Genomic DNA, 288,358 nt, shown 5'->3' on the forward strand with positions numbered 1-288,358 from the left:
CTCACTCGGCAACTCTGTGCTGGAGTCCGGGACCCCTTTTACGGCTTAAGAATATAGACATGTTCTTTAAAGCGACGTGGTTGGATTTCCTCTCGCCGGCTGGCGAGTTGGACTTGACTACCAGTCTTACTCTCACACCTTTTTTCAAATGAAAAACAGGCTAGGGGGTATTTCTATTGCCCTGCCAATTGTCAGGTGGTTTTGTTTGCCAGTATGGCACTCCCGCCGTTTCTTTCAAATAGGAAACGGCCGAGAGAGACCCCTTATTGGAGAGCCGGATTCCGTAGCTCCGCCCCCGGTGGTAGCGGACCTAATGGAAACTGTGTTGCTCTGGTTTTTCTTTTCCTTTTCATGGGTTCCATGAAGCACGGATTAGAGCCGGAGTCTTTACAGACTCACTTTTTTCTCTCTTGATCACTGCTTGATCTAGGAGGAATTAGTTTTTTATTAAGCTGTTGTGTTTTACACTTCCTTGGCTTTTTGAGTCTTAATGTGCTCTTGTGACTTAATATGTTTTGACTGGGGTCCAGCAGGAGTACATTGATCGGGCTCCGCTCGCAGCTTCACCTTAGCCCATAAGGCGAAGCCTAGACGGCGTAGCCTACATGAAATAGAACGATAGTTATGTTATTATAACTCTAGTTCTATGATTGTAGGCGTAGCCGTCTAGTTTCCCACCTGCTGTACCCTCCAAATGCTGAAAGGAAAGCGTGGAGGATGAGCGTCGGTATACACCGCGTTATATAGACACGATACTGTGGGAAATGTGGGCGGTGCCCACGCTGATTGGTGCATAGTTTGAATTTTCAAACCTAGACGGCTATGCCTACAATCATAGAACTAGAGTTATAATAACATAACTATCGTTTTCGTCGGTGGTGGAGGGGGAGGGGGGTCGACATCTTGTCTTGTTATAACAAGATATTTATCGTGTTACATAAATTCTAAATACTTTACTGTTTGTAAAGCTATGGAGGAAAGATGGAAGCAATCGTTTGACCTCCTGTCTCTGGGAACATTCCCGGATGGCTTTGATAAGTCCCAGAAATTAAGGTACGCTTCAAAATTCAAGTTAAAGGGTGAGTATCTGAAATACATGCTTGTTTATAACGTCTTTATTTAAGATAGCAGGGGTAAAGTAGCCTATGTGGATAGACCAATCGCCTCTATCAAATAATGCTCCCACTGCAGAATCACGTTATTTTAAACCACTACTCACCCTATGTACACCGTATGAATATGGGGAGCTTATTTTGATGCTTGGTTAGAGTTGGTTACAGTCTATCTAGTGTGCATTTCTGCACCTCGGGCAACAGCGCAGGGTTGCCAGGTCCTGCCTGCAAAAAACGTCCTGCCCACATACCGTTCAAAATCCACCCAAAATGTCCTAGAAGCAGCCCAAGTTGTTGTTTTAGCAGCGAAATGCATTGTGTGTGTGTGTGTGTGTGTGTGTGTGTGTGTGTGTGTGTGTGTGTGTGTGTGTGTGCATGTGTGCTAACACGCTATTTTATGTTGAAATGCGACGTAATCCAGTGTTCACCAAAACGTACACTGTCAACGTATGCTTTTGGCGACTGGGTTGGCTCTCAGATAAACGTGTTTCACGTCACAGGGTTTGGGAGGAAGGGGCGGGCCTTATGAGAGGGGGTTCTGGGGGTTTCCTTCCAGGCGGGAGTTTTGGTTGTTGTAGTTTTCCGGTGGAGCTGTGCCTGCCTGTCCGATTGTGGAATCCAATAAACCTGCTATCAAGCTTACTTCGCTCAATACCTTGCCTGTGGTTATTACAATATCATTAAAAGTTACATAAAGTAACGGTTTAATAACACAAACGCAGGAAACACGTGAGGTGCTAGTTTAGCGAAAGCAGCGTCCCTAGCAACCTGACGTCGTTGAAACATGCGAGCGAGACGATTAAATCTTCCTAATAACCAGGGACGCTGGAAGTAATTCACAGTTGGGGGGGCTGAGAAACTTTCCGATGACGTCATAATGCGAAAGGTCAAACATAAATAAATAACGTTCTCGATAGGGTGTTACACTTGGTTATTTATATGCCTAGTAATCATGTGATAAAGGCTATAATGAGATGTCATCACAACCAACCTGTATTAGACCAGAGGTTTTAGAAATACACCATAAGGCCAACTTGTGAATGTGCTTCATTGAATCACACATGAAATGCAAGTATTTCTCAGAATATGTCTTTAATTAAGACCCCAAATATTTAATTACACGCACAAGGTACTGATATTATGCATTAGACAGTGTTATGAACAAGTAACATAGCCTAGATGAGGCTAACTGATTTGATAGTTTTAACAAACTTAACGTTAAGAAAAAAAACTCCTTCCTCCGAACTCCGAAGCAAACGCACGCATGCAAGCACGCACACAGTGGTGAACTACAAACCATCCTCCTCTTGCGCCCATTCAAAGAACTACAGAAGAACACACACAAAAAATAAGTAAATTAGTACTATTAGCCAAAAGGTCTAACAACAAAAAAAAAATTTCCAACTAATCCAGCTGCACGGCCACTACATAATGAGAACATAAACAAACCATCTGATCTCGCTAGTCAAGGGCCCACACCGATATGCAGTTAAAAGACATTTTCTTACCTTAAGTAGATGGTAGGACTCCAAAGGTGGTCTTTCGTTCTGGGGTGGTGCTGATGAATTCCGTCATCAGAGCAGGGACGTCCAGTGTATCCAGAATATCCTGGTGCATATGTAGAAGGGCCAAGTGAGTGAGTCTTCTCTGTACGACGGTGTTGCGCAGCCAGGTCTTCAAGCGGCGCAGTGCAGAGAATGACCTCTCTGATGAGGCCACGGAGATGGGCAAGGAAAGAGCGAGATGGAGTAGATTTCCTACGTCCTTGAAAAGACCTCTTGTTTGGGCGTGCAGGGAAGACATGAAAGTGGCGAGGTCATAGAGCGTTCCAAATGTCTCCTGCCGTGTAAGCCCCACCAGCATCCGAAGTTGCATATGCAGACCAGGCACATCAATATTACCCGGCAGCTTGAGAGAGACCAGGTCTTCTTCTGTTCCAACCATCCCGTTTGTGGCAGAAAGCAAAGTTGCTTCCCTTAGTGCGGCCGTTGTCATGCCACTCTGGTTAAATCGGCGCTCTATTTCAGCATGGACAAGGTCAAGTGCCTCAAAAAACTGCATTTTCCATGATGCCGCTCCCTTTGAAGTAACAGCATCTTCAGTCTGCCTTGTGTCACGGTATCTGGATGGAGTTTTAGTGATCCGGTTGGTGGTTGGGTCAGGCATCTTCAGATCGTATTTAGCTGCTGATGCGTTGGTCTTATTCAGCAGCTCCTCCATAGCATTATCGTTGCGCAGGGCCTGTATGCGCTCTCTCAGCGTTTTTATGCATTCCAGCGCTCCAGCAGCTGTGGCCTTCTCAGCTTGAAGCACTTTAGCCACAGCTTCGCAAGGAGTGAAGAGGGCCTCGGAGCAAAGAAGACCAAAGATGGTCTTTCCCTTTTTGGCTTGTTTCAGTAGCCCCGATATCTTTGCCTTCAATTCGCCGCGAACATCTTGCTGGAGTGTTTGTAGGGTTTTGAGAAGTGGGCTAAATGCACAGATTATCCTGGATACTGCAAGGGCTCTCACGCACCACCTTGTAGGACACAGTCCAAGGATGTTACATCTCGCATCCTCATCACCGAAACAGGACTCAAAAGTTGTCCGTCGCTTGTTGCATTCCCTGATTATGTTGGCTGCGCTCTGGACGAACTGAAGAGTCTCCGATATAAGCGGCACCTCTCTCGCAACCTTCTGGAGTGCCAGGTCAAGGGAGTGATTGCAGCAATGCACAAACAACGATCCCTGACATACCTCTCCAAGTCTTGCTTGCACTCCAGAAAATCGTCCGGACATATTGCTTGCGCCATCAAAACAATATCCCTTCAGCTTCTCTAACGGAAGGTTGAGACGCAAAAACACGTCTTTGATGCACAAAAAAAGAGTTTCTGCTGTGGTGTCGGGCGCGTTATAGTAACCAAGAAACCGACTGTGCTGGATAAAATTGTCATCTGTGTAAAACAAGTGACAAGAGAACTGTTCTTTCGCTGTTATATCAGTGGTTCCATCAGCAATTAGCCCATAGTATGAGGAACCAAAAGCCTCTCTCACCACAACACGCTGAACGGCATGGGCAAGACGCTCAATGATTTCATTTTGGATGTTGTCCCCCATCCAGTTGTCCCTCCGGAGAAGCCACTCACGAGCAGCAGGCAGGTCGTACGTCCTCTCTAACATCATCTGCCAAAATGTGCCATCCCGATGTTCTTGTCCTCTCAGCGGCAACCCCTGACGAGCTAGAAACTTGATGGAACGAAACGCCAGCTCCAGAACAGTCCGGGCAGTCACCTGGTCCTTGGCGATAGCCTGTGAGAGCAGCGCGTTAATAGACGTTTGTTTTAACGCTGACAGCTTGCTGACTACCTCCAAGTGGAAACTGGATTTCTCATGTTCCCGAAATTTGTCCCCTGCTTTTCGCCAATTGCCAAACCCCCCCTTCATAAACACCCCCTCCCTCATTCTTTCTGCACTTATCAGTTTCTTCTCCATCGCCGAACAGCACACAAAACACACAGCTCTGTCAGTGTCTTTCAGATAATGAATCCATGGCCATTTCGAAAACCACCCTGCCTTGAAAGATCTGGAGAATTTTTCATTAGCAAAACGCTTTTCTTGACATTGCCTTGTCTTTATTTCTCTGATGCGCTTTATGAGTCCGAGTTTCACACAGGTTGTTAGGCCCAGCAGTGGTGTTGCTTTCTGGTTCAGCACCTGGAATTCAACGTGATGAAAACGCCGCTTGTATTCCGTGAGCAGTTGGCATTTCCCCATTGGCTTCAGGCACTGTCCTCCGTAAGTCACTAGTTTTGCTTTAGATTTTTCAATTTGAGCGTCTGCTTGTCGGTAGATGGATTCCGGTATGACGTTGCATTGCGCGCCTGTGTCTATTTTGAATCTGACTTTTTTGTCGTTAATGACGAGGTCCACTTCCCAGTCTTCCCCGCTGGTTGTCTTCACCATGTCCAAGTACATTTCGTCTGGGTCTGATTCGGATTGTTCTTCTAACCTGTGCACTGGCTTTCTTGTCCTGTACGATGCTGTTTTGGACATGCATTTGTTCGCGAAGTGGTTCATCTTCCCGCAGTTCTTGCACTTTTGACCGTATGCCTGACATTTCCCCTTCTGATGGTCTCGGCCGCAGTATTTACAGTCCTGAATTGTATTTTGCCTATACGGCGTGGCTGGTGACGTCGTTTTTTTCGCGCTCCCGTTTGATTTCGTTAACGGCACATTCGGCTTGTGTTTGTGTGTTTAATTTGTCCAATTGTGTACGGCTAGCTTCTGCAGCTCGGCATATGTCAATAGCCTTGGGTAAGTCTAGGTCGGTTGTTCTCAACAATTTTGCCCTTACGTGGTCATCCCTTATTCCCACAACAATTCGGTCCTTTATCAAGCTAGTTTATCAACATAGTTGTCCGTACTCACATGACCTTGCCTTTGATCTCAAGTCCGTAACGAACTGGTCGATGCTTTCGCCGGGGGCCTGTACACGCGTGTTGAACACATGTCTCTCAAACGTTACATTATTTTGGGGGGTGAAGTGTTTCTCGAACTTGTCCAGTAGTACCTTGAGTTTGTTTCTGTCCTCTTGTTGTGTGAAGTCGAAAGTGTTGTAGATCTCCAAAGCTTCATCCCCGATAACGTGTAGCAACGTGCAGCTCTGTACCTTCTGCGACCTTCCTTCCATGCCTGTAGCGGTCATGTAAAGTTCAAATTTTTGTCTCCATCTCTTCCATTTGTCGGCGATGTTTCCTTCCAACCGTAGGGGTTCCGGTGCTTTTAGCGCTTCCATTTTATATTTGGCGTGAATTTGTCTTTTCTGACATCATGTAATGAGACACGACTGACTCCTGTGCCTGCGTAATACAAACTGCTTTATTTTCAAAGAAGCGCGGGATATATACATACCGCCTGTGTTAAGCGGCGGCGCCCTCTAGCGCCGCGGTATATCATTACAGCAGGGAACGGCGATTGAGCTTTTATGTTCTTCTCTTTAAGCTGCTTTATCACCTCCCTAACTTGCTTACGTTTCTTTTGGATGTCAGATGTATAGTCTTGGTCAAAGAAGATCTTCTGCCCTTTGTAAATTACTCATCCTCGGTGTTTCCATGCTTCTTGAATCTCCAATTCTTTAGTTCTGAAGTCGAGGAATCTGACTATGATCGACCTCGGAGGGCTCCCTGGGTTTGTCGGTTTCATGGTCAAAGATCGGTGTGCTCTCACTATATTTAAGTTCAAATCCTCTGATAATGTCAGTGCTGTTTGGATGAGATTGCTTATGTAGTTCAGTATATCATTGTTTTCGTTATCTTCTGTTACTCCGTATATACGGAGATTGTTGCGTCTAGCCCTGGACTCTTGATCCACACATTTTGCAGTTAGGCTGGCATCTTGTTGTAGCAGGTAACGAAGAGCTCTTTCATGTCGTTGTGTCTTATCTTCAGCAGCCCCTAGCCTCTGTTCGTATTCCGTTACTCGTTGTTCAAGCTGTGTCGTCCTTTCAGCAACCTCACTGAGCGCCGTTTCAACTCTTGCTAACGAGCTTTTGGTGTCTATAGAGGCTTCAGAGCGTTCTTTTCTAAATGTGCGCAACTCGGCTAGAACCGCCGCCATGTTCTTGTCACTGCCTGAGTCACTTTGCTGGTCTTTGCAGGGTCTTGGAGTTTTGTTGTTCTTTTTTTCGGTCTCCTTTCGAACAGTAGTCATCTCAGAAAGTTGTTGTGAGTAGTTTTGATGGGAAACAAAAGTGTAATTAAATTCCGGCCAGTTTTTTAAAAGTTCTCCTCCGGGAGCTTATGAATCAGGCTGTTGCCTCGTTCATGACGTCACAGGAAGCCCCCAATTAGGGTTTTTAATGAAAAAAAAATACACTTCAAGCATTTGTACTACCTCTGCAGATGGGTTTCTAAAAAGCACAAGGTTTTCATATAAAAAACATGTATTTTAGGCTACATCTTTCTGATTTGGAGAGTAGACCTTGGCACAATAACAAACAGTTAGCTCTATTTCATCTGCACCAATTTAAATGCTTTCCATCACACCAGCATGTATTGAGATATCAGATGAAGAAGGACAGATGATTGTAGTAGAGCATTATCAGCGGACCCACTGGAGCTAGTTAACAGACTTTATACTGGAATAGATCGATACATAGAGATAAATGCTTTTGGGAAGACTTCAGCTGAAAGATGTGGTTAAGGGTGGTTGAGTATAGGCCTTCTCACTGAATTATAAGGAAAGGTTTTATTGTATCAAGGTACTGAACAAGGGAAAGCAATGCATCATTGGTTAAACTCCCAGAAATAGTCATGATCCAGTTCCTTAAATTGGCACTATGTGACTTGTAATGTAACTGTTGCAGCTATTTACTCCATTAAATCATATCGGAACTGTAAAGTTTCTCAATAATAAATCGTGCCCATCTACAAGTCAGATTTATTTTCTACAAATCTTTTTTTCTGGACTTCTTTGAATTTCCCCCCCTTCCCTCCCATTGGCATAGGGCAGGAAGGTCTAAATAGGTCAATTGTAGTGTTTCATGGAAAAAAATCAGATTATAATCAAACTGATCTGTATAAACAACCCAGTCGCCAAGAAAAAACGTTGACGGTGTACGTTTCCATGAACACTGGATACGTAGCATTTCAAAGTAAAATAGCGTGTTATACCTACAGGGTTTCGGGGTTTGGGTTTCACGGGTTTCGCGGCAAATTGTGAACACGATTGTTGAGGGGGGGGGGGGGTAGACTGTTGTCGACCGGGGAGGGGGGAGGGTGGGGGGGGGGAGACACGTTTGTTGAGGGGGGGGGGGGGGGGGGGGGACACGTTAGTTGAGGAGGGGGGAAGGGGGGAGACACGTTTGTTGAGGAGGGGGGGGGGGGGGGACACGTTGACTCCGAATGAATGACTCAGCAAGTGCTCCATCTCGTTGCACCTGCACCCAGCGGCTCGCTTGCAAGATTTTGGCCTGAAGTTCTTCCCAGACCTACACCCTAGCCATCCAACCTGCATATCTGAGAATCAGGCCTCTCTTTAATAATGACAAAAAGTTATGAGAGAAATACACATTAACTTTTGACTCATAAGCGGCGTGGTGCCGTCTCCTTTTGACCTTTTGACCCCTGACTTCTGGGGGAATAGCTGAATCAATTCATTAGTCATTCAGAAGCATGTAAATATCTTCCCGGTGGGGGTTCAACATCTACGCTTCCAGGCGATTGCAACGGTGCCACACATGAGTATATTCGAACATGTTTAATGGTAGTAATTAGCTGTCGAAATTGGAGGCCTTAATCAATAATGAGCAGCTATTGATTTGCTTCCCGATAGAAATTTGTGACAAATGACATGTTATTTAGCGTCTACACGTTGAGCTGAGTCCAATGACACCGAGCATGACACTCTAGCAAATGGTAACATGTATTTTACATGGTACACCTAGGTCTAGGACATGATCTCGGTGTAGCAAGAGGGCGAGCTTGATCTTATTGGACTCAGCTTAACGTGTAGATGCTAAATAACATGTAATTTGTCAAAAATCTCCATCGGGAAGCAAATCTATATCTGGTCATTATTGATACAGGCCTCCAAAATCGACAGCTAATTACTACCCCGAAACATATTCAAATATGATCATATGTGGCACTGTTACAATCGCCTCGAAACGTAGATGTCAAAGGACACCTTGTTTGCCCCGTTACGCGACCGGGAAGATATTTTCATACTTCTAATGGATTGATTCATATTTGAAGGTTCTCGGAGTGAGACTTTAAGCGGCTTCAGCAGAAGTGATGAGACGAAAGATGATATCAAGACATTTATAGAATATTCCCATTCACATTATGATTCTTCGTCATAACATCCGACCAAACATCCTTTACATTCACCGAGCGAAGATTATGAAAGTCCAGGCCCCCCCTTCCTGCACTCGGGGTCCGACTGGGCCAAGTTTCGGGCAGGAAGGGCCCCCCCTTCCTGCCCTCGGGGTCCGACCGGGCCAAGTTTCGGTGCGGGGGTCCCAGTTAGGCCCTAGAATATGGTATTCAAATTTCAGGGCGGTAGGACCTTCCTATCTCAAAAACTGTTTTTCCACCACATTCTGAACCATTAGGTCTTGCCGGCAACACTTCTGAGGGGCTTTGTCCAAATTACAGTCCATTTGGGAAAACTTTTTTTCTCTATGGGCTAGAACTACAAATCTTGGATATGTCGTTCTCGGGGCCTCGGGAAATGTGTGTAAACATTTTAGCAGCCCTAGCTATCTCGAAAGTCAATGTACAGCAATGAGACAACAAAAGTTAATGTGTGTTTCTCTCATAACTTTTTGTCATTATTAAAGAGAGGCCTGATTCTCAGATATGCATGTTGGATGGCTAGGGTGTAGGTCTGGGAAGAACCTCAGGCCAAAATCTTGCAAGCGAGCCGCTGGGTGAGGTGCAACGAGATGGAGCACTTGCTGAGTCATTTCCTGTAGGGCTGGAGCCACAGGTTGAAGCGTATGCGTCCTTTGAGACCCCCTTTGATATATAAGAGACCTCAAGGTACAGGTTACTTAAATGTTGTTGACCCAGTCACCTATTGCATCACTTCCTTTAGGGCTTCAGCCTCCTAATTGATCATTGTAGTAGGCTATAATTGAATGCCCTCTTTCATATATATGATACCTCCACCACTGGGACGTGGCAACAATTCTCTAAATCCATATGGGAAGGGGGGGGGGGGATGCTTGTGGACAGTAGGGGTGTATACTAGACATAAATAGGAAGCAAACTCAGGAGAAGGAATGACCTCTCACAAATATTTATTTAATAAATTGTTTCAAATAACCCTGCCTCGTTAAATCAATGAGCTTGGTGTTTTGCTTTCAAAAATAGGTTATAGAAGAAGTCTAAACAGCAGAAAATAAAAACATCCAAGCTGCCTTTTAAGGATACATTGGAATATCTGTCTATTTTTTTAACCATCGGACCCTAGTTTACGACAAAAACACAATTGACGGCAGCTCCTTTGCCGCGTGGTTTTTAGAGCCATGTAAGTAATAGAGGGGGCGGTCGATAGCAACCACCATAGCAACCATGACGGTCAAGTGACTGGATGCAGCCCCGTTGAAAAAAATAGAATACCACCCTCAGGAGATTAATGATATTTAAATTATTGTGACCATGAAGTCTTTATTTGCATGGGTTTACATTTAGTTCTGTGTAGCATGGAAAAATCGGAATGCATTGGTTTACATTTCGTTCTTTGGAGCAAGGATATTTTTATTTATTTATTTATTTTCAGTTTTTGAGGGGGTGCTTCAAAGATGCTAATTTTTCTGCAATAATCCAAAATCCAATGGAAAAACCCGTTGGCTTTTTGTCAAGGGAATGTAATAATATTTGAGGGAATATTTGTTGTTGTTTAAGCAGCGAAATGCATTGTGTGTGTGTGTGTGTGTGTGTGTGTGTGTGTGTGTGTGTGTGTGTGTGTGTGTGTGTGTGTGTGTGTGTGTGTGTGTGTGTGTGTGTGTGTGTGTGTGTGTCGCGTGCGACGCGAGTATGCCGGTCACGGATGAAGCACCGCACGACGCCAATGTTGTTTTTGTAAAAACTTGAACAACCGCACCCGTCGTAACTGCCGCCGTTAATGTAGTCAGTTGCTGAGATGTTCTACAAACTTTTGTTCTACAAACATTCATGTGTGAAACCAGAAATGTTCCAATGCAATGACCCCCATGTATTTAAAGGTATAACAGCAAATACACCGGGGCCCTGTACCACGAAGCTCGCTTAGAGGGTTAGCGAGGTATGTTGAGCTCCAAGCCTGGGTTAGTTGTACCACGAAAGTCAATCTCTTTTAGCGTCGCTGTATCACCATGGTGACTTATGCTCGCAACCAAACCTGGTCGGGAGCAGTTTTTCGGCTTAAGGCCTATTTAGGGTCGTTTTAGACGCAGAGACGTAAGCACGTAATTTACACAAGGGACTTGTTTTAGACAAGTTTTGATTTATGGTTCCCGTAAGGTTCCTTAAGGATTGCGCGTGTTGCAAGGGGATTCTCCGCCAGAACAGTAGGGGGAGCAACGAACGAATCTGTGGGCGTGGAAGTGGAAATCGCTGGCTTGTTTATATTTATAATCATAGCCGCGGAAACGTATTCTCAGCAGGGGGTGCTGGAAAAAAAAACTCAGCCTGGACTAGACTCGCAACTCGCTACATTGATAAAAAAAGATATATAGCAGCGCAGCTCAATCACACCAGTGCATGCGCGCACAGTCGAAAATCGATCGTTGTGTTCACACCATGGTTCACATCCAGCTGCTCACAGAACAAGTTTAGCGCGCCACCGCTCCCCTCACACTTTTTCATATAACTTTTTTTCAGCACTAGGTCATATGAGCCTTAAATAAATGCTGCGTCTCAAAATGCCTTGGACAGCAGCGACGATGACCCGCTTTGCCACGGGCCGAAACAGTGCGGAGCGACCACAGCCAGAGCGAACACAGCGGGGCAGAGGAGTGTCAGGAATAGTCTTTTGTGTACACAACAGTACGGCCTATTTGCACTACTGTTTAGTGGCAATGCAGTGTTTTATTCTATGCCTTTTAATTTTCGTATATTATTTCAATGAATACAATTTATTTATTTATAAAAACAAGATCTGGTCTTCAAATCTTTTTTCCAAACATAGGTCGGGTTTGTGTTTATATTCGGACCAATACGGTACAGCGGGCGCTCATGACGTTAAGCATTTCCTGGTGCATAATGTGACGCTTCAGAACCTAAAATCCCGTTTCTCCCCGTTGACACAACACATAACCGGCGTTTTCAGAAATCTCCACTTTGGCCGGAGTTTTTAGAAATAATCGTTTTCTGTGATAAGACAGGGCCTCAGACAGGGGGTGCGGCAGCACCCCTACTTCCCGCGGTACTGTTTATAATTATCATAATTCGTTCTTGTGTTTTTCTTCTTCTCCTTCTTCAAAATTCTTCATTCGCTTCTGTCACGGCCTTTTAAAAATGGCGCTATTATGCTGTAAAACTGGAAATGTGAGACTCCTGAAAGGATGTGGTTGGCTGGCCAATCACAGTCTTTGCGAGCTGCGTAGGGCCGTAGTGTTTTAGTCGCATAGTCAAGAATTTGGGCCGACGCACTTAAGCACGTAAGGGGGGATATTTTACCGCGCAAGGGGGGGTTATGTATCTTACGTGCTTACGCGTTACGTCTAAAACAGAGCATATATCGGCCTTAAGTCTAGCCGGAGATCGGCTACTTAAATCGGCGTGCGCAGCTTCCTAGCCCCTCCTCTGACAATGGCGTCACCATTTGTGGGTGTTCCCGTGGACCCCGGCGCACTTCTCCGGAGACAAGGGTTTTACGGGACAGAACCGATCCCTTGGCATTGTCCGACGATATTCCGATTTCAGACTTTATTGTCATTGTGCAAACAACGAAATTGGGGTTCTTCATGAGAGATACAGATTCTCATCAGAGGGTGTTCGTTATTTGATCGTCCTTTTGGACCTTATGTAGACAATGATTACTGTTGCGCATTGTGTCTCAGTGACAGAGTGCTAGAGTGGAGGTAGCGCGTCAGTTTTTTTAATTTTTGCGCGGGGGGTTCGACTCCCAAGTGACACGAATTTATGTGAAGCTTAAAAAGTCCTAATTCTCATGCATATGGAATACTTATTCACTAAAGCTTATGGTATTATATTTTTGTGCTTATTTCGAACTTGAACCCATATTTTCAAGGCCGTGCTGGTACCACATCTATGGGGGTAAAATGCATGATGATAGACCGGCGAATTTGAACCCCGGTCGCTGGCGTTCGGGTCTTATAGGCCTACTAATCCACTGCGCTACAGCCGCTACCTCTCAGCGGTCAAAAACATGCGATACATTTCTTAAATAGGGTGTATTTAAAGTGAATTCCCTAAATGATAGAATAAGGCAGGATGGACGTTGCTTATGCATTTTTAAATCATCATCATTCTATTTGGATTAATGGCGAACAATTCTGCATTTGGCATAGTTATTCTATTTGGATTAATGGCAAACAATTCTGCATTTGGCATAGTTATTTTACAGACAATATGCAGAATCTTTTCACTTATACGCATATAGACTGCTTGATCTATCGTAAAGGTGGGAAAAATGACGCAAAAAACGCCCCTTTCACGTGAACGCGCACTGAACCTAAAGCGGAAAACCTGGTTCAACTAATTGAATCTAAAGTGAGCTTCGTGGTACCATTTAGAGCAAGGTACGTTTTATTACTCTGTTTTCTGGGAATAATTGACGCAAGCAGAAACCAGAAAACAAGCCGTTTTTTCGTTTTTTCGTTTTGACAAGAAAACGAAAATCAAGATTTCAGTTGGTTTATTCGTTTCTACGTTTTGTCAAAAAAACGAAAATCAATATTTCAGTTGGTTTATTCGTTTTTTGGTTCTTACTGAGCGAAACGAGTTTACCACTCAATATCTGGTTTCCGCCGGTGGGCGGGTCCTCTTATTGGCTAGCGTGCTTCATTGACCTGTGCTCTTCATAATAAAAGTTCTTCCGTTTGATAATGTCGACAAAAATATTACTTTATTATAGACACTAGCAGACACAGAGGACCACACCACCCACAGTCAAGACTGACACGGCTTCAAATAACAATAATAGTGTTCATAATCATTTGACAATGAGAACTTGAAGTTATGATGACTTCAGTGCAGTTGATGTTTATCCACAGTTAATACATGCAGAATAGACCTGAGGGCTTTACTACGACATCATTGTCCGGCTCTGAACTATGCGCTCTGTTCGCGTTCACATCAAAGGAGCTGCGATCGCGGGCTGCTGATTTCCTCACAGCCTGAGAGCTGTGAGGAATACAAGTGATTACAACACATTTCTGACAGCTGCACATTGCGCAGGGCTCTCCGTGAGACGCACGCAATTCAACCCATGCACACGCTCACACGCCTCACAACTTGCGCCGCTATTTGACAGTGGAAGGGTAGGAATCAAATGCGTCCGGGTGAAATTTCAAAATCGTCCGGGATTTTAATAAAGCCTCAATACATGTTCACATTTAATTTGCGTTGCGTTCCTCTGGGTCTGTCACAAACTAGTTGGGCTACGCCCTCCCCTACTCAGTTCTGTTCGCTTTGCAATGGTGGAAGTGAGTAGGGGGAGTGGTTAAGTAAAGCCTTCAGATTGGACGGTTTGACTTTAGAGTTACCGTCATGTTTTGTATTATATTTTTTTACCATTATTGTTTTATAGGGACAAACATTAACACATTTAAAATGCAGGGGATTGATAAAGTTCTATCTATGTAACAGAAGGGAACACTTACTCATACTCCACCAAATATTCATACTCATACTTTGCACACTTTACCACAGCATTGGCCTACTGAATGCCACAGTTATATTTTTAAGCATTGGACTGAATGCCGCGTAAATATAATATATGTTTTGCACGTTTGCAACGTTTAAAAGTTCAGGGAAAGTATATGCCTCTACTGGTGTTGCTTAGACCAATATCCTTTTGAGGCAGTGTTGTTTCTGAACATTAGTGTTAAGGGCCAATAATGCCTACTATCATACATTAGTCACCATGTCTGTGAACAAATTTGTATGCAGTTACATATTAATATATCCCCCCCCCCCCCCCCCCCCCCCCCGACAAAATCTCACTCTGAACTCAGTTCAAAAATGGAGAGCCCTGCATTGCGCATCTGTTGGCCTTTATCCATTTACAGTAAACAGATTTTTTTTTCTTGCTGGAAGATATTTTATATTGTTTTCATATTATTATTTACTGACAGTGATTACAGAATGCGAGTGTGTGTTATATTGAAAGCGAGGCTGGGTGTGCCTATAGGCTACAGTGAGTTTTTTAAGGTGCTGTACAAGCAAATAATATTTATCTACTCTGTACAGTGACAAAGAGTGTACAGTAACCTACTTCATTCAATATTGAATGGGCTACTGTTGCCTACACTATGCACAGATGGTTTTGCCCTTTGCTCATGGCAGTTGTGGCAGTCATTTTAACATGTCAGCAGGCAAGCTTCACTCATTCAAGGACGTATAATGCTTTGTCCTATAGCCTACTTGGAACGCGTTTTGAAATGGATCTATAGTAGCCTATAGAAATTTGACAGCTGGAATACAAAGCAAACTCCTTCAAATGCACATTCATGGAAGTCTTGTATTGTCATCCCCAAATAATGCTGCAATGTAATAATATACATCTTTAAATGCACAATAATGAATCATTACCTTTATTATGACTTATCCAAGATTTTTATTGGCTCCCAGAATGCAGGTCTGTTAGTGACTCCCATTATCTCTAAAAACAGACTGGGAAGTAGAGCATTCAGTTACTGGGCTCCTTTACTGTGGAACCAGCTCTCCCCATGGGTCAGAGAGGCAGACCCCCCCCCCCCCCCCTCACCTTTCGCACCTTGTAGTTTGGCCTTGGCGTCTCGCAGTCTCTCTGTGTTTCCATATATTCTCCACAGCTCCACCCCCAGTCTGAACCAACTGCAATTTTTCCCCTTGGTTTTCCTGGGAGTTTTTACTCAGTCGATGTGAGGGTTTAAGGGAAGAGGATGTTGTTATGATGCTCATGCTATGTAAAGCCCTTTGAGACAAACTGTTTGTAAAAACAGGCTATAAAAATAAAATTGCCTTGCCTTGCCTAACCCGCTTGGACTGTAATTCATATTCATGCTACTAGTTTGATCATTGACTGACTACATGAATAGAGATTCTTATAGAGGTCTTATAGTCAAACGGTATAGGGTATATACACATTTTTATGTGTTTAGGCCAGTTATGAGATCTAGTTAACATCATTAAAAGTCATTTCCAAACACATTAAAGAAAAGAAAAAAACAAAAGCAAAGAGATTTTGCAGCAGTAGCACACTTTTACTTAAACAGAGTGGGATAGGAATCAGGTTAACAAAACATCTAAGAACATCTAAGCTGTCTAACACATTACCAACGCAACATTGAAACATCATAAAACATCACAAAAAAAACAGCTGGAATACAAAGAGTTTGCTTTGTATTCCAGCTGGCCTGTTATGAGCAAATTTCTATACGCTACTATAGATCCATTCCAAAACATGTTCCAAGTAGGCTATAGGACAACGCATAATGCATCCTGGAATGAGTGAAGCTTGCCTGCTGACACGTTAAAATGACTGTCACAACTGCCATGAGCAAAACCATTTGTACAAAGTGTAGGCTACAGTAGCCTATTCGATATTGAATGAAGTAGGTTACTTTACACTCCCTGTCACTGTACAGAGTAGACAATATGATTTGCTTGTACAGCACCTTAAAAAACTCACAGTAGCCTATATTCATAGGCACGCTCAGCCTTGCTTTCAATATAACACGCACTCGCATTCTGGAAACACCATCAGTAAATAATAATATGAAAACAATATAAAATATCTTTCAACAAGAAAAAATAATTTGTTTACTTTAAATGGATAAAGGTCAACAAATGCGCAATTTTCAGCTGTCAGAAATGTGTTGTGATCACTTGTATTCCTCATAGCTCTCAGGCTGTGAGGAAATCAACAGTCAGCGATCGCAGGTCTGCTCTGCATGTATTAACCGTGGCTAAAAATCAACTGCACTGAAGTCATCATAACTTCATAAGTTCTCATTTTCAAATGATTATGAATACTATTATTGTTATTTGAAGCCGTGTCAGTCTTGACTGTGGGTGGTGTGGTCCTCTGTGTCTGCTAGTGTCTATAATACAGTAATATTTTTGTCGACATTATCAAACGGAAAAACTTTTATTATGAAGAGCACAGGGCAATGAAGCACGCTAGCCAATAAGAGGACCCGCCCACCGGCGGAAACCAGATATTGAGTGGTAAACTCGTTTTGGTAAGAAGAACCAAAAAACGAATAAACAAACTGAAATTTAGATTTTCGTTTTTTTGGACAAAACGAAAAAACGGCTGGTTTTTGGTTTCTGCTTGTGTCAATTATTCCCAGAAAACAGAGTAGTAAAACGTACCTTGCTCCATTTAACTCTGATTGCGAGTTGCGGCTCTGTCGAGCCAGGTTTTCCCAAGAAAGCCTGGGTATGTTCAGCGAGCTTCGTGGTATACCCCACCGGTTGGTGTGGGTGTGTGTGTGTGTATGCGTGTCCACTGCCCAACCCCGCCCATCCTCTGGTTTTTAATAGTTCTGACTGAGTTTTCAAGATTATACAATACATATTATTACACCCCAACTGTTTGTGCGCTGGGTTTTGAAATACCCAAGAAAACCGTGACCCGCGCCTTTGAGGTTTACACCCGCGAATCCGTTTTTAAAACAACCCGTGAAGCTCGCAACCCTGCATCACCATCACCTTCGCGGTACTGGCAGTGATGGGAAGTTTCCAAATAATTATAATTCATGTAGGCTATTGTAGGCTATATAACCAGGATTTTATGTATTTTATAACCTTGTTGGTTGTTCAATAAAACCTATTCACGGCCAAGATACGTGTTTCAGACTAAATACGTTAAATGAAACGTTCCCCGAAAGGGAAATATGCCTTAATGACAATAATGTGCTATACGTTGACATTCAACATATCTGGGATACGTTTCAACCAAACATAATCCTAGAAGTAAATAAATGGCAAAAAATAGGCTGAGAACAAACGTATTTGCGATACGTTCCATAAAACGTAATCACGGACAAAATACGTTTTTTGCCAAACGTAATTGAGAATGCCGAATAGTTCTCTGGGAACGTAATTTTGATGAGACAGGGTTGCAAAAATCACAGGAACCCTCTGAACCCCCACCAGGATACAGTGGGACTCCAGTGGGGGTCCAGGCTAGCCCCAAGGTTCCGCACAGCCTTCACATTAGGGCTTCCCTGGTCACATATTACTGCCTACACCTTTGAAATTGGTTAATACATTGTTGTCAATACAAGGTTGGAGTTAATGTTCATTTGTTCATTGTTAATGCTGCGGGGTTATACTGTCAGCCCTATATGATGTAGGTGGCGAATGGCATCCTTAACTCATTGGCTGCCAGCCATTTTCACTGCAGAGAGCCCCATACTGCCAAGCGTTTTACAGCATTTTGACTGATTTCCAAAGACCCACGGAACAGTGAGTTCTATGACTATGTAAAACACTGAAACCACCAAAAGACAGAGTAGACTCTCTTCTTTCATCAGGAACAAACCGTTTGTTTCTACCTTTTTCCGTTCTTTAGTAATCGGCAGTAGAACATACGTTGGTTTCACCAAAAACACCTGTTTTTGACCAAAAATGGAGAAAACAAGCTATTTGCTTTAGTGACCCCTTCAACACCTGAAAAGTGGTTTCCCTCCATAAAACAGCAAAAACAACATTGAGACAGGTATTTTGACAGGACAATAATAATTTATTTGCAAATATATAACCAATATATATACAATATATACGAAATGTCAGTTGTACAATTCTTTCCAGGTATGTATTTCTGTATGTTGTCGCAGCTATATCGAATCCTGTGTGTGTGTGTGTGTGTGTGTGTGTGTGTGTGTGTGTGTGTGTGTGTGTGTGTGTGTGTGTGTGTGTGTGTGTGTGTGTGTGTGTGTGTGTGTGTGTGCGTGTGTGTGTGTGTATTTGTCCACCCCTACACAAAATAGTTCAGCTTAGTGTGGTAAGCTGTAAAACACTCCCCTGCGTGCAAGGGGACACGACAGGACTGACACCACATTTTTGTCTCGCTGCGCAGACCCCTGCGAGCACAGACCCTACACCTCCTTGCTGGTTTCCCCTTCTTGCTGGTGGGCATCAGGTGTCTGAGTTTGTGTCTGCTTAGCCCTCCGTCTAGCCTGCTCTCTGGGTCAGTGTTATATGGTGCTCTCAGAGTACGTCGGCCTTCCTCCAAGTCCCCAGACCCCTCAGCCCCCACACCTGCCACTTCCTCCTCCTCCACCTCCTCACACCCCCCCACATGTCGCTTTACTGTCCAGGACTTCACTACCCTGCGAATGAACTCCAAGAGGGTTTTACACTCCCCTGGGTTTCTGGCTCGGTAGAGGACATAGGCGTTAAACATGCATAGTTGGAAGAGATAGGCTACAAACTTCTTTGACCAGTTCAGCGATCTTCGGATGAAGGGATAGTATGCAATATTTTGTTCCAACTTGTCTACCCCATTCATGGATGCATTGTACGCAACAACACACTCTGGCTTGAGCTGAGCAACCTTGTCTCTGTTTCCCCTCCTCCACACTTGCATGCTATCTTGGTGGCAGGTAGTCACCATCCTCACCAACCGTTTGTCCTGCCATGCTACTACCATCACCCTCTCATTGTGCCGCACAACTTTTTCCCCCACCCCCAAGTCAGTCTTTGTCATCTCGCTGATGATCTGAGGTTCCCCCCTATGTTTCCTCAGTGTTCCACAGACGTTGGTTTGCACTTCCAGTAAACGTTCACACAGTGCTACAGAATTGTAGAAGTTATCCATGAACAATGTATAACCATGACCTGGTAGACGATCAAGGAGAGAGAACACTATCTCTGGCAGAGTACTAGCTTCCCCAACATAAGGACGCATATTGAAGCAGTACCCTGTGGCAGAGTCACACAGTATGTAGGATTTGATTCCATACTTCACAGGCTTTTGTGGGTTATACACCCTGAAAGACAGGCGCCCCTGCCACTGCATCATACCCTCATCAATGCAAATGTTTTGGCCTGGTTGATACATCTCCTTGAACTTTTCCACAATGTAATCCAACTCTGGGCGAACTTTGTACATTTTGTCAGATGCATCCTGTGATGCATTATTGTTGAAATGAAGGAACCTCCATATTATCTGAAATCTGTTCCTTGACATAGTCTTGCCGAAATGGGGCGTGGCATCTACCTCATCAACACTCCAGTACATTTCAAGGCTAGGCTTTTTGATGTAACCAGTGAGAAAACTGAGTCCAAAGAAAGTTTTCAATTCTGGGACTGACACTGGTTTCCATGCATGTCCTCTGCTATATGGCAGATTGTCAGGGTGTGCTTCAAAATATTGACTTGCGTATAGGTTGGTCTGATCCACAATATTTTGGAGCAGCTCGTCCGTCAGGAAGAGCATCAGGAAGTCAGCTGGCAGGTCGCTATCCAGCTCCGCAGCAGCCCTGCGTGGTCCAGGGGTTGCAGTGAAGGGGAAATTGTTTGGTTGCCAGCCAGCTTGATGCCAGTCATCCCCGCAACCTCTGCTTGATGCACGACCTGTAAATTATAGAAACATATAAAATTACCATAACACATCTATTTTTATTGCTGCGGTGTGATGTGAAGAATACTTTTTTTTACCTTTCTTCTTCGCTTTGCCAATAGGAGTCGGAGCTCTGCTGGATGCACGACCCGTAAATTATAGAAAAATACACAATTAACCTACAATAAAAAAATATTTTTTTATTGCTGCGGTGTGATGTGAAGAATACATTTTTTTACCTTTCTTCGCTTTGCCAACAGGATTGGGATCAGTGGGAGGGGGAGGGGGAGGGGGAGTGGGAGTGCGAGCTCTGCTGGACGCACGATCTGTAAATTGCAACATTGTATCAGTAGGCTACTGGCAACACATATTAGCTACAGTAACAAACTACTGGGACTAAATTGCGTTCATGTGACGGACTGAAGGAGGAGAGAAGGGGAAAATTTAACTCTTACCTCCCTCACGTCTTCCTGGAGACGCATCAGGGGATGAGGCTCTGCTGTTCCCGGTTGACGGCAACCACTCATCCGACAAATCCGGGTCAGGTTCGCTGAATTCATCACCTGATGATTCGGAGGTGTCTGCTGAAATACGCCGTGTAGGCCTACTCTCTCTACTTGGCCCGGGTTTTTCGTCAGAGGCTTTATCGCAACCAACCGCGTCACCGAGACGCATACTTTGTTCGAGTGTTAGTTGTCTGAAATTTCGCTTACGTTTCGCGGATGCCATGCTCACTTACTTAACCCATTAGGCTACTGTTTCCTCATCTCTGATCCAATTTGGCACAGCGCCCCCGCCCACCTGGCGGCTCAGTTCAGTAGTACATTCTCTGTTTACAAGCCTGATTTTTTGTGACAATGTGCTCCAGATCGCTCCCCAGCCCGCCCCGTTGAAAAACATAATTGACGTCTATAGACGTCATTGGCAGTCAACGGTTGTATTTAAATTGACGTCTATAGACGTCATTGGCAGCCAATGAGTTAATGACGGTAGCAATATCATCTGCTGGCATTGAAGATGGGGAAAAGAAGTAACCAACCGTCTGTTGAAAGACATGCTTTCGGTAAATGTGTTTGAATATACACAGCAATATCATAACAAATGTTTTTCTAAGGTATGGCTTGCCTGCTTCCATTTCCCCATAATGCCCCTAGCCATGACGACCATCGCTTGTTTTGCTGCAGCCCCAGATGCAGATACACCATAAATGGCATCGTTCTTGCGATCATAATCAAATTGTTTTTTGATTGACATCTCGTCCAGGACGAGCGTACACATCCTCTCCACAGGGGTCATGGTGGCGGCGATGACTCCCATTTGGGAGATGATTCCCTGTAGGAAGCCAGGCTGTCAGGAAATAAAAGGTTAATAATCAGATTTTGTTCAATCTTAAAATTGTGAAACTGGTCGAAGTTGAGTAGTCTTATTTAATAAATTCGTATTTACAGAGAAATATCCCACACGTGCGCTAACGTAACGCCGAAGTGTCCTTCCAGAAGGAAGCGAGAATATGGCCTTCATTTGACGGTAGGCCTTTGGGCTGCTGTGTAACAGCTGCAGCCCTAGATCCTTCATGTGTCTGTTGAACCTTCTCCCTCTGTCCTTTTTCCCTGCCTCTGACAGTTGTGCCCTAATGAAGTTCCGGCAGCCCTCAGGACACCTCTGGAGCATCTCCTCCATAATTTCATGGGGACTACGAAAGAACAAGGTGGTGTTAAAATGCAATATGCATTCCCTTAAATCAAGTGTTGATAATTCTAAAGGCATAATATGTTTTTGACTTTCATTGACATTACTTGGATTTTTTTGGCATGGCAGCTGGCTTCCTTTTCCTGCGTCTTAGCCTTTGCAGCCTTGCAAGGCGTGCCTGTAGTTGTTTTATTCTCTGAAATAACAAAAAAGGCATCCTTTATGTGTGTCTGCTACATAATAATGCTACAGTCAGAATTTTGAAATTGAAGAAGCTCAGAACATCACCTGGTCCTTCTTTTGGAGACTGCTGTGCAGAATTGTCACCTGAGCCTCAGCCTGTTCTTTGGTGCCTCCATTTGACTCTACTGTCCCTTCTGCGCTCTCCTCTGTCCTTTCCTCCATTTCAACTGTTGTCTCTAGAGTCTCCTCTGTCCTTTCCGGTATAATTTCTGCTGTCTCCTCTGTGCTTTTCTCTGTCCCTCCCTCTGTGTCTATATACCTGTCTTCTTCCTCAGATTGACTCTGCTTAGCTTTTGATTGAATCAGTCAATATCAAAGGATCAGTTAAAGTTAATTCATTCAATGTAATGTATGTAAATGTTATTTCAGGGGACTGTCTTAATTATTTGTATTTTGGTCTTGGTCTCAGTTATGTTACCTTCTTTTTTTTCCCGCCTTTTAAGAGGTGGGGAGGCAATTGGTGGCGGGTTGTCGCAATCCACCAGTGTGGGGATGGCATCTCTGGTGGGTGCCACCTTTCCATTGTGCTATTCGAAGTACACACAGCACAATGTATCAGTAAATCTATTAATTTTTATTATATTTAATTTAAATTCTCATTTCTTTCAATATGCACTTTCAAACCCTCACTTTTTTAAGGAAGCACTCAAAATGCAGTTCACAAACAACATAGCCCCCTGCATTAACTCCTCGTGTGACATGGAGTGTCTGAGGTCACTTCGCCTCATGTTTATGAGCCATTTCTTTCTCCTGAAATAGAAACCTGGATTAGAATCATAATTGTAAGACTGCATCAACTTAGTTTACAACAGTAAACAATTTCCTAGAGAGCAGTGTTCTGTTGTACTCCTCCTCATGCCTCTTCCTTTCTTGAACTCTACAGTTGGACCTTGATGCTGTGACAACGGACAAGTCTTCTTCCTCTTTTATTATATTGTTGTTCCTCTGTCCTTTTTTCCCTGCCTCTGTTCAGTATTGTAGCGACCAGTGTTCGCGGGTTCATTCACTTCCGGGTTCGTGCCGGGGATTCTGGGGGATTCCCGGCGCGCATGTTGTTGTGTTATTGTTGCTGTTATTGTTGTTGTTCTGGGTCCGTTACTAGTTGTTGGGGTTATTAATGATCAGTGGGGTTAATGGGTTGGGATTGTTAATGGGTTGGGATTGTTCATTGTTGTGTGTTGTTCTGTTGTTGTTGCCACCGCCACCGAGAATGACTTGTGTGTTAGTTAGGTTTGCTGTTCTATGTACGTGCGAATGAGTCAATAAAAGAGGGTGTTCTGTAGTCGAGCGGTGTATGAGGCACAGACCCCTAGTTGACAAAAGCCTGTCTCCCTGTTCTTCCTGGTCGGCGCTACATTGGTGTCAGAAGTGGGATTATGGAAAAAGGAACGTTTTCCAACATGACGCGTCCAAAGGAGGAAGACTCGGAGGAATGGCTCGGCGCGACGGCTGCGCAATATCGCCACCCAGCGGCCGTTGGCGATGTCGCAGGATCGGCGGCGGTCGCTCGCCACCTGGTGGCCAGGCTGCCGAAGTTTTCTGGAGCGACGCCACTGGAACCTTACCTGGCGCAGTTGAGGATCGCAGCGCGGTACTACGGTTGGGGTATGGATGAGTCCGCCGCTCAGCTTGCCCTAGCCTTGGAGGGAACGGCGTTGCAGGTTCTGCTGGACCTGGCCCCAGCAGACCAGCGTGACCTCCATGCCCTGACCCTGGCCTTGGAGAGGCGTTTCGGGCAGCGGAGGGTCGTGAGCCACAGCCGGGAGTTGCTGACCAGCCGCCGCCGCCGGGAGGGGGAACGTTTGGGGGCCTACGCAGCGGACGTACTGCTCTACGCCCAGCGGGGCTACCCCGACTTCCCTGCTGCGGCTAGGGAGGAACTAGCCCTTCAATCGTTCCTCCGAGGACATGCCCCGCCGCGGCTGGGACTGCACGTCCACCTCGCCGGGCCCCCGAACCTCGATATGGCTCTTGAGCTGGTGGAACGGGCGGAAGGGGAGCTGTCCAACCTACAGCCGTCCGGTGCCCCCCAACATCACGTCCGGCAGGCGGACTACGAGCGGGACGAGGACGACGAGGAAGAGTGTTTCCAGGCCTGGACCTCGCCCCAGCGTTCCCGGCAGCGTCCACCACAGCGTCCACCACCCGACGACAGACGTAGGTCCGGAGATGATCGGCGCTGTTTCCGCTGCGATGAGCCAGGCCATCTGGCCCGTGACTGCCCTGCACCGGCACCACGGGTTAGACCATCTCGTCCGGCGGAAAACGGCAGCGGAGCGGCCCAGTGAGGGGACCGCCGCTCCGGATTCCTGCTCCTCTCCACGGTCGGTGCGCTCTGGTTGGCGGCCCGGGCCGCGCCAGGGGCCTTTACCTCCGCTGCGGGATCGACGGCCGACCCTGCACGGCCCTGGTGGACACTGGGTCGACCATCTCCCTGGTGCGTCCGGGCGTTTTTCCGGGCACCACCGGCGCACTCTCGGGGGGGTGGACGGCGACCAGCGTCCGCCTGACGACCGTTATGGGACAGGAGACCGGAATGAGGGGAAGGAAGCGGCTGGCCGTCCGGGTGGGTGACCAGGAGGTGATGCATGAGTTTTGGCTCGCCGACATCCGGGACTCGTGCATCATCGGCCTGGACCTGCTGAGCCGTTGGGGTGCCAGGATGGACATGGCTGGAGCAACCATCACCATCGGCACGGAGACGGTGGCGCTCCAGTCCGGACGGGGGGAGCATGGGGGCTCTGGCGGCCAGCGGAGTAGTCGCCGGGTTGTGCCCCAGGAGCCTCTGCCTCTGCCCGGCCCCTGCATTCCCCGCGGCCCTGTATCTGCCGCCTTTCCTTCCCCTGAGACCGCCGAGGCCGTCAATGCGCTTTGGCTGCGCAGTGGGGCTGGCCTCGACGTACAGCAGAGTCTGCAGCTGAGGCTGTTACTCGAGGAGTACGGGGACATTTTCGCGGCACGGGATGAGGACTGCAGGCGGACAGGGCTGGTGCAGCATGACATCGACACCGGCTCTGCTCGGCCCATCCGCCTGCGGCCCCACCGATTAGCACTAGCCAAGCGCCAGGCGGCGGAGGACAAGGTCCGCGAGATGGCTGCCGGGGGAGTGATCGAGCCCTCGTCCAGTCCATGGGCGGCCCCGGCAGTCCTGGTGAAGAAGAAGGACGGTAGCTGGAGGTTCTGCGTGGACTACCGGCGCCTCAACGAGGTCACCCGGAAGGACTCGTATCCGCTTCCACGGATCGACGACGCCCTGGACTACATCGGGGGGTCTAGCTGGTTCAGCTCCCTGGACCTCCGCAGCGGCTACTGGCAGGTGGAGTTGGCACCCGAGGCCAGACCCAAGACTGCGTTCACCATTGGACAGGGACTGTGGCAGTTCCGTGTCATGCCGTTCGGACTATGCAACGCGCCGGCGACGTTCGAGCGGATGATGGAGAGGGTGCTGGCGAGCATCCCCCGGAGTTGTTGTGTCGTGTACCTGGACGATTTGTTGGTGCACGCCCGCGACTTTGGGGGAGCGCTGGCGAACCTGCGGGAGGTTCTTGGGGCCATCCGCCGGGCCGGGTTGCGGCTGAACCCTGCCAAGTGTTCCCTGCTGGCCAGGGAAACGCTGTTCTTGGGGCACGTGGTGAACGAGCATGGCGTAGCCACTAACCCGGCCAAGGCAGCTGCAGTCCGGGACTGGCCGACCCCCACCAACGCCGGTGAACTGCGGAGTTTTCTGGGCCTGGCGGGGTACTACCGCCGGTTCGTCCAAGACTTTGCCACGGTCGCTAGCCCCCTCCACCTCCACCGCTTAACCGAGGCAGGCCGGCCGTACGTCTGGGACGATGCCTGCGCCACGGCCTTCTCCCGACTCCAAGCGGTGCTCACCGAGGCCCCGGTCCTGGCGTACCCCGACGCTGGTCGCCCTTACGTCCTCGACACCGATGCCAGTAACGTGGGGGTCGGTGCGGTCCTCTCCCAGGGGGTGGGGGAGGAGGAACGTCCCATCGCCTACTTCAGCCGCACTCTCAGTCGGGCGGAGCGCAATTACTGCGTGACCCGACGGGAGCTGTTGGCTGTGGTCCTGGCCGTGCGGCATTTCAGGCCGTACCTACATGGGAAGCGTTTCCTGGTCCGCACCGACCATGCGTCCCTCACGTGGCTCCTCAGTTTTAAGAACCCTGAGGGCCAGGTGGCTCGATGGCTGGAGATTCTGCAGGAATACGACTTCGAGATCCAGCATCGGGCGGGGCGTATCCACAACAACGCAGACGCACTCTCCCGGCGGCCCTGTGCGGTCCTGGAGTGTCGCTACTGCCTGCGACAGGAGGAGCGGGTCCACGAGTCTCCGATGGTGGCGGCTCTCCAGACCACCGAGGCTGACCAGACCATCGGTGAGGCGGAGGGCTGGCTCCTGCTGACGGCGAGTCAGTTGGAGCAGCAGCAGCGGGCCGACGAGACCCTGGCGTTGGTGAGGGACTGGCTGGAGGCGGGGCAGCGCCCCAGCTGGCCGGAGGTGTCGGCACGAGGGCCTGAGGTGAAGGCCTACCACTCCCAGTGGGGATGCTTCCGGCTCCACAACGGGGTGGTCCACCGCAGCTGGCAGGACCCTAGGGGTAAGAAAAACATTCTGCAGCTGTTGGTGCCCCGTGCGCTTCGTCCCCAGGTGCTGCAGCTGGTCCACGGCTCGGTGGGAGCGGGGCACTACGGGAACGCCAAGACCCTGCATCGCCTGCGGGGGCGGTTCTACTGGCCGGGCTGTCGACGGGACGTGGAGTTGCATGTCCACTGCTGCGACACCTGTACGGCGCAGAAAGGGCCTGCCCAGCGTTCCCATGCCCCGCTCCAGCAGTACCTGGTGGGAGCACCGATGGAACGGGTGGGGGTCGACGTCCTGGGGCCGTTTCCAGTCACCGACTCCGGCAACCGCTACGTCCTCGTGGCCATGGACTACTTCACCAAATGGCCCGAGGCGTATGCGGTGCCGGATCAGAGCGCTGCCACCACCGCGGAGAGGCTGGTGGAGGAGATGTTTGCCCGTTTCGGGGTCCCTGCTGAGCTCCACAGCGACCAGGGGCGGAACTTTGAGGCCCAGGTCTTCGGGGAGGTCTGCCGGCGGCTGGGGGTGCGCAAGACCAGGACGACGCCGCTCCATCCCCAGAGTGACGGGTTGGTGGAGCGGTTTAACCGCACCCTGGCCACCCAGCTCGCCATCCTCACCAGCCAGCACCAGCGGGACTGGGACCGCCACCTGCCCTTGGTCCTGTGGTCCTATCGGACGGCAGTGCAGGAGTCCAGCCACTGCACACCGGCTGCCCTCATGTTCGGGCGGGAGCTCCGGACACCGGTGGACTTGGTGTTCGGGTCTCCGCCCGAGCCTGAGATCGCTGGGGGTGCGGCTATGGACTATTTCCGCAGGCTGAGGGATCGCCTGCTGGTGGTCCACGACTACACCCGCCAGGCTCAGGCTGCCTCAGGGGTGAGGCAGAAGAGGGGCTATGACACTCGCTGCCGGGGACGAGCGTTCACACCTGGGGACAGGGTGTGGGTGTACTGTCCCGTCAGAAAGAGGGGGGTCTGCCCTAAGCTGCGGAGCCACTGGCAGGGACCGGGGGAAATCCTCGACAGGGTGTCCGAGGTGGTGTACCGGCTGCGGATGCCGGGCGCCCGGGGGCGTGTGGTAGTGTTGCACCAGGACAGACTCTCGCCGTACCGCCCCCTCGCCCCAGTTGTTGCTGATGAGGGAACTCCTCGTGGTTCCCCTGCCGGCTCCCCTGTCCCTGCCGGCTCCCCGGATGGGGCCGTTGGCCCTGCGGCTGTCGCCCCTAGGGGGGCTCAGCGGCCGAACCGGCGGCGCCGGGCCCCTGAACACTTTAAGGACTATGTGTCGGGTGATGGGGTCGTCGGGGACGACTGACCCCTCAGATGGGAGCTGTGTAGCGACCAGTGTTCGCGGGTTCATTCACTTCCGGGTTCGTGCCGGGGATTCTGGGGGATTCCCGGCGCGCATGTTGTTGTGTTATTGTTGCTGTTATTGTTGTTGTTCTGGGTCCGTTACTAGTTGTTGGGGTTATTAATGATCAGTGGGGTTAATGGGTTGGGATTGTTAATGGGTTGGGATTGTTCATTGTTGTGTGTTGTTCTGTTGTTGTTGCCACCGCCACCGAGAATGACTTGTGTGTTAGTTAGGTTTGCTGTTCTATGTACGTGCGAATGAGTCAATAAAAGAGGGTGTTCTGTAGTCGAGCGGTGTATGAGGCACAGACCCCTAGTTGACAAAAGCCTGTCTCCCTGTTCTTCCTGGTCGGCGCTACAGTATGTTCAGTGTTGTTAAATCATTTCTCTTTTTTTTAAATTATTTACTATGTTACTGTTCTTATTGTGTTCTTGTTAGTGTGATGTTTGAATAAACTTGCCTGTTGCAATGTTGGTATGTTTGTATAATTACTGTTATACAACTGTTACTGTTTCAACGTGACCTAGACCATACTTCTCATTTAACAAACATGTGTAGCTTATAATGTGTTGCAGGGCAGAGCAATAATATTCAATGGCTTAAAACAAACCCATCTGTAAAGATCACTGAATGCATAGAAATGGTGGTGTAGATGGTTTTCCCTCTGTGCAAGGTCATTAGCCCAAGGCCTACAAAAAAATAACTACAGTAATAGCAGATTTTGAAGTTGTTAAATCGTTAACAAACGATTTGTATGGGACAATCGGTTAAGGTAATTTAAGTGCTTGAGTCTCGACACTTTAGAGAATGTCTAGCGCGCAACTTGAATAAGCCATGTGCGATTTTACCTGGGCTCCAGCGCAACTTTCCCTACCAGGTGCAGCCTCAGGTAGCCTAGGACCATTCATACAGGAGCAAGCAAGAACGTTACCTTTTTCTTTCCTTGGGAAACGAAAAGAAGGACAATCCCTTTCCACTGTTGGAGCAGTTTATCATTGCACATTTTCTAGGCATTTTTTTTTTATCTTTCTTCATATCTTTATTTTCGAAAAATGGACAATGACAGATGAAATTATATTGAGCGGGACATTGACTGTATAATTTAAGGTGGTCATACCGTACCATGTATATAACACATTGAACATTGAACACGAGAAATGGAAGAAATTCCATCTATACCCATGTACTTTCACCATACATAACTATATAAAAAATAAAAGGGCCTGCAGGAAAATATAAATACAGTACGCAAAAATTTACTTCGACGGAAAGTCCTCCTTAAGATAATGTTTCCGATGCGCTTCAGCTTCAGATGCCGTCAAGAGGGGTCTCTGGTCGTAATCAGTCGCAAGTCCATCCCTGACCAATCAGCATTCATTAGCAGAATGCTAGCGTATACGGCCAACAACGGTCCAAACTGTAAGAAATCGAAAGGACATAGGTGCTCATTCATTTGACTTTTGAACTATAATCTATATTGAACTTGCGGAATCTACGATAAAATTTGCGATATTTCAACGACAAGCAGGTGAAAGAGACATATTTAGCCGTCTAGCCCCATTGACTCCCATTCATTCTGGACTCGCATGCAATCATCCCCAGTGGATGTCTACTGAAACTACAACCAAGATCGGTACAATGGGGCGTATAGGGAGTGCCCCGGCTCTTCGTAGACCGGCTCTGATACAATGCTGTGTTAAGGGCAAGAAACGTCACAGATATTTTTTTTAAATCATCGTTAGGGTAAAAACCTAAAAAGCGGACATTACACTACTACCGGGATAGGTCCTCTGACTTCCAATGGGACTGGTGCCCACGGCGTCTTTCAGCCCGTCCCTAGCAACCTGACGTCATTGAAACATCTGTCTAGCCATAAACATCTTTCTTATAATTATCAAGTAGGACAGATAGGGTGGGTTGCACCAACATGGATTAAATGAATCCTGGTTTAGGGTTAATCTAGGGTTAGTAAATCTAGGTTTAAACTGGTTTATAATTAATCCGAGATGCGTTGCACATCTTAGTTTTAACTCTGGATTAGTTAACCTAGTTTAAACAAGGATTAAAATAGGATTAGTTTGTGTTCAGTCTGCCATGATGGATCCCGGCGAAATGTGAACAAATTGCACAATATAATCCACAATTTTATATCTTTTTTCTATCCTACATCGTGAAAAAAAACAACGGTTCACGAGAGAGGGCTCGTGAATATATTCACGAGCTCACTTTTTGAATAAAGTTAACCGTTAATTTACCTTAACTGTTACAGTTGACACTGACAGTGAACACTTGTTACATTTATTAAGAGATGGCACATCAAAGAGGATCGAACTTTTCAACATTTGAAAAGATGGTGCTGTCGGAATTGATGGAGGACTTTGGGATTATAATTGAGGATAAAAGGACTGACAGCGTTACGCTGGAAAAAAAGGAGGAGACCTGGGTCATGTTAAGCGGAGCGCTTCAATGGCTCAACTGGCATTAAGGAGGCGAGGGACAAGTCACAACTGAAAGCCTGCTGGAAGAACTTAAAGGCAAAGGCAAAAAAGGATGCGGCAGAAGAGAGGAGGGGGATGTTTAAAACTGGCGGAGGACCACCACCAATGATTACGGACCCTCTATCGAAAAAAATCATTAATATGATCCCGCAGCAGATTTCACCCCTCCCTAACCCATACGACGATGACGGCGCAGTAGAGAGGAATGCAGCGACAGAAATTGAAAGTAAGTACCGTTAACTAGTAACCATAGCTCGTTAACTACATTTTATAACCGTTTTTATAATATTATTAATAACGTAACTTAGCAGGTTACAATAATGTGTCACCCCCTCTGTCCAACGCCATTAATCGCAGCAATGAAAGCCTAACGTAAAAAAAAATAACCGTTAAAATAGTAACTTTTTTCTTTAGCTGTGGGTATCCTTCTATTAATTTGTTTCATGTCTTCTGTGTTTTTGTTTGTTTAGCTGAGACTTTCATTGTGCTCGACCTGATTGAGCCACTGGAGCCGGATGATGGAAACCTGAGAGAAGAAGCAGCATCACCAGTGAATGCCCCTGCTGAAAAGCGCTCTAAGCTTGGCTGTCACCGGGAACTTCTGAGATTGGAGACAGAAAGATGCATGCTTGACATCGAAAATGCCCATATAAAAAAAGAAGTCCTTTTGCTTCAGAAAGAGGTCCTATCGCTTCAGAAGCAAAAGCTACTCGACATATGCAAGCCGCAACTATAATTTGTAATTAATGAAGTAGCCTAGTAATTAAGTAGTGAATGAATTCTGAAACTGTGATATCATTAACGTATTTATTTTTGAATAAGCAATTGCCTTCCCCCCTGTATTGTGTTATATTTGGATGATAAAATGTTTCTTTCAATTCAATTGCCAGTCTCCTTGTCTTGATTTTCTGGTGAGTTGTTCCTGGAGGAGAAAGTAAGAAGCATATAAATTAGTAAGTATGGGTTAAGGTAATCTTGTTCGCCCTCTTACGCCACCGGGAAGATATTTACATACTTCTGATTGACTAATGAATTGATTCAGCTATTCCCCCAGAAGTCTGGGGTCAAAAGGTCAAAAGGAGCCGGCACCACGCCGCTTATGAGATAACAAAAAGTTAATGTGTATTTCTCTCGTAACTTTTTGTTATTGTTAAAGAGAGGCCTGATTCTCAGATATGCATGTTGGATGGCTAGGGTGTGGGTCTGGGAAGAACTTCAGCGAGCGAGCGAGCCGCTGGGTGAGGTGCAACGAGATGGAGCACTTGCTGAGTCATTTCCTGTATGGCTGGAGCCACAGGTTTAAGCGTATATGCGTCCTTTGAGACCCCCTTTGATATATAAGAGACGCCAAGGTACAGCTTGCTTAAATGTTGTCACCTATTGCATCACTTCCTTTAGGGCTTTGGCCTCCTAATTGATCATAATTGAATGCCCTCTTTCATATATATGATACCACCACCACCACTGGGACGTGGCAACAATGATCCAAATCCATATGGGAAGGGGGGGGGGGGTACTTGTGGACAGTAGGGGTGTTGCCAGGTCCTGCCTGCAAAAAACGTCCTGCACACATCCCGTTCAAAATGTTGAAAGATGTTGATTTAACGAGGCAGGGTTATTTGAAACAATTGATTAAATAAATATTTGCGAGAGGTCATTCTATCTCCTGAGTTTGCTTCCTAATTATGTCTAGTGTACACCCCTACTGTCCACAAGTACCCCCCGCCCCCTTCCCCATATGGGTTTGGATCATTGTGTTGGTGATTCTGTCTTAAAATATTGGAGATTATGCAAGGAAAAGGTATATTTCTCGCTAGAAATGTTATTAGAAACACGTTTAATGGTGTATCTGTCCTAAAATATTGCATTTCTCATTCAGATAATAAAGATTAATATAGGCTATACATAACAATTTCACCAAATGCTAGGAGAACGTCTCGCCCCCTGTTGGTGCTATTCCTCCATTCATCTAGAATGGAGAAGAAAACGTTTTCGGGGTCAGGCTTTGCTCCAAGGCAGAGGGGAATGTAAAATGAAAAAATATATACATTGTGGCAACCACGGCTGTGGACGCCGTGTTCCGGAGCGGCGGAGGATTCTGGGAATTGGGGTTGTCAGTTGACAAAAGGGGCTTTTGTTAACTTGTTTTGTTGTTAGGATTAAGTGGGTTTAATGGGTTCGGGATGTTATGTGGTTGTGTGTTGTTCTATTGTGGCAACCCGGCTTGGTGAGTGAGCCGCCTCCTTCCAATAAGCACACGAACTGGAGATAACTTGGAGCCAAAATGGCACTTTTATTCAATAGTAAATTATAAATCTATCAAACCAAACATAAAACTCAGCTTTGGAGGAATCAACAGTCTTTTTCCTCCGGGTGGAATCCCATCACTCAGGAGACTGGTCTCTCCGCACACGCGAACCAGGAGAGCCCTGAATGAGTGTGGAAGCATGCTTTTTAAAGCATGCTTCCACACCTGCTCCTCAGGTGTTCCGCATTTCATTAATTGGCCCCAATGTTCTTACTGGCGCCATCTGTGGAGAATCGGTGGTACACCGCCTCCACAACCTGCCCCCTTGGCCTCCAGGGGCGCAGTGCCAGAGACGGGTTGCCACACTCCTCCACCCTTTGATGAAGGCCCGGGGCACCTCTGACTGACCAGCAACCCGCGTCGAGGCTGGATAGGGTGTTGGCGTTGGTCCGCCCCGGCCAGTGTCCCCCCTGGAACCTGTAGGACCGCTTGCCGGAGCGGTAGTTCTGCCCGAAGCGTAGCTGCTCCTGCTGCCGGCGCAGCTTGACCCGCTCCCGCTGGATCCCGTACCGCTCACGCCGGCGCTCAAACCGGATGCGCTGCCGCTCACGCTCCAGGAACTGCATCTCCATGCATTCGGCGTCCAGACGCCGCTTCTCCACCTCCAGCCAGTTCCTCTTGCGGATCAGGTGCTCCCGGTCCTCCCTCTCTTGGAACTGACGGATGCGATCCCGCCTCTCCACCTCTCGGACGCGTCGCCTCGGCTGGGCTGCCCGTCCAGGTGGCGCTGTTCCCCGTCTGTCCGGATGAGTCTCAATTGGCTGGGGCTGGGGACCGACATTGAAGCTCAGCTGTTGGGCGACCTGCCGATTCTCTTCCAGCTCCTTCATCAAACCCAACAGCTGGGCCTTCAGTGCCTCCCTCTCCCGGAACCAGTCCATGCTTTGGGCCTCGTGTCCGGCGGCAGTCTCCTCCAGGGCCATCTTGGGCCCCACCTTCATCTTCTCCTGCATAGTCTTGCTGGCCACCAGCTCCTCACCTTTCTCCTGGTCATCCTGGAACCTTTGTTCATTCAGCCGCCGGATGATATGCTCCTTCTCAGCGACGGATTCCACCAACCTGGTGAGGGCGCTGTCTTTGTTGGAGGTGTCCGCCTGCAGCGACTTGATCCTCCCTTTCAGGCTGCCCATCTGCTTCTCCTTGTCCCTCAGCTGTTCCTGCAGGTTCTCAATCCCGTTCTGTAGGTCATTGACCCTCCGCTCCTTAACCTCCAGCATGTCCTTGAGGTCCTGGATCTTCCTGTTCAGGGTGCACTTCTCCTCGGGCCTTTCCTGGATCTGCTTGTTGAACGTGGGCCCCTGCTCGAGCCGTTGGACTGCATCTCGGAGGAGTTGGAGTTCATTTTCTCTCTGGGTGGCAGCTGCAGCTCTGTTGGGGCTCTGCATCGGGGTTCTGGCGTCCACTGAAAAACCTGTGGCTCGTTCGAGGCTCTGCGTTGGGGTTCGTTCATCCATTGAAAAGGAAAAACAGTTGCGTGGTCGGATTGCCTCCATTGGAAGTCGGCGTTTACTTAAAAGATGGTCCGTAGATTGGTCGAGCTGCCCGCATTCTCCACCATATGTGGCAACCCGGCTTGGTGAGTGAGCCGCCTCCTTCCAATAAGCACACGAACTGGAGATAACTTGGAGCCAAAATGGCACTTTTATTCAATAGTAAATTATAAATCTATCAAACCAAACATAAAACTCAGCTTTGGAGGAATCAACAGTCTTTTTCCTCCGGGTGGAATCCCATCGACCATGAAACTGGTCTCTCCGCACACGCAAACCAGGAGTGCCCTGAATGAGTGTGGAAGCATGCTTTTTAAAGCATGCTTCCACACCTGCTCCTCAGGTGTTCCGCATTTCATTAATTGGCCCCAATGTTCTTACTGGCGCCATCTGTGGAGAATCGGTGGTACACCGCCTCCACAACCTGCCCCCTTGGCCTCCAGGGGCGCCGTGCCAGAGACGGGTTGCCACACTATTAACATGTTCATTGTTCGTGTGTTCATTGTTGTCGACACCGTCACCGAGAGTGACGTGACCATCGTTTCGTGCAGGTGTTCCGTGTTGAAGTATCGTTCAATAAAAAACAACTCTCGTTGTCGAGCGTTCAATAAAAAACAACTCGTTGTCGAGCGTGTCTCCCCCCTCGACAAACGTGTCCCCCCCCCCTGCAAATGTGTCCCCCCCCCCCCCCCCCCCCTCAACAAACGTGTCTCCGCCCCCCCCCCCCCCCTCAACTAACGTGTTCCCCCCCCCCTCAACAATCGTGTCCACAATTTGCCGCGAAACCCGTGAAACCCAAACCCCTAAACCCGCCTCCACAGCGGCACGCGTGGATACTGTAGGTATAACACGCTATTTTACGTTGAGATGCTACGTATCCAGTGTTCATGGAAACGTACACCGTCAACGTTTTTTGACGCTTCACACTTTTTTTAAGAAGACCACCTCTGGAAATAATAATCATAACGATAACAAAAGTAGCCATATTTGGGGATTCTGCAGTCAAAGATTGTAAAGGGTAATAGAGTTGAGCTTGACATGAGCCCGGTCGCTTCACGTCAGGGTTCACCGGGGGGCGTTGTGGAACCGAGGAGAGCATGAGGACCTGAGTGAGAGCAGAGCTAGAGCTCCTTTAAGGAGGATGGGGGGCTGGGCCCACATTTTTTTCCCTGCCCTCTTAACAAGGTGGGGGGGGTGGTTGGGTTATGTTGCGCAGAGGTTGCCAAAAATGCAAACATGTTATATGCAATCTAACAACTGCATATAGACTTATGGCATGTAAAAGAGTGACAGTATTGCGAAGTAAATTGAGTTTATTAAGTGTGCATGCATTTTGCATGAATTACAATTTTTATTTTATTTTTTCTAGTCATGTCGTAGCCTCGTTAACCTACGGCTTATGATCACCCACACTCAAAGACCATCGTATAGTTCCAGAACACGCCGCGCTGCCGTGTTCTTCAATGGGACAGCAGAGTAGCAACAGTCCATTTAGCATTTTAGTTTCCAGGCAACTTCTTCTGATGAGGCAGGAGCTGACCACACAACCATGATACTTTTAAGACTAAGTCATACACAAAGTATCACATCTATTAAAGAATAACAAATGAATGTTGGATGAATGAAATAGTATTTTTTTTTATTAAACAATGATTGAGACAACAATATATAAGTAGATATAAGTGTTAACAAGAGAGGAATACGGTGAGGAAAGGAGAAAAAAAAGTAAAATGGACCGCTGGTTATAAAACCCTCCAGCAAATGCAGATTCCACTGCCTAACATCTGCACGATGCAAAGGAGGATGCGGGATGCACCATGTAAAGCTGGACCCAGTGTTTGAGATGCTGACTGTTTAGAAAAAAATCCTCCCAACATATATCAGGCTGAGGTTTGTCGTGGAACCAAAAACAAGTGGGAACAAAGGACTAACTGTGCGTTCACACACCAAAAGCTGTAAAGCGTTTTGAGCGATAAACGCCCATTGACTTTCTATTAGACATGAGCGATAAAGAGATAGGAGCAATAAAACGCTTGAGCGATAGCTTTAAAGCTGTAAAGCTGTAAATGAGAGTTGAAAACAGCTCCACTCTATGCAAATGAGCTAGTGGAGGTTCGGCTGTAAATGAGAGTTGAAAACAGCTCCACTCTATGCAAATGAGCTAGTAGCGGTTCGGCTGTAAATGACCGCCAGCCAATCGGAATGTAGATGTCTCTCGCCGCCGTGGGTCCCAGTAAACATATGCGAGAACGTTAGTTCCTAGTTCCTACCACGCATTTGTTCCTTCATCATGGTGCGAGAGAATAATTGCGGCTATTGCAGGGCATCGTTTATGTCCGCGATTACATACCCAACGCGGTCTTATTATAGCCCGATCATTGACTAAAAAACACATAGAATGAATAAAGCATCCAGCATATGATTTCAACAATGTATGAGGGCATACGCAATCCGCATTACGCAAAAGGGATGGTCGCACAGTGGAATGCTGATGGAAACCAGCGGAAGAGTGGTGGGTGGAGATGTGCGCGCAATTCAGAAGCAGGGAGATACTGTGGTGGCATTAATAATAACAACTTATCTAATTCACTTCAACTAGCTATAAGCAAAGAGGAATCGGAGAGTCCAGGTCAAGTATAGATGGAGAGTTTATTGCCACCCGCAAACGAGAGACAACAAAGCCGAATGGTATTCGCGAATACACACTACCGAATGAATCCCGGACAGCTCCTTATATCCCCAATCCTTTGCACAATACAAAGTTGGACTTTCATCAAATATTGATGGGCATAGAATGTTTTTCTGGGTCACACTGTGTGGATGTCAGTATATTCTCATGTTTTCTGGCTACCAATGTGACCTTGGAACATATATTATCTTTATACAAACAGAGATGATGCACACGTGTGAATGTAAGCATTGTCTTCAGAGAGTACATCAAAATGGGAGTAGACTGGACTCTCTGACTGATGTGCCACATGGCCCATCAGGTGAGAATGCCCTGGACCCACTCACTGGTGTCACACGGCACATAACATCTAGGTTAAAGGTGATCAGCTCTTTTCCACTATTAAAGTATATATATGATATGTAGGCCTAATATTAATCATAGTTTAACATGTATGTAATGTAAGGTTAATTTCTACCACAATACCACACAAAAAAATATTTCTAATTTGTCAGTTTTCCGTGGGTCTGCCTGCCACAAATGCTCCCGTTGAGCGGATATTTTCCATAATAAACAAGACACACACACACACACACACACACACACGCATACACGCACACACGCACACACACACATAGACACGATAGCGATTAACTAAGGCAGGGCTATTCAACCTCCTTAACAAGTGGGCCGAAAAGGAAAACCACTGGGGGTTCATGGGCCACACATGAATGAATCGCTACATCGCCTTGCCGGACAACTTTCAGCCACTCGCCTCCCGATCCCTGCTAGTGGGTCCCCCCTCTCTCATCTATCGAGTGGCGGCTGACGCTAGGCTGCTCCGTCGGTCAGACCTGATCACATCGATCCTCTTCACTTTGTATGGTCTCCCCACAGTCAGTCTTTTCCCTGGTCCATCTGGTCTCCTCCTGTCTTGCCGTGGGTAATCCTGGTCTACACTGCTGTCATCCATCTCCGTGCACCGGGCCCGCGGCTAGCCGCTATCGCTGAGCTGTTGCTCCCTTCGCCCGGCAGCATCATGCTCACCTATTCGCCTGCACAGCTGTTTGGTATGTTCAACTACTCCCTCCCATCATCCATCTCAGTCATCAAACAACTTGGACTCCTACGTCGTTGCCGTTACATCCACAGGAGCTCCCGCCGTAGATTTGTTTTGTCCCAGCACGGTCTCTGCGTCCCATTCACCCGTTCAACTGCACGCTCCGTCACGCCCCTACCACGTCATCAGGACTCAGCTGCTTCCGGACCTTTCAACGCTGCCGTTAGGCAGCAGCTCACCAGGCAGGTGAGCTCCCCTCTGTCCTCCCGCACAGCTATCCTGACTAACCTCAGACCTCTCCAACCTGCCCCGATCCCAACCCCCTCTGGCTGTGTCAACTTTGCCCTCCTCAACACTCGTTCACTCATCAATAAAGCCCCCATCATACATGAACTCATCCTTGATAATAACCTCGACCTCCTTCTACTTACTGAAACCTGGCAAGAACCCAATGAATTTTTCTCCCTCAACCAAGCATCTCCCCCTGGTTTCAGCTACATCGCCAAACCCCGCCCCTCTCGCCGTGGAGGTGGTCTCGCCGTCATACATAAAGAGACCTATTTGATGAAAGAACTCACCCTCCCTTTAGTAATATCATCCTTTGAATTCATTGCTTTAAAAGCCCCCTCCGCCACAACAGTTATCCTCATCTACCGGCCACCCAAATCTAATCCCTCATTCCTCTCTGACCTCACTGAACTCCTCACACTAGCATCAACCCTCTCTCCACGTCTGCTGTTACTTGGTGATTTTAATATCCACATGGACTCCCCCACTTGCAAGCTCTCATTTGAATTCACCACTTTATTGGAAAATTTCTCTCTCGCCCAACATGTCACCTTCCCCACCCATGACAAAGGACACATCCTTGGCCTTGTCTGCTCCATTAATCTTCCTGTACTTGACCTCCGGCCATGCCCCTTTCCCCTCTCTGATCACAACCTTTTACGGTTCTCCATCCTCTCCCCCATCTCCCGCCCCCGCCCCCTTAGAGAAATCACCTTCCGTAACCTAAAATCCATTGACCCCCACCATTTCTCTGACCTGCTCTCCTCCACCCTCCCCCTGGACTCAACCCTCATCTCACCTGATGAGCTCACAAATCACCTTAATGCTACCCTGTCTTCCTCCCTCAACACCCTGGCCCCCCTCAAAACCAAAACTGTCTCCTTTAATACCTCCTCACCCTGGTTCACACTTGCACTCCGCAAATTGAAACAAACCGGCCGCCAACTCGAACGACTCTCCAAAAAAACCTCACTCACAGTCCACCATCAAGCCTACAAACTCCACCTCACTGCCTACAAAGACGCCCTCACCGCTGCCAAGTCTGCATACCTCTCCGCCATCTTTTCTGACCCCTGTCAAAACCCCAGAACCCTCTTCTCCACAGTGAGCAACCTCCTCAAACCACGGACCAGCACCCTCTCCACCTCCACCCCAGATCTCTGCAACTCATTCCTCCAGTTCTTCGCCGACAAAATCACTGCAATCAACCATTCATTATTCCCTGTACATAACCCCCCTGCACACTCAATGGCCTCTCCCCTACCCATCTCTCTGGACCTCCCAACACCTCCTCCCCTTTGCCGTCTCACCCACTTTGACCTGATTACCCCTCCTGCACTCTCCAAACTTATAGGCTCCTCCAAACCTACTACCTGCTACCTCGATCCCCTCCCCACTCCCCTGCTCAAGTCCTGCCTCCCCGTTCTCTGCCCTTACCTCACTAAGCTCTTCAACTCCTCACTGTCCCATGGAACGGTCCCCTCTGCCTTCAAATCTGCTGCTGTCACCCCCACCCTCAAGAAACCTGGTCTCGACCCCTCCTCCCTCAGTAACTACCGCCCAATCTCCAACCTCTCCTTCCTCTCCAAAACCCTTGAACGCATCGTCACCACACAACTCCAATCCCATCTCCACGCCAATAACCTTTTTGAATCCCTCCAATCTGGCTTCCGCCCCCTCCACAGCACAGAAACCGCTCTCCTCAAAGTCCTCAATGACCTCCTCATCTCTGCCGACTCTGGTTCCCTCAACTTCCTCATCCTCCTTGACCTGAGTGCAGCCTTCGATACTGTAAACCACACCATCCTGCTCACCAGACTCAGCAACCTCGGAATCGAAGGAACTGCACTTAGCTGGCTTCACTCCTACCTCTCCGACAGATCTCACTTCATCTCCCTCCACAACCACACATCTGCCACAGCCACCGTCACACAAGGTGTTCCCCAAGGTTCTGTACTTGGCCCCCTCCTCTTCATCATCTACCTCCTCCCCCTTGGTCAGTTACTCCGCCATTTCTCCATGGACTTCCACTGCTACGCCGACGACACCCAGATTTACCTCAGCACCAAATCCCCCCACAACCCCCCCCTCTCCCACATTGAATCCTGCCTGTCTTCACTCACTCTCTGGATGCAAAATAACTTCCTGAAACTTAACAGCAACAAAACTGAACTCCTCCTCATTGGCTCCAAATCCACCCTCAGTAAACTCGCAAACCCCCCCACACTCACTATCGACGGCACCACGGTCTCCCCCTCCCCCCAGGCCCGCAACCTTGGCGTATTTGATTCCACCCTCTCCCTTGAACCCCACATCCGCCACACTGTCAAAACCTCCTTCTATCACCTCCGTAATATTGCAAAGATCAGATCCTCTCTCACACCTCACGCTGCAGAAAGACTCATCCATGCCTTCATCTCCTCCCGCCTTGATTATTGCAATTCACTCCTCGCCGGCATCTCCACCACCTCCATCAACAGACTACAACTGGTCCAGAATGCAGCAGCCCGTCTCCTCACTCATACTAAAGCGTGGCACCACATCACCCCAGTCCTCAAGAATCTCCACTGGCTCCCCATCACACATCGGATCCACTACAAACTCCTGGTCCTCACCTACAAAGCTCTCCACCATATGGCCCCCCCATATCTCTCTGATCTTCTTGTCGCGATTGCTCTATGATTTGCTCCCCAGACATTGGTTCTTAGACAGGTGAGGGGCGTGGCGAGCGGAGCGGGGCACCGCAACGTGGGACACCTGGACCTCATCAACTAATCACACGCCTTCTTAAGCCTGGCGGGGACTTCTCGTTGGCGCCAGATTATTCCGTCTCATTCGGTATTTTGGCTGACGTGTATACATTGATTCCCTAACCTAATACTTTGATTCCTAACGTCGTGTTATCCTTTCGCCAGTTCCTCGCCAGTGGATGATCCCCGGACTGCAACACTCTCCGGTGCCTCCGCCAGCTACGCCCACCCGCTCCTGTCTTCGCCTTGCACGCTGGTTATCTCTTGAGTTATTCTTTACTGACAATAAACCGTGGATTGTCCGTACTGACTCTGTCTCTGAATCCTGGGTCCTAACCAACCTTTTCGCCAACCGTAACAGAATAATCTGGCCAACATGGACCCCGCGGAGTCAGACAAGGTTCGGCAGGCGCTATCCTCGCAGGGCACGAGGATCGGTCAACACGACGCCGCATTACAGGAGTTTTCTGAGGTTCTTCGAGGTTTCTCCGTCGGCATGACGGAGCTGGGAGCCCGTATGGAGCAGATTGGCTCCCAGGTCTCCTCCTTAGCCGCTCCCGGCTCGATCCATGGACCGGCAGTCTCCTCCGCGTCGGACTTCCATGCTGCGGCGCACGTTTCCTCACCCAGCCAGCTCCGCGAACCGTTTATTCCTACTCCGGTCAGGTATGCGGGGGAGTTAGGCCGTTGTAGGCAATTTCTACACCAGTGCACCCTAGTCTTCGAACAGCAGCCGTTGTCTTACGCCAGCGACAGGACTAAGACTGCTTTTATGATGAGTCTGTTATCAGACCAGGCCGCCGATTGGGCGGTAGCGAACTCTATTAATAGACCCTCTCTCGCGCTTTCCTATGCCGATTTTGTTAACGAAATGCGGAGGGTATTTGACCACCCGGTTCGGGGAAAGGAGGCCAGCAGCCGACTTCTCTCCCTGCGTCAGGGCTCGGACTCTGTCGCTCAGTTTGCATTAAGTTTCCGTATTCTCGCGGCGGAGAGTGGGTGGGATGAGACGGCTTTACAGAGCGTTTTTTTGAGGGGACTAACCGACCGTGTTAGAGACGAGCTCGCGGTTAGGGACGAGACCAACTCGTTAGACGAACTCATTGCCTTAGCCTCCCGCTTGGACAATCGATTAAGAGAGAGACAGAGGGAGAGACGCAATCATCCCGACACTCCGTCCGCCGCTCTTGGTTCTGGATCTACCAGTTGGTCGGTCGCTCGGTCTAACCCCATGTTTCCCCATCTGCTCCCAACGCTTCTTCCACCGATGTAGGACTCGGGCCCGAGCCCATGCAGGTGGGGAGAATGCGGTTGCCCTCTGCAGAACGTCGCCGTCGTACTAGGAACAATCTCTGTCTTTACTGTGGGGAGGGGGGTCATTCTCTTGACGCATGCCCACAGACAGTAAAAGGGCAGGCTCACCAGCTTCCAGGGGGCCGCTGGTGAGCCGAGTAGCCGGTCCTCTGGGTTCCCCCAAGCGGATCCTAGTTCCGGGTCAGTTACCTGGTCTTCAGCATTTCGAGTCTTTTTTTGTTTTTATTGACTCGGGTTCTGATGAGAACTTTATTGACTTTGACTTTTGTTCTCAGGCCCAGCTGAGACTGGACCTACTCCCTGAGCCCAAGGAGGTCTTTGCCTTGGATGGCCGCCTCTTGGCTCGGGTCACTCACCGGACCACTCCTGTTTCACTCCTGCTCTCGGGCAACCATCAGGAATTAATTAGTTTTTTTGTTATTCCCTCCCCCACTTCCCCCGTTGTGCTCGGTCATCCCTGGCTGAGATTGCATAACCCCCACATTGACTGGTCCACCTCATCCTTAGTCAGCTGGAGCACTTTTTGTCATTCTCACTGCCTTCGGTCGGCCACGCCCCCTAGTAAGTGTGCCGTACCTCCTCACTCACCTGACCCCATAGACCTCTCTGGAGTTCCCTCCTCTTACCATGACCTCAAGGAGGTATTTAGTAAGGATAGGGCCCTGTCCCTGCCCCCTCACCGTCCCTATGACTGCTCTATTGACTTGTTGCCCGGTGCCCCCCTGCCTTCCAGCAAACTGTTCAACTTGTCTAAGCTGGAGAGAGAGTCCATGGAGAACTATATATCCGAGTCACTGGCGAACGGTCTCATTCGTCCTTCTTCCTCTCCCGTGGGAGCAGGGTTCTTCTTTGTGGAGAAGAAGGACAAATCCCTGCGCCCCTGTGTGGACTACAGGGGAATAAACTACATCACGGTCAAGAACAAGTACCCTCTTCCGCTTCTTGACTCTGCCTTTGCTCCTCTTCACCAGGCCACCATCTTCACTAAGCTGGATCTCCGGAACGCCTACCATCTGGTTCGCGTCCGGGAGGGGGACGAATGGAAGACGGCATTCAACACTCCACTGGGTCACTTCGAATATCTCGTTATGCCTTTCGGGCTCACAAATGCACCAGCCTTTTCCCAGGCTCTAATCAATGACGTTCTCCGGGATATGTTACACCGATTTGTAGTAGTCTATCTCGATGACATTTAGATTTTTTCTAGGGACCTCGCTGAACACAAGCAGCAGGTTCGGTTGGTGTTACGGCGGTTATGGGAGAACAAGCTGTTCGTCAAGGCTGAGAAATGTTCCTTCCACACCGACTCGGTCAGTTTCCTGGGCTTCGTGGTGCAGAGGGGTCAACTGCAGGCGGATCCTGAGAAGGTGAGGGCGGTTTCTGAGTGGCCGGTTCCTACCACTTGGAAACAGCTACAGAGGTTCCTGGGATTTGCCAACTTTTATAGGAGGTTCATAAGGGATTATAGTCGGGTGGCTGCTCCCCTAACCCAATAAACCTCCACTAAGGTTCCTTTCGGTTGGCCGCAGACGGCTCAGTCCGAGTTTCTGCGGCTTAAGAAATTGTTCTCCTTGGCTCCAGTACTGTGTCATCCCGATCCAGCTGTCCAGTTCGTGGTGGAGGTGGATGCCTCCAACTCTGGGGTGGGAGCAGTGTTGTCCCAGCGCTCGGCGCTGGACAACAAATTACATCCCTGTTCCTTTTTCTCCCGTCGTCTTAGCTCGGCTGAGACTAACTATGACGTTGGTAACAGGGAGCTGCTAGCAGTGGTGCTGGCATTGCAGGAGTGGAGGCACTGGTTGGAGGGAGCGGCGCATCCATTTATCGTGTGGACGGACCATCGGAACCTGGCCTACATCCAGACCGCCCGTAGGCTGAACTCCCGCCAGGCACGTTGGGCTCTCTTCCTGGGTCGGTTTCATTTTACCCTCACCTACCGTCCTGGTTCCAAGAACGGCAAGGCCGACGCTCTCTCTCGCCAGTACGACTCCCCGGTGTTGCAGTCGGTGGAGGAAAGGATTCTCTCTCCCGCCTGTGTCATCGGGGCAGCCTGATGGGAGATTGAGCGGGTGGTGCTGGATGCCCAGCAAGGACTACCTACCCCCGAGGGTTGCCCTCCGGGTCGGATGTTTGTTCCGCCGGCGGCCCGCACGCCCGTTCTCCAGTGGGGGCACGAGTCCAGAGTTGCCTGCCATCCAGGGTTTCTCCGCTGTCTCTCTCTTCTCCGACAGCGGTTTTGGTGGTCCTCCATGGCTGCCGACACCAAGGATTTTGGTGTCGCTTGGCACCAAGGAGCCGCCAAGCTTCTTCTCTGCACGCTGGAACACCTCTACCAACCCGGACCTGGCCTTCGCTGTGTGCTGGAGCAATGACCCGAAACCGGAGAGACGCGTCCTAGACAAGTTTCCCCGCTCACACCACCGACCGTCAATCATTAAAGTCCCATCACTGGTGCAACCGGTACCAGGGAAACCTGTCAAAAGATGGAACTTTCGAAAGGCCAACTGGGAGTCATTCGCTCAGGAGACAGAAAGAAGGATTGCTAGTCTGCCAGAACCTGATGCAGCCAACGTGGACGCCGCCTATGAAGCCTACTGTAAGGTCCTCCTAGGAGCGGCAAAAAAAAACATCCCACGCGGCTACAACAGGAACTACATCCCTGGCTGGGACGAGGAGTGCAGCCGCCTCCTAAGCGCCCACCAGAGGGCTAGCTCCAGGGAAGATGTGGATGCGACTGCAGAAGCACTGCTTCAGAGACTGGACACCACACGCAGAGACAGATGGACTGAAGTTGTTGAGTCAATTGACTTTACCCACTCTAGTCGGAAGGCGTGGCAAACCATCAACCGGCTAACAGGCAGATGCACAAAGCCCCCAAGCTGCCCAGTCACAGCAGATGCCATCGCGTCCGAGCTCCTGAAAAACGGTCGCTTCCCAGACGCAGACAAAGATGTTGCCCGTCTGATAACGCAGGAGGTGACTTCCCTCTCCAGGGTGGCCAGTGCGGATTCCAACCTCTCAGGAGAATTCACAGCAGACGAACTCAGTAAGGCCATGAGCAAGCTCAAGCCAGGCAAAGCTCCAGGACGTGACAACATCCACTCAGAGTTTGTTATGCACCAGAGCACAATAACATCCAGCTGGCTCTGTGCATTCTTCTCATCCTGCTACCAGAGATGCAAGCTGCCCAAGATCTGGCGCCGTGCTTCTGTAATCGCCCTGCCAAAGCCAAACAAACCTGCGGAAGACCCCAAGGCATACCGACCCATATCGCTGCTCTGTGTTCCATTTAAAATCCTGGAAAGAATGATCCACTGCCGCATTGAGCCAGTGATTGACCCACAGCTTCCACAGGAACAGGCCGGTTTCCGTCGTGGTAGGTCCACAGTGGACCAGGTTACACTTCTGTCTCAAGACATCGAGGACAGCTTCCAGGATAATGAGAAAGCTGGGGTAGTGTACCTGGACCTGACCGCCGCGTACGATACCGTCTGGCACCGCGGACTTCACCTGAAGCTGCTGAGAACAATAACCGATCGACATATGGTGAGATTCATCATGGAGACGTTGTCTAACCGCAGTTTTGTCCTACAGACCAGCGATGGCCAGCGCAGTAGGCTAAGAAGACTACGGAACGGTGTCCCACAGGGCTCCGTCCTTTCTCCGATGCTGTTTAATATTTACATCTATGATCTACCAGGCACAGCATCCAGAAAGTACGGCTACGCAGACGATCTCGCAATCATGCTGAGAAGACCCACATGGAAGGCACTGGAAGACGGTCTCAACCAAGACATGGACGTCCTAGTAGCCTACCTACGAAAGTGGCGCCTGCAACTCAGCACCGGCAAGACTGGTACAGCAGCATACCATCTCTGCAACAGAGACGCCAAGAGGGAACTGGAGGTATACACTGACCACAAGCGTCTGGAGTCCCAGCAAGCCCCTAAATACCTTGGTGTTCGTCTGGACCGGACACTGACCTTCAAACAACATCTCGAAGATGTCCGGGCAAAGACAATATCAAGGGTCGCACTGATCCGTCGCCTCGCTGGCACAACCTGGGGAGCCACTGCCAAGACACTACGGGTATCCACCCAAGCCCTGGTCTTTTCAGCAGCGGAGTACTGTGCCCCAGTATGGAGCAGAAGTCCACACACAAAAAAGGTGGATGTGGCTATCAACAACGCCCTCCGGATCATCACTGGATGCCTGAAGCCTACCCCAATCGTCCTGCTGCCAGTCCTTGCAGGAATCGCACCGGCTGGCCTACGACGAGAGGCTGCCACTCTCGCCCTGGCAAGGAAAGCACGGAAGCATGATTGGCACATCCTCCATAACACCACAGAGACAGCAGCTCCTCTGAGCAGACTCAAGTCCCGCCACCCTTACAACAAGGCGGCACAAGAGTTGCTCCGTTCCACCACTGAGGACCTGTCCAAAGATGGATGGCTGGCGGCAGCTTGGAAACAGGAGTGGGAGAGGGCTGGGCCAACCCAAATCCACCACTACATCTTGGATCCAGGAGATGGAGCCACAGGAGACGATCTTCCACGCCGGCAATGGACTCTGCTGAACCGTCTACGTACTGGGGTCGGTCGGTTCAAATCATCAATGAAGAAGTGGGGCCTGGCAGACAGCGCTGCATGCGAGTGTGGTGCCCCTGAACAGACTGTCCAGCATATTATGACCACCTGCCCCCTACACAGACCACCCTCGGAAGCCGGCCTCTTTGACGTGGGACCAGAGACAAGGGCATGGCTACAAGACACTGAGTTGGACCTCTGATGTTACACGAAAGAAGACCAAGGATTTTGTGGCTGCCTGTTCCGTTTGTGCCCACGGCAAATTATCACACCGTGCTCTGGCTGGTCTTCTGCGTCCTCTACCTGTTCCACACCGGCCGTGGTCGCACATAGCGGTGGACTTCGTGACTGGTCTCCCGCCCTCAGACGGTAATACGGTCATACTGACTATTGTCGATCGTTTCTCCAAGGCTGTGCATTTTGTTCCGCTCTCAAAACTCTCCTCAGCTCTGGAGACGGCGAACCTGCTGGTCCTGCACGTGTTCCGGCTCCAGGGTTTCCCCCAGGACATTGTGTCGGACCGGGGACCGCAGTTCTCCTCACGGGTTTGGAAGGCGTTTTGTGAGGCGTTAGGGGCGTCTGCCAGTCTCTCCTCCGGCTACCACCCACATACTAACGGCCAGACAGAGCGAGCTAACCAGGACCTCGGGTCGGCATTATGTTGCGTCGCCGCTGAACACCCTGTCTCCTGGTCCACTCACCTGCCGTGGATCGAATACGCCAGGAACTCTCTGGTCTGCTCCGACACAGGTATGTCTCCCTTCCATGTGTCTATGGGCTTCCAGCCTCCACTCTTCCCGGTGCAGGAGACAGTGGTGGCGGTCCCGTCAGTCCAGGAACATCTCCGGCGCATCCGCCGGGTGTGGCGCGAGGCGAGGGGGGCACTCACGCGCACGGCGGCCCGGAACAGGCAGAAGGCGGACCGTCACCGCACTCCTGCTCCCGACTACCAGGTGGGGCAGAGCGTCTGGCTCTCCTCTCGGGACTTGCCCCTTCAGACTGAGTGTAAGAAGCTGACACCCAAGTACATTGGTCCGTATGTGATTTCGGGTATCATTAATCCGTGTGCTATCAAGCTCAAGCTACCCCCTGCGCTCAACGTCCATCCAGTCTTCCACGTTTCACTGCTAAAGCCTGTTTCTGCCAGCATTCTCAATCCTCCGTCCGAACCCCCTCCACCCCCTCGGCTCATCGATGACCACCCGGCCTATTCTGTCCGGGAACTGTTGGATGTACGCAGACGGGGTAGGGGGTTCCAGTTTCTGGTGGACTGGGAGGGGTACGGGCCGAAGGAGCGGTCCTGGGTCTCCCGATCCTTTATTTTGGATCCTGAGCTTATCAGGGAATTTTATGAACGTTTTCCAGATAGGCCTGGTGGGCCGCCAGGAGGTGTCCGTTGAGGGGGGAGTACTGTCGCGATTGCTCTATGATTTGCTCCCCAGACATTGGTTCTTAGACAGGTGAGGGGCGTGGCGAGCGGAGCGGGGCACCGCAACGTGGGACACCTGGACCTCATCAACTAATCACACGCCTTCTTAAGCCTGGCGGGGACTTCTCGTCGGCGCCAGATTATTCCGTCTCATTCGGTATTTTGGCTGACGTGTTTACATTGATTCCCTAACCTAATACTTTGATTCCTAACGTCGTGTTATCCTTTCGCCAGTTCCTCGCCAGTGGATGATCCCCAGGCTGCAACACTCTCCGGTGCCTCCGCCAGCTACGCCCACCCGCTCCTGTCTTCGCCTTGCACGCTGGTTATCTCTTGAGTTATTCTTTACTGACAATAAACCGTGGATTGTCCGTACTGACTCTGTCTCTGCATCCTGGGTCCTAACTAACCTTTTCGCCAACCGTAACACTTCTCTCCCTCTACCAACCCCTCCGGGCCCTCAGATCCTCCTCGGCTGGTCTCCTCTCCACCCACACATCAAAACTCCACAGCCTAGGTGACAGAGCCTTCTCCAGGACATCTCCCAGGCTCTGGAACTCCCTCCCCCAACATATTCGTGACTCTGAGTCCCTCACCATCTTCCAGTCCCGCCTCAAGACTCATCTCTTCTCCTCTGCCTACCCCTAGATCACTCACTATCTCTAGCCCCATCAACTTCCCCTATGTTAAGTGCTTTGAGTACGTGAAAAGCGCTACATAAATTGAATCTATTATTATTATTATTATTATTACAAATAAATCGCCTTTCTTACATCAAGCCCGGTGTCCATCAAGACGCCTAGATACACCGGTAAGGCTGACTGGGAAGCTTTCAACGCGCAATTTGAACTTTTAGTCGATGCTGCCGGATGGTCAGTGAAGGTCAAAGCACTGCAGCTTGCGATGTGTCTGGCGGACGACGCATTGTCTTGTTTGTTGCTGCTTAGCCCAGAGGACAGGGGGGACTATGTTGCCCTAGTGGGGGCACTAAGGAGGCGTTTTGGACTATGTGTTAAGCCGGGGCTAATGCGCTCAGAACTCTGTAATAGGCGCAGGAAGCCTGGGGAGACGCTGCGGGCCCTGGCCAACGATATCGAGAGCCTGTCTCGGCGAGCATACGCCCACATGCCGCCAGCCGTGCAGAGCGAACTCACTCGGGATCAGTTTCTCCAGGCCCTTTCCCCTAAAGAACTACGCATGCAGACCCAGCTAGCCCACCCGCAGACTTTGCAAGAGGCCTTGGAGATGGCCATAGAGAGGGAGCTGGTGTGGGCTGGAGCAATCGACGGTCATCCTGCTCCTCAGCCGATGGTGAGATCGGCGAGGGAGAGGAGTGAGGACTCACAGAAGCCAGCCTGGGTGGACCAGCTCACTGAACTCGTCCGCGCTGTCTCTATGCAGGCGGACCGCCGCCCCCCATCTCGTCGAGAGCAGAGGGTCTGCTGGGGCTGCGGGCAGCCTGGCCACCTTGTCAGAGAGTGCCCTACAACTGTGAGAGCCCAGGGAAACGGGTCAGGGTCCGCGGAATTGGGGAGACGCGAGGCCCTGCCCCCTTACCCCCGCCGTCGTCGTCTGGAGGAGCCCATCATCACAGCCGGGGGGGCGGGGCTCCACCCCCCCCAGAAGCAGACGACAACATCCTGGAGCCTGTTGTCGTGGTGGGGCGGACCTGGGCGGGGGACTTTTGTCATGTTCCTGTCACTGTTGAGGGGGTGGCCTGTTTGGCTTTAGTCGATACGGGGTCTACTGTGACCCTGGTGAGGCCAGACATTTTGCCGACCTGGACGGTACTCCAACCTACAACCGTGCAGCTCCGCACAGTCACGGGGGAGAGGGCTCCCTTGAAAGGGAAGGGGTTGTTGTCCATCTGCGTAGGGGGAAAGACTGTCCTCCACCCAGTGTGGGTAGCAGCTGTGCAGGACCCCTGTATCCTAGGGTTGGACTTCCTGCGGTGCACTGGCTGCCAGCTGGACCTTGAGAGGGGGGCGACAGTAGTGTATCGTCTATCTGGATGATATACTGGCACACGGGGGCTCCTTCGAGACAGCACTTGCCTCGCTGCGTCAGGTTCTGGAGAGAGTAGCTGTGGCGGGCTTGAAGCTCCATCCTGATAAGTGCCATTTCCTGAGGAGAGAGGTAACTTTCCTTGGGCACAGGGTGGGGGAAGAAGGCATTAGCACCATGGAGGACAAAGTGCAAGCTGTCCAGGACTGGCCCACCCCCACTGACACCAGACAGCTGAAAAGCTTCCTCGGACTGGCGTCTTACTACAGACGCTTTGTGAGGGGCTTCTCCTGTGTGGCCGCTCCCCTGTTCCGCCTGCTACAGAAGGACAGGGAGTTTGTGTGGGCAGAGGATTGCCAGTCTGCTTTCGAGACACTCAAGGGAGCTCTCACCAAAGCCCCGGTGCTCTCCCCTCCTGACCCTGGCCTGCCCTTCATCCTGGACACGGACGCTAGTAACGTTGGCAATGGCGCCGTGCTGGCACAGGAGGGGCCAGAAGGGGAGCGGGTGGTGGCGTATTACAGCAGGACATTTAACAAAGCTGAACGCCGCTACTGCGTCACTCGCCGCGAGCTGCTGGCCATCGTTAGAGCTGTACGCCACTTCAAATATTACCTCTGTGGCCGGCACTTCACTGTAAGGATCAACCACTCCGCGCTCCAGTGGCTCATGTCTTTCAAGGAGCCAGAAGGGCAGGTCGCAGAGTGGATCGAGGAGCTGCAGTCCTACGGCTTCAGTGTGGTGCACAGGGCAGGGGTACGCCATGCTAATGCAGACGCCCTCTCCCAACGCCCCTGCAGTCAGGATGGCTGCCGCAACTGTGAAAGGAGGGAGAGCCGTGAGAAGGAGCTGTGCAGCCAGGAGGAGGGATGTTCTGCGGTGGAGATGGCGTCCCCAGTCTGCTGTGAGCTCCGGGAGGTCGACACCGCAGGATGGAGACGGCAGCAGGAGGAGGACGCAGACCTTCGACCAGTGCTCCAGTGGTTGGACCAACAGCGGCAACCCCCATGGGAAAAAGTGGCCGTTCTCTCCCTGGTCACCAAGGGACTGTGGGCGAAGTTCGAGGCCCTGCGACTGTGGGATGGCATGCTTCAGCGGGCCTGGAAGGAACCCGCCACCGGAGAGGTGAGGTGGCAGGTGGTGGTGCCTCACTCTCTGCGTGGGGAAGTGCTTCATGCGGTCCATGGTGCCGTGGGCTCAGGGCACTTTGGGGGCACAAGAGGGACGTCGAGGACTTCTGTCGCCGCTGTGATGGCTGCACAGCCCGCAAAGGCCCCACGGAAAGGTCCCATGCCCAGCTACAGCAGTTCCCTGTGGGGTTCCCTATGGAGAGGGTTGGGGTGGATGTGGTGGGCCCGCTACCCTGCGCAGAGAGGGGGAACAAGTATGTCCTCACGGCCATGGACTATTTTACCAAGTGGCCGGAGGCGTACGCTCTGCCTGACCAGGGGGCGGAGACCATAGCGGACGCTTTGGTCGGGGGGATGATTAGCCGTTTTGGGGCAGCGGAGTCCATCCACAGTGACCAGGGGAGAAATTTTGAATCCCGTGTCTTTGCGGCTTTATGTAGCAGGCTGGACATGCAGAAGACCCGTACTACCCCCCTGCACCCACAGAGTGACGGCTTGGTGGAGCGATTTCATCGCTGTATGGAGCAGCAGCTGGCCATTGTCTCGGCTGAGCATCAGCGGGATTGGGACAATCATCTGCCTCTGGTGCTCATGGCATACAGGTCAGCTGTCCAGGAGTCGACGTCCTGCACACCTGCTCTGCTGATGTTGGGCAGGGAGCTTCGCACCCCAGCTGACCTGGCGTTTGGCCGGCCGCCCGATTCTCCCCCTGTTCCTCCCGGCCCAGAGTATGCCAGGAGACTCCAGGACCGCCTTGAGACGGCTCACTCCTTCGCCAGGGGACAGCTGCTGAGTGCAGGGGTGAGGCAGAAAAGGAACTATGATGTGCGTTCTCGTGGCAGGCACTTTGAGGCTGGGGAGCTGGTCTGGACCTACAGCCCGCAAAGAAAGAAGGGAAGATGCCCAAAGCTTGATAGCGAGTGGATCGGGCCATGCAGGGTCCTTGAGAGGATGGGGGAGGTGGTGTACAGGGTCCAGCTAACACCTCGGGGAAGGAGGGTGGCTCTCCACAGAGACCGGTTGGCCCCTTATCGAGGCACCGCCACCCCTCAACCTGCTCCAGCGAGCCCTGCAGCTCCCCGCACCGGTGCGAATGGGCCCCGGACACGCACACCTCAGTGTTCTGGCCCTGGGTCCCCACCAGAGCATGTGAGCGGAGCGGAGCGTGGAGCGGGTGGTGGAGCGGAGCGGAATAAATAGGTTGGAGCGGGTTGGAGCGCAGAGCGGTTTTAAATTCAAAGGCCGGAGCGGGGATTTCACTCCGCTCCAGTCCACTCCGATTTTAACTGCTTCTAGCGGCTTACATGTAGGTGGTTCACGTAGAATAGAATGGGTTTCAATGGGAGCATCCAAGCAACCTGATTGGATAAAACGCGTCACGTGAGACCCTTCCACCCCCCCCCCCCCCCCCGCAACACCGGCTCGTGTGCCCGCGAGAGTAGCAAGATGGAGTTTGGGAAGTACTTTGAAATTTTGAGCGGAGCGTGGAGCGATTTCGCCGGAGCGGCAGGAAATTTAAGATGAGCGCGGAGCGGTTTTGAGCGGAGCGCCCTGGCACAACGTTGAGCGGCAGAGCGAATGAGCGGACATCCTCCTGAGCGGGGAGCGGGAATTGTGCGGCGCTCCGCTCCGCTCACATGCTCTGGTCCCCACCTAACCCTATCCTTGTCTCCCCTCCCTGTCGATCACCACAGTCAGCAACTTGGCCCCCAGACCCGCCCCTCCCTTTCCCCCTGCCCGCCCCCGGGCCTGAGCGGTGTGTGTGTGTGCTTGCGTGCGTGCGCGTGTGTGTGTGGCTGTGTGTACGGGTATGGAAGAGCTCTGTGCATGAGGTTGAGACAATGTCACCATCACCAACTAGAGCTGATGGCCAGCAGTTCAAATTGTCCCACATTCCCATGCAGTCTGAACAACTTTCAAATGGAAGAAAGTCTAATTATTGATGACAGTTATACACTACAAGGAGTCGAGTACTTTGTTGTCTTATTTTGTGCGGAATTATGCGAACATTAAATAGCCTACAATTAAAGAACAAATCAATAGTTGCGACGAAACCTCAACATTATTTTCTAAAATATATAAGAATGTTTTTCCAAATACTGCCACTAGATGTCAATATAGTAATTCATATATATATATATATATATATATATATATATATATATATATATATATATATATATATATATATATATATATTTCTAACTCGAATGACATTAATATATTGTTTACACACCTGCTGCGAAAACATGACTACTACAACGGCTACAATACTTAGCATAAGGTCCCCTTTGTTGTCCTCGATGAATACACACACAATAATCAACGATTATTAGTATCAGAAAAATAATGATGAAACTTTTCATATCGTTTTATTCAACAAATAATGGGCGTTGCAAAACTCAATCCATGGACCTGCCCCCTCTCCCTCCAGCCCCCTCCTCGGTTAGGTTGGACTTAGAACGCCAGGTTACGACCAGGCGTAGTTAAGACCAGGCTTACGCCCAGTTGGTGCAACCCACAGGGCCTTTGTGTATCACCATGGCAACCACGAAGCGTTAGGTGGCCATGTCACCATGGCAACGGCGAGAGCGTTTGAAGACGAGGGGGTTAACGCCACTGGATACAAACGAGGACTATATTGTCGGGAAGTCATGAGTTAGATAGTTCTACAGCTAAAATACACATGAACTAAGTGCAGTTATGTTGTTACAGAGGGCTTCAATGCTCCTTTAAACGTTCACACTGTCTTCAACTGTAAACCATTCACAACTAGGTAAGTTAACCATCTTGCCAAGAAGCTCGCGAGAGGGTTTACGTTGACTTCCAGATAGCCGCGAGAGTGTTTTACGTTGACGCCACTCCGTTGTTTGTGGTTTCATGTTCTTTAACTTCCATAACACCGCACGATTCTTCTTCCTTTCGGTTTGATCACGACTATAAACGTGGCGTTGGTGATCAGCCTGGAATGTGCGAGCTAACTATAGCCAATTTGACATGAATTCACTAGACTGGATATGTGTTGCAGATATCTGTAATTCAATTCGGATTTCCGCAACTAGGCCTACATTCTTTCTATCCTAAATTGTCATTTCAGATATCCACAAAGACATTCCTCCTAGGAGGAATTACGTCACTTCTACCATTCATGCCTATGGGGTTTCTCATTACAGATATCTACAATTCAATTGCAGATATCTACTATGTGAATTGTAGAGATCTGTAATTCCAGTTTGAGATATGTACAATTTGATTATGACTAGTCACAATTCCAGTTCAAGATATCTTTAATTCACCTCAATTCAAGATATCTACATGTCCCTTTTCAGATATCTTAAATTAAGTTTTGACTAGGCGAAATGATGTTGCATATATCTCGAAGTGGAATTATGACTAGTCAAAATGACGTTTTAGATATCTCAAACTGGAGTTAGGGATAGTCATATTAAAGGGACTCTTACCTTTGTTGCATTTTTACACTTTTTTTGGATAAGGTTAAATTGGTATTAATAAGGTAATAACACTCTAATATGCAAGACAGACCCACCAGGAGTAAAAACAAACAATTATTTTACTCTCATAATATTTAGTGAAAACTTCAACCAATAAAATTCTTCGGACCGAATGACCTTATTGGCCGACAGACCTGTCTGTTTGCTGCATGGATATATAAGGTTTTCCGTCTGCTTCTTGTGGCGCATTCGGGCCCGCGTCATCAAGGCGCGTCCTCAACTAGAGGGTTTGTTTTGATTCCACGGCAGACAGTAGCGAGTAGCGACCGTAGCGACTGACGATGGCAGACCAGAGTGGTCCACGGCGTACTGAAACTACACCATTCAGTCCGATTAGGGGACTCATCTCGGACTCAGACTCACAGAGTTACCCTCCTCTGGAGCCTCAGGAAGACCTCCAGACTGTTGGCCACCAACTGCACCATTCAGTCCGACAAGGGGACCCGATTCGGCCTCAGAAGCCAAGTGGTCCCGCTCCCCTGGATGATTCTCAGGACCTCCAGACCGTTGGCAACCAACCGCACCACTTAGTCCGATTAGGGGACCCGTTTCGGACTCAGACGCGAAGTTGTCCCGCTACTCTGGAGCTCCGGGAAGACCTCCAGACCGTTGGCACCCAACAGCACCACTCAGTCCGATTACGGGACCCATTTCGGACTCAGACGCGACGTTGTCCCGCTACTCTGGAGCTACAGGAAGACCTCCAGACCGTTGGCACCCAACCGCACCACTCAGCCCGATTACGGGACCCATTTCGGACTCAGACGCGACGTTGTCCCGCTACTCTGGAGCTACAGGAAGACCTCCAGACCGTTGGCACCCAACCGCACCATTCAGTCCGATTAGGGGACCCATTTCGGCCTCAGACGCTACGTTGTCCCGCTACTCTGTTTGTAATGCTCATACACCTTTCTTATACTCAGTGGGACCACTGTCCTTCAACATGGGGCCTCAAAACGGTATCACACGAAGCCCATAAAATTACAGTGAGCCACCTGCTAAATTTCTTGTTTACTAGACCCCTGGTAGATATTATGACCCTTGGGAGTCTAAACATAACCGATGGGAGTCTAAACATAACCCATGGGAGTCTAGAACTTTTGTACTGTAGCGACCCTGGGACAGTTAAATAGTTTGTGTGTTATGTGTTACATTATATTTCGTTGTCCGCTATGCCAGTTGTTCTATGTGCATGTATTGTAATGTTCTTCTTGTCAATCAGCGTGGGGGCGAATCATTAGGTCAGCTGGGGGAGGGCCTTGGAAGAACAGGAGGGTGGGGGCCTGCACGCGAGTGAGACCGTGTTGGGGGTTGCCGGGGTAACCGGGGTTTGTTTTGTGTCGGTTTTCTGCCGTTGGTTACAATGTTACGGGTTTCAGTGACCTGGTTTTGGTTCATTAAAACTACCTTCAACTACTAATGACTCGACATCATTATGTCACCGGCGAGGTCGTTACAGTACTCTAAAAAATAACGCTTAGTTTTGTAAAATAACGCTTAGGGGGTGGGGCATTGGAGGAAGGCGGGATGATTTGAATGTGCTGTAATTCTCAAATGCAACAAAGGTAAGAGTCCCTTTAATTGTAGTTATATATTATCAAGTTATAGATATCTTGAATTTAATTTTGATAGAGATATCTAAAATTGGAGATATCTGTATGTTTTATTCTTCCTAGTCAAAATGTAATTACAGATATCTTGAATTAGAGTTTTGACTAGGGGAAATGACGGCAGCCGGAATTGTCATATGGCAAGCCAATTTGACATGAATTCACTAGACTGGATTTGTTTTCCTGATATCCATAATTCAGTTTCGCCTAGTCAAAAAGAACATTTCGGATATCCGCAACATTCTTCCTATGCACAATTGTCAGTTCAGATATCCACAAAGACATTCCTCCTAGGAGAAATGACGTGAATCACTTTTGCCATTCATGTCTATGGGGTTTCTCATTACATATATCTTCAATTCAATTGCAGATTACCACTATGTGAATTAGGAATATCTGCAACTGAATTGTAGATATCCGCCATTCCACGAGACATTTACAATGTAATTTCACCTAGTCAAAACTTAATTCAAGATAGCTGAAAAGGGAAATGTAGATATCTTGAATTGAGGGGAATTAAACTGGAGTTATGACTTGTCAGAATCAAATTCTAGATATCTCAAACTGGAATCACAGATATCAACAATTCAGTTGCAGATATCCGTAATTCACATCTGTGGATATCTGCAATTGAATTGTAGATCTGTAATGAGAAACCACTAGGGATGTGTCGGTCGCGACTGATTCGTTACAACGAACGAATCCCGAACGTGAACGACAAGAACTGGTTCCCCAAAACAAGAAGAACTGGTTCTTTGATTCTTTTTTTTTAACATAAACCAAACATATGGTCACGTAAATAAAATATACAAACGAACAGAGCTCCGTCTCCCCGCGACTTCCATTGATTGAGTCTACAACTTTCTCAAAGATTCAGCCAATGAGAGGTAGCAATGGTGTTGGAATGGCACCTGGGTAAACCAATGACAAGGCGGTACCGTCGAATATTCGCGCTTTCTCTGTCTGACGTATCTTGGGTCATACCATTCGACTCATATATCCCCCTACATTTTTTCGAAAATAGACTTGACCTCCATCTGTTTATTGGATAAACGCATTTCCCAATCCCAGGAGTCTTTGCTCCATTCTACGTCAATTTAAGAACAAACAAAGAAATTAAACTGCAGTTCGTATTTTTTATTTATGACCATGCAAGTTCTGTAATGCCTGAACAATGAAGAATTAAATGTAAAGTAAAATAAAATTATAAATGTAAAACCATGAATGAAATATAGAGAGTAAGCAAGTGGTATAAATATTGGTGGGACGTTCGACATACTATATAGCAGGCATCTCCAAACGGCGGACTGCGGTCTTGACTGTCCTATCCGGCCCCACGACCAATTAAAAAAAAAAAAAAATTATAAAAAAAAGTTTTTTTATTATTTATTTTTTTTAAGATGTAATCTGACGTAACGAACGAATCAAAACGAACGAATCAAATAAACGAATCGTTATAGTGAACTGAACTGAAAGAACTAGTTCCCGGAAAAGAATCATTTTGCCCATCCCTAGAAACCACATAGACATGAATGGCAAAAGTGATGTCACTTCTCGTAGGAGGAATGTCTTTGTTGATATCTGAAATGACAATTGTCGATAGGAAGAATGTAGTTGCGGATATCCGAAATGTTATTTTTGACTAGGCAAAACTGAATTACAGATATCTGCAACACATCCAGTCTAGCGAATTTATGTCAGATTGGCTTGAAATATTATGACGTTTGAGATATCATTCAATTTCTGCCTGGTAAAAACTGATTTACAGATATCTGCAATTGTCATTTAAGATGTGTGACAAGTTGAATGTTGTTTTCAGTGACGTCATTGCAGATATCTGTAATTCAGTTTTGCCAAGTCAGAAATTGAATGACAGATAACTCTGTCGTTTCGACTATTCATAATTACGTTACAGGTATCTGAAAATTCCAACTATTCAAAATGTATTATTTACCACTAGTCAGAATGACTTTGTTGATATCTACAATGTTAATTCCGGATAGTCAACCTTAGGGTCTGAATAGGACGTTTACGAATGGGCTGGATATGATGTAGACGTATGGGCTGACGCCGCTGTCATGCCAAATTTGTACCGGCTGCCAAATTTGTACCGGGCGCGTCATCCATATGTAATCCATTCCAAACCTGCCTGGCAACAGATGATCGCGTCGACCGTTGCCTGGCAACGGACGATCGCGTCGAATGACGTGAAAGGTTCACGAACATTCGCGAACCTTCAAGCTCGTTCATTCGCACTTGTCCATTATCTGTCTTGTGCTATTTCGTCCTTGACCTGCTTTAAACACTCAGTTTACTTGCTAAATTTGATTAAACAATTGAATGCAATAGAAATATAAAGTAAAAACAAGTGTTATCTAGCGATCCGTTTTCTGTATTATGTTATTTCGTCTTTGGCAACATGAGCGCGAATGTTTTTTGAAAAACGCTTTCAACAATCAGTTTACTGGCTAAATTTGATTAAACAATTAAATACAACACAAATATAAAGTAAAAACAAGTGTTATCTAGCGATCCGTTATCTGTATTATGTTATTTCGTCTTTGGCAACATGAGCGCGAATGTTTTTTGAAACCTGCCCGGCAACGGAAAACCCTTAGGTAATCAGTTGTCCGTTGCCTGGCAACGGACAACTGTTGACGTGCCCGGTACAAATTTGGCAGCCGGTACAAATTTGGCATGACACCGCCTTCAATCAGCTTGAAAGCTGTTACGTGTCTTTACGTAAACCTTCCCTTTTCCAAAATAAGAGTGTTCAGGAAACGCCCCTAAGAAGTTTGTAGGCTATGACATAAAACCGGAAAAACTGATTGTTTGTGAGACCATGGACATATTATAGAATGTACAGCGGATTCCAAAATGGCGCCCATTCATTCCTATGAAAACTGCTCAATGTCGCAGGGCAACATCAAGGAGAGATTTGCTTCCGCATCATGGGAGCCTAGCCACGCCCTAGTTCATGACGTACTGGATGCAGAAATATTCATTGTTTTCTAGCATTGTTAGCGCTGTAGCATCATATGCGAGAGGTCTGAGCGATCGCAGTCGCATTGTTTACCGACCGTAAAAGTTTACTTCATAAATGTGAAAGATTGCTCCATATAACACCAACAACATGGTAAATGTATGCAGGCCTAGAAAAAAATACTGTTCAATGCTTTTATGCTTAAGAAACAGATTCCTAACTATTTATAAAAAATGCAATCAATAGTTTACATACAAATAAATGGTTACATATCGGTCAGTAACGAGGTTGGAGTAGCCTACCCACATAAATAATTTTAATACACCAACAATGTTAACTGTCACACAGCTAAACAAGCAAATGAAAAAATTAAAACTAACGCAACTGAAATGTTTATTAGGCTATTAACAATATTATGAAAATGATACCATAATGCACCCGTTCTTTGTCTTTGGTCGCAAGCAGAGGAACGTGAGAGTCACAGAGCAGCAGCTGAACCAGTCTAAAAGTTCCCTTTATCACTAAAAAACTTTTAGTGATAAAAAGTCACCACAGTGACTGAAAACCATCACCGTCATTCATGTTAAGTAAAAGGTAAAACCTCGGAAACGAGAAGTTAAAGGGTAATTCCAGTGTAAAATGGATTTGGGATGTGTTTTGTATGATAACGAGTTGAAACGTTCATTTTGGAGCTCAAATACCGCATACAGACGCTTTCTTCAGTTGGCTGTTTTTAGCTGATTCTATCAAAACGCTATAAACTTGGAACAAAGGGGGCAGTGGTTATGGTAAAAGCTAAATCGCTGTTTTAAACCACTCAAAAGGCTAGAAGTAGCCCGACATTTCTTTGGTAGTATAATAAGGGTCTTAACATATAAAACGAGGCATTGAGAACTTTGTAAGTGTACAGATTGTTTATTAAAAATGTCATTTTACACACAATACCATCAGTAGATCACCCATCGACGCCATTTTGTTTTCAAGACTCGATAGGTAGATTGACGAACACAGAGATTGTGACAGCCGTCAGCAACACGCAAGCTCTGTGTTCGCCATTCTACTTATCGAGTCAACAAAATGACGTCGACGGGTGATCTACTGATGGTATTGTGTGAATAAAATGTCACTTACAAAGTTCTCAATGCCTCGTTTTATATGTTAAGACCCTTATTATACTACCAAAGAACTGTTGGGCTACGTTGAGCCTTTTAAATGGTTTAAAATAGTGATTTAGTTTTTACCATAACCACTGCCCCCATTGTTCCAAGTTTATAACGTTTTGATAGAATCCGCTAAAAACAGCCAACTGAAGAAAGCGTCTACATGCGGTTTTTGTGCTCCAAAACGAACTTTTCAACTCGTTATCATACAAAACATATCCCAAATCCATTTTACACCGGAATTACCCTTTAACGGAGCCGTGCACTAGGCCCTCTCGAATGCTGGGCTGAAACAACATTTGTTTCACTACGACTCCTTTCAGCTGCCCACCCCTCCTTCTAAAAAATAAATAATAATAACATAAAACGGCTAATAAAACGCTTGAGGTGGCGTTTTGAAAAGAGAAAACGTACATTTTTTTAGTACATGGCATAAAGATAATTATGAGCCTTTGATTGATATCCAGACATTTTTTGCGGAGACACATTCCTGTTCCCCACTTGTATTGGAGTGAATGGAGATATCTACTTCTGTAAGCTATAAGCTAAGTTTTGTAAGCTATAATGTATCGTAATGCAAATGTTGGAATGGGTGTTAAGTTCTCCTCTTACTGCTTGCTGCAAGTTCACTTTAGTCTATCAATGAAATGTGCAACCGTTTTTTGTGACGTGATCTCGGAGGACTTGGGTAGCTGTACTTCTGCACGAAACTCTGAGCGAAAACTCAGACCCAACAGAGTGGACCTCCCGGAAACTCAGAGCGTTTTGAAGGCGGCATGTTTATGACGTAGCCTATACGTACGGGCCGAATATGACGTATACGTAAGGGCTGAATATGACGTATGGGCTGGATATGACTTCTACGTACTGGTTGAATATGACGTAGGGGCTGAATATGACGTATGGGCTGAATATGACGTACGTACTGGCTGAATATGACGTTTGGGCTGGATATGACTATGGGCTTTTACATTTACATTTACATATGGGCTGAATTTGATCTACGTATTGGGCTGAATATGATGGATGGGCTGAATATGACATATGGGCTGAATATGACGTAGACTTATGACGTAGACTCAGATGGCAGCGAATTATGGGGAAATCATTTTCGCAAATGGGGCCAGATTTTGCTCAATATAAAAGAATCCATCAACATATCACATATTTTTTGCCATGTCTACACTTTACTATTGATTCACGATGTAACCATCTGATGATCACCAACAAACACAGAACCTGTGTTCAACGCCCAACAGATGGTGCCAGTAATCCTGTTGGATTCCGGACGCAGATTCCAAATGCAGTGAACACAAACGGTCGCGTGAACGTAATCACTGACGAGAAGTCCCGTTATTCCCAGGACACATGAATGGCACATTAATGGGCTGCATATGACGTATGCATATGGGCTGAATATGACATAAGGGCTGAATATAACGTATACGTACGGGCTAAATATTCATATACGTACAGGGCTGAATATGACATAAGGGCTGAATATGACGTATACGTATGGGCAGAATATAACGTATCGGATGAATATGATGTACGTACGGGCTGAATATGACATATTGGGCTGATTATGACTTATGGGCTGTACAATGGTGTGTACAATGGTCATCGAACAGAGTTTGGACAACCTGAGCCACTAAACCCACCCCATCCTACCATCAAAACACACAACCTGAGCCACTAAACCTTCCCCATCCTACCATCAAAACACTCAACCTGAGCCACTAAACCCTCCTCATCCTACCATCAAACCACTCTTTCTTTGTGTTTCCCTTCTCCTACCTAGCACCTCTACACACTCTGATCCTCAATGAGGAGGGGGTGAGCTGCCGTGACCCTGAGGCGATGGCAGTGACCCACCTTAGTTTCCCTGCCCTTAGACAGGGGTCTCCGGTGCCCCTCGGCCAGTTGGTGGAGGAGAGCCGGACCCCCAGAGCCTCCACCGCCCCCCATCACCTCCTCACTTCAGGTGATAGCCATCCCTGTGTTGATTCCTTCTAGGACTGTGATGAGGAGATGAATCAACGTGGAACGTCTTCACCTTCCGCCACGATAAGGAGAACATTTGGAGCAGAACTGGAAGCCTTAGGGCGATATCGATGCCAATCTTTGTTCCAAATCTTAATTTTGTCTCGACAGCCGCTTGCTGCGATCTAAACCGAAATAGCATTCATGACTTCCTTCATTTTTGTTGTCATTTATGCAGGGAAAAATCATCTGACAGAATATAAAAAATACATACTTGCTATCTGTAGTATTGGGATTTATATTTTGATTTGATTTGAGTGACTTTTGCTATATCAATATATATGATACATATCGTATATCACTTCTTGGAGATCGTTTTCTTTATTTCCAGTTTCCCCATAGCCACTGACTGTCACTCATGTGTCTGTTTTGTCTTTTAAATGGAACAAAAATCCACTAGCAATCTTCATCTGCAAAAAGATTTATTATTTTGTCAAAGCATATTCTTTTTAATATCCTTTTATTCTTTCAGAGATATACAGTCGAATGAAGAGCAACAGCCAGATACAAGCAGAACCGGCTGCCCTCCATTTTAATGGCTTCAGTCTGGGAAAAGGCTACCAAAAGGTCCTGGTGAGGCATCCTTCCCTTTCTTTCTGCAAAGTCTAGCTGTTCTGTACCCCCTTTTCCATTTCTCTTTGGTCCAATCCCAAATAGCCCATCTTTAGCTTAACCCCGTTCCCATTGTTATAATTACCCACAGGAATGCATAGCTGTTACCGTTTTGGATTAGACAGATATTTGTACAGGTATTTGTCGATAGTGGTTGTACAGGAATTCATCATCCGTTGTCCTGTTGATTCGATTCTTTATCTCAGTTCTAGATGTCATGTAGACATGTCGTACCAAGAGGATTGTATAAGATCTGAATTATTTCACTCGGATTCAGAATTCTGAATGATTTTGGCATACTGTGAGAGGTTGGCATATAAATACAAAGTGCTTACAAAATGCTTTATTGTTAGAATTTCTTCTTCAAAATTGAGCTAACATTTAGTTAATATAAATAAATAATATTAAACAAGAATTCCAACCAAATAAGTTATTAAGAACTATCAATGATGTATGCTGTGAAAGGTTTCCGTGAGAGTGGCTTTAGGCTATGAAATGGGTATGAGGCATGTCAACTATAATCATATCATATAATCATAGAGTAGATATCAATGATCTAGATCAGAGGTCTTCAACAGGGGGTCCGCGACCCCTAGGGCGTCCGCGAAGCTACTGCAGGGGGTTGCGAAAGTTCTGGTTGATTAGACAATTTTTTATATTCCCCCCGCAATTTTTTCCACAAATTGAAATGTCTTTAAATACACATTAAAATGAATCCAATACACTAGCCGCGTTTACATGGACACTTTTGATCCCATTTCTATTCGGAATAGATCTATTCCTATCATGCGATCTGAATGGCATTTAGAATAGTGGTAAGCGTACGTTCGTATCTCTCTCGCGCAGAGAGAGAGAGAGTGCTGTTATGTAAGGGATAATGTACAGAACGCCGGCCATTATCGGGATTATAAGCGATCAGCGGAGAAATAGTCTACCAAAGACGTTGACGTCGCTAAGCAACCGGACACGCTGGGGTTGATAAATTACCGGACTATTGCGGAGTGATAAGAAACACACTAACAAACATCACAAATTTTCGTTTAAACATTTATGTTTTAAAAATGTCTATTTGAATAGCTTTTATGCATGATTACATGCAATTGACAGACATTGTTGATTTTGGCAGGTATCAGTTTATTATGTTATGTTATGTTTATGAATGGCAGTGGCATGGCCAACCTACTCACTGTACCTTGCACATGTTTAAAATAAAAACATGAATATATGAACCTGTGTATTACTTGGACATCTTAGTATTGAATCCAAAATAACAAGGTACACTGTAAAAACGAAAACTTAAAATTGTTGGTCTCATTATGATTTCTGAGTAAAATGAATACAAAACATTAAGTATTCATGTCAACTGTGCAATGCAATTTAGTCCAACCAACAATGTTGAGTTTTGGGTCAAGAGTTGGGCTCACTGTAGTCTAAGTCAGACTGTCTGAGGCTGGGCCAACTACGGTGCACATGCGCATTTCGACACTATCCCCCGGGGAGTCTGGGTATTCGTGATGCCGGTTGGGAAAAAGGGGTTTATTGCCTTTTGTCAATTTGTTTGTTTCGGTTTGGGGTCTTTATTGTTTGTGTGTTGTTTATTGTGCGTAGTGTTGCCGCCACCGTTACCGAGAATTACATGTCCGTTGGTTGGGTGTGCGGTGCGCTGTGTGTTGCGGGTGTGTGTTAAATAAAGGCAGCTCTCGGGATCGTGCGGTGTATGAGGCACGAGAGTTGCGTCACCGTTTAACCTGGGCTCACGTCTCGTGCAGAATAAGTTTGACCATAATGTCAAACTTGTTCTGCACTTTGGTTTGCTGCTACATGTTGCTTGTTCTATTGCTGTCTGGCATTCTGAAATTTAAAATGGAAGTTTCAAATTATTAATTTTAATAAAGTGAATTTAAAACTCGTTTTGCATTCTTTGAAATGTTTTTTTAAAAAATAATATTAACCTTAATTTGAAATATTAAGTTAACACCCCTGACTTATTTTTTTGAGTTTGTAAAATATAAAAATCTTAGTTGGTATAACTCTAACTTTCAAGTTTGACTAAAGAAGAAAATGACCTTTTTGATGCGCTCAAAACTCAAAAATTGATTGCAGTAAGTTGCCTTGCAATTTTGAGTTTGCTCAACTTTTTCTTTTTTTACAGTGTACATTTATATATGGCACTATAGGACCAGTTTAATATAAAACACAATTTTATATAATATATAAGTAGGGGGTCCCCGCTCCATCTCTCCATCAGTTTGGGGGTCCTTGGCCTGGAAAACGTTGAAGACCCTGATCTAGATTGATTTGAGTGTGTATACATGTGCATAGCACATGTTCATTTAACTCTGAGTTTTGAGTTCTCTGTGGTGCAGGAACATCACTGCGTTGGGGAGGAAAGGTTTTGGTCTTAATGGAAGACAAAGTTGTTTACCTCCCTTCTCTCTCTCTCTCCCTTAACACTTTATTCTTTGTTTCATAATTCTAATTTTTTTGGTTAGAAATTAATCAATATCTCATCCGAGGTGATTAATATCCACATCATTACCACGCAAACCAAGTACTTCCGAACGACCTATACCAAAAAGGTATTTTCCGTTATTAAGTAATCCACAATTTAAGACTTTTTTGATTCGACAGCTTTCCCCGGCCGATCTGATCAATCTTGTTAAATTTTGTACCCTCCCCTGATTCTAGTACCGGCTCATTCCCGGCCTGGCCTACACTGTCAAGGTCCACTTCTGTCCTGACCAATGGCGCTACTTCTACGACTGCCTTCGCATCCACTGCAAGGTCGACCCTTTTCTTCTTGTCTGTGTTAGTTGATATTTCTTGTTGCCCTGTTATTATTTAGGTTCATGTCAGAATGAATCCCATGTCCATCCTTATATATTAAAGGTAAAGTGTGTCGAATTTAGTGGCATCGAAAGGAACGGACTTGGCAGAGATTAAATATAATATTAATAAGTGTGTTTTATTTAGGGTTTAATCCAGTGAAAATAAGAATGGTTAAGCATGTTTCTACAGTAGCCCTGGAGGGAAAAACTGCTCTAGAGTTAATCCCAAAAAGCCTTTTATGCTAAGAGTTGTAGGAATGAGGGGGCGAGTTATCCCCATGGCTACGACCCATTTGTGATTCCTTTCTAGTTGTGTAGGAGTGTTATAATTAGCAATGTTGCATGTGAAATGTGCCACACACTGTGATGTTATACTATAAATGGGACGTGCCTTATATAGCCAGTGAAGATGAGCATGTGCTGTCCTTTAACTAAGTGCCCTATTTGTTTAGAGGATTTAATTATAGTGGAGCAAACTGCACACACTGTTCAGCCTCACCCAGCCCCAGAGTCGAACCTGTCGGACTCTGGCCAGGTGGGGCTGCTTCAACCATCAAACACATTTAAACATCTCTCTCTCTCTCTCTCTCTCTCTCTCTCTCTCTCTCTCTCTCTCTCTCTCTCTCTCTCTCTCTCTCTCTCTCTCTCTCTCTCTTCCTGACCCGGTTCGCCCACTCCCCCTAGGGCGAGGAGGCCCTTTTAATTCCAGTTCATGCCTACCCTGTCATTGATGACCTATGCATCCCCCCGCACATCCACCTGCCCAGCATACCTCTGGGACACAGGTGTGTGTGCGTGCCTGCGTGCGCGCCCGCATGCGTGCGTGTGTGCGTGTGTGTGTGTGTGTGTGTGTGTGTGCGCGCGCGCGCGTTCGTGCGTGTGTGTGTGTGTTTGCGTGAGAGGGTTTTAGTGAGGGGGCGGGCATATTTGTTTTTGTTGTATTTATTGATGCATATGTGTGTCTATCTTTATCTCTATCTCTCTATCACAAACAAATCTCTCTATCTGTCTGTCTGCCTACCTACTTATTCACATATCTATCTATCTATATATTTATCTATCTACCTATCTACCTTCCTCTCTCTTTTCTCTCTCTCTCTCTCTCTCTCTCTCTCTCTCTCTCTCTCTCTCTCTCTCTCTCTCTCCATCTCTCTCTATCTGTCTATCTCTCTCTATCCGTCTATCTGTCTTCCCTCCTGTAGTGTGAGCCACAGCCTCCCCCTCCGCTGCAGCTGTCCCGCTGACCTAGAGGTTGAGTTCCAGGTGCATGTGATCCAGCCCCACCAAGCCTTCCAGGTGCAGCCCCTCGCAGGTACCAACCCACCACTCTCGGACAGATGACATAAGGGCACACCAAGAAAATACCAAAAACACCCACATTGGAATTCAGGCCAGTGTGCCAAACCCGTTGGTGGTTGTTGGCTGTTATCGGATTACGTAGAAAGCATGTTTTCCAAACTTCGGCCAAAATGTTATTATTGGGTATTGGTGTTCATCGGGCCAGTGTGCATGCACCTTTAAGTGCCCGAAATGTTTTTGCCATTACAAACCTAATTCTGTTAGTGACATCCCAGTAGTGTCCACACCCAGGTTTGATACGGCTTGTAATGGTTAATTTAAATTATTTGTACTAGGCATTCTATTTTTTTATTTTTAATATCTAGATGGTCCCACAAGGCTATGGATAACCTTAAGTAAGTAGGGCTGTTTCAGGTGTAGGGTGTTGCTCTCTCATCTCTTCTATCCGCTTTGGATAAAAGCGTCTGCTAAATGCCCTAATTGTAAATTGTTAATTATATAACAGAGCATGGACTGTTGTTAAATATACCACTGACACGGGTTATACATAAACTGACCTTTCCAGCAATAAATTGGTGGCATGGTTATTTTTGAGAGCAGAGGGGACCACAGTACACATTTTTTTGTGTGTGTCATAATGAAGTAAACTTTCTCTCTGCACTAACCAAGCACAACCTCCTTCTACCTCAATAATTAGGTTGTGGTTTAGCTCTGTCACACACACACAAACCCACACTTCACCACCTCTACCGTGTTCCAGGATCGATACCGGCTAGCGGGGAGGTGGTGATCACCGTGACCTTCCGTCCACTCGAATACGGAACCTCTCAGGTGACCATTCAGCTGGTCATCTCCCAGTTCAACAGCAAACCCTTCCTGTGTACGCTAATCGGGAGCTCCGCCCCTCACCTGCCCACCAGGTAAACATAACACCCTCTAATCTTATAAAAGTCTTATAAAAATCCAAAACTCTGCTTCTAACATATGCACGATTACACCAATCACTAGCTTATGTGTTGACTACATATTGGACTATCGAGCCTTCCTAAAATATAAACAACCCTTTATCGATTTTGACTAAAAGACGGCAATAAATGGACGTTTTTGAGGTGCGGAGCCACCGCACACACACTTTCGGTGGACAGGGCCCAACCCCCAGTGGACAGGGCCCAACCCCCAGTGGACAGGACCCCACCCCCAGAGGACAGGACCCGACCCCCAGTAGACAGGACCCCACCCTCAGTGGACAGGGCCCAACCCCCAGTGGACAGGGCCTAACCCCCAGCAGTGGTGCCCTCGGATATTAAACCCCCTCATATTTAGGATGCGGTTCCTAGGAGAAAAGTTGGGGCCACTATCCATCAAATCAAAGGCTCTTGTGGTGCCATTGTTATCTCTGCAACAGTTCATAATCCATGGAACGAAAAGAAGAAAATATATATGTAATATATATATATATTTATTGTATTTATGTCACTAGCTGTGACAAGGATGTTTAGATATGCATCAAATGGATGTTCACAGCCTCTCCACCACCGACCCACCTCCCCCTCACTGTTCCCTGCAAACAGCGGAAAGGCAGATAGATGAGATATGCATTGCGGCAAAGATATGTGTCCTGTGGTAATAAATTATACCAAAGAAAAATAATATTCAGGTCTTGACATTAAGCTTTTTAATGTGGCCCTTTTGGCCACTTGCCAAAAGGGCAAGTTGCTGTTATATTTAATTGCCCAATAGCAAATAATACTTGACCAAAATGGAAAATCTAGGCCTATTAAGACAATTTATAAAACCAACAAGTATTTGTTGAATTATAATAATTTATTCAAATATAAAACACAACGATTATGGCTGCAAAGCTGTCAAACCAGCAAGCTTAACAGAAGAAAAACTAGGGCCTCAAAATTAATTAATATATTTTTTTGATTTTTAGTGAATATTTCAAACTATTAATGCATCCCGATTCGCTATAATGCAAAATGATCTGCAAATAATCACCTGTAGTAAGTAACAGCCCACCATTGGCAACTACTACAGCAATCAGAATGACAAAATGTATTTTGATTGATTTGTGGTGATTTCTTGCCTGAAAAAATCCACGTGAAGTCTGTGGGGTGTAATTTGTAGATTTAAGTGCAGTTCTCGCACAGATATAGATAGCAACATGTCGTTGTGATTTTTGTCGATACGGTGTCCTCAACTGTGCTCAACATACTACACCCGTAATGTAGTGAAATTGTGTTAATGAATCTGATTGCAGGGTAGTCAAAACCGCAATCAGTTAACTTTTATCCGCTGTCCTGACGGACCCACGGAAACTTCCTTTGCCCTTTTGTTTCATATCCTGGCGGCGTCTCCCTTTCAGGTGTCTTTATTTATTTATTTCCGTTAAATTTACCTGGCACTTGGCCAGTTTTCGGAGGCTGAAGGAAAATAACAAAAGTGACTCTTCTTTTTCTCCTATTCCGTATGTGGCGGTTGGCTATATGGAAGTGACTGAACATAAATTGGGTGTCAGGCAACGAAGTTGCGAGACAACCTATTGTTTTTGTCAAGCTAAATGCTATGATTCTCCTGTTTTACTGAAAACCGACGCACAGCGCTGTAGTTCCGCTCCAGCGATATAGGAGGACGTTTATTTTTTAGGCATATTTAATGTATTTTCCAAAAAATAAACACTTGCCCGAACGGGAAACTACATGTCACATTTAAGTTGCCCGATCAGATAGTTAACCTGCCCCGGGCAAGCAGGTAACATTAATGTCGAGGCCTGATATTGGAAGAATAATATGGAAAAACGCTTTTCAAAGCCTACAAAACTATGCAGGGATTTCAGTACGTCAGTACTACTTGAAAAAAGGGAATATATGGAAAAAGAAATGATGTCAGAGGATACCTCTAGGTAATTCCTGTTACATGACAATGAAAATAAATAGATGCTAGCAGTAGGCTGAAGGGCTATAAGGGCTATATGACTTGAATGAATGAATTAGCATGTAAAGGAGGACACAGCTATATAGCTTATGCATTAGGACGCCAAATAACATGCTCAAAAGCTGATTTTGTGTGAGATTTAATGAATAAATTATGAATAAAAATGAATAAAGGACCTTCAAGGTCAACTGAATGTGATGTCAAACCATTCCAGTTTGACTGAAGGGTTGTCTGAGGCTTACGGCAGTGAGAATGTATTTAAAAGAATGTATTAAAATGGCGGCACAATAAGCGAGCCTACCTCAAAAGGTGCTACATCAGTGTTCTTATGTAAGGTGTCTTTGCATTTGTGAGATGCGTTATATCTATATGTATATAAACAGTGCTGTCAAGCGATTCAAATATTTAATCGCAATTAATCGTATTAATGTAATAGGTAACTCGCGATTAATCGTGATCAATCCCAACAATTTTTCTAATCTAAATATCCCTTGATTTCGTGCTGCTGGCCTTTTAGTGAGATCAGAGAGTGTTGAGAAGGGCAGTTGGAAGAGAGACCCGCAGTGAATTCAACCTGGTCCACTTCGGCATCGGGTCGGCCTACCGTAAGACTTCAATAGCCCAGGCCTTTATTTGTTTCAATCACTGAACTTTCGAACAAAACTCTTGCTCAGCAAAGATGGGAAATTCTATAACATTTATTATCTAAACCAGTATGAATATTCCTACCATACGCAGGCCTATACACGCACGCACGCACATGGACGTTAACGTTTCAGGGCTGTCGGGCTGATTGCTGCGGGATAACAATATTGCGTTTATAAAAGTTCCTTGCAGCGCCGTCCGGCAGCCTGAGCTGTGCGCCCGCAACCTCTCACTCAACAGATGCAACACTCACAAACTGTCAACGTCGCAACCAAGTCGATTTTGTCTAGAGGGAAGTAACTGAGCCGCCCCTCCCGAAGTTGTACAGCCCAGGTGGGCCTTGAAGTGCGATTGGTCAGAAAGACGTAACAGCTAATGACAACATTGAACTCGTGCAGGCTCTAACAGAGTGACGCAAAAACACACGCACACTTTTCAGGAGTTTTTCACCTGCTCTGTATCCTTGCTTGCCCCAACAAGTTTGTGCGGCGTGCTTGTTGTTTTTTTTCCCAGTGTAGCTAGATCCGGTATGGTGTTGTCGTTTTTCTAATGTGACTGACTAGTTGTTGCTAGACAGCCGGTGAAAAAACTACAACGTTTGCCTATCCAAAAGTGCGTCAATCGCGCGATAAAAAAATTAACACTGTTAAAATTGGTTTGCATTAACGCCGTTAATAACGCGTTAAACTGACAGCACTGATAAACATATATATACTTTGTTTAATTGTTTGTTATGTCCAAACTTTTCATCTTTTTATAAAGATAATTATTAGGCCTTAAGGTCCAAGGGGGTTCATGGAGTTTTCTGACCACAGCTCCCATGAAGGCGAGATGGCTTGCGAGGCAATGTTGGCGGCTGATTACAGGACCCGGGTTATGGCTCCTGTAATCAGGAACCATGCTGTGCTTCAGGTTCCCCCCGTGCTTCAAATCAAATGCACCGCCTCCAAGAAAGCAGACAAATTGAAGGTACCACCTTGCCAAATCTGGTTGTGTTTTCTGCCTGCATACACTTATGTGATCTATGATCCCAAAAACCTTGTGGTTTTGTTGAAATGTTATCAGGAAATAATTAAATTAATGTAAGTACGGCTAACAAACGCTGTGAACTATAGAATAAAACCCTCAGTTTTCAGAAGCAACAGTAAAATGTCTTTATGCATAAACCCAATTCAGAAAATGGTTTGGAAAACGTACGGTATCTTTGGAAAATGGCAACGCTCTCTATTAACAAAAACACCTTCTTAAATCTAGTCGTTTATGCAGTTTATTCACCTTTCACCCTGCCTCCCCCACCCCCCTCATCCTCCATCTGTCTGGTGGATCAAAGGCCGCTGTCCAGCCCCCCTCCCCTACGAACGTCTGCACCCCGGCAGGAGTGGCGAAGATGCTGATCAAAGACGGCGACAGAGTCCAATCCAGAGACCTGCGGGAAGGTCGTGGTGGCCGGGGTCATTTTCCTTTTTCCTATCCCTCTCTGTATGTCAGCTCTGTCAGTTGCCATGGTGCCAATATACAGTGGCCGTATTTTTAGACCACCAAGCTTGTCGCTGGCCTAAGTCAGGTCGTGACACAGTGGTATTTTGCACACTGTAGTCTGAAACTAGTCTGTGCATACAGAAACACACACCCACACACTCTATGAAAACAGCTTCATTATGGCACTTTCAGAGCCCAGCCCCGATATCATTCTCCAGGTATGTCCTTGTGATTTCTAGTTGATAACATCCTCATCCTCTCCCTGGTCGTAGTCATGTCCTGTGACAGCATCGTGGGTCTGAGGAGCAGACAGCTGAAGGAGGCCCTATTCATGAAGAAGGTCCGTGGCGACGTGACAGAAGAGAGGGCCAACCGCCTGAGATGGTGATAGTACTGATTGGTCTCTTCAATGCAAGACATGGCCCAGTGTGTTACATTTACATTTACATTTAGGGCATTTAGCAGACGCTTTTATACAAAGCTAAGTACATTTGTCAGAAGAGTGTGAAACAATATATCGCTGTCGGTACAGTAAGGATGTTCATAGAACAACGTGCCAAGAACTATCGCTAGGTCAACCCATTCCCCGTATACAATAAAGATAGCTAGGATAAGAAGCTACACAATGCTAAGTACTATAACTAAGTACCACGAACAATAAGTGCGGACATTTAAGGCCAGGATGTACAACATACAGTGAGTAGGAGGGGTGGGAGGGGGTGGCTATTCAGAGTCTAGGTGAACTCTAGACTCTGCATTGTTGTTCTTATTAATGTTGTGCTTACTTTTGGTAACATTTATTGAGTGCACCGAGTAAGGCGTAACCTAGAAAACCTGGCAATATTTTTCTGTTCTGTAGGCAACAGCATCTGGGCAAAACCCCTGTATCTGAGAAGAGCAGGGGGCAGATACTAGAGGAGAGAGAGATCACTGTTCATCAATATACGGTAAGATTTATCCTTCAGGGTGAAAGTTATTTATGAATAGACAGTATAACAAATATCTCTTCAAAGTAAAGGTTGTTAATGAGAATACAGTAGGATTCTTCTTTCAAGGTTAAAGTAATTTCTGAACATACAGAATATTTTTTATCCTTTAGCTAAAATATAAATTCTTTAGATTAGATTTGACATCTTTATTGTCCACACACTAGAGTCTTTTTTAGTTGGCTTCACAGACATGCATACTGTACACAGTAAACGTATGAAAAAGATATTCAGGAATGTACACTCATATTTGTTCCTTCACTGTAAACAATCGTGCGACCACTGACACCTCATTTCTTTATGCGTCCGTGTTGGGGAGAATACAGCTTTGACAACAAGATGGGTGTTTTTCCAAATGACATCCAAACATCAAAGCTGACCCCTTGTGTACAACCTTATTCTAGGGAGTTGATCCATGGGTTGTAACAGATGTTAGGTTTCCACTACTTTCATTTCTTTCACAATGTGGCTCATCCACAGTGGCTGAACCATCAAGGCCGCCTTCAAGGGTCGATTTACTTTTACTGCAATTTGAAGTGTAGAATTGTGAGTGACCGTGTGTTTGTGTGTATGTAAGCATTTCAAATATTACTTTGTTTCTAATTGTACTATCATGGAGCTAGCGGTTGCTCACTTCCTGTTTCTCCGGCATGCAGATACAGTGGGACTCTGGGCACCAGGAAGAGAATGTGTTTGTGTGGGGGCGGCCCAGATTGTCCACCAAGAGGGTCTTGCGAGACGTCCGCCAGGTGAGGAAACATGGACACTTTGTAGTCAAGCCAAGATAAGACTCATCTACCTTTTATAGCCCCATTTCACAGAAGGAGTCTCAAAGGGCTTCACAGGCCCTTCACACAACCTCAATGGGCCTTATTTATCTGGCGGCCTACTTCGTTAAAAATGCTACAAAGTAACCGGACGGCATTTTGTCTTCTTTTCTAATGGAAATAAACAGTTTTTCGTCACCAACACATGAGGTAGCAAAGTAAAGCTAAATGCTTTTTTCAGTGGTATCTATTGTAAAGTAAATATTATTCCACAAATTATATAGAAAGTTAAACATATATAAAGGTATACATAACATAATGTCTACCCACTCTCCCAATGACAGGCTCAATGTGTTAAACTGGCGATCTGAGCCCATATTCCTGGTACTCATGTTCCTTTCTTCTTGCTGTTCGAGAGCACATCACCAAATCACTTTTGAGGGAAGATGAAACGTTAAAGTAACCCATCCATAGCGTGATGAAGCGTACTAGCTTAGTGTAAACCTCCACATAGTACCTCCTGCACCGTCTAGCAGTGGCTTGCATGCTTTGCGCCTGGTTAAACAGCTTGTCCTCTGTTGCAATGTGCTTGCTACACGCCACCTAGGTGACTTCTCTTGGCTCCTCCAAACAGGACGCAGGATGGTGATGTTGGATAATTGTAAGGTTTGGTGATACTGATAATGGTACATGGCCTGGTGATCCATGTTGCAATATAGGTGATTTACCCGAGTGTGAATAGCCTTGTTGTAGTCAGGGTTGTGGGACTGTGTTCGAATGCCGATATCTGCAGTCCATACACTGATTGGGTATTTTTGAGCAGCCTTGAGCTTCATGACTCGACAGCAATAGCAAAGTCCACCTAAACCTTGTGATGACCTCCGTATTTTGGCCACCGTTGATGTTGAGTACCAAAACATTTTTGACACTGCCCCTTAGATATGTGTAGAATATATTTCTTGGCGTGGCTGTCCCATCCCCCAGGCGGGATTGAACTCGCGATTAGGCGGGTGTTGATTCCACTCTCTTAGGAAGCTACGAGGGGTGGTAGAAGGCAGTCTACAGGGACTTCCACACACTCATATATAATAAATCAACGAGTATTTGTGATGTTCTCATTTCTCAATATCAACACTCAAACACAGGCTGTGGTGGGGGCCCCGTGCTTCACATTCTACTGCGGCCCCGAGCTGCTGGTCAGCCTCCGGGCTCTGAGACTCTTCCAGCAGGCCGCACGCAAGGTACACACACACCCACCCACACACACACACACACACACACACACACACACACACACACACACACACACACACACACACACACACACACACACACACACACACACACACACACACACATTAATCATGCAGAGTATATATGTGAATATATAGTTCATCATGTCCAGCTCCATATGCCAGTCTTATGCATTTTGTTCCCCTAACTATGAACTGAACTCACTCAAATCACACAGTTATAGAGATACCTTGTTATATAGTTTGTGTGTCTGTGTATTGGGTTTCAATATATGTATCTAAACTGCTAGTTAAGTGCAGTCTAAAGTTAAAAAAAGCATTGAGGTTTAAGCAGTACTGTAAAGCCGGCCACACACGGGCGCCGAAGCTCCGCGGTGCGCATTTCACACGCGTCAATTGCCACCCCTAGCACCAACAAGAAGCGCTGCAGCACCGTTGTGATATGTTTTGAAAGTATAGGCTACAATAACGTTATACAAGTTGTTTTATGACTGCATATATGGCCCTGATGCCCATGATCCTCTGTTTGTGCTTACAATAATAGTCACATTAATTCATAGATACCGTATGTACTGTCGGGCACTTTGTTTATGGTTTAGTCACTTTACACACTTTATTTACTTTCATTGCTCATTCTTTTTGCATTGTGGAATAATTAATCTAGTGCATGAACAATCTCAATATGTATAGGACCTTGTATCTAGCCGGGATGTACCAAACTGCTTTAAAAAAGCGCTTTTTCTGGGGCGGCGACGCTAGGGAACAGAACAGTGGCGTGAAGGATAGTGGGGCGGCGCGAAATAAAGCAGGTGTTCTTTTTGACGCACCGCTTTGGCGCCGGTGTGTGTTGGGCTTCAGTGCATGGATTCTATTCCATTTAACAACTTTAAGGCATTCTTTTAGCATTCCACCGCTGGGTGGGATCCTTCTACGCTAAACTAAGCTATACCAACTAACGTATCTCAGATGGCCGGATCACCTGTTGTGTGTAAAACAAAATACAACAAAAGGAAAACGTGATACAAAAATGCAATATAGTTGAAGCATGCATTTTGAACATTGCGAGCATTGGCCCCACTGGGAATCAAATCCATACGAATGTCTTTTGGATTTGGCTGTTGGAACATCATCTCACAGACCCCCTTGTTCTTGGGGTTTGAAATTATGTCCAAATTATGGAGTACCTTTTTGCCCTTTTCCTTAGGTTGATTATCAAATTATTAATTATTATTATCAAATTATTATTATTAGGGGTCAGTGGTAGCCTAGTAGGCCTAGTGTTAGAATAATGTATACTTTGAATATTGGTGAATGTTTCTACCAGGTCGTAGAAATGGTTCTGTCCAGTAGATTCAATAAATAATCCAGTAATTTAACATTTTATCCGTGACCAAGTAACATCACAAATTACTTACGACTAACAAATTGTCCACAGGGCTGGTTATGGAGCTTTAAAGGAAAGTAGACAAAGCCTTTGAGGACGTGTAGAATCTATTAGAATCTGTGGATTGAAGCTTTATTGGTGCAGCGCCATCATATGCACACTTTTAGAGGCGGACCTCTGCCTTTGTCTGCGAAAGTAACGCAAAAGTAGTGTAATAAGTAATATTACGAGGTACCAGATTCATAGTCATACTGTAACTGATCGTATTACTTTAAAATTAAAGCAAACAGTAGTGAATAATATGTTACATTTTGAAGTTACTTCCCCACCACTGCGACCCTGTAGCTGAAGAACATCTTTCCTTCCTGGCGCTTGCATTCAGGTTGTGATCCGATGCCGCATGAACCACCGGCTGGCTTGTCTCAGGAAAACGAAGAAGCCATCACGCAAAAACCAAGAACACGGTTTTTATTTTCTTGTTCATTAATTTATCCTCATATTATTATTTTTTTCGTTTACGGATTTCCCAGAATCTTGGGATTCATGATATGCTTCCCCTTCCACCTTCTTGCGCTGCCAGGAGTACCGAATCTTGTCCTATTTTTATTTTTATTCCTTCAGGTTCGTTTCGAGTTCAGTCAGTCCTGATGGGGTTTGCCTCTGCGTAACGACAGTTGGGCTCTTTTACACTGTTTGTGTTTTTTTTTGTTTACAGTGTGTGCCTCTGCGTAGTGACAGTGGGGCTCTTTACAGTGTTTGTGTTTTGTTTAAAGCGCGTCATCTGAAACATTAGCGGCGCTATTTATGCAAGGGAGGCCGCGTTAATGTAGACCCATTATCTCACAATTTATCACAGTAAACATACCACTTGGCTCGCATTACTTATTGTCTGTAAATATGTCCTTAATATGTCTCTTTATTTTGTATTTTTTCCAATTTTAAGTAAAGGGAAATAAGAAAGCGGAAGGTCTGATCTTGCCAGACAAAATATTTCCGTTGTCCTTTCCTGTTTGTGTCAACATGGCCGGCCATCTGGTGGGTAACAACACTCAGCTCTACTAACATTAAATTATAAAAATATCCCAAAATGATTTATAATATATTTTTATGAGAGTAGCAGTTGACAGCGGTATATTGTTTAGCCGGAAGCTTACTGCCTCAACATTTGGATGTTGCCTTCCTACACTGTCGCTTTTTGGCTAGACAGATATGGTCCCCGCCTCTTGCCCTTGATTGGATATTGGGGACAAGGCTTCAACAGTTGAGTAGAGGATGTGTCACTCAAGACCACTTAGGACTCTTCTCACACTAATATTTAACAGCATATAACATGATTTTAATTAAATTGAAATTGTATCTCGTGCTGCTTTAATAAATAAATTAACTGATAAATGAATGACCTATTCTAAAACATGACCCTCAAGATTAAGGACTGAGCTCTGTCCTGCATACTGAAAAGAGGGAGATTTCTACCCAGCCATGAGGTATAATTACTGATGATGTGCTATTAGCACTCCCGATGTATAAAAAAAAAGAAAGAAAAAGTATATATAATATATGCACAGCCTAATGATAGAGCTGTCTCTGCTGTTTTAGTAGAAAGAGTGGGTTCCCATGCAAAGAGCCGTCTCTGTCGTTATAGTCTAGTAGAAAGAGGGGGTCCCCTTGCATCCGATGGATTCTGAATGAAACCTGTTTGATTGCAACGCTGCAAACATTAATATTTGGATTTTCCAATCATAAAACATTTCAGAATGTGTTTTTCCTTGTAGTAATATTTGGCTGGAGCTTTAAAGATAAAGTCAGGAGAATGAAGCATTAGGGCCTGGCGTACCCCAAAATGAAGCAATACGACCTGGCGTACCCCAAAATTAAGCATTAAGGCCTAGCGTACCACAAAATAATGCATTAAAGCTAGTGTACCACAAAATGAAGCATTAAGGCCTAGCGTAGCACAAGATGAAAGATTAATGCCTAGCGTACCCCAAAATTAAGCATTAAGGCCTAGCGTACCCCAAAAGTACACATTAAGGCCTAGCGTATGCTTAATGAACCATTAAGGCCTAACGTAACACAAAATGAAGCATTGAGGCCTAGCGTACCCCACGATGATGATATGTGACTGTAAAAGTAAAAAAAATACAAAATAACAAATTTTACCGAATCATTTTCAGGATACAATTGGATTCAGATGGTTCTCTTGGGGATCCATCATGTACACCAAGTATATCACAAGTATTAAAACATTTACACCCATAGGGGTGACCGGGAATCATAACTTTCTAATGTCTTCAATTCCTCTTAACGTAAACCATCTAGAAGTCAGGAGGTCACTGGTATAAATCCTTAATTTAAGTAGCAACTGTCGAGTGGAAAAACATGTTGTGTAAGTTTCACACTGTGTGTGTGTGTGTGTATGGGTGGGTTTGCATGTGTGTGTGTGTGTGTGTGTGTGTGTGTGTGTGTGTGTGTGTGTGTGTGTGTGTGTGTGTGTGAAATGGGTTTTCTCTTCTTCTCAGTCCCTCAGCGATTTGACCACAGTGGCAGTGGCACTGGTTGACACCTCCATGGCAACGCATGTTCCTCTCTTCCAGCTTCAAGTAAGTGCGCACACATACACACACACGCCCAAACACACACACACACACACACACACACTGTACACACAAACACATATTCCACACATGCACCCCTTGGGCTCTGGTTTTACATGCAAGAAACCAGAAACACACACACATGAATGGAGAGTATATGATAGAAGGGCTGAGTTCCCCTGCACTGTGAGGTATAATGGTGCAGACTGATTAATGAGAGATCTTTTCTCATAGCTCAAAGGAAGAGGTTATACATATATTATATAAAATGTATACATGCATCAACTTTTTTCTTGCTCAAGGACCCTTCGACCAAAGGGGCAGAGGAAGAATCTCGCAACTCCCTAATGGCGCAATTCCACTGGAGGGTGCGGTTCGGTTCGTTTCGCAAAGGTGCGGCGCGGTTCGCGTTTCCACCGCCAAAAATGGGCGTGACCCGGACTGAGACGTACTGAGCCGTACTCGTTTCGCACTTGTCTCCAGTACTCCTCCGTTGGGGAACTGAGATACCTGAAAGGGTGCCGGCAAGTTCGAACTACACGTGCCCCCCATTGATTGGTCGACAGAATTGTCACTTCCGCGTGGCATGGGGATAAAAACAAACAAACAGTACACGTGAGGTATTATTCTGGACAATGGACATTTTGCGCAAAGCTTTAGCTTGGGCGAACAAGGAGGTGGAGACATTCCGAGACTGTTGCTGGACGACTTCTATGGTAGCTCTTGGTTTAATGTGTTGCGTTCCTCTTTTCCATTGTTTTTATTGAGCAGGCTACACTGTGTCGCGCGGCTATGATGTCACAATGTTTAGGTAGCTGCCGCGGCGATCGACATCCGGCCTACCAGGTACTGTCGGTGGTAGAAACACAACCTCGGAACTGAGCTGTGCTAAATTGCCCCCTCCCTACCAGACTGAGGCAAACCAAACCGAACCACACCCTCCGGTGGAAATGCGCCACAGGCCACGATTGCTCTTAATGTTTCTGCCGTGACGTAATGACAGTGATATGACTCAGGGTGAGGAGATGGATTGAATTTGGAGAAATTAATTTACAGCAGGGAGATGTATGGCCCAAACCAAATAATAATCTATGACCAAATTGAAATAATAATTTGAGACCAAACCACTATCTTCCTTCCAAAACTCCTGATGTAATGGTGTGTGTTTGTGTGTGTGTGTGTGTGTGTGTGTGTGTGTGTGTGTGTGTGTGTGTGTGTGTGTGTGTGTGTGTGTGTGTGTGTGTGTGTGTGTGTGTGTGTGTGCCCAGGTTCCCCATCACTTTAAGGTGATGGGCTACAGCCCCCCACTGTCCTGGGAGGCTTTCAACAGCTACGTCCCTGCGACTCTGACCAGGCCACTTCGTTCCGGAGCACTGGTAACTATGACGCCCACAACATGCGGCCAACACACAACACGCATGTTGGAGCCACTTTGGCTTTTGGTTGAGGCATATTATCCAGTACTACACCTCTTGCATTTGGCTATTTGAAAGTACTACTCTTGAACCGACTTTGCCAACAATGGTGCCATTTTGAGCAATTCTAGTTGCTGGTCTTGCATTTAGTTCTGGTTGGCATTTTGTCTTACATTTTGTCGTAACTTTTATGTTCTGTCACTAATTCTGCATTCATCCATCATCCATCTTCCATCCATCCATCCATCCATCCATCCATCCATCCATCCATCCATGCATCAACCCATCCATCAATCAATCTATCAATCCATCCATCCATCCACCTATCCATCCATACACCCATCCATCCATCCATCCATCCACCCATCCATCCATTCATCCATCCATTCACCCACCCATCAATCCACCTATCCATCATGCCATTCCTTGCCTCCTAACTGCTCCGATCGCCCCCTCCAGGATAAGCTGTTACCAGAGTTGCTGAAAGCCCAGCAGGCTACTGGCTCAGTGAGGAGGGAGGGTCCAGGAGAGGCGGAGGACCAAGAAGAGGAGCTCAGGGGGGGGGGGGGACCGGGTTGCAGAGGCAATCCTTCAGCCAGGCCCTGCTCAACCCACACGGATATTTGTATGTTTTTATCCATCCATCAAAAGAGTACCAAGCAACACCATCTAAAAAAAACACTTCCACGAAAAAAGCTTTCTGATAATAAATTGGAGCATATGTTCTTACCATAGATACAGTATAATACATTATATCGTAATATATTGGGTAGATTGAGTGTCACAGTGTCAGGGTGGTCAGTGCTGCTGCCTTTCAGTGACTAGGTACTGGGTTCGAACCACGGGAGGGGGGTTCTTTCTGTTTGGAGTTTGTTTGCTCTCCTGGTGATCACGTGGGTTACCTCCCACACCACGAAACATGACAGTCCACGTTCCTGACCTGCGCCTAACCCAGGACAGGGCACTACGACTTGAGCTGGTTCAGCACTGTGAGCCAGGCAGCTGACTGGTCCTAGCTCCTAGTGTAGCCAAATGCAGAGAAGGTCATTCCTCCATTGGTATTCATAAAGTATATCACGTGTCTATCGCTCTGCCTTTAGAACCCTGCGCCAGATCGGCAGATCTACAAACCCATCCCTCAATATCTGGAGACCAGCGCAGAGCTCCACCTCTGTCCTCTGCCCAGGTACCCTGCATCCAGAAACTGGAGAAGGCACAAACATCATTATCCACAGAACAGTCTTAGAAGAAGAACTCCAAAAAAAAGAAAATAAGAAGTAGTCAGAGCTACTATTTTAAGTGTAATTCCGGCGAAAATTTAACCCAGGGTATTTTTTCGTCATGAAAACCCATAAAATAAGCCCTCCGGGCCATTTTTTTCGTTGATAAACGAGTACAGAGCTTGCCTTAAGTTGCCCGGAGCAATGCAACAGCCCAAATGGCTTCCATGTTATTGGCTAGGGGCAGAGGGAACGCTTTCAAATCTGCGTTTTTTAACCACTAATATTGCTCAAAATAGCACCAAACCTCTGCAGTAGCATGATTAGGGTCCCTTCACATATAAAAAAAGCATCAACAACTTAGTTAGCGTACCGGGAGCTTATTGCTGTTTTCCAAGTCTGTGCCTTAGGTCCATGTTTCCAGGGAGTCCACACAAGTCGATTACCGGCTACCGTAAATAATATAATAGAGGCGCCAACAAATGTAACTTAAAAATCTCCCCTCTTGATTCTCGGCTGTTCTAAATTTGTTGGCGCCTATTATTTACGGTAGCCGGTAATCGACTTGTGTGGACTTCCTGGAAACATTGACCTACCGACCGGTAAGCACAGACTTGGATAACAGTCTTTTTTAATAAAACCCCGGTCCACCCCGATTTTGAAGAGTTCGCTGTGCCTCTAACCCAGTGGTTCTCAACCTTTTTCGAGCAAACGCCCCCCGGACCTTACCCTGATCCTCTGGAGCCCCCCTCCCCCCTCCCAATAAAAATAAATAAGTAAACTAACGACCCCACTTACCAGACATGGGGGACTCGAGTCACATGACGATTTGCGACTCGAGTCAGACTCGAGTCGCAAATTGGAGGACTTGAGACTTGCTTGATTAACACTGATAAAAGACTTGACTTGACTTTGACTTGGTCTTCATGACTTGAGACTTGACTTAGACTTGAGACAGATGACTCGAAAGGACTTTTTTAAAGTTAGATTAAAGGTTGGATATGGGATTTGCGATACGCAAGCAGATTTTGAAAACACACAACTCAAATGGTCCTACCCCCTCTCCTTCAACGCTGACTCTGACTCCACCCATTCCAAGTACATGGACGCGCAATCACGCACGAGCGCAAACACAGATGCGCGAGAGTGAGCCAGGCTAGCTAGGTTGGAGTTTAGGGTTGTCTTCTAGTGCTAGGTCCAAATGTGGATTAGCTAGTTAGCTAGCTCCAGTAGCTACCGCAGGATAACAACAAACAGAAGCTTGCTCTGGGTCACTAGCGTTGAGTACGTGCACGTGCACGAAGGGGTCACTCGTGGGGAGCGGGGGAGGGGGAGTGCAGTATGACCGTTTGATTGACGTACTTACTGTCCAATGCCACTCGGTGGTTCTGAAAATCATTGGCTGGAGATTTTCGAGCCCTTCCCGTTCCACAGATGATTGACTCGTTTAATTTTCATCTCACCCACTTACCCACTGTAAGTGGGTTATGATAAGGATTTCAAGTAATTGTCAAGTAAAATTACACCGTCAGAGCCAGAGCGTCAGACTGGGCTGTTCTCAGCATACCGCGTTCATGTTCCAGAGGGTTCATGTTCCAGTCCCCAAATTCAGTTGAACCACTACCTGGACATTTGTGATGGACGGAGCTGCCCTCAGTTTTGGGCCATGAACAGGCGCACCCTCCCCTCTTTGTTCAAGGTGGAGGTAAGAGTTATGGCAGTCCCTGCATCAAGTGCACCTGTTGAACGTGTGTTCATCCATGGTGGGGTGATAATGTGACCCAATCATTCACAACTCAGTGACAAAGTACTGTCAAATATTTTCTTTTGCAAATGCAATGCATTGTAAGTCGATGTATGTTGCGAGGCAGCAAGAATACTACCAGCTTTCAGGCTTGTGTATTACTATTTCCCCTTCCTACAGTATGTGTATGTGATATTACTTTTGAAATATTCTTTTTTTTCATGTCTGATGCCATGTGTTGCAAATAATATTCTACAACATCTAGGGAGATTGAGTGATTGACTAGAGATTCTATTTGATTCTTTTCATAGGTTGGAGGTAATGATCATATAAACATTTTCAAACTATTCACATAATGGTTTTGGAATGTTTTGAATAGTTTGAGTTATTGTTAATGTTAAGACATTGTTATTGTTAATGTTGAAATAAAACTCAACTTATGAACCACTCTCTTTACCGATTTTTAAATGTGGAAACTGGGTTAGATCATCAGATTTTTGGATGACTTGACTTGTGACTTGCTTGACCTGAGCAATGACTTGACTTGTGACTTGCTTGATTCTCACCACAGTGACTTGGGACTGGCTTGAGACTTGAAGGTTATGACTTGAGACTTGCTTGTGACTTGCACATGAGTGACTTACCCCCACCTCTGCCAATTACACTTTTGTTATATTGCTTAAAGGTGTCATGCATTTTTTCTTGGCTTTTGCGGTGGTCACTTATAGCAATGAATGTCCTCTGAGTCGGTTTTAGTGAAAAATATATAAATAAATATTGAAGAATATTCATGACATGCATTGTCCTTCACAGGAGAGAGAGAGAGGGTGAGAGAGAGGGAGAGAGAGAGAGAGAGAGAGAGAGAGAGAGAGAGAGAGAGAGAGAGAGAGAGAGAGAGAGAGAGAGGATTGAACATTCATTCACCTTGACCGCAGCCCGGGCACTCCCGCGATTCCCGCCGTGCCCCGTGAACGAATGAATGAATGGCCCGGGAACCGCGGGCACTGTGAGCGCGGAGTCGGGCGTGTGTAGGACCGGACCGCGCTGCCTGTATGACCACTGTTACGCTGCGCATAGACAGTAAAAAATTAGCTGAGACGGTAGAGGGGTTAGAAACCAATAAATGAAAATAGGCTATTTATTTCAGGTAGCCTATTTTTTCACCCAAAAAATACAATGAATGAAAACAATAATCACGTTCCCAGCTCCCCCCCTAGGTTGTGCGAACGCCCCCCAGGGGGCGGTACCGCCCCCGTTAAGACACCATGCTCTAACCCAGGGGTCACCATTCGCCCGCAAGGACCACATGAGGCGCCCGCAGGCCTGTTCTAAAAATAGCACTACTCATTCTTGAACAACTTCTTTCCCACCTTTTTTAAGTCATTGTTGATAATTATTGTGAGAAATCATTAACATGACTTAATTAATTAACATGTCTTCACATAGATAGAGTATCATTAATCATTAATACTAATATATAACTAAAGGCAAACTGAGCAAATTTGTTATTTCAGAAGAGTATAGAACTGGGTGCCTTTCGTATAACTCAGTGCCCATGAAGTAGCTCTCAGGTTCAAAAAGGTTGGTGACCCCTGCTCTAACCAATAACATGGAAGCCATTTGGGCTGTTACATTGCTGCGGGCAACTTTGGGCAAGCTCTATACTCAATTATCAACGAAAAAAATGGCCCGGAGGGCTTACTTTATGGGTTTTCATGCAGAAAAAATTACCCTGGGTTCAATTTTCGCCGAAATAACAGAAGGAATACACAACTAGCAGTCTTGCATTGAAAATGTTACTGAAGTAAAAGTACAAAAGTAAAGTAAGCATTAGATAATATTTCTATATTTCTATAGCATATTTATATTATAAGTAAATCGCTTTAATGTTGCAAAATTATTGGACTGAAAGCACAATATTTTTTCTATCTTGTTTGTAAGTGGCCGTTCCTGTGTAGTATGTGAAAGCTAACTTACAGAACATTTATTTAATATGCTAGTTAGGTGGATATAGATTAAGGGCAACAATCTGCCAATTGAATGTATGTATTGTGATATATTATGTATATATAATGTTTTGCTACTGTATTCATGCAGGTTTACTGACAACAGGAGCAAGAAAAACTATCTAGACCTAAAGGTACTTTATTTTAGAAATTTCCTCAACAGTGCAGACTTTGTGAACCTGATTTTATGCCTCATAAACATATTAGCATAGAGTGTAGCATAAACAGTAAAAAGCGATACAATAAATGATACTACATTGAGTACAAGGGACATATGAATGTCTTTGTTACTAGAGTGTATGAATGTATTTTTCTGTTTGTTTGTATAATGTAAACCAAACAAATTGAAATAGATACTACAAAAATATAATATATATATTACATCGGTGAGTTTTAAAGATTACACAGCGTGTCTCTTACTTGCTGAACCAATGGCAGGAAGTGATTAAAGGGGTCATGACCTGGAAGACCTCTGATTGGACCACCTTGAGACGCCTCTCCGAGCTGCCCACTTGCTCCACCATGGCCGAGCGGATGGCAGGAAGGTCAGATATAAATAAAAATCAATCGCTTTTTAAAATCATCCTTCTCTAGTTCAAGTCAAAGTGACCCGATGGTTCAAGTGTGATTGATAACAGGGAGTGGTCACAGCTGATCCTAATCAACATTGGAGCATAGAAACAAATTTCAAAAAAAGGGGCCACACACACTGTCGTGACTTATTTTGCTGTTAATCGAAAATATGCACGTTCTTTCGGGATTGTGGCTTTTAGACACGCTTGCTCCTTTGATTATTCAGCTTTGCTGTATTTATTTCACAGAATGCAAAAACAAACATGAAGGATCAACATAAACCTTTTCTGACATGCATCAAAAGAGCTGTCACTGAGCAGTTATAAAACTGTACTGCTTCCCGTCTACCTATTCACCTTTGGCTCCTCTCCTAAATACACACAGATGCGCTTCATTAACCCAAATACGGCATCCCCGGCATGTCAAATGCAAAATATGCTTTTACTAAATGAAAACAGATAAAACAAACAATTAACTCAAATAACCAAGCCAAAACCAACATGAATATTAATAAATAAATGAAACACATCAAACTGAAAATGGCTCTAACATACCAGCCCCTAATTGCTTATTACATAGCAATTACTCAAATTATTATACCTAATGGAGCCATTATAACCAAATGTAGGACATCTGTCCAATGCAAATTGTATACTTTAGTCCATTATTTGTAAATCCAGCAATATCAGTAGTGGGTGTGTCAGGTCAGCAAGATGGCGTCGACGGGTGAACTACTGATGGTATTGTGGGCATAAAATGTCCTTTTTAATAAACAATCGGTATACTTACAAAGTTATCAATGCCTCGATTTATATGTTAAGACCCTTATTATAATACCAAAGAAGTGTCGGGCTACTTCTAGCTTTTTAAGTGGTTTAAAATAGCGTTTTGGTAGAATCGGCTAAAAACAACCATTTTAAGAATACGTACATGCGCCTTTTTGCTCCCAAATGAACATCCCAACTGGTTATCATACCAAACATCTCCCAGATCCATTTTTCACCGGATTTGTCCTTTAAGATGGAGTACAGAATCTTTTTGACCAATCGAAAGGGTCTCTCCAACACTCCGCCGTGGTGAGGTCCTGAGGGAGGGTTGAATGTCCAGTCAATACCTTCTTTGAGTAATGCTCTTTGTCATTGTCCAGTAATTTCATGGACTCCGCCTGCTCCTTTTGTGTTCCAATAAAGTTAGTGCCTCGATCTGACCGGATACTTTTTATTGATCCTCGATGACAGATGAACCGACGGATAGCATTAATGCATGCGTCTGTGTTTAGGAAACTGGCCACCTCCAGATTTACAGCTCGGGTTACCAGACAAGTAAAGATTACTACCCATCTCTTGACATGAGCACGGGCACGTTTCACCTAAATAGGTCCAAAATATTCCACACCTACATGGGTGAAGGTTGGAAGATCTGGTGTTATTCGATCAAGTGGGAGATCAGTCTTTTTCCTGGTCTCCTGCTATGGCCTGTAGTGGTCTACAAAAAACGCAGTCTTTAATGATCCTTCTTGCCAAAGAGTTTGCACCTGACAGCCAATACTGCTGATGGAGCTTAGAAAGCATGTGTCCTCTTCCTGAATGACCAACATGTAGGTGAATACTGGTAAGTATTAACTTTGAAACATGAGAATGTTTAGGAAGGATTATTGGGTGTTTAACCTCAAGGGGCATAGCCATTTTACTGGTTCTTCTTCCAATTCTTAGGCTACGTTTACACGATGACGGTCTGAACAGAAGACGCAAAAGTGGCGTTGCGTCTTCACTTTTTATTCCGCGTTTAGACAAGCGTTTACGGGAGGAAATCTGCGTGCATACGGTGACGCAAAAGTGTGTGGAATCGATTGGGTATGCATGCCAGGCGGCTAGGTAGTGCTGTGATACACTATCACACAACACCGCCATGTCTGAGCGCATGCGTAGAATCTTCCTTCTCTTATCCGTGCCGCAAAAACCAAAAAGATACTTCTCTGTTCAGTAATACTATCTGTACATATCCTGTACATTTCGTGGAAAGACTCCTGTACGCTTGTTAGAGCTGCCAGAGCAGCTTGAAGGTCTGACGCATGGAAATAATCGGACATGTTTGTTTATTTCCTTGTACTGGCACATGTATGTGACGTGAACGCGTACGCGACGTGAGCAGATCTCAGTGTTTTGCATCTTGGCAGTGTAGACGGAAACGCTACGGCGGAGCGTATTCAACTTTTCCACTCTGGAGGGTGGTTTCAGATTTATGCGTTTTCATGCCCCAAAAACGTCTAAACGAAAGGCACTTCCGATAAAATATTTTGTCCTTTTTACCCGCAAGCGTCCTTGTGTAAACGGGGCCTTAGAATACCATCTGTTGTTGCTTTAGTTTTGAACCATCCACTTTACAAGGGGATCGCTTTTGGACTCGCACGTCTCTGTTCAACCAAACACAAAGTCTTGCTTCTTCGTTTACGTTGATTTATTTTCCTTTTTTTTCCACGGAACATTTCATTTGGCTTTTTCGTGAGTGTGAGATACATGAGCGTGTGCGTGAGGTCTAAAACAGTGTTGATTCCAGTGGCGAACCGTGAGCACTACAGCCGGGCCTTCACGTCAGCCCTAATTGCTGAGAAAAGAAATCATCGCGGAAAAAAAGACACAGTACGCTGAATTGAAAGCGTTTAAATACTGCAAGCCTTTAATTAACGATGAAAAGGATGTAGCCTAAACAAATAGACCATAACATCAATAACATTCTCCGCAACAAGAAATACTCTAATGACAAATCTGGAAACATAAAATGAGGTCACAAGTGCATGTATTTCTTGCATTTAGCCTGTAGGGGTCTGTATGTGGGTTTTGCACTGCCCAGGTAATATAAGGCCAGGTGTGTGTTTGTGAGAAACTGAATGTCAAGGTAAGAGGCGGAGGTCAGTTTTCAAACTGACCGTCTCTTGCAGGTGTGCCGCAGAATCTTGATGTCGGTGGGCTGACTTTGTCAGATTTGTAAGGCTGACAAATCTGCCGCTGACCCAAGTGGATGTCTTGTCAGTTGTAAAAAGTAGACAACTCCAGCCTCCTTCTTACAGCCTCTCATCCATTGATATCTCCGATAATTTTCGGTTTTGAAATGCCTTTCCACTGTCTTAACCTTTTCTTTTAATTCCAGTTCTGGAGTTGGTCTTACGTTTTTTATTGATTAAATTTTTTCTGTGAAAGGCCGCCTTGAAAAAGGCGATGGTATCAAGCTAGACACAACGTTGCTCTCGTCTTCCGCCATCGCTCTCACCACTCTGCCCCCCCCCCCGCTGTTCGGACTTCACGAAGGCCTACAACAGGGGTGCCCAATACGTCGATCGCGATCGACTGGTCGATCGCAGGGCCAATGAGAGTAGCTCACAGAACTCACCAAGAAAAACAAAAAAAACGGTTTTCAGAAAAGCAATTCATCCAATCATTTAATGATATTAAAATGTGCCCGCTGATTGACGTGTAGACAGGCCAGTCTGCTTGTTGCTAAAAAGTTTGTTACACCATTACCATAACAACCAGACAAGCGCCAATCGCCGCTTTCCTTTTACCGCTGCATTTACGTTTGCTCGATTCTCTGTGTAGTAGCCTACGAAATATGATTCGGAAATGAATGAGGGAGGTAAAGAAATTAAAAAATCGAAGACTTACCATTTCCATCAAGAATGGGAAGAGGACTTCTTATTCACGATGTCACACTCAAAGTGTGTCTGTCTTATCTGTCGATCCAGCATTGCACTTCCAAAGAAGGGGAATGTAGAGAGACATTTTCGAATGGTTCATCGAACCTTTGATACAGACTTTCCTCCAAGCAGTGAATTGAGAAAGAGAAAGGTGAGGGAGTTGAAGTCTCAGCTTCTTGGACAGCAGTCTCTTTTTACTCGGCCAACATCGAAAGCCAAGGCCGCAACAGAGGCATCGTTCCGGGTGAGTCGCACGATTGTTAGGCACAAAAAGTGTTTCCAGGATGGAGTTATGGTGAAGGAAGCCTTCATTGAAGCATCAGATGCGTTATTTAAAGAATTTAAAAACAAAACGGAAATAATGTCTGCAGTCAAAGCTGTTCAATTGACAAGAAATACAGTGACCAGGCGATGCGAAATGATGGGCGACAACTTAGTACAGCAGCTTGCTAAGGACATTGACTGTTGCGAGTGCTTCTCGCTACAGATGGACGAGTCTACCGACATCACAGACAAAGCCCAGTTGTGCATTTTTATTCGAATGGTTCATGATATGACTGCAAAAGAGGAACTTTTAACAGTTTTGCATATGAACGCACACACACGGGGGGAGGACATTTTTCAGATTTTCAAAACCTTTATCGACAAGACGAAGATTCCAGTGTGCAAGTTGGTGTCTATCACGACGGACGGGGCGCCTGCCATGGTAGGCTGCCGTAATGGATTTGTTGCCAAATGCCGAGAGGATGAGGCGTTTCCTGACTTTCTAAGTTACCATTGTATCATACACCAACAAGCGTTGTGTGCGAAAATGTTGAACATGAAGGAGATCATGGACGTAGCAACAAAAGTGGCCTGTTCTATCCGTGCAAAATCTCTCCAAAGACGACTCTTCCGCTTGCAGCTTGAGGAGGCTGACAGTGACCACACGGAGCTACTCCTTCACACAGACGTAAGGTGGTTGAGTAGGGGGAAATTCCTTCAACGATTTCGCGATCTCCTTCCCGAGATAAAGCAGTTCCTTCAGGAGAAAAAACATGCAGAATACGAGCAACTTAATGATGATCGTTGGTTGCTTGATTTGGCGTTTTTAACTGATGTGTCAAACATGCTCAATGAGCTAAACGTGGAATTACAGGGCAAAGAGAAACTCGTGATCAATATGATAAGCACAGTGAACGCCTTCAAGGGAAAACTTAAACTGCTTTCTTCAAAGATCCAACGCCATGATCTGGGAAACTTTAGCAACCTTGCATCTGAGCTGAATAATCAAGAAAAGGACTCAACGGAGTTTGACAGTGCATGTTATGCAAAACAGATCGACACCGTCCTGTCAGACTTTGACAGGAGATTTCAAGACTTCGCTCTACTCGAGCCAGTTGCTACGTTCATGTGCTTCCCTTTTCGGGAGGATGCTGAGATCGATGTCCTCGCTTCCAAAATCTCAACAATGTTTCAGCTCAGTTCTGCTGAAGTTGAGGATGAGATCTTGACACTGCAAGCAGACATTAACCTGAAGGCCAGGGCCAATGAACAGTTCTGGAGTTTGCTCACAGAAGAAAAGTATCCCAACATGAGAAAATGTGCAACATCTCTGACTGCAATGTTTGGATCTACGTACTTGTGCGAGTCAGCCTTTTCACATATGAAAATTATAAAATCCAAATACCGCTCCACCCTGACCGACGATCATTTGGAGGCGTGTCTAAGACTGACTATCAGTAGCTATTGCCCGGACTATGCATCCCTTGTGGACTCCATCCAATGCAAGTCATCATCTGAATAAGGTAACCTACTGACCACTGATGTGAACATGCCCCTGTGTATGCAAAAAAAAAAAGACTACATGCATAAAGTTAATTGTCTGAAAGTTTCAATGTTTGAACAGTGAATTGTAGTTTCCTAGTGTTAAAAAAGTGTCCTAGTGTTATTTGATCATAAATGTAGGCCTACTGAATTTTATTGGCAATGTAATGTGAACCTGCCACATGAAAAAAAAAAAATGGCTACAATGTACACATAAAGTTAATAGTACACATAAAGTTAAAGTTAATGAAAGTTTCAGTTTGAACAGTGAGAGTGAGAGTGTGTACTGTGGGCCAAATGCCACTATCTATGTATGTATGTTAAAAGAAAATCCTAAATAAAAAAAAGTTACATTTCAATGTGTGGATTTTTTTAATCATAAATGTAGGCTACTAAATTGTACGGGCAATGTATTGTCGCTGTGTATGAAATCACATGCTGATTAGTAGCCTCTATTGTGGATGTTACTGTTGTTATTTCCAGGGTTGGTATGGAAATTAAACTCAATTGTAAAATAATTAAACTTGTCATTTAGTGAAATAGCCCGTATGACACTGTGTGTTCGTTTTGGTATTGTAAATTTAAAAAAGACAATGTGCGTAAAAGATAGTGTGCGTAGTTAGTAGATCATTCTGACCCAGACACTTAAAAGGTAGATCACCATTCAGAAAAGTGTGGGCACCCCTGGCCTACAATCTTTTTTTTTTGTCCCACCCACTGAAAATCAAACCGTGATTGGTCAATTTTACCATCACTCTCCAAATCAAAACACATTGCTTGGCCTTCCCCGAGATTTGTGAAGTCCTAACCAATTAATGAGCAAGCTAACCGGGCTTCGATAGTGACGGACTATTCTGATTGGATAACATGTTTCTGGACAGTAACCCTTTCATTTCTGATGTGAACTTGACAGTAAACTTAACTTTAGAACATAGATGAGAGAAAATGTATTTAATGTATTGTATTAAATTAGTTCAATTTTCTTTTAATATATACATATATTATTTAATAGTCATATTTTTTGGTGCAGAATTTTTTAAGGCGTAGAAGGCCCTGAGGGTTCCCCTCTGGTTGATTCCCCCTGCACCACCCTCTCAATGCCCCCGTTCCTGATTCTTAACCTGGCTTGGCGACCCCCCCTCTCTGCTGGCTGGCTCTCATTAGGCTATACCTCCAGATAATGCAACATAAATCTAACATTTAGATAAGTTAGAATAAAACATGAACATTACTTAAGTCAAATAGGAATTCATCAATCGAAAAATTGAAATGAAATAGATTTTAAACTAACATAAAATATGTCTCTAACTCTCCAGCCCCTAATTGCTCATAATATAGCAATAACATCAACAAAATTAATAGAGCCTATATTAAGACATAATGAGTCATTACAAATTTTATTTTCAGTCCATACATGAAGTTCGGAGTTCATTCAACAGTTTATTCTTCTGTTATTCTCCTGCTTCCAGGAGCAGACAGAGTTTGTTGACAGGTTTTTGTAAGACACTTGTTTTTGTTTTGACTAGGACACTACAGACCTGGGGCCTGTACCACGTAGCTTGCTGAACATAGTGGAAATCCTAGCGGAAAACCTGGCTCGACAGAGCCGCAACTCGCAATTAGAGTTAAACGGTACCACGACGCTCACTTTAGATTCAATTAGTCGAACCAGGTTTTCCGCTTTAGGTTCAGTGCGCGTTCACTTGAAAGGGGCGTTTTTTGCATCATTTTCCTCACCTTTACGATAGATCAAGCAGTCTATATGCGTATAAGTGAAAAGATTCTGCATATTGTCTATAAAATAACTATGCCAAATGCAGAATTGTTCGCCATTAATCCAAATAGAATGATGATGATTTAAAAATGCATAAGCAACGTCCATCCTGCCTTATTCTATCATTTAGGGAATTCACTTTAAATACACCTTATGTAAGAAATGTATTGCATGTTTTCAACCGCTGAGAGGTAGCGGGCTGTAGCGTAGTGGATTAGTATAAGACCCGAACGCCAGCGACCGGGGTTCAAATTCGCCTGTCTATCATTATGCATTTTACCCCCATAGATGTGGTGCCAGCACGGCCTTGAAAATATGGGTTCAAGTTCGAAATAAGCACAAAAATATAATTCCATAAGCTTTTGTGAATAAGTATTCCATATGCATGAGAATTGGGACTTTTTAAGCTTCACATAAATTTGCGTCACTTGGGAGTCGAACCCCCCGCGCAGAAATTCAAGACTGACGCGCTACCTCCACTCTAGCACTCTGTCACGGAGACACAATGCGCAACAGTAAGCATTGTCTACATAAGGTCCAACAAGGACGATCAAATAACGAACACCCTCTGATGAGAATCTGTATCTCTCATGAAGAACCCCAATTTCGTTGTTTACAAAATGACAATAAAGTCTGAAATCGGAATATCGTCAGACAATGCCAAGATGCCGGTTCTGTCCCGTAAAACCCTCTGTCTCCGGAGAGACGCCTGTACGAGAAGTGCGCCGAGGTCCACGGGAACACCCACAAATGGTGACGCCTCTGTCAGAGTAGGGGCTAGCAAGCTGCGCACGCCGATTTAAGTAGCCGATCTCCGACTAGACTAAGCCGAAAAACTGCTCCCGACCAGGTTTGGTTGCGAGCATAAGTCACCATGGTGATACAGCGACGCTAAAAGAGATCGACTTTCGTGGTACAACTAACCCAGGCTTTGAGCTCAACATACCTTGCTTACCCTCTAAGCAAGCTTCGTGGTACAGGCCCCAGGGGTCTCATTTATAACCGTTGCGTACGCACAAAACGGGGCTGAAATTGGCGTACGTGACTTTCCACGCCAAGGTTGTGATCTATAAAAAACTAACTTGACGGGTGTATGTTCACAGCCCTAAGCAAACTCTGACCCATGCGTATGCATGGTTTGGAGGAAAAGGAGAATTGGCGACACAGACGGTGTGGTGGTGAACTGAAGTCAGACTGAAGAAATGTAGAGTGAGAAGAACGATTATGTTTTATCATCGCCCTTCATAAGTTTAATTTCAACCCGTGTCATGCGTTAAATCTATGTAATCCGAATAATTTAAGTCAACTGCGTTATTTCTCAGTTATAACTCCAGAAACATCTCCTTAGAATCGAAATGAAATTCAAAATCATCATTCTCTATATTTAATCCCGTCACTCCATACGTGTCAATAACATAATATTTTTATGTGACACTGTAAACACATAATCAAATGTCAATTAAATCCCAAGTGTGGAAAACCAAGCCACATACTCCTCATCACAATCGTTATATTATTGTCCGTTCCTCTTGATGCTTTTCATGACAAATCAGGCATTAAAAAGGAACATTTTACGTGGATGATTACAAACTGATTATCCAAGGTGTTCTTGGTCAGTCTTATTACCGTAACCCTATAAATACCGCAGTGAGCCCTGTGCGTAATGCTGCACCATGGCACTGCTGCACACCTGCAAACTTGTCGCTTTTCGGTGATAATCGCCGTTTTCTTGGTCAATTGGGTAATTCACGTGAATCGCGTAGAACCAGAGTTATTTTAGGGGAGGGGGGGGGGGGGGTGAAACATTATTGGATAATTGTTATAATTGACATTTCTCTGGGCCAATCGGAATCTCAGCACTTGCTTCAGAATCTTGAAGCACACAGCGCCAACTGAGCTCGCCTTTGGATGAGACACCTGGCTACCACGCGAGTCTGATGGAAACTCTTAACGTCAATTTGAAGTAGGGGTGTAGGCCTACGGTATAAACGGTATAGAAGGTACACCAGTTTGAAAATTTTCATGTAAAAAGTAAAGTTACGCCCAACTACTGAAAATATGGTAACAAAACATGGTTCCTTTTCAATTCGGCGCCACGTTACTTTCCCCAGGGACAGATTTGACAGCGCTACTGCCTTCTCAGGCAGTATGCTATTGCGCAAGCACGCAGGCGCGCAGCAAGCGCTCCTTGCGCAATGGTCCCTTCACAAGCTCTCATTCCACACCGTACGAGACAGACGCTGGTAGTGTGAATCTGTCTCTGCAATCAGACATGGCTTCCGCAGGCATTTTGAAAGCCAGTCCTTACGTCAAAATGCCAGTGGTGGAACGAGATAACAAACGCTGTCACTGTTTACGGTCTAAGGACATGGTTCCCTTTCAAAATGTCGATAGAAAGGGCTTTAAAGAGATGGTCAAAACACTCGATCCCAGGTACGCGTTACATGCCCGCACACACTTCAGCCAAATTGAGATGCCAAAACTATACGGCAAGGTCCGCAAGCAAGTGGAGAAACTAATCCATGCTATTAAACATTTGTGTTTTTCAGAGATGGAAGTAACTTGAGAAAAGATTTAAAAAAATTGCATGCAGTTTTGCTGCCTTTTCAGTATTTTACCCCTTCAGAGGCATTTATATCGAAATTAGAAGATAAAATTATCATACCGTGATATAATACCTCTACCGTCATACCGTGATATACATTTTAGTCCATACCGTACAGCCCTAATTTGAAGGAACTATCTTGTGTTAAATTCGAGGTAAGTCAAGCTTTTTGGAGCAAGAACAACAGCTATTTGTTTGCTTGATTCAAATAACATTAGCTACCTCTTTTTTGATGTGATATAATTTACAATAATATTGTATTTTTAGGACCAAGTCAACGCAGAGTACTGCACGAATGTAGACCTTGCATATAGTTAGTAAATTCTAACAACATAGGGCTATGTAGATAAATAATCTGGTAAGGGTGTTGTCCTAGGAAAATTACATTTTTCATCGAAGTCTGTCAGTAGAAATCTTTCCATTGTATTGTGTTCTACAACCTCCGTAATGAATGTTCATGCTAAATCCCGCCCAGGGTAGCTCAGAATTCGAGTAGCCGTATATCTCGAAACACCGATCAGTCCTTGGACCGTTGATTTCCCCCCCCCCGACACTGTCACCTATTTTACTCTAAGGAGTTTGCAGGTCTGCTGCTGGCACTGCCGGAGGAAGATGCTGGCAGGATTCGGAGGGAGAGGGTCTTCAGGGACCATAACGATTTATTGGTACCTACATAAAAATATTGCATCTGAGTCTGTTTTATATGCAGATCGCATTCATGAGGTCGTTTGCATTGACCATTTATGGTTAAAAAGGGGCGTGTACAGGGCAGAACGTGAAGCTGCGCACACTTGTAGACACCCTATATTTATAAAGCAAAGATTGTTTAGAGGTGTGCGTACGCAGGGTTTTATTAATCTGAATATTTTTTGGCGCACGCAAAACCTTGCTTTTGGGCGTGCGTACACTTTTAGTAACGATCCCACGCACAGTTTTATAAATGAGACCCCAGTCCTTTATTTCCTGGCAGGGTCTTAAGAATCAGTCCTAGAAGCCAGGAGTTTCTCGGAGCAGTCATCCACGATGACAACAATGTCTCAGGTTTTTCGGGATGTTATTCAACTTAGTTCTTTCTTGCATGATGGAGAGGTATTCTCTGACCCATCTCTTCCAGAAAAGGTTGGCTAGATATTTTACTTGTCTCCACCTCCTTCTCGTGTACAGATCTTCTCTTTCGCACAGTCTGACAGGCATGACAGGATTAGTTTTACGGAGCAGCAGATGGTTAGGTGTTAGAGGTTCCACATCATTCAAGTCGTTTGTTATTGTTGTGATGGGTCTGTCGTTCATTATTGCCTCTACCTCACATAAGGCCGTTTGAAGAGCCTCGTCATCGAGACCTTGTTCTTTCACCACAGACCACAGTATATTTCTCAAGGACTTAGCCCCGTCCACACGAAGCCGAAACGGGCGAAACCGTTACGGTTTCCGATCTATCCGGTTTCGAAGTATCTCCGTAAAGACGAAGCCAAGCGAAACCGGATAGATCTGTAGAAACGCTGTAGTAAACATTCCAGGCCCATAAGGGGCGCTGCTTCTGGTACACAAATCCAGAAGAAGAAGAGGCGAGCATGCGCATAAAGGCTGCCCCCGAACCACTAACAACACAAACAAACAGCTCTTCTACGATGGCGAACTAGATTCTTAATAAATAATGGCTTAGCAACCAAACAAGGGACATGATATGCTGCAGAACGATCACAAGCTTGTAGTCCGCCATCATCTTTTTTGTTGTGATTTCTGAGACTCCGCGGGCTTAAGAGCCATTGGCTAGGAGGTCGAGGGGTGGGGCGATGACGTCATGGTTTGCGGTTTCAGTCGGTTTCAGGCGTCCACACGAAACCAAAACGAAACCGGATAGATTTGAAACCACCTCCGAGGGTGGTTTCAGAAGTTTGCGGTTTCGGTCAGCGGATTCGCCGGCTTCGTGTGGACGGAAGGCCGAACCGTACAAGACCTTTGCGGTTTCGCCATGAAATCGGCTTCGTGTGGACGGGGCCTTAGTGAGTCTTTCCCATACACCTCCATGGTGAGCGCCGGATGCTGGGTTAGGTATGATTATGGGATTGTTGTTGCATACAGGCATTGCTGATCTGTTCAATCTTCCTCCCACTCTGAGGATGCCTTTGTCCATGATTGGGTCCATTTTCAAAATAGGATTATTTTTCCTGCATTGTTTTCCTCTTTCAAGCAGGGCAATATCCTGTTCAAGGTGTTGCTGTTGTTCAAATGCCAATATGGCTCTTTCAGCATTGTCCGTATCCTCGACAGTCACATTAGTGCTCAGTAAGACCTTCAGGTTTGCAGCACGTTCCTTCAATTTTCCTCTACTGCCTATCATCAGCAGGATTCTGCTTGGAGTCCAGGATTCTGTGTCTCATTTGACAAGTCCTGCATCACAGCAATTCTATTGACCACAAAGGTGTGGAATCTTTTGGGCTGATTGCAGATGTATTTCAGTACAGACTGACTGTCGGTCCAAAAGATTGACTGTCTTAGGTTCTGCTGAAGCTCTAGCGTAACATCCTATCCATTCTTACAGCTAGAGTGGCTGCTGTTAGCTCAAGTCTTGGAATTCATGCTTTGCACGTGACGTCACTACGATTGGCTGGCGGGCAAGGACAACATTCTCTAGCAACTTAGTAACCTAATGAAGGATCTGCCAGGACATCGCCAGCTTTACCATAAGAAACGGAAGTTGGTATTTTGAGGTGAAAACGATATGCCAGATATGAATACAAATACCTTTCCTTTTCCGTGCCATCTGAAAGATCATTTTTTAACTTCATCATCCAACCTACGGCTCTTTTTAGGCTGTTCCAGGATGAATGGTACTCAATGAGCATACAAGTTGGAGTTTTTTCTGTCTGACTTGCAACAATGCTGGTAACAGTAACTTCCTTCCTTACTTCCAGGTCATTGCGGAGGATGAAGCCCGGTTCTTTTGGCATTCCAGGCCATTGTGTTTCAGTTTTTTTCAGAAACTCTGGACCCTGAAGCCAACTTTTTGGAGTCAGGAATGGTTCAATGCTCAGTCCTCATTATGCATCATCAGCAGGGTTTTGTTTAGAGTTTAAAAACCTCCACTGGTTTACTTTTGACATGTTTTGAATGACTGCTGTTCTGTTTGCCACGAAAGTGTGATACCTTCTGGTGCTGTTTCGGATATATTTCAGAATGTTCTGGCTGTCAGTCCAAAAGTTAGACTCTTGGAGGTCAATCTGCAGCTTTGATTGAATCATTCTGTCCATTCGTGCAGCCAGTTTAAGAGGTGTGACTCTAGATTTGTCCTTTCCCTGTTAGTTTATGCAGACAAGGAAAGATTTGTTCATGATTACCCTTAGCATCCCGTATGAGGTCAACAAAGTTAGATTTAGCAAAAAGTTAGATTTAGCTGCCCTAATTTCCTTTATTACTCTATTGCTCAAGGACACACATATATGCCTGTCAGTCAATTAGTTGGACTTGAGAGAGTGTTTTAAGCATTATCTCTCCCCTTCATTAATCTCCTTATGTCACTAGAGATCCAGGGGAGGGTATATCTACTATTCCCTTTAGATGTGCTTTTCTTGAGGAATATCTTTGTTATGTTTTGGATTGTGGACATGAGGACATTTGTCTCATTATCCACATGTACACCAGCTATGATTTGGTCCCAGTTAGTATTTTTGATTTCCCTGTCAAATTCATCAACATCACACTTGGGTATTCTTAACTGGCTAGATTTGGTGTTAGGTTTTAAATGAAAGCAGGATTTAGTGAGCTTTCTGGCTACAAGAGTGAGGTTATAGTCAGACAGACCAGTGACCATATTAAAGGATTTTGTCACCCTTTCATGTTTGTTGGTAAATATCAAGTCAATTTGAGTTTGTGAGGACGATGTTATTTTAGTGTGCCCTTTAATTAGTTGTGTGAAATCAAATTTATTTTAGACCCGCTGCAGTGCTTTACTGGTGCCTTTGTCCTCACAATTAACATTGAAGTCCCCCATTCCTAGTATTTCCTGCCCTGAGCTGCATTCCCTTAGAACAGTTTCTAATTTGTCAAAGAAAATAGCTTTTGCAAATGGAGGTCTATACACTCCAATGTGAGAGAAGGACATTTGTGGTTCAAGGCTAATGTTAAGGCAAATATGCTCAAGATCATTGTTAACTGAGCATTGAACCTCTTTACATGATATATGGTCTTTGATGTATAATAGTAACCCCCCACCTTTGCCAACCTTTCTATCTTTACTAAAAGCATTATAGCCAGGAATATGTAGGGCTGCGGATGGTGAGTTTTTTTTTTTTATTCAACCAAGCATAGGAAGTCCAAGTTAGAGTCCACAATAATATGTTTTATCTCATCACTTTTAGAAATAAAACCGCAGATATTCAGGTGACCGCCCATTAGCCCACTGGGTTTTGCTTGAGGGTACCACAGAACTTTGGCATTGTTCACTGTTTGAAAAAGATTGAATTTATGCAGCTTTATAGTTGCTGGATTTAGTCCTGCGCCTCTCCGTTGAGTGTCGCTGACTCCTGTTCTACGAGGATTCTTGATTGGCCCTTGCTGACCTGGACCATTGAGAGCGTTGACGGGAAGATCGGAGTTCGGTGGACAGAGGTCAGCTGGTTGAGCACTGCACGAGGACTGGGCAATCATCACCCTTGACGAGGAGACCCCTCCGGCCTTGTCGGAGGAGACAGAGTCGTCGGTGTGGTGGATTTGCTGCCATGCGACTTCCACGGAGATTATCGAGGATGTACACCATTTCAGCGATCGTGGCTCTTCCGCTTCCTCCATGCCAGACATCCCCCGCGATCCCGCCCGAGTGGTGATTGTAGTCGATATACCGCCCGAACCATCCGAGGAACAAGCACGGCAACTAGGTGGGTGATCCAAACTCTTTTGTACAATGTTAACAGCAGTTTGTATCTGTAAGCCAGGTGACTGACTGGTCGTAGCCATGTCAGGTTTTGGTGATTTGGTTGCAAGCTCAGTATGGAACATTGGGCCAGGGCATTGATGAACATCACCAGCTAAGAGCAGACAGAAAGTTATGAGGAGTCGTCCCCCTCTTTGATTCGTGTTGGTGAATTGTTTGTCTGAGCCCTGCTGCATTCCCATGCCAGGGCGGATAAAGGTGGTGAACAATGCGAGGTGGCCAAATCCAAACTGTTTTTGTGATGTATGACTACTTGTCGAAGTTAGGTAGTCCAGTTCATGCAGATGTTTGGCTCCCAAAAAGTTTGTTATGAGTGCGTAAAGCAGCACCGCTGCCATCACATCACTCATGCCTGCACGCTATGTTACGGTGGAGACAGGGTTAAGTGTGAAGGGTTGGCTAGGGAGCGTGGAGTGCACAGAGGGCTGGATGCCAGTCTATATGGTAAATATAGATCTTTTGTTGTGCTGGGAGGCTACCGTGTCCTTAATGCAGCCCATACACGTGTGTGTTTATTGGCTGTCTCTGTGGGACCTAAAAAAATATTCCATTGAGGGTCGGTTTTTTTCCAGATTTCCACACCCATTCCACAGAAAATTCCTGAATATAGACATCTTTGGCTCATACCAGTTCATTCTTTCATGTTCCATTATTTCATCAGACCTTTGAACATTTGCAAGAATTTCCTCAAATTCCTTCAGAGAACTTTTAAATGTTGCAACGTCTTCATCTATCGTATCAACATTTCCACCAAGCACCAGTAGACTCTTTATTTTGTTCATTTTGCGCGTGCATGCGCCAAGTTTTTCCTCTCCGGGATGCACTGAGTGACTTTAATTCCTCATCAACGTAAGGATTATCACTATCCGTGTCTATGATTATTCGGTCATAAGTTTAATTGAAGTTATCGTTAAGGAACTGATTTACTTATTTTTTTCAATCCAAATATCCGTTCAACAATTGTTTCCTTTTTATTGATTTCATTATGCAGAAAACGTGTTTCCCCGTGCCAAATAAACTTCCAAAAGCATGGGCATCATAGTTATTCATTTTATCAAACAACAATGCAGGCATTTATTCCATTGTTTGACAGAGAGATCCTTTTGTTTTTTGTTTTTATTCGAACCACCAGCGCTCCATTCATGAATCACCAGCGCTTGGTTTACTCACGGCTCCACTGTATTCAAAAGCAGTTGTAACTCTCTCGCCGTCTTGCGCTTGTCCCGCAGACTTGATGCTCATCAAAGCATAGTTTGTTAACTAAAGCTCCACAATGCATAGTTTTTTAACTAAATCTCCACAATGCGTAGTTTTCGGATATACGGCTACTCGAATTCTGAGCTACCCTGGGCGGGATTTAGAGTAAATATTCATTACGGATGTGGTAGCACACAATACAAATTTCAAATGACAGACTTGGAAAATGTAGCCCTTTATTATTGTTACGTATTTTAAGCACATAAGCTGCCCCCACATAGCCATTAGGAAGCAGGACCAAACATATAAGCCGTAAATACTGTACATAGCCACAAGGGGAGCAGGACCTTACTGAAGGCTGCAATAGCTACTCCATCCACAGAAGGCAGCACCTCAGACAAGTGAGGAAGCCGAGGCTAATACGTCACATAGGCCACGCCTACTTCACATAGGCCACGCCCACTTGACGGGCAATAGCGCGTGATTCAAGTGGAGAGGACAGAGATCAATAGGTAACCACGGAGAGAACCGGGCTTAAGCCCGGGGCTTGAAGCTCACGATATTATCCCTCACACGCGTTAGATACAATTCCCTCCCTTAAGCTTCATAGTTACCATACCGAAACATGCCTTCTTTAACGAATAAAGTGAGTTAAAAGCGACAAAGGATTGGACCACTTTCTTCCAGAAATAACGCAATATTATACAGAAATTTGCTGTTGGTGCATTAGCCTAGGACACCACCATTGCCAGATTATTTATCTAAATAGCCCTATGTTGTTCGAATTTACTAACTTTATGCAAGGTCTACGTTTGTGCAGTAGGCCTACTCGGCGTTGACTCGGTCCTAAAAACTCAATATTATTGTAGATTATATCGCATCAAAAAAGCAGTAGCTAACGTTAGTTGAATCAAGCAAACAAATAGCTGTTGTTTTTGCTCCAAAAAGATTGACTTCCCTCGAATATAACATAAGATAGTTCCTTCAAATTAGGGCTGTACGGTATGGACTAAAATGTATATCACGGTATAATTTGAGGCATAGACGGTAACGGTATTATATAACGGTACTTATGTTAATTTTATCTTCTAATTTCGATATAAATGCTTCTGAAGAGGTAAAATACTGGTAAGCAGCAAAATTGCATACATTTTTTTAATGAAAAATCTAGTTAAATCTCTGAAAAACACTGATGTTTAATAGAATGGATTTGTTTCTCCACTTGCTTGCAGACCGTGCCGTATAGTTTTGGCATCTCAATTTGGCTGAAGTGTGTGCGGGCAGGTAACACGTGCCTGGGATCGAGTGTTTCGACCATCTCTTTAAAGCCCTTTCTATCGACATTTTGAAAGGGAACCATGTCCTTACACAGGTAAACGGTGACGGCGTTTGTTATCTCGTTCCACCGCTTGCATTTTGTCGTAAGGACTGGCTTTGGAAAATGCCTGCGGAAGCCATGTCTGATATGCAGAGACAGCTTCACGCTACCGGCGTCTGTCTCGTACGGTTTGGAATGAGGGCTTGTGGAGGCACTATTGCGCAAGCACGCAGGCGCGCTTGCTGCGTGCCTGCGTGCTGCCTGAGAAGGCAGTATGGCTGTCAAATCTGTCCCTGGGAAAAGAAACGTTGTGCCGAATTGAAAAAGGAACTATGTTTCGTCACCATATTTCCAGTTGTTGTGAGTAACTTTACTTTTTACATGAAAAAGTAGTTTGGTTACTGTATTACTTAGCATTAGGAGAAGTCACTCGCACGCGTGCTCCGGTTTTGTTTTTCTTGTTCGCACGCCGAAATATTCACTCGCAAATGCGAGTGAAATGGGCGCACTGCAGAGCCCTGGTACTAGTGTGTCTAGGGTACTACTATATGTAGGTGATGAAGAGAAAGTTCTCTCACGGACACGTCGGACAGCGAAATATTTGATTTAATCTTAAGGCATGATCATGGGAAAAGTACTGGCTCCAAAGGTTACCAAGAACACATTCGACGAGACAGTAGGTGAATACGATTCTTATAGTCAAACGTTTTCATTGTGGGTAGGGAGTGGGAGTGACCTTAGGCCAAGTAAATTTGTAATACAATAGGTGGATATTGGACATGTCTGCAGGTCTGTAAGACATGGCTGTAAGCAGTTTACACAACAAAGAAGTCAGTAGATTGGCCTGATTTCAATACCAGACTGGCTGGCTCCAGTGGAGGAAGGGATGTGTTTTAAGATACAGGGAGAATGAATACAGTTCCTTCTAATGTAATAATTATATAAACAAGGTTAATATAATTTGTATGTGATTGTATATTTATAGTTATGATTGATATTTCCACGACAGTTCCTCCCTTTTTGATCATAAGATCAACACTTATTACAGGTGATATATTATGGCACAGGATTACAAATGATGGTAAAACAAGTTAAAACACAGAATAATAGGAACAAAATTCAAAGAAATTAGTAAAAATCAATCATTAGTAAAGTTATCCATATGTACATTAGTAAAATTGCAAATTCAAAGAAATTAGTAAAAGTAAAATGTACAATAGTAAAAATTATGTTTGGTATGTTAGGTCACTCATTTTCCATTTGGTATCTCTTCATTGGAGTAAGGGGCCTATTCTGATTTGTAGTAGGAGTAGAAAGCGTCTGCCATAGCGCATGGGGATAGCGCTACGGACATCAAGGGTAATTCTGAGGATACAGAGTGGGGTCTGATTCCAAAGACCATGGTGGTGTTGAAGTGGGTTTGAATTGCAGCAAGTGGGCTTGTAAACTGGTTGTGTGATGATGTGGTTAGCTGGGGTTCCGCTATGGTCGGGAGTCGGTCGTTGTTACTGGTGGTTGCGTTGCATTGGTCTTCTGGGCTCATCAGGAGTATTATGCAGATCAGGGTAGGGGTGGTCCATCCGAGGCGTTGGTGCTTTCCTCTTCCGGAGGTGTGGTCCATCCGAGGCGTTGGTGCTTTCCTCTTCTGGAGGTGCTGGCGGGCATTGGCTTGCATGGATCCATTCTGGTTTTCCTTGGAGTTTGACTGCAGTCCTCGTGGTCAGTAACACCTGGATTGGTCCTTGCCATCTGGGGAGGAGAACATTTGGGTTAAGTGACTTTAACATGATCATATCACCAGGATGAAAGCCATGGGTAGGGCTGTCAGATGGTATTGGAATAGAGAAAAACGCTGAGCACAGATCAATTACTGTGTAATGTGTGGAATCTGAAGGGATTGATGACAGTATTGTATGTGTGTCTGGTACTATGGGTATGATAGGAACAACGCAATTGTGGACTGCTCTCAAATCTTGTACAAATCTCTATTCATCTGGTCTCCCTGGCTTCGGGAGGGGCAATATGGGTGTGTTACAAGGACTAGTTGTTTCCTTTAGAATACCTTGAAAATACCAGTTTTGTTAATAGCTGATACTGTAGCACCAGAATCGACAAGAAATTCAAAATGGTTTTGTCCTACCTGCACGGAGCATTTTGGATTTTCGGTGGGGGTGGAAGACAGTTGAAGAAGCGTTGCCTGGATCGTTGTTTCCTTCTCCAAGGGGTCCTAGTAATGATTATACTCACCCGGGCGTTGGAGCGGGTTCTTCATGGTGTGGGGGGCGCGGACTGGTTCCATGGGCGGGGCCGACGGTTTGGCCTCGTCGCTGTGTTTCTTTCTGCAATATCTCTCCCGATGACCAATCTTTTCGCAGTAATAGCATCTGTTTAGGTCTCTAACGAGTTGACGTTGGCTCCATACACAAGGTGTAGCGAGGGCGGTTTTGTCTTTTATGTTGTTTTGGGCTGTTTTAATAGCGTCTACTTCTGCGGCTGTTAACTCTGTTTCAGTCATTAATTTATCAACATGTTCTGCATTACTAGTTGCTGTTATGTTCAACAGAGCTGTTCTATACACTTCTGTCCAATCTGGGTTGATTTGCATCATTATTTTGAAAATGTTAGACACGATTTCTGGAGTTAAGTCTTGTTTAGCTTGTTTCGGTATTGGGTGTCGTTTTTCCGTGCGAATCCATGCATCTAAACAATTCTGTGTGTAATGAAAATCCCATTTCGGATCTGGTCCAGATGTTATTGTTTCTTTTAATCCTTGTAGTTTGCAAGAATCAAAAGAACCACCTATTGGCCAACAGCCATCTGTCCATTCGTACACATCATAAGTAAATGGAAAGACCGAGTATATGCCTTCTTCTCTCAAGACTATATCTGCGGGGGATCTTGGTGGCACTATAGGATCGTTTTTTTTCTTACCGTAGCGGGTTCTTACCAGGTCCGCTCTTTTTTAAATTTGCTTAGATACCGTTATTGTCACCTTAGCGTCCCGTTTTGATGAATGGGCGTCCATTTTACTCTTCCTTATGATTGAGTCAGACGATCTCTTGAAAAGAAAACATAAACAAATTAATACAAATAAAGGAATACACACACAGCTGATACAACAGTTAGGGATATACGAAACAAAATACAATCACTTTTGTTATAGTTTTACGTCATGAATTCTTTAATGCTAAAAATAATGTTAATGTTATTTAATCATTTTAAAACATGTGGAACTCAACGTAAATGGAGACCACAGATCTGTTTGATAAAGAAACAAAGAAATGTTACCTAACTGAATGATATTAATATATTTTGTACAAATTTGTAAATCAGAGTAAAGTCAATGTCTCAAAGGAGCCCGATTTAATTATTTCTATGTTAGTTTCAGGGTACTCACTCGTGGTTTGTCAATCAAACCTGTTTGAAGAATAAACTTCTGTGGAGTTGAATTGTCCTCTGGCTCTGGATCAGTGTCCTGAACTGATACGTTTTTTCGGGCATTCGTTCCTTGGACATTGCTATTTATCTGAAAAAAAAATCGATACGATCTCTCAGATCATATTAATACAACTCAGCAGTAAATCTATTACAATCGCATTCAAATACATTTAGAATTTCGGGACGGCGTAAAACTGCTTCTCCAGCGCTGTGGAGAGAAGAAGGGTCTACAAGAGGTTGTTGACAACATGAAAGCAAAGCATGGAAAGAAAGGATAGAAATACGGCGCGAAAAATACATAACATAACAATTGGGATGAGACACAACGATGTTCTTTATATATTTTTTCTTTTCACAACCAAGGGGGGCCTATTCCCTCAGTTGTTTCAGTGCCATACTTACCCGCTGGCACTGTTTTCGTCCGTAAAGGCCGGACGTTATTTCTCTATTATATTTAGTTTTACCACTCGTCCACTTTTCTGAAAAAAGATACGTTTAGTAACATGACAAGAAAAGTTGAACAGTGGTTAAATCAAATTTTCCGCCGTCGTTCGTGTCTTTAGGTTGGGAGGCTCCTCTATTTTGTGTACATTTCATTCAGGTTCAAACAACATGAGGCCGCTCAATTCATCCTACTTGTTCTTCCCGTGGGTGCAATCATCAGCCCTATTTGAAATGGATCTCTGTCTATTCATCATACCAGTGAAAGGTCTGTCAGTGCAAAACGGCGTTCAAAGGTCCGGGTCAGAATTGCATAACTTCCGAGGGACATACACTACCCATTCATCTGAGGTCCAAGACTGGTTGGCCGTATGTGGGGTCCCAAACTGTTTATTACTGGGCTACTTACTGAATGGGCTTTACTTGGGATGCACAGTTTTTCACACCAACGTAACTCTTGTAATGTACGTAGTTCTTTGGAGGGTTATTACCCTTACTGAGTGTAATCAAAACGTCCTCCGCCAACATTCCTGCATTCGTCACATAACAAGAGTTAGTCTGCAGTGCGAAATCTTGCTAATGATTCACAAAGCACAAGCTTTCCATTCGTAGGAACAAAAGGGTCTACTACCGGCCAATCCTTGATGCCTACGTAGTACGGACTAGAAATTCGTAGGGATTCCTAATTCTTGGATATTTTAGCAAAAAATATCAGACAGAGCCTCCGCCTAAATAAGAATTTTAATGAAACCTCATGCTTTTAGATCGATCTTCCCGAGGGCGTTATCTAGCCCTTATATAAAAAAACCCACTAGTTTACATTCATCATACCAGAGGCAGGCAACTATGTCCACTTATCTCCTCTTTGGCTGAATAGTTGTTATAGTCGACATGGAGGAGAAAGGGATTGTTGGCGGCGAATGTCTCCCGCTTGAACCCCGCTGAGGGACCACCGCCGGAGGCGGAGGTGCATAAGCGCTGCCCGGCAAAGATCCCTTTCTCCTCCTTGTCGTGGTTCATGTTCTTGAACCACGTCAAAGCCAAAGTTCCTTCCCCCCAATTCATTCTCAACCTTGGCTGAGATAACCCCCAATACGAGTCTCGTTGTAGAAATACCAGAGACGAGAGTCCGACGTGTTATGCGCCATCACACCAACAGCAGAACGGTTATCCAAATAACAAGGAAGTGTACACCACTTGCGTTACAGTCCTGGAGCTCTATATCTAAATAATACAATACATAGATATCTATATCATATAACAGATTGTGTGCGCCAGTCCAGACGATATTATGAATCACAAACGACTTTGTCGGGTTCTGCGATGTCTCTGGTTCTTCCACTTTCACATCAACCTGAAGTCGACTGAACCGCGCGCTGCCTGCTGCTGGCTGCCCGCTGCCGGGCGATGGTGCCTCGCGGCAACCGGCGGCATGTCGCAGTTCATGTAGGCTACTTCAGCGAGTCAAACCAAAGTTCCTTTCCCCCAATTCCTTCTCAACCATGGCTCAGATAACCCCCACGACAGTCTCGTTGTGGAAATACAAGACACATCAAAGAACCGACAAGAAACACTAGCGTTACAGTGTGTGTATTCACACACACACACACACACACACACACACACACACACACACACACACACACACACACACATGTGGCGCTCGCACGGTCGAGTCTCATTGGCGGGCCAACGTCTCTGGGCGGGCCAGGCAGAGTAAGGGGAGGAGCTGAGATTCCTGATGACGTCATGAGAACAGACATTCCAAATCAGCGCGCTTTAGCCTCCGTTTTTTCAAAGGCGAGCAGAACAGCTAGTGTTAGTTTTACACCAAACGCAAGTTTTAGCCACTGGGGGACCATAGGCAGGCTAGGGGAACTCATATTTATGTTAGAAAACCTCACAAAGTGAGATTTTCATGTCATGGGACCTTTAAAAAGAATGAATGAATGCGGGTGATGCTTGGCGCGTACGTGCACCCTGTTTAAACACACCCAAACTGTTGTTTCGCAAACGCATAATACAGTCAATGGCAATGGATTTTAACGGGTGGAACCATGCATATTAGGAACACAAGTCGATAACGATAATGTATATACAATACTTGTAAGAAACAATGTTTGTTAATTTATTTACGCATATCATTAAATAGACCCACAGTTGCGGCCACAGGACGTGTTAAGTTATTTTGCAGAAATTTACATGACGACTCAGTTTCTGAAGTTGTAGAAGAAAACGCCATTCCATGTGTGAATTAGGCCTATTATATTACGTCATAAACTGAGCCATTTGAAGTTTGAAATACATGTGGTCATGCATCTGTCTCAGCCAAGACTGCAAACGTGCGGTCAAAATATCAACTTGTCAAGTTCAAATGCGCTGGCTCTTTTAGGGGATGGGAGATGGAACTCACATTATGCCCAAAACACACCTGCGGGTTTCAGATCAACCCATTTTAGATTTGTGTCGGGCGCAAGAGTAATTTATCCGCCGGTATAATAGCAACAGCGCCAAAGATCCGCCCACAAAGCTACTTGTGTTTCGCGCATCTCACTTGTGTTTTAGACCTTTAAAATAGGGCCCCTGTGGTGTGTATGGTACCACTGAATGTAGGGTACTAGTGTGTGTAGGGTACTACTATATGAAGGATACTACTGTATTTAGGGTACTACTTTAGTTAGGGTACTAATGTGTTTAGGGTACTACTGTATTTAGGGTACTTTTGGATAACGCTAAATATTATCCTTGTAATAAGCCTTTGTTTATAAGTAATAAGACATTATTATAATTATGCTTATTAACATTAATCGGTGTTAATAAGACTATAAGTGTTAATAATAACATAATAAACATGTTTATTGTGATATTATAAGACTATTTATAAGCACTTATAAGAAACATGTCAACTATTTATTGATTGCTTAATAATATTAATAATAGTCTTATGAGTTACTTACAGTTAATAAAACATTACAAACCCATTTATTGAGCCTTAATAACTTAACTATTATGTCATTGTTAAAACTTTACTAAGCATTTTTTATGCTTATTAGGGTTAATAAATCTACACGTTGAGCGATTGCGATCTGTTTTGTGCCTCATATAATACATCCTTTAAAGGCTTTTATTTTGAAGGTCGTTTTAAACCGGAAGTTATATTTATGCAAGTGGATGACGGCTTGACGCATATGCTTGATGAAGTGTTTGGCAGTTTGATAAAGGATTTACTAACCTTAATAACAGAGCTGCCAACTCTCACGGTTTCACCGTGTGACACACTCTTTTGCCTGTTTACACACTCACACACGCCACACATCCAATTTCTCACGGCAAAAAAAAATATTATTATTTTTTTTTTTTTTGAGACGCGTTCGTTCCTTTCCAAACTACCCGACGGTAGATGGCGCTGTTGAGCGCCACTGAACCTGCATCCGAAGTTAGCATTAACGCAGACGCTGAGAGGGTGTTTTCAGTTGTGGGACTGAACAAAACCAAGACCAGAAACAGCCTAGCACTGGATGGCACCCTGTCCTCAATAATGACCATAAAGATGGCAGACCTGGAGCCCTGTTTCAAATGGGAGCCCCCCTCAGATGTCCTCAAGGCCTCCAAGAAGGCCACAGGCCAGTATAACCGTGCCCACAGATCATAGACGAGGACTAGCTTCTGATCTGCATCTGATACGGATGACAGTACAACTTGAAAAAGTTGTACTGTTTAAGCACTTCAAGCACTTTTATGTTTCTAATGGACCATATGGTGGGAGGCTTTGAATGAAGAATAATTTATCTCCCTAACTAATCTTGTCGTTTTTGGCTGAACATAAATCATTAAGTGCTCTTAAGAATACAATTATTCACAACTTAGGTTAGGTTTCAGTTCAGAATTTGTTTAATACCATTGTTGTGGTCAAAATATCAATCAACCTAACTAGGTCAAATCTTACACTGGTCTATGAATAAGGCTATATTGTGACACATAGGCAGTCATTTGGGCACAACAATAGTTTTCTGGTTTAATGTCCAACTCCAGACTAGGTCCTACAAGTCCTGATGCCAAACATGAATCAGAATAAGTTCAGGTATTGCACATCTTTAGCAGACCACCCCAAAATCCACTATAATGAAGGAAATCACATCTACTTGATCCAAAATTTCCTGGGGATGGACCTTCAGCTATGTCAGGTCACATAATGTAACCAATATTGCCCATCTCCAGTGAGCCGCCCCTATCAATGGCTTACCCACAAACCACCAAAATGCAGGGTACAACATGGGTTCAACATCCAATTAAATAAAATTCTCTCAAATCTGAGCCACCAACTTGTGTGGCTGCGTTGTCAGGGGTAATTTTGGTTACCCCCGACCAAATCTCACTCCAAGGTTTTTTGAAAAGTTGGCAGCTCTGTAATAAGCATAAAAAATGTTTAGTAAAGGTTTAACCATGGCATAATAGGTAAGTTAGCAAGGCTCAATAAATGGGTTTGTAATGTGTTCATTAACAACTATAAGAATCTCATTATACATAAGGCCATTATTAATGTTATTAAGCAATCAATAAATAGTTAACAAGTTGCTCCTAAGTGCTTATAAAGGTCTTTTAATCTCACAATAAACAAGTTTATTATGTTATTATTAACACAAATTAAGCATACAATAAAGTCTTATTACATCTTAACTAAGGCTTATTACAGGGATCTTAATGTAATGTGTTGTATGGTACTTCTTCTAATGTATGTAGGTTACTCATGTAGGTAGTAGGGATGGGAATCGAGAACCGGTTCTTGTTCAGAACCGGTGCCGAGTCAACCGATTCCTTGGAATCATTAGCAAGCCTGCTTAACGATTCCGCTTGTCGGTTCCGGTCGCGGCAAATGCGTCATGACGTCACACACACGCTGCTTTTGTTTTGGTTCAGAACGCAGAAAGACACGGCGCCGCCGAGGAAGATGCGCATTGTGCGTTCACACCAAACGCGACGGGGCGACAAGATCCCATACAAAGTGAACGTAGAGACGCGTATCGGGCGAATTTTTCGCGAGAGAAAACCGGCGACGAGTTTTTGTCGTGATCAACGTTCAACAGCGTGACAACTGAGTGACATGTGTAACGTAACAGCCAATCAGCGTTCAACCGTCAAACTCAGTGCAGTGCAGTCCGGGGTGAACTGCAGCATGTAGGAGAAAGTGATTGTTGCAGTTTGCGACTCCCGGAGCTCTATATATAAAAGTATATAATATAATATAATATAATTGTATAGATAATATCACGGCCAACAGCTCTGTGCGCCTCCGGATAGCCGTAGCGCGGGGAGCTCATAGGGATTGGGCTTCTCGGGGTTTGTTTACCGGCGTTGCTATGGTTTCCGGTCTTGTGTTCCAACGGTTTAATAGGTAGGCCCATCTAATAAATCTCTGTCTAATCAATGCTTCATTTTGTTTATGTCAGTTGAATTTTGTTACAAGTTGAATGCAAATGAGCACTTTTAGCATTCCAAAAGGCACAAGCTCTTACTTGACTCTTTTCAGTCTGTGTTTTTAGTTTTATGGCACATAATGATGGCATTTGGGCTTAAAAAGCCAAACGTATATATTTTTTGTCTAGACCAATTGATTTGAAAATGTACAATTTCCTAATACTTGATGCACTTCTGATCAGATATTCAAGAGATTGAATGCAAACAAACACATTTGTACTTATTTTCTCACCCAATGAGAATCGATAAGGAATCGGATCGATAAGCAGAATCGGAATCGTGAAATTCTTATCAATTCCCATCCCTAGTAGGTAGGGTACCTCTCCATGTAGGGCACTACTGTATTCAGGGTACTTCTGTATGTAGGGTTTCTACTTTATGTAGGGTACTAGTGTAGGTAGGGTACCTCTGTATTTAGGGTACTTCAATATGTAGGGTACTTTTGTACACATGGGTTCTACTGTGTGTAAGGTACTAATGTATCTAGGGTACTAGTGTGTGTAGGGTATAGGTGTATGTAGGGTTCTACTGTATGTAAGGTGTAAGTGTATGTAAGGTACTAGTGTGTGTAGGCTACTAGTGTTTGTAGGGTACTACTGTATGTAGGGTACTGCTTTATGTTTCCCATTGACTTTTATCTTTGAGTGTCGTGATTCCCCAAATAGGAAGGTTGAATCTTCTTTTTATTCTGCGTGGGTCAGCTTAGCCCAGGAGGTAGAGCCATTGTCTTGTAACCGAAAGGTTGGTAGTTTGATCCCAGCTCCTCCTAGCTGAGTGGTGATGTGTCGCTGAGCAACTAAACCTAACCTCCTGACGAGCTGGCAGACTATGCCGTCAGTTTGTCAATGTGTGTATCGAACGATGTAAGTCGCTTTGGATAAAAACATCTGCTCAATGCCCTAATTGTAATTGTATTGTCAAGTCTGTTTCACAAACTGTAAGCCAGGCCGCATAAAATGACCCCCTCAAACCATCCATCTCTTCTCACTTTTTCTTTATTATTGTATTTTTCCTGAGTGATTTAGGATGAGGTAATTAACGGCATTCGTTTTTGTTTCTTTTTTTAAGAAGGTGTTTTTTCGGGTGCAATACAATTTAGTGGTATTATCTTGTTGCGGTGCAGGGATATCTGCAGCCACTCTGGGGAAGCGTCTGAAAGTTTAGCTGACTCTTCCAGGTAATCTGCTGCTGCTGTTCCTTGTCATGCCGTTGTGGTCCCTTCTCATGAGAGCACTACCCTGCAACCTTCTTTTTCTGAGGAGATAATTTCGTCCATAAAAACACAAATCATACATTTTCCAATAAAAGTTGCATTATTAAAGAACACACTAAAAACGTATCTATCGAAACTTTTACATTTATTCTCGTAGTTTTGTTCTGTATATATTTATGGTATATTTATGTTTTGCCAAACCTTACTTCAAAACAGATATTTATTTCTAAAATGCGGATATCCATTTAGCTCCAACATCTGCCATTATTAGGTGAGTGCTGCATGAAGCTCTTCTTTTCAGATTTTTTAGATTTCTTATACTTTTTAAGATATTCCACTTTTAAAATAGTATATACTTTTTGACTTGGGAGTCAATGGGGGGACAGCTACTTCAACTGTTTACGACCGAACTAAATCATTTTTCAACCGCTTATCTTCGTTCAAACCATTTAACAAATCTTGACACTATTATCTTCAATAATATCCAAACGGAATTTCTAAATAATTCATACTTTCTTCAGAATCAGTTTTAGTTTCATACCGGCTTCATTTTCAGTTTCATGTCTCATTGATTTACGTTGATGCTGGACCGTGAGGACGTTCAGCTGCGTTGCCAGATTGGGCGTTTTTTCCCGTCGGATTGGGCTAATTTTAGAGGACGTTTCAGGCGGTGTAGCCAGATTGGCAGGGGCACAGATGGGATTTTTCAACTGGGGGGGATCAAGCAAATGATTTCAACTCAATAACTTATTTTTGTGTAATTTGGGCTTTAACTAGCGCTCAAGTAGTTACTTTCGTAATAGCCTCCCCTGGTTTCACGACAACAAAAGCCTGCCTTTCACATACACTAACACGCACACACATAGCTAGCTACAGAGGAGTATTTAATGTATCAATAAGATACCGCTAGCTAGCTAAAGACAATGACAAGGTATTATTACACTATCAATAGCAAGCTAGCTAAAGAGAATGTCAAGGTATTAATATGCTAGCGCTAGGTAGTTAGCTAAAGAGAATGATAAGGTATTAATATATGGGCCACACTCAAAATTTCTTTAGGAATTTTCTAGCTAAAATAAAATTATGCATAAAAATGAAAAAACATTAAAGCTATTCACCTACGGCCTAAAAATACTTTTATTTTACATTTAGCCTTCTTCAGGTGAGAGCAAATGCCGTTTATTAATGTCACTAGCTACTCAACATTACAAAGCGATTAGCTGCCACATTTGGGAAAGTCAACAGGCAACAGGCGTAGGATAGCCTACTTACATTGTTTGTTTTTTGAAACAACGCTGTGATTGTTTTTTTCTTCTTCATTTTGTTTCTTCATTGAAGCACCCGCTCTGTCATAGTAGACAATGATCACCGCAACAGGTACAGGCGCAGCTACAAGTTCCTCTTTAGGACCCTGGGGAGTGAGAGTCGTGCTTTATGTTGTGTTCAATTTGAACTGAAAGTCGGAACTCGGAGCTCGGAACAACGTATCCCCAAAGTTGAGTACTCCCAGTGCTTCCCAGCCTCACAAACGTACAACAAAACATGTAACTACTGTTTACGTGAGTAGCAGATAGCATGAATTCTATGTCTGGCTGGTGAGATTAATCCGACTTTGCGAGGTGGAGATCCGAGTTCACGGGGGGTTCTGATTAAAATTCTGACTTGGAGCAAGGAAATTCCGACATTTGTGCACATCAGGAACGCACCATTAGTCGTAGCACACAAACGCCTGGCTCTCAATGCGCGCTGCAGGCAAATTAGTCAAACTAACGGAACATTAATCCTCAGTTTTACCAGCAGTGTTTTTCACCTTACAGTGTTTCCCCTAGGATGGAGTTGCAGCAGCGGAGGTGAAATGTTATGTTTTTCGTGCGCAATTTGTTTTGTGTGCTCGCAAAGCGCACCCTACCGGGAGGTTTCCATGTGTCTGCTGGCAACATACATACAGTACATTTGTGCACAGTAATGAGCAGGGGAAATAAGGAGAGATTGAACATATTACAAGTATAATCTTTAAAACCATTATTTACATTTATTAAACAAAAAATATTTTATGTCAACAACCACCCTATGAAAATCCCATAACCCAAATACTACAACAATCGAAAAGGTCTGTGCCTCAAACCAATGCATCTTTCCACTCCCTCCCCTCTCCCCATCACAAAGGTTGTAGTAGGAGCATAAATAGGCCATGCCTCTATTGAACAAGTTTTGGGGCTCTAGAGTCAATAATGGCGACGCTACTGAAGAAGTTGCTAAAATAAATGTATATTGACATTTTTGCTAAAAATATATTTTTTAAAAATAAGTAGAGATATATTTTTCAAAACACAATAACATAACAATGTTGTAGCTGGTTCTCTGGGTTGCTACACTCAATTGTGTCGCAGCGATGTTTCACTGATGATCTATTTAACCGCAAACTCAGAATCTGCGGAAGTTCCTCCGTTAATATGAAGCTCTCCTCTCCTCTTGTTAAAAAAAAGAAATTCAGCAGCGGCGGTCATATTTCAGCAGCGGCGTACCGCCGCTGCTAGGTGCATATAGGGGAAACACTGCCTTATGTAGTCTAACTAACGGAACATTAATCCTCAGTTTTACCGGTGATGTTTGTCGCCTTATGTAGGGACAGTAGGGGGGGGGGGGGGGGGGAGGGGGGGTCAGTATATGAGTCCCTAGTGCCATCTGCGAGCATGCAGATTTGGCGAGTTTTCCCGCTCTATTTGGCCTCTTTAAATCACGCACCGGCTCGCTATTCTCTTAAACACACACACGCACACGCACACACACTAGCTAGTGTGTGCACACACACTAACCCTAACCCTAACACTGCAGGGCAATGCATTTGACCTTTCAGATTCTTCAGTTCAATTCATTTTACATTTCTGCATTCTTAGCAATGCTATGCGCTTTTCATTCAGCCGTTACTTTATTTGTTTCCAACCATTTACATTTTCTTAAATGGTGTGCATGTTTACATTGTTTGCTCCATTTAGACTATTGAACTTTTTCAAATTCTTCACTTGATTTAAGCCATTTAACGTTTCTTTATGCCCTTATCTATGTGGCTTTATTAAAAAATATTTTCAACCTCACTTTGTACTTCAGCAATCACTGCACTTTCTGCAGGAAATGCATTTTCTAGTTCTATCCTCTTCTTCATGAAGACCTCCGCAGAGTGTCCCCATGACTCTTATTCCACTCTGATGACTTTAGTGTTTGATTGCTGTATCAAAATAAGGACAGAAAACATTGGTCCATAAAAAGAAAGCTCTGTTTCTCTAAGAGAGATGAATGTCATATCCTTGTTCCTCTGAGTGATTTGAAGAGAGCAACATACAACCTTGTTGTACATATATTCATGTTTCTGGTTTAGAGAGGAAGAAGTAAAATCTGATAACAGTAGTATAGTCTTGTTTTATCAGTGGTTAAGAAAAAAATGAGTCAATTTCCTTATGCTTTATAGTACTTCCAATGTTTAATTTTTTGATTGGTTTCTTCTTCTTCTTCTTCTTCTTCTTCTTCTTCTTCTTCTTCTTTGAAGGTCTTTGGACCTGAAAACAGACATGTTCCCAGAGAGAGTCCCCCCACCCCTCATTGGCCCCTCCGATGACATTGACCCCACCCTGGTTGACAGACTGTGAGACCCCTTAATCAAGCCTTAAAGTCCTAAATTGTTTCCGAAAAGCAGCTTCATAGACATTGGTTTGAGCTTGTGTGTGTGTGTGTGTGTGTGTGTGTGTGTGTGTGTGTGTGTGTGTGTGTGTGTGTGTGTATTTCACAGTACAGAGGAGCCAGGCGTGTGTCTGACGCAGGAGATGATCCGAGCAGAGTTCTTGGGGGATGAAGAGGTCGGCGACCAGACCTGACCCATTGACTAGACCAGAGACGCTAACCATAACTAAACACTCACTCGCATAGACATACACAAACACATACATTATAGCAGACATACACACAAACATACAAAGTGGCACATAGTCACACTCCTAGAGCGACACAGACACATGCAAACACATAAAGCATAGAGATTTCCAGTCAAACCAATAGATTTGACTGCCAGGCATGCAGAAAACATGTACATTAGCACGGTTCCCTACAGAGGCTGACTGTGCCGCTACACGATACCCTCCCATACCCTCCCACCTCTCCCCTACCACCTCTGGTTCAGTCTCCAGCAGCACCTCACATCGTGCTGCGGGGACGGAGGTTCCACTTAGCTGCAAGGCTTTGCTTGTTCGCAATCAATAGCCTCACGCTTGCTCTAAATCTTGGTGGTAAATGGTGGCTTGGTTTCCCCGACCAGCTCCTAGAGCTTAAACCACAATTGGCCGCTATAGGGGGTGAACGACCACATAATTTGAATCCCTCTTCAGTTGACACAACAATGTTTCATATTCTACAAGCAAACCAGAGATATATTACATACATCTCAGAGAGCAGGCCAACTTTCCTTTTCATTTACTGTTGTGTTTTTCTGGATAAAAGACGTGTTAGGAAAGAGACGGGAGTCCTCCTTGATCTACAACGACAGCGGATGATAATCTATTTTCCTGCCTGCGTGATTCGTCGTCATTGCCGTGGCGACAGAAAAAGAAAAGAAGCCCAGAATTCATCCTCCTGATCAGTGATGTTGTTGGTGGCGATGTTGCCATTGGTTTCCAATTGACAAGCAGAGGGGCCCAATGTGGCCCCTTCATCTGGAGCTCCCAGAATGCACCTGCCGTCACCTCGCCACTCAACATTTTCATTGTCTTTTGGATAAATACTCATTTAAAAGGGTGGACAATTACTTTCCTTTAAATAATTTTTTGTGATTTGAACATGTAAAAGAAGCAATCTGGTATATTTTGGTGAAGAGAATTTGTGTGGAAAGTATGTCTGATTTTTGCTTTTTGTTTTTATTTATTCATCCACTTTTATTTTAACTTTGTATTTATTGCTTACATTACCGAAGTCAGCCTCCGTAGGGAACCGTGCTAATGTACAGGTTTTCTGCAATCACTTTCCATTATATTATAAATAATCCAAACCAAAACAGTGCCTTGTACAAAAACCTTTTATTTAAAAAAAATATATATAACATCTTAACCACTTAGTCTTCGGGCCATTGTTTAGTTTTTGCACTGCGCCTACTCTAGAGAGCACTGCTCCTTCATAGTATGACCTCTAATCACATGCTTGGTCTCTTTGGAAAACTGAGAACCTGTAGAATTGTATGACATTATCAGAATAACTGTATCATGTACTGACACAGTGCTGGGAAGGCTACAATATTGTTTTTCCTTCCAGCCGGTTACACACACCTCTAAAACCAAGCTGATTGTAGTACCCTGGGTAACTCCATGTCCCTTGGAAACTGCTGAGCCCTAGCCATAGGTCATGCTGTGTGTAAAAGCAGATCAAAGCATGAAAGATGAAGTCTCCAGCTCCTTTCATGTAATATGTCCATTCGTTTTGGTCAGGAACCTTTTGGAGTCTCCAAAAAAGACCTTTGGCTACCCAAAATGCATACTGTAAACAAAAGGTTTACTACACATGAACCCAAACTTGTCTCGGTCTCAAATGAAAGGTTACCCTTGTTCTGATATGTAATGAGGCAGGCATAATAACACAAAAATCAAATTTTTAGCTATTCCGCCTATGCAACTTTGACAAAAAAAAGTGTTTTGGAAATTATTTTTACTTAAAGGTGACATATTATGCTATTTTCACAGCAAGTAAACATAGCATTTGAGGTTCCAAAAACGTGTTTTTGAAGCTGTTTTTGAACGTGTTTTTGAAGCTGCTTGAAATAACTTTTAGGAAAGAAAATCTCGCCTACCGCTATTCCCTCTGGTTCAGTCCCTTCCAGAATGCGCTGTTTCAGGGGGGTGTAGCTTCAATGCAAATGAGGCACCCTGCTCATTGCATTTGGACACGCCCTTCTAACAAACTGATACCATGGTTATGGAGAGAGTGCAGCGTAGCATGTGAAAGTAGCGGACATGACAGCTTCAGTGGTTCAACCCTATATGTTCGAACCTGAATCGGATCCTGAAGAAGGAGAGGAGGCTCCTGCAGAACCCCAGACTCCGAGAATTCAGCAGGATGCTATCTGAATGGTTAGTCATAGAAAAACTTTCTATTTTTTAAGGAACTTTTCAACGTCATTGTCTGATTTTCCCGTATACGTTTGACGCTAACTGCTGGCACTAGATATATAGAAGACATTAGGGTTGCCGCGATGTGGACATTTTCACACCGAGTAATACACTTGCGTCAACAACCGTATTACCGAGTATACACGGTAGGCCTATAAACTTTGAAACTAGGTCAACCGCCATCTTGTCCGTCAACTCTCCTCACACTCTGACAGTGTCTGAATCGCTGTCTAATCAATAGGATACTTCATTCACTGCCTCTTCCGTATTCATTCGAATATTATGAATAGTCTGCGTTGGGTTCATACGCTTGTATCAGACGCTTGCGGGGGCCAGCCGTGTTTCAGTATGCATGGTAAGGTGCTTTTGGTAAATATGTCATGTTAATAGTGCAAATGAATTAAATACAAGTATCTAGTAGCCATCTTTAAAAGCTAGGCGATTATATAGTAAGCCTATTGAATTTACACTAGTTATAACTATATTCTATTTCACAAAACGTGAAATTATGTCAACCAGATGTGTTTGTGTTGTAATCTTGAGAATGTCTAGCGCTACTGGACATTCAACTCAGGCTAGGAAAATGTGTCCATCTGGAGCACGCACCAATCTCAGACGTGGTTGCAAATTCTGGTATGCCAGGTTTATTTATTTAGCATTATGCATGCATGATTTATTTGTATAGGTGCACATGTGGAAATTGTGCCACAATGCAATGCAGTCAGAGAACTTATGCTGTCAGGAGGTGCCTCAGGTAACATTAGCAGCTACCTAACCCTTACATACACTTGTTTGCAGTGCATGATTTCTGATAACATGCCACTGCAGATACTCACCTCATGTTATCCATAATAGGTTACAAGACGGCTGGAACAGCTGGATGAAAGGCCTCCCTGCATGATAGACCATCCAGGTTTAGAACCGGTTTGTCTAAATGTGCAGAACGCATGCAACATCTAGAGAACTGACTACGGTCCTTTGCGACTACGGGGGATAGAGCAGTGAGTTTTACATATAATAACCTACTTGACTGTTCATACACAATAAACTAAATAAAGTCAGCCAAAGCCACAATTTCACATCATATTTTAACATAGCTATAAACAGCTATAAAGCTACAGTCTAGACTACTCCATGCAGCTGAGTTAGCTACTTTTTATAGTTATACTTGGTGTGGGCAGTCCTTTAGACTTTGTGCCTTGTTAAGCAAAAAGTTTTTGTTCTTTTCACATGCAGTGCTTGACACATGATTGATATGGCATGATAACAGAATAATTAAACTGAAGTGTACCTACTCTGATGTGCAAATGAAGTGTTTAAGGGACACCATTCGACCATGTGCTGTATTATACGCAGCCAAGGGGTATGAATCTTTCATTTCTGAATGCTGAAGGACCTCAAGCTCTCCTGTTGGCTCCACTTTGAAGCTCCTAAGGTGCTCATGGTACCAACCACTCAGTAACTTCAGAACAAAGACAGGTCTTTCATGCACAATGATTATTTGAAGTATTTCTCCAAAGTCAGGCAATCCTCCTGTTGATCCAAAGGGCAACAACATTCCAACACTATAGTCCGTGCCTGAAATGTTAACCTTGTTGGTCATGTTTACAACCACTTCCCCAGGGAACTTCCTTGCAAATGACTCCTTAATGCTGTCTTTTAGAACGTCGACTGCCACTTGAGTCATTCTGGACACTGATAGTGTTGGCCTTTTATGTTAGCATCATGGAGGTGATATGCAATCATTGATTGGTGTTTTCTTGCCATTGTCATGAGAATGTTTCTGAAAGACCCGGTCTGCCTCACAATCCTTTTAAAGAATCGGTGTTTGGCTTCAAAACGCATTGTCCAGAGAGCCACAAGCGGTCCAAAAGCAGTTGTAAGCCATGGATAATGTTCAAGGAAGTGGTGTTTCGGTTTCAGTTTCTCATCTGGGAAGACATTTAAAAGCCTGTAACGGTGTTCACTGATCTTGCTGTCCATATATCCTAGTGTCTCATCTGTGTGGACAGGAGCCATGACAAGCTCGACAACATCTTTCAGGGTCATCAAAAACCTCCCACGCTGGGTCATCTTCTGGTACTTTGTCACCTATCAAAAAAGGAAGGATCCTCAACAAGCACCAATTTCCATGTGCGTTGCCTCCTACATTCTTGCGTGATGCAAAAGTCAGGGGAACAGCTTGTGGACTGTTTGTTTTGTCGGTCCACTTGTAAGGAAACCGATGGATGGAATGATTAAGCTCCTGAAGAGAGAAGTTTTTTTTTTTGATGAACACACCAAGACAGAGAGCTATTTCTACTGGTACGATCCCTTCAAGTAAATCATGCAAAGAGTCAGGGGGATAACGTGATGTGGCATGAAAGTAACTCAATGTGTCAGAGATGGGACACTGTCTTTTTACTCCACAATGATGAGCTCGATCAAGGTCAGACAATGCTACTCTGACATGCATGCTATGGCTGGACTTAGTCCGTGGAGGAAAAAGTCCTTCTCTTACTTCGTGCTCCTGGATCTGCGAATGCTCTCCAATGCAAAAGCGACAGACGTGTGAGGCAGAAAAACTTTCAACAAACCCACCTATAGAGTGAGCGCCAAGATTGTCTGCGACTACAGCAAATACAGTACCCTTGACCACTTTACCCAGACTTGGTATAAAAATACCATTATCTTCAAAGGATTTCAAATCTTGAAGCAGTGGCTCCAACACCTTTGGGTATCCATATTGCTTGACATCATCTGCCTTACAAAGAATGGCTAGGTAAATAGAAGTTAGTGTAGATCGCAAGGTAGCAGGGATGTCTGCGAACACCCAGTACACAGCCGTGACTTTATGCTTCTTGCGGGATGTTCCCAGTGGGTTGCATACTTCAAAGTCATCTATGTAAAGAATGAGTGGGAGTGTAAGTTCATCTCCACATAAAAAGTCGTTTTCTCTTAGAAACAATCCGTCTCGCAATGATTTGTATCCAGAGGAAACATCAGATGGCCTTCTGTTCTGCAAGATTATGTCTTGAATGTGTCTGTTGTTCGCAAGTTGAGACAATAAAGGGAGAATTGGAACATACTGGTACGTTTTTTTCTTGTCACTATCAAGTATGTACTCAACTGGCTCCGTCATTGAGAGATGCTCCTGCATAAATTGCTGTCTCCTGTAGTGAGTGCTTAAAGGCCCATCCACCCCTAAAGAAGCACTGAAAGTGTTGTGCTGGCAAAGATCTTTAACCAGTTCTGAAATCAGTATATCTTCAAGAGTACAGCTATGCTTCCTCAAAGTGCTCATTATGATTTCTTTAATGACTGGGCCAGATGCAGATGATGAAAGGAAATTAAGTTCTTCTACTAGTTCATCTATGCATGTATTGGACACATTGAAAATCCATTGCAATTTAAGGAGGAGTAAACCCAGTCTCTTGATAAGAGTTTTGTTCAAGTCCAAATCCTCTTCAAGGACAGAGTCACAATTGGTTTCGCTTTCATTAAGGTCGCCTTCTTCGTCTGTTGGACTTTGGCATTCATGAAAAACAGAAGTTTTAAAATCTTGCACTGAATATGAATTATGTTTCCTGCTCTTATGACTGTGGAATGTTGAGTATATATTTGTCTTGTACTCACAACCTTTGAAAACACAAGTTACAGTTTCAAACTTTTTAAGATGGCAACCCAGGTGCTCAAAATAATGTCTTTCGGTGTCGAAAAAGCATGAATTGCATACCAGGCACGTGAAGGAAAGGAGCTGGCCTGGTTTGGTTGCCTGTGGGTGATATCTGGACAAATGTGTCCGTAAAGCACCCCATGTCCTAAAGGTGCAAGGGCAATCATGATGAAGACACTTTATGGACTGGTTTCGCCCAAAATGCCCGTGTTGCAATCTATAGTGCTTCAATAGATCCAATCGTCTTGATGTGGTGAAGTCACATACTTTGCACAGCCAGTTCATTTGCTCCTCTTGCGCAAGTTAGGTCTTCGGTTCTTTTATTTTCTTCTTGCAGACATGTCCAACACCTCCAATGTACAGGACAAAAAGGCAATGATTGTTATAATTCCAAAATTTAGACTTTAATAAACACAAGATGATCAGAAACAAGGGGACATTAATCCTGACACACACACACACACACACACACACACACACACACACACACACACACACACACACACACACACACACACTTTCCTGTGCAGGCTACAGGTGTGGTAAATAACATGTTTATATATTCGAAACGATAATTTAACCCCATCACATTAATAAGATTTTAATTAATGTGCCTGACTCCTCCGCCGCCGGATATTTTTTCATTCAATCTATCTATTTTAATAAGTTTGTTCACATAAGTCTAAATACGTATTTATTTGTTTTTCCTTCAGTTGCGTTGCCTCCAGTGCGATAATATATATATTAGAGCCCTTATCCAATCAGATTATTACCCTGCGCTGTCTCCGGGTAAAAAAATATCTCGCCGAGGCCTTCAGAATCCTGAGAGAATCCCCTCGCTTTTGACGCTAATGGGGACTATGTTGTTGATTGACATGTTCTTCAACCAATCAGATTTCGAGTATGCCAAGTTGGGTGCATCCTTTTACACGTCTAGGCCTTCTAGCTGGCCTTGTTATTTGGCGCCATCAGGAGGAAAACAAAAGGAATTACAACTAGCTGTCAGCGAAATTATATAGATAATTAGGTTCGATTTTTTTAGATTAAATTCACTTTAATTACAATGGATGACAGAGAAGAAGGACTGGATATTGCGGCCGACTTGTTAAAAAAGTCTTTTTCGAAAAGGATTTTCTCAGAAAAGCTAGAAATTGTGAAACAGGGACGACCAACACCGCAGCTAGCTGCTCTGACCCAGCCGGGCAAAGGATTTGTGCGGCACTTTCAATCCAGCAACTACGCGAGGTATAGTTGGCTGACAGCGTCAAGTGGTCATTGTAATCTGTATTGCTGGGAATGCTTGCTATTTGCAACGGATCGATGTGTTGTTTGGAGCCACGGTGGGTTTTCCAACCTGAGTTGTCTTACAAAGTCGGCATTGAGACACCAAAGTACGGCGGGCCACTTGCATGCAACAGTCTTGTTGAAGACGTTCGGAGACACCCGAGTGGATTTCAACTCAATGAGCAAGAAGGGAAACAGAGCTTCACAACGAAATCGCGCTGGTTAATTTGTAAAGCCTATATTAATATTCTTCTGGTTTAAAAAAAACATGTGTTTGTTAAAGTAACATGGGATTGTTTTGAATTGGTTCTTGTTTGGTAGTATTGAATATGTATGAATTTATTGCAAAAGTCCTCTAAATAAAGCACAGGTTCTAGTGACGGAAGATTTTTGGCTGCATTCACTGACAGTCGGAAATTGTAGAATCTGACGAATATTACGGTCTTTTCAGCTTATGACTAGGGTAGGCTGCGTGTGTTTTGTTGTGGTTGTTTCGGCTTAAAACAAAAACAAAAACATTATTCTTAAAGCCCGTTCAGTTGTCAGGGTTAAATTGGGTGGTTACATCAACATCGCAATAACCCTGACGTCATTATTAAGTCATTTGAAAAGCGGTATACTTCAGGATGATTGCATTGAAGGACTCATGGTCACGGCCCGCCACTGATGAAAACGTACTGAGTGTTGGCGAATCTTTAATTTTATACAAATCATCACTACGGCCGACGTGAAAACCAATTACTTTAACGTGTGCGCGTTTGATACATGATGTTCTGAAAAGTCTGACACGAGGCCGAGCCACTTGTTAGCATTACTTAAACAGTTAGAAAATTAAAAGGTTTCTGGACGAACATTTGTGTTTGAATGAACGTGGGTCGTCTTTTAGATATCACACAAATTTAGTCAGGGCAAGTAGACCGCTTGTTTAAATACTTTTTCCGCAAGCCGACAGGCCAACTAGCATTTTAAGCCGTTACTTAGCTTAGCTTTTTTTGATGTTAGCATTAAAATAGAGGTATGAATACATGGTGTATTCACAAGCTAATTGTGTCTATGTACATCACATGGTATTTATTTGCGACTTCAACTTAGTCGAGACATGGATACCCCTGGATATGTTTATAACATTTTTACATTTAAGCCTATGGCGGTCCCCGTGCTCAGGCGAAGCCTGTTGAAACCGGTTTAAGCCGGTTTCAAACCGGTTTTCCCGCCAGTCGGCGGCAATGTGACACTTTGACCGTGCGTCTCAATGGTCCGAAATACAAAACTCTTTACTATTTACATTCCCGATATGATACACAGCAACATTATAAACAGAAATCATAGCTTACCTTCAATCCAGACAATAAAATTCAGCAGCTCCAGCCGACCGCAACCAACCTCCAACGACGACGAGCAGAAGTGACGAGTACGAGTAACCGCCGCAGTTCTTGACATGCGTATTGTAGAGCAAAGCTGATGGTCTTTGGGTATTTTTTATGATCGTTTTTTAGGTAGAAGTTGTTACTGTTAAAGAATAGGTAGTGTAGGTAGAATTTACCCATTATTATAAAGTTAACTTGCTAATCAATATTCGTAAGTAAATTTTAACCAATTTGCAGGGATTGTATTTACCACCCTCTAAAATCATTTTTTACAGTGCACTTACGGAATGTCGCCTCAGTCTTGACTGGTTTGGCTCTGCACTCTCTCCTGCTGCTGCAGCCGAGGTCTCTTAGATGGTGGCGGCTTTACAGGTGTCGAGCATGCTACAGGCAGTGGGCCTGTGAAGGGATCAGTGGATGTGCCAAAGTCCTTGAAGGACACAGTAGCCTGGACAGCTGTAACAAAACGTATATATTTATGATAGGGCATTCTTAGGAATAAAACATGACTGTACTGTTACAGTATAAACACTACCAACCTTCACTTCTTTAATGTGAATGAAGAGTCTTCAAAGAGAGTTGTGTGCCAACATGGTATCTCTGAGGTGGCTCAGTATTGCAGCCAATATCCCTGGTAGCAGGTAACTTCGATGATGCAGGATGCTCTGAGGCCTAACGAAAAAAAAGAGACGTCAACCTTAACTTGCATATATAGCTCTGTGTCGTTTAAATATCAAGCATAACTATGACGCATTTTGCACGCATAAAAACAAATAATGTTGACAGCTGTCAATTTCAATGCAAACGTGCTACTAAGCTTTCCAAAGGGTTATAGGGCCATGCTCCACTATTTGGAAGTGGAATACATTCGTTTTGAGCAAAATCAACAATGTAAGGTTGAAAACACACTGTTGGTCAAAAAGTGATTCTAGCGCTCTGAAAAGCATTTTGTACGCATAAAAACAAGAAATGTTGATATCTCTGTCAATTTCAATGCAAACGTGTTACTAAGCATACCAAAGGGTTATAGGGCCATGCTCCACTATTTGGAAGTGGAATACAATAGTTTTGAGCATAATCAACAATGTAAGGTCAAAAACACATTGTTGGTCAAAAAGTGATTCTAGCGCTCTGAAAAATATTTGGCACCCATAAAAACAAGAAATGTTGATATTTCTGTTCATTTCAGAAAAACAAGTCAAAAACACATTGTTGGTCAAAAGTGATTCTAGCGCTCTGAAAAGCATTTTGCATGCGTAAAAACAAAAAATGTTGATATCTCTGTCAATTTCAATGCAAACGTGTTACTAAGCTTTCCAAAGGGTTATACAGCCATGCTCCACTATTTGAAAGTGGAATACATTAGTTTTGAGTAAAATCAACAATGTAAGGTTAAAAACACACTGTTGGTCAAAAAGTGATTCTAGCGCTCTGAAAAATATTTGGCACCCATAAAAACATGAAATGTTGATATTTCTGTTCATTTCAGAAAAACAAGTCAAAAACACATTGTTGGTCAAAAAGTGATTCTAGCGCTCTGAAAAGCATTTTGCACGCATAAAAACAAGAAATGTTGAAATCTGTCAATTTCAATGCAAACGTGTTACTAAGCTTACCAAAGGGTTATAGGGCCATGCTCTACTATTAGGAAGTGGAATACAATAGTTTTGAGCAAAATCAACAATGTAAGGTCAAAAACACATTGTTGGTCAAAAAATGATTCTAGCGCTCTGAAAAATATTTGGCACGCATAAAAACAAGAAATGTTGATATATCTGTTCATTTCAGAAAAACAAGTCAAAAACACATTGTTGGTCAAAAAGTGGTTCTAGCGCTCTGAAAAGCATTTTGCACGGATAAAAACAAGAAACGTTGAAATCTGTCAATTTCAATGCAAACGTGTTACTAAGCTTACCAAAGGGTTATAGGGCCATGCTCCACTATTTGGAAGTGGAATACAATAGTTTTGAGCATAATCAACAATGTAAGGTCAAAAACACATTGTTGGTCAAAAAGTGATTCTAGCGCTCTGAAAAGCATTTTGCACGCATAAAAAATAAAAATGTTGATATTTCTGTTCATTTCAGAAAAGCAAGTAAAAAACACATTGTTGGTCAATAAGTGATTCTAGCGCTCTGAAAAGCATTTTGTACGCATAAAAACAAGAAATGTTGATATCTCTGTCAATTTCAATGCAAACGTGTTACTAAGCATACCAAAGGGTTATAGGGCCATACTCCACCGTTTGGAAGGGGAATACATTAGTTTTGAGCAAAATCAACAATACAAGGTCAAAAACACATTGTTGGTCAAAAGTGATTCTAGCGCTCTGAAAAGCATTTTGCATGCGTAAAAACATTTTTTTTTTATATCTCTGTCAATTTCAATGCAAACGTGTTACTAAGCTTAACAAAGGGTAATAGGGCCATACTCCACCATTTGGAAGTGGGATACATTAGTTTTGAGCAAAATCAACAATGTAAGGTTAAAAACACATTGTTGGTCAAAAAGTGATTCTAGCGCTCTGAAAAATATTTGGCACCCATAAAAACAAGAAATGTTGATATTTCTGTTCATTTCAGAAAAACAAGTCAAAAACACATTGTTGGTCAAAAAGTGATTCTAGCGCTCTGAAAAGCATTTTGCACGCATAAAAACAAGAAATGTTGAAATCTGTCAATTTCAATGCAAACGTGTTACTAAGCTTACCAAAGGGTTATTAGGCCATGCTCTACTATTTGGAAGTGGAATACAATAGTTTTGAGCAAAATCAACAATGTAAGGTCAAAAACACATTGTTGGTCAAAAAGTGATTCTAGCGCTCTTTAAAGCATTTTGCACGCATTAAAAAATAAAAATGTTGATATTTCTGTTCATTTCAGAAAAGCAAGTAAAAAACACATTGTTGGTCAATAAGTGATTCTAGCGCTCTGAAAAGGATTTTGTACGCATAAAAACAAGAAATGTTGGTATCTCTGTCAATTTCAATGCAAAAGTTTTACTAAGCTTACCAAAGGGTTATAGGGCAATACTCCACCATTTGGAAGGGGAATACATTAGTTTTGACCAAAATCAACAATGTAAGGTCAAAAACACATTGTTGGTCAAAAAGTGATTCTAGCGCTCTGAAAAGAACTTTGCATGTATAAATCAAGAAATGTTGGTATCTCTGTCAATTTCAATGCAAAAGTGTTACTAAGCTTACCAAAGGGTTATAGGGCAATACTCCACCATTTGGAAGGGGAATACATTAGTTTTGAGCAAAATCAACAATACAAGGTCAAAAACACATTGTTGGTCAAAAAGTGATTCTAGCGCTCTGAAAAGCATTTGGCAAGCATAGAAACAAGAAATGTTGATTTTTCTGTTCATTTCAGAAAAGCAAGTCAAAAACACATTGTTGGTCAAAAAGTGGTTCTAGCGCTCTGAAAAGCATTTTGCACGCATAAAAACAAGATCTGTTGATATCCGACAATTTCAATGCAATCGTGTTACCAATCTTACCAAAGGGTTATAGGGCCATGCTCCACTATTTGGATGTGGAATACAATAGTTTTGAGCAAAATCAACACTGTACGGTCAAAAACTCATTGTTTGTCAAAAAGTGATTCTAGCGCTCTGAAAAATATTTGGCACCCATAAAAACAAGAAATGTTGATATTTTTGTTCATTTCTACGATGGCTCATTGCATTCACTCAATAATAAAATTTCACCAGGTTATCTCATAATTATGAGATAATTATCTCGTAATTATGAGATAATTATCTCATAATTACGAGATAATTATCTCATAATTATGAGATAATCATCTCGTAATTATGAGATACTATCTCATAATTATGAGATAATTATCTCATAATTATGAGATAACTGGTGTTCTGACCATCAGTAGTGTTGCCAGATTGGGCGGTTTCCCACCCAATTGAGCTGCTTAGGATGGCCGTCTGCGGGTAAAAATGGGTAAAAAGGGTATTTGGGTGGGTTTTTCTGCAGATTTCTGGCCATAGAAAGCAATAGAATTTAGTTAAAAATGGGCGGGATTGGGTGCTTCCAGGTGGAGTTTGAGCATTTTTGGGCTGGTCATCATCAGTCTCACCTGGCAACCGTGCAGTTGCACTAGTGCCAGGCTTGCTGAGGGTTGCTTTCGTGATATAGATGTACGTGCGTATGTCACGCAGCTAAAATGTTGCTTGACCATTTTGTGTCAAAAATTGTCCTACGTACGCAGCTACGCGCCTGTGGCTGCGCTGGATTTAGGAGTCCCAGGAAGGAAACTCAAACGCCGCCGTGTTTGGGTGCATGATAGAGCTTGGATCGGGTTAGATTAAATAATCTCGGATATAAATAACAATAATCGGGTTAAATAACTTCACATGGTGTGTCTGGTGTGTTTCCAGCATTCGTAGTGTTGATCAGCAGAGAAATAGTCCGCCAAGACGTTGAGGTTGCTTAGCAACCAGAGACTCTGTCCATGCAAGTGAACGGAGCGTTCACTCTTCGTCATAACTATCAAACCAAACATCCTTCACATTCACCGAGCGAACATTATGAAAGTAAAATGCACATTTCTCGCTAAAAATGTTTCCATAAACGCATTTAATGGCGTAACTATGTTACTATTTCCAACCAGAATAAAGAAAGATGTCGGCCGTATGCTTCTGTGCAAGCGTCACTACTCTCTACTATCTCATAATTACGAGATAGTATCTCATAATTACGAGATAATTATCTCATAATTACGAGATAATTATCTCATAATTACGAGATAGTATCTCATAATTATGAGATACTATCTCATAATTATGAGATAATTATCTCATAATTATGAGACAACCTGGTGAAATTTTTATTATTGAGTGAATGCAATGAGCCATCGTTCATTTCAGAAAAACAAGTCAAAAACACATTGTTGGTCAAAAGTGATTCTAGCGCTCTGAAAAGCATTTGGCACGCGTAAAAACAAGAAATGTTGATTTTTCTGTTCATTTCAGAAAAACAAGTCAAAAACACATTGTTGGTCAAAAGTGATTCTAGCGCTCTGAAAAGCATTTTGCATCCGTAAAAACAAAAAAAAATGATATCTCTGTCAATTTCAATGCAAACGTGTTACTAAGCTTACCAAAGGGTTATAGGGCCATACTCCATCATTTGGAAGTGGGATACATTAGTTTTGAGCAAAATCAACAATGTAAGGTTAAAAACACATTGTTGGTCAAAAAGTGATTCTAGCGCTCTGAAAAATATTTTGCAGACATAAAAACAAGAAATGTAGATATCTCTGTCAATTTCAATTCAAACGTGTTACTAAGCTTACCAAAGGGTTATTGGGCCATACTAAACCATTTGGAAGTGGAATACATTAGTTTTGAGCAAAATAAACAATGTAAGGTCAAAAACACATTGTTGGTCAAAAAGTGATTCTAGCGCTCTGAAAAGCATTTTGCACACATAAAAACAAGAAATGTTGAAATCTGTCAATTTCAATGCAAACGTGTTACTAAGCTTACCAAAGGGTTATAGGGCCATGGTCCACTATTTTGAAGTGGAATACAATAGTTTTGAGCAAAATCAACAATGTAAGGTTAAAAACACATTGTTGGTCAAAAAGTGATTCTAGCGCTCTGAAAAATATTTTGCAGACATAAAAACAAGAAATGTAGATATCTCTGTCAATTTCAATTCAAACGTGTTACTAAGCTTACCAAAGGGTTATTGGGCCATACTAAACCATTTGGAAGTGGAATACATTAGTTTTGAGCAAAATAAACAATGTAAGGTCAAAAACACATTGTTGGTCAAAAAGTGATTCTAGCGCTCTGAAAAGCATTTTGCACACATAAAAACAAGAAATGTTGAAATCTGTCAATTTCAATGCAAACGTGTTACTAAGCTTACCAAAGGGTTATAGGGCCATGGTCCACTATTTTGAAGTGGAATACAATAGTTTTGAGCAAAATAAACAATGTAAGGTCAAAAACACATTGTTGGTCAAAAAGTGATTCTAGCACTCTGAAAAGCATTTTGCACGCATAAAAAATAAAAATGTTGATCTTTCTGTTCATTTCAGAAAAGCAAGTAAAAAAAAAAGTTGGTATCTCTGTCAATTTCAATGCAAAAGTGTTACTTATGCCGCTTTTCCACTGCATGGTACCAGCTCGACACGACTCGACTCGACTCAGCTCGCCTTTTTTGCGTTTCCACCGCGAAAACATGGTATCTGGTACCTGAAGTGGCTGCTTTTTCTAGTACCGCCTCGCTCTTGGTTCCAAGCGGCTGAGCCGATGCTAAAAGGTGACGTCGGCAGACGGCCGGCCACTGATTGGCCAGAGAGTGTGACGAAGTCACGAGAGCGACATGGCAACCATGCTGGTAACAGCCATAGCAGCGCCGCAGCCAACATATTCCACTTCTTCAACATGCCAGCTAATAATACGAACACGAATACCATCGCATCAATGTTCTCCATTGTTGTTATGTGGGTTCTGTCCATGTGTGGGTTACGTAGGTGTTGTTTGCGTCGCGTACAAAAATACGTCACGGCCCATTCGCGCAGCCGACCCCGCCCACGTCCCGGAGGTACTATTTGCGGTGGAAAAGGACCCGCGCTGCTACCGTGTCGAGTCGTGTCGAGTCGTGTCTTGTCGAGTCGAGCTACATGTGCGGTGGAAAAGCGGCATAAGCATACCAAAGGGCTACAGGGCCATGCTCCACTATTTGGAAGTGGAATACATTAGTTTTGAGCAAAATCAACAATGTAAGGTCAAAAATACATTGTCGGTCAAAAAGTGATTCCAGCGCTCTGAAAAGCATTTTGCAGGCATAAAAACAAGAAATGTTGGTATCTCTGTCAATTTCAATGCAAAAGTGTTACTAAGCTTACCAAAGTGTTATAGGGCCATACTCCACCATTTGGAAGGGGAATACATTAGTTTTGAGCAAAATCAATAATACAAGGTCAAAAACACATTCTTTGTCAAAAAGTGATTCTGGTGCTCTGAAAAGCATTTTGCATGCGTAAAAACAAGAAATGTTGATATCTGTCAATTTCAATGCAAACGTGTTACTAAGCTTACCAAAGGGTTATAGGGCCATGCTCCACTATTTGGAAGTGGAATACAATAGTTTTGAGCAAAATCAACAATGTTAGGTTAAAAACACATTGTTGGTCAAAAAGTGATTCTAGCGCTCTGAAAAGCATTTGGCACGCATAAAAACAAGAAATGTTGATTTTTCTGTTCATTTCAGAAAACAAGTAGAAAACACATTGTTATGGTGCGGCCACACCAACCGCGTTACTCGCGTTGGACAACGCGAGTAACGCGCCTAGCCTGACGCTTGACCAGTGTGTGGTGGTTCAACGCTTCCAACGCGTCAACGCGCCAACGCAGCTAGATGAGTCCATGTCCATGCAAGTGAACGGAGCGTTCCCTCTTCGTCATAACTATCAAACCAAACATCCTTCACATTCACTGAGCGAACATTATGAAAGTAAAATGCACATTTCTCGCTAAAAATGCTTCCATAAACGCATTTAATGGCGTAACTATGTAACTATTTCCACCCAGAATAAAGAAAAATGTCGGCAGTGGCTGCGCTGGAGTCCGAGGTAGGAAACCCAAACGCCGCCGTGTTTGGGTGATAGAGTTTAGATCGGGTTAGATTAAATAATCTCGGATATAAATAACAATAATCGGGTTAAATAACTTCACATGGTGTGTCTGGTGTGTTTCCAGCATTCGTAGTGTTGATCAGCAGAGAAGCAGTCCGCCAAGACGTTGAGGTTGCTTAGCAACCAGAGACTCTGTCCATGCAAGTGAACGGAGCGTTCCCTCTTCGTCATAACTATCAAACCAAACATCCTTCACATTCACCGAGCGAACATTATGAAAGTAAAATGCACATTTCTCGCTAGAAATGTTTCCATAAACGCATTTAATGGCGTAACTATGTTACTATTTCCACCCAGAAAAAAGGAAGATGTCGGCCGTATGCTTCTGTGCAAGCTCACTACTCTCTGCCAGTGACGTCGGGTCAAGCTCCACGCTGATTGGCTACCGCGGCTAAGCGTCACGCGTTGGAGCGTTGAAAGTTCAATTTTCTGAACTCCGGGCGTTGGTGCGTTGGGCGCGTTACTGCGTTTACGTGCGTAATTACGTGCAACTGCCGCGCCTAACGCCCCCAACGCAACGCTTCAACGCTTCAACGCTTCAACGCGTGTACCGCGCCTAAACCAATGGTTCCCTATGCAAAAATGCCGATTTTCAACGCCCCTAACGCGAGCAACGCGTTTGGTGTGGCCGTAGCATTAGTCAAAAAGTGATTCTAGCGCTCTGAAAAGCATTTTGCACGCATAAAAACAAAAAATGTTGATATATGTCAATTTCAATGCAAACGTGTTACTAAGCTTACCAAAGGGTTATAAGGGCCATACTCCATTATTTGGAAGTGGAATACATTAGTTTTAAGCAAAATCAACAATGTAAGGTTAAAAACACATTGTTGGTCAAAAAGTAATTCTAGCTCCCTGAAAAATATTTGGCACAAATAAAACAAGAAATTGTGATATTTCTGTTCATTTCAGAAAAACAAGTCAAAAAAACATTGTTTGTCAAAAAGTGATTCTAGCGCTCTGAAAAGCATTTTGCATGCGTAAAAACAAGAAATGTTGATATCTCTGTCAATTTCAATTCAAACGTGTTACTAAGCTTACCAAAGAGTTATTGGGCCATACTAAACCATTTGGAAGTGGAATACATTCGTTTTCAGTGAAATCAACAATGTAAGGTCAAAAACACGTTGTTGGTCGAAAAGTGATTCTAGCGCTCTGAAAAGCATTTTGCAGGCATAAAAACAAGAAATGTTGATATCTGTCATTTTCAATTCAAATGTGTTACTAAGCTTACCAAAGGGTTATTGGGCCATACTAAACCAGTTGGAAGTGGAATACATAAGTTTTGAGTGAAATCAACAATGTAAGGTCAAAAACACGTTGTTGGTCGAAAAGTGATTCTAGCGCTCTGAAAAGCATTTTGCAGGCATCAAAACAAGAAATGTTGATATCTGTCATTTTCCATTCAAATGTGTTACTAAGCTTACCAAAGGGTTATTAGGCCATACTAAACTATTTGGAAGTGGAATACATTAGTTTTGAGCGAAATCAACAATGTAAGGTGAAAAACACATTGTTGTTTGAAAAGTGATTCTAGGGCTCTGAAAAGCATTTTGCAGGCATAAAATCAAGAAATGTTGATATCTCTATCAATTTAGATGCAAACGTGTTACTAAGCTTACCAAAGGGTTATTGGGCCATTCTAAACCATTTTTAAGTGGAATACATTCGTTTTGAGCGAATTCAACAATGTAAGGTCAAAAACACGTTGTTGGGCGAAAAGTGATTCTAGCGCTCTGAAAAGCATTTTGCAGGCATAAAAACAAGAAATGTTGATATCTGTCAATTTCAATTCAAACGTGTTCCTAAGCTTACCAAAGGGTTATTGGGCCATTCTAAACCATTTGGAAGTGGAATACATTCGTTTTGAGCGAAATCAACAATGTAAGGTCAAAAACACGTTTTTGGTCGAAAAGTGAATCTAGCGCTCTGAAAAGCATTTTGCAGGCATAAAAACAAGAAATGTTGATATCTGTCAATTTCAATTCAAACGTGTAACTAAGCTTACCAAAGGGTTATTTGGCCATACTAAACCATTTGGAAGTGGAATACATTAGTTTTGAGCGAAATCAACAATGTAAGGTGAAAAACACATTGTTGGTCGAAAAGTGATTCTAGCGCTCTGAAAAGCATTTTGCAGGCATGAAAACAAGAAATGTAGATATCTCTGTCAATTTCAATTCAAACGTGTTGCTAAGCTTACCAAAGGGTTATTGGGCCATACTAAACCATTTGGAAGTGGAATACATTCGTTTTGAGCAAAATCAACAACGTACGGTCAAAAACACATTGTTGGTGAAAAAGTGATTCTAGCGCTCTGAAAAGCATTTGGCACGCATCAAAACAAGAAATGTGGATTTTTCTGTTCATTTCAGAAACAAGTCGAAAACACATTGTTGGTCAAGAAGCGCTCTGAAAAGCATTTGGCACACATAAAAACAAGAAATGTTGAAATTTCTGTTCGTTTCAGAAAAACAAGTCAAAAACATATTGTTGGTCAAAAAGTGATTCTAAGCGCTCTGAAAAGCATTTTGCACGCATTAAAACAAGAAATGTTTATATCTCTGTCAATTTCAATGCAAACGTGTTACTAAGCTTACCAAAGGGTTATAGGGCCATGCTCCACTATTTGGAAGTGGAATACAATAGTTTTGAGCAAAATCAACAATGTTAGGTTAAAAACACATTGTTGGTCAAAAAGTGATTCTAGCGCTCTGAAAAGCATTTGGCACGCATAAAAACAAGAAATGTTGATTTTTCTGTTCATTTCAGAAAAAAAGTAGAAAACACATTGTTAGTCAAAAAGTGATTCTAGCGCTCTGAAAAGCATTTTGCACGCATAAAAACAAGAAATGTTGATATATGTCAATTTCAATGCAAACGTGTTACTAAGCTTACCAAAGGGTTATAAGGGCCATACTCCATTATTTGGAAGTGGAATACATTAGTTTTAAGCAAAATCAACAATGTAAGGTTAAAAACACATTGTTGGTCAAAAAGTAATTCTAGCTCCCTGAAAAATATTTGGCACAAATAAAACAAGAAATTGTGATATTTCTGTTCATTTCAGAAAAACAAGTCAAAAAAACATTGTTTGTCAAAAAGTAATTCTAGCGCTCTGAAAAGCATTTTGCAGGCATAAAAACAAGAAATGTTGATATTTCTGTTAATTTCAGGAAAAGAAGTCAAAAACACATTGTTGGTCAAAAAGTGATTCTAGCGCTCTGGAAAGCATTTTGCACGCATAAAAACCAGAAATGTTGATTTTTCTGTTCATTTCACAAAACAAGTCGAAAACACATTGTTGGTCAAGAAGTGATTCTAGCGCTCTGAAAAGCATTTTGCATGTGTAAAAACAAAAAATTTTGATATCTCTGTCAATTTCAATGCAAACGTGTTACTTAGCTTACCAAATGGTTATAGGGCCATGCTCCACTATTTGGAAGTGGAACACAATAGTTTTGAGCAAAATCAACAATGTAAGGTCAAAAACACATTGTTGGTCAAAAAGTGATTCTAGCGCTCTGAAAAGCATTTTGCAGGCATAAAAACAAGAAATGTTGATATTTCTGTTAATTTCAGGAAAATAAGTCAAAAACACATTGTTGGTCAAAAAGTGATTCTAGAGCTCTGGAAAGCATTTTGCACGCATAAAAACCAGAAATGTTGATTTTTCTGTTCATCTCACAAAACAAGTCGAAAACACATTGTTGGTCAAGAAGTGATTCTAGCACTCTGAAAAGCATTTTGCATGTGTAAAAACAAATTTTTTTGATATCTCTGTCAATTTCAATGCAAACGTGTTACTTAGCTTACCAAATGGTTATAGGGCCATGCTCCACTATTTGGAAGTGGAACACAATAGTTTTGAGCAAAATCAACAATGTAAGGTCAAAAACACATTGTTGGTCAAAAAGTGATTCTAGCGCTCTGAAAAGCATTTGGCACGCATAAAAACAAGAAATGTTGATTTTTCTGTTCATTTCAGAAAACAAGTAGAAAACACATTGTTAGTCAAAAAGTGATTCTAGCGCTCTGAAAAGCATTTTGCACGCATAAAAACAAGAAATGTTGATAGATGTAAATTTCAATGCAAACGTGTTACTAAGCTTACCAAAGGGTTATAAGGGCCATACTCCATTATTTGGAAGTGGAATACATTAGTTTTAAGCAAAATCAACAATGTAAGGTTAAAAACACATTGTTGGTCGAAAAGTAATTCTAGCTCCCTGAAAAATATTTGGCACAAATAAAACAAGAAATTGTGATATTTCTGTTCATTTCAGAAAAACAAGTCAAAAAAACATTGTTTGTCAAAAAGTGATTCTAGCGCTCTGAAAAGCATTTTGCATGCGTAAAAACAAGAAATGTTGATATCTCTGTCAATTTCAATTCAAACGTGTTACTAAGCTTACCAAAGAGTTATTGGGCCATACTAAACCATTTGGAAGTGGAATACATTCGTTTTGAGTGAAATCAACAATGTAAGGTCAAAAACACGTCGTTGGTCGAAAAGTGATTCTAGCGCTCTGAAAAGCATTTTGCAGGCATAAAAACAAGAAATGTTGATGTCTGTCATTTTCAATTCAAATGTGTTACTAAGCTTACCAAAGGGTTATTGGGCCATACTAAACCAGTTGGAAGTGGAATACATAAGTTTTGAGTGAAATCAACAATGTAAGGTCAAAAACACGTTGTTGGTCGAAAAGTGATTCTAGCGCTCTGAAAAGCATTTTGCAGGCATCAAAACAAGAAATGTTGATATTTGTCATTTTCAATTCAAATGTGTTACTAAGCTTACCAAAGGGTTATTAGGCCATACTAAACTATTTGGAAATGGAATACATTAGTTTTGAGCGAAAACAACAATGTAAGGTCCGATGTCTAATTTTGGATTTTTTTTAATTTTTAATTTTCCACGTCTAATTTAGCTAATATACCAATATTCAAAACGCTACAGTTTCGTCGTCAAAGGTCGCATCAAAAAAGTGTCTCATGCATTCTTTGCGTGTGCGTCTGACGATGTCGTGTGCAAAGTTTGGTGTTGATTGGTCAAGAAATGTGGGAGGAGTAGGGAAAAAACTGTTTTGCGGTTTTCGCGATTTTGCGAAAAAAAATTCTAGACGCAAATGGGCGTGGCCTATGCCAAAAGATGCAGCAGACTCCAGTGAATATGTGTGTACAAGGATTTGAATGTGGGAGGTTCGGTGTGGGAGATATAGCCCCAAACGCGTCATTCCTTGGTATAGCGCCACCTAGTGGCCGGCGTGTCTGGATTTGGTCGTCTGCTTAGAACTCAGGGACCTGGATCTAGTCATGCAATTGGCGTGTCGGCACCATTTACGGTTTGGGCTGTGGACCCACTTCTAGGGGGGAATAATAATAAACACTACAAAAACAATAGGGATCCAACCTGTTGGCTTGGACCCCTAAAAATCCTTACAAAAACAATAGGGATCCAACCTGTTGGCTTGGACCCCTAACTAGAACTGCAAGCAGTTATGCAGGGGTCCAAGAAGTGTGCATTTCGCCGGCACAACGCGACAAGAAATGTGCGTTTCGCCGGCACAAAGCGAAGCATGTGTTCAAAACGCTACCCTGAACCTGTGGATACAAAGGATTTGACTGTGGTAGGAGTAGCGAGAAGTCAGTGTAGCGTTTTCGCGGCGAAATTTTGTAGAAGATACACAATTTCCTCGTTTATTGCGCCCCCTAATGGCGAATTTTTCCGAATTTTTTATCGAACGACATTAAGGTTAGCACCAACATGTGTGTAAAACTTGGAGTCGATCCGATGTGTAATTTTGAATTTTTCGGGATTTTGGATATTCCACGTCTAATTTAGCTAATAAACCAATATTCAAAACGCTACCGTTTCGTCGTCAAAGGTCGCATCAAAAAAGTGTTTCCTGCATTCTCTGCGCGTGCGTCTGAAGATGTCGTGTGCAAAGTTTGGTATCGATTGGTCAAGAAATGTGGGAGGAGTAGGGAAAAAGCATTTTTGCGGTTTTCGCGATTTTGCGAAAAAAAATTATAGACGCAAATGGGCGTGGCCTATGCCAAAAGATGCAGCAGACTCCAGTGAATCTGTGCGTACAAGTTTTTGAATGTGGGAGATTCGGTGTGGGAGTTATAGCCCCAAACGCGTCTGTCCTTGGTATAGCGCCACCTAGTGGCCGGCGCGTCTGGATTTGGTTATCTGAGTAGCGGTGCCGGACCTGGATCTAGTCATGCAATTGGCGCGTGTGCACCATTTACGGTTTGGGCTGTAGTCCCACAAGTACGGGGGGAAGAATAATAATAATAATAATAATAATAATAATAATAATAGGAAAAATCCTTACAAAAACAATAGGGATCCAACCTGTTGGCTTGGACCCCTAACTAGAACTGCAAGCAGTTATGCAGGGGTCCAAGAAGTGTGCATTTCGCCGGCACAACGCGACAAGAAATGTGCGTTTCGCCGGCACAACGCGAAGCATGTGTTCAAAACGCTACCCTGAACCTGTTGATACAAAGGATTTGACTGTGGTAGGAGTAGCGAGAAGTCAGTGTAGCGTTTTCGAGGCAAAATTTTGTAGAAGATATACAATTTCCTCGTTTATGGCGCCCCCTAATGGCGAAATTTTCCGAAATTTTTATCGTACGACATTAAGGTTAGCACCAACATGTGTGTAAAACTTGGAGTCAATCCGATGTGTAATTTTGGATTTTTTTGGATTTTGGATTTTCCACGTCTAATTTAGCTAATAAACCAATATTCAAAACGCTATTGTTTCGTCGTCGAAGGTCGCATAAAAAAAGTGTTTCATGCATTCTTTGCGCGTGCGTCTGAAGATGTCGTGTGCAAAGTTTGGTGTCGATTGGTCAAGAAATGTGGGAGGAGTAGCGAAAATACAGTTTTGCGGTTTTCGCGATTTAGCGAAAAATATTCCTAGACGCAAATGGGCGTGGCCTAGGCCAAAAGATGCATCAGACTCCAGTGCATCTGTGTGTACAAGTTTTTGGACTCTGGGAGGTTCGGTGTGGGAGTTATAGCCCCAAACGCGTCTGTCCTTGGTATAGCGCCACCTAGTGGCCGGCGTGTCTGGATTTGGTTATCTGAGTAGCGGTGCCGGACCTGGATCTAGTCATGCAATTGGCGTGTCGGCACCATTTACGGTTTGGGCTGTGGTACCACTTTTAGCGCAGGAATAATAACTAGAACTGCAAGCAGTTATGCAGGGGTCCAAGAAGTGTGCATTTCGCCGGCACAACGCGACAAGAAATGTGCGTTTCGCCGGCACGACGCGAAGCATGTGTTCAAAACGCTACCCTGAACATGTGGATACAAAGGAATTGACTGTGGTAGGAGTAGCGAGAAGTCAGTGTGGCGTTTTCGTGGCGAAATTTTGTAGAAGATATACAATTTCCTCATTTATTGCGCCCCCTAATGGCGAAATTTTCCGAAATTTGTATCGAACGACATTAAGGTTAGCACCAACATGTGTGTAAAATGTGGACTCGATCCGATGGCTAATTTTGGATTTCTTTGGATTTTTGATATTCAACGTCTAATTTAGCTAATATACCAATATTCAAAACGCTACCGTTTCGTTATCGAAGGACGGATCAAAAAAGTGTTTTCATGCATTCTTTGCGTGTGCGTGTGAAGATGTCGTGTGGAAAGTTTGGTGTCGATTGGTCAAGAAATGTGGGAGGAGTAGGGAAAAAACTGTTTTGCGGTTTTCGCGATTTTGCGATAAAAAATTCTAGACGCAAATGGGCGTGGCCTATGCCAAAAGATGCAGCAGACTCCAGTGAACATGTGTGTACAAGGTTTTGAATGTGGGAGGTTCGGTGTGGGAGTTATAGCCCCAAACGCGTCTTTCCTTGGTATAGCGCCACCTAGTGGCCGGCGTGTCTGGATTTTGTTATCTGAGTAGCGGTGCCGGACCTGGATCTAGTCATGCAATTGGCGTGTCGGCACCATTTACGGTTTGGGCTGTGGGCCCACTTTTAGCGCGGGAAGTATAACTAGAACTGCAAGCAGTTATGCAGGGGTCCAAGAAGTGTGCATTTCGCCGGCACAACGCGACAAGAAATGTGCGTTTCGCCGGCACGACGCGAAGCATGTGTTCAAAACGCTACCCTGAACCTGTGGATACAAAGGATTTGACTGTGGTAGGAGTAGCGAGAAGTCAGTGTGGCGTTTTCGCGGCGAAATTGTGTAGGAGATATACAATTTCCTCGTTTATTGCGCCCCCTAATGGCGAAATTTTCCGAATTTTTTATCGAACGACATTAACGTTAACACCAACATGTGTGTAAAATTTGGACTCGATCCGATGTCTAATTTTGGATTTCTTTGGATTTTTGATATTTCACGCCTAATTTAGCTAATAAACCAATATTCAAAACGCTACCGTTTCGTCGTCAAAGGTCGCATCAAAAAAGTGTTTCACGCATTCTTTGCATGTGCGTCTGAAGATGTCGTGTGCAAAGTTTGGTGTTGATCGGGCGAGAAATGTGGAAGGAGTAGGGAAAAAACAGTTTTGCGGTTTTCGCGATTTTGCGAAAAAAAATTATAGACGGAAATGGGCGTGGCCTATGCCAAAAGATCCAGCAGACTCCAGTGAATATGTGCGTACAAGTTTTTGACTGTGGGAGGTTCGGTGTGGGAGTTATAGCCCCAAACGCGTCTTTCCTTGGTATAGCGCCACCTAGTGGCCGGCGTGTCTGGATTTTGTTATCTGAGTAGCGGTGCCGGACCTGGATCAAGTCATGCAATTGGCGTGTCGGCACCATTTACGGTTTGGGCTGTGGTAGCACATTTAGCGCAGGAATAATAACTAGAACTGCAAGCAGTTATGCAGGGGTCCAAGAAGTGTGCATTTCGCCGGCACAACGCGACAAGAAATGTGCGTTTCGCCGGCACAACGCGAAGCATGTGTTAAAAACGCTACCCTGAACCTGTGGATACAAAGGATTTGACTGTGGTAGGAGTAGCGAGAAGTCAGTGTAGCGTTTTCGCGGCCAAATTTTGTAGAAGATATACAATTTCCTCGTTTATTGCGCCCCCTAATGGCGAAATTTTCTGAAATTTTTATCGAACGACATGAAGGTTAGCACCAACATGTGTGTAAAACTTGGAGTCGATCCGATGTGTAATTTTGAATTTTTCGGGATTTTGGATATTCCACGTCTAATTTAGCTAATAAACCAATATTCAAAACGCTACCGTTTCGTCGTCAAAGGTCGCATCAAAAAAGTGTTTCCTGCATTCTTTGCGCGTGCGTCTGAAGATGTCGTGTGCAAAGTTTGGTGTTGATTGGTCAAAAAATGTGGGAGGAGTAGGGAAAAAGCATTTTTGCGGTTTTCGCGATTTTGCGAAAAAAAATTATAGACGCAAATGGGCGTGGCCTATGCCAAAAGATGCAGCAGACTCCAGTGAATCTGTGCGTACAAGTTTTTGAATGTGGGAGATTCGGTGTGGGAGTTATAGCCCCAAACGCGTCTGTCCTTGGTATAGCGCCACCTAGTGGCCGGCGCGTCTGGATTTGGTTGTCTGAGTAGCGGTGCCGGACCTGGATCTAGTCATGCAATTGGCGCGTGTGCACCATTTACGGTTTGGGCTGTAGTCCCACAAGTACGGGGGGAAGAATAATAATAATAATAATAATAATAATAATAATAGGAAAAATCCTTACAAAAACAATAGGGATCCAACCTGTTGGCTTGGACCCCTAAAAATCCTTACAAAAACAATAGGGATCCAACCTGTTGGCTTGGACCCCTAACTAGAACTGCAAGCAGTTATGCAGGGGTCCAAGAAGTGTGCATTTCGCCGGCACAACGCGACAAGAAATGTGCGTTTCGCCGGCACAAAGCGAAGCATGTGTTCAAAACGCTACCCTGAACCTGTGGATACAAAGGATTTTGACTGTGATAGGAGTAGCGAGAAGTCAGTGTAGCGTTTTCGCGGCGAAAATTTGTAGAAGATATACAATTTCCTCGTTTATTGCGCCCCCTAATGGCGAAATTTTCCGAATTTTTTATCCAACGACATTAAGGTTAACACCAACATGCGTGTAAAACTTGGACTCGATCCGATGTCTAATTTTGGATTTCTTTTGATTTTTGATATTCCACGTCTAATTTAGCTAATAAACCAATATTCAAAACGCTACCGTTTCGTCGTCAAAGGTCGCATCAAAAAAGTGTTTCCTGCATTCTTTGTGCGTGCGTCTGAAGATGTCGTGTGCAAAGTTTGGTGTCGATTGGTCAAGAAATGTGGGAGGAGTAGGGAAAAAGCACTTTTGCGGTTTTCGCGATTTTGCGAAAAAAAATTCTAGACGCAAATGGGCGTGGCCTATGCCAAAAGATGCAGCAGACTCCAGTGAATCTGTGCGTACAAGTTTTTGAATGTGGGAGATTCGGTGTGGGAGTTATAGCCCCAAACGCGTCTGTCCTTGGTATAGCGCCACCTAGTGGCCGGCGTGTCTGGATTTGGTTATCTGAGTAGCGGTGCCGGACCTGGATCTAGCCATGCAATTGGCGCGTGTGCACCATTTACGGTTTGGGCTGTAGTCCCACAAGTACGGGGGGAAGAATAATAATAACTAGAACTGCAAGCAGTTATGCAGGGGTCCAAGAAGTGTGCATTTCGCCGGCACAACGCGACAAGAAATGTGCATTTCGCCGGCACAACGCGAAGCAAGTATTCAAAACGCTACCGTGAACAACATGTGGTTATAAAGGTTTTGACTGTGGGAGGTTCGGTGTGGGAGTTATAGCCTAAAACGCGTTTTCTGAACATTCCATTGGCCAAATAGGAGATAGACAATGTCGTCGTTTTTTGGCGCCGCCCTGTGGCGAAATTTTGCAAAGACAATTTTCCTTTTCCAAATAACTCCCGCCCACATTAATAATTCTTGACCATAATTTTTATATAGACTCGGGTTTGCCCCTTGATGGTTCCCTCATAGTTTGAAGAACATTCCTTTGGCCAATTAGAAGATATACAATTTCCTCGTTTATGGCGCCCCCTAATGGCGACATTTTCCGAAATTTTTATCGTACGACATTAAGGTTAGCACCAACATGTGTGTAAAATTTGGACTCGTTCCGATGTCTAATTTTGGATTTCTTTGCATTTTTGATTTTCCACGTCTAATTTAGCTCATAAACCAATATTCAAAACGCTACCGTTTCGTCGTCGAAGGTCGGATCAAAAAAGTGTTCCAGCGTTCTTTGCGTGTGCGTCTGAAGATGCCTTGTGCAAAGTTTGGTGTCGATTGGTCAAGAAATGTGGGAGGAGTAGGGAAAAAACTGTTTTGCGGTTTTCACGATTTTGCGAAAAAAAATTCCAGACGCAAATGGGCGTGGCCTATGCCAAAAGATGCAGCAGACTCCAGTGAATATGTGCGTACAAGTTTTTGACTGTGGGAGGTTCGGTGTGGGAGTTATAGCCCCAAACGCGTATTCCTTGGTATAGCGCCACCTAGTGGCCGGCATGTCTGGATTTTGTCGTCTGCGTAGTCCCCACGGATCTGGATCTAGTCATGCAATTGGCGTGTCGGCACCATTTACGGTTTGGGCTGTGGGCACAGTTTCAGGGAGGTAAGTATAATAATAACTAGAACTGCAAGCAGTTATGCAGGGGTCCAAGAAGTGTGCATTTCGCCGGCACAACGCGACAAGAAATGTGCATTTCGCCGGCACAACGCGAAGCATGTGATCAAAACGCTACCCTGAACCTGTGGATACAAAGGATTTGACTGTGGTAGGAGTAGCGAGAAGTCAGTGTAGCATTTTCGCGGCTAAATTTTGTAGAAGATATACAATTTCCTCGTTTATTGCGCCCCCTAATGGCGAAATTTTCCGAAATTTTTATCGAACGACATTAAGGTTAACACCAACATTTGTGTAGAATTTGGACTCGATCCGATGTCTAATTTTGGATTTTTTTGGATTTTTAATTTTCCACGTCTAATTTAGCTAATAAACAAATATTCAAAACTCTACCGTTTCGTCGTCGAAGGTTGGATCAAAAAACTGTCTACCACTTCTTTGCATGTGCGTCTGAAGATGCCGTGTGCAAAGTTTGGTGTCGATTGGTCAAGAAATGTGGGAGGAGTAGGGAAAAAACAGTTTTGCGGTTTTCGCGATTTTGCGAAAAAAAATTCTAGACGCAAATGGGCGTGGCCTAGGCCAAAAGATGCAGCAGACTCCAGTGCATCTGTGTGTACAAGTTTTTGGACTCTGGGAGGTTCGGTGTGGGAGTTAAAGCTCCAAACGCGTATTCCTTGGTATAGCGCCACCTAGTGACCGGCGTGTCTGGATTTTGTTATCTGAGTAGCGGTGCCGGACCTGGATCCAGTCATGCTATTGGCATGTCCGCACCATTTACGGTTTGGGCTGTGGTCCCACAAGTACGGGGGGAAGTATAATAATAGGAAAAATCCTTACAAAAACAATAGGGATCCAACCTGTTGGCTTGGACCCCTAATAATAACTAGAACTGCAAGCAGTTATGCAGGGGTCCAAGAAGTGTGCATTTCGCCGGCAGAACGCGAAGCAAGTATTCAAAACGCTACCGTGAACAACATGTGGATATAAAGGTTTTGACTGTGGGAGGTTCGGTGTGGGAGTAATAGCCCAAAACGCGTTTTCAGAACATTCCATTGGCGATTAGGAGATGTATTATTTCGTCGTTTTTTTGCGCCCTCTTGTGGCGAAATTTTGCAAAGACAATTTTCCTTTTCCAAATAACTCCCGCCCACATTAATAATTCTTGACCATAATTTTTATATAGACTCGGGTTTGCCCCTTGATGGTTCCCTCATAGTTTGAAGAACATTCCTTTGGCCAATTAGAAGATATACAATTTCCTCGTTTATGGCGCCCCCTAATGGCGACATTTTCCGAAATTTTTATCGTACAACATTAAGGTTAGCACCAACATGTGTGTAAAATTTGGACTCGTTCCGATGTCTAATTTTGGATTTCTTTGGATTTTTGATTTTCCACGTCTAATTTAGCTCATAAACCAATATTCAAAACGCTACCGTTTCGTCGTCGAAGGTCGGATCAAAAAAGTGTTCCAGCATTCTTTGCGTGTGCGTCTGAAGATGCCGTGTGCAAAGTTTGGTGTCGATTGGTCAAGAAATGTGGGAGGAGTAGGGAAAAAACTGTTTTGCGGTTTTCGCGATTTTGCGAAAAAAAATTCTAGACGCAAATGGGCGTGGCCTATGCCAAAAGATGCAGCAGACTCCAGTGAATATGTGCGTACAAGTTTTTGACTGTGGGAGGTTCGGTGTGGGAGTTATAGCCCCAAACGCGTATTCCTTGGTATAGCGCCACCTAGTGGCCGGCATGTCTGGATTTTGTCGTCTGCGTAGTCCCCACGGATCTGGATCTAGTCATGCAATTGGCGTGTCGGCACCATTTACGGTTTGGGCTGTGGGCACACTTTTAGGGAGGTAAGTATAATAACTAGAACTGCAAGCAGTTATGCAGGGGTCCAAGAAGTGTGCATTTCGCCGGCACAACGCGACAAGAAATGTGCGTTTCGCCGGCACAACGCGAAGCATGTGTTCAAAACGCTACCCTGAACCTGTGGATACAAAGGATTTGACTGTGGTAGGAGTAGCGAGAAGTCAGTGTAGCGTTTTCGCGGCGAAATTCTGTAGACGATATACAATTTCCTCGTTTATTGCGCCCCCTAATGGCGGATTTTTCCGAATTTTTTATCGAACGACGTTAAGGTTAACACCAACATGTGTGTACAATTTGGACTCGATCCGATGCCTAATTTTGGATTTCTTTGGATTTTGGATATTCCACGTCTAATTTAGCTAATAAACCAATATTCAAAACGCTACCGTTTCGTCGTCAAAGGTCGCATCAAAAAAGTGTTTTGTGCATTCTTTGCGTGTGCGTCTGAAGATGTCGTGTGCAAAGTTTGGTGTTGATTGGTCAAAAAATGTGGGAGGAGTAGCGAAAATACAGTTTTGCGGTTTACGCGATTTAGCGAAAAATATTCATAGACGCAAATGGGCGTGGCCTATGCCAAAAGATGCAGCAGACTCCAGTGAATATGTGTGTACAAGGTTTTGAATGTGGGAGGTTCGGTGTGGGAGTTATAGCCCCAAACGCGTCTTTCCTTGGTATAGCGCCACCTAGTGGCCGGCGTGTCTGGATTTTGTTATCTGAGTAGCGGTGCCGGACCTGGATCTAGTCATGCAATTGGCATGTCGGCACCATTTACGGTTTGGGCTGTGGTTCCACTTTCACGGGGAGGTAGTATAATAATAAAAATCCTTACAAAAACAATAGGGATCCAACCTGTTGGCTTGGACCCCTAATAATAAACACTACAAAAACAATAGGGATCCAACCTGTTGGCTTGGACCCCTAATAAACACTACAAAAACAATAGGGATCCAACCTGTTGGCTTGGACCCCTAACTAGAACTGCAAGCAGTTATGCAGGGGTCCAAGAAGTGTGCATTTCGCCGGCACAACGCGACAAGAAATGTGCGTTTCGCCGGCACAACGCGAAGCAAGTATTCAAAACGCTACCGTGAACAACATGTGGATATAAAGGTTTTGACTGTGGGAGCTTCGGTGTGGGAGTTATAGCCTAAAACGCGTTTTCAGAACATTGGCCAAATAGGAGATAGACAATGTCGTCGTTTTTTGGCGCCGCCCTGTGGCGAAATTTTCCAAAGACAATTTTCCTTTGCCATATAACTCCCGCCCACATTAATAATTCTTGGCCATATTTTCTATATAGACTCGGGTTTGCCCCTTGATGGTTTCCCTTGCGTTTGAAGAACATTCCTTCTGCCAATTAGAAGATATACAATTTCCTCGTTTATTGCGCCCCCTAATGGCGAAATTTTCCGAAATTTTTATCGAACGACATTAAGGTTAGCACCAACATGTGTGTAAAATTTGGACTCGATCCGATTTCTAATTTTGGATTTCTTTGGATTTTTGATATTCCACGTCTAATTTAGCTAATAAACCAATATTCAAAACGCTACCGTTTCGTTATCGAAGGACGGATCAAAAAAGTGTTTGATGCATTCTTTGCGTGTGCGTCTGAAGATGTCGTGTGCAAGGTTTGGTGTCGATTGGTCAAGAAATGTGGGAGGAGTAGGGAAAAAACAGTTTTGCCGTTTTCGCGATTTTGCGAAAAAAAATTTTGGACGCAAATGGGCGTGGCCTATGCCAAAAGATGCAGCAGACTCCAGTGAATATGTGTGTACAAGGTTTTGCATGTGGGAGGTTCGGTGTGGGAGTTATAGCCCCAAACGCGTCTTTCCTTGGTATAGCGCCACCTAGTGGCCGGCGTGTCTGGATTTTGTTATCTGAGTAGCGGTGCCGGACCTGGATCTAGTCATGCAATTGGCGTGTCGGCACCATTTACGGTTTGGGCTGTGGGCCCACTTTTAGCGCGGGAAGTATAATAACTAGAACTGCAAGCAGTTATGCAGGGGTCCAAGAAGTGTGCATTTCGCCGGCACAACGCGACAAGAAATGTGCGTTTCGCCGGCACAACGCGAAGCAAGTATTCAAAACGCTACCGTGAACAACATGTAGATATAAAGGTTTTGAGTGTGGGAGCTTCGGTGTGGGAGTTATAACCTAAAACGCGTTTTCAGAACATTGGCCAAATAGGAGATAGACAATGTCGTGGTTTTTTGGCGCCGCCCTGCGGCGAAATTTTCTGCGGCGAAATTTTCCAAAGACAATTTTCCTTTGCCAAATAACTCCCGCCCACATTAATAATTCTTGGCCATATTTTCTATATAGACTCGGGTTTGCCCCTTGATGGTTTCCCTTGAGTTTGAAGAACATTCCTTCTGCCAATTAGAAGATATACAATTTCCTCGTTTATTGCGCCCCCTAATGGCGAATTTTTCCGAATTTTTTATCGGACGACATTAAGGTGAGTACCAACATGTGTGTAAAATTTGGACTCGATCCGATGTCTCATTTTGGATTTCTTTGGATTTTTGCTATTCCACGTCTAATTTAGCTAATAAACCAATATTCAAAACGCTACCGTTTCGTCTTCGAAGGTCGGATCAAAAAAGTGTTTTCATGCATTCTTTGCGTGTGTGTCTGAAGATGTCGTGTGCAAAGTTTGGTGTCGATTGGTCAAGAAATGTGGGAGGAGTAGCGAAAAAACAGTTTTGGGGTTTTCGCGATTTAGCAAAAAATATTCCCAGACGCAAATGGGCGTGGCCTAGGCCAAAAGATGCAGCAGACTCCAGTGCATCTGTGTGTACAAGTTTTTGGACTCTGGGAGGTTCGGTGTGGGAGTTATAGCCGCAAACGCGTATTCCTTGGTATAGCGCCACCTAGTGGCCGGCGTGTCTGGATTTTGTCGTCTGAATAGTCTTCACGGACCTGGATCTAGTCATGCAATTGGCATGTCGGCACCATTTACGGTCAGGGCTGTGGTACCACTTTCTTGGTAGGAAGTATAAGAACTAGAACTGCAAGCAGTTATGCAGGGGTCCAAGAAGTGTGCATTTCGCCGGCACAACGCGACAAGAAATGTGCATTTCGCCGGCACAACGCGAAGCAAGTATTCAAAACGCTACCCTGAACCTGTGGATATAAAGGTTTTGACTGTGGGAGCTTCGGTGTGGGAGTTATAGCCTAAAACTCGTTTTCAGAACATTCCATTGGCCAAATAGGAGATAGACAATGTCGTCGTTTTTTGGCGCCGCCCTGTGGCGACATTTTCCAAAGACAATTTTCCTTTGCCAAATAATTCCCGCCCACATTAATAATTCTTGGCCATATTTTCTATATAGACTCGGGTTTGCCCCTTGATGGTTCCCTTATAGTTTGAAGAACATTCCTCTGGCCAATTAGAAGATATACAATTTCCTCGTTTATTGCGCCCCCTAATGGCGAAAAATTCCGTTTTTTTTATTGAACGCCATTAAGGGTAACACCGACATGTGTCTAAAATTTGGGCTTGATCCGATGTCTAATTTTGGTATTTTTAGAATTTTCGCGTTTCGGCGTAAAACGTAGCTAATAAACCAATGTTCAAAACGCTACCGTTTCGTCGTCGAGGGTCGGATCAAAAAAGTGTTCGAGCTTTCTTTGCGTGTGCGTCTGAAGATGCCGTGTGCAAAGTTTGGTGTCGATTGGACAAGAAATGTGGGAGGAGTAGGGAAAAAACAATTTTGCGGTTTTCGCGATTTTGCGAAAAAAAATTATAGACGCAAATGGGCGTGGCCTATGCCAAAAGATGCAGCAGACTCCAGTGCATATGCGCGTACAAGTTTTTGACTGTGGGAGGTTCGGTGTGGGAGTTATAGCCCCAAACGCGTATTCCTTGGTATAGCGCCACCTAGTGGCCGGCATGTCTGGATTTTGTCGTCTGCGTAGTCCCCACGGATCTGGATCTAGTCATGCAATTGGCGTGTCGGCACCATTTACGGTTTGGGCTGTGGGCACACTTTTAGGGAGGTAAGTATAATAACTAGAACTGCAAGCAGTTATGCAGGGGTCCAAGAAGTGTGCATTTCGCCGGCACAACGCGACAAGAAATGTGCGTTTCGCCGGCAGAACGCGAAGCAAGTATTCAAAACGCTACCCTGAACCTGTGGATATAAAGGTTTTGACTGTGGGAGCTTCGGTGTGGGAGTTATAGCCTAAAACTCGTTTTCAGAACATTCCATTGGCCAAATAGGAGATAGACAATGTCGTCGTTTTTTGGCGCCGCCCTGTGGCGACATTTTCCAAAGACAATTTTCCTTTGCCAAATAACTCCCGCCCACATTAATAATTCTTGGCCATATTTGCTATATAGACTCGGGTTTGCCCCTTGATGGTTCCCTTATAGTTTGAAGAACATTCCTCTGGCCAATTAGAAGATATACAATTTCCTCGTTTATTGCGCCCCCTAATGGCGAAAAATTCCGTTTTTTTTATTGAACGACATTAAGGGTAACACCGACATGCGTCTAAAATTTGGGCTTGATCCGATGTCTAATTTTGGTATTTTTTGAATTTTTGCGTTTCGGCGTAAAACGTAGCTAATAAACCAATGTTCAAAACGCTACCGTTTCGTCGTCGAGGGTCGGATCAAAAAAGTGTTCAAGCATTCTTTGCGTGTGCGTCTGAAGATGCCGTGTGCAAAGTTTGGTGTCGATTGGTTAAGAAATGTGGGAGGAGTAGGGAAAAAACAGTTTTGCGGTTTTTGCGATTTTGCGAAAAAAAATTATTGACGCAAATGGGCGTGGCCTATGCCAAAAGATGCAGCAGACTCCAGTGCATATGTGCGTACAAGTTTTTGACTGTGGGAGGTTCGGTGTGGGAGTTATAGCCCCAAACGCGTATTCCTTGGTATAGCGCCACCTAGTGGCCGGCATGTCTGGATTTTGTCGTCTGCGTAGTCCCCACGGATCTGGATCTAGTCATGCAATTGGCGTGTCGGCACCATTTACGGTTTGGGCTGTGGGCACACTTTTAGGGAGGTAAGTATAATAATAATAAACACTACAAAAACAATAGGGATCCAACCTGTTGGCTTGGACCCCTAACTAGAACTGCAAGCAGTTATGCAGGGGTCCAAGAAGTGTGCATTTCGCCGGCACAACGCGACAAGAAATGTGTGTTTCGCCGGCACAACACGAAGCAAGTATTCAAAACGCTACCGTGAACAACATGTGGATATAAAGGTTTTGACTGTGGGAGCTTCGGTGTGGGAGTTATAGCCTAAAACGCGTTTTCAGAACATTGGCCAAATAGGAGATAGACAATGTCGTTGTTTTTTGGCGCCGCCCTGTGGCGACATTTTCCAAAGACAATTTTCCTTTGCCAAATAACTCCCGCCCACATTAATAATTCTTGGCCATATTTTCTATATAGACTCGGGTTTGCCCCTTGATGGTTTCCCTTGAGTTTGAAGAACATTCCTTTGGCCAATTAGAAGATATACAATTTCCTCGTTTATTGCGCCCCCTAAAGGCGAAATTTTCCGACATTTTTATCGAACGTCAATAAGGTTAGCACCAACATGTGTGTAGAATTTGGACTCGATCCGATGTCTAATTTTGGATTTTTTTGGATTTTTAATTTTCCACGTCTAATTTAGCTAATAAACAAATATTCAAAACGCTACCGTTTCGTCGGCGAGGGTCGGATCAAAAAAGTGTCTATCATTTCTTTGCGTGTGCGTCTGAAGATGCCGTGTGCAAAGTTTGGTGTTGATTGGTCAAGAAATGTGGGAGGAGTAGCGAAAAAACAGTTTTGCGGTTTTCGCGATTTTGCAAAAAAAAATTATAGACGCAAATGGGCGTGGCCTATGCCAAAAGATGCAGCAGACTCCAGTGAATATGTGCGTACAAGTTTTTGACCGTGAGAGGTTCGGTGTGGGAGTTATAGCCCCAAACGCGTTTTCCCTTGGTATAGCGCCACCTAGTGGCCGGCGTGTCTGGATTTTGTCGTCTCCCGTCACCTCACGGACCTGGATCTAGTCATGCAATTGGCGTGTCGGCACCATTTACGGTCTGGGCTGTGGTACCACTTCTAGCCGGGAATAATAATAATAATAATAAGAAAAATCCTTACAAAAACAATAGGGATCCAACCTGTTGGCTTGGACCCCTAACTAGAACTGCAAGCAGTTATGCAGGGGTCCAAGAAGTGTGCATTTCGCCGGCACAACGCGACAAGAAATGTGCGTTTCGCCGGCACAAAGCGAAGCATGTGTTCAAAACGCTACCCTGAACCTGTGGATACAAAGGATTTGGCTGTGGTAGGAGTAGCGAGAAGTTAGTGTAGCGTTTTCGCGGCGAAATTTTGTAGAAGATATACAATTTCCTCGTTTATTGCGCCCCCTAATGGCGAAATTTTCCGAAATTTTTATCGAACGACATTAAGGTTAGCACCAACATGTGTGTAAAACTTGGAGTCGATCCGATGTGTAATTTTGAATTTTTCGGGATTTTGGATATTCCACGTCTAATTTAGCTAATAAACCAATATTCAAAACGCTACCGTTTCGTCGTCAAAGGTCGCATCAAAAAAGTGTTTCCTGCATTCTTTGCGCGTGCGTCTGAAGATGTCGTGTGCAAAGTTTGGTGTCGATTGGTCAAGAAATGTGGGAGGAGTAGGGAAAAAGCATTTTTGCGTTTTTCGCGATTTTGCGAAAAAAAATTATAGACGCAAATGGGCGTGGCCTATGCCAAAAGATGCAGCAGACTCCAGTGAATCTGTGCGTACAAGTTTTTGAATGTGGGAGATTCGGTGTGGGAGTTATAGGCCCAAACGCGTCTGTCCTTGGTATAGCGCCACCTAGTGGCCGACGCGTCTGGATTTGGTTATCTGAGTAGCGGTGCCGGACCTGGATCTAGTCATGCAATTGGCGCGTGTGCACCATTTACGGTTTGGGCTGTAGTCCCACAAGTACGGGGGGAAGAATAACTAGAACTGCAAGCAGTTATGCAGGGGTCCAAGAAGTGTGCATTTCGCCGGCACAACGCGACAAGAAATGTGCATTTCGCCGGCACAACGCGAAGCAAGTATTCAAAACGCTACCGTGAACAACATGTGGATACAAAGGTTTTGACTGTGGGAGCTTCGGTGTGGGAGTTATAGCCCAAAACGCGTTTTCAGAACATTCCATTGGCCAAATAGGAGATAGACAATGTCGTTGTTTTTTGGCGCCGCCCTGTGGCGAAATTTTTAATTTTCCAAAGACAATTTTCTTTTGCCAAATAACTCCCGCCCACATTAATAATTCTTGGCCATATTTTCTATATAGACTTGGGTTTGCCCCTTGATGGTTTCCCTTGAGTTCGAAGAACATTCCTTTGGCCAATTAGAAGATATACAATTTCCTCGTTTATTGCGCCCCCTAATGGCGAATTTTTCCGAATTTTTTATCGAACGACATTAAGGTTAGCACCAACATGTTTGTAAAATGTGGACTCGATCCGATGTCTAATTTTGGATTTCTTTGGATTTTTGATATTCCACGTCTAATTTAGCTAATAAACCAATATTCAAAACGCTACCGTTTCGTCGTCAAAGGTCGCATCAAAAAAGTGTTTCGTGCATTCTTTGCGTGTGCGTCTGAAGATATCGTGTGCAAAGTTTGGTGTCGATTGGTCAAGAAATGTGGGAAGAGTAGGGAAAAAACTGTTTTGCGTTTTTTGCGATTTTGCGAAAAAAAATTCTAGACGCAAATGGGCGTGGCCTATGCCAAAAGATGCAGCAGACTCCAGTGAATCTGTGTGTACAAGGTTTTGAATGTGGGAGGTTCGGTGTGGGAGTTATAGCCTCAAACGCGTATTCCCTGGTATAGCGCCACCTAGTGGCCGGCGTGTCTGGATTTTGTCGTCTGCGTAGTCCGAAGGGATCTGGATCTAGTCATGCAATTGGCGTGTCGGCACCATTTACGGTCTGGGCTGTGGTACCACTTCTAGTTGGGAATAATAATAATAATAAGAAAAATCCTTACAAAAACAATAGGGATCCAATCCTGTTGGCTTGGACCCCTAATAATAATAATAATAATAATAATAATAATAGGAAAAATCCTTACAAAAGCAATAGGGATCCAACCTGTTGGCTTGGACCCCTAATAATAACTAGAACTGCAAGCAGTTATGCAGGGGTCCAAGAAGTGTGCATTTCGCCGGCACAACGCGACAAGAAATGTGCGTTTCGCCGGCACAACGCGAAGCATGTGTTGAAAACGCTACCCTGAACCTGTGGATACAATGGATTTGACTGTGGTAGGAGTAGCGAGAAGTCAGTGTAGCGTTTTCGCGGCGAAATTTTGCAGACGATATACAATTTCCTCGTTTATTGCGCCCCCTAATGGCGAATTTTTCCGATTTTTTTATCGAACGACGTTAAGCTTAACACCAACATGTGTGTAAAATTTGGACTCGATCCGATGTCTAATTTTGGATTTCTTTGGATTTTTGATTTTCCACGTCTAATTTAGCTAATAAACCAATATTCAAAACGCTACCGTTTCGTCGTCAAAGGTCGCATCAAAAAAGTGTTTCCTGCATTCTTTGTGCGTGCGTCTGAAGATGACGTGTGCAAAGTTTGGTGTCGATTGGTCAAGAAATGTGGGAGGAGTAGGGAAAAAGCAGTTTTGCGGTTTTCGCGATTTTGCGAAAAAAAATTCTAGACGCAAATGGGCGTGGCCTATGCCAAAAGATGCAGCAGACTCCAGTGAATCTGTGCGTACAAGTTTTTGAATGTGGGAGATTCGGTGTGGGAGTTATAGCCCCAAACGCGTCTGTCCTTGGTATAGCGCCACCTAGTGGCCGGCGTGTCTGGATTTGGTTATCTGAGTAGCGGTGCCGGACCTGGATCTAGCCATGCAATTGGCGCGTGTGCACCATTTACGGTTTGGGCTGTAGTCCCACAAGTACGGGGGGAAGAATAATAATAATAATAATAATAATAATAATAGGAAAAATCCTTACAAAAACAATAGGGATCCAACCTGTTGGCTTGGACCCCTAATAATAATAATAATAGGAAAAATCCTTACAAAAACAATAGGGATCCAACCTGTTGGCTTGGACCCCTAAAAAAAATCCTTACAAAAACAATAGGGATCCAACCTGTTGGCTTGGACCCCTAACTAGAACTGCAAGCAGTTATGCAGGGGTCCAAGAAGTGTGCATTTCGCCGGCACAACGCGACAAGAAATGTGCATTTCGCCGGCACAACGCGAAGCAAGTATTCAAAACGCTACCGTGAACAACATGTGGATATAAAGGTTTTGACTGTGGGAGCTTCGGTGTGGGAGTTATAGCCTAAAACGCGTTTTCAGAACATTCCATGGCCAAATAGGAGATAGACAATGTCGTCGTTTTTTGGCGCCGCCCTGTGGCGAAATTTTCCAAAGAGAATTATCCTTTGCCAAATAACTCCCGCCCACATTAATAATTCTTGGCCATATTTTCTATATAGGCTCGGGTTTGCCCCTTGATGGTTTCCCTTGAGTTTGAAGAACATTCCTTTGGCCAATTAGAAGATATACAATTTCCTCGTTTATTGCGCCCCCTGAGGGCGTAATTTTCCGAATTTTTTATCGAACGCCGTTAAGGTTAGCACCAACATGTGTGTAAAATTTGGACTCGTTCCGATGTCTAATTTTGGATTTCTTTGGATTATTGATTTTCCACGTCTAATTTAGCTCATAAACCAATATTCAAAATGCTACCGTTTCGTCGTCAAAGGTCGCATCAAAAAAGTGTTTCGTGCATTCTTTGCGTGTGCGTCTGAAGATGTCGTGTGCAAAGTTTTGTGTCAATTGGTCGGGAAATGTGGGAGGAGTAGGGAAAAAACAGTTTTGCGGTTTTCGCGATTTTGCGAAAAAAAATTGTAGACGCAAATGGGCGTGGCCTATGCCAAAAGATGCAGCAGACTCCAGTGACTATGTGTGTACAAGGTTTTGAATGTGGGAGGTTCGGTGTGGGAGTTATAGCCCCAAACGCGTCTTTCCTTGGTATAGCGCCACCTAGTGGCCGGCGTGTCTGGATTTGGTCGTCTGCTTAGAACTCAGGGACCTGGTTCTAGTCATGCAATTGGCGTGTCGGCACCATTTACGGTTTGGGCTGTGGACCCACTTCTAGGGGGGAATAATAATAAAAAGAATCCTTACAAAAACAATAGGGATCCAACCTGTTGGCTTGGACCCCTAACTAGAACTGCAAGCAGTTATGCAGGGGTCCAAGAAGTGTGCATTTCGCCGGCACAACGCGACAAGAAATGTGCGTTTCGCCGGCACAAAGCGAGGCATGTGTTCAAAACGCTACCCTGAACCTGTGGATACAAAGGATTTGACTGTGGTAGGAGTAGCGAGAAGTCAGTGTAGCGATTTCGCTGCGAAATTTGTAGAAGATATACAATTTCCTCGTTTATTGCGCCCCCTAATGGCGAAATGTTCCGAAATTTTTATCGAACGACATTAAGGTTAGCACCAACATGGGTGTAAAATGTGGACTCGATCCGATGTCTAATTTTGGATTTCTTTGGATTTTTGATATTCCACGTCTAATTTAGCTAATAAACCAATATTCAAAACGCTACCGTTTCGTTATCGAAGGACGGATCAAAAAAGTGTTTCATGCATTCTTTGCGTGTGCGTCTGAAGATGTCGTGTGCAAAGTTTGGTGTCGATTGGTCAAGAAATGTGGGAGGAGTAGGGAAAAAACAGTTTTGCGGTTTTCGCGATTTTGCGAAAAAAAATTCTAGACGCAAATGGGCGTGGCCTATGCCAAAAGATGCAGCAGACTCCAGTGAATATGTGTGTACAAGGTTTTGAATGTGGGAGGTTCGGTGTGGGAGTTATAGCCCCAAACGCGTCTTTCCTTGGTATAGCGCCACCTAGTGGCCGGCGTGTCTGGATTTTGTTATCTGAGTAGCGGTGCCGGACCTGGATCAAGTCATGCAATTGGCGTGTCGGCACCATTTACGGTTTGGGCTGTGGTACCACATTTAGCGCAGGAATAATAACTAGAACTGCAAGCAGTTATGCAGGGGTCCAAGAAGTGTGCATTTCGCCGGCACAACGCGACAAGAAATGTGCGTTTCGCCGGCACAACGCGAAGCATGTGTTAAAAACGCTACCCTGAACCTGTGGATACAAAGGATTTGACTGTGGTGGGAGTAGCGAGAAGTCAGTGTAGCGTTTCCGCGGCAAAATTTTGTAGAAGATATACAATTTCCTCGTTTATTGCGCCCCCTAATGGCGAAATTTTCTGAAATTTTTATCGAACGACATGAAGGTTAGCACCAACATGTGTGTAAAACTTGGAGTCGATCCGATGTGTAATTTTGAATTTTTCGGGATTTTGGATATTCCACGTCTAATTTAGCTAATAAACCAATATTCAAAACGCTACCGTTTCGTCGTCAAAGGTCGCATCAAAAAAGTGTTTCCTGCATTCTTTGCGCGTGCGTCTGAAGATGTCGTGTGCAAAGTTTGGTGTCGATTGGTCAAAAAATGTGGGAGGAGTAGGGAAAAAGCATTTTTGCGGTTTTCGCGATTTTGCGAAAAAAAATTATAGACGCAAATGGGCGTGGCCTATGCCAAAAGATGCAGCAGACTCCAGTGAATCTGTGCGTACAAGTTTTTGAATGTGGGAGATTCGGTGTGGGAGTTATAGCCCCAAACGCGTCTGTCCTTGGTATAGCGCCACCTAGTGGCCGGCGCGTCTGGATTTGGTTATCTGAGTAGCGGTGCCGGACCTGGATCTAGTCATGCAATTGGCGCGTGTGCACCATTTACGGTTTGGGCTGTAGTCCCACAAGTACGGGGGGAAGAATAACTAGAACTGCAAGCAGTTACGCAGGGGTCCAAGAAGTGTGCATTTCGCCGGCACAACGCGACAAGAAATGTGCGTTTCGCCGGCACAACGCGAAGCATGTGTTCAAAACGCTACCCTGAACCTGTGGATACAAAGGATTTGACTGTGGTAGGAGTAGCGAGAAGTCAGTGTAGCGTTTTCGCGGCGAAATTTTGTAGAAGATATACAATTTCCTCGTTTATTGCGCCCCCTAATGGCGAAATTTTCCGAAATTTTTATCGAACGACGTTAAGGTTAGCACCAACATGTGTGTAAAATTTGGACTCGTTCCGATGTCTAATTTTGGATTTCTTTGGATTTTTGATTTTCCACGTCTAATTTAGCTCATAAACCAATATTCAAAACGCTACCGTTTCGTCGTCGAAGGTCGGATCAAAAAACTGTCTCACGATTCCTTTGCGTGTGCGTCTGAAGATGTCGTGTGCAAAGTTTGGTGTCGATTGGTCAAGAAATGTGGGAGGAGTAGGGAAAAAACAGTTTTGCGGTTTTCGCGATTTTGCGAAAAAAAATTGCAGACGCAAATGGGCGTGGCCTATGCCAAAAGATGCAGCAGACTCCAGTGAATATGTGGGTACAAGGTTTTGAATGTGGGAGGTTCGGTGTGGGAGTTATAGCCCCAAACGCGTCTTTCCTTGGTATAGCGCCACCTAGTGGCCGGCGTGTCTGGATTTTGTTATCTGAGTAGCGGTGCCGGACCTGGATCTAGTCATGCAATTGGCATGTCGGCACCATTTACGGTTTGGGCTGTGGTTCCACTTTCACGGGGAGGTAGTATAATAATAAAAATCCTTACAAAAACAATAGGGATCCAACCTGTTGGCTTGGACCCCTAACTAGAACTGCAAGCAGTTATGCAGGGGTCCAAGAAGTGTGCATTTCGCCGGCACAACGCGACAAGAAATGTGCGTTTCGCCGGCACAACGCGAAGCATGTGTTCAAAACGCTACCCTGAACCTGTGGATACAAAGGATTTGACTGTGGTAGGAGTAGCAAGAAGTCAGTGTAGCGTTTTCGCGGCGAAATTTTGTAGAAGATATACAATTTCCTCGTTTATTGCGCCCCCTAATGGCGTAATTATCCGAAATTTTTATCGTACAACATTAAGGTTGGCACCAACATGTGTGTACAATTTGGACTCGTTCCGATGTCTAATTTTGGATTTCCTTGGATTTTTGATTTTCCACGTCTAATTTAGCTCATAAACCAATATTCAAAACGCTACCGTTTCGTCGTCGAAGGTCGGATCAAAAAACTGTCTCACGATTCCTTTGCGGGTGCGTCTGAAGATGTCGTGTGCAAAGTTTGGTGTCGATTGGTCAAGAAATGTGGGAGGAGTAGCGAAAAAACTGTTTTGCGGTTTTCGCGATTTTGTGAAAAAAAATTATAGACGCAAATGGGCGTGGCCTATGCCAAAAGATGCAGCAGACTCCAGTGCATCTCTGTGTACAAGTTTTTGGACTGTGGGAGGTTCGATGTGGGAGTTATAGCCCCAAACGCGTATTCCTTGGTATAGCGCCACCTAGGGACCGGCGTGTCTGGATTTTGTTATCTGAGTAGCGGTGCCGATTCTGGATCTAGTCATGCAATTGGCGCGTGTGCACCATTTACGGTTTGGGCTGTAGTTCCACTTTCACGGGGAGGTAGTATAATAACTAGAACTGCAAGCAGTTATGCAGGGGTCCAAGAAGTGTGCATTTCGCCGGCACAACGCGACAAGAAATGTGCGTTTCGCCGGCACAACGCGAAGCATGTGTTCAAAACGCTACCCTGAACCTGTGGATACAAAGGATTTGACTTTGGTAGGAGTAGCGAGAAGTCAGTCTAGCGTTTTCGCGGCGAAATTTTGTAGAAGATATACAATTTCCTCGTTTATTGCGCCCCCTAATGGCGAAATTTTCCGAAATTTTTATCGAACGACATTAAGGTTAGCACCAACATGTTTGTAAAATGTGGACTCGATCCGATGTCTAATTTTGGATTTCTTTGGATTTTTGATATTCCACGTCTAATTTAGCTCATAAACCAATATTCAAAACGCTACCGTTTCGTTATCGAAGGACGGATCAAAAAAGTGTTTCATGCATTCTTTGCGTGTGCGTCTGAAGATGTCGTGTGCAAAGTTTGGTGTCGATTGGTCAAGAAATGTGGGAGGAGTAGGGAAAAAACAGTTTTGCGGTTTTCGCGATTTTGCGAAAAAAAATTCTAGACGCAAATGGGCGTGGCCTATGCCAAAAGATGCAGCAGACTCCAGTGAACATGTGTGTACAAGGTTTTGAATGTGGGAGGTTCGGTGTGGGAGTTATAGCCCCAAACGCGTCTTTCCTTGGTATAGCGCCACCTAGTGGCCGGCGTGTCTGGATTTAATTATCTGAGTAGCGGTGCCGGACCTGGATCTAGTCATGCAATTGGCGTGTCGGCACCATATACGGTTTGGGCTGTGGGCCCACTTTTAGCGCGGGAAGTATAATAATAATAATAAAAATCCTTACAAAAACAATAGGGATCCAATCCTGTTGGCTTGGACCCCTAATAACTAGAACTGCAAGCAGTTATGCAGGGGTCCAAGAAGTGTGCATTTCGCCGGCACAACGCGACAAGAAATGTGCGTTTCGCCGGCACAACGCGAAGCATGTGTTCAAAACGCTACCCTGAACCTGTGGATATAAAGGTTTTGACTGTGGGAGCTTCGGTGTGGGAGTTATAGCCTAAAACGCGTTTTCAGAACATTGGCCAAATAGGAGATAGACAATGTCGTCGTTTTTTGGCGCCGCCCTGCGGCGAAATTTTCCAAGGACAATTTTCCTTTGCCAAATAACTCCCGCCCACATTAATAATTCTTGGCCATATTTTCTATATAGACTCGGGTTTGCCCCTTGATGGTTTCCCTTGAGTTTGAAGAACATTCCTTTGGCCAATTAGAAGATATACAATTTCCTCGTTTATTGCGCCCCCTAATGGCGAAATTTTCCGAAATTTGTATCGAACGACATTAAGGTTAGCACCAACATGTTTGTAAAATTTGGACTCGATCCGATGTCTCATTTTGGATTTCTTTGGATTTTTGCTATTCCACGTCTAATTTAGCTAATAAACCAATATTCAAAACGCTACCGTTTCATCGTCGAAGGTCGGATCAAAAAAGTGTTTTCATGCATTCTTTGCGTGTGTGTCTGAAGATGTCGTGTGCAAAGTTTGGTGTCGATTGGTCAAGAAATGTGGGAGGAGTAGGGAAAAAACAGTTTTGCGGTTTTCGCGATTTTGCGAAAAAAAATTCTAGACGCAAATGGGCGTGGCCTATGCCAAAAGATGCAGCAGACTCCAGTGAATATGTGCGTACAAGTTTTTGACTGTGGGAGGTTCGGTGTGGGAGTTATAGCCCCAAACGCGTCTTTCCTTGGAATAGCGCCACCTAGTGGCCGGCGTGTCTGGATTTTGTCGTCTGCATAGTCTTCACGTACCTAGATCTAGTCATTTAATTGGCGTGTGTGCAACATTTACGGTTTGGGCTGTAGTAGCACTTTCTTGGTAGGAAGTATAATAATAATAATAACTAGAACTGCAAGCAGTTATGCAGGGGTCCAAGAAGTGTGCATTTCGCCGGCACAACGCGACAAGAAATGTGCGTTTCGCCGGCACAACGCGAAGCATGTGTTCAAAACGCTACCCTGAACCTGTGGATACAAAGGATTTGACTGTGGTAGGAGTAGCGAGAAGTCAGTGTAGCGTTTTCGCGGCAAAATTTTGTAGACGATATACAATTTCCTCGTTTATTGCGCCCCCTAATGGCAAATTTTTCCGAATTTTTTATCGAACGACGTTAAGGTTAACACCAACATGTGTGTAAAATTTGGACTCGATCCGAAGTCTAATTTTGGATTTCTTTGGATTTTTGATATTCCACGTCTAATTTAGCTAATAAACCAATATTCAAAACGCTACCGATTCGTCGTCGAAAGTCGGATCAAAAAACTGTCTGAGGGTTTCTTTGCGTGTGTGTCTGAAGATGCCGTGTGCAAAGTTTGGTGTTGATTGGTCGAGAAATGTGGGAGGAGTAGCGAAAAAACAGTTTTGCGGTTTTCGCGATTTAGCGAAAAAAAATTCTAGACGCAAATGGGCGTGGCCTATGCCAAAAGATGCAGCAGACTCCAGTGAATCTGTGTGTATAAGGTTTTGAATGTGGGAGGTTCGGTGTGGGAGTTATAGCCCCAAACGCGTATTCCTTGGTATAGCGCCACCTAGTGACCGGCGTGTCTGGATTTTGTCGTCTGCATAGTCCGAAGAGATCTGGATCTAGTCATGCAATTGGCGTGTCGGCACCATTTACGGTTTGGGCTGTGGTCCCACTTTTAGGGAGGTAAGTATAATAGGAAAAATCCTTACAAAAACAATAGGGATCCAACCTGTTGGCTTGGACCCCTAACTAGAACTGCAAGCAGTTATGCAGGGGTCCAAGAAGTGTGCATTTCGCCGGCACAACGCGACAAGAAATGTGCGTTTCGCCGGCACGACGCGAAGCATGTGTTCAAAACGCTACCCTGAACATGTGGATACAAAGGAATTGACTGTGGTAGGAGTAGCGAGAAGTCAGTGTGGCGTTTTCGTGGCGAAATTTTGTAGAAGATATACAATTTCCTCATTTATTGCGCCCCCTAATGGCGAAATTTTCCGAAATTTGTATCGAACGACATTAAGGTTAGCACCAACATGTGTGTAAAATGTGGACTCGATCCGATGGCTAATTTTGGATTTCTTTGGATTTTTGATATTCAACGTCTAATTTAGCTAATATACCAATATTCAAAACGCTACCGTTTCGTTATCGAAGGACGGATCAAAAAAGTGTTTTCATGCATTCTTTGCGTGTGCGTGTGAAGATGTCGTGTGGAAAGTTTGGTGTCGATTGGTCAAGAAATGTGGGAGGAGTAGGGAAAAAACTGTTTTGCGGTTTTCGCGATTTTGCGATAAAAAATTCTAGACGCAAATGGGCGTGGCCTATGCCAAAAGATGCAGCAGACTCCAGTGAACATGTGTGTACAAGGTTTTGAATGTGGGAGGTTCGGTGTGGGAGTTATAGCCCCAAACGCGTCTTTCCTTGGTATAGCGCCACCTAGTGGCCGGCGTGTCTGGATTTTGTTATCTGAGTAGCGGTGCCGGACCTGGATCTAGTCATGCAATTGGCGTGTCGGCACCATTTACGGTTTGGGCTGTGGGCCCACTTTTAGCGCGGGAAGTATAACTAGAACTGCAAGCAGTTATGCAGGGGTCCAAGAAGTGTGCATTTCGCCGGCACAACGCGACAAGAAATGTGCGTTTCGCCGGCACGACGCGAAGCATGTGTTCAAAACGCTACCCTGAACCTGTGGATACAAAGGATTTGACTGTGGTAGGAGTAGCGAGAAGTCAGTGTGGCGTTTTCGCGGCGAAATTGTGTAGGAGATATACAATTTCCTCGTTTATTGCGCCCCCTAATGGCGAAATTTTCCGAATTTTTTATCGAACGACATTAACGTTAACACCAACATGTGTGTAAAATTTGGACTCGATCCGATGTCTAATTTTGGATTTCTTTGGATTTTTGATATTTCACGCCTAATTTAGCTAATAAACCAATATTCAAAACGCTACCGTTTCGTCGTCAAAGGTCGCATCAAAAAAGTGTTTCACGCATTCTTTGCATGTGCGTCTGAAGATGTCGTGTGCAAAGTTTGGTGTTGATCGGGCGAGAAATGTGGAAGGAGTAGGGAAAAAACAGTTTTGCGGTTTTCGCGATTTTGCGAAAAAAAATTATAGACGGAAATGGGCGTGGCCTATGCCAAAAGATCCAGCAGACTCCAGTGAATATGTGCGTACAAGTTTTTGACTGTGGGAGGTTCGGTGTGGGAGTTATAGCCCCAAACGCGTCTTTCCTTGGTATAGCGCCACCTAGTGGCCGGCGTGTCTGGATTTGGTAATCTGAGTAGCGGTGCCGGACCTGGTTCTAGTCATGTAATTGGCGCGTGTGCACCATTTACGGTTTGGGCTGTAGTCCCACAAGTACGGGGGGAAGTATAATAATAATAATAGGAAAAATCCTTACAAAAACAATAGGGATCCAACCTGTTGGCTTGGACCCCTAACTAGAACTGCAAGCAGTTATGCAGGGGTCCAAGAAGTGTGCATTTCGCCGGCACAACGCGACAAGAAATGTGCGTTTCGCCGGCACAAAGCGAAGCATGTGTTCAAAACGCTACCCTGAACCTGTGGATACAAAGGATTTGACTGTGGTAGGAGTAGCGAGAAGTCAGTGTAGCGTTTTCGCGGCGAAATTTTGTAGAAGATATACAATTTCCTCGTTTATTGCGCCCCCTAATGGCGAAATTTTCCGAAATTTTTATCGAACGACATTAAGGTTAGCACCAACATGTGTGTAAAACTTGGAGTCGATCCGATGTGTAATTTTGAATTTTTCGGGATTTTGGATATTCCACGTCTAATTTAGCTAATAAACCAATATTCAAAACGCTACCGTTTCGTCGTCAAAGGTCGCATCAAAAAAGTGTTTCCTGCATTCTTTGCGCGTGCGTCTGAAGATGTCGTGTGCAATGTTTGGTGTCGATTGGTCAAGAAATGTGGGAGGAGTAGGGAAAAAGCATTTTTGCGGTTTTCGCGATTTTGCGAAAAAAAATTATGGACGCAAATGGGCGTGGCCTATGCCAAAAGATGCAGCAGACTCCAGTGAATCTCTGCGTACAAGTTTTTGAATGTGGGAGATTCGGTGTGGGAGTTATAGCCCCAAACGCGTCTGTCCTTGGTATAGCGCCACCTAGTGGCCGGCGCGTCTGGATTTGGTTATCTGAGTAGCGGTGCCGGACCTGGATCTAGTCATGCAATTGGCGCGTGTGCACCATTTACGGTTTGGGCTGTAGTCCCACAAGTACGGGGGGAAGAATAATAATAATAATAACTAGAACTGCAAGCAGTTATGCAGGGGTCCAAGAAGTGTGCATTTCGCCGGCACAACGCGACAAGAAATGTGCGTTTCGCCGGCACAACGCGAAGCATGTGTTCAAAATGCTACCCTGAACCTGTGGATACAAAGGATTTGACTGTGGTAGGAGTAGCGAGAAGTCAGTGTAGCGTTTTCGCGGCGAAATTTTGTAGAAGATATACAATTTCCTCGTTTATTGCGCCCCCTAATGGCGAAATTTTCCGAAATTTTTATCGTACGACCTTAAGGTTAGCACCAACATGTGTGCAAAATTTGGACTCGTTCCGATGTCTAATTTTGGATTTCTTTGGATTTTTGTTTTTCCACGTCTAATTTAACTCATAAACCAATATTCAAAAAGCTACCGTTTCGTCGTCAAAGGTCGCATCAAAAAAGTGTTTCATGCATTCTTTGCGTGTGCGTCTGAAGATGTCGTGTGCAAAGTTTGGTGTCGATTGGTCAAGAAATGTGGGAGGAGTAGGGAAAAAACTGTTTTGCGGTTTTTGCGATTTTGCGAAAAATATTTCTAGACGCAAATGGGCGTGGCCTATGCCAAAAGATGCAGCAGACTCCAGTGCATCTGTGTGTACAAGTTTTTGGACTCTTGGAGGTTCGGTGTGGGAGTTATAGCCCAAAACGCGTATTCCTTGGTATAGCGCCACCTAGTGGCCGGCATGTCTGGATTTTGTCGTCTGCGTAGTGTTCACGGACCTGGATCTAGTGATGCAATTGGCGCGTGTGCACCATTTACGGTTTGGGCTGTGGTACCACTTCTAGATGGGAAGTATAATAACTAGAACTGCAAGCAGTTATGCAGGGGTCCAAGAAGTGTGCATTTCGCCGGCACAACGCGACAAGAAATGTGCGTTTCGCCGGCACAACGCGAAGCATGTGTTCAAAACGCTACCCTGAACCTGTGGATACAAAGGATTTGACTGTGGTAGGAGTAGCGAGAAGTCAGTGTAGCGTTTTCGCGGCGAAATTTTGTAGAAGATATACAATTTCCTCGTTTATTGCGCCCCCTAATGTCGAAATTTTCCGAATTTTTTATCGAACGACATTAAGGTTAACACCAACATGCGTGTAAAACTTGGACTTGATCCGATGTCTAATTTTGGATTTCTTTGGATTTTTGATATTCCGCGTCTAATTTAGCTAATAAACCAATATTCAAAACGATACCGTTTCGACGTCAAAGGTCGCATCAAAAAAGTGTTTCATGCATTCTTTGCGTGTGTGTCTGAAGATGTCGTGTGCAAAGTTTGGTGTCGATTGGTCAAGAAATGTGGGAGGAGTAGCGAAAATACAGTTTTGCGTTTTTTGCGATTTTGCGAAAAAAAATTATAGACGCAAATGGGCGTGGCCTATGCCAAAAGATGCAGCAGACTCCAGTGAATATGTGCGTACAAGTTTTTGACTGTGGGAGGTTCGGTGTGGGAGTTATAGCCCCAAACGCGTATTCCTTGGTATAGCGCCACCTAGTGACCGGCGTGTCTGGATTTTGTCGTCTGCGTAGTCCGAAGAGATCGGGATCTAGTCATGTAATTGGCGTGTGTGCACCTTTTACGGTTTGGGCTGTGGTACCACTTTTAGGGGGGTAAGTATAATAATAATAGGAAGAAAAATCCTTACAAAAACAATAGGGATCCAACCTGTTGGCTTGGACCCCTAAAAATCCTTACAAAAACAATAGGGATCCAACCTGTTGGCTTGGACCCCTAATAATAATAATAATAATAGGAAAAATCCTTACAAAAACAATAGGGATCCAACCTGTTGGCTTGGACCCCTAATAACTAGAACTGCAAGCAGTTATGCAGGGGTCCAAGAAGTGTGCATTTCGCCGGCACAACGCGACAAGAAATGTGCGTTTCGCCGGCACAACGCGAAGCATGTGTTCAAAACGCTACCCTGAACCTGAGGATACAAAGGATTTGACTGTGGTAGGAGTAGCGAGAAGTCAGTGTAGACTGTGGTAGGAGTAGCGAGAAGTCAGTGTAGCGTTTTCGCGGCGAAATTTTGTAGACGATATACAATTTCCTCGTTTATTGCGCCCCCTAATGGCGAATTTTTCCGAATTTTTTATCGAACGACGTTAAGGTTAACACCAACATGTGTGTAAAATTTGGACTCGATCCGATGTCTAATTTTGGATTTCTTTGGATTTTTGATATTCCACGTCTTATTTAGCTAATAAACCAATATTCAAAACGCTACCGTTTCGTCGTCGAAGGTCGGATCAAAAAAGTGTTTAATGCATTCTTTGCGTGCGTGTCTGAAGAAGTCGTGTGCAAAGTTTGGTGTCGATTGGTCAAGAAATGTGGGAGGAGTAGCGAAAAAACAGTTTTGCGGTTTTCGCGATTTAGCGAAAAATATTCCTAGACGCAAATGGGCGTGGCCTAGGCCAAAAGATGCAGCAGACTCCAGTGCATCTGTGTGTACAAGTTTTTGGACTCTGGGAGGTTCGGTGTGGGAGTTATAGCCGCAAACGCGTATTCCTTGGTATAGCGCCACCTAGTGGCCGGCGTGTCTGGATTTTGTTATCTGAGTAGCGGTGCCGATTCTGGATCTAGTCATGCAATTGGCGCGTGTGCACCATTTACGGTTTGGGCTGTGGTTCCACTTTCACCGCGGGAAGTATAATAAAAATCCTTACAAAAACAATAGGGATCCAACCTGTTGGCTTGGACCCCTAATAATAATAAAAATCCTTACAAAAACAATAGGGATCCAACCTGTTGGCTTGGACCCCTAACTAGAACTGCAAGCAGTTATGCAGGGGTCCAAGAAGTGTGCATTTCGCCGGCACAACGCGACAAGAAATGTGCGTTTCGCCGGCACAACGCGAAGCATGTGTTCAAAATGCTACCCTGAACCTGTGGATACAAAGGATTTGACTGTGGTAGGAGTAGCGAGAAGTCAGTGTAGCGTTTTCGCGGCGAAATTTTGTAGAAGATATACAATTTCCTCGTTTATTGCGCCCCCTAATGGCGAAATTTTCCGAAATTTTTATCGTACGACCTTAAGGTTAGCACCAACATGTGTGCAAAATTTGGACTCGTTCCGATGTCTAATTTTGGATTTCTTTGGATTTTTGTTTTTCCACGTCTAATTTAACTCATAAACCAATATTCAAAAAGCTACCGTTTCGTCGTCAAAGGTCGCATCAAAAAAGTGTTTCATGCATTCTTTGCGTGTGCGTCTGAAGATGTCGTGTGCAAAGTTTGGTGTCGATTGGTCAAGAAATGTGGGAGGAGTAGGGAAAAAACTGTTTTGCGGTTTTTGCGATTTTGCGAAAAATATTTCTAGACGCAAATGGGCGTGGCCTATGCCAAAAGATGCAGCAGACTCCAGTGCATCTGTGTGTACAAGTTTTTGGACTCTTGGAGGTTCGGTGTGGGAGTTATAGCCCAAAACGCGTATTCCTTGGTATAGCGCCACCTAGTGGCCGGCATGTCTGGATTTTGTCGTCTGCGTAGTGTTCACGGACCTGGATCTAGTGATGCAATTGGCGCGTGTGCACCATTTACGGTTTGGGCTGTGGTACCACTTCTAGATGGGAAGTATAATAAAAATCCTTACAAAAACAATAGGGATCCAACCTGTTGGCTTGGACCCCTAATAATAATAATAATAATAATAATAATAGGAAAAATCCTTACAAAAACAATAGGGATCCAACCTGTTGGCTTGGACCCCTAACTAGAACTGCAAGCAGTTATGCAGGGGTCCAAGAAGTGTGCATTTCGCCGGCACAACGCGACAAGAAATGTGCATTTCCCCGGCACAACGCGAAGCAAGTATTGAAAACGCTACCGTGAACAACATGTGGATATAAAGGTTTTGACTGTGGGAGCTTCGGTGTGGGAGTTATAGCCTAAAACGCGTTTTCAGAACATTGGCCAAATAGGAGATAGACAATGTCGTCGTTTTTTGGCGCCGCCCTGTGGCGACATTTTCCAAAGACAATTTTCCTTTGCCAAATAACTCCCGCCCACATTAATAATTCTTGGCCATATTTTCTATATAGACTCGGGTTTGCCCCTTGATGGTTCCCTTATAGTCTGAAGAACATTCCTTGGGCCAATTAGAAGATATACAATTTCCTCGTTTATAGCGCCCCCTAATGGCGAAAAATTCCGTTATTTTTATTGAACGCCATTAAGGGTAACACCGACATGTGTCTAAAATGTGGGCTTGATCCGATGTCTAATTTTGGTATTTTTTGATTTTTTGCGTTTCGACGTAAAACGTAGCTAATAAACCAATGTTCAAAACGCTACCGTTTCGTCGTCGAAAGTCGGATCAAAAAAGTGTTTTCATGCATTCTTTACGTGTGCGTCTGAAGATGTCGTGTGCAAAGTTTGGTGTCGATTGGTCAAGAAATGTGGGAGGAGTATGGAAAAAACAGTTTTGCGGTTTTCGCGATTTTGCGAAAAAAAATTCTAGACGCAAATGGGCGTGGCCTATGCCAAAAGATGCAGCAGACTCCAGTGAATATGTGCGTACAAGTTTTTGACTGTGGGAGGTTCGGTGTGGGAGTTATAGCCCCAAACGCGTCTTTCCTTGGTATAGCGCCACCTAGTGGCCGGCGTGTCTGGATTTTGTCGTCTGCATAGTCTTCACGTACCTAGATCTAGTCATGTAATTGGTGTGTGTGCACCATTTACGGTTTGGGCTGTAGTAGCACTTTCTTGGTAGGAAGTATAATAATAATAATAACTAGAACTGCAAGCAGTTATGCAGGGGTCCAAGAAGTGTGCATTTCGCCGGCACAACGCGACAAGAAATGTGCATTTCGCCACCACAACGCGAAGCAAGTATTCAAAACGCTACCGTGAACAACATGTGGATATAAAGGTTTTGACTGTGGGAGCTTCGGTGTGGGAGTTATAGCCTAAAACGCGTTTTCAGAACATTCCATTGGCCAAATAGGAGATAGACAATGTCGTCGTTTTTTGGCGCCGCCCTGTGGCGAAATTTTCCAAAGACAATTTTCCTTTGCCAAATAACTCCCGCCCATATTAATAATTCTTGGCCATATTTTCTATATAGACTCGGGTTTGCCCCTTGATGGTTTCCCTTGAGTTTGAAGAACATTCCTTTGGCCAATTAGAAGATATACAATTTCCTCGTTTATAGCGCCCCCTTAGGGCGTAATTTTCCGAATTTTTATTCGAACGTCGTTAAGGGTGGCGCTAACATGTGTGTTAAATTTGGACTCGATCCGATGTGTAATTTTGGATTTTTTTGGATTTTGGATTTTTCACGTCTAATTTAGCTAATAAACAAATATTAAAAACGATACCGTTTCGTCGTCGAAGGTCGGATCAAAAAATAAATTCAGCAATTATTTTCGTGTAGGTCTGAAGATGCCGTGTGCAAAGTTTTGTGTCAATTGGTCGAGAAATGTGGGAGGAGTAGCGAAAAAACAGTTTTGCGGTTTTCGCGATTTTGCGAAAAAAAATTCTAGACGCAAATGGGCGTGGCCTATTCCAAAAGATGCAGCAGACTCCAGTGCATCTGTGTGTACAAGTTTTTGGACTGTGGGAGGTTCGATGTGGGAGTTATAGCCCCAAACGCGTATTCCTTGGTATAGCGCCACCTAGGGACCGGCGTGTCTGGATTTTGTCGTCTGCGTAGTCCGAAGAGATCTGGATCTAGTCATGTAATCGGCGTGTGGGCACCATTTACGGTTTGGGCTGTGGTACCACTTTTAGGGGGGTAAGTATAATAATAATAATAGGAAGAAAAATCCTTACAAAAACAATAGGGATCCAACCTGTTGGCTTGGACCCCTAATAATAAAAATCCTTACAAAAACAATAGGGATCCAACCTGTTGGCTTGGACCCCTAACTAGAACTGCAAGCAGTTATGCAGGGGTCCAAGAAGTGTGCATTTCGCCGGCACAACGCGACAAGAAATGTGCGTTTCGCCGGCACAAAGCGAGGCATGTGTTCAAAACGCTACCCTGAACCTGTGGATACAAAGGATTTGACTGTGGTAGGAGTAGCGAGAAGTCAGTGTAGCGTTTTCGCTGCGAAATTTTGTAGAAGATATACAATTTCCTCGTTTATTGCGCCCCCTAATGGCGAAATTTTCCGAAATTTTTATCGAACGACATTAAGGTTAGCACCAACATGTGTGTAAAATGTGGACTCGATCCGATGTCTAATTTTGGATTTCTTTGGATTTTTGATATTCCACGTCTAATTTAGCTAATAAACCAATATTCAAAACGCTACCGTTTCGTTATCGAAGGACGGATCAAAAAAGTGTTTCGTGCATTCTTTGCGTGTGCGTCTGAAGATGTCGTGTGCAAAGTTTGGTGTCGATTGGTGAAGAACTGTGGGAGGAGTAGGGAAAAAACAGTTTTGCGGTTTTCGCGATTTTGCGAAAAAAAATTCCTGACGCAAATGGGCGTGGCCTATGCCAAAAGATGCAGCAGACTCCAGTGAATAAGTGGGTAAAAGTTTTTGACTGTGGGAGGTTCGGTGTGGGAGTTATAGCCCCAAACGCGTATTCCTTGGTATAGCGCCACCTAGTGGCCGGCATGTCTGGATTTGGTCGTCTGCCGTCATCTCACGTACCTGGATCTAGTCATGCAATTGGCGTGTGTGCACCATTTACGGTTTGGGCTGTGGTCCCACTTCTACGGGGGAATAATAACAAACACTACAAAAACAATAGGGATCCAACCTGTTGGCTTGGACCCCTAATAAGAAAAATCCTTACAAAAACAATAGGGATCCAACCTGTTGGCTTGGACCCCTAAAAAGAATCCTTACAAAAACAATAGGGATCCAACCTGTTGGCTTGGACCCCTAATAATAATAATAGGAAAAATCCTTACAAAAACAATAGGGATCCAACCTGTTGGCTTGGACCCCTAAAAATCCTTACAAAAACAATAGGGATCCAACCTGTTGGCTTGGACCCCTAATAAAAAAAATCCTTACAAAAACAATAGGGATCCTACCTGTTGGCTTGGACCCCTAACAAGAAGTGTGCATTTCGCCGGCACAACGCGACAAGAAATGTGCATTTCGCCGGCACAACGCGAAGCATGTGTTAAAAACGCTACCCTGAACCTGTGGATACAAAGGATTTGACTGTGGTAGGAGTAGCGAGAAGTCAGTGTAGCGTTTTCGCAGCGAAATTTTGTAGAAGATATACAATTTCCTCGTTTATTGCGCCCCCTAATGGCGAAATATTCCGAAATTTTTATCGAACGTCATTAAGGTTAGCACCAACATGTGTGTAGAATTTGGACTCGATCCGATGTCTACTTTTGGATTTTTTTGTATTTTTGATTTTCCACGTCTAATTTAGCTAATAAACAAATATTCAAAACGATACCGTTTCGTCGTCGAAGGTCGGATCAAATAATTGTGTGTATGATTTCTTTGCGTGTGCCTCTGAAGATGCCGTGTGCAAAGTTTGGTTTTGATCGGGCGAGAAATGTGGGAGGAGTAGCGAAAAAACCGTTTTGCGGTTTTCGCGATTTAGCGAAAAATATTCATTGACGCAAATGGGCGTGGCCTATGCCAAAAGATGCAGCAGACTCCATTGCATCTGTGTGTACAAGTTTCTGGACTCTGGGAGGTTCGGTGTGGGAGTTATAGCCCCAAACATGTTTTCCTAGGTATAGCGCCACCTAGGGACCGAAATGTCTGGATTTTGTCGTCTGCGTAGTCTACACGCACCTGGATCTAGTCATGCAATTGGCGTGTGTGCACCATTTACGGTTTGGGCTGTGGGCCCACTTTTAGCGCGGGAAGTATAAAAAGAAGAAACGCTACAAAAACAATAGGGATCCAACCTGTTGGCTTGGACCCCTAATAATAGGAAAAATCCTTACAAAAACAATAAGGATCCAACCTGTTGGCTTGGACCCCTAATAAGAATCCTTACAAAAACAATAGGGATCCAACCTGTTGGCTTGGACCCCTAAAAACTAGAACTGCAAGCAGTTATGCAGGGGTCCAAGAAGTGTGCATTTCGCCGGCACAACGCGACAAGAAATGTGCATTTCGCCGGCACAACGCGAAGCATGTGTTCAAAACGCTACCCTGAACCTGTGGATACAAAGGATTTGACTGTGGTAGGAGTAGCGAGTAGTCAGTGGCGAAATTTTCCGAATTTTTTATCGAACGACATTAAGGTTAGCACCAACATGTGTGTACAATTTGGACTTGATCCGATGTCAGATTTTTTTTTTTTTTGGATTTTGGATTTTCCACGTCTAATTTTGCTCATAAACCAATATTCCAAACGCTACCGTTTCGTCGTTGAAGGTCGGATCAAAAAACTGTCCGACGATTTCTTTGCGTGTGCGTCTGAAGATGTCGTGTGCAAAGTTTGGTGTCGATTGGTCAAGAAATGTGGGAGGAGTAGGGAAAATACAGTTTTGCGGTTTTCGCGATTTAGCGAAAAAAATTCAGACGCAAATGGGCGTGAAATGTGGGAGGACGCCCATTTGCGTCTGTGAATTTTTTTCGCTAAATCGCGAAAACCGCAAAACTGTATTTTCCCTACTCCTCCCACATTTCTTGAAAAAAAAAAGATGCAGCAGACTCCAATGCATCTGTGTGTACAAGTTTTTGGACTCTGGGAGGTTCGGTGTGGGAGTTATAGCCCCAAACGCGTTTTCCTTGGTATTGCGCCACCTAGGGACCGGCGTGTCTGGATTTTGTCGTCTGCGTAGTCCGAAGAGATCTGGATCTAGTCTTGCAATTGGCGTGTCCGCACCATTTACGGTTTGGGCTGTGGTACCAGTTTTAGGGAGGTAAGTATAGGAAGAAAAAAAAACCTTACAAAAACAATAGGGATCCAACCTGTTGGCTTGGACCCCTAAAAATATCCTTACAAAAACAATAGGGATCCAACCTGTTGGCTTGGACCCCTAATAAGAATCCTTACAAAAACAATAGGGATCCAACCTGTTGGCTTGGACCCCTAATAATAATAATCCTTACAAAAACAATAGGGATCCAACCTGTTGGCTTGGACCCCTAAATAGGAAATATGCAATTTACCTGTCTCTACCTTCTGAATTACACAGAATGAACCACCCTCATTCACACACACACACACACACACACACACACACACACACACACACACACACACACACACACACACACACACACACACACACACACACACACACCAAATATGAGAAAGGGGAATAGAAAAGATAATCTGCATAGCTGTTGACTGTAGTCCCTGCGACACATTTTCAAATACGCACACAGTTGAGGCCTGATTTGGCCAATCTATTGTGTTGGTAACTTCACTCATAAATCTATCTACAGTCAAGTATGCATTTCGACAAATACGATAAAATGTCAATAAAATATGTGCAACCTTTTATGTGTGGTTGTTCAAGACACACTGAAGGCATGGTGCCACCATAGGTTTGCAGAGAACTATATACAATATACACACTGAAAGCATGATGCCACCATAGGTTTTGCAGAGAACTATATACAATATACACTTGAAAGGGGTGGGGTGGTGGTGTGGGGTTGTGAGGGCCGCTGTAACTCATGGGGTGGAGTCCTGTCTCCACGGGAGGAGAGGGGGTGGAGTCCAGTCACCAAGGGAGGAGGGGGTGGAGTCCTGTCTCCAAGGGAGGAGGGGGTGGAGTCCTGTCTCCAAGGGAGGAGGGGGTGGAGTCCTATCTCCAAGGGAGGAGGGGGTGGAGTCCTGTCTCCAAGGTAGGAGAGGGGGTGGAGTCCTGTCTCCAAGGGAGGAGAGGGGGTGGAGTCCTGTCTCCAAGGGAGGAGGGGGTGGAGTCCTGTCTCCAAGGGAGGAGAGGGGGTGGAGTCCTGTCTCCACGGGAGGAGAGGGGGTGGAGTCCAGTCTCCAAGGGAGGAGGGGGTGGAGTCCTTTCTTGAAGCCTGGATAATATATGCAACCAATAAAATGTTGTCTCTGGACTTGGAATTGGACTATACCTGATCAGTTTGCAAAATACTGATAAGCCTGATATTTTATCTTCAAATCAGAAATGTGTTGGATTGCATTGTGCACAGATGTTTGTTGTTGCTGAGTGAGGATGAGTTGAGGTGGCTCTACCCTTACAGCTGGGAACTCTTCCTCATCAAGTGTAGGCAGTGTTTGAATTCCGTACTGCGCTAGGATGGCCTCAATGTTTTGGTCGCTGTAGCGATTTTCCCCAAACACATTGTTGACAGCTGTGCTGTCTGTGGCAATATTTCTGAGCATGCCCTCTGTCCAGAGTTGAGTTGATGTGCGATTATTTTCTGTTCGCAACGGATGGAGGTTCCAGGCCTGTCTAAACTGCTCCAGTCTGTTTTGAATCTCCGGAAGATAAACAATATGCAGTGATAGTCTGTGGTCATTATCTGGGTTTAGAACCTCTGAATCCTCTAAGGAGTAGAACATTAGGTAAAATACGTCAAGCCAAAGGCGTTCAATTCTCTGATTGTGAACTGATCGTCCGGTTATGAAACCTCTGTGTTCAAGACCTTGAACTAGATGCATGAACAAAGCCACAAGGATGTTTTCACCACCATGATCAGATCTGACTCTTGATGGTAGGGCGTAGAGGCATGTTGCTTTCAAAAACTGAGAAAGCACTGTTGTGGAACGATTGTCTGTGCTGCAGCTGAGGTAAGTAATCAGACGGGAGTATCCATCAATTGCACCATGAGTCACAAAGGTTGAAAAACAAATACAATTATTGTCTGGTAGTAAGTATGACAAATAAATCTGGTAATAATAACCTTATCAGACGCATGTTCCCATCAATGTGCCACAAACTGTTGGGGTAAGGTACATGATAAACACGTCTTGCAACTGTCCGGCTCCATCTCCTTGCAGCAGCAGTAGGATTCACCCGTGTCAACATCTCACGCACTCTGGACCGTGACACCCTGGACCCTATTTTAACGGTCTGAAACGCAAGTGGGAAGCGCAAAGCGCAAGTAGCTTTGTGGGCGGTTCTACGGCGCTAACGCTATTTCACAGGCGGATAAATGACACTTGCGTCGCGTGTCAAGTGTCAAAAGGGTTGGTCTGAAGCAGCCTAGTTACCCGTAGGTGTGGTTTGGGCGTAACGTCCAACAAACCATTGAGAGTGCCAGCTCCAATCCCCTTTAAGAGCCATGAGCGCATTTGAATCGGACGAGTTGATATTTTGACAGCGAGTCTGCAGTCTCCGATGAGACAAATGCACATGAATTTCAAACTGCAAATGGCTCAGTTTATTGCCAAATAATATGGCCTAATTCACACATGGAATAAGGGGTTTTCTTCCACAACTTCAGAAATACTGAGTCCTCAAATTAATTTCGGCAAAGAAAACGTATATGATATAACATGTGATATGCGGTAGGCCTAACTGTGGTTCTATTTAATGATATACGTAATACATTACAAACATTGTTTCTTATCAGTATTGTATGCTATCCTAATATGCATGTGTCCCCGCGGTAATAGACATTGCCATTGATTGTATTATGCGTTACGTGTTTAGTTTGCGTGTGTTTAAACAGAGCACACACGCGCGCATTCATTCATTCTTTACACTCACTCGCGGTAAAACAATGTTTTTCACGATCAAATACTCATCAATCCTAAAAGTTATGGGCATGTAGGCCTACACGATGTCTCTGTCAAGAAAATATGTGTTTGCTGTACGGTGTTTGCAGATGCATTGATTTAAAAGTACAACTTATTACCGCTGCATCAGCTGTTCTTTCCCAAATAATTTACCAAGAATGTGCGGCTAGGTAGATGGGAGAAGCAAAGTGTATGCGCGAGGTGCACAAGCAATCCGTATGCATCGCATGCACATGTATGCATGCGCCCTTAAAATAGCATCTGAACAACGCGCCGCTGACTTTAAACCAGGTATTTCCTGGTCAGTAGCGCAATGGTATTCAGAAACGGCAAAATACCGTTTGCGCCAGAACACGCCTCCTCCTTCCGCCGAACCGCCCCTTGGGGCGCATGATCAATCCCTAATTTACCGGCGAGTGGCGGTGGTGGGAAAAGAACGCTCTGCGCCAGTTGTAAACTAGCAACGACACATGCACCAGTGACTAAGTCACTTGCGCCGGATGCAAGATAGGGCCCCCTGTGTGCGCAACAGGGCTTGAATAATCTGTAACAGATTTTGGAAAAGTTAAAATAAAATCTAAAAACAATGGTACACAAATGTGAATTAAATACAGGCTAAAAATTAAGACCACCAATTACCTCATTTCCAGAATTAGGATATTGGCCCTGAAGTTGCCTCACATGTTGTTGTAGTTCACCATCATCTATTGCAGGTCGCATACTTCTGACAGGTATACCCATCAACTTTGACTTCTTGTACAGAATGATGAGGAAAATCCAAGTATTTCAGCAGTTTTTGCAATTGTATGGCCTTGCGCTAGCAGAAATTCTATCTGTTCACTGGTAACATCAATGGCTGGTCGGCCTGCTCTCCCTACAAAAAATAAAAAGTCAACAAGGTTTAAGGGTTGAGGCAGCATTGGACTGTTTATTAATGAAAGTAGGCCTATATATCAGCATACCAATTCTCCAACATGCATTGAAATTGCATATTGTTAATGAATAGGCCAATAGGCTACCCTGGGTGTGGAGAGGCTTGTGGATTTGCAAAAATACTGTATTTATTGCTGTGACCAGTGGACATAACAGTAAGACCAATACATTTAATGATTGCTCTAATAAGCACATGGATACATACAGTAAATTAATAAATACAAACAATTATTGCTAAACATAGGTTAATACATTTGTGTGAGGATATACATCTTGCAACAGACAGGCTTTTCATAGTTATAGCGTTTTAGTTAGCCTAGGTAAAATATCGTTTTATCACTGTAATATGACATTATAGCTTTATGTTTAATATAGGCTATATTTACTATGCTTTCATAAGAATTGGAGGCAACTATTGAAGGTAACTAACTTTATTTTAAACAAGTTGCCTTTATTCGACAGGACAGTAACGAGAGCACTGGGCCTCAGGGCGAAGAATCTCCGCTGCGCGTCAGTGTCCTGTTTGCCCTGTCGGGGCTTATTTTCCCGATAATGACCGGCGTTCTACATTATCCCTTACATATAGGCCTATGAATGCAGTGATAAACGGACACACCTGAACGAATGCGCCCGAGAGAGAAACTTCGGTCTTCCCTAGCCTGGAAATGTGTGCCAACTAGATTTGTCTGTTCAGCCAAACAGCGTTTGAGTTCGTTGTTGGTCTCCGGTGATATCAAATATTCAATTCTTCCGAGATTTCTTTGACAGCTTTCAATAGAATGACGTTCTCTCTCTCCACACATCCCCTGTGTGTGGGCTTGTTCAATTTCATGGCATTTTCTCGTGATGTTTTCGATCACAGCCAACGCCATGACTGCTCCTTTCTTATTCCATTCGGAAATGAACCCACTTCTTCTTTGATTATGGCGGCAAGGGGAAATTACGTATTTCTGGATATCTAAAACGTAATGCCCAACACTCAAATTACGTTTGAGATATCTTTAACTTTCATTCTTCCTAGGCGAAACTGAATTACAGATATCTGCAATTGTCATTTAAGGTGTGACGAGTTGAATGTCGTTTTCTGTGAGGTCATTGCAGATATCTGTAATTCAGTTTCGCCTAGTCAAACTGAATTACAGATATCTCTAACTGTCGTTTCGACTAGTCAAAACTAAAAATTCCGGATAGTCAAACTTCGTTAATAAATGACAATTCGGCTTGCCATAGAGGCGATAACCCTCACTCACGTGACACGTCACCTGGCTGATGACGTCACCTGTCCCCCAGGTGCACCAGTAACAAAAACCTAATTGAAAATGAATACCTCGAGACGTTTCCTCATCTCGCGCATTTCTTAACATATCACCAAACACGGAATGTCACTGATTGATTGTTTGACGAATTGGTTGATGTCATCCTGGTGCTTTTGCTCCGTAGCGCAGAGCTGCTCCTCCGGGAGACGCGTCGACCACTAGAGGATCATATCATCCATTGAGACCTTCCCCTCCAGCATGGCCTTCGAGCTGGACCCGTCCGAGACCCCAGAGGTACGCACGCCACTGTCTGGATCATGAGAGCTGTGCACCCGCATGGGTTGATGTCTGTTTTATTAATAGTGCTGCTTGTCTGTTGTAGTTGTTGTGGTTGTTTGTTTTGTACAGTCCATGCTAAACAAGATTGAAGAAACGCGAGAGAGGATTCGCTCGGAGTACGATCCAGGTTAGGCATGTTTAATATTTTTTATGCAAATGTCGGACGTTAACATAATTAAACAATTCGTAGCCTATTTGAATCCATTTAGTGTATTGTCTGGCTCCCAGAACGAGTTCAGAATGTTTCAATTGAGACGTTGAAGGGGACGGTCGAAATCTCATCAAATAAAGATTGCTCGGGTTTTAAATAGCTTTCCCAATCGTTCCATTGCATTTTTTATATGTAGAAATGTTGTTCTGGTTGTTTGACCGTCTGTTAATATCTATTGTCATTTTGTACTTCTGTTTTTATTTGTGTGTTGTAATCTGGGGGTCATTGAAAAAGAGCCTGCTCCCAATGGCCTTCCCTGAATAAATAAAGGTTAACTAAATACAATTAAAATACACATGTTTGGCTTACAATGATGACCGCCTGCATGACGTATGAGATTTTGTATATGTATGTATGAATGTGTATTTGTGCGTAACGCATGTAACTTTTCGTGCACTCCAGAGTGTTCGGGCCGGTACCAGCCCGTGGACGTGCAGCGGCTCTGGGAGGATGATGGCTTTGTGGCGAGCTACCTGGAGGCCAAACGTCACGTCGTGGCAGACACCGTGAAAATGATTGACGAAAGCCTACAATGGAGAAATGAGTTCAGCGTCAATGGTGCTGTAGCCATAACACAAACACATGGACAGACAGACAGACAGAGATTTGATCTTTAGAGTAGCCTAATCAAAAGCTTTTTACTGAATCAAGGTATTTGGTTCACAGACGATGAAATTACCCTGATCATTAAGCTATATGCTACCCTGCGCTGTCTTAGTCAGAACAGTAAACCAAGTGCATACTTCTAATGTATGAGCGACGTCAACAAAATGTTGACACAGAGGTTGACAATGGGACTGGCTGTAAAGTAGTATAGAGGGTCTACTGTTGAAGATACAATTGGCAGACTCCATGTGACTGATGCGTCAGCCTCCGTCTGTCGCTCAGGGACCCATGGAACTTACTTTTACATTAATATTGAGGGCATTTAGCAGACTTTTATGCAAAGCGACTTGCAATAATTACATTGGTAAGAAGGGGGTGAAACAATATATTGCTGTTGGTAGGCAAGGCAACTTTACTTATAAAGCCCTTTTTATACATAAGGCAGACTCAAAGTGCTTCACATATAAACATTGTCACACAATAAAACTAATTAAAAATGAATTAATTGGTAGAGTATGGATGTTCATAGAACCAAGCGCCAAGTACTAACATCGCTAGATTAACCCATTCCCTGTATACAACACAGATAGCTAGGATAAGATGCTACACAACTAAGTACTTTAAGTGACCAGGAACTTGTGCCCTTTTGGCCCTGATGGCTTTCATGGTTTACAGCGGTCAACATTGGAGTGGTATGTGCTTTTGTTTTGCATACCCATGTTTCTGTGTGTGCTCCCCTCGCCAGACATCGCAGAGGACAATCTCCAGAAGTCCTTCCTGGAGGCCGGGATGCATTATTTCCGAGGCTACGACAAAGACGGCAACAAGCTGTGTGGGTTTTTTGAAATGACAAATTTCTCTCTCCCTATTTATCTAGGAGCCTGCGACACGCTTGTCTTCTGCTAATATAAAAGCGCCAAAGAACCCTACAATGCTGAATCAGAATCAGAATTACTAAGAGAATCAGAACAAGAAGTGTGCATTTCGCCGGCACAACGCGACAAGAAATGTGCATTTCGCCGGCACAACGCGAAGCATGTGTTCAAAACGCTACCCTGAACCTGTGGATACAAAGGATTTGACTGTGGTAGGAGTAGCGAGCAGTCAGTGTAGCGTTTGAGGCGAAATTCTGTAGAAGATATACAATTTCCTCGTTTATGGCGCCCCCTAATGGCGGAATTTTCCAATTTTTTTTTATCGAACGACATTAAGGTTAGCACCAACAGGTCTGTAAAATTTGGACTTGATCCGATGTCTAATTTTGGATTTTTTGGGATTTTTGATTTTCCACGTCTAATTTAGCTCATAAGCCAATATTCAAAACGCTAACGTTTCGTCGTCGAAGGTCGGATCAAAAAACTGTCCTACGATTCCTTTGCGTGTGCGTCTGAAGATGTCGTGTGCAAAGTTTGGTGTCGATTGGTCAAGAAATGTGGGAGGAGTAGGGAAAAATCAGTTTTGCGGTTTTCGCGATTTTGCGAAAAATATTCCTAGACGCAAATGGGCGTGGCCTAGGCCAAAAGATGCAGCAGACTCCAGTGCATCTGTGTGTACAAGTTTTTGGACTCTGAGAGGTTCTGTGTGGGAGTTAGGGACCGGTGTGTCTGGATTTGGTTATCTGAGTAGCGGTGCCGGACCTGGATCTAGTCATGTAATTGGCGCGTGTGCACCATTTACGGTTTGGGCTGTAGTACCACTTTCAAGGCGTGAAGTATAATAATAATCCTTACAAAAACAATAGGGATCCAACCTGTTGGCTTGGACCCCTAATTATTTATAAAAACATAAGAGGAAATTATTAGGCTTGGTCCCTCAACTACCACACACATGCCTAACCCTCAAAATCAGCAACAATACAAGAGGAGTAGAATTAAGTACAAGTCGCGGTAGAGGTACCAGCCAGGATTGATTCTAGTGCAGAAATGCTGGGCAATTTACAGAAATATGTAAATAATCAGTTTTTGTATGGCCTGGAGTTTGGTCTGGGGTTAGTGGATTCCTTGGGGGAATACATTGACAATATGATACACAGGGTAACCCTTTCCCTTTTGGGATGTGAATACATTAAGTCGACCAGGGAATAGAACCCATAACCCTGCACACCGTGGCACTGCACGCTGATAAGAACCCCTGTCCCTGTTGGTGCTTTGACTCCATGAATTTATGTCGAGAACCTCTCGACATAAATGTCAGGATGTCAGGGCCAGGACTAATCTGTTTGTGGCGTCAGTCTGGTTCCGCTTGAAGCTCCAGGCAAAGGATAGCCGTACGCTGCAGGAGAAGAAAAGGTACCTGGCCTTCTGGCTGGAGCGCTTCGTCAGGCACGAGCCGGGCGCCCTGCTCACCACCGTGTTCGACATGTCCGAGTCCGGCCTGGGCAACGTGGTGAGACTCCCTTCTGTGACCTCCTGTTTTGTTTGGATGAGGCACCCCGGCCTACCCCCTGTTGCGTGGTTTTAAAAGAGGAGCGGAGGAGTCAACCCAGTGTAGTATGGGGAAACTCAAATTGCCAACGCACTTTGGTACATTTGCACAAATCAAAAAAGTTGGGAAAAGTTTTAGAGGAGCATTATATAAATGAGGAAATGCATGTTTAACATATACCTACGACCCATAAAGGCTGTCTTATCCTAGCTATCTTTGTTGTCTACAGGGAATGGGTTGACCTAGTGATTGTTAGTGCTTGGCACTTGGTTCTATCAACATCCTTTCTGTACCGACAGCGATATATTGTTGTTTCACCTTCTTCTAAAAAATGTGCTTATTGTAAGTCGCTTTGGATAGAAGTGTCTGCTAAATGCCTTAAATGTAATGTAAAGGTGTAAGCGGCAGCCAGGGACTATTATCGTGACACTTTTGTTGGTTTGCCAAGGTATTTCTCTATTTTGTTTAACTTTATCACATCACTGTATATGGAAATCTACCTGATATAAGAAACTGTCAGTGATTGTTAATTATGTTTGGTAGAGAGTGCCATTTGAGTAATGTCATAGCTAAGAGTTTCCTGGCACTTTGTTTATCCCACTTCTGTTGTGTTTCATGCTGAGATTTCTCCAAACACCTGTTTCCCTCCCAGGACATGGAGTTCCTGAGGTTCCTCATCACCTGCTTTCAAGTGTATTACCCCAGACTGCTGGGTAGGTGTTGATCCTCATGAGACAACATTCACACAGCTCCAGAATCATCCGTTTACCTTTTGAATTAATACTACCCAGCTGTTTTGTACTTATCTATATTTTTTGGTTTTGTTCCCAGCTAAAATCCTCATATTTGAGCTGCCATGGATTATGAACGGTGAGTGTCGTGGAGACTCTGAACGCCGCACACCGAGCGGCAGCTGTTCTGTGACAGTTGGGTGTGTTTAATGGGGGGGTGGGTTCCTTGGTATTGAATTTCATGCATTTATAAAACAGCTTGATGCAATAATGCCCCATGAGTAAAAACCCTCCAATAGCTCTATGCCCTTCACTGCTGAAGAACTATGACAACACACCCTGTTTTTTTTGTTTAGAGGCTTTATTAGTATATCCCTGATGTACTCATAAAAAGGTGTGTGTGTGTGTGTGTGTGTGTGTGTGTGTGTGTGTGTGTGTGTGTGTGTGTGTGTGTGTGTGTGTGTGTGTGTGTGTGTGTGTGTGTGTGTGTGTGTGTGTGTGTGTGTGTGTGTGTGTGTGTGTGTGTGTGTGTGTGTCCCCCCCCCTCAGCGGCATGGAAGATTGTGAAGTCCTGGCTTGGGCCGGACGCCATCGACAAGCTGAAGTTTGTGACGCGGCACGACGTGCAGACCTACATCGAGCTGGAGCAGCTCCCCCTGCACATGGGTGGGATGGTACGCCCCCCCGCCCGCTGCCATGAGGACACGGGGTCTGGGCTACTGGGGGACGGGTCATTCATAATTCATTCAACCCTCAGAACAATCTCTTTATGTGAACAAGTCCTCCACAACAATGTTTAGAGTGCTTACTGTCTAATGAGGAAGCAATTTTAAATGCTTAGCACTTGTTTTTATGAACAGCCTTACTTTACTGACAGTGATATATTGTTTCTTTCTTCTGACCAATGTTCTTATTGTTATTGGCTTTGGATTAAAACGTCACGTGTTAAATGCCCTGATAGTAAATGCAAATGTAATGGGATGTTTTGTAGCAGTGAGATAGTTTGGAATAACGTTCCCGTGTCTTTGGCTGTGTTGCAGGATGTCTTCGAGTACAGTTACCCTCCTCTGCCAGACGACGACTTCCAGCCGCCGCTGTCCGAGTCGGGCCAGGGGGAGGCGGGTGACGCGGGGGTCAAGGAGACGGCCGACCCGGAGCCACGGCTCAGGAAGGTCTGTGGAAACAGAATGGCACCGCAGCGTACTGCACTTATTCATTATATTTATTTATTTTATTTCTGAAAATCTAGTAACCATTGTGTTAACAGCATGAATTTTAGAAGAAACTTGCCTAAAGGGGTTTATTAATGTGGGCTGGCAAACACACGAGATGCGGGATTGAACCCGGGGCCTCATACATGCAAAGCATGCGCTCTACCACTGAACTGCATCCCCCTCTGTGATAAAGCACTGGAATCAAAGCCTTCTTGTTGCAAAACAGGGATTTATAATAGCTTGATCGCTATGATGAGACAACTATGACAACACACCATGTTTTTTTAAAAACCCGTTATTATGATCATATACTTTATTATATGCTTTATGAATATGAAATAGTCTGGGGTCTGCATTTTGTCTTGTATTTCATTTATATTCAGGGAATTCATTTATATTCAGGGACTCTTATATTTAAATCGACAATTTTACAATAAGTACATTTCTCAGAAGGAAAAACAACACTTTTTCACTGTCGGTACAGTAAGGATCTTCAAAGAACCAACAATTGTAAGTGCCAAGAACTTACAATTGCTAGGTTAACCCATTCCACGTAGACAACAAAGATAGATAGGATAAGCTGCTAAACAACCAAGTACTATATATTTTTGACATTGTACGACATACAATAAGTGCATACATTAAGTGCCAGGACGTACATCATACAATAAGTAGGAGGGGTGGGAGGGGGTGGCTATGCAGAGTCGAGGTGAACTCTGAACAAGTGAGTCTCGAGGACAAAGACTTTTTTAAGGTAAGTCGCTACATAAATCCTATTTTGAAGTATACAAAAAGCGTTTACATCAAGTGCCAGAAATGTATTTCAAATGTACGTTTTCATAAATATCAAAGTTTTGTATGCAAGCTGAAGACCAATTGAGCACAAAGGGTTCCACATACCTGTGCGCGTACGTTCCCATCCCCCGCTGTAGCTGTGTGGGATCATGGGTGTGTGTCTGTGTGTCCCTACCCGCCATGTATGGAGGAGGGGGACGTCGACTCCAGGGCCAGGCCCCCCAGACGACCCACCACCACCACCATCACAGGCTCCCTGCTCCGCTTCAGGTAGCGTTGGCTTCTTCCTAGCGATGACCGCTGACCTTGTTGTGCGACGGGTTTGGACGATCACAGTTGTGCCTTCTCTTTCTCAGCCCAGGGCGGGAACTGTGCTTCGGCCAGTCAATGGGTGACCGACGATGTGTCATCCTTCTTGAGAACATCCCCAAAAACCCGGTGGCCTATAAGGTGAGTCTCGCCTTAATAATAAGACAAAGACTCTTTATTGTATTATGTGTAACGGCAATAAACAATGCTACATGCTAAACACTTGACGTACATTACTCTGTAAGTCTATCCCTTTAACATAACTCTTACTGTGCACCTGGATATGTTGTGTCAAGGTTCGTACCACGGCCCCAGACAACTACAGGGTGAAGCCCAGCAGTGGTGTCCTGGATCCGGGTTCCAGCGTGGAGATCATGGTCTCACTGCATGGAGGTAGATCTCTCCGCCCTCTACCGGGCATCTTGGTTCTGACCGCTAGCGGAGTTGGGGAAGTTAATGAAGAATTCTGAGTTCAGTTCCCCATCAAGCTAGCGTTCAGAACCAAGATGGTCGCTAGGTGAATAAGGCCCATACTCCCTTGCATACAAGTTAAGGAGCCATGCTTGAAATCATGTGTGACTATACAATTAATGCTACATGCTTGCATGTTAGAGTTTGATGGATAGATAAGTAGTAGATTGAGTGTAAGAACACAAAAAAAATTCAAATGCTGTACTGCTACTACGGTTTGCTCTCCGAGATTTCCCCTCACTGGGATTGGCTGTCTCAGGCTCCCAGGCCTCTCCTCAGGACCGCTTCCTAGTAATGGCCGCTGAGATGGAGAAGGCCGTTGCCGGGGAAAACCAAGACCTGGCCCAGTTCTGGAAGGACATCCCCAAGACTAAAGTGATGGAGCACAGGTGAGGGCGGCTTCCCCTGAGGACGAGGAGGAACATTTGCAGTGTTTTCTTTATTTTATGAATAATTATATTATTGGCATTGAGTATTCGGAAAGAGTTTCTACCTTTTTTTTTTAATTGTCAAGTTTCTGTATTTTTTTTCGATCTTTGCACAGATTTTGATTGGCCTTTTTGCATTTCCCTTTCCCCAGGTTACAGTGTAAAGTTCTTCAAGGTGTTAAACCCGCCTACATCCAGACCACCAACCCCCACGCAGACCTAACTAACGGCACTGGCGGCCAACAGGACACGCACACTATGGTAACGGGCCCTCCAGATTGGTTTAAGAGGCACTGCATGGTTAAGAACCATGTTGTGTATTATAATACTAAAACCTTTTACCTTCTGCCTCTAAATACTATCTTGTAAAACTTTCTTGCTAAAAAAGAGACCTTTAGTCTTCTTTCATGCGACATAAGCGCCTGTGGCACCTTAATGCCTTATGCCCCTTAAAGGAGGAACCTCTGTTCTGTGTTCCTTCTCAAGGGTTCTTCCCTCTGGCCTGTGAGTCCCTTTTGAGACGCGAGCTGTGATTAAGGTTGACCTACTGTGGCTAAAACTGCAGTGGTTTGACTTTTTAAAAGCCCTTCTCAATGCTGTGTGTAGATGCTGAAACTTCTAGCTGGATCCAGGCGCCTGGAACAGAAGCTGGATCACTGCCTCTGGACGGAGAATGTTTTGATCGTCATGGTCACCCTTCTGACGGCCATCTTATCCTGTTGCCTCTACACTCAACACACTGGGCTGGGGCTATTTTAACCGGGCCCCAGGCTTCTTGTGCAATGGAACCGATCGGCTGGATCCAGAGCACTGATGAAGACCCCTAAGTCGGGTATGGTTGACAGACTTCTAAGAGAAGGGGTGTGGGTGTGCGGGAGGAACAAGCTGTTTGTTTGTTTGTTGACTGAAAGTTGTATCTATTTGGGCCTTATTTCTCATCCACCTCTGGATATATCATTTTTTGTGAAATCTCTGTTAATTGGAAAGCTGGCAATAAATATATTGGAATTATAAAATCTATCCTATGGTTTGGATTGCATGAACAAAATGTCATCAGTGTCGTTCAAAATCGAGTGCGGAGTACAAAAGTACAACCTTGGTTTATCCCAGGATGAGCATTTTGAAGCTCAAATACTGAATTCAATGGTTTGGCTGATATGTTTCCCTGATGTAGCAGTAATCCTGTAGGGATTTTAGGAACTCTTTTTACAACAGCTCCGACCTGAAAAAAGGGCACCCCCCCCCCCCCCCCAAAAAAAAACAAAAAAAACAAAACTGACAGGCTATATGAAGGACTGAGAATAAAAGGGTCTTTATTAATACAAATAAGCAAAACACTGAAATAACTACTACTAACGATAATGCAGAAAAACATGACTTGAAGAAGAAGAACATAACATGAACACAAACATATTTAAACAACATCCTTTAAAGTCACTGATAAGTTTCTCCAAATTGACATATTAAAAATGCAAAGCTTCAAAAGGGAAGCCTTCAGAACCTCTGTCGATTGGTATGTCCTTCTCTATGGACAGCAGGAGGAGGTCAGACAGCCGCTCTTGACCACACTGATTTCGGATTTCGGACAGGGTAGTGATGTGCTCTTTGCTGCCTCCTTTAGTTGTCTCTCTCTCCTGAATCCTCCTCTTTTCACTGGGCATTTCGGCTTCACTTAACAATAACAAACAATACCCAAAATAGTGATAAGATTTAGGCATGAACCATTTTGAATGAAAGAATTCATGTGATGCATTACTTCCATCTTTTATTCTTCTTGTTAAAACGAAATGTTAGAAACTAACTATCAGCAGACATGTAGCTTAGTTTGCCTACCAAAAAATGTGTAGACTATGTGATAACGGGCTGCTTGTCTGCAAGCTAGCTAGCTCTCTGATTATTTAGGCAAAACGTTACGTGGCAAACTGAGCCTGGATTTATGAAGATTGTAATTCATTTCATAAAACGTGATGTTTGTTTGTTATACATCTCAAATTCACCTTTTCCGACAACATCAAGGCAGTCGTCTCACAGGTGCCGGTGTTCCGGTCGCGTGCAGCGCTGCAGCTACGTAAAGCAGCTTTCACACGCCGCGCGGCAACTCGCCGCCTCCATTCATTTCAGTAGTCCAGGGACTACTGAAATTTGTTTTCCTCGAAGGGCAACCTGAGTCGAGGAGGGCATATGGGCAGTTGCCCAAGCAACCTGAGCAACCCCCCTGTGCACGTCCCTGGGGACATGGAGGTAGTGATAAGAAATTACAAAGCTAACCGAAGCGGAAAACAACTTTATCTTTGCTTTTGTCCTTAATTTGCTCTGCTATATTTGGTGTGTGTGTGTGTATACTTGGCGTATGCGTATGTATGTGTGTGTGTGTGTGTGTGGTTGATGGTGTGTCCTAAAAGTGAATCCTGGTGGGCCAGGTCATTAGATTCGGATGAAGTTGTCATGTGTTACAGCTCCAAAGATGACAATCGGAGAATACTTATTTTAAGGTGTATATGTGAGCGAGTGAGTGAGGAGTGAGTGAGTGAGAAAGTGTTAGCATTGAGTTGAGTTAGAGGGGTCAAATTAAGTGATTTGTGAAGAGTGAGACAGAAGAAGGAAAGAGGAGTGTTTGGATTGGCGATGAGATTGGAGAAGGCTTTCCGGTTAGAATTTTCTTTGGGGAGATTCGTATCTTTCGATGGCCTTTTGAGATTAATAATCTAGTTTTGGAGTGTGTCCAAAAACTAATAAACCAGAAAAGAAAGGAAAGGATTACTGAAAGTGAAAATGGTTATGGAGACTTGTGAAAGCAAAGGAAGTAGGTAAAGAGAGGTAAAGAGAGGTAGAGAGAGAGAAGGAACGTAAGTGTCGCGTCAGACTAGGTCTGCAGCGTTTTGGTTTGAATTCACAGGAAAAATGCAGGTGGGTGCGTGTGTGTGTGTGTGTGTTTGTGGGTGTCGCGTCAGACTAGGTCTGCAGCGGTTTGTTTAAATCCACAGGGAAAATGCACGGGAAAAATTAAAAACAGAAAAATTAAATAGAAAAAATAGGTGGTGTGTTAGCCGCGGTAAATGAGAGTTTATTAAGATTAAGAGAAGCGCGAGTCAACTAATGAGTGTCAGCTGTCCGCGGTTCTACTGATTTGGTTGTGCTGCATTCAGCTCACAGGTGCTTATTTATCTGGTTGGCCTTTAGTTGGGGAGACACACTGGTGAGAGTAACACGGAAATTAAACTGTGCTTGCTCTCAGTTTGGAAGAAGTGCTGTGCAGGAACGTAACGCTGAAAATTGGAGAGGCTGCCGGTAAGCGCTTGACTCGTTTGGTTGGATTTGTGGCGTGTACGGTCGGCATGTTTGGAGCTTGGTGTTTGCACTGATTGTCACCATTGTAGTGTTTTAATGTTGGTTGAAAACGGAACAAGGGGCTTGGTGGCCTGGGCACGTTGCATCTGAGACTTTGCAGTCTATTGGTTGTGGTTTTAGCGAAATGGCTTTAACTCTTTTAACCACGCATCTCCAGGCGGGCACGGGCGCTTCATATTTCATAGTGGGGTTGCTCATGTTCATTGAATTGGGGTAGTTTCTGGTCAATTTAATGTATACTCACTTTGTACGGATTACTATTTTTCTACAAGTCTTAAATGAAATATTGCTAATATTTATTTTTCCTAGTGTTGTAACATGGCAAATTTGGTAAATATTTATTTGAAGCATATTTGCATTTCATTCATGTATTTGCACAGGATTATAGCATATTTGCACATTTCATCCATGTATTTGCATTTTGCACATTTATTGCATTTTGCACATTTATTCAAGTGACAACTAACTACTTCTCTGTGTATCTTCATGTCTGTTTATCTTAGGTTTTTTACCTAAGGACTAAGGGCTAACCATTGCAAACCTTTGGACTTGTGCTCTATATTCTAAAAAAAAAGAAAAAAAAAGAGGAAAGACCAAAAACGGAAACAACTGTTGTCTGTCCAGTCCTTGAGTGAAACCCAGTGCCTGCAGTCTGCAGAACTCCTTCAGTGTAACATCCTTTTCGAGTTGGGGAAAAACACAGTGCTTAAAACCAACCAAACAAAACTGAAAACTCACCAAAAAACCAAAACAAAACCGTACAACTTGACAGTAAAAAACCGCCACTCAGCTGATTGAGGATCCAGCCAGACTGAGTCCACGCCCAGCCCGCCTGCTGCTGAGTCCACGCCCAGCCCGCCTGCCGCTGAGTCCACGCCCAGCCCGCCTGCCGCTGAGTCCACGCCCAGCCCGCCTGCCGCTGAGTCCACGCCCAGCCCGCCTGCCGCTGAGTCCACGCCCAGCCCGACTGCCGCTGAAAATCCAGGCCCATCGATCTTCCCAAAGCCCAAAATGGCGGATTCAAAGTCTCTACAACAGCTGAAAAGAGAGAGAACGACTGCCAAGCAGAGGTTCACCCGACAAGCAAACTCACTTCTGAAGTCCTGCCGGAAAATGTCGGCGGAAGAACTGATGGAAGCCTTCAGCAAGGTCAAGCTTGAGGCTGAAAAGGTGATGGAGGCAAATGAGGAGGTGGAAATCTTCACAGACGAGTCGGAGCTCGAAGCCACTGCGAAAGCAGACATCAATGCTGAGGTGAAGAGAACGACGGAGGACTGCGAACAGAAACTGGAAGAGGTGGAGGATGTCGTCCAAAAGGTGCTGTGGCAAAATTTTGGCTGCGCTGAACTCGCTCTGGCACTGGAGGCAGCTGAAAAGGACTGCAAGCGGCTGACGGGAAGAAAGTCCGACCTGAGGCTGGAGGTTTATGAGCTGATGCTCAGCAACCTTGAGCGGCTGGTGAGAACGAAAGACACCATGCGGCAATGGACTCGGTGGGTCCCAGATGAGGAGCGACCTGACTACCAGCAGCGCATCAGGAATGTGGAGGGCTCACTGTTGGAGTTAACCTCTGAGAAGGCTGGCCTGCTGCAGACAAAGCTGGACAGCAAGTCCTCAGAAAAAACATCACAACAGTCACCCAACATCAAGCTGAAGCCAACAGCGCTTCCACAGTTTGATGGCAACAAGCGCAACTTCTACCTCTGGAGAAGGGAATGGGAGGCACTCCAAAGGCAAGGAGAACCAACCGGGTCCAAAGAGGTGAAGAAGATCCAGCTGTTGGGCAGCCTGGAGGACAAAGTGGCAAGAGATCTGCGCCTGTCAACTTACGGGACGGCAGAGGAGATCTTCCGGGTCCTCGGAAACCGGTTTGGCAACAAAACTTCTATTGCATTGGAAATCATTGAGGAACTACAGGCGCTGCCACCAGTAAAAAGTCACCAACCTAGGAAGATTGTGGACTTAATCCAAATCGTGGAAAGGGCCCTGTACGACCTCAGTGCACTGGGAAACACTGGCGCTCTAAAGAACCCACTCGTCACGAAGTCCCTGGAAAGTAAGCTGGCAGAGGGCCTAAAGAAAGAATGGCTGCTCCATGTGGCAGAAGAGGAAGACTCTGAAGACGCCTCCCCGGAAGACAGGTTTGACATGCTCCTCAAGTTCCTGAGAAGTCAGGAGAAGATTTATGAGCAGCTAGACCAACTGAAGGATGATGAACCCAGCAGGAGAGACATTAGAGTCCCACAAAGGCATGCGCACACAAAGACCACCAACTCCCAAAGCACCCAAGCACCCTGCGTTGTCTGTGGAGAGAGGGGCCACAGAAAAAAGCTGTACTACTGCAAAAAATTCAAAACTTTCAAAGTACCTGAGAAGAAGGAAGCAGTTGAGCGGATCAGCGCATGTGGGAGGTGTCTCGAGGTCCACGACGTTTACGCAGAGTGCAAGACCACCTTCCTGTGAAAGAACGAGGAGTGTAAGGGTGCTCCAGGCCTGGGTCATCACTTCTACCTCTGTCCCAAGGCTGGAAGCCAAGGCGATGGGCCACGGCGGCCAAAGCCCAGTCCAGCACAAGGTGGAGGGAAAAAGGGCACAGAGGCCCAAGAAGAGTTCCTGAAGAGCCTGGCCCCCGACCTTGCTCAGCGATGTCGGTACGCGTTCTGAAACTCTGTCGCCAAGACGTCCACCTCTGCAGTGCCAGGGAGGAGTCTGCTGGCAGAAAATGGCCTTGAGGAGTTCCCTGTCATCATGATGATCCTGGAAGTCACCGCAAACGCTGGCCAAAAGATTGGGACGTTAATAGACTTGGCGTCCGACACAAATTACATAACTCATGAAGCTGCTGGTGAGCTGAATTTGAGGAGTGAGGTTGTGACGCTCATAGTCCATGGAGTCGGTGGGATGCAGGTGACAGTGGAGACCAAGCGTTACCTCCTGAAGATCCGGGTCTCAACTTCAAAAGGAACCCTCAGATCCCACCAGCTCGTGTGCTACGGGCTGGACAGCATCGCAAAGGTCCGTAGTCATGTGCCACCCAAAACTCTGCAGAAACTATTCCCCGACGTCCCTCTCCATGAACTGGTCCGTCCCACCAAGATCGAACTGCTCATCAGCCACAAAGAAGGGCAACTCGTCCCTCAAAAGGTGCGCTCTATCGGTGACCTTGTCCTGTGGGATGGCCCCCTCGGGAAAACAGTGGGCGGCTCTCATCCAGACCTCTTGGAGGAAGTCAAAATCACTGCCCACGGGTCCAGAACCCACTTTGCTCGCTCCATGCGCATAGCAGCTGTAGGGTACAGAGAGATCACCCACGGCCCAGTACAGCCACCTCAACTTTCCCAAGCCACTACATCTTCTGCCAGTCGAGACTTCATGACCTGGTGGAAGTGGGACAGCATCGGGGCCGCGTGCGAGCCCAGGTGCAGCGGCTGCAGGTGTGGAAATTGCCAGCCTGGAGGGAAGGAGATGTCAATCTCAGAGGAGCGAGAACTGGAGCAAATAAAGAGTGGACTGACATACACCACCGGAGATCGCCACAGCGAGAAACCACACTGGCATGCCAAATACCCCTGGGTGGAAGACCCAGCAACACTGCCGAACAACAGGAGAGCTGTCGAAGCAACATTCCTGAGGACAGAAAAACAGTTGGCAAAGGAGCCAAAATGGAAGGCGGCCTACAAAGCTCAAGTCCATGAGATGGTCGACCGGAGAGCTGCAGTCAAACTGTCCAAAGAAGATTCGGCAAGCTGGACTGGGCCTGTGTGGTACATCAGCCACTTGATTGCTCCAAATCCGCACTCTGTGACTACACCAGTCCGTTTGGTCTGGAATAATAGTCAGAAATTCAAGGGCCAGAGCCTGAATGACCTACTCCTCAAAGGTCCAGACGTCCTTAACGACATTCGTGCTGTCCTCATCCGATTCCGGCAAGGAGTCTTCGCCGCACTTGGGGACATAAAAAAAATGTACAATTCTGTATGGCTTGAGGACCAAGAAGTGCATCTCCACCGCTTCCTGTGGAGAGACTCTGAGGAGGAGGACATCCAGGAATATGCCATCACGAGGGTCAACATTGGCGACAAACCAGCAGGCTGTATCGCACAAGTCGCCATGCGGGAAACTGCAAATTTGCCCATGATCCACCATCTCGCAGAAGAGCGTCGAGTGCTGGAGCAAGACGCGTACGTCGATGACATCTTGGTCTCGAATGACAACCTGAACAAGCTCAAGCAAATCACGGCAAACGTTGAGCAAATCCTGGAAGCTGGTGGATTCTATATGAAGCCATGGGTCTACTCAGGCCAAAGTGGGAGGTCAGAACCAGGTGACCCCCAGAAGAAAGAACCCTCAGTGATGGTCCTCCCAAACCAACTCTCAGAGGAGAACAACAAAGCCCTGGGTCTTGGGTACGATCCAGAGCACGACAAGCTTCACCTAATGGTGGCTGTGAACTTCTCCAAAAAGAAGAAGAAAATGCGGCTGGGAGTAAACCTGTCAAAAGAGGAAGTCAGGGCCCAGGCACCAAATCCACTTACCCGGCGAGAGCTCCTCAGTCAAGTCTCTGGGCTGTACGATCCCCTCGGCCTTGCAGCACCGGTCAAGCAGAAGGGAGCCATCCTGGTAAGAAGAGCATTCCAGGAGGCAAGAGTTAAGCACAGTCCAGCTGAGGATACATGGGACGCACCTTTGTCCGAGGGCCTTCGGGAAGACGCCATCTGCCTCTTTGAAGACTACGCTGAGCTCAGTCGGGTGAAGTTCACCAGAGCCTTGACACCACCTGACTCTTGTGCCAAACCCTGCGGTATCACCTTCTCTGATGGCAGCGAGCGTTCCTATGGTGCTGTACTGTACCTACGGTGGGAAATGCCACACACTGTGACCCTACGACTGGTCGAAGCCAAAGCCAGGTTGACTCCTCTAGACCACAAGGGCGACGCTGTCAAGGCTGAAGTCTGCGGTGCCGTCTACGCTGGCCGTCTAAAGAAGTACTTCCAGAAGCACTGTAGTATCCGTGTGGAAAAGTGGTACCACCTGATCGACAGCCGGACAGTCCTGGGGGCCATCCAACGTGAGAGCTACGGCTACCAAACGTTTTTTGCCAATAGAATTGGAGAAATCCAAGGCAGCACAAACGTCCAAGACTGGTGGTGGATTCCTGGGCCTCTCAACATCGCAGATATTATCTCAAAGCAAGCCCGGAGGAGCTGGACGAAGACACTGAATGGCAGCTTGGTCCCAAGTTTCTGAGCCTCCCCGAGCGTGAGTGGCCCGTGAAATCTGCAAAAGATGTTGCTGTGGAAGCCAGAGAGAACATCATGCGCATCCAGAAGAAGGCATTCGTTGCTGCACTGACCCGATCTGGAGCAAAGAAGGAACCCAAGACGGAACCAAGCTCAAACCCCACTAATCTGCACAGGCCTCCTGCTGGGTCCGCTGTCACAAATCTGGTGAAAATCCAGCGGTTCAGCAGCCTAGCCAGACTGGTAAAGTCTCTTGCACTGGTCTGGAGGGCTGCAAAGAAATTTCTCAGCCTCAAAGCTCGGGGGAAACCAAAGTGGGAGGCAGTCCAAATGACCGGTAGTCACTGTGGCCGAGAGAGAAGACTCCTTCCGAGACCTCTGCCTTGCGGCACAAGAAGGAGCTACCTTCCCTGACACCACAACAAACCGGCTGGTCGCGTACAGGGACGAAGCCAGCGGGCTGTTGCTGTGCGGTGGCAGGGTCCAGCACTTTAAAGAAGATGGCCGTGCTGTTCCACTGATCCCCTTCAACACCTGGTTGGGGACTCTGCTGGCTCGCCAAAGTCACCAAGAAGGCCATGAAGGAGTTGCTGGCACTCTACTGAGAATGCGGCAAATGGCTTGGGTTGTGCAAGGCAGGAGACTGGCTCAACAAGTCATCAATAAGTGCATCCACTGCAAAAAGGCCAGAGCTCAAGTCTGCCAACAAGTGATGGGTGACCTACCTGTAGAAAGGGCAAGACCTGCTGCGCCGTTCCAATTCATATCAGTCGACCTGTTCGGACCTTACCTGGTCAGAGATGACATCAAAAGAAGAGTCTCCATGAAAGTCTGGGGAGTCGTCTTCTGCTGCATGGCAAGCCGGGCTCTGCATATCGACCTTGTCAACAGCCTTTCAACAGAAAGCTTCCTCATGGCCTACCAAAGGTTCACCGCCATCAGAGGGCACCCCACCAAGGTCTGGTCAGACCCTGGAACCAACTTTGTTGGTGCAAAGTCTCTGCTGGAAGACCTTTACAGTTTCCTGGGTAGCCAATACATGCCAAACCTGGAAGAGTATGCTGTGAAGAATGGGACAAGCTGGACATGGAAAGTGCTCCCTGCCGATTCACCGCATCGAAATGGAGCTGCAGAAGCTGCCGTAAAGATCACAAAGAGAGCCCTTCAAAGTCTGAGCACCCAGGCAAACCTCACCTTCAGCGAGTTCCTCACAGCCCTCCAGATGGCAGCAAACCTGGCAAATGAGCGGCCTATTGATGCAAGAGTGCAGAGTCGGGAGGACCGCGTTCAATACGTGACGCCAAACTCTCTCCTCCTTGGTCGAGCATCGCAGACTGGAGACCTCAAGTCCTTTGACTTCCAGAACTACCCCTACAAGCGGCTCCGAGAGATCCAAACCCAGGTCAACGAGTTCTGGAAAGCTTGGTCCCAGCTCGCAGGCCCCAACCTGTTCGTCCGGTCCAAGTGGCACACCGCAGAAAGAAATGTTTCTGTTGGTGACATTGTTTGGCTCTGCGATCAGAATGCCTTGCGGGGGCAATTTAGACTTGGTCGAGTCGTCACCGTATCCTCTGACCCAAAGGGCATCGTTAGAGATGCTGAAGTTCTTGTCACCACAGGCAGCTGTGTCTCAGTTCACCCTCAGCAACCAGCAGTCCTCACCTCTGGTGACCGGGAAGAGTTACGCAACTGTGTGGTACTGCGCAGAGATGTTAGGCGGCTCATAGTTTTATTGCCTGTTGAGGAGCAGTGCCCCTAATGGTGATGTAGTTTGGTTTTTGTGTGCGACCTTCCTGTCTAGGCACAGGAAGCTCGAGTGGGAGGTGTCGCGTCAGACTAGGTCTGCAGCGTTTTGGTTTTGAATTCACAGGAAAAATGCAGGTGTGTGCGTCTGTGGGTGCGCGTGTGTGTGTGTGTGTGTGTGTGTGTGTGTTTGTGGGTGTCGCGTCAGACTAGGTCTGCAGCGGTTTGTTTAAATCCACAGGGAAAATGCACGGGAAAAATTAAAAACAGAAAAATTAAATAGAAAAAATAGGTGGTGTGTTAGCCGCGGTAAATGAGAGTTTATTAAGATTAAGAGAAGCGCGAGTCAACTAATGAGTGTCAGCTGTCCGCGGTTCTACTGATTTGGTTGTGCTGCATTCAGCTCACAGGTGCTTATTTATCTGGTTGGCCTTTAGTTGGGGAGACACACTGGTGAGAGTAACACGGAAATTAAACTGTGCTTGCTCTCAGTTTGGAAGAAGTGCTGTGCAGGAACATAACGCTGAAAATTGGAGAGGCTGCCGGTAAGCGCTTGACTCGTTTGTTTGGATTTGTGGCGTGTACGGTCGGCATGTTTGGAGCTTGGTGTTTGCACTGATTGTCACCATTGTAGTGTTTTAATGTTGGTTGAAAACGGAACAAGGGGCTTGGTGGCCTGGGCACGTTGCATCTGAGACTTTGCAGTCTATTGGTTGTGGTTTTAGCGAAATGGCTGTAACTCTTTTAACCACGCATCTCCAGGCGGGCACGGGCGCTTCATATTTCATAGTGGGGTTGCTCATGTTCATTGAATTGGGGTAGTTTCTGGTCAATTTAATGTATACTCACTTTGTACGGATTACTATTTTTCTACAAGTCTTAAATGAAATATTGCTAATATTTATTTTTCCTAGTGTTGTAACATGGCAAATTTGGTAAATATTTATTGGAAGCATATTTGCATTTCATTCATGTATTTGCACAGGATTATAGCATATTTGCACATTTCATCCATGTATTTGCATTTTGCACATTTATTGCATTTTGCACATTTCATCCATGTATTTGCATTTTGCACATTTATTGCATTTTGCACATTTCATCCATGTATTTGCATTTTGCACATTTATTGCATTTTGCACATTTATTCAAGTGACAACTAACTACTGCTCTGTGTATCTTCATGTCTGTTTATCTTAGGTTTTTTACCTAAGGACTAAGGGCTAACCATTGCAAACCTTTGGACTTGTGCTCTATATTCTAAAAAAAAAAGAAAAAAAAAAGAGGAAAGACCAAAAACGGAAACAACTGTTGTCTGTCCAGTCCTTGAGTGAAACCCAGTGCCTGCAGAACTCCTTCAGTGTAACATCCTTTTCGAGTTGGGGAAAAACACAGTGCTTAAAACCAACCAAACAAAACTGAAAACTCACCAAAAAACCAAAACAAAACCGTACAACTTGACAGTAAGTAAGGAAAAACCGCTGGTGGGGGCTGGACAGAGAGAAAGAGAATGAATTTGCATTGTACTGAATAGATTATTTGTGCGCTTGGATGTACTCTGTAATTGGTTCCTGAATGTAACCTATGTCCACTGTTTGAGAGAAAACGTAGAACCACCACTGGGATTGGTGATTCTGTGGTTCTTGGAGACTCTCCATCGCGTCGAAGCGCCATGTGGTATAGATCATTACATCTTGGTACACAGAGCACTGGTGAAACACTGTGTTGGTTAAGTGGGAGACAGTATGTCGGGTAAGGGAGTGGATTGAGAAGATTCTGGATGTGATGAGTTTAATGTAAAGGACGAATAGAGAGAGATGGTAGGGCCCAACCCAGGGCCCAACCCAGAGGTGATAAATCAGGGGAGAGCCCAGTATTGAAGTATTAGAGCTACATGGTAATCACAGGATTTAAGGGTAATTATCTAGACTCCAAAACATGAGCAATTAGCGTTAAAAGTTGTCTACACACCACACTTCACAGGAGTCAAGGGGTTCAATCGCGCCAGGGCAAACACAGTTGCACTCATCAAAAGAGGAGCTGACCCAACCCATTGACTCTGCGGGAGCGCGGTGGATAGGTGGATGTTGTTTTGGTGCTTGGACCTGACGAGGTCTAGGTGCCAAGATAACAACACAAATAAAATATTTCCTTAGAGATTACGATAGTAATAGACAATTTATTAAAAGTGATCTTATAATTTAGAAAAAACAATTGGCAATACTTAAAATTAGACCAAATAAGTACGATAAAACGTTATCCAAATTTCTAATTCAGGTTATCCACAATGACAAATTTCATTTAAAATAGATAAGTAAAATACAATAAGAAAGGATGTGTGTGTGAGCCTGTTCTCGTGTGTGTGTCAGGGCCGCCGAGGTAGGGGAGAATCCTCTCCTACTCAGAGTGATGGAATACACAAGGGGATACACAAGCATACTTCTGATAAAACAATATGGTTAATAGTAAATGGAAACAATGTATCAATTCAGTGTTGAATAAACTAGATAAGGACAATATAGAGGGTTAGGGTTGGGTATAGTAGTGAATCAAAATGTGGAAAACACTAAATGTAAGCAATAGGTAGAATAAAAGGTTTAATTAGGTTGTCTAATTTAAATAGATAGTGAAGGGCAATCGTGTAGGATTATGAAGAGAATTGTGATTTTGAGTAACGGTTAAGACAGAAGTGAGTCGCCCAATATTGAAAATGCAAGTTTTAATATTGTGATTTTTGTTTTCTTTCACATCTCCCTAGTTGAGGACAATAGGTGGATTGACGCCACATCTGCTGGGAAGGGGTCCTACATGCTATGTTGTCAATTTGGATTCGGAAGTAGTGGGTTTACCTTTCAAATGCCACTACTGCTGCTGCAACACTTTAATAATTTTAACTCTGATAAATTACCTTTTGTTTTATAGTTTCCCTGATGTGTATCCATTACGCACACACTTGGCTGCATAGGGTAGATGGGGCTGAAGACTCTGTCTCCATCCCACCACTTTGCGATTTATACCACTATATGGGTGGGGATTGATTGTATTCCAGGTACGGCATCCTGCAATAAGCCAGTATGGAAGGCTGGTTAGCAAACGACGGGTAAGATCCCACCTTGAAGCCCGGGACAACCTAAAACAGGCACAGTCACGATTACTTGGCAGAGTCACTGTGAGCACTGGCTCACTTGATCATGAAGTGACGAACTGCAACCATCATAGGAAAAGCCGGCTGATGAAAGGTGGAGGGGGAACAGGAGTCAGATATGTCAGCTCTGGCAGCAGAGGTGGTCTTGGAACGGGGCATGTCGTGTTTTATTTTATTTTATTTTACCTTTGTGGTATAGAAGCCCACTAACGCATGTATGTTTTTCGGTTTAGTGCATGACTTTGGAACAGCGTGGTTTCAGGCGGCTGATGGTAAACCCACCCATATTGGGCTTTGGTTTTGGACATACTGGTTTCGATTTCCCTTCCCAAAAGATTGGTTTTAGTTTGCTGATGGTTAAGGTTAGACGTTTCGACGTTGGTTGCAGTCCCATCAAAAGACCAAAGTGCAGCTACATTAATCAAGTTTCTGACTAGAGAAGTCATGCCAAGGTTTGGAATTCCATCACAAATTAGCTCAGACGATAGGGCAGCGTTTATTCAGAAAACACTCAAACAAGTGATTTAACATCTGCATGTCAAATAAAGACTAGTCCGTGTCTACAATCCTCAAACCACAAGGTATGGTGGAGAGAGGAATGGGACGCTTAAGACAAAGATTAAATTAGAGTACTAAATTAAAGGACTAATGCACTACGGCTGACACTAATGAATTATCGCATGAAAATTAACAGAACGACACATTTAACTCTGCATGAAATGCTTAAAGGAGCATTTCACCGGTGGAGGCATGAATATGTATTGAAATTGGGTCCTATATGTAGTCGAATAATAAAATAAAATTCTAATTTGGTGCCGTCTTGACCGAGAAAAGGCAGAAAGTGACTTTTTGGCGCTTGTGGATTGAAGACAACAACTCCCACCATGCACAGCTTCGCTGGCGGCCACTCCCGCTGATCATCTCCGCCTATCGGACACCTCCTTGTTCCATCTACTAATGGAACAAATCAGCGTGGAGCTTGACCCGACGTCACTGGCAGAGAGTAGTGACGCTTGCACAGAAGCATACGGCCGACATCTTTCTTTATTCTGGGTGGAAATAGTAACATAGTTACGCCATTAAATGCGTTTATGTAAACATTTTTAGCGAGAAATGTGCATTATACTTTCATCATGTTCGCTCGTTGAATGTGAAGGATGTTTGGTTTGATAGTTATGACGAAGAGGGAACGCTCCATTCACTTGCATGGACAGCGTCTCCGGTTGCTAAGCAACCTCAACGTCTTGGCGGACTATCTGCTGATCAACACTACGAATGCTGGAAACACACCAGACACACCATGTGAAGTTATTTAACCCGATTATTGTTATTTATATCCGAGATTATTTAATCTAACCCGATCTAAACTCTATCATGCACCCAAACATGGCGGCGTTTGGGTTTCCTACCTCGGACTCCTAAATCCAGCGCAGCCACAGGCGCGTTGGCGCGTTGAACCATTTTTGTGACACACAATGATCAAGCGTCAAGTTAGGCACGTTACACGCGTTTGGTGTGGCCGTAGCATTATGCGGTTTCACCCAAAAAATCGGCTTTGTGTGGACGGGGCCAAGAAGGCGAACATCACGTCACCAAGTCACCAAGACAGCGCCAGGCGACTTACGCCACTATCTGCCAATGGATCGTGGATGCCTGGGCTGATATAACAGTCTCAACTGTGGTCCAAGCTTTCACGAAGGCAGGAATAATCACTGAACTGCCAGGCAACAGCAGCGACACTGACTCGGATAATGACGAGAGGGATCCGGGCATGTTGGATGCCGTACTCGCCCAACTGTTCAATTCGGACACACAAGAATTCGAGGGATTCATAGACGGGGAATGAACTGAAAAGTGATCTTATTGTTAAGAGATATTGATATTGATCAGATATTGATGAGATATTGTTAATAGGCACATTAACGTTTGAACATCGTTACCATGGGAGTGACCGGAGTTGTCAGAACGCTTAATAAAGTTTGACTTTATCTGACTGTTTTGTTGACATTCCCTTTAGCACAGCTCGGTCTAGTCGATGCATAACGCAACCCCAGTCAAACGTTTGACTGCAGTATCTTCTATTCTATGCGCCTTATAATCCGGTGCGCCCTATATATGAAAACAGTTCTAAAATAGGCCATTCATTAAAGGTGCGCCTTATAATCCGGTGTGCCTTATAATGCGGAAAATACGGTAGTCCTCGTTTGTATTTCTTTCGAAATGGTTAACTTTTGCATGGAGCCATCTTCTATGTCAGATCCAGTACCCTCCGCCAATGTACTTCAGTTTTATCAACAGCCTCTGTTATCTTAGCTTCAGACACTGTGGATATTAGAGACACTGCTCTAATAGGTCTGTAGCGTCAGTGGGTCCCACCCCCCTCTAGGGGGTGGGACCCACTAGTGCCCACTAGTGGTTGTAGTCTTACGAGAATCATCCCCTCTTACACTTCCTATTTTCTTGTACGCAAAAATCGTCATATTGCGTGATTGAAAACAGGAAGTATTGGAGATCGATACGGATCTCTCCAGTCCCTCCAGAAAATAAGGGAATGATGCTAGACCATTCAAAAATATGCAGGGGGTTCTAAAAATACAAAGCTTATGTGAAATGGGTGAAGTTGCGCTTTAAGGGTCGACCCATGCCTTCACCTAACATTCGAGGGTCCCAAAATGGACTTCCATTAGAGTTAACTAATTAAGGAAAATATGTTTGAACAACTAACTGCTGTACATAAGTTTGTAATCCCAGCGAAAGAAGCACAGAGTTCCAGAGTTGGAGGAGGAACCACCAAGAGGGGGGGAGCCAGTTGACCAAGTGTACCTCAGGGTGTTCAGGAGAAAGTGGAACGAGCCAAGGAGAGAAGGACCATACAAAGTCACCAACACAACACCAACAACCATCCAGGTGGAAGGAAGTGCCACGTGGTATCATCTCAACCACTGCACAAAAGCCGCTCAACCCAAAGCCAGGGATGAGCGTGAGGAGGAGGGTGAAGAGCCAGATGCAGACACGCCTGGGGCTGACCAGCTGCCCCAGGACCAGACCAAGCCGAGCCAGCAACAGCCACATGATGATGCTGAAAATGGGGAGCTTGTTCCTGATCCTCTACAGGTTGTGCCAGATTCTGCTGGCTCAAGGACAGATCACGAGGAAGGATGAAACCATGGAGACAACACAGACCTGGAAGAGCCAGGAATCAGGGGCTGGTACTGAAGGAAGCCTAAGAGAAACACAGGACAATCCGGCCCCAACTCATTCAGGAATACTTAACAAGAAAGGGAAAATATTCTTATATGCTCAGATACCACCGCAGAACCAAGTTAATGAATTTTGTGTTTACTGAATGAATGTGCGTTAACCTTCCGCCAGAATTATGAACATACGAATAGGAAAGATCGGTGTGAAGTAGATATCCAACCTAAACAGAGTAAAATAAAATTAACAACAATACTAGCAAAAGTAGAGGGGACCACAATGATAATATCTAAAGAGGATAATATAGAAACATTGGCAACCGTAATATCAATGGCGAATTCAGAAACTATGGCGACTAAGATCTTAACATCGACACCAATGTCTCTTGTAGAGCAGACAACCATTCGGAAGGGTAATAACACTAAAAGCATTGGTCGCCACTCAACAGCTAGGACCCTAAAACAATATAAACCTGATCCCAGTGGACGCATTAGGGTAAAAACAACAGACCAATTGTTCAGGGAAGCAAAAGCAAATAGGTGGTACAAATGGGTCGAATTTACTGTAAAACAAATAGAGGCAAATAACTTATTTGTGTAGAAAAAATCGTAAGGATGCAGTATATGTCGTAAATACTAAATATGATTTTGAATTTTGCTTAAAAGAGCGGACACAGCAGGAGTATGATCTAGAGGTCAATTTAAATAGAACACGAACAGAAGGTATCCCATATCAGAAAAAGTACGTTATATGTTCAATGAATGGTTTTCTGCTGTTAGCACCATAACAAATATCGTGAAGTTAAATATGACAGAGAGCCATGGAACGTAATTATGAAAAGATGCCGAGAATTTGAAACCAATACTACCTTCAATAAATGATGTTGTTGAGTTTCATATTTTTATGCCTTATATTCTGAAATGCAAATGTTCAGTGCATGCTGAAAATACTATGTTATGATTACTATGTGTGAATTCTAGTTAGACATTTGATAGATTTTTTTGCCTTAAACAAGTTGAAATTCCTGGGAATTATGCAGGTTGAGATCCCTGAACATGCTTGAAGGTTTTTAACGATGATCAAATGTAGTGCAAAGTCTGACCTGAGGGGTGTTCCACGAATGGAGGTTTAACAAACACTGAGTTAACGCTGAACTCTAGGTTGATTGACCCTGTGCCGACCAACCCAGAGTTTTCGGTTCCACAGCAGCGGTTATGCATTAGTTCAATGAACTCAGGGTTGGTTAACACAGGGTTGTGCGAGTCCACGCCAAACTTAAAAAGACGTGATGTATGGATCATTATTGGATCATTATTATTAGGCCTGTATATCTAATGGTAGAAAACACACGGTGCCTGGGAGTCTGGGGTCAGAACAGAGGCCTGTTTCAGGTAGCTGGTTCAACATACTCTGAGTTTAATCCTGCGCTCTGAGTTGGTTGACTCAGAATTCAGGGTTGAAAAGCAACTCTGGGTTTTCGGTTTCAGAACAGGTGATCAGCGTTGGGTTAATCAACTCTGAGTATGTTCACTCTGGGTTGAGGGCGTGCCTGTTGACTATGAAGAGCCATCATCAATGGATCTCTGATAACATGATCAAACATGGACCAAAAGCGTAGATTCACTTACTTTTCCCCCACGGAATTGGAAATTCTAATGAACGTGTTACGTGTATGCCGAGCAGTTACCCATTCTAACAAAAAAAAGCAATACCGCCGCGGCAGCGAGAGCGCAAGAGAGAGCTTGGCAGGAAATAGCTGAACAAGTCAACGAGTCAAATAAATTAGTAAAATAAAATAAAATAAGAGGAAAGTTTAATATCTTCCACTTATTCAATATTTAAATTGTGTGTGTGTGTGTGTGTGTGTGTCAATTTACGCAACCCCGAGTTGCCCCACGAGGACTTGGCAGCAAATGAAGTACTAAAATATAGTTTAAACAGGTAAACTAATGTTTAATTTAAATCAAATCAATTGTGCTGTTTTGCCTGCTCTACCTAATTTAACAGCTATGTTCAACATGTATTATATATTTGTATACTATATTTAAGCAGTAAATGTAAGTAGTACATTTCCCAGCCACCCCAACACTGCCAATATTTTATAGGATTTAGATATATTAGAAGGCTACACCTAGGCAAAATGCATTATAAATATATATGTGTCTTCAAAATAGCACTTACTGAATATTAGGGTAACATTTTCCTCCATGTTAGCAAATCGAAAAAATGCAGAGGCCCGGCAGACTGGAGGGGGTCCACCACCTGCAGCCCTCACAGAGGCTGAGGAGATGGCCCTCAGCCAACAGAGTATGCGTCCTGTGGCTGAGGGCATCCCTGCGGGAGCTCCTCTGATCCCCCCCACCCCCCAGGATAGAAGTGCCTTACAGTATAAGAGGTTGGTTATTCAAAATAATTAAATATGTACACGCAACCCAGCGCGTTGCAAATTAGATGGGGCAATATTCTGGCTCAAGTAATAATTGCACTGTCTAATCATCTTCTTCCAGTTACTGATGGCGTCATCGCCCTACTTGAACCAGATGCCCTCACCAACCTCCATGCAATTGTAACAATTCAAAAGATGCAAAAGGATGCTTTGGAGATCCAAATTTTGCAACATAAGTTATTGAGGTGCAAACTGGGATACTGTTCCCTGCTCTAAAAACATACCCAATATAAATGACTTTTTTTTTTTTGTGCTTTCAGGAAATAAAAAAATAATAAGTAGATTGTCTTTATTAGAACACGGGCTGTGGTGGGACAAGTTATTTTGTTGAACAGTTTACTCAAAGGGTTTTACTTCAGTGAACAATGCAGACGATTATGCTGAGCATGTGCATGTAGAGAAGAACAGCATCTGGTTAAAAGCAGTACCAGGGTCTTTTCTGCCTTACATTCTTAAAATGAGTTTCTTGACTTGCAGCAGTTATAGGTCCGTGTGGTTAGTCAGCTACTCTGATCATGGGAAAGCCACAACGTTGAAGTGACTGTAGTAGGCTACAGAGCGGGTGGGATGCACGGGGCGGATCATTCTGCACATGCGTTAATTGCGATAAAAAAAATAAAAATAAACTTAAAACATGCCCCCGGTGCGTTTGACAGTTAACATGGGGGCTGAGAAGGTGGTCTAAATAAATGATAGATTGCGCTGAAAAACGATAGCGCTCATGAAGAAAATTATCAGGAAAATAAAGTATATCCAACCGGGGTCTTAATAATCGTTCCTCACGGAGATTCCTTCTGAGGATCGCAGCCTCTACGTCCACAGGCTCTCGTAGAAAAGGACATGCCATTTCTAACACTTCCTTCTGTCGGAGAGCTGCCTTCAGCCTTATAGACAACAAACTCAGAGTAGGTCTAACCACCTCCCGAGCAGGTTAGACCCACGGAATATGTTGCCGCAGCAACTAACTCTCGGTTGCGCTGAACCTGCTACCTGAAACGGAAAACTCAGAGTTTCCACTAACTCAGAGCGAACAAACTCGCGGTTGCCTCAAAACCAGCTACCTGAAACAGAGGGGTGTTCCACGAACGGAGGTTTAACAAACACTGACCCAGACAGCAAAAGAGCGTTGAATCAACCGTGAATCAACCTCCGTATTTTCAACCAAAACATGTTGAATCAGCGTTGAGACCGGGCGTCGATTCAACGTCAGTTTGCTCATACTGTCCACCGTCGATTCAACGTTGAATGGGAGGCGAACGACGACGGTGCGTCGATCCCTTTTCAACCTTTATTCAACGATTATGGTCGAATTTTGGTCGATTCAACGGCAGTTTGCTCATACTGTTCCAGGTCGATTCAACGTTGAATGGAAGGCGGCCGACGACGGCGCGTCGACCCCTTTTCAACCTTTATTCAACTAGTGATTATGGTCGAATTTTGGTCGATTCAACGGCAGTTTGCTCATACTGTTCCAGGTCGATTCAACGTTGAATGGAAGGCGACCGACGACGGCGCGTCGATCCCTTTTCAACCTTTATTTAACTAGTGATTATGGTCGAATTGTGGTCGATGTTGGTTCTTCACTCACTGATTTATTTAAAGGACATCATGATATGACTCTACAATTAAATTAGGATTTTAAGGCTACTGAATCTCCTTCAAGGCTCTAATGAATATATGAATACACAGAACATAGGCTATTGTTGTCAAACATATTGTAGCGGCGGCCAAGAAACGCACAGTCAGGCTTTATTTAACTGTAGTTCTGCGCCCCGTACACCCCTCGACGCAGACTACTTTCATTAAAATCCTCTCACATAGAGCACCCAACAAACAAACATGACACAACAACGGTGGCGACAATAATGAACAACACAACGTGATAACCGAACACGAACAACCCAAACCCAATTAACCCTATTATTCTAACGAATATAATTATTATTTACACACACACATTCATTCATGGTCGAGGATCCTGCGGCGCCTGAAAATAAATAGAGGAATATTAACATAAGCAGTATAGGCTACAAAATGAGTCCAGCAATACCACTGAATGAGGTTTGTTTCAAACTACGCCATGCGCCCGTGACTTGCATTGTATGGAGCCAGTTTCCTGCCATAATTCAAACCTGAAAAGAAAAGTTTCAAAGGCTTGTAAGTCTGGGTTTGAAAACTCAACACCTTGTAAAAAAGGTTTTGCAACACTGAAAAAAGACATTATAACCTGAAAAAAATTCAAACTAAAAATGATTTTGTGTTCTATTTTATCTTCTTCATCATTTTCACCAACACATTTTCAAAGTATTTTTTTTTTTCACAAACATGTTTTCAAAGTTCAAACAATATCACCAGCGCATTTGCAGAGTTTCAAATCTGGCACTGTTCTAACAGTGTATTTCATTGTTTCCCGGTTTTGAAACCTTGTAAATGCAAACAGGTGTTCATACATTGAGAAATAAGTTTTGAAAGGTTGAATATTTATTTTTAAAAACTTGTAAAGGTGTATGTTTACGCCATTGCAATGTATTTTTTCAGAAGTGACTTATCAGCACTGACTTTTCAGAGATTCGACCACACAGGCGCAAGCTTTGAGTCACGTGAATATTGGCAGTGTTCTGTCGCGCATTTGTTTTGAAACTCCTGGGCCCTGTACCACGAAGCTCGCTTAGAGGGTTAGCGAGGTATGTTGAGCTCCAAGCCTGGCTTAGTTGTACCACGAAAGTCGATCTCTTTTAGCGTCGTTGTATCACCATGGTGACTTATGCTCGCAACCAAACCTGGTCGGGAGCAGTTTTTCGGCTTAGTCTAGCCGGAGATCGGCTACTTAAATCGGCGTGCGCAGCTTCCTAGCCCCTCCTCTGACAATGGCGTCACCATTTGTGGGTGTTCCCGTGGACCCCGGCGCATTTCTCGTACAGGCGTCTCTCCGGAGACAAGGGTTTTACGGGACAGAACCGATCCCTTGGCATTGTCTGACGATATTCAGATTTCAGACTTTATTGTCATTGTGCAAACAACGAAATTGGGGTTCTTCATGAGAGATACAGATTCTCATCAGAGGGTGTTCGTTATTTGATCGTCCTTTTGGACCTTATGTAGACAATGATTACTGTTGCGCATTGTGTCTCAGTGACAGAGTGCTAGAGTGGAGGTAGCGCGTCAGTCTTGAATTTCTGCGCGGGGGGTTCGACTCCCAAGTGACGCGAATTTATGTGAAGCTTAAAAAAGTCCTAATTCTCATGCATATGGAATACTTATTCACTAAAGCTTATGGAATTATATTTTTGTGCTTATTTCGAACTTGAACCCATATTTTCAAGGCCGTGCTGGCACCACATCTATGGGGGTAAAATGCATGATGATAGACCGGCGAATTTGAACCCCGGTCGCTGGCGTTCGGGTCTTATACTAATCCACTACGCTACAGCCGCTACCTCTCAGCAGTCGAAAACATGCTATACATTTCTTAAATAGGGTGTATTTAAAGTGAATTCCCTAAATGATAGAATAAGGCAGGATGGAAGTTGCTTATGCATTTTTAAATCATCATCATTCTATTTGGATTAATGGCGAACAATTCTGCATTTGGCATAGTTATTTTACAGACAATATGCAGAATCTTTTCACTTATACGCATATAGACTGCTTGATCTATCGTAAAGGTGAGAAAAATGACGCAAAAAACGCCCCTTTCACTTGAACGCGCACTGAACCTAAAGCGGAAAACCTGGTTCAACTAATTGAATCTAAAGTGAGCTTCGTGGTACCATTTAACTCTGATTGCGAGTTGCGGCTCTGTCGAGCCAGGTTTTCCCAAGAAAGCCTGGGTATGTTCAGCGAGCTTCGTGGTATAGGGCACTGACAGTCTCTGAAGAAAAGGGTTAGCAACCAATAGGTTTAGAGCTAAATGGTCCCGCCCCCAGGAACGTTTTCTTTTTCTTCAGACTGTCAGGAGTTTCAAAACGAATGCGCGACAGAACGCTGCCAATATTCACGTGACTCAAAGCTTGCGCCTGCATGGTCAAATCTCTGAAAAGTCAGTTCTGAAAAAAGACATTGCAATGGCGTAAACGTACACCTTTACATGTTTTTAACACCTGTTTGCAGAATCCCATTTACAAGGTTTCAAAACCGGGAAACAATGAAATACACTGTTAGAACAGTGCCAGATTTGAAACTCTGCAAATGCGCTGGTGATATTGTTTGAACTTTGAAAATGTGTTGGTGAAAATGATGAAGATAAAATAGAACACAAAATCATGTTTACAGATGGTTGAATTTTAGTGTATAACCCTTTGAAACTTTTTTTTTCAGGTTGGAATTATGGCAGGAAACTGGCTCCATATCATTGCGCTCTCGAAATGCATTTTGGGTCCGTCCGTTCAGACCTGTCCATGGTTCAGAGTCGCACTCGCGACGCTCATCCGTCGAAGGACGCATGGTGTGTGGAACAAGCGTACATAGGCCTACCTGATCGCGTTCATTTGTTCGCCTCCCTCCACCTCCCTCTCTCTCTGGTGCATATTTAAGCCACTTCTTAAGTGTCCCTGAAAAAACAATATGGGTGGTCCCTGGCAGCTGTTTTTGGAGTGCAGCTGAAAGAAAGAAAGAAACAAACCCGGTCAAGAATTACCAACATGGCGACGGTAAGCTGTAACATGGCCATGGCCATTTTTTGCATAGTGCACCAGGCAAAAAGTCAGCAATTTGTTTCCTAACCACAGACCCTTAACGCTGGTGCGCAGTGCATTGGTTTCACTGTCCTCTCAGTCTCATTTTACTGCACTATGGGTTACCACATCGACTCCATCCCAGTTACTTCTTTGATTACAGAATGCATGCATGCAGGGTTAAATTGGTAGGCTACGGGACGACGCTAAAGTTGGCATCCGATTCGCAGCATCCGATTCGGCAGCTGGTCCACTTTAAATCGGTCCTGATTGAAAACCACTACACCTAGACTCTTCAAATCTGGACTAAATGATCACAGTGAGGCTATACATTATGTAAAACATAGTTTCAGATTTGTGAGCCTTTACCCTATTTGTGAAAATGCAATAAAGGCACATTTTAATGCTTTTTAGGGGTCCAGACCGCATTAGAACTAATCCTGATTAAAAACCACTACACCTAGACTCTTCAAATCTGGACTAAATTATCACAGTGAGGCTATACATTATGTAAAACATATTTTCAGATTTGTGAAACCATTACCCTATTTGTGAAAATGCAATACAGGCTAATTTAGGGGTCCAGACCGCATTGCATTTTCACAAATAGGGTAAAGGTTTCAAAAATCTGAAACTATGTTTTACATAATGTATAGCCTTACTGTGATAACGTAGTCCAGATTTGAAGAGTATAGGTGTAGTGGTTTTCAATCAGGACCGATTTGAAGATTCTAAGTGGTTTTCAAGCCGAATCGGATGCTGCGAATCGGATTCCAACTTCAGCGTCGTGGCTACGGGCATGTATGCCCGTAGCCCGACATACCACTCGTAGCCAATGCTAGCGGAGTAGCGCGTTGTTGCATTCTTATGTGAATGTAGGCTTTCGGTGCAAGATAGCTAGATAGTAAAAGTAAAATAACGTCAAACTAAAGTGTTCTATAGTGCTGACTGATAGTCCAAGAGTGCAGTGCAGAATATTGTCAGTGTTAAAAGCATTGCTGCATCTGGACACAAAACTGAGATCGCATAGTAGCCTATGAATGGACTTTTTCTGATTTTACATGAAATAAGCATAGCTCAGAAGACTACCCATAGTGCATATTAAAAAATCGACTTGCTGGTTTAAAAGCATTTATTTTAATCAGTGGTATCTGTGTCTAATACTTGTGTGGTGTGACTGAGTTTTGACAAACATACCGAACAGTACATCACTAAGGACAGTGCTTTTAAAGGCTTCCTTGAAGCCTTTCCCTGCCCAGTTGAAGCGACACGCCAGGTTATTTGTTAGGCCACTCTGCAACATCCTTCTTACGGCCTCTTCTGCAGTGTGCCCTCCAATTAGACTGAATGTTAAGATCTGACAAGACATAATAAACCAACAAACAAGTGAAACATTGATAATTATAACATATATAATTACAATATCTCCCAAAAGTGAATAGGCCTACACCCCTCCCATTTTTGCAAATATTTTATTGTATCTTTTCATAGGATAACCCTTGGCATGAAACTTTATTATAACTTAAACTAGTCATTATACGTATTGTAGAGAACTATAGATTTATTGTCCTCAGAATATGACTAAAAACACATCCATTAACAACTAAACAGCTGGCCACATAACTGAGTACACTTAATTATGAACATGACCATTGCGCCCATAGTGACAATAAATCTATCGTAATCTACAAACTCTACACGGACTTCTTTAAGTTACATCAAAGTTTCATGTCTATAGAGTTATCCCATGAGAAGATACATTAAAACATTTGAAAAAATGGCAAGGGTTTTGTGAGATACTGTATATGTACCAATTTAGGTTAGGTGAACTCCTCACTGTTTCACATAATGAGTAATGTGTTAATTTTGTTTTGAAAGATAATTCCTACAAATACTGAGTGATGTAGTGGATGGCTGGAAAGAAGAGGTATGGTTTTATTAATTTACACATATACTTTGACTAGCTTTTGGGTAGTGCAGATTTGTACCTACCATCTTTTGTTTTTCGCAGGGGGTTTCTCTCATAACAGCCTCTGCTAATTGAAACTCCTCCATTGTCCTCAGAGGCAGCTTGATGGACGAAGCGGCAGCTTCTGGTGCTACCGGCCTCACCATCTCTCTCCTAAGCGCCCTCACTTCACTCCCCAGGTTGGTAATTTCCGCTTTCATCAATTTATTTCCTTCCAGCACTTTGGAAAGCAGCTCCACGACTTTAGATATTCCCATATCTGTTCATAGAAGTTACTTATTAGAAATGTTTTCTGGGGTTTGGTGTACTTTGGTGTACTTTCCCATTTCATCTTAATTATAATGTGTATGATAATGATGAAAACAATGGTTAGAATGTTTGTCTCCTCGACTTACCATGCAATAGCTGGTGGCTTGGTTGGACTGTATCTATATTCAAAAGTCATTGATTAGTGTCAAGTGCCAATGATTATATATTTTTTTCAAAGTAGTGTATTTAAGGAAGAGTTTGTAAGATTTACCTTGTAAGAAATTTATATAAATACATGTTCAATCAATACATGTTGAAATTAGTTGTTCTACTGACGCCAAAACTTACCTAGATGTAGTAGCTCAAGTCTCTGGCTGCCATTTGATTGAGCTGGAATAAAAAAGTCATGTTATTGTGTGTAAGTTACAATATTTTAAGTTGTACTTGTTCAACCATCAGTTAGCCTGATATCGAGGAAGTTTGGCTTGGTCCTGGGATGCCGTGTGTGTGTGTGTGTGTGTGTGTGTGTGTGTGTGTGTGTGTGTGTGTGTGTGTGTGTGTGTGTGTGTGTGTGTGTGTGTGTGTGTGTGTGTGTTTCTTTACTGCACAAGAGGAATGGCTTTGTATGCAGTTGGGTAGTCCTTCATCCAGTCAGACCAACAATGAAATGTGTCAAAAAAACGTGTTGGTTTGAAGCAATGATCAACGGGGAAGATGGGGAAAACTATGTATGAGGAACAATTATTGATAAGTAAAATTACCTCTTTGGGTGGTCGATGGCCCAAATAGCCACTCACTATTGATGTCTGAAAAAAATGAAACACTTCAAAACTGAATAAGAGAGCCAAATGGTATTTCTAACATATGTGTTAAACATGGTGTTGTTTCAAATGGTGCTTCAAAGTACCATTTGTACTGGCATTAACCAGTAAACACATGCAACATATTTTACCTACCTGGCCCTACATCTACAGATTGTCGTGCTGTTTTCCTTGGGGGGGGGGTGGTGCCTCGTCATCAGTGTCCACACCTTGAAGCATAGTAAGTGCCAGTTTAGACAAAATTGACAAAATGGGCAGTCAAACAGCCGTTTCTGAAATATTTATATTTTAATTTCTAAAATGTTTCATTGCTGTTCAGTTTAACTCTAAAGGTCTGCACCTTCAAAAAAGTGTTGCGGCGGGCCCGTAGTGGTCTGGACTCTTCCAGCTGGCTCCTGCAGGTAGCGTGAGTTTGGCCTTTGGAACAAATCAAGGACAGTCATGGCAGTCAGTGGGTAACACCAGAAATATTAACAGAGAACATATACATTTATGCATTTAGCAGATGCTTTGAGCTGAAGCGATTTACAACAAGAGGACTAACATTTAAGCTACAACACTATTTAAAACCTTGCTAAGAGTGCCAAAAAGTGCCACTAGTCACCCGAAAACTGTCTGAAGTTTAAGTGCAATAGAAAGATGGAAGAGAGTGCATTGAAAGTTAAAAAGTGTTAGGACAAGAGTCATTCTAGGATGAGCTGAGTTTTGAAGCATAAGGTTCTGCTGTGAGGTTTGTAGCAAGAAGGGAAAGGTTTAGTAGATATTTGAAAGTAGGGAACAGTTTCCGGGTGTCAGTTGTATTGTGAATCTCAGTTGTATTGTGAATTTTTCGCTGCTGTGACATTGTAAGCAAAAGATGATAATAGTTACTGGTATTGTGTTAAGTTAAAAAACTAACAACTTAAGTAAGTTGTTAGTTTTATGCCATTCTCTCTCAGCAGCCCATGAGGTTAGAGCGCATCGATTGAAGGGAGTCGTTTATCCAAGGAAGGGGCTTAGAGGGTTGGGAGGGTCTGATGGATAGCGGGAATGTGTGGCCCAATTCACCTCTGGAGAGGAGAACATTTTTTGTTTTTTACCTTTTTTTCCTTCTGATAGGGTCTTCAGCCTCTGACTGTATGTCTGATGTTAAACACAGTAAGGACTTTTTCAGGTAGTCCTTTGCCTTAACATATGTTGCTGAAAGTGAATGGCATGCATTAGTGAAATTTAGCAAGTTGAATCTTATAGAAACGTTTTCATATGCAGCATTTTTCCTTACCACAGCTAACCAAGACCCTCACGTCACCATGCACGTCCCACGCTGCACCTGGAGGAAGTTGGTGCGCGACTGCCTTCTGGAGGCGGTTATGATCGTAAGAACTAGGAGGCCAGAAACAATTCCATGACTCCCCTGCCTCCTCCAACCAGCTGCTTGGCACTATGGTAGTGCTCCTATCTTTGAATTCGACGACCTTCCACACCTGTGCCATCTGTCAATGAGGTGAATGAAAGAAAATAAAAAATCGCTGTGTTTTGAGTGTGAAAAATAAGCCTTAGAAATATATTTGGCCTATATATCAGTCATTGTTGTTATATATAACATAGTGTGTATGTTGCAAGATCAACAGTGATCACAGTTGATCACAGTCTCAGAAATATTTGGCCTGTTAAGCCCTTTGAGACTGTAATGGTGATTAAGGGCTATACAAATAAAATTTAATTGAAAATTGAATCACTATCATAAGTGGTGAGAGAACTGCATACACCAGCTTAACTTGGGTGAAGACGTACTCTGAAACCTGTCGTCTCTAACTACTATCTAAGCCTAACTATCTACAACCTAACTATCTTCAAAGGCTTGCCGGGCTCGAGGCAAATGCCCCCTCCCCAGAATTACCTTCTCAAAAACCAAAAAAATAGAAAGAAAAAAAAAAGCACTTCGCAGGAAGAGTATACAATGCTACTCAGCTGAAGCACTCTAACTACTCAGATCATTCACAGCTGATTTACAGCAGTTTGTCACCACTCAGATATATATTTTTTGGCTATTTGTCGTTTTTTTTTTTTTTTTTTTTTTCATTAATTCGATTTTAGGACTGGTGTATTTTATATAAAGAAAAAGTTCAATAACAAAAAAATCTTTTTTTTTTTCTTTTTTGGATTGCAGAAGACAAGGAATTAGGATTGGTGAAGAAGAGGGATGGCAACATAATGGTCTTGGTCTGTGAAAAAGCACACATTTTCTGCTGACATCCCCAAGGAGCTCAACCTCAAGATCATCTACCAACGTATGGACCTGAAAACAGCCTATTCGAGAGGAGGGGCAGGGATATGTGAAATGGGATTCCTTGTACCCAAATCGTCTGTAGATGATGAAGACTGAACCAGAGGATAGCACAATGTTTTGGACCAGTCCAATATCCTGTCCTACTGCTATGCAGTTGTTCCCAGTGTTTGTTGACAGGCAGAAATCTGTTGTTACTACCTTTCTGTACTGTTTGGCAGTACTGAATTGCAGAGGCAAAGGACCATCCTGGTGCATTTCGTACAAAAGGGGCTGCTTACTTGGAGGTGGAGTAACAGTTTGAGGCACCTCTGACAGTCTCTTGACTACCTGTTGTAATGGTAGTTGAGGCTTTCGCAACATTTTTTTTACTTTTCCATGGAAGTTTTCATAAGGAAATGCAGAGACACGGTCAAGGGCACCAAACTGTTTGTACACATCAGCTAGATGTATCACCTGATGAACTGTAAATACAATTTCTCCTTGACCATATAAATCTCCAAAGCTTTTAACAAATGCTGTTAGGACTCGATTGGCAAAATCAATCATGGGTGCAGAGAGGTTGGGGCTGAGTAATAAGAACACACCCATGGAAAACAACAGGAAGTTCTCAAAAATCTCTTCTGGTAGATTGTGCTTTAGGACCACAGGTCCACTGTAAATCATGAACTGCCTTAGTTCTGTAGCCTTCAATCTTTCGATCTCTGTCAGCTCTCGTGGTTTTCGGGCAAATTCAGATGGAATATGGGGACGGAGAGCAATCAGTTTAGATGATATAGCTGAGATGACATTAGATGGCTGTCTTATGGCCAGGTTCTTCCTTCATCCAGAAAAGAATGAGTTTTTTTGTTACACCCAAACAGCAGAGGTGCATGTAATCAATGGGAAACTGGGTTACCATCTGAACAATGCCAGTAAGGGGACTAGGTCGCAGGTGGTGATCTGTGTCTGACATTAAAGCAAAGTCTTCGTCTGATCTAAGCCTGGCATTTATTTCAGGATATGTCATTTTATTTTGCCACACGCCAACTTGATTGCACTTGTCACACCCAGAGTACCCATTGTGGGACTTCATCTGTTTCACAAAAGCACGTGCTGGAGCATCACAAATGAACGAGCACACCATCACCTTTAGAGGTTTACCTCTGAAGGTCAATCCATTCCTCAGTAGCTGGGTAAGGTCATTGACAAATTCTTTGAGGTAGTCTTACACACTAGATGGTTTTCCAGTTCCACAAAACAAACCAATAATAAAAGTTTTTTTTTGTGTAATCACAATCAAGCATCGCAAGAATTGGCCAAAACTGAACTTTTGAACTCTTAAAAATGGGTAAACCGTCGATGTTGAATTGTAACCGAATTGTCTGAAGGCAGCTAGGCAAATGGATTGAATTCAATTTTGATAAAATTCCCTTAGCCAATCCAAAATGGTGATATTCACCACCACCTAATGCATGCACAGCTATTTTCTTTTGTGTGCCAAGAAGTGTCCTGGCATCTTTAGGCAGCTCAGAGTGGTGTACTCTCAATATTGATAGAAGAGCGGTAACTGCAACAAGAGTAATGCCAAAAGTTGATGCCCATTGCTTTAGTTTAGCTTGTAAACTCATTTCCTCAGGCTCACTTTCATCAGAGCTGGATAACCCACTAAAATCCTCTCTTTCACTGGCATCACTGTCTGTAGTGTTTTGGTCAGGACTGTTCTCGAATTCTGAAGTTGTCCCACACAGTGCTAGATCTGGTAAGCTAGGGGGGGCATTTTCAGCCTGATTAACTGTACTTAAATGTAATTGCTGCAAAATCTCGTTCTCTGTCTCCCTTGCGTTGGACAAGACTCGCCTCCTTTTACTCCAATAAGAGGCCATCTCTGTGTGTATCGGATACAATTATGAAATGCAAGTTTGATACCTTTTCTGCCGTGAGCTTTGAATGGTCTTCAGTGTCCCATAAATATGCAAATGAAGAAGAAAAAAAACACAGTTAGTTTTGATGGCATAGTGTGACAACAATGAATAGTTGCATTTAACCCTTTCACATGCAAGTGAAGAATCCCCCTTCTAATAATGTATAGCCTATTAAGGACCTATTTCAGGATAAATATACAAATACATTCACTTTGAAGTGTAGAAGGTCCTACAGGCAGCTGTAATAAACTAAGATATACTATTTATGAGATGGCTTGCAGTGTGCTTATCTGACAGGATTAAAACCGTGCATTCTGTGTGAATGTGTATTTGAATGTTAACATTTAATAACATGTCGTTTTTAGTTATGTAATCATTTGAAAGTCCCTTCAAGTTGAAAAAGCACATGCATTCTTATTATGGCCACACCTGGCGTACTAGTAAATCAACTGTGATCAGATTGGTTAAAAAAATAGAGGCTGCGTGTGATTTCAGTTCCGGTTCAATGCATTTGTAATGAGGGGGCGCACTTCTGTGCAGTGTGCACAAGTCGTCGTTGCCAGCAGGCTGCACCCGACAGCCAAGGGATTATGTGGCATAGCAAGGTAAGCAGCAGAATTGTTTCCAAATTAAGCGTAATTTAGAAATGGAGTTGTTGAGTATTATGGTTTCATGAAAGCAAGGACAGCACTCGGTTGCTTTCGAAACTTTGAATCGCCAACAACGGACGTTTCGGGCCGCGCGCCCTTCAGCGTGTTATGGCTTCTTCACGGCCATTACACGCTGAAAAAGGGAAACGTCCGTTGTTGGCGATCAAAAGTTTTGAATGCAACAGTGCTGTCCTTTCTTTCAGGAAATAATATTACGATACGTTGGATTCAGCACGCAGTTAAGTTATATAAAGAAGTCTAGTTAGTGTGAGCTCGTTACTGCATATATTCGATTTTTTTTCTTGCCCTTGTGGAGGCTTGGGTGAAGGGGGTCATTAATATTTGGTTTTATTTAGTATTATGGTACAATATGTAGCTGGGCCGACATATCCACGGGTCGATTTCCCGTAGTATATTGATCATTTTTAATGATTTGGATTTCCCCGCGACGGTTTCGCGGGATTCAGCTGCTAGTCAGGGACGCAGCGCGTGACCGTGACAACGTTATTTATTGGGAAATGGGACTAAAACGAATATAATGGATGACATTCATAGTATTATTGGTATAAAAAATCCATTACTTGTAGTACAGCAAACGAACAATTTTGTAAACATGAAATCGTTAATAATTTATCAATGTCCTTCTAGAATCTGTCATGAACTTTGATAATCAAATCAAACGATGTCTCGAGCGCAATAGATGTCTCTGATATAACGGACATTTAGCTGCTATTCTTTGGCAATTTGACATTTTAAGTTGGCCATATGAGCAATGTTGTTTCTTAATGTTACTCATATATGAACGTAGTCTAATATAAACATAGACTACGTTAATGTGAAGTAAATATACACAGCTGTGATAACCGCAATAACTTATCCTGGCATAGCAGTAGCCATAAGCAATTTGGCACAGAGTTTAGCTGAATGTCATTGATGATAAAGCTAACGTTAGTTAGTATATCTAGTTAGTCATCTATGAACGAATATGGTCGAACTAAAGTTGCTAACAGACCGACAGTCAAACATGATCGCTATTCGTGTTATTCTACTTACCAAGAGTTGTATATAATATTAAATAATTAATAGGTTATTGCTGTAAATGTCAGTACGACCGTAGTTGCCAACTACATCAACGGAAGATGAGCATCTTCCCTGGGGAGGCTCGTGCGCCTGGTTCAGGAGCAGTGTATAGCTCGAGCAGTCAACTGCTCTTGAACCTGGCGCTCGAGGCACCCCAGAAACTGGAACGTCAAGGTTAATGTTCGTTTTACCTTATTTGTGTATTTTGCTTGGGTGCCATTTTTATGTTTTTGCCAGGATCAATTCATGTACCTGTCATTTCAAGGTTATTTTCCCTCACAAAAGCTAGAACTTGTTTGGGCAATTTAGTTGTGCAGTACATTATACATTGTAAAAAGCCTGTAGTAAGAGAGAAAAGAAAAGACATGATTATGTGTACTGTGGTCAAGACACCCAAGTGGTTTGACATATTTGGTGTAACTGATGTTTTTCTTTTACTCTTGCAACTTTCCCTTTTAGTCTCTGAAGCAGTGTCTCACACTCGAGTCCTGACCGAGGGCCTTGAAACTGGCCTGCCTGTTCAAAACATCTCCAGGACAACAAGGTTATTTTGTGTTGACGTGTATTGAATTCTTAAGGGCAAAGGTAACTCTTAACAGGCAAATTCTGTAGAAACTCCATAAAAAGAAATATTAACTCACTAAGACCATTCATGAAACATCAGTAAGCTGCAGTTTGCATAGCCAGTCAGTAATATTTTAGTTCTTGCAATTGCGACTGCTTGTAAAAAAAAAAATGCAATGATGCCACCAACAATAACCAATACAATGTTGTGCCAGATAACCTCAAATATAATTAGCCTACTTCCTATTTGTGCAAACCCATCAGATACCTTTGAAAAAAACAAAAGTGCAAAGATGCTTTGTCTGAAATTAGTTCCCTTACCGTTTAATTTGGAGCAAGTGAAACAATCACGGGCTTGTGTTATCTGTAGGGTCTCCGTTGTTGTCAACTGCTTCTCGGAGAGCTGGATGGAGAGGGTTTGCAGCGTCTGTATTCCAATTGGTTGTCAGGGTTTTTGCATTGGAAATGCATCAGTGAACAAATCGCCTGCTTGTGCCATCCGTAAGGACTTCGTTGTCAACTTCTTGTTGGAGAGCTGGATGTAGAGGTTTTGCGACGTCTGTATTCAGATTAGGGCTGCACGATATGGGCAAAATATGATATCCCGATATTTTTTGGCTGAATGGCGATATATCTCGATATTTTCTATAGAGTGGGATAGATGGCTTTGTCGCATTGTCCTGCGTACTACGGTGAGGGTTTCAGTGCGCCCTAACTTTAATCCCCCGCCCCTCCCTTCTCTGTTCCATTTGGGAACATGTTTGGTTTAATTTCGCTTGTTTCGTATATTTTAATTAATTAATTAAGGGCGCCTCCAGAGGGCGCCCCCAACACATTGGATCAGCCCTCCGCTTTGGGGCCGCATTATCATCTAGAGCGTGTATTAACTTTTGATAGTCTAACGTGGTCCATTATCCCTTACTTGTTGCAAGACACAGTAGTCTACACATACATCTATGCATAAGGTTTCTGAGAACAGCAGGACAAGTTGGCACATCAACATTCACAAACGGAAGGCTTGTGCTACTCCATCTAGGCACTTTGAGTTGTAGCCTCATACCATAATTGAATGCCGCTTCTTTTGTAGCAAGAAGCAGCAAGTGTTATTTTCACAGAAGATGAACACATACCAAATTTTCTGATAAGCATATTAGCTTGTGCATACATCATACGATACTGCCTGCAAATTTCACGGTCATTAGACTGGTCGTCAGTTATGTAATGTTATAGGTTTTTAGCCTCATGACATATGTTAAGGACTGTGCCAGGAAAGGAGAAATCAGTAGTTATCAGTTTCTTATCTGCCTTACTTCATGAGCATCAGCTGTATGTGGCCTTAGTGCCTAGATTTAATGACAACCGCCACTGTTTGGACAGGCGGGTAGACGTAAACTGGCAGATAAATCTAAGTGTTATGATTTCGCTCATTAATTTCTTATGTTTGCATTTGTGTCTTGCAGAAGATGAAGGAGAATGCGTGCAGTGGGCTGAATGGAGAATTCGTGAATCAAAGGCAACACCATCAAATGCATTATGAAATTAAGCACTATCAGGTTGTCAAGGCTGTAGCTCAGCGGGTACATGGTCCTGGATACCAGATTTTTTTTTTTGGAAAACTATTTATATATGGAATCTGAATGCACTCCAGGATATGCTGCAGTTCTTTGTGCCACAAGAGGCCAAGAAGCTCTACTACAAGACGTTGCGGCAGAAGATGAAGATTATTACAAATTATCCAAGTCAGTTCCGACCAAGTAATTTGATTGGACAAGAGGCATTCCAGTGCTGATATAGAGTAGCCTGGCGATGTCATACTCATAATTCTAGTCAGAATATGAGTCTGAGACCGAACCATTGGGCTGTGATTATAGGGCGGAACCAGGAAGGAAAATGCCTCTTCGCTCAATTGGATAGACCTAAAACCAATCAGAGCAACGTAGTATGTGACGTATGTTGTGCGAAGCACAGCTATTCTCAAACTAACTCAACTGAGCGCACGTTCGAAGAAGTAGAAAAAGAAGATGGACATAAACGATTTATGCCTGTTTTGTAAAAAGAATTTAAGGATACACGGACAAATTGGCAACACGGTCAGCATTTTTGGGAAAAAAAGTAAAAGCGCTGAGCGCTCTTTGGTGACGTGGTTGATTACGTTAATGTGTATCATCTGTCCATCAACGTATAAAGCCCGCCCTTACAATTTGATTGGTCAGATCACTTTTTGATCTGACCTAATACCTCCCAACGAGCTCAATTCCAGACTGATTCTCCAGACCAAATATTTTGTGGGCGGAGTTCAGGCTGGTATCCAGGCTAGATATAGAGTATAACAGCACTGGGTCTTTTAACTATACACGTATCGCTCCGCTTTACGGGTGTTCTCATAACCGTTAATGTTATTAACAATCTTTTTGTAGCTTAGATTGCAGCTAACTTTGCACAGCAAATATGAACATGTTTCCAGGAGTAACATTGGAGTTGAATTAAGAATGGTCGCCAGAAGAGGACCAAGGGACCCGAATGTAATGCCCTCATCCTCATCGTCATCTGCTTATCCGGGGTCGGGTCGCGGGGGGAGCAGCTCAAGCAGGGGGCCCCAGACTTCCCTTTCCCGGGCCACATTGACCAGCTCTGACGGGGGGATCCCGAGGCGTTCCCAGGCCAGTGTTGAGATATAATCTCTCCACCTAGTCCTGGGTCTTCCCCGAGGTCTCCTCCCCACTGGACGTGCCTGAAACACCTCCCAAGGAAGGCGCCCAGTGGGCATCCTTACCAGATGCCCGAACCACCTCAACTGACTCCTTTCTAAGTAAAGGAGCAACTCTAATCCGAGTTCCTCACGGATGGCTGAGCTTCTCACCCTATCCCTAAGGGAGACGCCAGCCACCCTTCTGAGAAAACTCATCTCGGCCGCTTGTACCCGCAATCTCGTCCTTTCGGTCATCACCCAGCCCTCATGACCATAGGTGAGGATAGGAACGAAGATCTAATGTAATGCTAATGTGTTTATGTGTTGCTTGGCAACAGTTCAGTCCAGTTGCGGATCTATTTGTGTTGGCGGAGCCAAATAAATCATTAATGAACCAAAGAAATCTGATCATAATATGTTAATTATTATTGTTAACTAATGATTGGTGCTTGTAGAACTGTTGTATAAAAGCAATATCACTCAGGAGTGAGTGCTGTTGTACTACGGCTGGGATTCGGTCGTAGGTATGAGGCCGTTGGCCGAGTGCCGAAGAGAATCACAGCCGTAGTACAACAGCACTCCCTCTCGTGTGATATTTCTTAATTATTCTGTTCCAAAATTCCATAAAAAGTCTGATTACTAAGAAATATTGATGTATCATTACTTTTGTCAGTTTCAAGTTTTTGTTTTAACACAGGTCTACCAACAATGTGTATGATGTATGACTACCTGAAAGCATTTGTCTATGACCTCACCCAGCTGCTGAGAGAACCTTCAGAGGTAAACCTCTAAAGGTGTGCTCCTTTATAAGCGATGCTCCAGCATGTGATTTTCTTCAAAACAGTGTGCTATCCTCTGGTTCAGTCTTTATCATCTACAGTTGATTTAGGTACAAAAAAAAGCCCATTTCACATATCCCATTGATTAAATGCACCTCTGCTGTTTGGGTGTAAATTTTGCCATCACTATTTCTTGTTACGGAGATGAGGACAACTACTTGCCTCTTTCATGCATCTCCTTTGTCCACATCTATGTTTGGGGATTGTAATTTGAAGCCATTCCTCAAGTGTTTGCTATGCCTCATTGTTTATTATACTGCATACTACATTGGCACACTTGGGAAAATATATATATTTTATTCAATGTCTTCCCTTCTACAATGCGGCAGCAAAATCATTACTACAGATTTTTTTCCCCCACTTTATTCTGTTTTGGGCATTTCCTACCAGTGCAAAGATGTTTAAATTAGTCACTGAAAGCAGTGTTCTGAAATATCAAAAATAGTTGTAGCCTGTATGCATGGCCTTCACATATTTTTTGTAAAGCTGTACATGTCTTTAAAGATGTTGATGCGGATGTTTCCACATTTACATTTCTCAGTGCAAATGGGTTTTTGAATAAGTTTCTGAAAGTAGTGCTTTGAGATGTTTGAGATAACAAACTAAATGGAAATACTTTTGGTCGCTGTGTCATAATTCAGCTCAATATTTAATATATTGTTTCTTATGGCACATTAACGAGAAAATGTCAAACTGGCACTGAATGTTGAAAAGGTTGCTGACCCCTGGTTACTGTATTCCCTCTCCCGCTCCATTACATGTATGTTCGTTTATTTCAAGTTAACTTGTTTTTCTGTGTTATTACAACCTTGCAACACATTTCCATTAATGTAGTTTGTTTATTCATTAACAGTTTTCCAAAAACACAATCAAATGGGTATTAAAACCTTAATCTTTTGTCAAGCCAAACTCTTGAGTAATTATTTCAAAGAATAGGGGCGTGGAAATCAATGAGGTAAGTGGGCTTTGGGGCTTATCTTATGACTAACTTTGGATCTGAACTAATGTGAATTGTGAGTAGTTCTCATGGTGTTTACATCGCTTTACTAGGATTTCTAAATTGCAGCTTCTGTGTTTTAACCCCTCTCAAATGCTACTGTTGTAATGGGGTTTTCTTAACCAGTGATCTTTATTGCATTTGTGAAAGCTGTTTGTGTGAGCTTGCTAAAAGTATATAGACCAGTTTTCCTGCCAGAAATAGTTGTAGCTGCAACATTCAATGGCCATACCTGCAGATTATCTACAAGGAAAAGCTTTAATTTATCTCATTACAAAATGACAATCGAAATATCAGGAAAATTGCTAATATGCGTTACAACCTCAATTCAACGCCATTTCGACGTGTGGTAAATGACGTTGAAAATTAGCACGCAAATCATCGTTGAAACAACGTAGTATTTTCGACATTCTCCGACCGTCGAGATAACGACTATCCACCACGTTGATTCAACGGTGAATTTTAGTCGTCTGACGGAAACCGACTATTTTAACCAACAATCAACCCGTTTTCGACGCCCCATTGCTGTCTGGAGTTAACGCTGAACTCTAGGTTGATTGACCCTGTGCCGACCAACCCAGAGTTTTCGGTTCCACAGCAGCGGTTATGCATTAGTTCAATCAACTCGGGGTTGGTTAACACAGGGTTGTGCGCGTCCACGCCAAACTTAAAAAGACGTGATGTATGGATCATGGAAACCCTGATCGATATGGCGAAACGGGCCGCTTATTTCAATGAAATTGAACTCCAGGTTCTCCTTGAGAGCTATGACGAGGAGAAGGACATTATCACAAGAAAAGGGAACGCTAAAACCTCTGGAACCCGGAGAACCACAGCCTGGCAGCGGATCGCTGACCGCGTAAATGCGTTAGTTACACGTCAAAAGCATGATCCTTAATATTTGAGCCATGAATATATAAATATCCCAGTTAAGCATTCTTAAAGATCCTACCACATAACCCCTTTCTTCACATAACCCCTTTCTTCTAAACAATACGTACTCCGATTGCTTCCAAGCGGTCAGAGGATCAAGTATAAAAATGAAGCATAAAAAACATACAAACTGGTAAGCTTTTCCCACCATCGTATTGGTATAAATTTAAATAAGCCATTTTTTTAAGCCAATCGTGAAAAGGCCAACAGTCGGCAGACTGGATCTGGCCCTCAAATTGTCTTGACCCCGGTGGAGGAGCTGTTAATAAACATAAATTCAGGGCGCCCTGGCATGGAGGGGGTAGGCCTACCTGGAGGTACCTACCACCTCAGAGAGTCATGGGCCATACCCCACACTGGTTGAATGTAGGTTTTTGTGTTTTCTTATATTTTAGATTTTTTTTGCCTTCGAAGTAACACATGCAAACCGTGTGCTTGCCACAGCGCATACTATTCCAAATGTTAATTTTTTTGGTAACTGGGTAGAAAACCTAAAAGTGACAATTCATCAACTTCACAGATCAAGATGGATCAGTGCTTGTGGCCCTGCGTTCACACCAAAAGATGCATTTGCTGCCCGAATGCGTTGACGCCTGAGTTTTGCGGCGCGTCAAATCAAGTTTTGCGGCGCGTCAAAGTTTTGCGGCGCGTCAAAAGTTGAAATATTTCAACTCGAGCAGCATTTGACGCGTCGCAAAATACCTGAACGCGCCCTTCAAAATCGCGTCAAAATCTGATTTGCGGCGCGGCACGCCCGTGCCCGCTGCCGGGCACGGGCGTGCCGCGCCGCAAATCAGATTTTGACGCGCCGCAAATCAAGTTTTGCTGCCCGTTTTCTCGGCAGCAAATGCTGCGGCAGCAAAGCAGCAACGCGTCTCTACATTCACTTTGAATGGGATCACGACGCGCGTCAACTTTTTGCATCTTTTGGTGTGAACGCAGGGTAATGAAGCCGCCGGCTACGATCGAACATTCTCCAGTGGATGCAAGTCCGTTAGGACTATTTTATACTTTATGTTGTAAATGCCTCTCGGCATAGTACTCAGACAATATTGCTCTTTGTATGATAGGAGGCCGATACAAATCTTGGATGGGTCATCTGAAACGACTGTGATGTGCTCAGCATCTCCAGCATTATAGCCTAGATAAAACTACCATTTGAAAAAAACGGAGGGCTACGCAAATAGTCTGGAGTGTTACGTATTTTAGGAACACAAGCTGTATTTCCCTCACTTAACCAATAGGGGGTAGGACCAAATATATAAGCCGTAAATACTACACATAGCCACAAGGGAAAGCAGGACATTACTGAAGGCTGCAATAGATACTTTAGCCACAGAGGGCAGCATCACAGACCAGGCGAGGAAAACCGAGGATTACGTCACACCGGTTCCTCTCCAAGTCTTCCGGTCCTCGCTGAGTCCATAAAGAAGTCCACCTGGCCATGAAAACCTTAGAACTCTCCCGGCAGCGATTACCATACGTGGGTTTGTGGCTAGGATCAGCTAGGAGAACACTCTCGCACGTGCTTAGAACACATCTTCAATCTCTCTTTACTTCAGAGCATCAGTTTACCATACCGAAAATACTTTATACAAATAAAGTCTCTTTAAAGCTATTCCTTTGGATTCGACCCCTCCTTCCACGAAGAAATACGTAATACATTGGTGACCCGGACGTTCCTGGAAGGTCCCGGACCGAGACTAGCGACCGTGGGGCCGTCGGGAGCAGTACAAGCTACTTACAGGCGCCACAAGAAAGGTAAACAGAACCTGTTGTCCATGACTGAACTCTGTATAGTTAGACATAAACATTAGGTGAAAAGCTTGTACTGCCTTCGACTGGTTGCGGGGACGTGTAATCTCGGACTGGTTTAAATTCATACAGCCAGTTAGACGAACGGCCTAGGATACGCTAACAGATTGAAATTGAATAACGAGCTCACGAAGTAAAGGGCTGGGAGTGTGTTTTATATGGGTTTGTCGATAGACTGTATCCAATCCTGATTAGATCTAAATGTTTGTACCAACGTGGGAGACATACTACCTGTGGTTAAGTGTTATTTATTCGGTGATAAGCTTCGGGTTCAACCGGGCCACCATAAGGTATATTTATTACCGACCATAAACTTCTAAACTCTTACGGTGGAGCGAGGAAAGGTCATATTAACGTTAATCTAGCTTACTTGCATAAAACCGGTGGCGTAGCTTTGTTTGCTGTGGAGTTTGAATGGGTTTGATTCCTCCAGGCCCGGTCCATTGAAAATCGAAACTGCAAGTTCGTATAGTATATAACGCAGCCGTAGAGGTAGACTTACGCAGTATAACCCATCTGCTATCAAGTGCCTCGCTAACCCGCCGTGGGGACAAACTTGCAGGAATCTCATACTTCTTATAGAGATCCAAAACTAGTTTGTTTCTGCAGCATTTTGGATGTACCACGTGGTGTACGATTTAAAGCGACAACGCGTCTTGGAAACGTGCGTTTCCTTTGTTCGTACATCCACAGTCTTTGTAGTCAGAGCCCTTTTTGAAACAAACGCCATTGCTCAAGAGCAACAGGGGGCCTCAACTTAAGTGTTACATCCTCTCTCTCTCTCTCTTTCTCTCTCTCCCTCCCCCTCTCTCTCTCTCCCTCCCCCTCTCTCCCCCCCCCACCCCCCCTCTCCCCCTCTCTCTCTCTCACTCACTCACTCACTCACTCACTCTCTCTCCTGCAAGTCAGTAGGGGATGAATGGTCAGTCTTTTGTTAAGATTGCATAACCTCTGACCTAAGCAAAAACAGATCTCTCTCACTCACTCACTCACTCACTCACTCACTCACTCACTCACTCACTCACTCACTCACTCATCTCTCTCTCTCTCTCTCCTGCAAGTCGGTAGGGGATAAATGGTCAGTCTTTTGTTAAGACTCGTAACCTCTGACCTAAGCAAAAGCAGATCTCTCTCTCTCGGCGCCGGGGCCATCTTGTGGCCTGGTTGCACAGTCAGGTAGGACTGGAACAACTCGAATAGTTGTAAGCAAAAGCAGATCTCTCTCTCTTCTCTCTCTCTCTCTCTCTCTCTCTCTCTCTCTCTCTCTCTCTCTCTCTCTCTCTCTCTCTCTCTCTCTCTCTCTCTCTCACCTGCAAGTCAGTAGGGTCTGAATGGTCAGTCTTTTGTTAAGACTGCATGACCTCTGACCTGGGCAATAGCAGATCGCTCTCTCTCCCCCTCACCCTAGCTCCCTCTTTCTCTCTCTCACTCACTCACTCACTTTGATACTCACTCACTATCTCTCTCTCTCTCTTCTGCAAATAGGTAGGGTCTGCAATGGTAAGTCTTTTGTTAAGACTGCATGATCTCTGACCTGGGACAAAAACAGATCTCTCTCCCTCCCTCTCGCTCTATCTCTCTCTCTCTCTCTCTAGAGATATGTTCTCTCTCTCTCCAAGCACACACTTATTGAAGGCAACAAGTGTCATTTTTGACCTGGGTGTTTTGATAAGGCAATAGTAGCCTGCACAAAGGGACCCCCGGTGTGGTCTGTCTGTCTGTCTGTCTGTCTGTCTGTAGAAATATGTTCTCTCTCCATAAATATATTCCCTTAAAGATCCATCTGTTTCAAATGATAACAGTGTTTCGGCAGCTACTTATTCAGCCAATGGTCTAATTATAATTGTCACATTTCACTAGTCAATAGCTGGAAGTATTGGATTGTATATTTCATTCCAATATTTGAGGTATTTAGTTTGATTTTGATTTAAATATCAATATCTAGTTCATAACTACAGTTTCCGCACGTTCATTAAGTGCCCTCATCCTCATCCTCTACGAATCAATAAATGAATAGCAATAAGTTGAAAACCATCAGTGAAGCAATAGTTTCTGACGCATAATATTTTGGCTATAATTTTTTAGCTAATAGAATTCAACATCTATGGGAGAACAATATTTATGCATACATGTAATAAATCCGTAAATCCACTTTGTTTGTACAGACGTATTGCTTTTGGGCAACCAGGAAGGTTGTTCCACAGTTTCAATATGGAATATTGAAAAGTAATTAACGTTGTACAATCTTGTAACTCCCAATTCCTCGCTCTTTCTCTCTGTCTGCTTGCCTGTCTAAAGGTAGGCCCTCCCTCACCCCTTAAATTACTTCCCCATCCTTTAGTCCCTGTCTCCCACCCCCCCTCATAAAGACCCCCCCCCTTCCCCAGAGAATAGAATGAACCCCCACCCTTCCCACATCACCTCTCTCTATCTCTCTCTCTCTCTGTCGCTATTTTTAACAACAATGACTTCTATTTGTAGTTCCCCTTATCATCCAAGGATCTCATAGGGCAATCTGTGTACATATAAATGTACACAAAGCGCAGAAACAGAGTGTATTAAGAACACAAATTGCGGTTAAATGGTAGCCTTAAGGTATTAAGCCTTAATGCCATAAGGTACCACAGTTTTCAGCCGGACAGATAGAACTCTGAGAAGTTTCTGTAGTCAGCTGATACGCATGTAGTTTGCACCAGCAGCCATATTTGTAGTTCATGGTAGTGAATCCAACCCCCCCCCTGTACCCTCCCTTCGATCCCCCTTCGTAGATCTCCTCGTCTCTTCCTCCCGCCTAAACCCCCTCTCGTAAATTCCCTCCCCACCCTTTTTTCCCTGTCTCCAACCCCCTCTCGTAAATTCCCTCCCCACCCTTTTTTCCCTGTCTCCCACCCCCCCTCATAAAGACCCCCCCCCACCCCCTTCCCCACAGAATAGCTTTGTCTTAAATGCCCCACTGGCGTCGTTTTGAGTACTTGTCGTTAACGATTGTTCATGGTTATGGGTGCGAGGTAAGGTCCTCCACTATCGGTCTCTGTGAAGATCGATCCACAAAAGAACATTAACGAGACTTCCAATCATTATTATCTTTAACTTCTCCCATTCTTCTGAACTTTCCTGAGGCCGGCACGGTCTGTGTTCCTAAGCAATAGCTCCATTGCGGACGGTCAGAGTAAATACCACCTATCTGATGATCGGCTAATAACATCCAAGACTGCATGATTACTTTTACATTCAAGTCTGTTGATATTTTGTTATTAAAAACGATGAATTATTAATCTACGAGTCCCTCCTAACCCTTTACACTCGTAAAGTCCCCACCACCCCCCCTCCAGGCCCAGTCTAACACCCTGTCCCCTCACTGGCCTTCCATCTCTCTCTCACTCCAACCCCGTCTTTCTCTGCGTCTCCTCCTCCACTGTCTTAATGAACCCCATCCCCCACCAACAATCTTCCTCCCTCTAAACCCTCATCATAACGACCACCCCCCAGCCTCTCCCACGACACAGCGCTCTCTCTCTGTCGCTATTTTTAACAACGATAACTTGTGTACATATAAATGTACACACAGCGCAGAGCCATAGTGTATTGAGAACACAAATTGCGGTTAAGTGGTAGCCTTATGTTATAAGGTACCACAATTTTCAGCCGGACAGATAGAACTCAAAGAAGTTTCTGTAGTCGGCTGATACGTATGTAGTATGCAACGCAGCCATATTTGTAGTTCTTGGTAGTGCCCCCTACTCGTTAACACGAGATTATTCCCAATTACATCTCAACATCTCCAAATGTACCACAAATATATGAGTCCCAACTAGACGACCCCCAGCTTTCCAAGTAGCCGATCTCTTGCATTCGTACTAAATTTGTTCTCTTTTCTCGTCAGGCCTTGGCAACCCGAGCAGTAATGGATGCCCGACATTCATCATTTTTAATCGTTAACATTACTACAAATATTCTCTTTTCTAATCAGGGAGTGGCAACACAACGATCAGTTGCCCACGATCATCATTTTACTTCTGTGCATAAAATATTAATTCTCTTTTCTCTTTAGGAGGTGGCAACACAAGCATTATAGTTGCCAAACACTCATCTTTTTATTTCTCTGCATTGATCTTAATTCTTTCTCTCTCCAGGAAATGGCAGTATAAGAACGAATGCCAAACACGGACAGTAATTATTATTTTTTTTCAGGTTGCTGAGCGCTTCTGTCTATTCAACATGCGTTTTGTGTAGCAAGACAGGTAGAGAACCAGGCTGGTTCAAATAGACACGGGGTTCAACTGCTAGAATAATATGTCTAATTAATAAATGGTGCACATGGTTTTAAACGGTGCCCAAGGAGGTAGTTAGCTCAACTGCGGTAGACACAATTACAATACGTTTTTTTCAAATATTAAAGGTACATGGGTTAAATTCTACTATAATCAGCTACTACATACGAATAGACTGAATAACACTGCGTGAGGTGTTCAAAGGTCAACTATTGCTTCCATTGGAGCGATTGCAATAGATATAATATCATACCACCAATATGCATGCAATATCTTGTATTCAACAATTAGGAATGCCGGATTCCAGAACCGAAAGAAGTCCTACAAAAGGACACCAACCCAGGGGTCTTGCATCAAACCAGATCCCTATACGACAGTTACACGGTGATCTTAAGATAGGAATAATTATCTAAACTCCGCATCATGAACGTTTAGCCTTTAAAGTTGTCCATAGCATGCATACCGCTCGTCCACAGAAGTCCGGGGATTATCCAGGCCTGGGAATTCTTATTAGAAGAGTTTTGGGATAACCTGCCTCATAGGAGAGCAGAAGAGTCCCCCCCAATAGAGGATCCTGAGGACAAGCGGTAGAAATGCATAGTTCAACAAACCTGACGAGGTCCAAAAATACCAAAATAAGAACGATTAAAATATACATTTCATTACAAACTATAAAAAACGTTACGGTAACAACAGAAGTATGAGGCCTAATATTGAAATGCAGATTTTTAATATTAAGATATTTTTGATAATGTTCAAATTTAAGTTTTGTATGTTTGTATTTTCCCATGTGGTCTTGTCACCCTGTTATTCTGCAGGGTCGTTCAAAATCCTTTGAGGTTAGTGGAAATCAGTTCTCACTCTGTTCCTTTGTTGTCCTGTGTTGGTTTGGGCCCGTTATCCTTGATCCCCAGAGAAGCGCAGAGACGCAAGTGATAAGGAACGGCCAACCCCATATTTATGACATCTTAAGGAATGATGACTTAGATGACCATATGGTTAACAAAGGCTTTTGGTTTGTTGTGAGGCAGCTGTCCTCAGCAACACTTCTGAATGTGTAAGAACTCCTGGCCACTCAGCAGACCTCTCTGCGGACCCTTTAGAATATGAAGGGCTCCGCAGGAAGAAATCCCATCTGAGGTCTCAAATTGTTGAATAATATGCTTATTTTTAGGTCTGTTGATGCATGTTATGATGCATCTTCGTTCGTGCTTTTCTTACGAATGTGTATATAGAGATAAAAATAAAATGAAAATAAAAATAAGTAAAAATATAGAATGAAAACAAATGGTGGATTCATATACCATGTGTAAATGTCCTCTTGTGTGTGCCAGAGCCACCAAAATAATGGAGGTTACTCGACTGTTACATACACGAGGGGATATTGAAAGCATACCACATATAAAACTAAGATAATTGGAAAATGGTTCATTATAATTAACTTTCAATAACTTTGCTTTATCCAATAACTTCTGAATTTTTATTTTAGGTTCAGGTTTTGTTTTGTTTTAGAATATCACCCTATATTTAATGCCCAGATGTGCATATAGTGTAGGACAATCGGGTAGTATAATAAAGGTAGCTGTTGGAACCAGATACGGTTACAAAGAAGTGATATTGAACATACAAATTTTAACTTTCTAATTTCCCTTTTTTCATCTTTTTAGGTTTATAAGATAGGAAAGGGATTAGCAATACATCTGCTCGCCAGGGAAAACATAGGCTCAATTTAGATTCAGCAGTAGAGGGTTAACCTTTCAAATGCCACTGCTACTGCTGTAACGCTTTGATACAACGTCAGCGTCTCATAGTCTGATATTTATTTTTACTCTGATAAGTTACGGCGCATCTGACTCATGAAACATTTACGGTTTACTGCATTTAACAACAGCGTGGTCTCAAGACGGCTGCATAGACCCACAACTATCGACCTTTGGTTTTGTATGTACTGGTCTTCATATATCTTCATAATGGATTGGTTTAGGTACAGATGATTAAGGAAAGGAACTTCAACTTGGTTGCACTACACCGTTGTTAGGATTGGTTAATTCTAATGCGCATGGCTGAAGCAATGCGCAAGGAGGGATGTAGTGTGAATATTAAATCAAGGTTGAAGGTTGAAATCAGCTAAGAATAAGGAATGGGACACTCAAAACAAAAATTGAAAATCCGCACAAGCACTAAATAGATCAATTATAATACAAACATGTTTGAAACGCATACAATTTTCAGGTCCTATGTTTCCAGAAGCAAGGTGAGTACAGTGTATCACTCTGACACAGCTAACTTTGCACGTAATGCTTACGGTTAAATTCATGCTTACACTTACATTTCTAGGGTCCCATAATGGACTTCCATTAGAACAATTAAAAATAGAATTATAGGAAATGTTTTTGAACAACTAACTGCTGTACATGAGTTTGTATTTCTACAATAGAAACAAAACTTCCAGAACCAGATGCAGACACACCCGGAGCCGATAAACTGCCTCCGCCGAGCAAGGAGCAGTCACATGAGGAGATCAAATAACGGCAGGAGTTGAATTGGTTCTGTTTTGCTTGTCCACCATATAAAAATTATGTGTATATATATTGTTTAGATAAATTACATGTATCATAATCAGCAACACTTCGTTCAGTTTAACACATAAAGTTAAAAGGAATATATATATATAGATATGGAAATGTTATTGACAGAGCAAGGAGGGATAAATGCGAGGATAGGCACAACGTGTTGTACTTTATCCCCAATAACACAGCTCTGGATGGGTTGCTGGCATAATTACAATCCCTCAGGTTAGAATTGGCAGAGAACTCCGGCATTAATGACCCTTTCACAGGTTGGATGGAGAATATGTTTGGGAGGTGGAAAAGCATGATCCAGTAAGTGCCCGTTGCGGGAATAAATGCAGAGACCGTGTTAATTGTCACCGGCTGCCGTTGTATTCCCTGTGCACGAGGGCTACTGCATCTGCTGATCCCCACAGCAGTGGGCGCTACAGAAGCGCCAAGTGCCATTCAGGCTTACATGGGGATCAGATATGATCCGATGAAAGTGAATGATACATCACCTGAGGGGCCCGACCATATCCAGCTGTAATATGTAGAATAGTCAACACCTCTACTATTCTAGTAGAAGCGCCTGTATATAAGATAATCAATATCCCGGATTTACTTGAATAACACATTTCTAACAACCATACCAGGCTGTTTGTTATTGTATAGTGTTGCGAATGCAACCCGTTATTTCTGAATCGCTGCATTGATAATGGTACTGTTGATCTTTGAGACGGTTGTTTACAGGCCACCTGTTGCTGACACGACGACAGAGAACCTGTTTGGAGATTCCCATGGTGTAGGAGTAACCTCTCTGAGATGAGCCCTTGACAAGGAGGGACGAGTCTTGGGTTCATGAATTACAGACCCGACGGCGACAGAAAAAACAATGACTACAATAATAACATCGCCCAAAACCACCCACAGGAACCGGCACACCAATACACGAAGATCACTTGAACTCCCCAAATCCATGCCCAAACCACCCACATGAACCGGCGCACCAATACACGAAGATCACCTGAACCCCCCAAATCCATGTTACTTTATCAATCATTTTGAAATTTTAAAATTGTGTTATGACCACTAATTTTTACGTTACTTTTGCACCTGTTGAATATTTTATGACCTTGTTGCACATAACCAAAAAGTATTAGCTCAGGATTTCTATGGATAGTTTTGTTTGTGTGCTGTTTGGCCATGTGATTTTATGTTAACAAGATTTATGTTCATTGTTGTATTGTTAAATAATGACCTGTATTTCCAATAAGACCCACAAGGTGAATGCCGTCTCAGTATTATGGGGACGCGTAGTGGTTTTTCCCTCTCTTCAAGAGGTCTTTCCGCGACGGTTGATGGGGTTGATGATTGATCCTACTTTGACTATGTTTTCGGTGTGGTAAATGGTGTTTATGATTTAAAATATTATTGTATGGTCATCTAAGATGACCAAGGAGGGACTGTTACGTATTTTAGGAACACAAGCTGTATTTCCCTCACTTAACCAATAGGGGGTAGGACCAAATATATAAGCCGTAAATACTACACATAGCCACAAGGGAAAGCAGGACATTACTGAAGGCTGCAATAGATACTTTAGCCACAGAGGGCAGCATCACAGACCAGGCGAGGAAAACCGAGGATTACGTCACACCGGTTCCTCTCCAAGTCTTCCGGTCCTCGCTGAGTCCATAAAGAAGTCCACCTGGCCATGAAAACCTTAGAACTCTCCCGGCAGCGATTACCATACGTGGGTTTGTGGCTAGGATCAGCTAGGAGAACACTCTCGCACGTGCTTAGAACACATCTTCAATCTCTCTTTACTTCAGAGCATCAGTTTACCATACCGAAAATACTTTATACAAATAAAGTCTCTTTAAAGCTATTCCTTTGGATTCGACCCCTCCTTCCACGAAGAAATACGTAATAGGAGTGAACTGAGGCCAGGTCCTCGATTGGTAGTGTTGGCTATGTAAGGCTATTTAAATATATTAAAGATTTGCGCGAGAATCTATATCTCTCCACTCCAGCAAAAAGTCATCCAATATGCCAAGATGTCGAGCCGTGGTCTTATCAATCGCTCCCGGTGGATTGCACGTATAATTTGCGCTCTGATATCAGCAGTTCTCTCATCAAAAGGGCATGCCATTGTGAACACATGAAATCTGCGGTGAACGCCGGTTGAAATACCCAAAACCGGGTTATGTTTCAAACTTAACCTGCGCAAAACCTGGTCCGACCAGGTTTGATTCAGAGCATATGTTGCTATAGCAACTAACATACCGTGATCCTTTTGGAACGGAAAACCTAGGGTTACCGAAAACCCTGGGTTAACTTACCCGGTTATGTGATAAAACCGGCTTTGTGGAACACCCCACAGGGCTCAGATGGTGGAACCCATGATAGGAGCAGGAAGCTACGGGGTTAATGCGTGCTGACCTCAGACTGGTGTCCCAAATTATTTTTGTTGATAATGTGGTCAGACGAACTCATGATTGATTGTGGGCGGAAACCTCGAACAAAGAAACTGTTGTGTGTGTGTGGATAAAGAAGAAGCTGATCCGTTGACCAGAGGCCTGTTTCAGGTAGCTGGTTTAACATACTCTGAGTTTAATCCTGCGCTCTGAGTTGGTTGACTCAGAGTTCAGGGTTGAAAAGCAACTCTGGGTTTTCGGTTTCAGAACAGGTGATTAGCGTTGGGTTAATCAACTCTGAGTATGTTCACTCTGGGTTGAGGGCGTGCCTGTTGACTATGAAGAGCCATCATCAATGGATCTCTGATAACATGATCAAACATGGACCAAAAGCGTAGATCCACTTACTTTTCCCCCACGGAATTGGAAATTCTAATGAACGCGTATGCCGAGCAGTTACCCATTTTAACAAATGGGTAACTGCTCCCGCGGCAGCGAGAGCGTGAGAGAGAGCTCGGCAGGAAATAGCTGAACAAGTCAATGCGTGAGTAAAATAAATTAGTAAAATAAAATAAAAATAAGAGGAAAGTTTAATATCTTCCACTTATTCAATATGTAATTTGTGTGTGTGTGTGTTTGTGTGTGTGTGTGTGTGTGTGTGTGTGTGTGTGTGTGTGTGTGTGTGTGTGTGTGTGTGTGTGTGTGTGTGTGTGTGTGTGTGTGTGTGTGCTTGCTCTACCTAATTTAACAGCTATATTCAACATGTGATGGGCCTATATTTAAGCAGGAAATGTAAGTAGTACATTTCTCAGCCACCCCAACACCGCCAATATTTAATAGGATTTAGATATATTAAAAGGCTACTCCTAGGCAAAATGCATTATATATATATATATATATATATATATATATATGTCTTCAAAATAGCGCTTACTGAATATAAGGGTAACATTTTCCTCCATGTTAGCAAATCGAAAAAAAGCAGAGCCCCGGCAGACTTGAGGGGGTCCACCTCTGCAGCCCTCACAGAGGCTGAGGAGATGGCCCTCAGCCAACAGAGTATGGGTCCTGTGGCTGAGGGCATCCCTGGGGGGAGCTCCTCTGATCCCCCCCACCCCCCCGGATAGAAGTGCCTTTATAAGAGGTTGGTTATTCAAAATAATTAAATATGTACACGCAACCCAGCGCGTTGCAAATTAGATGGGGCAATATTCTGGCTCAAGTAATAATTTCACTGTCTAATCATCTTCTTCCAGTTACTGATGGCGTCATTGCCCCACTTGAACCAGATGCCCTCACCAACCTCCATGCAATTGTAACAATTCTTCACCTTCCAGATTATTAATAATGTCTTGGTAATTGCTGAACACAACCGTTAATGTCATTACAGGAAGATGATGGAGAAACATTGTCTGCGGCATTCGAAAGGGAAGAGGAAAGGTCTATTGAGGTTAACACCTTTTAAAAATAACCTCTAAAAGTTGATGATAGCGTTGTACAATTTAAAACTGACATCTTCTTTCTCTCAAACAGGATGAAATCGAATCCAATGAGAGGCCATCCACTTCTAAATCACAGCTTACCTCTGTAAGATTCTCCCTGGAATTATAATGAAACGCTCTACTTGGCACGTTGAAATCCAATCTCATCTTTTGCATTCCTATAGCTTCCAGTCAAAGACTTATATAAAATCTATCTAGAAAAGCAAATACACAAAGCAGACTTGGAAATGGACCACCTTAGGCAAAAGATGCAAAAGGATGCTTTGGAGATCCAAATTTTGGAACATAAGTTAAAGGTGGGTGAGGTGCAAACTGGGATACTGTTCCCTGCTCTAAAAACATACCCAATATGAATGACTTTTTTTGTGCTTTCAGGAAATAGAGAAATCCTCATAAAAAGTAGATTGTCTTTATTAGAACACGGGCTGTGGTGGGACAAGTTATTTTGTTGAACAGTTTACTCAAAGGGTTTTACTCCAGTGAACAATGCAGACGATTATGTTGCTGAGCATGTGCATGTAGAGAAGAAGCATCTGGTTAAAAGCAGTACCAGGGTATTTTCTGCCTTGCATTCTTAATATGCGTTTCTTGACTTGCAGCAGTTATAGGTCCGTGGTTAGTCAGCTACTCTGATCATTGGAAAGCCACAACGTTAAAGTGACTGTAGTACAGAGCGGGTGGGATGCACGGGGCGGATCATTCTGCAAATGCGTTAATTGCGTTAAAAAAAACACCTTAAACTTAAATCATGCCCCCGGTGCGTTTGAGAGTTAACATGGGGGCTGAGAAGTTGGTCTAAATAAATGATAGATTGCGCTGAAAAACGATAGCGCTCGTGAAGAATATTATCAGGAAAAGAAAGTATATCCAGCCGGCGTCTTAATAATCGTTCCTCACGGAGATTCCCTCTGAGGATCGCAGCCTCTACGTCCGCAGGCTCTCGTAGAAAAGGACATGCCATTTCTAACACTTCCTTCTGTCGGAGAGCTGCCTTCAGCCTTATAGACAACAAACTCAGAGTAGGTCTAACCACCTCCCGAGCAGGTTAGACCCACGGCGTATGTTGCCGCAGCAACTAACTCTCGGTTGCGCTGAACCTGCTACCTGAAACGGAAAACCCAGAGTTTCCATTAACTCAGAGCGAACAAACTCGGGGTTGCCTCAAAACCAGTGGGGTGTTCCACAAAGTTAACCCAGGGTTTGCTGTAACCCTAGGTTTTCCGTTCCAAAAGGATCACGGTATGTTAGTTGCTATAGCAACATATGCTCTGAATCAAACCTGGTCGGACCAGGTTTTGCGCAGGTTAAGTTTGAAACATAACCCGGTTTTGGGTATTTCAACCGGCGTTCACCGCAGATTTCATGTGTTCACAATGGCATGCCCTTTTGATGAGAGAACTGCTGATATCAGAGCGCAAATTATACGTGCAATCCACCGGGAGCGATTGATAAGACCACGGCTCGAAATCTTGGCATATTGGATGACTTTTTGCTGGAGTGGAGAGATATAGATTCTCGCGCAAATCTTTAATATATTTAAATAGCCTTACATAGCCAACACTACCAGTCAAGGACCTGGCCTCAGTTCACTCCAGACTATTTGCGTAGCCCTCCGTTTTTTTCAAATGGTAGTTTTATCTAGGCTATAATGCTGGAGATGCTGAGCACATCACAGTCGTTTCAGATGACCCATCCAAGATTTGTATCGGCCTCCTATCATACAAAGAGCAATATTGTCTGAGTACTATGCCGAGAGGCATTTACAACATAAAGTATAAAATAGTCCTGACGGACTTGCATCCACTGGAGAATGTTCGATCGTAGCCGGCGGCTTCATTACAAGTGTAACGGGTACAAATAGACTGCGCCTTTAAGACGAATGACGGGCACAGAGAAGGCGCGGGAAGGGGCGCGCGGGAGTGTAAAAGACCCCGAAAATTGTGCAAACACGCTGGTTTTGTTCGTTTTGTTTTTGTAAGTTCAGTTTATTACTAGGTTGGGTTTGGTGCGGTTTTGCGTCGGGTCGGTCGCTGAGAGTGGTGCGGCGGTTTTGGGCGTTCGTTGTTCGCTGAGTCTGGACGCCAGTGAAAACGACGGGGAGAGAGGCCCTCCAGGTGATTGTTGCGAGGAAGGGCGCTGTCCTACGCGGTTGCCTAGAGCTGCCAAGGTCCGTGGACGTTTCGGGAGAGGTTTGCCCTGCCAGCCATCACACATCCCGAAGTGCGATCTCTGCTGTGGTATTGGTAACCTATGCACCCCACATAACCATTTACACTGAAACAGATGACACACCGTGCGCAGCCCGAACAGAACTGTGAATGAACGAACTAACGCTGCGCCGGTACACACACACACGCGCACACACGCATACGCCCCACACACACACACACACACACGCACACACGCGCATACGCCCCCACACACACACACACACACACACGCACTGCACTGGAAGGGACATTGCACCGCTGTGCATTCGATGCACATACCCCTGTTCAGGAAGGACGAAAAAGAGTGTCTTTCTGTCCGAGTGTTATAATATGTGTGTAATGTGATTTGTGATCGAACGTTAAATGTGATTGGTGTTTTCCCTGTTTAAATGTTATTGTTGATTGGAGCGGATGAATGCTGTGTTGAACATTGGTAGATGTCTTTTGAACCATTTCTCTGAGATGTTAGTGTTTCATGTTGAGTAAACACCAGAGGTAAAGGACAAACATTCTCTATTTTATTTATTTTATTTTGTATTGTATTACTTACTTGGGGGTAGGGGTGCTTCACCTGTTTAGCCAAATCTTAGTAAAGTAGGGGGGTGGTGTCAGGTCGCAAACACTGCACACACTTTACTGTGGATCTAGACAGCTAAACTACGCACAACCTGTTCACTCACCTGAACATTGAAGCCAAAGGCATTGGGTGTGGGGGACCTAGATCCTGGCCCACCCAGTCCTCTCCAGGTTAAGAACTGCGTTACCCCTACAAGGCGGCGGCAATAATCCCGTCCGTCACACAAGCACTGATCCATCTTGATCTGTGAAGTTGATGAATTGTCACTTTTAGGTTTTCTACCCAGTTACCAAAAAAAGAAACATTTGGAATACTATGCGCTGTGGCAAGCACACGGTTTGCATGTCTTACTTCGAAGGCAAAAAAAATCTAAAATACAAGAAAACACAAAAACCTACATTCAACCAGTGTGGGGTATGGCCCATGACTCTCTGAGGTGGTAGGTACCTCCAGGTACCCCCTCCATGCCAGGGCGCCCTGAATTTATGTTTATTAACAGCTCCTCCACCGGGGTCAAGACAATTTGAGGGCCAGATCCAGTCTGCCGACTGTCGGCCTTTTCACGATTGGCTTAAAAAAATGGCTTATTTAAATTTATTTAAGCTTACCAGTTTGTATGTTTTTTATACTTCATTTTTATACTTGATCCTCTGACCGCTTGGAAGCAATCGGAGTACATATTGTTTTAGAAGAAAGGGGTTATGTGGTAGGATCTTTAAGAATGCTTAACTGGGATATTTATATATTCATGGCTCAAATATTAAGGATCATGCTTTTGACGTGTAACTAACGCATTTACGCGGTCAGCGATCCGCTGCCAGGCTTTGGTTCTCCGGGTTCCAGAGGTTTTAGCGTTCCCTTTTCTTGTGATAATGTCCTTCTCCTCGTCATAGCTCTCCAGGAGAACCTGGAGTTCCATTTCATTGAAATAAGCGGCCCGTTTCGCCATATCGATCAGGGTTTCCATGATCCATACATCACGTCTTTTTAAGTTTGGCGTGGACGCGCACAACCCTGTGTTAACCAACCCCGAGTTGATTGAACTAATGCATAACCGCTGCTGAGGAACCGAAAACTCTGGGTTGGTCGGCACAGGGTCAATCAACCTAGAGTTCAGCGTTAACTCAGTGTTTGTTAAACCTCCGTTCGTGGAACACCCCTCAGCTACCTGAAACAGGCCTCAGCAGTGACTTTTGCAAACCCACCCGGCTGTTATCGTTGTTGTTGTTGTTCTTACACAATAAAGTCTTTTGTCAATACTTGCTCCGGACCCCTCGATTTCTTTTACCCTCTCTTAAACTAGTCGAAGTGTTTTATATCTCGGTTAAAATCCACTACACACCAAGCTCAACTGTCACCCCGTAACCACAACAAAGCCCCGTAACCACAACAAAACCCAAAGTCTTTTAACTCCTCCCCTAACTTCCGCACCGCAAAGCATGATGAGAACACATCAACCAATAGCAGTCGTACAACAACACAACAAACATAACCCCGGCGCTACATTACGTCATTCAAAGTGTATTTTAATATGCAAAGTGACAATGCAATCCTCAATTAAATTTGCAAAAGTTATAACAATAAAAATAGAATACAATTTTGTAAAATTCTTTGAGTTCCTTTATTCAAATTGAAAAGCTATTGATTGCAATCCACTTCGCCACGCTCCGTGTGTTGCGATACTCAAATGACATTTCAATCCGCAAAACGAACGCTTTGCAAAAGATTTGGCAAAACGTTTTCCAAAAAGTTTTCCAAAAAGTCAATATGCTAAGTGGCAAACGTATCAGCCAATCAGCGTCTGGGCGGGAACTACGTCACTTCCTATTGCCTCCAAGGGTATCTCCATGGTGGGTCTCCCCAGAGCTATAGAGGGAGAGAGTTGCGACACGCTATGATCTCGCCGACAGGGTGGTCACGTGGTTGTCACGTGGTTCATGTAAGCCTCAATAGTTCCAAACACGCCGCGCTTTCAATGTTATTCTATGGGACGACAGCAGAGATTTCAATATTAAATGGTAAATATGAATGGAAAAAAAAACATACAAGTATTTGTCTGACTGTTATTGCATTATTGCATATTTGTAAATGTCAGTTTTACATTTAGAGCGGTAGGGGGGCAACTGAAAGCTATCTATAAGTACTATTACTTGGATACGTTTTTAAGTTTTGGAGGGAAAGCTTCACGTTCGTGTTAGCATACTGGCCTAACCTTAACTTTTACCTTACATCTGTGTTGAAATCAAAGTATTCAAGATGTTCTACCATGATCATTTAAAGATATAAGCCACACAAAGTATCAAATATATTAAAGAATAACAACTCATTACGCTTGGATGAATGAAATTGTATTTTTTTTTATTAAACAATTAGTGTGACAAGAACAAGTGATTGCGATTGTGTGAACAGATTCAACAATGGACACAGCAGGGAACCATTAACATATAACGTTGCAAATATACTATACTTTATGCCATTACAATACTTAGAATAGCCCTGAGCAAATTCAAAATGGGTTTAGGAGGGAGGATCCTCGTTTGGTCATGAACTCTGACCTCTAACCTATTCTCAAAAGTCGGGGCATAAGTGGTTGAGGAACAGTTGTTACCCGCTCTGTGATCTTCAATGGTGTCATGGTTCATTGGTTACAACTAACATTTTATAGATCAATGGTCATACCATGGTTGGCTGTGCAGCATTTGGATGCTCCAATCGGTCCGAGAAGGGTTATCACGGCTTCCCCAAGGACCAAGAACGCAGGGAGAAATGGATGGCAATGGTCAGCCGTCAAAACTTATTGACAGTCAGCAACAGTCAAAAACGATGTAACGTAATGTTCAGATCACTTGCTAGCATTTCAAAGGGCATAATAATTCTAAGTGTAGAGAATTATGACTTTCCAATGATATTTGAAGTGCAATGGAAACTGATCTTACAGGCCTACCTACAGGTACACTTTGAAAATGACCAATTCAAAGCCACAAAAGTAGATAGGATGTTGAAGTTGAGGCCCGATGCAGGCCCAACAGTTTTCATCCATCGCCCTAAACCGAAGAGGAGGAAACCCCCTTCTGTGAGGGTGCCTCCGGGACCAAGTGCAACGGACCACACATATTGCGCCAAATTAAACTTCGGTATGATCTATGCAGCTAACAATATTCCCCATTTCATGTAATTCAAGGATAGACTACACTCCTAATGAGATTACATAATTCATATTTGTACATTCAGTTTAAAAAACAACCAGAAGGCAGGGATTCTCTGAGGATTTGCACACAATGTAGATAATCGACACATTTCTACCCAATTAACAATTGCGGGTAGATCCATTTATAAATTGTATTGGTTTCTGATTGTGGCAGATGATTTAATTCACATTACAGAAATGTTTTGCTTTAATTCATTTTCTTACATTGGAGATGACAGTAGTTGCAAATGCAAAGGCAAAATACATATAACAGCAACATTACCTTGTAATTGTTACAGAGATTGAGGGAGAAATGTAGGTGGATTTCAAGAGCGTTGAAAAGGACATCACAGGAGACAGAGAGAGCAATCAAGAGGCCACATTGCCAGGGGCAGGTGATTCAGGGGCAGGTGATCCAGTGGCAGGTGATCCAGTGGCGGGTGATCCAGGGATTTGTGTGCCGAGGGCCAGTCAGTCAGGGGTCAACAGTGAAGGAATAACTTTTGCCAGGGCCAGCTGCTCCAGGGACCAGACTGCCAGGGACTGATGGGGCGACTGTGGAGGACCTAATAAGGCAACTAGAAAAGGAAAAAATGAATGAGAAGGAGAGCAGAGAGGGCTATTGCAAAACAAAAAATAATCAATTTGGCACTAAGAAAGAGAATCAATTTGGCACTAAGAAAGAGAAACAATTCAGTCAACAAGAAGTTAAAACGAAAAAGCCATACAGGTTAAATTGACCGCCCATCATAATCAGCATTGTTGAATCGGCGGCATCTGTAGGGCTTCATGTGCTGAACATCACCCTTTCCAGGATATAATTAAACAAACACTGTTATTTCTACTAGCTTCGCATCATAAAACCCGTCCTTAAATCAACCTAAATTATCCTAGTAATCCAACATAAATAACTAACTAAATAAAAGTTAGATTCACTAGTACTGAACTTTGTAATTGTTGGTGTAGATACCATCACATGGTGCAGTCGAGCTAACAAACTAGCAGGCAATCGGTCGTCTACCAAGATAAAAATATATATAATTACGCTGTGCATATACAAATAAATATCAATATATGCATCATAAAGGTCCTGATACAATATAGACAGTTGACAATTCAAAAGAGGTAGCCATTTAATCAATTTACCCCTGGAGATACCTTCACAGATGGTGAAATCGAGCTGACAAACTAGCAAGCAATCGGTCGTCTACCAAGATAAATATATATATAATTACGCTGTGCATTTACAAATAAAGATCAGTATATGCATCATAAAGGGCCTCTGATACAATATAGACAGTTGACAATTCAAAAGAGGTAGCTATTTAATCAATTTACCTCAGAAGTTACTCGGCGGCCAGCAATGGAAATGAACGGTCTCCTACGCCGTAAAATGGTTGTTTGGAACTATTCGAGGCTCCATACCCCGGAAGTCCCACCTCGACACTAACAATCTCCACGAACCGTTCCAATCTGGCTTCCGTCCAAAACACAGCACTGAAACAGCCCTAGTCAAAATCACCAACGACCTCCTCCTTGCAGCCGACTCTGGATTACTCACCATTCTCATCCTCCTCGATCTCAGCGCAGCATTCGACACCATCTCCCACCCTCTGCTCCTGGACCGCCTAGCTGGTATTGGGATCACTGGTGCTGCACTCTCCTGGTTTACATCCTACCTCACCGGCCGTCAACAATTTGTTCAACTAAGCAACCACAAGTCTGGGTGTTCAGGTGTCTCACTGGGCGTCCCCCAGGGGTCAGTCTTGGGTCCACTCCTCTTCACCACTTACCTCCTCCCGCTGGGCACACTCCTCCGTCACCATGGGGTCCATTTTCATTGCTACGCTGACGACACACAGGTCTACATCTCCACCAAACCCACCGCTGCCATCCCCCCCACCTCCCTCATCAGGTGCCTGGAAGAGATCCGGAGCTGGTTGAGCAGGAACTTCCTGAAACTCAATGGAAACAAGACCGAGGCCCTGCTCATCGGATCCAAATCCACCCTCACTAAATCACAACACACCCCAGCTCCACTCATAATTATCGATGGATTCCCAGTACCCTTCTCCTCCAAAGTCAAGAGCCTCGGCGTCATCCTGGACAACACCCTCTCATTCGCACCCCATATTCACAACATCACCCGGACTGCATTCTTCCACCTCCGCAACATCGCCAGACTCCGCCCATCACTGACCCAATCCAGCGCTGAAATCCTAGTTCACTCATTTGTCACATCACGCATAGACTACTGCAACGCCCTCCTCACCGGACTCCCCACCAAACTTATCAACAGACTGCAGATCATTCAGAACTCAGCCGCCCGGATCATCACCCGCACCAAATCATCTGACCACATCACCCCTGTCCTCATTCAACTTCACTGGCTCCCAGTACACTACCGCATCCAATACAAAACCCTACTCCTCACCTACAAAGCTCTCCACAACCTAGCCCCCAGTTATCTCTGCGACCTCCTCCAAGAATACACTCCCTCCCGCTCCCTCCGCTCAACCTCTGCTGGACTACTATGTATCCCCACATCACGACTCACTTCAATGGGTGCCCGGTCATTCAGCTGTTCAGCACCCAGGCTCTGGAACTCCCTCCCCCCACACATAAAACAGTCAGACACCATTTCAACCTTCAAGTCCCAACTCAAAACTCACTTGTTCAAACTCGCACACAACGTCTAACTGATCACTGTTTTGATTGTTTTTGTTTTATTTATTTCTTATTGCTTATGTTTATTTATTTATTTTTTTCCACAATGTCTTGCTTTTTAAAAAATGTATGATGACTATATGCTCTGTAAGGCGACCATAGATATATAGATGCCTCGTCCGCGGTGCTGGCAATGGAGTCGAACGTCACCGCTGGCGGCCATCTTACCACAGTAAGCTGCTCACCAATAACATTGTGTTGGTAGTGATTCATGTACTTTTTAAATAACCATAACTCGCTCAATTTTCAACCGATTTTCAAACGGTTTGGTTTGTTATAAACGTCAGAGATATAGGTATGACAGTACATACTTATGAATAATTGTTAGGTTCTAAGAAAAATAGAATAATGTCCTAAAATAGGTACAAGATTTCCCTTTACAAATATACATCAAGAAAGGCTGCATGTTGAAATCCCCACCCTGTACAGAGATGTATTTATGTAATTATATGTAACCATGTGTTTTCATATGAAATTAACATTAAACAGAACAGATAGGTGCAATAAGTACATACATGCACAAGGTATTCATGTTATTTATGTTAAAGGAGAAATCCGGTTTAAAATGGATCTGGGATATGTTTAAGATGATAACAAGATGGGATGTTCGTTTGGGAGCACAAAAGCGCATGTAAACGCATTCTTAAATAGGCTTTTTTCAGCCGATTCTACCAAAACGCTATAAACTGGGAACCATTGGGGCATCTTGTCATGGTAAAAACGAAATCGTTATTTTAAACAACTTAAAAGGCTAGAAGTAGCCTGACACTTCTTTGATAGTATAATATGGGTCTTAAAATATAAAACGAGTCATTGAGAACTTTAAGTGTACAGATTGTTTATTAAAAAGTACATTTTATGCACAAAATACCATCAGTAGATCACCCGTCGACGCCATTTTGTTTTCAAGACTCGATAAGTAGATTGACGAACACAGAGATTGTGACATCCGTCAGCAACACACAAGCTCTGTGTTCGTCAATCTACTTATCGAGTCTTGAAAACAAAATGGCGCCGGAGATCGGCTACTTAAATCGGCGTGCGCAGCTTCCTAGCCCCTCCTCTGACAATGGCGTCACCATTTGTGGGTGTTCCCAACTTCCCGTGGACCTCGGCGCACTTCTCGCACAGGCGTCTCTCCGGAGACAGAGGGTTTTACGGGACAGAACCGATCCCTTGGCATTATCTTACGATATTCAGATTTCAGACTTTATTGTAATTGTGCAAACAACGAAATTGGGGTTCTTCATGAGAGATACAGATTCTCATCAGAGGGTGTTCGTTATTTGATCGTCCTTTTGGACCTTATGTAGACAATTGTTACTGTTGCGCATTGTGTCTCCGTGACAGAGTGCTAGAGTGGAGGTAGCGCGTCAGTCTTGAATTTCTGCGCGGGGGGCTCGACTCCCAAGTGACGCGAATTTATGTGAAGCTTAAAATGTCCCCATTCTCATGCATATGGAATACTTATTCACTAAAGCTTATGGAATTATATTTTTGTGCTTATTTCGAACTTGAACCCATATTTTCAAGGCCGTGCTGGCACCACATCTATGGGGGTAAAATGCATGATGATAGACCGGCGAATTTGAACCCCAATCGCTGGCGTTCGGGTCTTATACTAATCCACTATGCTACAGCCGCTACCTCTCAGCGGTTGAAAACATGCTATACATCTCTTACATATGGGTGTATTTAAAGTGAATTCCCTAAATGATAGAATAAGGCAGGATGGACGTTGCTTATGCATTTTTAAATCATCATCATTCTATTTGGATTAATGGCGAACAATTCTGCATTTGGCATAGTTATTTTATAGACAATATGCAGAATCTTTTCACTTATACGCATATAGACTGCTTGATCTATCGTAAAGGTGATTAAAATGACGCAAAAAACGCCCCTTTCAAGTGAACGCGCACTGAACCTAAAGCGGAAAACCTGGTTCAACTAATTGAATCTAAAGTGAGCTTCGTGGTACCATTTAACTCTGATTGCGAGTTGCGGCTCTGTTGAGCCAGGTTTTCCCAAGAAAGCCTGGGTATGTTCAGCGAGGTTCGTGGTATACCCCCCCTATGTTTCGCACCCAGTGCCTGTAGCACTTGGGAAATCTTTGTGTTTACCACACTGGCGTCAAAACGTACCAGTGAGGATAAGTCGTCTGTCCTATCTCCCAGAACACGCACTCTATCTTCTGCATCTGTGTCTTCAACACGACTGTTCTCCACATCATCGGCCAAACTTAAGTTCGGAGCGTATCAATAATCTCCATTGGTGATCATTGACCTGACACATACGAACTAGAAGTGAACGTGAACAAGGAAATTACGAGCAAGTGACGTAGTTCCCACCCAGACGCTGATTGGCTGATACGTTTGACACTTTATATTTACTTTTTGGAAAACATTTTGGATTACGTTTTGGAAAACGTTTTGCAAAACGTTTTGCCAAATCTTTCGCTAAGCGTTCGTTTTGCGGATTGAAATGTCATTTGAATATCGCAACACACGGAGCTTGGCGAAGTGGATTGCAATCACGGGGACGCTATAGCTTTTCAATTTGAATAAAGGAACTCAAAGAATTTGACAAAATGTTATTCTATTTTTATTGTTATAACTTTTGCAAATGTAACTGAGGATTGCATTGTCACTTTGCATATTAAAATACACTTTGAGTAACGTATTTACAAATTACATTATAAAATTGCATAATGAATTGTCAATTGCATAATGTAATTGCAAATTGCATTGCCATTTGAATTTTGCTACATATATGCTTCCATATGATATGCGTGGGGTCGAGATTCGGCACAACACCGGCTTCTTGAAAACAAATGCATATGGCTAGCGTAGAAGTGGATGGGGAAGGGTCTTCAACAAGTTGTTACGACATGCCGCAACAACTCGCGCTCTATGCGAGCGCAAACCAAGAAAACAGCGAAGAATCGCGAAAGTTGCATCTATTCCCTTCAAAGATACCATTGAGAATGAAAGGGGAAAGTTAAGAAAGTTAAGCCTAACCATTTTCGGCTCCCGGGCGGGAGACCGGGGACGGGGAATTGAACCGTTGGGGATTGTCTTTTTGGTTTTAAGTGTTATATTTAATTATATCATACAGAATATATCCTGATTCATATTCTCTTCCATTTAATGAATCCATGATCATCTGGTTCTCTTTATCCTAAAAGAACAAGGAATTTTATTCTCCACTGTATTTTCTCACTCATAAAATACAGGGTAACACTTTACAATAAGGTATGCAAAAACATGGGTAGTTACTGAGGAACGAATGAGTAACGAATGATGAACGACCAGGGGGCCCTAACAGGGCCCTGTTAGGGCCCTAAGTGAGTTACTGGTAAACAGACTAGGGGACTACTGTATTCGTTACTGAGTAACGAATGATGAACAACCAGGGGGCCCTAACAGGGCCCTAAGTGAGTTACTCAGTAACTACTGATGAGTTACTGGTAAACAGACTAGGGGATACTGTATTAATTAATCATTCTGTGAATTAGCAAACTGACCAATTGATTATGAAAGCAACTGAATTTTCCTGGGATTTCACAATTAGTTATTAAATTAACAGGACACAGACGGGATGATTGTCATATTTTAATAAAAATATTCACAATACGTACGTACACACAGTAGGCTACATACATTAATATTCACATTAAAGGTTTATTATGTGGCATTAGTAATGCTGATGGCTTAAAAGCAATTGTCCACTGCTGCGGGGCACGCTTTAAACCTGCCGCCCTTGGTTTCAAGCGCTGTCGAGGGATGGCTTGGGTCCCACACTGGATCGACTGGTGGAGCTGGATCTGACTGATGATGAGTTGTTACTCATTCGCGAACCATTGGTTCACCAGTAGTTAAGCTTTTTGAACCATTCGTTCACCAGTAGTGAAGCTTTTTGTGTACCTTCATGTAAAGTGATGCATCATACTGAGTTGTTACTCTTTCGCGAACGATTCGTTCACCAGTAGTTCAGCTTTTTTTAATCATTTGTTTACCAGTAGTGAAGCTTTTTGTGTACCTTCATGTAAAGTAATGCATCATACTGAGTTGTTACTCTTTCGCGAACCATTCGTTCACCAGTAGTTAAGCTTTTTCAACCATTCGTTTACCAGTAGCGAAGCTTTTTGAATCATTTGTTTACCAGTAGTGAAGCTTTTTGTGTACCTTCATGTAAAGTAAAGCATTATACTGAGTTGTTACTCTTTCGCGAACCATTCGTTCACCAGTAGTTAAGCTTTTTCAACCATTCTTTTACCAGTAGCGAAGCTTTTTGAATCATTCGTTTAACAGTAGTGAAGCACTTTGTGTACCTTCATGTAAAGTAATGCATCATACTGAGTTGTTACTCTTTCGCGAACCATTCGTTCACCAGTAGTTAAGCTTTTTCAACCATTCGTATACCAGTAGCGAAGCTTTTTTAATCATACGTTTACCAGTAGTGAAGCTTTTTGTGTACCTTCATGTAAAGTAATGCATCATACTGAGTTGTTACTCTTTCGCGAACCATTCGTTCACCAGTAGTTAAGCTTTTTCAACCATTCGTTTACCAGTAGCGAAGCTTTTTTAATCATTCGTTTACCAGTAGTGAAGCACGTTAGGGTTAGTTATAAAACGCCAAACCAATGTTGATGACAATGAGGGATCTACAGCCACTTTAGTTAAACATTTATAACATAATAATAACAAGGTAATACAGAAAATATTAACAATTTAAAACACAAACAGAAACAAAAAAAGGCATTTTAACATGGAACAAAAATAAAGGCTGCACTTTTAACAAGGCATTTCTCAAGAACAATGAACACTGAAAAAACCAAACAAGAAAAGAGCTGTCTACATCAACAAAACTCAATGAAATGTTATTGATGGAGTTCGTGGCGAATGTCATGCAGCAATCTGCCAAGGGGACCGTCTTTGTGGTCATTCGCCAACTAATGAGTCCACTCGATAAATGAGAGATGGCTCTTAAGTGTCCTCTCTGTGCGGTTTCCCCGCAGTCTCCACACCTTGGATTTGTAGGCTGACCAAGCCCGCTCAATGTTTTGGGTATGGGCTCCTGTGACTGGGTTGACGAATGACTGGCTGTGGTTTACAGAAAAATGTACATATGTCGCTTTTCCACCGCACATGTAGCTCGACTCGACTCGACTCGACTCGACTCGACACGACTCGACACGGTAGCAGCACGGGTCGTTTTCCACCGCAAATAGTACCTCCTGGACGTGGGCGGGGTCGGCTGCGCGAAAGGGCCGTGACGTATTTTTGTACGCGACGCAAACAACACTTACGCAACCCACACATGGACAGAACCCTCATAACAACAATGGAGGACATCGATAACATTACTATTATTAGCTGGCATGTTGAAGAAGTTGAAGAATAGGAATATGTTGGCTGCGGCGCTGCTATGGCTTTTACCAGCATGGTTGCCATGTCGCTCTCGTGACTTCGTCACACTCTCTGGCCAATCAGTGGCCGGCCGTCTGCCGACATCACCTTTTAGCATCGGCTCAGCCGCTTGGAACCTAGAGCGAGGCGGTACTAGAAAAAGCAGCCACTTCAGGTACCAGATACCATGTTTTCGCGGTGGAAACGCAAAAAATGCGAGCTGAGTCGAGTCGAGTCGAGTCGTGTCGAGCTGGTACCATGCAGTGGAAAAGCGGCAATAGCCACTCTGTGCCAGTGCAGTCATGTAGACCCGCCACCTGTCCGTGAGAACTGTGGTCCCTTGACGGACGTATTTTGTGACCAGCGGAATTAAGTAGCGCCTTGACCTTTTCGTCACCAGCCTGAGGATGGGTCTTCTCCTTCTTCCTTTGATTCCCAGCATTCCGAAGACCCATTTTCTCCTCCTCCAGGTAGCTCCAAATCTCCCCCTTCCATACTTTGATAAAGTAGTAGTAGACAGGAAAATAAACATTAGGACCGACAATTAATGAAAAATTCTAGAACATGTAAAAGTCAAAGATTATTTTGTTTGCACGGTTAAGAAATTACGCTGGCCATTGTGTTTGGTCATATTAAAAAGAAAAGATGCGCAACCGATGTGAATTTGATGAGTTTCATAGTGTTTTTAAAGCAAGTCATAACTGTGTGCATGACACAATATTAACATTAAATTTCTTCGCTGATTCATTCATTAACCTCTGATCTCAAATGATATGTTCTTCTTTCCCCTGCCATTTTATCCAAAGCTCTGACTACAACATTCTATTGCAAAGGTCCAAGTTTTAGTGAAGCTGAGGCATCGCAGTTTACACACACCTTCCTTTTGTGGTAGAAGTTGCTTTCGTCCAGCATCACAAATTCATTCCCTCTTCCAATTCTCTGCTTTCCCCTTCTTTCTCTCCTCTTGATTGCCCTCTGGCATACTTTTCTCAATTTGTAGCTCATCTTTCACAGCGTCCGACTGCTTCCTGCCACACCTTCCTGAAGCATATCAATTTGCCTTAACTGCAGCCCCTGGGAAAACCTGTTAAAGAACAATATTAAATATTAAATAGAAATAGAAACATCTGAATACAAATGCATCCAGCACCAACAGCTTATATGCTATTTCATGACTATTTCATGCTAGTGCATGACGTGCCGGATGCAGAAATATTCTCGTTGTCTAGCATTGTTAGCATTGTAGCATCATAAGTGAGAGGTCTATCTACACATCCCTTTAAGTGACTTTAAGTGATAAAAAGTCAACACAGTGCCTAAAAACCATCAACGTCATTCAACAATCATTCAATTAAATTGTGATATAAATTGTAGTCCATACCGTACAGCCATACTGCACACCTTACCTATAAATGTATTTCATCCAGCTGAATAGGGACAATTTGCTCCTCTCAAACAGTGACCCGCACCTCACTGACTTCCTCGTCGTTTTCCCTCTGTGTTTATTACGTCGGCACTGCCTACAGAAGACAACACATTTCTTCATGATAAATACATATCTTAATTAATGTTACTGAACTTGAATTTCTAACATGATTTATCAGTAAACAAAGGAAGTCATCGATTAAAACCGTACCAAAAGAAGAATACTTACCACTGCAGTCCGTCAACGTTTGCGTTTTCCTTCAGTTTCATCCTCTTTTTGCAGAGTTTGCATTTTCTTTTGGCTTGAAGTAACTTCTTCTTTTGGAGCCATTTTATCAATTTTAATTTATTTTTTAAAGTCTGTCTTCCCTCAATAAGACTGAGTACCTTGGCGTGCAGGGTCATGATAACTTTGCATCAAACCGTCTTCCTGTCTTGCACATGCGCAGTTCTTACACGTGTCTCACTAAGAAGAACTTGGCAATGGAGACTCAGAGGAAGAGCAAGCGTAAAAGGCAGCCTACAAGAGATCTTGGATGCGTGGAGAAAGCCATGGCAGAATTTAAGTACATGCTTTAAAGTTATTTCATTTTTATTTGAGAGTGTAATAATTCGGTCACATTGCTTAGCTTCCTAAAATGAGCTAATTTGACATCGTACCACGTCTGTTCTATCACGTATTTTTTGGCCTTGCTAGCTAACCTTGTCACTAACCAATGGATTGCTAGCTGGCTAGATAGCCGATGTTGCAAGCAGATAAATTATCTGTCAAACACGAAAAATTAACTCTTAACTGGTCAAAAGACAGACGGTTCAACCATTTATCTAATGTTAAATTAGGCGATATGCCACGAAAATGTGGTCCAAGCTTTGAAATTGGACTTGTAAAGTTATTCTCTTAGCCACATTATTCTGTTAGACATGTTACCACATGTCTTTGAATCGTTTTTGGAGTTGTTTTTAACTACTAGAAAACTCGAAGGCTGCTAAGGCCTAAAAAAAAAAAAAGTTTGGTTCCTGTTGGTTGTCAGTTGAGGTCATGGGTAGGTAGGGAATTTATTTTATTTTTTTATTTTATTTTTTCCAGCGGCAGCGAATGATAGGTAGGTTGTTTTCATTTAAAAACGAGAAAATTCGCTCAACCTTGTACAGAATGAAGAGGTGCTGTACCAAAACGTAATTAAAGTTTGCATCAAAAAAATTTTTTTTTTTTTTTTTTTTTTTTTTTTTTTATAAAGCTCATAAAATAATTTGGGTCGCACATAAATTGACAGGGTCGGTCGGAAACCGGAACCAAACAAAATTTTTTTTTAGGCCTAATACCACTGTTATAGTGCTATTACGGTAATACTTTTCTCCGGTTTTTTTTCTTTTCACTTTAGTCCATAGTTACTTACAGTATGTGTAATGTTAACAACTGAATCTCTGAAACATGTCTTATACACAATGGGCTTGTGGAACCATGACAAATTAGTTGATGAAGATTTTTCTCTAATCAAAATGACATATAATCATACATATTATTATTACATATTATAACATTAAAGACAATGGATAATGTCATTGCCCAAAGTGAATAAAACTCTTATTTCTTAAAGTGCGTATTGGAAGTTAGATACTGCAGTGAAGAATCATATAGGAAAAAAATTTGAGGACTTGAGTCGCAAATTTGAGGACTTGAGACTTGCTTGACTAACACTGATAAAAGACTCGACTTGACTTTGACTTGGTCTTCATGACTTGAGACTTGACTTAGACTTGAGACAGATGACTCGAAATGACTTTTTTAAAGTTAGATTAAATGTTGGATATGGGATTTGCGATACGCCAGCCGATTTTAAAAATACGCAACTCAAATGGTCCTACCCCCTCTCGTTCAACGCTGACTCTGACTCCACCCATTCCAAGAACATGGACGCGCAATCACGCAAGAGCGCGAACACAGATGCGCGAGAGTGAGCCAGGCTAGCTAGGTTGGAGTTTAGGGTTGTCTGCTAGTGCTAGGTCCAAATGTTGATTAGCTAGTTAGCTAACTCCAGTAGCTACCGCAGGATAACAACAAACAGAAGCTTGCTCTGGGTCACGAGCTTTGAGTACGTGCACGTGCACGAAGTGGTCACTCGCGGGGAGCGGGGGAGGGGGAGTGCAGTACGATTTTCATGTCAGTAGGCTACTTCTAACTCAGTGGCTGTAAGTGGGTTATAATAATGATTTCAAGTAATTTTCAAGTGAAATTACACCGTCAGAGCCAGAGCGTCAGACTGGGCTGTTCTCAGCATACCGCAAAAAAATTAAGAGGGTTCAAGTTCCAGTCCCCAAATTCAGTTGAACTAGTTGGACATTTGTGATGGACAGAGCTGCCTTCAGTTTTGGGCCTATTCACAAAATGGTTTTGGAATGTTTTGAATAGTTTGAGTTATTGTTAATGTTAAGACATTTTTATTGTTAATGTTGAAATAAAACTCAACTTATAAACCACTCACTCTACCGATTTTTAAATGTGGAAACTGGGTTAGATGATCAGATTTTTGTATGACTTGACTTGTGACTTGCTTGACCTGAGCAATGACTTGACTTGTGACTTGCTTGATTCTCACCGCAGTGACTTGGGACTTGCTTGAGACTTGAAGGTTATGACTTGAGACTTGCTTGTGACTTGCTCATGAGTGACTTACCCCCACCTCTGGTATCTTGAGCCGTTTTTGTGATACAATTTTACTTCCGCATCTCAAACGCTCGTTTTCGAGCGTGACGTAGAAATTGGTAGACGGACGTTCTAATCATCATAGACTACATAGGCAACATAACAACAATGGATAACAGTTTCGGACCACTTCCGTACAATTTTGAGCCAGCTAGCCGTGAGGGAGAACAGCAACCACCTAATAGGGGGAGACACCATGGCAATAGGAGGGAGATAGAGTTGTGGTGTCAGGAGAATTATGGTGAACCAGGAGCGGCTGAACATCAACACGGCCACGGAGGAAGAGCTCTGACCCTGCCCGGGGTCAACCGCCCCGTGGCGCGGAGCATCGTGGAATACCGGGACTGCATCGGGGGCTTCAAGATGGTGGAGGACCTAGCGCTGGTGAGGGGGATAGGCACCACCAAACTGGAGATTATTAAAGTGGAGATCTGCGTGTCGAGTAGGACCAGTTCGTCGCAGCACTCCCCGTCCTCCCTGCGGAGAGACCCGGAGCATATGTCCTCCTGCAGCGGCATGAACATCAACACCGCCACCCCGCCGCAGCTCATGAGCATCCGCGGCATCACGGAGAAAATCGCCCGGAACATTGTCGCCTATCGGACCCAACACGATCACATAAACTGCTCCCTACTGGACAAGATCCGTTTCCAGGTGTTTGTGGAGCCCTCAAGAACTCCGTCCACCAATACCAACGGCGGGCTGACCTACACGGGTCGGTCCCATCCGAGTCCCGGGCCCGCGGGACGGCCGGGCCGCGGTGCGCCTGGCCACCTGGGACCTTCAGCGCTGCTCCAGTCAAAAGGCCAACAACCCTGGCGTCAAAGAGGTCGTGTGTATGACCCTACTGGAGAACGAGTGAGTACAACTAACGTGAGGGTTTGCGCTGAACATGTTGGGACACGTTGCTTCCTGTGTGTAAACTGTGATGGAAAATCTACATGTTGTATTGTTTTGGTCTATATGAATTTAAGTTTTGTTGCTATTCTGTGTAATTTTATATAGTGTCTGCCTTCTGGGCTCCTTTTGGGTCATTTAAAGTGTGAACGTTCGAGAGTCGTGTGAAGCATTTTATTGCCTGCCTGTACCTATCTTCGTGTGTTGTAAATCAGCCAATCGTAATGCTTTGATGTCCTCAACCCCCTGGCTAACGTCAACGAGACCAGAAGGTCACTCACGGCCGCCGACCCCTCAAATGACATCGGGGGGGGCTTCAATAGAAAAGATTACCATCTGGTAAACAAAGGCTGTTGGTTTTATGGGGGGGACACCCCCTCCAGATGCCAACCCCAGTGAATAAGAACTCATTACTTTCAAACACTCAGTGGACTTCTCCCCAGCGTACCTTCAGAGAATGAAGTAACACGCCAAGAGAAGCTCTCATCTGAGGCCTCAGATTATTGTAATGTATGCCTGTTATGTTGTTTGTTGATGCATGTTGTGATGCATCTTTGTTCGTACTTTTACGAACAAAGAGAAGCTCTCATCTGAGGCCTCAGATTATTGTAATGTATGCCTGTTATGTTGTTTGTTGATGCATGTTGTGATGTATCTTTGTTCGTACTTTTAATACAAATATATATAACCACTAATTGTCAACAGTATTGTGTGCTTTTTGCATCTAAATATCTCATCTGCTTAGACGCAATATCTGATACAGAAATTGCCACAACAGTTGGGGGCTCGTCCGGGATATCTAACTTGAAGATCGCGTGAAAAATCCCTAGGTGTCTGCCAAGTCAGGTCTGAGGATTCGGTCTCAGTCCCAAAGCCCCACCTCGCCTCCAGGTGACTGTAACCAGACTAATGGGGTCGAGCGAAGGGTGTCTGTGGGGGATGAAGTAGGGGTTCTTCAGTACGGTATCCAAAGGAAAAAGAATTCGAGCAGGTGAGATCACAATACTGTTAAAGCTTCCAAATAAAATCCGTTACAGGAACGGTATATAAATGTTTCGGTGAACGTAAACTTATATCTGAACTTAGGCCTCGTTCAAAGAAACTCTGTTATAGGAACATGCGGTAGCTCCGTTTCGCTTCCGTCAATATATATGGCTATATAGGTAACAGAAAGGGCAGATAGAGTCTGTCGGGGGAACGGGAAAAAGGGAAACCCGTTGAAGCACGGTTGTGGTTATATATATATATATATAGATAATAATAACGGGCATTCATTAATTTAAATATATGTATATGTGTGTAGTAACAAGGAGGTTTCGGCGATATTAGATAATTTGTTAAATAATAACTAGTGTAAAAGGATCTAAAATATGGGGAACAAATCTGGAAAAACGGAGATAACGGGACCTGCGAAGGTGATGTTGGAGAAGCATGGTGAAGCGGCTCTGGAGGGTTTAAAATATTGGTGCAAACTGGGTTTTCCTGAGATGGGGAGTTTTAGCTTAAAACGGTTGTTGAAGTTTTAATTATGTTGGTGTGCATTTCATTTGAGGGAAAGAGAGAGAAAAAAAAATCAGCCAGGGACAGAGAGCGTAGAGAGTGTAGGAATATTTTTATCTCAATTTCACCCGAGATGTAGACCCGGACCTGGACTGCACCGGCGGACCGCGTGCGAATCCCCCTTCACCTCCACCGTATGACGACAACGCCCAGCTAGGCCGCCGCTCCATCATTCAACCTCTATCCAGACCTCACGGCAAAGGAGGCACCCGCTAACAGCGCAACAGGGGTTATGGCAGTCCGGCATACGTTTTCCGTGCATGGAGACCCAGTGACATTAAGGACATAGCAGAATGTCTCCCGGACCCATCTGCAGTGGGAGGGGAATCCCTTGCTACAGCCAGTCTGGAAATGGCCCATCACCCATCGGCGAACCACGCCAAGTCAAACTGGGCCTACGGTGGGGTCGTATTCAAGGCGACATTCCCGGGAGAGACCAAGCTGATATAATGTTCGTGGAGGCGCCGGACGGCAAGGACGACCACAGGAAAGTGGGGAAGCACAGAGGCAGGCCTGCTTTCGATGTGGCGTCATGGATCCTTGGTTCAACGATTCTCCCAAAAGAATCGACAAAGACAATGGAAGGGCCGGCGGGCAGTTCGCACCTTCCCGTGAAGTGACTGTGAATCATCCAAGAGGCAGAGGTGGAAGGGGGCTTTCGCATTGACGGGACGCGGGAGCAGACCAGGTCCAAGGAGCAGGTATGAGCACCATAACACATAACACAACCAACCAAATGATTGTTTTATGGTTCTCACCAGCATTACGCGACCTAATCAGCTAAATTTAATATTAGATATGGTTATTTTAAACAACGGGCTATTGTAGACAGCGGATACTCGATTATTACAATCTATCACAACCAGTTTAATGGTCAACCATATCACACAACCATGACATGACTCCAACTGACCCAGACTAACCCCGACTGACCCCCGACTGACAACAGAAGTGTATTGCCTAATATTGAAAATGCAGATTTTTATATTATGATATTTTGTTAATGTTTTATGGCCAAATGGCAACAAGGTGAATTAATGAACGTATGAGAGAGATTGGAAGAAGTATGTGTTATGGAAGGAGAAGAGATAGATGAGAACGTAAGGCAAGACAAGATAAGGAAAGGGGTGGGGAGAGAGATAACCCATCTGCATCGAGTTTTGTTCAAATAGATCCGGACCTGGACAACGCTCCTCCCCCTCCTGCTTTCAGCCCGACCAGTGGCCCAATACAGTGCAAATACCCCACGTCACAACTCCTCTGCATCAGACTTTATGAAGTTACAGACCATGGGAGGCCCACCTGAAGAGCTACGGAACGGTCTGCTGGACGACACAAGGAGACAGTCCAGCAGGACCAAAGCACCAGAGTGGTGGCCTCCATGGTGCCTGTGTAGCCACATTGAAGTGGCCTGAACATTGAGACAAAGGAGGGTCTCAGAGACGGGAGAGACGTGGGGACAGGCACTTCAAAGGACAGCCCGTGATGCAAATGAGAGGCAGAAAGCAAAGAGAGAGAGGTGGAGGCGTGTCCAGGCGGATGGAGAGAAGAGCAGTGTCCAGGCGGATGTAAAGTATCGCACTAGACACAGCATACATATTACAAGAGAAAGATCTAATGTGTAACTAGGACTGTGTATAAATTGTGTGATAATTTCTTACATCTGAAAGGTTTGAAAGTCATCAGGAAAAGTGGTTTGAAGAAACATAGACAAGTAGAAAAGTTGAAGGTTAAAGAAATGTGTTAGACAGAGTTCAAATGTACGACAGCGGTAGAATTCATTAAGGCACAAAACGTTAAAATTGAACCCCAAAAAGCATAACCATGATGTATGCTACAATGTTTTTCAGAATTAAAGTAGAAGGTTTTTGGTGCGCTCGCAACAGCAAGCCATGCTTACAGGTCTGGGCTTTCCCTTATTTATGGTAAATTGACACATGGGAGAATCATGCGTCAAGAGGGGGGATGGGGAGCCCACAACAACAACCTTGGGTATACCAAAGCAAACCAAAGGAAATAATTACTAAAAAAAAAAATTAAACAAACCCCATGTAGGTCCCTCAGAGACATCATGAAGGACAATGGGAAAGAGAAGAGGAATACCGTTTAAATGTTGGGTTATACTGTGTGTTATTAATGCTGACTGGATTGACAATTAATGTTTAGAGTAGTAAACATTAAGTGCTTGCCAACTACTCATGTGTTAGTATCACGGAAGCAGCATTAAGGACACATCAAATAAGAATATTTTTGTTTAGAAATGTTTTAAAAGGTAGCCTTGTTTCTTTGTTTTAGTTTTCTTTTCTGTTTTTATTTTTATGACTTTTGAATATATGGAAACAGATGACTTGATTGTGATGTTAGGTGATTTTATGCTACCTTCTGTAAAAGCGAACGGTGGTATAAATAGTCTGAACAACCTCCTATAAAAGCGAAGAAGTGCTGATGGTCGGACATGATAGATTTTTGAATTCGTGATTATAAAATAATCAAAGGGGGGATTGTGATGGAAAATCTACATGTTGTATTGTTTTGGTCTATATGAATTTAAGTTTTGTTGCTATTCTGTGTAATTTTATATAGTGTCTGCCTTCTGGGCTCCTTTTGGGTCATTTAAAGTGTGAACGTTCGAGAGTCGTGTGAAGCATTTTATTGCCTGCCTGTACCTATCTTCGTGTGTTGTAAATCAGCCAATCGTAATGCTTTGATGTCCTCAACCCCCTGGCTAACGTCAACGAGACCAGAAGGTCACTCACGGCCGCCGACCCCTCAAATGACATCGGGGGGGGCTTCAATAGAAAAGATTACCATCTGGTAAACAAAGGCTGTTGGTTTTATGGGGGGGACACCCCCTCCAGATGCCAACCCCAGTGAATAAGAACTCATTACTTTCAAACACTCAGTGGACTTCTCCCCAGCGTACCTTCAGAGAATGAAGTAACACGCCAAGAGAAGCTCTCATCTGAGGCCTCAGATTATTGTAATGTATGCCTGTTATGTTGTTTGTTGATGCATGTTGTGATGTATCTTTGTTCGTACTTTTAATACAAATATATATAACCACTAATTGTCAACAGTATTGTGTGCTTTTTGCATCTAAATATCTCATCTGCTTAGACGCAATATCTGATACAGAAATTTCCACAACAAAACACGTTGGTGTCAGGGGATTTCATGTACGATAACTAAACCGGCTAGGCAACGCAAACTAACATTCTGAGCCAAACTGAACACAGAGCCCCAGACCTGCATGTTGGTCTAGACCCCCCCAGGCCTGCATGTCTCCCCTGGATCTAGACCCCCCAAGACCATTTGTCTCCAGCCCATCTCCAGTGAGTGCAGCCGTTTGACTTCCAGGCGTCCTGCCCAGCAGCCTGTAAAGGTTGCGTGGAGGCGTGTGTGTTTGCACAGCACTAGCTTGCGATCAATCACAAGATCCCATGATGGTTGTGTTGAGAGAGGGAGACGTTCTACACGGACACGCCCACTCGTCTGCAGGCTGTCGGAGGAAGCCCAGATCCGTGCTGGCGGTGTGAGGCAGCGGGGTTATTACAGGTTATCAGCTCAGACTGGGTCCACTCATGACAATGCAAAACAAACACACGCAGAGGCAGCAGAGGAGCCGCGCAAATGAACGTGTATTTGGTGACAGAGGCGAAAAAAAGTCCTTTCTCTTCACCTGTACAAAATAATAATAATAATAATAACTAGAACTGCAAGCAGTTATGCAGGGGTCCAAGAAGTGTGCATTTCGCCGGCACAACGCGACAAGAAATGTGCATTTCGCCGGCACAACGCGAAGCAAGTGTTCAAAACGCTACCGTGAACAACATGTGGATATAAAGGTTTTGACTGTGGGAGCTTCGGTGTGGGAGTTACAGCCTAAAACGCGTTTTCAGAACATTCCATTGGCCAAATAGGAGATAGACAATGTTGTCGTTTTTTGGCGCCGCCTTGTGGCGAAATTTTCCAAAGACAATTTTCCTTTGCCAAATAACTCCCGCCAACATTAATAATTCTTGGCCATATTTTCTATATAGACTCGGGTTTGCCCCTTGATGTTTTCCCTTGAGTTTGAAGAACATTCCTTTGGCCAATTAGAAGATATACAATTACCTCGTTTATAGCGCCCCCTTAGGGCGTAATTTTCCGAATTTTTATTCGAACGTCGTTAAGGGTGGCGCTAACATGTGTGTTAAATTTGGACTCGATCCGATGTGTAATTTTTGATTTTTTTGGATTTTTGATTTTCCACGTCTAATTTAGCTCATAAACCAATATTCAAAACGCTACCGTTTCGTCGTCGAAGGTCGGATCAAAAAAGTGTTCGAGCATTCTTTGCGTGTGCGTCTGAAGATGCCGTTTGCAAAGTTTGGTGTTGATTGGTCAAGAAATGTGGGAGGAGTAGGGAAAAAACAGTTTTGCGGTTTTCGCGATTTTGCGAAAAAAAATTCTAGACGCAAATGGGCGTGGCCTATGCCAAAAGATGCAGCAGACTCCAGTGAATATGTGCGTACAAGTTTTTGACTGTTGGAGGTTCAGTGTGGGAGTTATAGCCCCAAACGCGTATTCCTTGGTATAGCGCCACCTAGTGGCCGGCATGTCTGGATTTTGTCGTCTGCGTAGTCCCCACGGATCTGGATCTAGTCATGCAATTGGCGTGTCGGCACCATTTACGGTTTGGGCTGTGGGCACACTTTTAGGGAGGTAAGTATAATAACTAGAACTGCAAGCAGTTATGCAGGGGTCCAAGAAGTGTGCATTTCGCCGGCACAACGCGACAAGAAATGTGCGTTTCGCCGGCACAACGCGAAGCATGTGTTCAAAACGCTACCCTGAACCTGTGGATACAAATGATTTGACTGTGGTAGGAGTAGCGAGAAGTCAGTGTAGCGTTTTCGCGGCGACATTTTGTAGAAGATATACAATTTCCTCGTTTATTGCGCCCCCTAATGGCGAATTTGTCCGAATTTTTTATCGAACGACATTAAGGTTAACACCAACATGTGTGTCAAATTTGGACTCGATCCGATGTCTAATTTTGGATTTCTTTGGATTTTTGATATTCCACGTCTAATTTAGCTAATAAACCAATATTCAAAACGCTACCGTTTCGTTATCGAAGGACGGATCAAAAAAGTGTTTCGTGCTTTCTTTGCGTGTGCGTCTGAAGATGTCGTGTGCAAAGTTTGGTGTCGATTGGTCAAGAAATGTGGGAGGAGTAGGGAAAAAACAGTTTTGGGGTTTTCGCGATTTTGCGAAAAAAAATTATGGACGCAAATGGGCGTGGCCTATGCCAAAAGATGCAGCAGACTCCAGTGAATATGTGTGTACAAGGTTTTGAATGTGCGAGGTTCGGTGTGGGAGTTATAGCCCCAAACGCGTCTTTCCTTGGTATAGCGCCACCTAGTGGCCGGCGTGTCTGTATTTTGTTATCTGAGTAGCGGTGCCGGACCTGGATCAAGTCATGCAATTGGCGTGTCGGCACCATTTACGGTTTGGGCTGTGGGCCCACTTTTAGCGCGGGAATAATAATAAAAAAAATCCTTACAAAAACAATAGGGATCCAACCTGTTGGCTTGGACCCCTAATAATAGGAAGAAAAATCCTTACAAAAACAATAGGGATCCAACCTGTTGGCTTGGACCCCTAATAATCCTTACAAAAACAATAGGGATCCAACCTGTTGGCTTGGACCCCTAATAATAAAAATCCTTACAAAAACAATAGGGATCCAACCTGTTGGCTTGGACCCCTAATAATAAAAATCCTTACAAAAACAATAGGGATCCAACCTGTTGGCTTGGACCCCTAATAAGAATTATGCAGGGGTCCAAGAAGTGTGCATTTCGCCGGCACAACGCGACAAGAAATGTGCGTTTCGCCGGCACAACGCGAAGCATGTGTTCAAAACGCTACCCTGAACCTGTGGATACAAATCATTTGACTGTGGTAGGAGTAGCGAGAAGTCAGTGTGGCGTTTTCGAAGCGAAAATTTGTAGAAGATATACAATTTCCTCGTTTATTGCGCCCCCTAATGGCGAGATTTTCCGATTTTTTTATGGAACGACATTAAGGTTAACACCAACATGCGTGTAAAACTTGGACTCGATCCGATGTCTAATTTTGGATTTCTTTGGATTTTTGATATTCCACGTCTAATTTAGCTAATAAACCAATATTCAAAACGCTACCGTTTCGTCGTCAAAGGTCGCATTAAAAAAGTGTTTCGTGCATTCTTTGCGTGTGCGTCTGAAGATGTCGTGTGCAAAGTTTGGTGTTGATTGGTCGAGAAATGTGGGAGGAGTAGCGAAAAAACAGTTTTGCGGTTTTTGCGATTTAGCGAAAAATATTCCTAGACGCAAATGGGCGTGGCCTAGGCCAAAAGATGCAGCAGACTCCAGTGCATCTGTGTGTACAAGTTTTTGGACTCTGGGAGTTTCGGTGTGGGAGTTATAGCCACAAACGCGTATTCCTTGGTATAGCGCCACCTAGTGGCCGGCGTGTCTGGATTTTGTTATCTGAGTAGCGGTGCCGATTCTGGATGTAGTCATGCAATTGGTGCGTGTGCACCATTTACGGTTTGGGCTGTGGTTCCACTTTCAAGGCGTGAAGAATAATAACTAGAACTGCAAGCAGTTATGCAGGGGTCCAAGAAGTGTGCATTTCGCCGGCACAACGCGACAAGAAATGTGCGTTTCGCCGGCACAACGTGAAGCATGTGTTCAAAACGCTACCCTGAACCTGTGGATACAAAGGATTTGACTGTGGTAGGAGTAGCGAGAAGTCAGTGTAGCGTTTTCGCGGCGAAATTTTGTAGAAGATATACAATTTCCTCGTTTATTGCGCCCCCTAATGGCGAAATTTTCCGAAATTTTTATCGTACGACATTAAGGTTAGCACCAACATGTGTGCACAATTTGGACTCGTTCCGATGTCTAATTTTGGATTTCTTTGGATTTTTGTTTTCCACGTCTAATTTAGCTCATAAACCAATATTCAAAACGCTACCGTTTCGTCGTCAAAGGTCGCATCAAAAAAGTGTTTCATGCATTCTTTGCGTGTGCGTCTGAAGATGTCGTGTGCAAAGTTTGGTGTCGATTGGTGAAGAAATGTGGGAGGAGTAGGGAAAAAACTGTTTTGCGGTTTTCGCGATTTTGCGAAAAATATTTCTAGACGCAAATGGGCGTGGCCTAGGCCAAAAGATGCAGCAGACTCCAGTGCATCTGTGTGTACAAGTTTTTGGACTCTGGGAGGTTCGGTGTGGGAGTTATAGCCCAAAACGCGTATTCCTTGGTATAGCGCCACCTAGTGGCCGGCATGTCTGGATTTTGTCGTCTGCGTAGTGTTCACGGACCTGGATCTAGTGATGCAATTGGCGCGCGTGCACCATTTACGGTTTGGGCTGTGGTACCACTTCTAGATGGGAAGTATAATAAAAATCCTTACAAAAACAATAGGGATCCAACCTGTTGGCTTGGACCCCTAATAACTAGAACTGCAAGCAGTTATGCAGGGGTCCAAGAAGTGTGCATTTCGCCGGCACAACGCGACAAGAAATGTGCGTTTCGCCGGCACAACGCGAAGCATGTGTTCAAAACGCTACCCTGAACCTGTGGATACAAAGGATTTGACTGTGGTAGGAGTAGCGAGAAGTCAGTGTAGCGTTTTCGCTGCGAAATTTTGTAGAAGATATACAATTTCCTCGTTTATTGCGCCCCCTAATGGCGAAATTTTCCGAAATTTTTATCGAACGACATTAAGGTTAGCACCAACATGTGTGTAAAATGTGGACTCGATCCGATGTCTAATTTTGGATTTCTTTGGATTTTTGATATTCCACGTCTAATTTAGCTAATAAACCAATATTCAAAACGCTACCGTTTCGTCGTCAAAGGTCGCATCAAAAAAGTGTTTCATGCATTCTTTGCGTGTGCGTCTGAAGATGTCGTGTGCAAAGTTTAGTGTCGATTGGTCAAGAAATGTGGGAGGAGTAGGGAAAAAACAGTTTTGCGGTTTTCGCGATTTTGCGAAAAATATTCCTAGACGCAAATGGGCGTGGCCTATGCCAAAAGATGCGGCAGACTCCAGTGAATCTGTGTGTCTAACTCTTCTGACTGTGGGAGGTTCGGTGTGGGAGTTATAGCCCCAAACAAGTTTTCTTTGGTATAGCGCCACCTAGTGGCCGGCATGTCTGGATTTTGTCGTCTGCCGTCAGCTCACGGACCTGGATCTAGTCATGTAATTGGTTTGTGCGCACCATTTACGGTTTGGGCTGTAGTACCACTTCTAACGAAGGAAGTATAACTAGAACTGCAAGCAGTTATGCAGGGGTCCAAGAAGTGTGCATTTCGCCGGCACAACGCGACAAGAAATGTGCGTTTCGCCGGCACAACGCGAAGCAAGTATTCAAAACGCTACCCTGAACCTGTGGATACAAAGGATTTGACTGTGGTAGGAGTAGCGAGAAGTAAGTGTGGCGTTTTCGCGGCGAAATTGTGTAGAAGATATACAATTTCCTCGTTTATTGCGCCCCCTAATGGCGAAATTTTCCGATTTTTTTATCGAACGACATTAACGTTAACACCAACATGTGTGTAAAATTTGGACTCGATCCGATGTCTAATTTTGGATTTCTTTGGATTTTTGATATTCCACGTCTAATTTAGCTAATAAACAAATATTCAAAACTCTACCGTTTCGTCGTCGAAAGTCGGATCAAAAAACTGTCTGAGGGTTTCTTTGCGTGTGCGTCTGAAGATGCCGTGTGCAAAGTTTGGTGTTGATTGGTCGAGAAATGTGGGAGGGATAGCGAAAATACAGTTTTGCGGTTTTCGCGATTTTGCGAAAAAAAATTAATGACGCAAATGGGCGTGGCCTATGCCAAAAGATGCAGCAGACTCCAGTGAATAAGTGGGTACAAGTTTTTGACTGTGGGAGGTTCGGTGTGGGAGCTATAGCCCCAAACGTGTTTCTCCTTGGTATAGCGCCACCTAGAGGCCGGCATGTCTGGATTTGGTTATCTGAGTAGCGGTGCCGGACCTGGTTCTAGTCATGTAATTGGCGCGTGTGCACCATTTACGGTTTGGGCTGTGGACCGACTTTCAAGGCGGGAAGTATAATAATAATAATAATAAGAAAAATCCTTACAAAAACAATAGGGATCCAACCTGTTGGCTTGGACCCCTAACTAGAACTGCAAGCAGTTATGCAGGGGTCCAAGAAGTGTGCATTTCGCCGGCACAACGCGACAAGAAATGTGCGTTTCGCCGGCACAAAGCGAAGCATGTGTTCAAAACGCTACCCTGAACCTGTGGATACAAAGGATTTGATTGTGGTAGGAGTAGCGAGAAGTCAGTGTAGCGTTTTCACGGTGAAATTTTGTAGAAGATATACAATTTCCTCGTTTATTGCGCCCCCTAATGGCGAATTTTTCCGAAATTTTTATCGAACGACATTAAGGTTAGCACCAACATGTGTGTAAAATGTGGACTCGATCCGATGTCTAATTTTGGATTTCTTTGGATTTTTGATATTCCACGTCTAATTTAGCTAATAAACCAATATTCAAAACGCTACCGTTTCGTCGTCAAAGGTCGCATCAAAAAAGTGTTTCGTGCATTCTTTGCGTGTGCGTCTGAAGATGTCGTGTGCAAAGTTTGGTGTCGATTGGTCAAGAAATGTGGGAGGAGTAGGGAAAAAACAGTTTTGCGGTTTTCGCGATTTTGCGAAAAAAAATTCTAGACGCAAATGGGCGTGGCCTATGCCAAAAGATGCAGCAGACTCCAGTGAACATGTGTGTACAAGGTTTTGAATGTGGGAGGTTCGGTGTGGGAGTTATAGCCCCAAACGCGTCTTTCCTTGGTATAGCGCCACCTAGTGGCCGGCGTGTCTGGATTTAATTATCTGAGTAGCGGTGCCGGACCTGGATCTAGTCATGCAATTGGCGTGTCGGCACCATTTACGGTTTGGGCTGTGGGCCCACTTTTAGCGCGGGAAGTATAATAACTAGAACTGCAAGCAGTTATGCAGGGGTCCAAGAAGTGTGCATTTCGCCGGCACAACGCGACAAGAAATGTGCGTTTCGCCGGCACAACGCGAAGCATGTGTTCAAAACGCTACCCTGAACCTGTGGATACAAAGGATTTGACTGTGGTAGGAGTGGCGAGAAGTCAGTGTAGCGTTTTCGCGGCGAAATTTTGTAGAAGATATACAATTTCCTCGTTTATTGCGCCCCCTAATGGCGAAATTTTCCGAATTTTTTATCGAACGACATTAAGGTTAACACCAACATGCGTGTAAAACTTGGACTCGATCCGATGTCTAATTTTGGATTTCTTTGGATTTTTGATATTCCACGTCTAATTTAGCTCATAAACCAATATTCAAAACGCTACCGTTTCGACGTCAAAGGTCGCATCAAAAAAGTGTTTCGTGCATTCTTTGCGGGTGCGTCTGAAGATGTCGTGTGCAAAGTTTGGTGTCGATTGGTCAAGAAATGTGGGAGGAGTAGGGAAAAAACAGTTTTGCGGTTTTCGCGATTTTGCGAAAAAAAATTATAGACGCAAATGGGCGTGGCCTATGCCAAAAGATGCAGCAGACTCCAGTGAATATGTGGGTACAAGTTTTTGACTGTGGGAGGTTCGGTGTGGGAGTTATAGCCCCAAACGCGTATTCTTTGGTATAGCGCCACCTAGGGGCCGGCGTGTCTGGATTTGGTCGTCTGCCGTCATCTCACGTACCTGGATCTAGTCATGCAATTGGCTTGTGTGCACCATTTACGGTTTGGGCTGTGGTCCCACTTCTACGGGGGAATAATAACAAACACTACAAAAACAATAGGGATCCAACCTGTTGGCTTGGACCCCTAATAATAATAACTAGAACTGCAAGCAGTTACGCAGGGGTCCAAGAAGTGTGCATTTCGCCGGCACAACGCGACAAGAAATGTGCGTTTCGCCGGCACAACGCGAAGCAAGTATTCAAAACGCTACCGTGAACAACATGTGGATATAAAGGTTTTGACTGTGGGAGCTTCGGTGTGGGAGTTATAGCCTAAAACGCGTTTTCAGAACATTCCATTGGCCAAATAGGAGATAGACAATGTCGTCGTTTTTTGGCGCCGCCCTGTGGCGAAATTTTCCAAAGACAATTTTCCTTTTTCAAATAACCACATTAATATTTCTTGGCCATATTTTCTATATAGACTCGGGATTGCCCCTTGATGGTTTCCCTCGGGTTTGAAGAACATTCCTCAGGCCAATTAAAAGATATACTATTTCCTCGTTTATTGCGCCCCCTAATGGCGAAAAATTCCGGAATTTTTATCGAACGACATTAAGGTTAGCACCAACATGTGTGTAAAATTTGGACTTGTTCCGATTTCTAATTTTGGATTTCTTTGGATTTTTGATTTTCCACGTCTAATTTAGCTCATAAACCAATACTCAAAACGCTACCGTTTCGTCGTCGAAGGTCGAATCAAAAAACTGTCTCAGGATTCCTTTGCGTGTGCGTCTGAAGATGTCGTGTGCAAAGTTTTGTGTCGATTGGTCAAGAAATGTGGGAGGAGTAGGGAAAAAACAGTTTTGCGGTTTTCGCGATTTTGCGAAAAAAAATTCTAGACGCAAATGGGCGTGGCCTATGCCAAAAGATGCAGCAGACTCCAGTGAATCTGTGCGTACAAGTTTTTGAATATGGGAGATTCGGTGTGGGAGTTATAGCCCCAAACGCGTTTTCCCTTGGTATAGCGCCACCTAGTTTTCGGCGTGTCTGGATTTTGTCGTCTGCGTAGTCCGAAGAGATCTGGATCTAGTCATGCAATTCGCGTGTCGGCACCATTTACGGTTTGGGCTGTGGTCCCACTTTTAGGGAGGTAAGAATAATAATAATAACTAGAACTGCAAGCAGTTATGCAGGGGTCCAAGAAGTGTGCATTTCGCCGGCACAACACGACAAGAAATGTGCGTTTCGCCGGCACGACGCGAAGCCTGTGTTCAAAACGCTACCCTGAACATGTGGATACAAAGGATTTGACTGTGGTAGGAGTAGCGAGAAGTCAGTGTAGCGTTTTCGTGGCGAAATTTTGTAGAAGATATACAATTTCCTCGTTTATTGCGCCCCCTAATGGCGAAATTTTCCGAAATTTGTATCGAACGACATTAAGGTTAGCACCAACATGTGTGTAAAATGTGGACTCGATCCGATGGCTAATTTTGGATTTCTTTGGATTTTTGATATTCCACGTCTAATTTAGCTAATATACCAATATTCAAAACGCTACCGTTTCGTTATCGAAGGACGGATCAAAAAAGTGTTTTCATGCATTCTTTGCGTGTGCGTGTGAAGATGTCGTGTGCAAAGTTTGGTGTCGATTGGTCAAGAAATGTGGGAGGAGTAGGGAAAAAACAGTTTTGCGGTTTTCGCGATTTTGCGAAAAAAAATTCCAGACGCAAATGGGCGTGGCCTATGCCAAAAGATGCAGCAGACTCCAGTGAATCTGTGCGTACAAGTTTTTGAATATGGGAGATTCGGTGTGGGAGTTATAGCCCCAAACGCGTTTTCCCTTGGTATAGCGCCACCTAGTTTTCGGCGTGTCTGGATTTTGTCGTCTGCGTAGTCCGAAGAGATCTGGATCTAGTCATGCAATTCGCGTGTCGGCACCATTTACGGTTTGGGCTGTGGTCCCACTTTTAGGGAGGTAAGAATAATAATAATAACTAGAACTGCAAGCAGTTATGCAGGGGTCCAAGAAGTGTGCATTTCGCCGGCACAACACGACAAGAAATGTGCGTTTCGCCGGCACGACGCGAAGCCTGTGTTCAAAACGCTACCCTGAACATGTGGATACAAAGGATTTGACTGTGGTAGGAGTAGCGAGAAGTCAGTGTAGCGTTTTCGTGGCGAAATTTTGTAGAAGATATACAATTTCCTCGTTTATTGCGCCCCCTAATGGCGAAATTTTCCGAAATTTGTATCGAACGACATTAAGGTTAGCACCAACATGTGTGTAAAATGTGGACTCGATCCGATGGCTAATTTTGGATTTCTTTGGATTTTTGATATTCCACGTCTAATTTAGCTAATATACCAATATTCAAAACGCTACCGTTTCGTTATCGAAGGACGGATCAAAAAAGTGTTTTCATGCATTCTTTGCGTGTGCGTGTGAAGATGTCGTGTGCAAAGTTTGGTGTCGATTGGTCAAGAAATGTGGGAGGAGTAGGGAAAAAACAGTTTTGCGGTTTTCGCGATTTTGCGAAAAAAAATTCCAGACGCAAATGGGCGTGGCCTATGCCAAAAGATGCAGCAGACTCCAGTGAACATGTGTGTACAAGGTTTTGAATGTGGGAGGTTCGGTGTGGGAGTTATAGCCCCAAACGCGTCTTTCCTTGGTATAGCGCCACCTAGTGGCCGGCGTGTCTGGATTTTGTTATCTGAGTAGCGGTGCCGGACCTGGATCTAGTCATGCAATTGGCGTGTCGGCACCATTTACGGTTTGGGCTGTGGGCCCACTTTTAGCGCGGGAAGTATAATAACTAGAACTGCAAGCAGTTATGCAGGGGTCCAAGAAGTGTGCATTTCGCCGGCACAACGCGACAAGAAATGTGCGTTTCGCCGGCACAACGCGAAGCATGTGTTCAAAACGCTACCGTGAACAACATGTGGATATAAAGGTTTTGACTGTGGGAGCTTCGGTGTGGGAGTTATAGCCTAAAACGCGTTTTCAGCACATTCCATTGGCCAAATAGGAGATAGACAATGTCGTCGTTTTTTGGCGCCGCCCTGTGGCGACATTTTCCAAAGACAATTTTCCTTTGCCAAATAACTCCCGCCCATATTAATAATTCTTGGCCATATTTTCTATATAGACTCGGGTTTGCCCCTAGATGGTTTCCCTTGAGTTTGAAGAACATTCCTTTGGCCAATTAGAAGATCTACAATTTCCTCGTTTATAGCGCCCCCTTAGGGCGTAATTTTCCGATTTTTTATTCGAACGCCGTTAAGGGTAGCGCTAACATGTGTGTAAAATTTTGACTCGATCCGATGTCTACTTTTGGATATTTTTGGATTTTTGATTTTCCACGTCTAATTTAGCTCATAAACCAATATTCAAAACGCTACTGTTTCGTCGTCGAAGGTCGGATCAAAAAAGTGTCTATCAATTCTTTGCGTGTGCGTCTCAAGATGCCGTGTGCAAAGTTTGGTGTCGATTGGTCAAGAAATGTGGGAGGAGTAGGGAAAAAACAGTTTTGCGGTTTTCGCAATTTTGCGAAGAAAAATTATAGACGCAAATGGGCGTGGCCTATGCCAAAAGATGCAGCAGACTCCAGTGAATATGTGCGTACAAGTTTTTGACTGTGGGAGGTTCGGTGTGGGAGTTATAGCCCCAAACGCGTATTCCTTGGTATAGCGCCACCTAGTGGCCGGCATGTCTGGATTTTGTCGTCTGCCGTCACCTCACGGACCTGGATCTAGTCATGTAATTGGCTTGTGTGCACCATTTACGGTTTGGGCTGTAGTACCACTTCTAACGAAGGAAGTATAATAATCCGTACAAAAACAATAGGGATCCAACCTGTTGGCTTGGACCCCTAATAATAATAATAATAATAGGAAAAATCCTTACAAAAACAATAGGGATCCAACCTGTTGGCTTGGACCCCTAAAAACAATAGGGATCCAACCTGTTGGCTTGGACCCCTAATAATAATAGGAAAAATCCTTACAAAAACAATAGGGATCCAACCTGTTGGCTTGGACCCCTAACTAGAACTGCAAGCAGTTATGCAGGGGTCCAAGAAGTGTGCATTTCGCCGGCACAACGCGACAAGAAATGTGCGTTTCGCCGGCACAACGCGAAGCATGTGTTCAAAACGCTACCCTGAATCTGTGGATACAAAGGATTTGACTGTGGTAGGAGTAGCGAGAAGTCCGTGTAGCGTTTTCGCGGCGAAATTGCGTAGAAGATATACAATTTCCTCGTTTATTGCGCCCCCTAATGGCGGATTTTTCCGAATTTTTTATCGAACGACGATAAGGTTAACACCAACATGTGTGTACAATTTGGACTCGATCCGATGTCTAATTTTGGATTTCTTTGGATTTTGGATATTCCACGTCTAATTTAGCTAATAAACCAATATTCAAAACGCTACCGTTTCGTCGTCAAAGGTCGCATCAAAAAAGTGTTTCATGCATTCTTTGCGTGTGCGTCTGAAGATGTCGTGTGCAAAGTTTGGTGTCGATTGGTCAAGGAATGTGGGAGGAGTAGGGAAAAAACTGTTTTGCGGTTTTCGCGATTTAGCGAAAAATATTCATAGACGCAAATGGGCGTGGCCTAGGCCAAAAGATGCAGCAGACTCCAGTGCATCTGTGTGTACAAGTTTTTGGACTCTGGGAGGTTCGGTGTGGGAGTTATAGCCCCAAACGCGTATTCCTTGGTATAGCGCCACCTAGGGACCGGCGTATCTGGATTTTGTTATCTGAGTAGCGGTGCCGATTCTGGATCTAGTCATGCAATTGGCGCGTGTGCACCATTTACGGTTTGGGCTGTGGTTCCACTTTCACGGGGAGGTAGTATAAAAATCCTTACAAAAACAATAGGGATCCAACCTGTTGGCTTGGACCCCTAATAAAAATCCTTACAAAAACAATAGGGATCCAACCTGTTGGCTTGGACCCCTAAAAATCCTTACAAAAACAATAGGGATCCAATCCTGTTGGCTTGGACCCCTAATAACTAGAACTGCAAGCAGTTATGCAGGGGTCCAAGAAGTGTGCATTTCGCCGGCACAACGCGACAAGAAATGTGCGTTTCGCCGGCACGACGCGAAGCATGTGTTCAAAACGCTACCCTGAACCTGTGGATACAAAGGATTTGACTGTGGTAGGAGTAGCGAGAAGTCAGTGTAGCGTTTTCGCGGCTAAATTTTGTAGAAGATATACAATTTCCTCGGTTATTGCGCCCCCTAATGGCGAAATTTTCCGAAATTTTTATCGAACGACATTAAGGTTAGCACCAACATGTGTGTAAAATGTGGACTCGATCCGATGTCTAATTTTGGATTTCTTTGGATTTTTGATATTCCACGTCTAATTTAGCTAATAAACCAATATTCAAAACGCTACCGTTTCGTTATCGAAGGACGGATCAAAAAAGTGTTTCGTGCATTCTTTGCGTGTGCGTCTGAAGATGTCGTGTGCAAAGTTTGGTGTCGATTGGTCAAGAAATGTGGGAGGAGTAGGGAAAAAACAGTTTTGCGGTTTTCGCGATTTTGCGAAAAAAAATTCTAGACGCAAATGGGCGTGGCCTATGCCAAAAGATGCAGCAGACTCCAGTGAATATGTGTGTACAAGGTTTTGAATGTGGGAGGTTCGGTGTGGGAGTTATAGCCCCAAACGCGTCTTTCCTTGGTATAGCGCCACCTAGTGGCCGGCGTGTCTGGATTTTGTTATCTGAGTAGCGGTGCCGGACCTGGATCAAGTCATGCAATTGGCGTGTCGGCACCATTTACGGTTTGGGCTGTGGTACCACATTTAGCGCAGGAATAATAACTAGAACTGCAAGCAGTTATGCAGGGGTCCAAGAAGTGTGCATTTCGCCGGCACAACGCGACAAGAAATGTGCGTTTCGCCGGCACAACGCGAAGCATGTGTTCAAAACGCTACCCAGAACCTGTGGATATAAAGGTTTTGACTGTGGGAGCTTCGGTGTGGGAGTTATAGCCTAAAAGGCGTTTTCAGAACGTTGGCCAAATAGGACATAGACAATGTCGTCGTTTTTTGGCGCCGCCCTGTGGCGAAATTTTCCAAGGACAATTTTCCTTTGCCAAATAACTCCCGCCCACATTAATAATTCTTGGCCATATTTTCTATATAGACTCGGGTTTGCCCCTTGATGGTTTCCCTTGAGTTTGAAGAACATTCCTTTGGCCAATTAGAAGATATACAATTTCCTCGTTTATTGCGCCCCCTAATGGCGAAATTTTCCGAAATTTTTATCGGACGACATTAAGGTTAGCACCAACATGTGTGTAAAATTTGGACTCGATCCGATGTCTCATTTTGGATTTCTTTGGATTTTTGCTATTCCACGTCTAATGTAGCTAATAAACCAATATTCAAAACGCTACCGTTTCGTCGTCGAAGGTCGGATCAAAAAAGTCTTTCGTGCATTATTTGCGTGTGTGTCTGAAGATGTCGTGTGCAAAGTTTGGTGTCGATTGGTCTAGAAATGTGGGAGGAGTAGGGAAAAAACAGTTTTGCGGTTTTCGCGATTTTGCGAAAAAAAATTCCAGACGCAAATGGGCGTGGCCTATGCCAAAAGATGCAGCAGACTCCAGTGAATATGTGCGTACAAGTTTTTGACTGTGGGAGGTTCGGTGTGGGAGTTATAGCCCCAAACGCGTCTTTCCTTGGTATAGCGCCACCTAGTGGCCGGCGTGTCTGGATTTTGTCGTCTGAATAGTCTTCACGTACCTAGATCTAGTCATGTAATTGGCGTGTGTGCACCATTTACGGTTTGGGCTGTAGTAGCACTTTCTTGGTAGGAAGTATAATAATAATAATAATAATAAAAATCCTTACAAAAACAATAGGGATCCAACCTGTTGGCTTGGACCCCTAACTAGAACTGCAAGCAGTTATGCAGGGGTCCAAGAAGTGTGCATTTCGCCGGCACAACGCGACAAGAAATGTGCGTTTCGCCGGCACAACGCGAAGCATGTGTTGAAAACGCTACCCTGAACCTGTGGATACAAAGGATTTGACTGTGGTAGGAGTAGCGAGAAGTCAGTGTAGCGTTTTCGCGGCGAAATTTTGCAGACGATATACAATTTCTTCGTTTATTGCGCCCCCTAATGGCGAATTTTTCCGAATTTTTTATCGAACGACGTTAAGGTTAACACCAACATGTGTGTACAATTTGGGCTTGATCCGATTTCTAATTTTGGATTTCTTTGGATTTTTGATATTCCACGTCTAATTTAGCTAATAAACCAATATTCAAAACGCTACCGTTTCGTCGTCAAAGGTCGCATCAAAAAAGTGTTTCGTGCATTCTTTGCGTGTGCGTCTGAAGATGTCGTGTGCAAAGTTTGGTGTTGATTGGTCGAGAAATGTGGGAGGAGTAGCGAAAAAACAGTTTTGCGGTCTTTGCGATTTAGCGAAAAAAATTTCTAGACGCAAATGGGCGTGGCCTAGGCCAAAAGATGCAGCAGACTCCAGTGCATCTGTGTGTACAAGTTTTTGGACTCTGGGAGGTTCGGTGTGGGAGCTATTGCCCCAAACGTGTTTCTCCTTGGTATAGCGCCACCTAGTGGCCGGCATGTCTGGATTTGGTTATCTGAGTAGCGGTGCCGGACCTGGTTCTAGTCATGTAATTGGCGCGTGTGCACCATTTACGGTTTGGGCTGTGGGCCCACTTTTAGCGCGGGAAGTATAAAAAGAAGAATCCTTACAAAAACAATAGGGATCCAACCTGTTGGCTTGGACCCCTAATAAGAAAAATCCTTACAAAAACAATAGGGATCCAACCTGTTGGCTTGGACCCCTAAAAATCCTTACAAAAACAATAGGGATCCAACCTGTTGGCTTGGACCCCTAACTAGAACTGCAAGCAGTTATGCAGGGGTCCAAGAAGTGTGCATTTCGCCGGCACAACGCGACAAGAAATGTGCATTTCGCCGGCATAACGCGAAGCAAGTATTCAAAACGCTACCCTGAACCTGTGGACATAAAGGTTTTGACTGTGGGAGCTTCGGTGTGGGAGTTATAGCCTAAAACTCGTTTTCAGAACATTCCATTGGCCAAATAGGAGATAGACAATGTCGTCGTTTTTTGGCGCCGCCCTGTGGCGACATTTTCCAAAGACAATTTTCCTTTGCCAAATAATTCCCGCCCACATTAATAATTCTTGGCCATATTTTCTATATAGACTCGGGTTTGCCCCTTGATGGTTCCCTTATAGTTTGAAGAACATTCCTCTGGCCAATTAGAAGATATACAATTTCCTCGTTTATTGCGCCCCCTAATGGCGAAAAATTCCGTTTTTTTTATTGAACGCCATTAAGGGTAACACCGACATGTGTCTAAAATTTGGGCTTGATCCGATGTCTAATTTTGGTATTTTTAGAATTTTTGCGTTTCGGCGTAAAACGTAGCTAATAAACCAATGTTCAAAACGCTACCGTTTCGTCGTCGAGGGTCGGATCAAAAAAGTGTTCGAGCTTTCTTTGCGTGTGCGTCTGAAGATGCCGTGTGCAAAGTTTGGTGTCGATTGGACAAGAAATGTGGGAGGAGTAGGGAAAAAACAATTTTGCGGTTTTCGCGATTTTCCGAAAAAAAATTATAGACGCAAATGGGCGTGGCCTATGCCAAAAGATGCAGCAGACTCCAGTGCATATGTGCGTACAAGTTTTTGACTGTGGGAGGTTCGGTGTGGGAGTTATAGCCCCAAACGCGTATTCCTTGGTATAGCGCCACCTAGTGGCCGGCATGTCTGGATTTTGTCGTCTGCGTAGTCCGAAGAGATCTGGATCTAGTCATGCAATTCGCGTGTCGGCACCATTTACGGTTTGGGGTGTGGGCATAGTTTCAGGGGGGTAAGTATAATAATAACTAGAACTGCAAGCAGTTATGCAGGGGTCCAAGAAGTGTGCATTTCGCCGGCACAACGCGACAAGAAATGTGCATTTCGCCGGCACAACGCGAAGCAAGTATTCAAAACGCTACCGTGAACAACATGTGGTTATAAAGGTTTTGACTGTGGGAGGTTCGGTGTGGGAGTTATAGCCTAAAACGCGTTTTCTGAACATTCCATTGGCCAAATAGGAGATAGACAATGTCGTCGTTTTTTGGCGCCGCCCTGTGGCGAAATTTTGCAAAGACAATTTTCCTTTTCCAAATAACTCCCGCCCACATTAATAATTCTTGACCATAATTTTTATATAGACTCGGGTTTGCCCCTTGATGGTTCCCTCATAGTTTGAAGAACATTCCTTTGGCCAATTAGAAGATATACAATTTCCTCGTTTATGGCGCCCCCTAATGGCGACATTTTCCGAAATTTTTATCGTACGACATTAAGGTTAGCACCAACATGTGTGTAAAATTTGGACTCGTTCCGATGTCTAATTTTGGATTTCTTTGCATTTTTGATTTTCCACGTCTAATTTAGCTCATAAACCAATATTCAAAACGCTACCGTTTCGTCGTCGAAGGTCGGATCAAAAAAGTGTTCCAGCGTTCTTTGCGTGTGCGTCTGAAGATGCCTTGTGCAAAGTTTGGTGTCGATTGGTCAAGAAATGTGGGAGGAGTAGGGAAAAAACTGTTTTGCGGTTTTCGCGATTTTGCGAAAAAAAATTCCAGACGCAAATGGGCGTGGCCTATGCCAAAAGATGCAGCAGACTCCAGTGAATATGTGCGTACAAGTTTTTGACTGTGGGAGGTTCGGTGTGGGAGTTATAGCCCCAAACGCGTATTCCTTGGTATAGCGCCACCTAGTGGCCGGCATGTCTGGATTTTGTCGTCTGCGTAGTCCCCACGGATCTGGATCTAGTCATACAATTGGCGTGTCGGCACCATTTACGGTTTGGGCTGTGGGCACAGTTTCAGGGAGGTAAGTATAACTAGAACTGCAAGCAGTTATGCAGGGGTCCAAGAAGTGTGCATTTCGCCGGCACAACGCGACAAGAAATGTGCGTTTCGCCGGCACAACGCGAAGCATGTGTTCAAAACGCTACCCTGAACCTGTGGATACAAAGGATTTGACTGTGGTAGGAGTAGCGAGAAGTCAGTGTGGCGTTTTCGCGGCAAAATTTTGTAGAAGATATACAATTTCCTCGTTTATTGCGCCCCCTAATGGCGAAATTTTCCGATATTTTTATCGAACGTCATTAAGGGTAGCACCGACATGTGTCTAAAATTTGGACTCGATCCGATGTCTAATTTTGGATTTCTTTGGATTTTTGATGTTCCACGTCTAATTTAGCTAATAAACAAATATTCAAAACGCTACCGTTTCGTTATCGAAGGTCGGATAAAAAAAGTGTCTGAGGGTTTCCGTTCGAGTGCGTCTGAAGATGTCGTGTGCAAAGTTTGGTGTCGATTGGTCAAGAAATGTGGGAGGAGTAGCGAAAAAACAGTTTAACGGTTTTCGCGATTTTGCGAAAAAAAATTATAGACGCAAATGGGCGTGGCCTATGCCAAAAGATGCAGCAGACTCCAGTGAATATGTGGGTACAAGTTTTTGACTGTGGGAGGTTCGGTGTGGGAGCTATAGCCCCAAACGTGTTTCTTCTTGGTATAGCGCCACCTAGTGGCCGGCATGTCTGGATTTGGTTATCTGAGTAGCGGTGCCGGACCTGGTTCTAGTCATGTAATTGGCGCGTGTGCACCATTTACGGTTTGGGCTGTGGACCCACTTTCAGGGGGAATAATAACAAACACTACAAAAACAATAGGGATCCAACCTGTTGGCTTGGACCCCTAACTAGAACTGCAAGCAGTTATGCAGGGGTCCAAGAAGTGTGCATTTCGCCGGCACAACGCGACAAGAAATGTGCATTTCGCCGGCACAACGCGAAGCAAGTATTCAAAACGCTACCGTGAACAACATGTGGATATAAAGGTTTTGACTGTGGGAGCTTCGGTGTGGGAGTTATAGCCTAAAACGCGTTTTCAGAACATTCCATTGGCCAAATAGGAGATAGACAATGTCGTCGTTTTTTGGCGCCGCCCTGTGGCGAAATTTTCCAAAGACAATTTTCCTTTGCCAAATAACTCCCGCCCATATTAATAATTCTTGGCCATATTTTCTATATAGACTCGGGTTTGCCCCTTGATGGTTTCCCTTGAGTTTGAAGAACATTCCTTTGGCCAATTAGAAGATATACAATTTCCTCGTTTATTGCGCCCCCTAATGGCGAAATTTTCCGAAATTTGTATCGAACGTCATTTAGGTTAGCACCAACATGTGTGTAGAATTTGGACTCGATCCGATGTCTAATTTTGGATCTTTTTGGATTTTTAATTTTCCACGTCTAATTTAGCTAATAAACAAATATTCAAAACTCTACCGTTTCGTCGTCGAAGGTCGGATCAAAAAACTGTCAGAGGGTTTCTTTGCGTGTGCGTCTGAAGATGCCGTGTGCAAAGTTTGGTGTTGATTGGTTAAGAAATGTGGGAGGAGTAGCGAAAATACAGTTTTGCGGTTTTCGCGATTTAGCGAAAAAAAATTCTAGACGCAAATGGGCGTGGCCTAGGCCAAAAGATGCAGCAGACTCCAGTGCATCTGTGTGTACAAGTTTTTGGACTCTGGGAGGTTCGGTGTGGGAGTTATACCCCCAAACGCGTATTCCTTGGTATAGCGCCACCTAGTGGCCGGCATGTCTGGATTTGGTCGTCTGCATAGTCTTCACATACCTGGATCTAGTCATGTAATTGGCGTGTCGTCACCATTTACGGTTTGGGCTGTAGTACCACTTTCTTGGTAGGAAGTATAAGAATAATAATCCTTACAAAAACAATAGGGATCCAACCTGTTGGCTTGGACCCCTAACTAGAACTGCAAGCAGTTATGCAGGGGTCCAAGAAGTGTGCATTTCGCCGGCACAACGCGACAAGAAATGTGCGTTTTGCCGGCACAACGTGAAGCATGTGTTCGAAACGCTACCCTGAACCTGTGGATACAAAGGATTTGACTGTGGTAGGAGTAGCAAGAAGTCAGGGTAGCGTTTTCGCGGCGAAATTTTGTAGAAGATATACAATTTCCTCGTTTATTGCGCCCCCTAATGGCGAATTTTTCCGAAATTTTTATCGAACGACATTAAGATTAACACCAACATGTGTGTAAAATTTGGACTCGATCCGATGTCTAATTTTGGATTTCTTTGGATTTTTGATATTCCACGTCTAATTTAGCTAATAAACCAATATTCAAAACGCTACCGTTTCGTTGTCAAAGGTCGCATCAAAAAATTGTTTCCTGCATTCTTTGCGCGTGCGTCTGAAGATGTCGTGTGCAAAGTTTGGTGTTGATTGGTCAAGAAATGTGGGAGGAGTAGGGAAAAAGCATTTTTGCGGTTTTCGCGATTTTGCGAAAAAAAATTATAGACGCAAATGGGCGTGGCCTATGCCAAAAGATGCAGCAGGCTCCAGTGAATCTGTGCGTACAAGTTTTTGAATGTGGGAGATTCGGTGTGGGAGTTATTGCCCCAAACGCGTCTGTCCTTGGTATAGCGCCACCTAGTGGCCGGCGCGTCTGGATTTGGTTATCTGAGTAGCGGTGCCGGACCTGGATCTAGTCATGCAATTGGCGCGTGTGCACCATTTACGGTTTGGGCTGTAGTCCCACAAGTACGGGGGGAAGAATAATAATAATAATAATAATAGGAAAAATCCTTACAAAAACAATAGGGATCCAACCTGTTGGCTTGGACCCCTAATAATAAAAATCCTTACAAAAACAATAGGGATCCAACCTGTTGGCTTGGACCCCTAACTAGAACTGCAAGCAGTTATGCAGGGGTCCAAGAAGTGTGCATTTCGCCGGCACAACGCGACAAGAAATGTGCGTTTCGCCGGCACAACGCGAAGCATGTGTTCAAAACGCTACCCTGAACCTGTGGATACAAAGGATTTGACTGTGGTAGGAGTAGCGAGAAGTCAGTGTAGCGTTTTCGCGGCGAAATTTTGTAGAAGATTTACAATTTCCTCGTTTATTGCGCCCCCTAATGGCGAAATTTTCCGAAATTTTTATCGAACGACATTAAGGTTAGCACCAACATGTGTGTAAAATGTGGACTCGATCCGATGTCTAATTTTGGATTTCTTTGGATTTTTGATATTCCACGTCTAATTTAGCTAATAAACCAATATTCAAAACGCTACCGTTTCGTTATCGAAGGACGGATCAAAAAAGTAATGCAGGAATTATTTTCGTGTAGGTCTGAAGATGTCGTGTGCAAAGTTTTGTGTCAATTGGTCGAGAAATGTGGGAGGAGTAGCGAAAAATATTTTTTGCGGTTTTCGCGATATAGCGAAAAATATTCCCAGACGCAAATGGGCGTGGCCCAGGCCAAAAGATGCAGCAGACTCCAGTGCATCTGTGTGTACAAGTTTTTGGACTCTGGGAGGTTCGGTGTGGGAGTTATAGCCCCAAACGCGTCTGTCCTTGGTATAGCGCCACCTAGTGGCCGGCGTGTCTGGATTTGGTTATCTGAGTAGCGGTGCCGGACCTGGATCTAGTCATGCAATTGGCGTGTCGGCACCATTTACGGTTTGGGCTGTGGTACCACTTCTAAGGCGTATAGTATAATAACTAGAACTGCAAGCAGTTATGCAGGGGTCCAAGAAGTGTGCATTTCGCCGGCACAACGCGACAAGAAATGTGCATTTCGCCGGCACAACGCGAAGCAAGTGTTCAAAACGCTACCGTGAACAACATGTGGATATAAAGGTTTTGACTGTGGGAGCTTCGGTGTGGGAGTTACAGCCTAAAACGCGTTTTCAGAACATTCCATTGGCCAAATAGGAGATAGACAATGTTGTCGTTTTTTGGCGCCGCCTTGTGGCGAAATTTTCCAAAGACAATTTTCCTTTGCCAAATAACTCCCGCCAACATTAATAATTCTTGGCCATATTTTCTATATAGACTCGGGTTTGCCCCTTGATGTTTTCCCTTGAGTTTGAAGAACATTCCTTTGGCCAATTAGAAGATATACAATTTCCTCGTTTATAGCGCCCCCTTAGGGCGTAATTTTCCGAATTTTTATTCGAACGTCGTTAAGGGTGGCGCTAACATGTGTGTTAAATTTGGACTCGATCCGATGTGTAATTTTTGATTTTTTTGGATTTTTGATTTTCCACGTCTAATTTAGCTCATAAACCAATATTCAAAACGCTACCGTTTCGTCGTCGAAGGTCGGATCAAAAAAGTGTTCGAGCATTCTTTGCGTGTGCGTCTGAAGATGCCGTTTGCAAAGTTTGGTGTTGATTGGTCAAGAAATGTGGGAGGAGTAGGGAAAAAACAGTTTTGCGGTTTTCGCGATTTTGCGAAAAAAAATTCTAGACGCAAATGGGCGTGGCCTATGCCAAAAGATGCAGCAGACTCCAGTGAATATGTGCGTACAAGTTTTTGACTGTGGGAGGTTCAGTGTGGGAGTTATAGCCCCAAACGCGTATTCCTTGGTATAGCGCCACCTAGTGGCCGGCATGTCTGGATTTTGTCGTCTGCGTAGTCCCCACGGATCTGGATCTAGTCATGCAATTGGCGTGTCGGCACCATTTACGGTTTGGGCTGTGGGCACACTTTTAGGGAGGTAAGTATAATAATAATAAACACTACAAAAACAATAGGGATCCAACCTGTTGGCTTGGACCCCTAATAATAACTAGAACTGCAAGCAGTTATGCAGGGGTCCAAGAAGTGTGCATTTCGCCGGCACAACGCGACAAGAAATGTGCGTTTCGCCGGCACAACGCGAAGCATGTGTTCAAAACGCTACCCTGAACCTGTGGATACAAAGGATTTGACTTTGGTAGGAGTAGCGAGAAGTCAGTCTAGCGTTTTCGCGGCGAAATTTTGTAGAAGATATACAATTTCCTCGTTTATTGCGCCCCCTAATGGCGAAATTTTCCGAAATTTTTATCGAACGACATTAAGGTTAGCACCAACATGTTTGTAAAATGTGGACTCGATCCGATGTCTAATTTTGGATTTCTTTGGATTTTTGATATTCCACGTCTAATTTAGCTCATAAACCAATATTCAAAACGCTACCGTTTCGTTATCGAAGGACGGATCAAAAAAGTGTTTCATGCATTCTTTGCGTGTGCGTCTGAAGATGTCGTGTGCAAAGTTTGGTGTCGATTGGTCAAGAAATGTGGGAGGAGTAGGGAAAAAACAGTTTTGCGGTTTTCGCGATTTTGCGAAAAAAAATTCTAGACGCAAATGGGCGTGGCCTATGCCAAAAGATGCAGCAGACTCCAGTGAACATGTGTGTACAAGGTTTTGAATGTGGGAGGTTCGGTGTGGGAGTTATAGCCCCAAACGCGTCTTTCCTTGGTATAGCGCCACCTAGTGGCCGGCGTGTCTGGATTTAATTATCTGAGTAGCGGTGCCGGACCTGGATCTAGTCATGCAATTGGCGTGTCGGCACCATTTACGGTTTGGGCTGTGGGCCCACTTTTAGCGCGGGAAGTATAATAACTAGAACTGCAAGCAGTTATGCAGGGGTCCAAGAAGTGTGCATTTCGCCGGCACAACGCGACAAGAAATGTGCGTTTCGCCGGCACAACGCATGTGTTCAAAACGTTACCCTGAACCTGTGGATACAAAGGATTTGACTGTGGTAGGAGTAGCGAGAAGTCAGTGTAGCGTTTTCGCGGCGAAATTTTTTAGAAGATATACAATTTCCTCGTTTATTGCGCCCCCTAATGGCGAAATTTTCCGAATTTTTTATCGAACGACATTAAGGCTAGCCCCGACATGTGTGTAAAATTTGGACTCGATCCGATGTCTAATTTTGGTTTTTTTGGATTTTTGATTTTCCACGTCAAATTTAGGTAATAAACCAATATTCAAAACGCTACCGTTTCGTCGTCGAAAGTCGGATCAAAAAACTGTCTGAGGGTTTCTTTGCGTGTGCGTCTGAAGATGCCGTGAGCAAAGTTTGGTGTTGATTGGTCGAGAAATGCTGGAGGAGTAGCGAAAAAAGAGTTTTGCGGTTTTCGCGATTTTGCGAAAAAAAATTCTAGACGCAAATGGGCGTGGCCTATGCCAAAAGATGCAGCAGACTCCAGTGCATCTGTGTGTACAAGTTTTTGGACTCTGGGACGTTCGGTGTGGGAGTTATAGCCCCAAACGCGTATTCCCTGGTATAGCGCCACCTAGTGGCCGGCATGTCTGGATTTGGTCGTCTGCATAGTCTTCACGTACCTGGATCTAGTCATGTAATTGGCGTGTGTGCACCATTTACGGTTTGGGCTGTAGTACCACTTTCTTGGTAGGAAGTATAAGAACTAGAACTGCAAGCAGTTATGCAGGGGTCCAAGAAGTGTGCATTTCGCCGGCACAACGCGACAAGAAATGTGCGTTTCGCCGGCACAACGCGAAGCATGTGTTCAAAACGCTACCCTGAACCTGTGGATACAAAGGATTTGACTGTGGTAGGAGTAGCGAGAAGTCAGTGTAGCGTTTTCGCGGCAAAATTTTGTAGACGATATACAATTTCCTCGTTTATTGCGCCCCCTAATGGCAAATTTTTCCGAATTTTTTATCGAACGACGTTAAGGTTAACACCAACATGTGTGTAAAATTTGGACTCGATCCGATGTCTAATTTTGGATTTCTTTGGATTTTTGATATTCCACGTCTAATTTAGCTAATAAACCAATATTCAAAACGCTACCGATTCGTCGTCGAAAGTCGGATCAAAAAACTGTCTGAGGGTTTCTTTGCGTGTGCGTCTGAAGATGCCGTGTGCAAAGTTTGGTGTTGATTGGTCGAGAAATGTGGGAGGAGTAGCGAAAAAACAGTTTTGCGGTTTTCGCGATTTAGCGAAAAAAAATTCTAGACGCAAATGGGCGTGGCCTATGCCAAAAGATGCAGCAGACTCCAGTGAATCTGTGTCTATAAGGTTTTGAATGTGGGAGGTTCGGTGTGGGAGTTATAGCCCCAAACGCGTATTCCTTGGTATAGCGCCACCTAGTGACCGGCGTGTCTGGATTTTGTCGTCTGCATAGTCCGAAGAGATCTGGATCTAGTCATGCAATTGGCGTGTCGGCACCATTTACGGTTTGGGCTGTGGTCCCACTTTTAGGGAGGTAAGTATAATAGGAAAAATCCTTACAAAAACAATAGGGATCCAACCTGTTGGCTTGGACCCCTAATAATAATCCTTACAAAAACAATAGGGATCCAACCTGT

At 44.1% G+C, this 288,358-nt stretch overlaps 2 protein-coding genes and 3 long non-coding RNA genes across 9 annotated transcripts; 4 read left to right on the forward strand and 1 right to left on the reverse strand.

The window, feature by feature from the left end:
- The first annotated feature begins 21,527 nt into the window (after positions 1 to 21,527).
- Positions 21,528 to 22,758, forward strand: LOC115542784 (uncharacterized). The gene is made up of 3 exons (XR_003976612.1): positions 21,528 to 21,682; positions 21,942 to 22,026; positions 22,694 to 22,758. It is a non-coding gene; the product is annotated as an uncharacterized LOC115542784 (long non-coding RNA).
- Positions 22,759 to 54,215: 31,457 nt separating this feature from the next.
- cfap221 (cilia and flagella associated protein 221) lies at positions 54,216 to 119,748 on the forward strand. Its single transcript, XM_030353555.1, has 25 exons — positions 54,216 to 54,495; positions 62,786 to 62,968; positions 63,500 to 63,600; positions 66,132 to 66,218; positions 66,328 to 66,423; positions 67,152 to 67,252; positions 67,670 to 67,779; positions 68,527 to 68,686; positions 72,164 to 72,317; positions 72,679 to 72,784; positions 73,100 to 73,211; positions 73,687 to 73,774; positions 74,470 to 74,562; positions 75,726 to 75,821; positions 77,600 to 77,681; positions 78,161 to 78,252; positions 79,737 to 79,817; positions 81,080 to 81,187; positions 81,686 to 81,851; positions 82,187 to 82,215; positions 82,327 to 82,412; positions 86,288 to 86,330; positions 86,635 to 86,741; positions 118,202 to 118,297; positions 118,442 to 119,748. Exons 2-25 carry the CDS (start codon positions 62,845 to 62,847, stop codon positions 118,524 to 118,526), a joined length of 2,403 nt encoding a protein of 800 aa, XP_030209415.1. The 5' UTR covers positions 54,216 to 54,495; positions 62,786 to 62,844; the 3' UTR covers positions 118,527 to 119,748.
- Positions 104,341 to 189,438, forward strand: LOC115541861 (motile sperm domain-containing protein 2). 5 transcript variants are annotated; one of them, XM_030353746.1, is made up of 16 exons: positions 104,341 to 104,450; positions 181,075 to 181,184; positions 181,299 to 181,356; positions 181,843 to 181,998; positions 182,792 to 182,878; positions 184,277 to 184,431; positions 185,123 to 185,183; positions 185,302 to 185,340; positions 185,751 to 185,875; positions 186,242 to 186,373; positions 187,401 to 187,480; positions 187,567 to 187,660; positions 187,816 to 187,912; positions 188,250 to 188,379; positions 188,571 to 188,679; positions 189,025 to 189,438. In XM_030353746.1, the coding sequence occupies exons 2-16, from the start codon at positions 181,149 to 181,151 to the stop codon at positions 189,175 to 189,177; spliced, it is 1,512 nt and encodes a 503-aa protein (XP_030209606.1). In that variant the 5' UTR covers positions 104,341 to 104,450; positions 181,075 to 181,148; the 3' UTR covers positions 189,178 to 189,438. The 5 variants fall into 5 exon arrangements, with proteins under 5 accessions (XP_030209606.1, XP_030209604.1, XP_030209605.1 ...); XM_030353744.1 differs by lacking the exon at positions 104,341 to 104,450 and adding an exon at positions 120,536 to 120,761; XM_030353745.1 differs by lacking the exon at positions 104,341 to 104,450 and adding an exon at positions 120,743 to 120,761 and having other exon boundaries at positions 181,080 to 181,184.
- Positions 189,439 to 209,079: 19,641 nt separating this feature from the next.
- On the reverse strand, positions 209,080 to 214,347 carry LOC115542634 (uncharacterized). Its single transcript, XR_003976583.1, has 4 exons — positions 214,204 to 214,347; positions 213,409 to 213,568; positions 212,012 to 212,136; positions 209,080 to 209,525 (listed from the first exon to the last, which is right to left on the reverse strand). It is a non-coding gene; the product is annotated as an uncharacterized LOC115542634 (long non-coding RNA).
- A 5,578-nt stretch (positions 214,348 to 219,925) lies between these two features.
- LOC115542635 (uncharacterized) lies at positions 219,926 to 223,826 on the forward strand. The gene is made up of 3 exons (XR_003976584.1): positions 219,926 to 220,025; positions 221,610 to 221,735; positions 223,175 to 223,826. It is a non-coding gene; the product is annotated as an uncharacterized LOC115542635 (long non-coding RNA).
- Positions 223,827 to 288,358: the final 64,532 nt, after the last annotated feature.

The sequence above is a fragment of the Gadus morhua genome, chromosome 4, assembly GCF_902167405.1.
Source record: "Gadus morhua chromosome 4, gadMor3.0, whole genome shotgun sequence".
Lineage (NCBI taxonomy): Eukaryota > Metazoa > Chordata > Actinopteri > Gadiformes > Gadidae > Gadus > Gadus morhua.

What these genes read in the sequence shown, in the direction of transcription:
- cfap221 (XM_030353555.1), top strand. Translation starts at nt 62,845, where the DNA reads ATGGCAGTGACCCACCTTAGTTTCCCTGCCCTTAGACAGGGGTCTCCG. An exon ending in TCCAGCAGGCCGCACGCAAG is followed by an intron (nt 75,822 to 77,599) that starts GTACACACACAC and finishes GCTTGCATTCAG; the next exon opens with GTTGTGATCCGATGCCGCAT. An exon ending in ACTTGAGCTGGTTCAGCACT is followed by an intron (nt 82,216 to 82,326) that starts GTGAGCCAGGCA and finishes CTCTGCCTTTAG; the next exon opens with AACCCTGCGCCAGATCGGCA.
- LOC115541861 (XM_030353746.1), top strand. Translation starts at nt 181,149, where the DNA reads ATGGCCTTCGAGCTGGACCCGTCCGAGACCCCAGAG. An exon ending in GTATTACCCCAGACTGCTGG is followed by an intron (nt 185,184 to 185,301) that starts GTAGGTGTTGAT and finishes TTTTGTTCCCAG; the next exon opens with CTAAAATCCTCATATTTGAG. An exon ending in CATGGTCTCACTGCATGGAG is followed by an intron (nt 187,913 to 188,249) that starts GTAGATCTCTCC and finishes TGGCTGTCTCAG; the next exon opens with GCTCCCAGGCCTCTCCTCAG.